This window comes from Lutra lutra, chromosome 5, assembly GCF_902655055.1.
Source record: "Lutra lutra chromosome 5, mLutLut1.2, whole genome shotgun sequence".
NCBI lineage: Eukaryota > Metazoa > Chordata > Mammalia > Carnivora > Mustelidae > Lutra > Lutra lutra.
The window spans coordinates 103308584-103552376 of record NC_062282.1 but is presented as its reverse complement, the minus strand read 5'-3'; the positions used below and the strand labels follow the sequence as shown (position 1 = coordinate 103552376).

The window sequence follows — 243793 nt, the reverse complement described above, 5'->3', positions numbered from 1 at the left end:
GGAACAACTTGAACTCTCTCAGAGAAAATCAAGGCAACAGGAACAATGCAAAGGAGGCAGAGAAAACTGCGTGGAAGGTGGAAAAGGTGGTGACCAAGAAGGTTTGTGACCACAGACTGTCCAGGAGATTAGAATAGATCCCTCTTGGGCCACCTGGGAGGCTCGGATCAGGTGACGGGAAGGCCCAGAAAGGTCCTTTTGAAGGGGATGCATGGTGTCAGGTCTCACGAAGTGGGGTTCAGCTCCTTTATCCCATTCTGACCCAATCAGCGTTCCAATAAAACTCTGCATCTGCTATGCTCAGCAGCTCAGGAGATTTCCTACACATTTAGAGCTACAACAGACATGTGAGACATTTATGATCGTGAACTTTGCTTACTGGACTAATTTGACTTCCAGAAAGTTAAGAAGACTAGAGACAGCGACATCCATGCACATTTCTCTTGCTTCTGAATGGGCTGGTGAACATACATCTCTTACTTTGGTCGTGGTTATTGTACATGCTGTCTTCAGCTAAAATGACCCGCTCGAGTTCCTACATGTGCCTTTTTTAAGAAGATGAATCAAGGGGTGGGTAGGTAGGGAAATGAATCCACGTGGACGGATAATATACAGGGTACCTTCCTGGGCTGTGTGGATGCTAGGTTTGTTCTCCAGTAATATTACAGAGGCAGAAGTGAGAGTCGGTTCCATTTCTTTCCCTGATTTGCTGGCATCTGGCTAAGAGATCTCTTTGAGTCTTGACTGATTCTCCCTCTTCCTGCCACCTTTGCAGTTTGGGGTTGGCGTTTTGCTGCTGTTTTGGCCCTGAGCCGGCCTTCCTAGGGAACCACCCTCCTCCTGCCAGCCTCCCACACCACGCTGTCCCCTTTACAGACCTGAATGACTTCAAGGGGGTAGTTGATCCATGGCTACGTTAATGGAAGAAACATTTCAGAGTCGGAACTCTGTACTCTGGAGCTCCAGGAGCACCATTAGGAAGGGGAGAGGGAGGAAGGGTGCCTTCAGGCTTAGGAAGGGGCTTTGGAGGGAATGGCTATTGGAAACAAAGGCTCTCCCTTCCCGGGGCCCCAGGGCTGTGGTTTGCTGGAAAGACTATAACAAGTAACAAGGATAACCCTTTGACAACACAGAGTTTAAAAAAAAAAAAAAGGATTATTATTTTAATATGGGATTTATTCCTGGCTGCTGGTCACTGCTGCAAGTCTATTGGGAGGCTTCAGATTTCAAAGAAGATAAGTAAAAAGGGTGAGCCTGGAGGAGGGGCAGGCCCGAGGGGTGAGAAGGTCACATAGCTGACAGCCCATGGGAATGTCCTGCTGACCTCTGTCTTCCAGGCCCAGGCAGATTGCAGAGGTAAAGCAAGAGCAGCCCCAAACCACCAGAGACACTGCCCTTGCCTGCCAGAGGGCCCCTCGCTCGGACTAAGCAGGCTGGGATTCCGCAAAGAGCCAGACAAGGGGGAACGCCCAGACCAGTGGAAACTAGAGGAGAAGACCCACTTCAGCACTGCCAGCGAGGAAGCCCAGTGTCAAGGGTGTGGGGGCACCAAAGGGTGGCACCCTCACGGTAGCATTTTGCATTTCCAAATGGTTCTGGGGGGGGGGGGGACTTTCTTCCTCATGGGCAATTTACAGCAACAGAGAGGACTGACCATCTCTAGACCGAACACAGTTTGGATGAAGTGCAGAGTCAGGCAGGCAGACCCAGGGCTCAGAAAGTGGCTTTCTCTCTTGGAATCTGCTCCCTGGCAAGATCAAGGGTAGCTGGGGTGAGGGTGGGGAGAAGACAGCAGGGGGAGGGTGGTGGTGGGGCATGTGGTAAACAGAGGCAGAAGATCTGTCTCTGATCTTCTAACATTCTGGCCCATAGGTCACATTCATAGACGTTCTACCCCGGCTCCCTCCTCAGATTTTTCAGGACTGGAACGGGGCAGAAATCCGGCTTCTGTCGTTCACTCAGATCTTTGCTGCTCACGGCACAGCCTTTCTCTCTCGTTTTAGCAGGCCACCTTCCCTGTCAGGCCTCAAAGAGCTCCACCCAGCTCCGTGTGGTGCCACATGGTTTTCTTTGAAAGGCCCTGCTGTAACAGCAAGAATTGGTGGGTGTCCTTTTCTAAATAAACAGGAAATATCACTCTGTTTGAAAAAAAAAAAAAAGAATCCCTCTCCTCAGCACAAATGCAATAATATGCCAACTTACATTTCTCGTGAATGTGAAATCAGAAGCAGGATCTATTTCTTACGCCAGCCCAGGCTCCTCAGCTTTTAGTGAGCAGAATCTTAGGGAGGCCTGGCTGACGAGGACACTTAAAAAAATGCTTCCACGGACTGATTCTTGGGAGCTGGGAGCATCCCAGTTAGGAAAGGTAAGAAGGCATGAAAAACACTGCAAACTCACATCTAAGGGGCAGGACAGTACGCATCTACATTTCAGTCACAGTAAGTTCCGATCTTTTACCACCTTTTGAGATCTGAAAAAATCTGAAGCCTTGAGTCAGTCTGGAGGGTCGACACAGGGTGGAAGAAAGAGATGCAGTATACGGATGGCTTGTTCCCCATTACATCAGGACCTGGGTTCGTGTGTCCGGCAGGCGCAGGCCCACCAGTCCTCCACACACCAGCACAGTGGAGGCCAGCAGGATGGGGATCGATTTGGTGAAGCTGACGAGGGAGCCAAATATTAAGTTTCCAAGGACGGCCGCTGCTTTGCACAGGGCATTCAAGAAGCCAAAGCCTGTCGCCCTGCAAGGGGAAGAGACACAAGATAGGGTTGACAAAGTGACTTCCCAGATGCAACCTTAGACACAAATGTCCTAGGAGGTATTTTCCAAGGATTGCCTTCTTGAAGAGTTTTGTGTCTCATTAAGGCAAGTAATGAAATGCGTGCTAGCCCCTCTGGAGGTAGAGAACCTCAGCTGCTGGTACTGTCCCTTCAGCCCTCTGTTGATTTTCTCCTCATCTCGACTGATTCTTATTCTGCCCAGACATTCCACTTTATCGTGAACAGAAAGGAAGAACATTCAGGGCGAAAAGTCTTTTCTCTCTTCTAGAGGTAAATTAGAATACAGGATCACATATTTCTTTCATTTTTTTCCCCCCTACCTCCTTCCTCAGAGCTTTGTTAACATGTAAGGTTCTAAGTAGCTAAAGTCATGGAATTTTCAGAGAAAATCAGATGACTGACTTGTATTCCTCATCTTTTGGGTGCCATAGAGGTGAATTATCATGCTGTCTTCACACGTGTTTTGGTGGCAGGCAGACACTGAACGCTGAACTTGGTGGCCCACCATGAGCTAACGGCACTCCTTCCATTCTCATCAGAGTCTGTGTGGAAAATCACGTCCAGGAAAATATTATAGGGGAGAATCAGATTGTCAGCCTAGAGTAGAGAAGATCTTGCTCCTTCTGCTGGCATTTGATCGTGATTCTACTCTGCACTTATAGGTAGGAAACTTAATTTTGTTCATGAGGGTACTGACACCACAGACATCATGACATAATATGAATTCCCTTGGCCTCTATGTCAGTTCACTTTCCTGTCTGTCACTGGATATATCTGTGTGTTCAAGGCAAATTGAACACAAGATCATTGTTGGACACATTTTTTCCCCTCCAGAGGGAAGTGCATTTTATACGCTATAAAATACAGCACCTAGTACACCTCTTCCTTTGATTTGAAAATGGGTAAGTATTGGGTTTCCTTCTATAAGTCACAACTACTCATCAGTATCTGAGCTGTTCCTAATGCCATTTTCTACAGAGGATAGATATTCATTGTGGTTATTATCCACCCTTCCCCCCCTTCCCATACTACAGAGAGGATTATGCTGAATTCCTATAGAACTCAGCCTGTGATTTTGTCCAGGGCCAGTGACTGGTCAGAACAGACCTAAAAGGAGGTAGCAAGCGCCAACTTTCTTTCTGGCCAAGACACCTAGAAGGTAGAGTAAGCAGGTCTCGGCAGTGTGGCAAAATTACCAACTGTGTGGAATGTGGAAGGGGTGTAACACAATCTCTGACAGAAAAACAGGAACTTCTTGAGAAGAGTGTAAGCTAATTTTATAAGCTTCTTCTTTTTGGTTTGTTTTTAAATAAAGAGACTAGTAATAGCAACGACCACTAGAAAGGTAAGATTTAATATACTGAGAGTTATTTTCAAATGAAATTGCTGGAGGATACATGCTGGGGACCGCGGAAGACTTAAGGAGAATGACATCATCATCCACCGCCTTCCCCACCTCACTGACAGGCCATGAGGCTGAACTTGCTTTGTTTGTTAACACTTTTTTCGAGTAGTTTTAGGCCTTTTGAAAAAACTGAGTGAAAAGCAAAGAGAGTTCTCATATACCCCTTCACCCTGCACCTCTATTTTTAACATCTCAGTGTCGTACACAGGTTTACAATTGATGAACCAGGATTAGTACGTTGTTATTAACTCAAGCCCATAGTTTATTCAGGGTTCATTCTGTGTTTTGTATTCTGTGGGCTTTGATAAATGTATAATGCCATGTATCTACCATTACAGTATCGTAAGAGTCATAGTTTCAATGCCCTAAAGTCCCTGGGCTCCCCCTACTTATTCCTCCTCTTTCCCAATAACTCCAGCCACCACTGACATTTTTACTGTCTCTAATTCTGCCTTTTCCAGAATGTCAGATGGTTGGAGTCCTATAGTAGGTAGCCTTTCAGACTGACCTCCTTCGCTTTTTTAAAACCACATTTTAGTTTCCAGTTTCTAGACTCATAAATTACCAAATACATCTTCTGGTAGTAAGATAAACTGTATTGGTGTGGGAAAAATGGCTGGTGTGTACGGTGCTGATAAGAGGAAAACATTCTTCCATAGGAAGAAGTCTCTTGGTGCTGAAACTGCAGAATGACCCAAGCAGAGTTTACAGCTGGGTTAAAATAACTATTTTCCCAGGCCATAACTCTGAACAGTGTATAAAACACATGTGGCTGTCTTCTTATGGTATGGACAACTTTCTGAGATTTCTGGACAGCACTGAAGAGACACGTATTGGGAGCATCTGGTATCTGAAGCTTCAAAAAAAAACACCAAACGATCAAATCTTTATATTCTATGACTCTCCATCTTCATTTACCAAGTCGAGGCAGTTCCTTACACGAAAATCTGGTATGGATACAAAGCATATAGCCCCCTTAAGTTAGCATTGGCATTCAAGAAAATGTGACCATCCTTTCCTTGGATAAATAAATTATTTCTTCAAATACTTGTGAGCTGTGGGGTACGGTTTCCCATGTATCAGACACACAGCTGTGTTACCAAAATCATTCTCAAAGTAGCTCTCCCTTGCTTGTTGTCTGTTTATAAAGTAAGTAAACTATGAGTTCATTTATTCCCTTGCTCTTACTTAACGGAAAGCCATGAACTTCTAGAGACACACAAACTATAAGTCACCCCATGCTCATTAAGTCCTTTGAGGGTGGGAGCTCAGAGTTTGCAGAGCTCAGCATTTGACTTGCTGACTTCTCAACAGCAGGACAAGCTACTGAATTTTTTTTTTTTTCAGACCAAAGATGTTCCATGCCTTCTCTTAACCAACAAGTATCAAGGAGAAAAAAATGAACTGATCTGTGATCTTTCTGTGAACTCCATCCCTTGTTCTCCTACCTCTCCAGCCAGAATCCTTTGTTTTCAATTCTTGCTCAACCTACTTAACTCTTTTACATGGTAATTCTTTCCCCAAACACTACCCTGGAACCCCGACAGCTCTGTTCCACATATAATCAAGGTGGCCTTGTCCTGTATCACTAACCCCCTCTGTGTGAGAACCCAGGGCTAGTGCAGAGAGCTGCTCACTCTGCTGCTGGGGGTGTGGCCACCAGAGCATCCCTCCTGAGGCTGGACTGACTGTGGTTTATCCAGGGCCTTCTAACTGGAGTGGGTTCCAGTTCATTTATATCATTTTTAGCTTGGATTAGAGGCTGGGAAAAGGAAACCACTGGCACCATCCTGGATAGAGTGAGGAAAGTTTTGCCCTCACATTTGGCCTTTTTCTTAAATTTCGCTTTTCTGACTTCAGTGCAGGTCAGCTGTGGGTTTTATGGGGCTCCTGGGAAGAGCAAGGGATGCTGAATAATAGTAGCTTGTAGGCCATGTGGCACATGGTGGGCGCCATGCCACTGGGAGCCATGGTTTACAACGCTGGCTGAAGGATCTGTCCCACTGACTGCTGAAATCAGGAAAATAAATTAGATGTTCATTTTGAAAAGGCCTGAAATGGGGGAGATCCAGACTCAGCTCATGGAATTTACCTTTTAAGGGATAAAATGGAAACATTCCCTTTGCTTAAACTTTTAGAAGTAACATTTTCTGGACAACTTAGATCATTGGTAGAAGTTGAAAACTTCTTGTTTTCATTTGTATTTTCATTGGTAGAAGAAGAAAAGAAATACTAAGGGCTCAGCAAGGAGCATGTTGGCAGGTACAGGCAGTTCTTAAATTGGCAATATTGTAGCCCTGTCTCATCTGCAGGGGAGAGGTTCCAACACCCCCAGTGACGCCTGAAACTAGAGATAGTCCCGAACCCTATATATCCATGTTTTTCCTATATATGCGTACCTTTGATAAAGTTTACTTTCTAAATTTAGGCTCAGTCAGATTAACAATAACTAACAATAAACTAGAACAATTATAATAATATACTATAATAAAAGATGAGTGTGGTCTCTCTTTCTCTCAAAATATTATACTGAGCTCACTCTTCTTCTTCTTCTTTTTTTAAAAGAATTTAAGTAATCTGTACACCCAGTGTGGGGCCTGAACTCACAAAGCTGACCCTGAGATTAAGAGTCCCACGCTTCCCCTGACTGAGCCAGTAAGGCACCCCTGTCCTCACTCACACTTCTTGTGATGGCGTAAGACAAGGAAATGCCTACATGAGGAGATGACGTGAGGTGAGTGACGCAGGTGCTGGGACATGCTATTATGCTACCAATGACCTTCTGACGCTGTGTCAGGGGGAGGCTCATCTGCTTCCAGACTAGAGGGGGACATGAGTCAGTCACCAAAACTGCGTGAAGGATACCTCAGATAAGGAGGAACTACTGTAACTTGTGACCTAAGGATTCATCCAGAAGTTGGCTCTTGAAAGCACAAAATGAATTTCATTTTTTCTCATGGAAACAGCATTACAAATGATGGCATGTTTCTCAGGTTTATCTAAAAAAGCTATTTCACCACTGAATCCATCTGAGCTACTGGACTGTGATGCGAAGAGCACTAGAAACCCCTTGAATATTTGCCTAAGAAGCAAAATGATCCTTACTATAGTCCTAATTTATACATTCTTCTGTGTATTTATTCATTTAACGATCATTAAGCTTTATGTGCCACACACTACATTAGGCACCAGCGAGCCCAAAATTAATATGACAAAGTCCTCTTTTGCATTACGATAGATACAAAAAGATCATGATAACACAACATGCTCAGGACAGTAGTACAGCTAGCCACAGGGTACTACAGGGGTGCAGGGGATCAGAGGTGATCTCAGGGTGGGGTGGGGACACTGAGGGAAGACTCCTCAGAGGGGAGGGATGAGAAGAGAATTCATCTTGAAGGAGCAAGAGGAGTTCACCAGGTGAAGGATGGAATGTGCACAAAGGTGTTCTCTGACTCTCCAAACACCCTCCTACGTCTCTAACTTAGCTCCGTGGTACCCCACTCAGTCTGAGACACCCCCACAAAGGCTTCTTGCACAACAAATGGCATGCCTCCCCCTCCAAACAAGTGTCCCAGTCCCTCAGCTGTTTTATTTGGTCTTAACATTTTATTTATTTGACAGAGAGACAGCGAGAGAGGGAACATAGCAGTGGGAGCAGGAGAGAGAGAAGCAGGCTTCCTGGACACGCAGGGAGCCAATGCGGACCTCGATGCCAGGACCCTGGAATCATGACCTGAGCCGAAGGCAGACACTTAACAACTGAGCCACCCAGGCACCCCTTTCCTTAGCTGTTTTAAGGTGGGGTCAGAAGAGCAATCTGGCGGAACTCGGTTGCATGGCCCCGTGTGACCAGAGTCTCACCCAGGGCTGCTCAGAGCTGGGCGCATACTTATGCCCAGAGCTGGGCAGCATAGTTATTAGAACACGGTGCTGCATGCCTCTAAGGTGTATCCAGGGCTGATGACCCTGGATTCTTCCAGAGATAACTGCATTTTTTAATTGATCTGGATTTACTATTATATGCTACATGAAATTACAAAAGCAAAACATCCATTCTACCCCTCCAAAAACATGGTTTTCATTTCTGATTTCCCTTTAGTGTGCTTCCAGTCATATCCTTATTTTTACAAATCACAGGATTTATGCAGTTTTGCTTCTGCTTTTCCCCCAATCATTAATAACATCATTCCATGTTGTTTATGTTTTGTTGAAAGTGAAATGATGAGGCATATAACCATTATATCTGTAACCATACCATAGGGATAGTTAGGAGCTTTCCAAACTGGGAGAACATGAATGCTGTTACAACGAACACCTTCACATTCGAGACCTCATTCTCTTGGATGTGTTCATTAGGAAATATCAGGCAGTGTAACACAGGTGAGGGAAAATGTTTATGATATGATTGGGGTTGGGGGCGGGGGAGTGGGGCCCCCAGGAGAAGAATCTGGGGCAAAGGCTTCATCCAATCTCTTTTCTTCCCCGTCCCTGCTCCTCCTCTCTTATTTATGCTACTTTTCACAGCTCATTTCTCCCAGAGGCAATCCGTTTCTCACATAACCTGAATCATTTCTTTCTCTTCCAACTCCTATGTAGCCGCTGTGCAGGCTGAACTCTGGACAACCATGGAGGTTCTCCCTGCTGAAGGAGTTCCTTCTTCCTGCTCCCCCACTAAGAACCGGCTTGTACAAGCTCAGGGTTCACCTGTCTGGATTCAGCCTAATCTTTACGGCAGAACTGGAGAGACTTTCCATTCATTCATCGGTGCCCCTTTAGGGTAGGCACAATGACACATAAGTTACTTGTGGAAGGAACTAAGGAATTTCCTGACATCTTCAAAATAGGCTAGAAGCAGATTTCTATAAAGGGCATCCCAATGGGCCTTAGTCAGGCCATGTTTACTTATGGATTCCAGTCTATCCTCTTGCTGGTTCAGAGGATAGAACTCTAACTTCACATTCTTAAGTCAGAAAAAACTGAATTCAATTAATTTCTTGAGCGTCAAAGAAAGAGAAAGTTTGTCTCATCCAAGTAAGTAGTGTGTATATGTGTGTGGTCTTCATGTGTCCTCCTTAACCTGGGAAGATGGCGCCTAGAGCACTGTAAGCAGGCCTTGCTGTACATACAAGCAGAGAAGGACTTTTTTTTTTTTTTTTTTTTTTTTGTGAGCCAAGAGCAATCCTTTGGCCCAAAGTAGCCCTCCTCCTCCCTCCCATCCCCATCCCCACCAAGGGTCTTCCCATTGCTTGTGCTGTTGATATGCAAATATTCACCATCAGGCCATAATGGAAGTCTTTGTGTCTTCCCTTATATTGGATGAGGCTAGGTAGGAAGTCCTTGAACGCCTGGACCAGAGTAGATAATGATGGAAGGAAAGCAAGCACTGGGAAGCCACTTGGAGTTCATCCAAGGCCAGCATTTGTGGATATGACTGGATATCCCAATTATCAGGTGAGTTTCTTCGAAGCCAATTACCAAAGCTCCACCCAGACTGGCTAGGAGAAGGGTAGGTAGGTCTGTGCTGGAAGCAGCACCGAGGAGTCACAGAGCTGAGTTTGAGCCTCGGTGACCCAGGCAAGTTTCTTCCCCTTTCTGTGCCTCATTTTCCTCTCTAGAAAATAGAGTAAGGCTCCTTACTCTTGTAGGCTTGGAGTGACAATCACATATGGCTAAATGAGATGACCTAAATCCTTGGCACCAAGCCTGACTCACCTCCATTTTTCAGATGAGGAAACCAAGCTCCAGAAAGCCTAAAAGACTGATCTAAGCTATTCTCTGGCCATTCCAGGCCTCCACTTGACTACTGATGGAGGCAGGTGAAGCGAAGAGGAGGAGGATTTCCAGTAGGCAGTGCTGTGTGGCCAAGGGGGAGCTGAAGGCTGAAGCCTCGTAAGGTCACAGGCTCTGGCTGGCAGAAGTGGAAAGGGGTGCAGAGGGCAGCCAGAGGGAAGGCAAGAGGAATGCTTCTCACTCACAACAGGCCTAACTAGCTTACCTAGATGAGGGAGGACGCATGCCATGCTAGATCCCACATGAGGAGGAAAAACTGTAGCCCATAACCAGGAGAATTTAAAAGGCATCCCTTTCTCTTCCCTTTCTCCCATTCACCTAGAGCTATGCTAATAAATACGGAAAACGAAGTCCTGTCCTGAAGGAGCTCACATTCTAGTGGGAAACAGATACTAAACAAACACACATTACCATTCTATCATTACATGTCCTGGTGCTAATTTGCTTTAAAAGCACTTCAGTACAAAGAGAAGTTGTTCTGCACTCTAGAATTTAAAACATGTTAATCAGGAATTATCAGGCCAGAGAAAGTTATTTAGGGCTTTACACATCAGTTTAGAAATCTGCATGAGAAAGTCTGTTAATGCACACAGAGACAATGTTTCATTGGTGAATGGAGTGGTTGATATGCAGTTGACTGGAAAGAATGTTCTGCCCTTGGAGCACCATGGATAAGCAAGCATCCTCCCATCCCAGCAACCTCAAATGGGTGGAATGGTACCCTTGGCTGAGACTTCAGGTTCTAGAGCCCGCTGGTCCTGTACCCGAACACTTAAAGGCCTGACCAGCCCCAATGCTGATGGTCCTGCTGTCGGATGTCAGTCATGATGGTCCCATAGCCCTTTCCTGTGGGGGCTTGTTTAGTCCCCAAGGGCAGAGAGATGGTGTTCCCTGGGGTCAAGAACCGGCTGTAGGACCGTTTCTGTGCCCGTCTGCACACATTTGGTAAAATTTGCTGCCATTGTAACACACCACCTTGGAGAGAGGTGGTGGGTGACAGACCCATCCACTTCCCACCCGCCCCCCACACTCCACTTCTCACTGCCAGAGACAAAAAGGGTCTGACATTGCCTGAATGGCCAGAATGACTCAGGTCGCATAAAACGGAGACATATATAATACAATGATAAGGTCTATAAAGGTAGAAATGATAGAAAAGTTAGACAAGAGAGTTGAAAGAATATTTCATCTCAAAATCTTCAAAAAAAATTAAATGAGGTCTTCATCTTCATAACCACAGATGTAGGATGTCGTCATTTTGTATCTCAAACCAATGAGGCACAGTTTTGCTGAGTGGTCTCCCTGAGGTCACACAGCTAGTCACTATGAGATCCAGGATTAAAGACCTTCAGGATTGAGCCTGGGGAGGGGATGGGGAACTACTCTGTCTCAACACACACAGTCCTCATGGAGAGGGGCTTTGGGTGGTAGAATTCTGGGTGTATGCTTTGGTTTTGCTCACAGAGGAAAAGAAGTATCCCACGGCACTGGGTGACAGCAGCAGCTGCTCAGGACGAGCAGGGAATAGCAGGTGGGAACAATCAGAGTTTGACTCTCAAATGCTTTCTGAGGTCATGTCTGAAACTATGTGCAAGGGGGAAAAAAGGCAGGGGGTTGGTGGCCATGGAAGGCAGGAGCACATTGCTGGACGAATACCCAGGACACAGACCTGTTAGTTCAGGGACAGCTTAGGTTTCACCATTTATAAGGTGGGAGCTCCTTACCCCAAGCTCCACAGAGAAAGGGTCACAGCGGCCACTGGGCTGTAAGGACACAGGCAGTGTTAGCAGTGGAGCTCTGTCACCCCCACAGGGTGGCAGTAGGACGTCACCACCCGGTCACAGAATGACAGGCCGGAACGGAGAACCCAAATGACCCGGTGCATGTGTCTCTTACATCATGTGGCTATGTTTAGGATTTTCAGGTGGTCTAAAACCTTAACCAAGGAGGGGAGGAAAAGAAGGGAGCAAAAGGATGGGGTTAACAAATCCTAGGTAAATCCAGGTCAACCTATCATTACATATTGCTTACTCTTTGAAGATTCAAAGAAATGAGGGAAAAGTCATTCTTTTTTTTCACTGTTAGAATACAGGGGCTGGACGCCAACCAGCCCTGACTGAACTCAATAAATGGATGGGATCTGGTGTTGGCATCTCCCAGTCCAAGAAGGACTGAGACAGTTTAGATGGTGGCAGCACCTGGGTGTGGAGAAATGGTAGAAAAAGGAAACTCCCCTGGACCAATCTGTCCAGTGGGTGGCGCCCCCTTTTAGATTTCTGCAAGCTGGGAAAATCTGTTCTCTCTTCGGCACAGTGCTGCTATCCTATTTCCCATCTACTAGAAGAATCTCTCATCAGTTGCCATTGTTTCCATTACAGATAATGGGATCCCTGCTTATTTTTGACAAAGGACAAGGGCTGATGCATGTAGGGATGATTAGAAGCTGTCAAAATACTATACAGCAACTTGTATTTTCAGTAATGCTCACACTCCAAAGATCTATCATTTTGCTCTGCTCTCCATTTCTTCCCTTATCATGCTTTCAAAGCTGTCCTGACTTCCCAGCCTCATGGACACACGCTCAACTCCGTTTGCTTTTTCCACCATTCCCAGTTCCCAGCAGGGATCCCTGCAGATCTGCAAGTACTACTCTTTCCTTCAAGGTCACGCTTCTGAATCGAGTTGGAGGAAGACGCATGCTGCATGGACCACTGAGCCCCAGTCACTGCGGTAGATGCTCGGGGCTGTGAGGAAGCCAGCCTCTGCAAGGATCCCCAGCTGTCAGTGCAGAGTTGGGATGAAGAGAGAAGATCAGATGGAGGTAGTCAGCCAGGGTGAGTGTGAGAACAGAGAGGCAACTTCCTCTCCTCCAAGTCCCATGCAGTGAGTTCTGATGCCCCTGCCTGTATCTGAACTCGCTCTGGCCCTGGGCAAGAGTCAGTCCAATGGACATGAGTGAGAATCAGCTGCACTATTATTGTCCCATTGTACTAAGCATAGAGCGTATAGAGAATTCTAACTTACGCAGCCTTTCCTTGGTGTCAGGCCTCATTTTTGCAAGGTGATGATGCCTCCTCCTTCTTACCTCCTTGACCACGTGTGGACAGGCTGGGTTTTTGTTCTCTATTCTCCTGGCCTGAGTTTCCAGCCCACTGAACCCCTCCTTATCTTCTAGCCTGTATACTAATCCTGTGGCCTCTATTATTACCTGCTCTGGTGACTCTGGATCTGCTTACCTTGATGGATTTATCCCCAGAAGAGTCCCTTTGCCCTCTCAGACACATTCTTCTGAAGGCCTCTGTTTTCTGTTTCCTTTGCACTACCTGCCAGGCCTCTTTAATCCTATAGTCCACATACTGTCACCAGCCCAGGAGTCAGAAGTGTGATGTCACAAGAAGGCAGAAGAACAAAGGGATAACTGCTTGTCTTCAAACATGCACAAGTGTACATTCATTGACTGTCCCGAAGGCCCTCTTGTCTCTACACATGGGGTCATTTCTCTCCCACCTGTGGATTCAGCCCAGTCTGGGGAGCGGAGGTCCACCAAACCTCAAGGTAGGTCAATCCAGGGCTTTGCTCAAGATCACTTGTTGTGTGGATGGCAGTCTGGCCACTGGGCTTTTGCTGTGATACCAGTAAGCAGGACCCTATTTTTACTGTCACGTTGGTAATTTGGTTGCTGCCATAACCCCAATTTGAGTCATCAATTCCCCTCATCTTTTTGGTCCATCACCAGCATCTATCACGCCTGATCACTGCCTCCTGAACTACTTTCTTCACTGTGCTCCCAGGACGTAACTTATGCCTTTTCTCTTTATCTCACTCCTAGCTCCTTCTCAATCTTTCTTCCTGACTTCTCATCAACTGGAGCTCTGAATTCTCCCGTGTCTCCAGACTAAGTCCTCAAACTCCCCTCTTCTCTACCTATATGCTGTCCTTTGATGGTGTCATCTGACATCATGACTTTAAAATTTATCTGTACCCTGAAAGGACTCAAATTTTTACCTTACACCCAGGCCTTTCTCTGCATTCTGGTCTCATACATGCAACTGCCTAGTTGACATCTCCATTTGGATATTCCATAGCATCTCAGACTTAATAGAAACAAAACTGAGCTCCTGATACTTCTTCCTTAACTTCCTTCTTACACAGTCTTCCCTATTTCAGCCAAGGCACCCCCAGCCTTTCAGTAGCTCTGGTCAAAACCCCTGAGATCATTCTGAGTAATCCCCCCACCACCTAGCCCCCATACCTCACATCCAATCTTTTAGCAATGCCTGTTGGTCTTCAACTTATTTGTAGAATCTAACCAATTCTTACCACGTCCATTAGCACTACTGTATCCTGCCAGAATTGTTATAGTGCACTCCTAATTACTCTCCCTGATTCCACCTCAGATCCTCTGAAGTATATTTTTTTTAAAGATTTTACTTATTTACTTGAGAGACAATGAGAGAGAGAGAGAGAGAGACAGCATGAGGCGGGGGGGGAGGGGCAGAGGGAGAAACAGACTCCCTGCTGAGTGGGACTCCATCCTGGGACTCCTGAACCAAAGGCAGTTGCTTTACCAACAGAGCCACCCAGGCGCCCCAACGTCTGTGGCATATATCAAACACAAAAGCCAGTTCTCCTTTTAAACATACATGAGATCATGTCGTTACTTGGCCCCAAACCCTCCCATGGATTTTCATGAAGTTTGAAGTCCTTCATGTCTACTCTGACATATTGCCTCTTACCGTCCACTTTGCTCAGGCTGCTCCAATGTGACAAGCTTCTTTGCCCTTCCTCCCACTGGTCTCCTGCACTTACAGCTTAGGACGTTTGCACTCACTGTTGCTGCTGCCGGGAATGTTGTCTTCCCAAGTATCTTCCTGCATCTTTGCTCAAATGTTACCTTTTATAGTTGCATATTCTTAGACCATCCTGTTAACAATTATAATTCCCCAGACCCCGATGCTCTCTATGCCCATATGTAGCTTTATTTTTCTCTATAGCATTTAGGACCATTTGATATATTACTTTACTTAATTTATTGACTGTCTTTTCCCAAGTAGAACATAAGCTCTATCAAGCCAGGGTTTTCTGTCTGTTTTGTTCACTGCTCTACCTCAAGAACCAGAATAATTCCTGCCACATGATACATATTCCAAAATCATCTGTTTAAAGAATTAGTGAATGAACACTCTATCTCCAGCTCAGGTGTCTTTCTGCCATCCAAACAAAATTATCCAAATGCCTATCAGACAATGTTACGTTCACATGAAAACCCAACATGTCCACAATGGCAGCTCATTATTTTCCTGACCCCAGTCCAAACTGTCTCTCTGCCTCCTGTGTCCCAGTCTCAAAATGACCATCATCATTCCCTCAACTGCACAAGCAGAAACTGGAATCATCTCTGATGATCTCTTTCCTTACCCCACCATCTAACTTACCATGAAGTTTTGTTTATTATATCTCTAAATACCGTGAACATGCTGAATGTTGATTTCGCTCCTTTCCTACCCACATTTTTCTAGTTCACATTACTATTTTCAGCATCTTAACCAGTCCTCCTGCCTCCTTTTTGGGCACCAGAGTAAACCAGACCTTGCCTGATCTTGTCTCTCTTCTTCTTAAAACACTTCAAGGCTCCCCATCACCCTTAGGATGATGCAATTTACAAGCTCCTTCCTGATTTGTTCCTTGCTTACCTCTGTTGACTCTTTTACCTCCAGAGGTTTTCAGATAGTATTTCGTATGTCGTCTGACTGAAATGTTCCTTCTCCATCTCTTTGCCCAGCTCTCATCTACTTTTTTTCCAGTCTCAGCTCAGATGTCAGATGTCAGTTCTTTCAAGAAGCCCTCTTCTCTCCTTTCACAACACCATGTACTTCCCTCACAATGACACTGACCTCATTCTATTGTACCTGATGTTCACTTGCCACAAGCTCTGTGAGAGTAATGACCACAAATGGCTTATTCATGGTTGTATCATAGGCACTCAAAAGAGAAAAAAAAAAAAAAAAGGTTAAGTAAGTAAGTGAACAATATTAAAATTCATACGGAGATGGAGCAGTCATACTTTCATGAGCATTCCTACTAACCATAGCTAAAGATACTAGATATTAAAAAGCAAACATAAGATGACTCTGAAAGACAGAAAAAAGGCAGAGGAGCTAGGGACCTTGAGAGTGGGGAGTTGCCTGCATTTTCTTTTGCTGCATCGATCTCAGACTCGGACTGAAGATGGCAATGTGGAAATATCACCAGCTACAGATTATTTAAAAAGCCCCAAAAAACCCTGTTCTCTCTAGCCAAAGGACCAGGATGGGGCAGACAAGACAGAGAATGTTTAGATAATAATCTCTCTCCTCCAAATGAACATAAGAAAAATTATAGCCCAACTGCTAGACCCACCAGCAAAAGCCTAGGAGAGACCCTTGACTTCCACCCTCACAAAACTGTGATGAGGTGACTCCATATTGTCACCGAAGAGGTATTAGAGGAGGCTGAGAAGGGAGCTGGGACTTTCACCCTTGCTGGCCAATAATGAGCTCCTTCCCTTCTTCCTTCTTTCCCTCCATCATATCATGATCATGAGGGGAGCCTTGACTCCCACTTCTGGCCAGCAGTAATGAAGATACCCAGCCTCTTGGGTGTCAGTAGAGTGGGACACTGGACATCTACCTCCACCTGGCAATAATAAAGCAGTGTACCCGTTTCTCCCCACAGGCAGGTGTCCAGAAACTAAAGGTTTACAAGAGATTTAAGGTCTCATACAATAACAGGAAGATTGCTTTTCAATTGACTATCACTCATTCTAAGAACAACTGGAAAGATATCAAACAGACTGAGAAAACAACAATTAAGAGAGGCCAACCCAGAGATAACAGAGATGTTAGCATTATCTGACAAAGATTCTCAGGCAGTCATGATAATAATGTTTCAATAAGCAATCATGAACAGACTTGAAACACATAAAATATAGAAAACATATAGAAAAAAAATAGAAAAAAGCTTAGTGATTGGGCTCAACAGCAGAATGGAGGAGTCAGTGGAAATAATTAGTGAACTGGAAGAGAATAATAGAAAGTTTCCAAGAATAGAAACAGCAAATAGACTAAAAACAAATTAACCAAGCATCAAGGACCTTTGGGACGATCACAAAAGGTCTAATACTCATGTCACTTGAGTTCAGACAGAAGAAGAGAAAAATATTCAAATATGTAATGGCTGAAAACCTTGCAAATTTGTCAAGAGACACAAACCTACAGATCCAAAAAGCTGAGTAAACCTCAAATATAATAAGCCAAAGAAATCCATGCCAAGACCAAGAAAAAAATCTTGAAAGCAGCCAAAGGAAACAACACCTCATCTATAGGGAAAAACATTGAGATTGCTAGATTCCCACCTTCTGAACAAGTGGTACATGTTTTCAGAATTCCCTGAGCAGCAATTCTACCTTCACCTGCTCCAGGTAAGACTGAGTTGTATCAGTCTTTAAAACCTCAGCTTTTCTGCATAATAACAGAAAACTTCATATCATTTCTGCTTTAATTTGAGGGGCTCCTAGATAGCTTCTTGATGGGGGCTGGTCTCTGGAAATAACCCACCATGTGTAGAGAGAGTTAAAATTTCAACCTCTTACCCAATCCCCAACTTCCAGGGAGGGGAGAGGTGCTGGAGATTAAATTCAGTCATCAATGACCAAGGGTTTAATTGATCATGCCTACATGATGAAACCTCTATAAATCTGGAGAGCTTGCAGACTAGTGAGTGCACTCCCATGGAAGGTGGGTGGTGGTGTGCCCTAACTGCATGGGAACAGAGGCTCATGCACTTCAGACTCTTCTGTGCCTCACCCTAGGTACTTCTTTGTCTAGTAAACATGGTCCAACCTCTTTGGGGTTGTGGAAAGTCACAAATCTGTAGTTGGCTGGGCAGAAGAGTGAGTTGCCTGGGTACCCTATTTGCAGTGTGCATCTGAAATAGAGGCAGTTTTGTGTGACTGAGCTCTTTAACTTGCAGGATCTGATACCAGCTCCATGTAGAGTCAGAACTGGAGAATCAGTTGGTGTTGGAAAATACACCATATATTTGGTGTGAGAGAGTATCAAAGAATATACTCCTCAAGCTTTATCCAAAAAATGGATTCCCTCACATCTCCATAAATAAATTGCATCTTATAAGGACTCTACTAAAATGTGTATTTGGGAGGGTCCTTCTAACCCCTTCTGTGCCCCTCAAATTATCCGGTGCCATTACTGTCCATGATCTTTCTAACCTGGGAGAAAAGCTGAAATGTCATCAGGCAATCATTGTGTTATGCTTACTCTGATGCTGAGCTTTTGAGGCTAGAAGAATTATAGTGACATTGACACAGTAGAAAGGTACAGTCTAAGAAATACATGTTGTCTCTGTCCTGGTTCCCAGCTCCTAAAATGTGAGTGAGAGGCATGCCTTCAGTATTCATAAGGCACCCTTCTCATGGTGCCCGAGTTTATGCTAATGAGGTGACTTGGGGGGTGCCTAGAAAGCCTCAGGAGGGGGCTGACCTAGAAGAAGCAAGTGATTAGAGGGTTGGAACTGCAAAGGAGTGAGAGGGATGGCTGGGTGGACTATTAAAAAATCTTGAACAAGATGCTGAGCTTCCAGATTGGTCAACACTGGAAGTACTGGAAAGTCCTGCAGCTGGAGGAGCATGGAATCTCCTTGCCCTCCTCTCATACCTCACTTCTGCATCTCTTCCATCTGGCTCTTCCTGGTTCTTTCTGTATCTTCTTATAAAAAGTTGGTACATGTAAATAAATATTCCCTTGAGTTCTATGAGCCAACCAAATGATCAAACTCAAGGAAGGGTCATGAGAACTCCAATTTATGGCCAGTGGGTCAGAAGTGCAGGTGATAACCTGACTTGTGTTTGGCATCGGCAATGGGGACAATCTTGTGGGAACTGAGCTCTTAACCTGTGGCATCTGATGCTGTCACCAGGCAAATAGTGTCGGAACTGAGTTAAATTGAAGGACATTCAGCTGGTGTTTGCTGTGAATTATAGAAAATTAAGAAAAACCCCCACACCTCATGGCTAGAAGTATAATATTGAGAAATATTATTCTTTCAATAGAAAAACAGAGCTTTCCTTTACAAAAAGTGCTTATAGTTTTTTTTTTGTTGTTGTTTCATTTTTTAAGCACAGGAAAGTGCTATTCAGTATATATAATTTTAATCTTGAACTTTCCTGCCTCTCTAGGAAAAAATTTAGGGTAGCATATAAAAACAAAAAAAAAATTAATATAATAGGAATAAAAGAGAATAAATCAGAATGAGAACGAACAAAGCAAATAGCCAGACCATGCAGATTTAGCAGACAGGCCTCCTCCCTGCATAACGGAGAATGAAATGTGAAGAATTACCTATTTTTATGACATGAAAGGAAGGGACAGAGCAACTTCTCAGAAGGGGGCCCTAGAGCTCCCTGCATATTGGGGGGCAGCCTCTGCACGGAGGGAAGCGTGCACTGTAATGCATGGTATCCTGTCCTCCTTGGGGTTTTCACAGTAAAGGCAAATGTAGCCCCCAGTAAAAGTCAAAGGCATAACATAAAAAGTAAAATCTATAACGTGTTTGACAAATGTAGATTTCAACTGTCACAGCGCTTAGACTATACCTTACATTATGTTACCCAAATAGAATCATTTTGATTGGGATTTTTGATTTTTTGTTTTTAACAAAAATCAGCATGGAGCCCAATGTGGGGCTTGAACTCACCACCCTCAGATCAAGACCTGGGCTCAGATCAAGAGTTGGATGCTCAACCAACTGAGCCACCCTGGTGCCCCTGATTGGGATTTTGATAGGAGCTGGCTGTTAACTGACTCCCTAGGTTACTTTTTTTTTTTTTTTTTTTAAGCTCAGGGCCTGGTATCAGAGTGTCTTATTCTGATCATTAAGGAGATTCCAGAAACTGGGCAAGAAGTTGACAGTGCTAAAGTTCTGATATGAAATATCACCACCTCTAGTCAGAATTCCTGTTGAGATGTATTCTTTTCTGCTTTCATGGGGAGAAGAGGCCACAGGATGCCTGCACTCAGCACCACTGGGGTTTTCCTCTAAGAGCTAAGCCAGAGATCCATGGAGACTCCTTCTGTGGCCCAGGGGAGCATGGCAGACACAGGAGAGCAAGTTTTTACCTATAACAGAAGAGATGGGACTGGCTCTCCCACTAGGGCCCTGGCAGAAATGCTCTGGAGGACCAGTTAGCTCTCCATCACTGAGGAAACTGACTTCCTGCATGTTATCTACTCATATCTGTGTAAGAGTTGCAGAATGTCCACCAGCAGATCTGTGGCTGCAGTAAAAACACGCATTGCGGACATCCAAGTCGCTGCCCCAGCTGCTGAGCTCAGAAATTCATCCCCACGTTTTGCTGCTCTAATAACCGAACATGTTAGGAGTACTACTACTGGCCGGTTCCTGGGACACACAGGACTTGCTGGAAGCAGATGCTGTCACCCTGCGCCCCCCCCACCGGCTCCATCCCCTCATTGTCTTGCCAAACCCTCCTGAGACTGCCGGAGGAGGTGGGGGGCAGTCCCCCCTACTGTCCTTCCTCACTCCTTTTTTTTTTTTTTTTTTTTAATTTTTTTTTTTTAACTCCTTCCCTGGAGCCCAGGCTTCCCTGTAGCATGCCCAGACTTCTCCTCCATCCCCGTTTTCTCTCACACAGCCATGTCTCCTACTAAAATCTGTACACGTTTAGTTTTGTCCTATCCTCTGCTTCTCAGAGGACCCAAGCAAACACAAATAGCAATTTCTGTTTTTACTAACAAATTCTGTCATTGGAATTATATCAAAGTTTAACAACAGAATTACAGCATACCCATGTTTCTCATTGGAGGAAACTGCCCAATTTGTTGTTTTTTGTTTTTTAAGTCAGATTTTGCCATAGAGGAATATTCATCCTTTCATCCATTCTGGTAGAGGGATAAGCAGCTGATTCATCTAAAATAGTATCAAACTCTTACATGGATAAGAAAAAGGTATCTGGCTATGCCATAGCCTTGCTTTAACATTAAGGGGTTTATTTTATTTTATTAAATTTTTAAAAAAGATTTTGACAGAGAGAGACAGTGAGAGAGCGAACACAATCAGGCAGAGTGGGAAGCCTACTTCCTGCCAAGCAGGGAGCCCTATGTGGGGTTCCATGCAGGGTTCGAATCATGACCTGAGATGAAGGCAGACGTTTAATGACTGAGCCACACAGGCACCCCCTTTAAGGGGTTTATTTTAAATGTATAGCTTCATCCACATCTGGGCCCTATTTGCAGGAAGAAGGTTGATAAAATAATGCTCACTGGATACTGCATAGTCTTAATCTTTCTTTTCCTTTCTCTTTCTCCCTTCCTTCCCTCCTTCCCTCCTTTCCTTTTCTTTTTTTCCTTTCCTCTTCTTTCCTTCCTTCCTTCCTTTCTTTCTTTTTGGCAGCACCCTCATCCCAAGGCCTGTGGCATCTACCCCAGGAGCTTGCTCACAAAAGAGAATTAATGTTTGTTGAATGAATAAAGGAGATGCTGTATTTGGAGGATATGGTTCCTTTCAGAGCCTAAATACTCAGCAGGAGGTTACTGAGGGCCTAGTAGAATATTTGATAAGCACACATCTGTCAGAATTTGAGATGTTCTGTGGGAGATGGGTATATAGTTCCTATAACGTTCCTATAAGCTCAGTAATAGATAGATGTTATTGAAAATTCTCATCTCAAATGTTTCTGCATAGTCTTAGAAAAATCCCTCCTCCATTTCAAAGTTCAGAAAATACTGACCCCATCCTTCAGCAGAGAGGGTTTCCATGGTGACAAAGTATACACAAAATAAAAGAGGGCAAAGGCCATTGGTCTTTACTCATGTCAAATGGAAAAACAGGGCTTTTATTATTTTAATTATTCAGCTGCTACAGCTTGACCCCAAAATTCTAACTTTTTGTCCATTCTCTGCTATAAGATGCAAAGTCTTTATCTCCACATTGGGACTGATGCATAACTTTCTTCTAATAGCAATCGTTGTTGTTGTTGTTGTTGTTATAACTGGAAATGTGTTGGGCTTTCCCAAGATATTTGGGCCTTGACCTTCCCAGGAAGGTCAAGAGATATAGTGTAGAGACTTCTCTGTGGTTGCTTAATACAGAGCTCATGCAGACACTTACAAAGGAAAGTAAGAGTCCTCTCAGGACTGATTAGCTAGTGAAAATGTGGTCCAAGAGCTGAAAATGTGGTCCAAACCCTTCCCCTCACGACTTCAGTATGGGCTACTCATACTGTCAACCAACAAACCAAGTCATGGACACAAGTAAATTTCTTCACTAATTTCACTGCCCAATTACTTATTCCTACTAGCAACTACATTCCCTGACATTTTCTTTTTAAAATGTATGAGTGAAAACTATGACCTCATAAACCAGTTTTTTTTTGTTTTGTTTTGTTTTGTTTTGTTTTGTTTTTTGATTTTCAAGTCCTTTGGGAAATGACAGTTCGGCTTCTTTTTCTTTTTCTTTTTTTTTTAAGATTTTATTTTTATTTATTTGACAGAGAGAGATCACAAGTAGACAGAGAGGCAGGCAGAGAGAGAGAGGGAAGCAGGCTCCCCGCTGAGCAGAGAGCCCTATGCGGGACTCCATCCCAGGACCCCGAGATCGCGACCTGAGCCCAAGGCAGCGGCTTAATCCACTGAGCCACCCAGGCGCCTTCGGTTTATTTTTCTATGACTTTTCAGGGGTCCCAAGGAGCTCAGAGCACCTCTTGCTAGAGGCCCATTTCAACATACCTGCGGTCTGTGGGGTACAGTTCCACAGTGACCACATCCAGAGAGTTCCAGGCTGAGATGGTCAATCCGTTATACAGACACAGCACGCCTACCATCATGGACTCACTGCTGCCCAACCAGAGGAAGAAACAGCTGATCCCCGAAAGTACCATGGAGCCACCTGCCAACGATGAAGACAAAAGGGTGCCATGTTTCCTGCCATCTTAGAAAGAATAATCCTTGGGTCCTTGTCATCTCTCAGCAAACCTGAATCCCACGGGGAGGCTGTGGTCTGGACTCCAACAGCTCAGGTACAGGTAGGCTCACCTGTATAAAGGTTTGCCCCTCCAACTGCCTTCTGAACACAGCAAGCAGGAAATGCACATTGCCAATAATTACTCAGCTACTTAAGTGGAAGAATATACATCAGTCACACATAATTAGTTCTTCAGTCTGTTAATTCATGGAAGCTGTTCAAATGAAATGTAATTAGACATAATTTTTGCTGAGATTTAGTCCTAATGAAGGGTCTTTTTTTTTTTTTTTTTTTTTTTTTTTTTTTTTTTTTTTTTTTTTTTTTTTTCTAATGAAGGGTCTTAAGGGATTTCTCCTCATCTCTGTGGGATGCAAATCCCTCAGGGGGCAGGGAGTACAGTGGGAACCAGGCTCCCCAGAGATGGCAAGGGCAGCTCTTTTATTTTACATAAAACCAAACACATACCCAGCATCGTTAAGCGCCCGATTCTGTCCATCAGGAGAGCAGACACGATGTTCCCTGGCAACACTGCCAATGTCCCCAGGAAGTTGACAAAATAAATCCAGTAGGCACTATAGTCATCATCGAAGGTAATCTGGCATCCCGTCTTGTTGTGAGAAAATGAGCAGTTTTGAAATTCGCTATCAATGAATTTATATGGCTCAAAATCTGTGGACACAAAAACATTCATCAGGCTCTTTACAGTTGTGCCCCAGTCGAAGAAAGCCAGTCAAGAATTCAGAAAAGAAACACGGTATTGTAAACTTGAGGGCTTCAGGTCCTGGCCAACACACAGGGGCTGCTCTAGAACCTCACATTACAAAGTAGCTGAATGAAGGATAGGTTTGTTTAATAAAAGAATATATTAGAGTCTAGTTATCCTCTGATTTTTTCTCTTTGGCCATTGCTAATTATATTACTTGTTTACTCCTTTATAATGTTACTTTGTTCTAATTCTCATGTTACATAAGTACTATTACTATAGAACTAATAGCTTCCATACCACAACTACAAAAACAAGTTGTTTCAAAATGTAGATGAATCAGCCTTATCATTGCTATTTTATGGGACTCTGAAGCAAAGAGAAGGAACAGCCTTTTGTTGGACCCATAAAGCTAAATGTAGAAGGTGAGGTCAAAGTGGAGGAAGGCACAAAGGAGTAAGAGTTGCCCTTATTGGAAGGTCACTGGCATTCACTGTTTTTGTTTTGTTTTTGTTTTTTTTTTTTTCCTTGAACTTGGATCTATCCAAGGAGAGGTGCAAAGGAATGGTGGGTTCTGCTAAAAGACAGTGAGAATCACAACTGTTATTGTCCCTTACTGATCAAAACGTGCCTAAAAAGCTGGTCTTCTGAGGTTGAATGGGTTAGAAGGCAGTGAAAGCACTGTTTTAAAAAAAAACCTGAAGACACCTGATTCCGCTCTCACTGGGAGTTGGGCAGAGCTGCTTCCTGTCTGAACACCAAGAAGGCCGCACTGGCCCAAGGTAGCGCTATACTCCTCCCTGTGCTGGGCTGTTATTTTGGACTCAGGACAGACACACCGGAGTGCAAAGGTGGGAAAGCATGGGCTTAGCAATCAGATAAAACTGGTCTCAAATGTTAGCTGTTACCAGGTCTATGAATGTGGCCAGATTACTTTTTCCAAGTCTCCACTATTATCTCATGAAATGAGATAATGAATGCCTAATGATGGTAAGTAGGAACCAGCCTATGGTAGGTGCTCAATCAGTACCCCCCGCCCCCCGCAACTCTTCTTTTCCCCTGGGGAGTTTTCCAAACTCCATTACCAGGATTGGACAAAAAACTGTCTGATTAAGCGTAGCCATGCGTAGTCCATCTCCGTTCGCTGCAGCTCAGGCATTATCACTTAGGTAGACATCAAATTTTGAAGCCAGGATTATAAACAAACAAACTGAGGGGTGATTCTTTTCTTCAAACATTACTCAAGGGAGGGGCACCTGGGTGGCTCAGTCAGTTAAGGGTCTGCCTTTGGCTCAGGTCATGATCCCGGGGTCCTGGGATCGAGTCCTGCATCAGACTCCCTGCTTAGCAGGGAGTCTGTTTCTCCCTCTGCCCCTCCACCCACCTGTGTGCTCTTTCTCTCTCAAATAAATAAATAAAATCTTTTTTAAAAATTACTCAAAGGTATTTTTTCTTTTTAAGACAGAGAAATCGTGCACACATGTGAGCAGAGTGGGTGGGTGTGGGGCAGAGGGAGAGAGAGAGAATCTTAAGCAGGTCCCACACTCAGTGCAGAGTCTGACATCTCCTGACCCTGGGACCTCCTGAGCCTGACTCTGGGATCATGATCTGAGCTGATATCAAGAGCCAGGCACTCAACCTACTGAGGCACCCAGGCGCCTCAAGGATTTTTTTTTTTTAACTTGGAACTTTAGCAAGTCCTATTTGCATTAAATCTGACAGAGAGAAATAATAAAAGCTTAACCATGATCAAATCTGATTAAGGAAATCCATTCCTTAATACTTTAATATCTACTTTCCCCATATGCCTCTGCCCACACTATCACAGGGGTATCAGGTTTCTGCCAAGAACTGGGCCATTTGAAGAGGCCCCAGGCAGGGTGAAGGAGCACACCTACCTGTGTTGTCAAAAACAGTGTCAATAAATGTGCAGTTCCTGAAGTAGGTGTTGACTGAAGTCACATCCTCAAAGACGCAGGCCTTAAAAAGTGAGTCTTTGAAAGTTACAGATTTGAACTTCATCCCTAGAAATCTGCCCAAAACACACACACAAAAATTCTTATCAATGATTGTGTCCATCAGGGTTCAAAGTAAAGTCAAATGGGTTTAGAGATCTGATGCCCCACTAAGGACTCTTCATAAAGACATTAGCCTCTGGATCTTCTAGGTTCTTAACTGCCCACCCCACTTCTTCACGCAGCCTGTCCTTTGGCTATCTCCGGGCTCACCTATATTATTTTCCAGCAGAAGAGATGGCATTCAGGAAAACTTCATTTAGCTTTTGCAATGTTGGCAAAAGATTTTGTAGGGTATGTTAATGAAGGTAGTTTGGAGACTAACAGAGGCTACCGATTTCTTATTTTTCAATCCTATCCTCTTGCTCTTGATCATATGCCTTTATTTGAAAATTCTTTATTTGAGGTTAATGACTCTAACTTAAGAATGTGCTCCCAGGCTCACTTTTTTTTTTTTTTTTAAGATTTTATTTATTTATTTGACAGAGAGAGATCACACGTAGACAGAGAGGCAGGCAGAGAGAGAGAGAGAGGGAAGCAGGCTCCCTGCCGAGCAGAGAGCCCAATGCGGAACTCGATCCCAGGACCCTGAGATCATGACCTGAGCCGAAGGCAGCGGCTTAACCCACTGAGCCACCCAGGCGCCCCCCAGGCTCACTTTTGACAGAAGTCTATTTCCTAAGCTTAAAATTCAAGGCTTCTTCATTTTCCTATAGGGATTTCTGGTAGAGAACAATGAGAATTGGACTTCATTTACATGAGGAACAATTGACTCAGGGCTCATAGAAAGGAAGAAACTCATAGGTCATCCTCATTTCCATGAATAATTTTCTTGTCAGAGCCAACTGGTATTCCTTGAACTAAGCAGAGTGATGAGAGCTCTGCTTGTTTTTTGGAAAAGTGTAGAATGATGAAACCTGCGCAGATACCTTTTTGAATGCTGCAAGGGGTGGAGGGTTCTAGATGGTGAAGATAATAACAGTCACGATGATCCTAACATCTTAAAAGAGTCTACGACCAGATCTGTCTGTGTTGATAAGGCCTCCCAGAAGACATGGATCGATAGTCATCATTGTGTCTTGGTAAGTTATTAAGAGATCATGAATTGATACTTAGCCAGGCACCGAGAGGAGAATGCTTGTTCAACTGGAGAATAAGTTATTACACCAAATACCACTCGGGGCAGAAAGGGTCTGAGCCTCCCAGGCAAGCAAGCTGACCGGCTTAAAAGCTATACCCTCTTCAATACTTCCAAAATTGTTCTCACCTTAATGCCTGATGATATCTGTCAGCTCAAAATGCTGTGGCCTAACACAACACCTTCTTAAAAAGTAATCTCATTTCAACCTCTACTCCAGGGGTCAAGAGTAAATCCATCTAAACCATAAATTTGCCATTAAAGAAGGGTAAATAATGGTACTTTTTTTTTTTTTTCCCAAGAGAGGGAGAGTGAGCAGGGAAGGGGCAGAAGGAGAGAGAGAGGGAGGGAGAGAGAATCCGAAATTAGCTCCACACTGAGGGCGGAGCACGACTCGGGACTTGACCTCACAACCCTGAGATCAGGACCTGAGCAGAAATCAAGAGTCAGACCCTTAACTAACTGAGCCACCCAGATGTCCCAATAATGGCACATTTTAAGAATATTATCAATTTTCTGAACTAGAAGTGAATTTAGAAAGGGAAAACAATTTCAGGTTTTTTATGAATGGATAATATATACACAGAGTTCACAAGGTACAAAATTGAAAACACTGAAAAAGGATAAAATAAGTCTTTTCCCAGCCAACCTTAAGCCTCCCAGTTCTTTTATCCGGAGGTGGCCAGTGTGGCCAGTTTCTCATGTGCTCTTAGGAGCATTCTTTTTATGGAGTGCTAGCAAATAATTCTAGACACATAATTCTACTCTTTTCGCTTTGTTTGGTGACAGTCTACCCCAGAGGCTATTCCAGATCAGTACCATGGCATTAAGGAGAGATGCCATTTTATGGTATTGAATAGGAAAGTTCTTTGTAAAAAATGAGTTAGCTAGCGGCATTTCCCATTTCCCTGAAAGACAAATAAACGAAAATCGATAAAAATTCTGTCGCCTTCTAAAATAAATATATATGTTTTACAGGGATTTTAATACTATTAAAATGGCTAATAATTATCTTGCTAATGTAAAAAACTTCCTGGTGGTGACCAAAGAGTTGGCTTAGAACTTTAACCAGCATCATTTAAAATAGATCAGAGGGGGAGCCTGGGTGGCTCAGTGGGTTAAGCCTCTGCCTTCGGCTCAGGTCATGATCTCAGGGTCCCTGCATCGGGCTCTCTGCTCGGTGGGGAGCCTGCTTCCCCGTCTCTCTGCCTGCCTCTCTGCCTACTTATGATCTCTTTCTGTCAAATAAATAAAATATTAAAATCTTTAAAAAAAAATAGGTCAGAGACACAAACATATCAGACATGTCTAATGGAGTAACAACACTTTTAAAAATCAATTAAGTAAATTTTTACCCTGCCATTACAAAGGTTTCCACAGAAAGACAAGTGCAGGCTTGGGTTGGGATTTTATGTGGGAGAATGAAGGTGATCCTACATGGCCTGCATAAGGATTAAGCCCCTTGTGGAATTGCCAATTTAAACAATTATCTCCTACTTCATAATTCTCCCTTTCATCATATAAACCATAAGTATCCTACAGAATTCTTTTTCATCCTTCCAAAGCAGTTTTGTCTGGGAAAACTTGGTCCAGTTTTTAAAAATTTTTTACTTTTAAAAAATTACTCTGCCTTTGGGACAATTTCCTAAGAAATTTAACCATCAGAAGCACACACTAGCCATTATTTACCCAGATGACAACTAACAGAAATGATCTCGTCTATTCCTTTCCCCCGATGAAAGAATGTGCTGGAACCACCTTCCTAAGCCAGTTCTCTGTGCATACCAAGAGGCATTCCAGAGTCCATCTTCAAAAAAGTCCTTTGCTAACTTATTCTGTATTTTCAAAGCCCTGTACTTTGGGGAATCATTTCTGTTCTTTTTTTTTTTTTTTTAAGATTTTATTTTTTTTTATTTATTTGACAGAGATCACAAATAGGCAGAGAGGCAGCCAGAGAGAGAGAGAGAGAGAGAGAGAGAGAGAGAGAGAGAGAGAAGCAGGCTCCCTGCTGAGCAGAGAGCCCCATGTGGGGCCCGATCCCAAGACCCTGGGATCATGACCTGAGCCGAAGGCAGAGGCCTTAACCCACTGAGCCACCCAGGCGCCCCATCATTTCTGTTCTTTAAGGGAAAGTCTTACTGGTACAATGTAACATCACTTCCAGATTCAGCCTAGTGGAGAAGGAAGGGCTTCTGAAAGTGGTCCCCCATCTCAGGGGTAAGAGACAGGCATCATGTTACACTACGGATTTCTTCTCTGAATTAAGTAGCACCATCAACCATCTTTTTTTTTTTTTTCAGATTTTATTTATCTATTTGAGAGAGAGACAGTGAGAGAGAGCATGAGGGAGGAGAAGGTCAGAGAGAGAAGCAGACTCCCCGTGGAGCTGGGAGCCTGATGCAGGACTAGATCCCGGGACTCTGGGATCATGACCTGAGCCGAAGGCAATCATCCAACCAACTGAGCCACCCAGGCGTCCCAACCATCAACCATCTTATTGCCTTGTACTCCTCCCTCTTCTCTCCCAGGACTTATTTCTGTTGCTTTCCAGGGTCTCTTTAAATTTTCTTTTCATACCAGTTAATTCCGCTACTTCACAAATGTGAAGCAGCAGTTTCAGAAGCGGTTTTAAGTCAAGGACTGATACACATATACCTTTTTTTTTTTTTAAAGCCCATTTGGAAGTGTTTAAACTCAGTCTAAAAATGACTAATGTACAAACTAAGACAAACAAACAACCAAACAGCAGTGCATGCTTCCATGCAGCAAAGGCTAAGAAGAAAGACTTTTTTCAGAACAGACAGCAGATTAAGTTATTTCAAAGTTTCTGGACCTGCCATTGTCGTACTCTGCTCCCATGTGCAACTGATTGGCCATTGTAAAGTTAACACTGAAATTTGAAAATTTTTCTCTCTCGATCTTTTCAATGGGCAACATGTTCGACTGCAGATGTTTGATGACGTCAGGGAACCACACAGATAATCCATAGTACCTGCAAAGACAAAGACACAGGAGTTTGTATGAGTGCCCACATGCCCGTGGCAATGACCGACCCCTGCCAAGTGACAATTTCAGAGAGGCAGGGGTCCCTGGAGAAGCACCTGTGATTCTGATCCTCTCCCTGCAACAGAAGGAATCATGGAGTAGCCATCTTCCCACCACGCATCAGCCCGCAAAAATCACTCCAGAGAGCCAGCCTGGGAAGCCCCACGGATAGGAGGAGTTCTGCCCTCTGCTTTTGGACAGGGACCTCCATCCTATACCAACACAGGGCTTCCTGACCCTGATGCTCTTCTCATCACCCTAGGCCTCACTGAGGAACCCCATCTCCCAATCTGGTGGTACAAACTCCTGGGGTCCCCAAACTCTGAGTACCATTAAAGAATGACCTCTTTACTCATGGGGACTATTTCTGGGTTCCTACACTACTGTGATACAGTGAGCTCAAGGGCAGAGACCCATTTCTCAAGGGGTTCAAGGCTGGGAGAAGGGTCATTCGGGTTATTATCTGAAAATCCAGGTTATTTCCACTTGCTGCTATACTCTCTTAGGTATGATTCCAGCAGGGAACAGCTCAGGCACTCCTCTGTGCTCTTTAGTACAGCAGCCACTAACCACATATGGCTACCGTGCAGTTGATAAGTGGCTAGTGCAATTGCTGGGTCATAGGGCAGCTTTTTTTTTTTAACGTCTTGAGGAAGCGCTGTACTATTTTCCAGAGTGGTTACACCAGCTTGCCTTCCCACCAACAGTGCAGGAGGGTCCCTTTTCTGTGTGTCCTCCCCAACATCTGTTGTTTCTTATGCTGATTTTAGCCATTCTGACAGATGTGAGGTGATATCTCATTGTAGTCTTGATCTGTATGTCCCTCATCAGCTGTGACAGTATATTTCATATGTCCGTTGGCCATCCCTAGGCCTTCTTTGCAAAAATGCCTATGATCCAACAATTGGGGTATTTATCCAGAGAATACAAAAATATTCATTTAAAGGATACATGCACCGTGAACATCCATTACCCTGCTCTCAACTCATATACTCAGGACAAAAATCTTTGAAAATGGCAACAATGAGGGAAACAAGTTGACATGGAGGAGTTTCACCTAATTTTTCATTTATTCAGTGAACGTTTACTGAATATCCACCAAATGTAGGCACTCTTTAACATTTTAGGGACATCACAAGGAGTCTGTAAAGCTTACAATGTGGTCAGCAATAAATAACAAAATATCAGCAAACCAGATATTACCATGTAAATCTCCACATCAAGAGGAGAACTTTTGACTACTTACCTTTATGCCCAGCTGGGTGTTTAGTACATAGTAGGCACTTTTCAGCTTTGTCTACCTTCATTGATTAATGTGTCTCCTAGAACTTGAGTGGGAGTTACTTTACATAATCTGAAGCATCCCTCTTAATTTGGAAATAAGGAAATAAAACTTGGTATAGTATCTCCAAGTCACAGAGCAGAGGAAGGTGTTGGGTCTTCTGATCCACACTTTCCCTGTCTCTCTCATTGCTACCCGTCATGGCACTGACTGTCTTTGATCACTCACCTGTTTGCATTAGGGAGGTTTGCAGATAGAACCTGCAGCATTGATGCTGGGCTCTACTAGGGCATTAAGAGCCAACAGACCTGAAAGTATAGGGTATTATCTAACTGTCTCTTTAAACAGTAAATTGTGCAAAACAGAGTTGGATACAAATATTCTAAAGCTATTAGCTAATAAAATTCTGATATTTTCTTCTATCTCTTTTCTTAGAACACATAAATGGAGACTTCATTCATTAATTACTTACTGAGCACTTACTATGTTCCAGGGGCATACAGGAGTGAACAAGACAGTTTAAAATCCCTGTTCTCACAGAGCTTCCACAGAGGGGGAGACAGAGCTTTACTCTGTATAGAATAAAGAACTTTTCTGTATATTTGAAGACAGAAGGTGCTCTGGGGGAATAATAAGGCTGAGAAGGGGGCAGGGAGTGCTGAGGGGCTGCCATTAAGTAAATGCTTAAGGAAGATGAGCCTGGGAAGGTGACATCCGAGCCAAGTCTCAAAAGAGTTGAGGAAATGAGCTGGGCAATGTCTGGGCAGCAGTGCCAAGGCAGTTCCCTGAGATGGGAACGTTCTGGCATGTTCACGGAAAAGCAAGAAGGTTGTTGTGGCTGGTGGCGAGCAAAGGAGAGGAGGGTGGAAAAGCCGAGGGGAGCAAATCACCCACAGTCTCGTGAGACTTTCCAAGGACTATTGGTTTTGCCACCCAGCATTATGACAAAATAAAGTAAGTCATTTATAAAAACTGTCAGGGCCAGCAAACCTAAACTGAAAAAAAAAAAAAAAAATCCTTCCTAACATATTAACAGCATCAAAGAGTGTAAGAAAGGAGAGCCATGGGACTGGGAGTTACCGTGTGGAAATACAAAGATTTCACTCACCAAGAACTGAAATATTACTTACCCAAAGGACAGGGTGAACCAAACTATTGTAAGCTTTATTGTATTTTCCCTAACAGGGTAGTTGAAACATCTCATGAAAGTCAACCAGATCTGTAAAATATTAAACAGTTAGTTTTCTTATGCAGTTATGCAGTGAACCCACTCCCCTAACGCCTTCACCAGTTATTAAAACACTGACTTTTCTTTGAGCCAGATTCATTGGAACTTCCAGTGTCAAGGCTGGAGGCTCTAGGAAACCAAATCCTGCAAGTTTCACTTTTTTAGCTTCCAGGAAGCCAATGGACAAAGTAACTTAAAACTTCTGTGTGTCCCAGCCTTGCCAAGACTCCTTGCCTAGCACTTCCCTTCCCAAAGATGGAATGTCTTTGGAATGAATGTCTTGGCTAGCCCACTTGTCCCGGGGGTGGGGGGGTGGGGGTGGGTGGGAGAGGAGTCCTTTCACCTGGTCCCAGTGCAGGAAAATGAGGTGTCCTGGACAGCAGGGGGCACAGGCTCACTCATGGAATGGTCACAATCCACCCTGCTTCTGACCAACCTTAAAGGCACCATGTTAGCCAGCACACGCCGGCAGGGGTTGGGGGCTGTCTGTTACTTACTCCATAGAGTTCCGTGCGGATCCGGACAAAACACCTTCTGTACCATGTCCCTGTGTCACTCTCAATTTCAATCAGCTCATCTATTTGTTTGGGGGTTTTGATTCTGTGGACCTGTAGAGAGCAACACAGTGCCAAGTGCTGAGTTCTCTTCTCTGAAGGCCTATCATTTGTTTTGAAAGGAGCAAAGCCCAACTCCCAAAAAAGCAAGCAGGTATCTGATAATCATTCCATTCTTACATTAGACCATGAGCATAGAAATATATGGATCTCAACACCACTTGGAAGAACTGCATAAAGAATGAATGGGAAGGAATAATATGGAGAAAGGGGGAAGAACAAGTAGGGATAGAGTAATATGAAACCAAAGTGCCCTTCTTTGCAGCATAACCATAAAGGCAAACATTTCACAGATAAAACATTCAGAGAGATTAGCTTCTGGAATAAGAATTATTTTGCTTGGACTGAAGTGATTGTACATACTTTACTTCGGAGCCCATGGATTTGTTGAATTTGGTCCCTCAACATAGTTCTTAAATCTTCCTCATCCAACTTGTGTTCTTACAAGTTACCTTTGTATTTTATGACCCTTTCTTCCTTTTCCGGAAACCTAACCCACAGCGGCTGGTCAGCAAATAGCCACGGGCAAGCACCGTGCAAAGTCCAGAGAATGGGCTCTGACTGGAAGCATTAACATAGGTTCTGCAGTGACAGAGGGGAAATAAATGATAGGAGATCACTGGGAAAGGCTGCATTTAGGACTTAAATTAGCCTCTTCTGCTTGGGAAAAGAAGCCAGACATGGAAAAGGCAATGCTTTCAACACAGAGAATGAAGCCTGAAAAGAGAAAAATAAGGAAAAAAAAAAGGTTCCTTTGTGGACCTGTCCCATCTTACCCTGTTAGTCAACATTCATTCAACTTTTAGAGAGAACATAGACAATTGCACAAATGTTACCCCTGCCAGGGGTCACTTTTGAACACCTTTTTTTCTGGAGATTCTGCCCATATCCAAAGCAGGACTTCTATTGTGAGAGTCCAGGTACACTGTCTTTTGACAGTAGTGATTTGGGAACCCTCAGCATCTTCTAAATTATATGAGGTAAGAAGTAGCCTCTTCCTGCTATGCCAACAAAGAGGTCGGTATTTAATGAAAATAATGTCTGAGTTAAATGTGGGATTCCAAATAGAGTCAGCTCAAAATAATCCATGGAGGCATTACTTTGTGATACTCTAGATTTTTTAAATCAAAGAGGTGTTCTTATCTCTCAACATACTATTTGTGGGAGGCTTCTTCTTCCCTCCTCACCAATGTTTGTTCATTCATTCATGGTAACTCCCTGGGTACCAGGTTCAGCACTAGACTATGGAGTTCCAAAAATAAATTACCATACAAAGAAAAAAAACCTCTAATGGAGATCAATATTAGATGGAAAAGATGTATTTTACAACACCCAAGTTGAATTGGGAATGAGAGAAATCTTCATGGAATTATGGAGAAGTATGTCATTTGCCATGTATGTGAATCACTTGGAGGCCATTCCAAGCATGGGAGATACCATGTGCAAACATCCCGAGTTGTGAAAGAAAACAAGGTACTGGACAACTACAAAGAGTTTTAGATTCCTGAAGAACAGTCCAAGGGCAGAGGGCAGTGAGTAATGAGGGCTGAAAGAAATCAGTGGCAGTAGGGTCAAAAGTAAGGAACAAAGAGGAATGATATTTAGGATGGAAATACTAGGACAGAGTGAGTCCTTGAATAATATGGGGATAAAGGGAAACAAGAAACAGGGTAGTTTTAAGGTTTTTCCAGTTTCATGGTCCTGGTGGTATCTTCTGATAGAATTCAGTAAAAGGAAGAAGCTTGAAGTCTCTTAAGATGAGAAGTCAGACTTAGAAATTCAGATTTGAAAGGACATAGAAGGATGTCCATAATGGCCTTCAACATGTATATTTGGAGCTCCGGAGAACTGTCCATTAGGAGATGGAGAGCTGGAATCAGCTAAGGAAAGAATATTAGGTTAAAAGAGAAATTAGCTAAAAAGAGTGTCCTGGAAAACAATATTTAAGGTAGGGGCATAAGAAGAAAAGCTTGAAAAGGAGGCTTTGGAGGAATGCATGCAGATTTGCTGTATTGTGGGCATAACAGGGAAAAGGACAAAGCTGTCATGTTGGAATGATATAATGACTTTGAAAGTCACGTAATAAATGACTCTAAAGATTACCCATTCTTTTGAAGTATTCCCTCATATTCTCACATAATGTAGTAACAACATGGATGACCATGGTGAATTTGGTAACTCAAACCTTCCAAAAGAAAAAGCAGGTAAGTAGCACAGTGAGGCCCTGGAGAGATTCACCTCAGAAGATCACTTTGGTAAAGCGTTTTTCCTCATGTGGCTAAGAAGGGTTAAGTGACATTGAGTCTCTAAATGACGCCTCAAGATTCCTCCAGCCTTCTGATTGTTTCATTAAAAAAAAAAATCCCTCCTATGTTGTGCATCTGCTTAAAAGAAGGGTTTATTCAGACATTTCCAGGTCCTCAATAGAAGACATCCATTACTGACCTCCATTTCTCCATAACATTGCATTAAAAAAGAAATACGCTAATGAAGAATGTGTGGTAATGTAGATAAAGGCCAAACTTAAGTATATATTTACAATATGAAAAATTTGTTTCCTAAGTAAAAAAGAAACAAATAAGGTGTCAACAGACTGTTTAATAAGGAACTATTTCATATGTTTTAACACCTATATTTGGTGTTATTTATAAGACACTGAAGATCTTATTTATGTCTCCCTTATGTCTTACTGTATGTCTGCCTAAACCTATTTGAGACAAAACATCATTAGTCTAATCGCATGACTGCCTGTGTAAAAAAATTTAAACCACTGTTCCTTCCAAAAAATTCCATCCATCCAATTTTCGTTAATTTAGACTGGCTTTCCCCACTGAGAATAGACTTGGTAACTACAAGATGTAAGAACATTCCATGCAGAGTGAACAGCAAGCACAGAGCCAGTGAGAGCAATACGTCTAAGTGAAGTGGAAATATGAGGAACCAAAAGATAAACGTAGCTGGTGTAGAGAGAAAAATTTACAATCTGTCCTTTTCAGAAAATGTTTCCTTGCACCTGGCATAGATGATTTGCTGAGAAGCAGGTACTTACCGAGAAGACTTTCTCAGGTTGACCCCGTGCTCTCATGTTTGTGTCATGAATTAACTTCAGGATCATCCACGCTTCATCATGTTTTCCAACCTAAGAAATGCGAACAGACACTGAAGGGCTAAAAGGTAAAACACTTATTCTCCCCGATTTTCCAATAACCATCTTGTGTTGTAAAAGCAAGCTGGGTGTAATTGCACAAATGGGTTATCCCACTGGACAGCCTCAAGTATGTGAGCAGTTCAAGGGATGTGACTAGAACTATTTCTAGTGACTAGAACTATCTTTGGCTGCAAAAAGTTCATGTATAAAAAAGCAAGACAAAGTTTCTTCATTGAGGGAAAAGTTACTTGCTTGAGAAGGCTTTCTGGCCACGAGGCAGCTTTTTCACACACTGGTCTTTTAAAACATGTCTCCATTATATGTAAACAATGAGTCTTGGAACACTACATCAAAAACTAATGATGTATTGTATGGTGACTAACATAACACAATAAAAAAATAATAATGAGGGCGCCTGGGTGGCTCAGTGGGATAAGCCACTGCCTTCGGCTCAGGTCATGATCTCGGGGTCCTGGGATTGAGTCCCGCATCGGGCTCTCTGCTCAGCAGGGAGCCTGCTTCCCTCTCTCTCTCTCTCTCTGCCTGCCTCTCCATCTACTTGTGATCTCTATCTGTCAAATAAATAAATAAAATCTTTAAAAAATAATAATAATAATAATGAAAAAAGTAAAATAAAACATGTCTCAGTGAAACCAATCCCTCTACGGTCCCATGGCAGCAAGGGAAAACGTCCACACACTTTCCTAGAATTAACAAGGAACTTGTTCCAATGTGTGTGGCTCCCTTAACTCTTCATAGAAATACACATTACCTCCAGTAAGAACCGTGGGCTTTCAGGCATGAATGTGAGGGCCACCACCGAGGAGACACAGGGGAGCGCGCAGACTATCACGAACACACGCCAACTGTGGAACTGGTAAGCTGACCCCATGCTGAAGCTCCATCCTAGAAAAGCAAAAGTGGAAGCGTGAAGGAGAGCGCCTCTCAGATGGCCTGCTGGGAAAGCGAGGACCCTTCCCCTAATCACTGTGGGTGTCTACATGGCAAATGTATTGTTAAGTCTTGAGCCGGTCTGGGCATTAGCCACAGTGACCAACTCAACTTTACAAACACCAATAGCAGTGGTGAGAGAAAGAAACCAAAGGGGTCAGGGCTTAAGTATGGGGTACATGTGTGTTTCTGTACAACCGAATTCCAAAGGCCATGATAAATTAATTTGGAATACTTTTTCCAACAGACCTCTGTGCTGGAGCATGTTCTGTTTGCTCCTCCTGGTCACTGCCCTCCTCCCTACCCCCCACTGCAGGCCAGGAAATGGACTGCTATGGGGCCATCAACTGGCTCCCTTGTGTATTGGCTTCCACTGGGTCTGGGAGGGTGGAAGCAGCATTCAGGGTATTTCCTTCCCTTGCCTCCCTTCTCCCTTCCCTTGGCTGGGGGGAGATCTGGCATTGGGTATGCCCATCCCCTGGGACCTTCTCCTACAGCCACAGCTCTTGTCAGCTTTCAGGAATCCCTCCGCCCTGGTGCTCTCTGATGCACAGGTAGGTACAAGATACTCTCCTGCAGCTAGCTCCTAGGTGCTTTATTATTCCCTCTGGGTTTCTTTTCACTGTTTCCAAGTGACTCTTCAGTGATCCCTTGTGAGGGTGTCCTTGGTTTCCTGCCAGCACCCTGACCAGTACTGATTGTTTTGTTTTGTTTTGTTTAAAGACTTTATCTGACACAGAAAGAGACAGCAAGAGAGGGAACACAAGCAGAGGGAGTGGGAGAGGGAGAATCAGGCTTCCCGCTGAGCAGGGAGCCCAATGCAAGGCTCCATCCCAGGACCCTGGGATCATGACCTGAGCAGAAGGCAGCTGCTTAACAACTGAGCTACCCAGGCACCCCAGAGCAGTACAGTTGTGAAGAAATGGCAGGTGTGGTATCTCTCCATATGCACATGTCCTAAAATAGATCAAGATAATTTATCGTTTCTAAATAGTATTTTTATTCTAATAAAAAGCAAGCATAATGAGATACAAACAGAAATCTCTTTAAGAACTAAAAGGAATGTGCTATGGTGAGTGCTGTGAAGTGTGTAAACCTGGCGATTCACAGACCTGTACCCCTGGGGATAAAAATATATGTTTATAAAAAATAAAATTTAAAAAAAACTGCAAAAAAAAAAAAAAAGAACTAAAAGGAAAATCTGCTGAGAATAACCAGGAATCCCACTGCCATAGTCCCCTAGTTATAGCTAAGTGTAAGAAGTAAATAAAAGCTGAAATGAAATAACAAGTAAAAAAGAACTTTAATAAAATTTAAATAACAGTAGGTAAAAAAAAGAACTAAAAGGAAGCTGATATTTGCATGAATATAAAATGGATGATGGCTAAATTCAAACACAATTCTAAATGAGAACTAATGAGGGATATAAAAGCTAATTGAAAACAGAAAGGAAATGTATAGAGATATAGATGAATTACATGAGGCAACACTTCAGTTTTTGGCAATACGTGGCATATAGAAGGTGTTCTGTGACCAAAAGTCAGGTATTTTATACCCCATCCCCAGGAGAGCAGTGTACTTATTCATTATTTACCCAGAAGCCAAGTGCGATTCTGAGGCTGATGTAACTTTCTCAGGGCCACCAAGCCACAGCATCTTCTCTACCAGGATCTGAGGCAGAGTCATATACCACACCCAGCCTCGTGTCCATGCACACTTGCTCATAAACACAGAATTTGTTGACAAATGACATAAATGTCAATGACACACTACATCAATCCTAGATTAATAAACATTTTCGGGAATTTAATACATGAGGGTTATGTGAATTGGTAAATTAACCACATCATGAACTTTAAAAGGGGATGTCTCCTCATAGGGTTTTATGGAGCAGGAGTTCCAAAGTCCAAATCTCCAAAACACAGAAAAAAAAATTGATGGAACAGAGAAAACATGCCTTGTTCACTTCACATTTGATCAGAAAGTCTGTTTCAAAGAATATCTTTTTTTAAAAGATTTTATTTATTTGACAGAGAGAAAATGCAAGCAGGGAGAGAGGGAGAGGGAGAAGCAGGCTTCCCGCTGAGCAGGGAGCCCGATGTAGGGCTCCATCCCAGGACCCTGGGATCATGACCTGAGCCAAAGGCAGATGCTTAACCGACTGAGCCATCCAGGCGCCCAAGAATATCTTTTTAAAAAGCTCTAGGTCCTATTATTTGACATGCTGGATAAAAAAGAAAAGTTTTGGGTGGTGGAATGAAGCAAATGCAAAGCTAAGCACAGGATGACATCACACCAGTGGATGGAGCTGAAAGCTTCTGACGCTAGAATAGGGGTCCCTCCCTGCTCAAAGACAACCGCATGCCCAGACTTGGGACTTTGTTACCCTATATGGCAAAGGGACCTTGCAGGGGGCATTCAGTTAAGGATCTTGAGGTAGACTGATTATGTCACAGAGCGGGGCCCAACCTACAGAAGCAGAAGAGCCTTTTTGTAAGAGAAAGGGAGAGGAGGAGATGTGGCGAGGGAAGTCAGGGGTCAGCTCGGAGAGAGATCTGAGGGTGCTGCAGTGCGGGCTATGAAGAAGTTGCCAGAGTCACAGGCAAGCGATGTAGGAGGCTTGCAGAAGCTGGAAAAGGTGAGGGCTGTCTTCTCTGCTCCCGCCCCTAGAAGCCCCACCAACCCATTTAGACTTCCAACCTCCAGAATTTTAGGATAACAACCTTATGTGGTCTAAAACCAGTCAGTTTGTAGTGATTTCTTACATCAGCATTAAGAAAGCCACACAGCTCTCTGTAGTTACAGCTCTGCTGCTTACACAATTGAAAGCAATTAAATTGGAGAATTTCAGCTCTTCTTTATGAAACCTCAGGCTCCTGGCTTTTGCCTGGACTTCTCCGCAGGCCTCGCCTAGGACTTCCTTCTCCTTTCTGATAGCTGGTCTTAGAAATACTGCCCTTCACTCTCACTATTCCTGAACATCACATCAGTGGGGGAAGAGACTGAGTGCAATGTGATTCTATTTGAGCAGTTTTCAGGCCACGGAGGACACTGAGCTACAAATAGAATCCAATCCCGGAGGAGAGCTAGCTGGTCAGAGTCCCCAACTCAAAATGCATTTTCTTCAGGGATATCATCTTCTGTCCAGCAGCTTAAGCTTAGCCTGATCATTGCGGCTCATGCCCTTCTGTATTTCATCAGCCGTGAAGTGGTCTCAGGCCCCTGCTTGGTGTGTGCGTGTGCACACGCACTGTGTTCTTGCTTTATATAAAGGGGGTGGGGTCCACTCTTCTCTCTCCTTTTTTTGCAGTATGTGCTTCCCCAGGCTCCAAAATTCTGTTGCACCCCTTTTTTGTCTCTCTTCAAATCCCTAGCAGTCTGTTCTATTTCTTGCACTTGACCCCCACCCTACTGTTTTGAGAACACAAACACAGAGAGAAGGGCACACCTCTCATCTTCTCAAAGCTCCTGAATTTCCCATCCACCTGCAGCTGTCTGCACCCTCCATCTTCCCTCAGGAGCATTGGCAGTTGGTCTGTTGTAACCAATCCAAAGCTAATCTGTCTCGTGACTCCTCCTTCTCTCTCTCAAGGACAGAACTATAATCTCCTGTCCCTCCTCTCTGGCCCTCTTCATGGTGTTCTCTCATCTTACTTGATGGGTCATTCCATCAGCACACCCATCTCCACCATCTAAGAAAAAACCCTACCTTGACCCCCAAAGGACTCTCCCATTGCACTGCTACTCCTCTGTCCTCATTCTCAAAAGAATGGTCTAGAGCAACTGTCTCCACTTTCTCACCGTAAATGGGCTTCTGCCCCTAAAACCACAGAAGCTGTGCCAGTCAAGGTCATCTGTCTTGCCAAATCTAAGAGGCACTTCTCTGTCCTCATCTTATTCGAGCTGTCTAAATCATTCCATATAGCTGGTCATTTTCTTCTCTTTGAAGAACTTTTCCCCTTGTCTTCCTCATCACTACATGTGCTAGTTTCTTTCTCAGCTCACTGGCTTTCCTTCAGTTTCTTCATGTGACTCTTTCTCTCACTAGCTCTCCCAAGTCAGTGTATCCTAAATATTGATTGTCAGTCCTGTTCTCTGGATTCAGGTGCTCTCTAGGCAGACTCATGTATTTCCATGACTTTAAGCACCAACTATAGGCCAGGATCTCTGAAATATAGCCTCTTCTCTTTCTAGAGCTCCAGAAACCCATCTCCACCTGCCTATTCACATCTTCACAGAGGTATCTAATGGGCATCTTGGAGTTACTATGTCCAAAATGGAACTTCTGATTTCTCACTCTGCTACCAAAGAAAACTCTCACATTTTCTTCAATGTTCCTGTTTTGGCAAATAACACACTGCCAGCCACTCAGATATTCATGCCAAAAACCAAGACCTTATCCCTCGATTCCTCTTTTCCCCTCACCACACTCAAGGTTCAATCTCTCTGCAAGCTCCTTCTTTCCAAGAGAACTCAAAGCCACCTACTTCTCCTCATCTCCCTGGCACCGCCAAGCCCCTTGTTGACAGCATTGTACCCCTGACCTACAGCAGAACCTTCACTCTCCTTTCCCTGGCCCCCCACCCCACTTTACCACAGGCCACTCCCCCAACAGCAGCCAGACGTACCCTTTTAAAACGTCAGTAAGAGGGGGTGCCTGACTGGCTCAGTCAGTAGAGCATGCGATTTATAATCTCAGGGTCATGAGTTCAAGCTCCACATTGGGTGTAGAGATTACTTCAACAAAATTGAGGGGTACCTGCCTGGCCTAGTTAGAAGAGCACATGACTCTTGATCTTGCGGTTGTGAGTTTGAGCCCCACATTGGGTGTAAAGATCACTAAAAAGAAATAAACTAAACTAAAATGTCAACAAGAGCACTTCATTCTGCTGCTTAAAATAGTGTGAGTTATAGTAGTTATAGTAGTGTGAGAGACTTTTAGCTCCTTCAGACCCTTCCTACCACTGTTTTGGCAGTTTAGGGTTTTGTTTTGTTTTGTTTTTCCTGGCCATTCGAATAGGTATGTAATGGTATTTTATCATGGTTTTAATTTGCATTTCCCTACTGCCTAGTGATCATCTTAATTTACTTTGCTTATTCATTCATATTTTCATTGAGTACCTATATATGCTAGTCACAATGTTCCACAATGTGGAGGCCAGTAAGACTTCTTTTCCGTCCTCGAGGATTTCTAGTCTAGGAGAAGAGGTAAATTAGTTAACAGACATAACAAATAGTCCCACATGTGCTGGAACAGCTTATGAAGAAAGTGTGGTGGGGTACAGAAGAGACAGAGGTATCTATCCCAAAGAGTATTTTCTCCAGAGCCCTAGTGAAATTTCTTTTCTGATTTGGGTCCTGAACAAAGAGTGAATTCTTAAGTTCCTAACACTCAAGTTAGAGCTACAATTCAAATCAATATTTAAGAAGTCGATGAGAGTAGCCATGACAGGTTGTGCCATACCTGGTCCCTAACCTTTTCCTTCTAACCCTCTGACCTGGAGAAAGGGAGGACAGCCCTTGAGTGGGAGGAGGGAGTCCTAGAAAGGGAGACCAATGCTACTCCCCATTTAGGACATGGCTCCTGGGAAAGGGGGTCAAAGACTGATGGATGATCTTCTATGGCCCAGATGAGGGACAGACTCAGTGACAGTCCTGAGAAATGGCCCTGCAGATGTTCTTATAAACTATAATACCATTATCTGGATCCAAAAATGAACAAAAGAATAAAGTGGCCACCGTAACTGTTCAGCCATGAATTCCTGGGACCCCTCCCCATTTTGATTTCAGTACGGCTTACATTTGAATTTGAGAATGATAGAAAACCTAAATCACCAATATCAAGAAGTGGGGAGACATCAATAGGAGTGAAGGGCCAGCATATGAAACCAGGCCACATGCATCCAGGAAGGTGGGTTGTTGCATCTAGATAGTCATCTGCACTTAGAAAAATTGATCATCTTAAATGAACCCACTGTTGGCACCATGCCTTTCTTGTCTTAAAAAAAAAAAAAAGTGGGGGAGGAGTCAAGATGGCGGAGAAGTAGCAGGCTGAGACTACTTCGGGTAGCGGGAGATCAGATAAATAGCTTATCTAAAGATTGCAAACACCTACAAATCCAACGGGAGATTGAAGAGAAGAAGAACAGCAATTCCAGAAACAGAAAATCAACCACTTTCTGCAAGGTAGGACTGGCGGAGAAGTGAACCAAAGCGACGGGAAGATAGACCGCGGGGGGAGGGGCCGGCTCCCGGCGAGCAGCAGAGCAACGGAGCAAAATCAGGACTTTTAAAAGTCTGTTCCGCTGAGGGACATCGCTCCAGAGGCTTAACTGGGGTGAAGCCCAGGTGGGGTAAGCGCGGCCTCAGGTCCCGAAGGGTCGCAGAAGGATCGGGGGTGTCTCAGTGTCGCAGAGCTTACCGGTATTAGAACGGGGAAGCCGGCTGCAGAGACAGAGCCGAGGAGTGACTCTCAGCTCGGGGTTGCCTTGAACCGGTCGCAGGCTCGGTCAGCTCGGAGCGCGGCCGGAGGCCAGGGTGACGGGAGTCATTTGGCACTGTTCTCTGAGGGCGCACTGAGGAGTGGGGCCCCGGGCTCTCGGCTCCTCCGGGCCGGAGACCGGGAGGCCGCCATCTTTATTCCCGTCCTCCGGACTCTACGGAAAGCGCTCAGGGAACAAAAGCTCCCAAAAGCGAACCCGAGCGGATGACTCAGCGCGGCCCCGGGTAAGGGCAGTGCAACTCCGCCTGGGGCAAAGACGCTTGAGAATCACTACAACGGGCCCCTCCCCCAGAAGATCTACGGGAAACCCAGCCAGGACCAAGTTCACCTACCAAGGAGAACGGTGGAATTCCAGAGGAGAAGAAAGCAAAGCACGGAACTCATGGCTTTCTCCCCATGATTTTTTAACCTTGCAGTTAATTTAATTTTTTTTTTCTTTTTCAATTTTTTTTTCTTTTTCTCTTCTTCTGCTAAATTTTTTTTAACTTTTACTGTTTTCTTTTTTTAACGTTTTTTAAATAGTTTATCTAATATATATATATTTTTTCCTCTTTTTATATTTTTTCTTTATCGGCTTTCTTTTTTTTAATAGTTTTTTTTTTTTCTTTCTTTCTGAACCCCTTTTTATCCCCTTTCTCCCCCCTCACAATTCAGGATCTCTTCTGATTTGGCTAAAGCATATTTTCCTGGGGTTGTTGCCACCCTTTTAGTATTTTACTTGCTCCTTCATAAACTCTTATCTGGACAAAATGACAAGGCGGAAAAATTCACAACAAAAAAAAGAACAAGAGGCAATACCAAAGGCTAGGGACCTAATCAATACAGACATTGGTAATATGTCAGATATAGAGTTCAGAATGATGATTCTCAAGGTTCTAGCCGGGCTTGAAAAAGGCATGGAAGATATTAAAGCAACCCTCTCGGGAGATATAAAAGCCCTTTCTGGAGAAATAAAAGAACTAAAATCTAACCAAGTTGAAATCAAAAAAGCTATTAATGAGGTGCAATAAAAAATGGAGGCTCTCACTGCTAGGATAAATGAGGCAGAAGAAAGAATTAGCGATATAGAAGACCAAATGACAGAGAATAAAGAAGCTGAGCAAAAGAGGGACAAACAGCTACTGGACCACGAGGGGAGAATTCGAGAGATAAGTGACACCATGAGACGAAACAACATTAGAATAATTGGGATTCCAGAAGAAGAGGAAACAGAGAGGGGAGCAGAAGGTATATTGGAGAGAATTATTGGAGAGAATTTCCCCAATATGGCAAAGGGAATAAGCATCAAAATCCAGGAGGTTCAGAGAACCCCCCTCAAAATCAATAAGAATAGGTCTACACCCCGTCACCTAATAGTAAAATTGACAAGTCTTAGTGACAAAGAAAAGATCCTGAAAGCAGCCCGGGAAAAGAAGTCTGTAACGTACAATGGTAAAAATATTCGATTGGCAGCAGACTTATCCACAGAGACCTGGCAGGCCAGAAAGAGCTGGCATGATATATTCAGAGTACTAAATGAGAAAAACATGCAGCCAAGAATACTATATCCAGCTAGGCTATCATTGAAAATAGACGGAGAGATTAAAAGCTTCCAGGACAAACAAAAACTGAAAGAATTTGCAAATACCAAACCAGCTCTACAGGAAATATTGAAAGGGGTCCTCTAAGCAAAGAGAGACCCCCAAAGTAGTAGATCAGAAAGAAACAGAGACAATATACAATAACAGTCACCTTACAGGCAATACAATGGCACTAAATTCATATCTCTCAATACTTACCCTGAATGTTAATGGGCTAAATGCCCCAATCAAAAGACACAGGGTATCAGAATGGATCAAAAAACAAAACCCATCTATATGTTGCCTACAAGAAACTCATCTTAAACCCGAAGACATCTCCAGGTTTAAAGTGAGGGGGTGGAAAAGAATTTACCATGCTAATGGACATCAGAAGAAAGCAGGAGTGGCAATCCTTATATCAGATCAATTAGATTTTAAGCCAAAGATTATAATAAGAGATGAGGAAGGACACTATATCATACTCAAAGGAACTGTCCAACAAGAAGATCTAACAATTTTAAATATCTATGCCCCTAACGTGGGAGCAGCCAACTATATAAACCAATTAATAACAAAATCAAAGAAACACATCGACAAGAATACAATCATAGTAGGGGATTTTAACACTCCCCTCGCTGAAATGGACAGATCATCCAAGCAAAAGATCAACAAGGAAATCAAGGCCTTAAATGACACACTGGACCAGATGGACATCACAGATATATTCAGAACATTTCATCCCAAAGCAACAGAATACACATTCTTCTCTAGTGCACATGGAACATTCTCCAGAATAGATCACATTCTTGGTCCTAAATCAAGTCTCAACTGGTATCAAAAGATTGGGATGATTCCCTGCATATTTTCAGACCACAATGCTCTAAAGCTAGAACTCAATAACAAGAGGAAATTTGGAAAGAACCCAAATACATGGAGACTAAACAGCATCCTTCTAAAGAATGAATGGGTCAACCAGGAAATCAAAGAAGAATTGAAAAAATTTATGGAAACAAATGATAATGAAAACACAACAGTTCAGAATCTGTGGGACACAACAAAGGCAGTCCTGAGAGGAAAATATATAGCGGTACAAGCCTTTCTCAAGAAACAAGAAAGGTCTCAGGTACACAACCTAACCCTACACCTAAAGGAGCTGGAGAAAGAACAAGAAAGAAACCCTAAACCCAGCAGGAGAAGAGAAATCATAAAGATCAGAGCAGAAATCAATGAAATAGAAACCAAAAAAACAATAGAACAAATCAACGAAACTAGGAGCTGGTTCTTTGAAAGAATTAATAAGATTGATAAACCCCTGGCCAGACTTATCAAAAAGAAAAGAGAGAGGACCCAAATAAATAAAATCATGAATGAAAGAGGAGAGATCACAACGAACACCAAAGAAATACAGACAATTATAAGAACATACTATGAGCAACTCTACGCCAACAAATTTGACAATCTGGAAGAAATGGATGCATTCCTAGAGACATATAAACTACCACAACTGAACCAGGAAGAAATAGAAAGCCTGAACAGACCCATAACCAGTAAGGAGATTGAAACAGTCATCAAAAATCTCCAAACAAACAAAAGCCCAGGGCCAGATGGCTTCCTGGGGGAATTCTACCAAACATTTAAAGAAGAACTAATTCTTATTCTCCTGAAACTGTTCCAAAAAATAGCAATAGAAGGAAAACTTCCAAACTCATCTAATGAGGCCAGCATCACCTTGATCCCAAAACCAGACAAGGATCCCAACAAAAAAGAGAACTACAGACCAATATCCTTGATGAACACAGATGCAAAAATTCTCACCAAAATACTAGCCAATAGGATTCAACAGTACGTTAAAAGGATTATTCACCACGACCAAGTGGGATTTATTCCAGGGCTGCAAGGCTGGTTCAACATCTGCAAATCAATCAATGTGATACAACACATTAATAAAAGAAAGAACAAGAATCATATGATACTCTCCATAGATGCTGAAAAAGCATTTGACAAAGTACAGCATCCCTTCCTGATCAAAACTCTTCAAAGTGTAGGGATAGACGGCACATACCTCAATATTATCAAAGCCATCTATGAAAAACCCACCGCAAATATCATTCTCAATGGAGAAAAACTGAAAGCTTTTCCGCTAAGGTCAGGAACACGGCAGGGATGTCCGTTATCACCACTGCTATTCAACATAGTACTAGAAGTCCTAGCCTCAGCAATCAGACAACAAAAGGAAATTAAAGGCATCCAAATCGGCAAAGAAGAAGTCAAACTATCACTCTTCGCAGATGATATGATTCTCTATGTGGACAACCCAAAAGACTCCACTCCAAAACTGCTAGAACTTGTACAGGAATTCAGTAAAGTGTCAGGATATAAAATCAATGCACAGAAATCAGTTGCATTTCTCTACACCAACAACAAGACAGAAGAAAGAGAAATTAAGGAGTCCATCCCATTTACAATTGCACCCAAAACTATAAGATACCTAGGAATAAACCTAACCAAAGAGACTAAGAATCTATACTCAGAAAACTATAAAGTACTCATGAAAGAAATTGAGGAAGACACAAAGAAATGGAAAAATGTTCCATGCTCCCGGATTGGAAGAATAAATATTGTGAAAATGTCTATGCTACCTAAAGCAATCTACACATTTAATGCAATTCCTATCAAAGTACCATCCATTTTTTTCAAAGAAATAGAACAAATAATCCTAAAATTTATATGGAACCAGAAAAGACCTCGAATAGCCAAAGGAATATTGAAAAAGAAAGCCAAAGTTGGTGGCATCACAATTCCGGACTTCAAGCTCTATTACAAAGCTGTCATCATCAAGACAGCATGGTACTGGCACAAAAACAGACACATAGATCAATGAAACAGAATAGAGAGCCCAGAAATGGACCCTCAACTCTATGGTCAACTCATCTTCGACAAAGCAGGAAAGAATGTCCAATGGAACAAAGACAGCCTCTTCAATAAATGGTGTTGGGAAAATTGGACAGCCACATGCAGAAAAATGAAATTGGATCATTTCCTTACACCACACACGAAAATAGACTCAAAATGGATGAAGGATCTCAATGTGAGAAAGGAATCCATCAAAATCCTCGAGGAGAACACAGGCAGCAACCTCTTCGACCTCAGCCGCAGCAACATCTTCCTAGGAACTTCGCCAAAGGCAAGGGAAGCAAGGGCAAAAATGAACTTTTGGGATTTTATCAAGATCAAAAGCTTTTGCACAGCAAAGGAAACAGTTAAAAAAACCAAAAGACAACTGACAGAATGGGAGAAGATATTTGCAAATGACATATCAGATAAAGGGCTAGTGTCTAAAATCTATAAAGAACTTAGCAAACTCAACACCCAAAGAACAAATAATCCAATCAAGAAATGGGCAGAGGACATGAACAGACATTTCTGCAAAGAAGACATCCAGATGGCCAACAGACACATGAAAAAGTGCTCCATATCACTCGGCATCAGGGAAATACAAATCAAAACCACCATGAGATATCACCTCACACCAGTCAGAATGGCTAAATTAACAAGTCAGGAAATGACAGATGCTGGCGAGGATGCGGAGAAAGGGGAACCCTCCTACACTGTTGGTGGGAATGCAAGCTGGTGCAACCACTCTGGAAAACAGCATGGAGGTTCCTCAAAATGTTGAAAATAGAACTACCCTATGACCCTGCAATTGCACTGCTAGGTATTTACCCTAAAGATACAAACATAGTGATCTGAAGGGGCACATGCACCCGAATGTTTATAGCAGCAATGTCTACAATAGCCAAACTATGGAAAGAACCTAGATGTCCATCTACAGACGAATGGATAAAGAAGATGTGGTATATATACACAATGGAATACTATGCAGCCATCAAAAGAAATGAAATCTTGCCATTTGCGACGACGTGGATGGAACTAGAGGGTATCATGCTTAGCGAAATAAGTCAATCGGAGAAAGACAACTATCATATGATCTCCCTGATATGAGGGAGAGGAGATGCAACATGGGGGGTCGAGGGGGTAGGAGAAGAGTAAATGAAACAAGATGGGATTGGGAGGGAGACAAACCATAAGTGACTCTTAATCTCACAAAACAAACTGAGGGTTGATGGGGAGAGGGGGTTGGGAGAGGGGGTGGGGTTATGGATATCGGGGAGGGTATGTGCTATGGTGAGTGTTGTGAAGCGTGTAAACCTGGCGATTCGCAGACCTGTACCCCTGGGGATAAAAATATATGTTTATAAAGCTGTAAAAAAAAAAAGAAAGAAAGAAAGAAAGGATGAATCCCCAAGTTTTGTAGCAACATGGACGGGACTGGAAGAGATTATGCTGAGTGAAATAAGTCAAGCAGAGAGAGTCAATTATCATATGGTTTCACTTATTTGTGGAGCATAACAAATAGCATGGAGGACAAGGGGAGATGGAGATGAGAAGGGAGTTGAGGGCAATAGGAAGGGGAGGTGAACCATGAGAGACTATGGACTCTGAAAAACGATCTGAGAATTTTGAAGGGGTGGGGGGTGGGAGGTTGGGGGCACCAGGTGGTGGGTATTATAGAGGGCACGGATTGCATGGAGCACTGGGTGTGGTGCAAAAATAATGAATACTGTTATGCTGAAAAAAAATAAAAAAAAATAAAAAAAAAGTGATTCTTGCGTGGGTGGTGGTTCTAATTGTCTTTTGGACTTTGTTTAAAAAAAAAAAATACCCATTAAAATGTCATACTGAGAGATTTATCTACATATAATGTAAATTCCACACAAGGAAGGACCTCAGTTAGGGTATTACAGAAAGCAGTTCCTGCACAGCGCTCACCAGCATGGCGCTAATAAGAGCATTATGCGTCTTGCATAATAATCAAGGCCATTTACAAGCCTTGAGCCAATGTGCTGGAGGACTGCAGAAACCAGCTGCCTCCTTAGTTGCATGACTGAAATTTTTCAGAGAGCCAAGGCAGAGGTATGTGATGCATGTGGAAGAAGAATTCTGGCTTTTGTGCCCTTTTGGGGGGCTTAGTGGCTGATGCAGTCGTGAATGAGCACCTACTTTACCAATCTATATCTGGGCACCAGTTTTGTGATATTTGTGGGACACAGTCTTTGGTAAGAAGGCAGATTTTCTTTTTTTAAGATTTATTTATTTATTTATTTGAGAGAGAGAGACAGCATGAGCAGGGGTGAGAGGAAGAAGCAGACTCCCCACTTAGCCAGGAAGCCCCCCGCCCCCGACATGGGACTCTCCAGGAGCCCCCAAAGGACAGATTTTAGGCACGAGACACAGATTCAATGTTCTTAAACATTAGCAAACAGTATTAATAACCAATAATTCTATGTGAGATGAGTTTTTAGTAGCTAAGAAGTAAATTGCCTGTATATGTCAGTGACAACCAAAATTCTCTTTGGAAAAGTAGCTCAAAATCCCTTTTCTCAAGTGGCAACACACTTAGGAAGGTAACAAGATCAGATAAATTTCTGATTTTATTCTTACAGAAACAGGTCACTGGTTTACAAAATAAATACTATCTAATCAATGTGAAACATTAACGCTTGGCTAGAAACTCAGGATGTCCTGGATCTAATGTCATCTGTGACTTCAGAACCAGCCAGACAGTCCCTGATGCTGATAGCAGAGATTTTCACCTCCTCCTCATTTGCTAAAAAAATAAAATAAATAAAAATTAAAAAATAAAAAGATAAAATAATGAATAAATAAATAAATGAATAAATAAAATAAAAAATAAAAAAAAATAAGAGAAAGAAGCCAGGGTGAGGGGAAAAGTTAAATCAACTATGATACAGCCATGCAAAAGCACACTGTGTAACTACTGGCAAAGAATGAGGTTGATCTTTCTGAACTGATCAGGGAAATGTCCAAGTTACACTGCTTGCTCAGTAAAAAAGTTCTTTTCTTTTCTTTTAACTATTTTTTTTTTAAGATTTTATTTATTTATTTGTCAGAGACAGAGGGAGAGAGAGTGAGCGAGCACAGGCAGACAGAGAGGCAGGCAGAGGCAGAGGGAGAAGCAGGCTCCCCGCCGAGCAAGGAGCCCGATGTGGGACTTGATCCCAGGACGCTGGGATCATGACCTGAGCGGAAGGCAGCCGCTTAACCAACTGAGCCACCCAGGCGTCCCTCTTTTAACTATTTTATTATGGCTATTTTAAATGGCTACTCAGGGTACAGGGTGGGTACTAGCAGGGGACTTTCGCTTTTGGCATTATTTGAGTATTCTATAACCTTTGTATACTATTTAATGAAAAGGGGGGGAAAAACTTTTTTGAAGAGTTGTAAGCCTTTGATTTTTCTCCAGTACAAGGTGTGACGGGAAGAAAGGATAAGGAAAGCGGGATGATAATTTTGATACTATTCAGTCTCCATACAATTCTCAAAACTAAACTAATGTTCATTCTGATTGCGATGAATCTGAACATTGACACTATAGTGCTCATGGATGGCTAGCTATGAGAAAGCTCCAGAGATTGCCCTGGCGTCTCCAGGTCGTAAAGAAAACAATATTCAAAGACCTTTGATTTTAAACCGGTAACTCTAGTCGTAGGCTAATTTTGGATTCCTGGGGCAGAGGCCAGGTGCATTTTGAGCCGATCATGTAGCACAACTGCTGACACTGGCACACAAAGCAATCACAATTAAAAAAAAAAAAAAAAAAAGGCGGGGGGTGCCTGGGTGGTTCAGTCGGTTAAGTATCCAACTCATGAGTTTGGCTCAGGTCATGATCTCAGGATTGTGAGATCCAGTCTGGTGTTGGGCTATGCACTAAGTGGGAAGTCTGCCTCTCACCTTATCCTCTGGCCCTCTGTGTTCTCTCTTTTTCTCTCTCTCCCAATAAACAGATCTTTACAAAAAAATAAAGTTGGCAGGGATCTGCCCACAACACATAACCATACCTTTAAAAAGAGAGAGTCAATTCAACTGGAGTTATACACCCCAGGGAAAGGGCCCAAGGATCCAAGTCCACATAGCTGCGGGAGGCATCTGTCTCTAAGAGCAGGCCGGAGCAACCAGCTCATCTTTCCTGCTAGTTTCTCTCTTTCTGTCTCTGAGCTCTGGTCCTACCATTGGGAATGCAGAGTGAGTGGTCAACAGCAGAGGAAGTCACGTTATACCCCTGGTTCCTGAGTGTGACTTGTCATCCTAACCATGCTTTCAAAGAAGTAAACTTCCTAGTGGCTTTTGAAAGTCAGAAATTCATGGGCTTATTCTTCAAGATTATTTTTTCTGGATTATCTTCTGTGAGGGCTTCAAATATGGAAAGAGTGATAAGAGTGCCTTTCCAGAAAGAGTTCCTGGTGCAAGCATGAATGACTCATTCAAGCATGGTGCTTCCCAAGCTCCACTGGAAGAAAGAGTCTAAGGGTTTGAAGAAAGCGGATAGCATAAGAAGTGTGTATATGTGTTTCTGTTTTCAACAAAGATTCTTTGGGATTTTCTTTTTTAGACAGACACTAGTATAACATTAGTATTATGATAATGTAGGTCAATTAAAATTTTATCAAAGATTTTATGTAACTATATACTATAGTAGTCTATAGAATTGGTAAATTTTGACCACATACAAATGAAGCTTATATCATAAGTGCATAAAAAGGCAGCTCATTACTTTGTAACTACACATTTTATATACTTACACTTATTATCTTATAGCATATATAGGGACACATTGACTTTACTTCTCTATCCTACATAAATATTTACATAAAAACAACTGTGTATGTTTGCAGGTTTATATTAAGATTTTTTTTTTTTTGACAGAGAGAGAGATCACAATTAGGCAGAGAGAGAGGGGCAAGCAGGCTCCCTGCTGAGCAGAGAGCCTGATGTGGGGTTCGATCCCAGGACCCTGAGATCATGACCTGAGCCGAAGGCAGAGGCTTAAACCACTGAGCCACCCAGGCGTTCCATTGCAGGTTTATATTAATACATAAACTCTTGCATAAGCTAATGCCCTGGCTTAGGAAACTGAAAAGCAAACATAACTAAATATTAAGAATTCTTCCAACAGGTAGAAAGTTGGACTAACAGACTCTAAAGCTCTAAGTTCCTCTCTGATTCTAAGACCTTATGTCTGGAACAGATGAAGCCATCAGAAATTCTCTCTGGAGAATAGGTCCATGATAAGAAATGGAGCCCCTTCAGAACTTAACAAAATAAAACTAAACCAACTTGTGAACTGCCATTAGTTCTGAAAAATGCCCAAAGGTTGAGAAAGGACTTGCGGCAAAACGATATTTATTCTGTATATTAGCAACCCAGTCAATCTGCCTTTAAAGTAGCTGTCCTTAGAATACTGTTCAGTTATTTTTTAACTGCAGTAAACACGCAATGTTCTATACGTTAGTTTCAGGTGTGCAACATAGTGATTTGACAAGTTTTGCTCGTTAGGCTGTGCTCACCACAAGTGCGGCTAACATCTGTCACCACACTCTAACAATACCACTGACTCTGTTCCGGTGATGTCCCTTTTATCCCCATGATGTATTCATTTGCTATCTGAAAGCCTGTATTTCCCTCTCCCTGCTACTGTTTTGCCTATCCCTGTTCTCCCATCCCCTTTGGCAACCATTAGTTTGTTCCCGGGATTTAACAGTTTCTGTTTTTCGTTGATTTCTCAGATGACACATACATGAAATCATGTGGGACTTGTATTTCTCGGACTTATTTTACTTAGCATAATGCCCTTTAGGTTCATCCCTGTTGTTGCAAATGGTAAATCTCATTCTTTTTTATGGCGAAGTAATATTCCATTGGATGGATATACCACATCTTCATCCATTCATCTGTCACTACACACTTGAGTTGTTTCCATATCTTGGCTGTTGCAGATAATGCTGCAATAAATACAGGGGTGCACCTATCTTTTTGAATCAGTGTTTTCATTTTCTTTGGTAAGTACCCCATATTGGAATTACTGGGTATGATATTTCTATTTTTTAGTTTTGGGGGGATCTCCATATTATTTTCCATAGTGACTATATCATTTTTACATGCACCAGCAGTACACAAGGGTTCTTTTCCCTCCACATCCTCGCCAGCACTTGTTATTTCTTGTCGTTTTGATACTAACCATTCTGAAAGGAGTGAGGTGGTATCCCATTGTGGTTTTGATTTGTATTTCCCTGATGATGGGTGATGTTGAGGGTCTTTTCATATGTCTGTTGGCCAACTGTATGTCTTTTTGGGAAAAGGATCTCTTCAGGTCCTCTGCCCATTTCTTTTTATTATTATTATTATTTGTTTTGTTTTGTTTTAAAGATTTTCTTTCTTTCTTTATTTGACCGACAGAGATCACAAGTAGGCAGAGAGGCAGGCATAGAGAGAGGAGAAAGCAGGCTCCCCGCAGAGCAGAGAGCCCAATGTGGGGCTTGATCCCAGGACCCTGGGATCATGACCTGAGCTGAAGGCAGAGGCTTTAACCCACTGAGCCACCCAGGCGCCCCTTATTTTTGGTTTTGAGCTGTGTAAGTTCTCCATGTTAATTCCTTATTAGATATATCATTTGTAAATATCTCCTCCCATTTAGCAGGTTCCCTTTTCATTTTATTGACAGTTTCCTTTGCTATGCAAAACCATTTTATTTTGCTTTTATATTTGTTTCCCTTGGCTCAGAAAACCTATCTAGACAAATCCTTCTTTGCTCCATGACAAAGAGATTACTGCCTATGTTTTCTTCCAGGAGTTTTTAGGTTTTGGGTCTCCTTGTTGGCTCTTTAATCCATTTTGAGTTTATTTTTGTATATGTTGTAAGTAAAATACTTTTTTCCCCCCCTAAACTGTGCTCTGTATAACTTCATGGCTCCTATTTTATTCCAGATCAGGATTTCTTTTTATTCTTTGTATATGGCCTCAGCAAGATCTCGCTTGTGATCAACAAAAGCTCTCTATCTATTCGCTAAAGATTCTCAATGATATGACACAAAAATACTAATGGAAACCATTTTTAAGTGAAAGTTATTTCCCCAGGGTGGGGATAAAGAGAGGGCCATAATATTTCCTGTGTTATGACAACAGAGGTCAGCCCGAGTGCTCTTTGTGGCTGATGCCAAAGGTCACACTCATACGTCTTTGCCAACTGTTGCCCCTCTACCTGCTCCTTTTTCCTGGCCCCATTTCTTGCCCTGTAGTCTCTGATCCAGAACAAATCATTTAACACTTGACAAGTAAAACAGCTGCTTAGCTCATGATTCAGCCCCAAAATGACCCTTAGAACTTTGCCATTTATGTCAAAGAAATTCCATTCTAATGGGCTGGGAAATACGTGCAACAACATGACCTGGGAGCTCTGGTTTCCGGGGCTGTGCCTCAAGGAAGGGGACATCGTGGGCCCCTTCCAAGTACAGTGGACAGCAGTGCAATTCTGGAGATGTCCACCCTCCAAGTCCCGTCGCCAGCTGTGGTTCACAGGGATCCAGTTTAACACCACACCCTTCACATGGTCTCAGGTTCCTAGCTTACTGACACCAGATCCTTCCTAAAAGGCCCCACCCAAGTGGAGGCACTCAACCTTCCTCGCAGCCTTCCACACCAGAAACGGGACAGTCAGCCTCTGCTTCTGCTCTTTTCCTTCTCTATGTCCAGCTGGCCACTAAGAAATGTAATCTGCAAATACTTTGGCATCTTCACCAGTCCCCACCCATATCAATTTGGAGAATTCCTAGACTTTATTTTAGTCTTCTATTTACCAAGTAGAGAGAAATGACTTCTGAAAATTCTTCGGGACACACTAAAAGGTAATCACTTCCTCTAGTGAGTTTTCTTGGTATCCTGTGAATTCCCATAGCGCTTAAGACAGTGACTGACAGAAAAGCCACAGGAAGAGACTGATTTTTTATCTGCAAGTCTGTTCCTTGAAGCCAGGGGCCATGTCTTATTCATCTTTAGTATGAAATATGGCAAAAAGTAGTCACTCAGCAAAAGCTTATTTAATTAACCAATGAAGAACCCACTCCTGGATTCCTTTATGATCAGTTTGCCTAGAACATTTCAAAGTGATTTTCTGAAAACCTATCTATTCCCTAATTTCTAAATTAGGGAATATATAGGAGGGTGTTTGTTTTTGTCTTGTTTTTGTAACGGATATCTAACTTGATTTCCTGGTGGTAAGAGAGTATGCTTGGTGGTTTTTGAGATATGGTGGAACTTGCTTTAGTGCGCAGAGTGATCCATTTTTGTTTTTGTTTTCCAGCTTTATTAAGGTATGGCTGACAAATAAAAATTGTATATATTTTAGGTGTACAATGGGATGATCTGATGTGTGCACACCTTGTGAAATGATCGCCACAAATAAGTTAAATAACACATACATCACCTCACCTTTTTTTGCAGGGGGGTTGTGGAGGGAATACTTAAGATCAACCTTTTAGCAAATTTCAAGTATACAATATAGGATTATTAACTATGGTCACCATGATATATATGGAATTCTAGACATTAGATCCCCAGAAATTATTCACCTTTTCACTGAAAACTGTACAAGCCTTTGACCCATTTCCCCAGCTTCTAATGGTCTATCTCCCCCACAGCCAGATAGGAAAGGGAGTTTCCCCCTACAGCAATGAATGTATTTTCTCATGGACAAAATTAATATAGCCCACACACAAATTGGATTTCCATTTGGAAAAATAAAATTCTTAGGAATTAATAAGGTGGTATTTAACCCAAAGGGACACCTCAGACAATACATCTTTAAAGCCTGCTTCCATTCAGATTGTCTGAAAACAAAACCTAGGAGCCCACATCAGTTCAACAGTTGGCAGAGACCCAATTCACTTCTGCCCATCCTTGATTTATAACCCTGTAGGAGACATACAAATGCTGTTTCTCCTCACTCGCCCCTTCCCTTTTGTTCAAAATGTCAGGCATCTACCCGGAGTTAAATTTCACCTTTGCTTTCTGGAAAGGCTGCCTGCTTGGGTCATTAATCCTGGGCCAGAAAGCAGCTCCTCGCTGCTACTGACTGTGGAAAGGATTGGTCCTGGCGTATCCCAGGGAATGTTTTTCGAGGGCTGTGGCGCCAGAAAAAATCAAACCCAGAGTGACTGAGTCTGGGACAAATGCAGCAGTTTTTCATTCCCTATCACCTTCTGTGGCTGCTGCTGAGGAGAAATGATCTAATAACTCAGGGAGCCCACGATGACAAAGCACCAGAGCCCAGGCAGGTGGCCGCTCCCGCACAGGAGGCTAGGAAACCAGTTTCAACTGAAATGTTATTTCCCAGCCCTGAGAGCTTCCTATATGGGCTCCCTTCCTGCTCAGGACAGTATACCCACTCTGATGATAGTTTTAGTAAAAGGGAGGAAGATTTGAGTACCAGCTGCAACCTCCAGGGACACAGGTGGAGCGGATTCATGGCCTGCCGCATATTCCCAGAATATTTAGAGCATGCCCACCATTCACCAGGCATCTTGTACACATCTTTCTGGTTAATACATCAACATTCCTGTTCCCCACCTGCCCCCACTCCCATTGGGTGAATGGATAATAGGCAGGCCACCAGATTTGATTTAAAAAAAAAAAAATTTAGTATAAGTATGTCCCATGCAATATTTGAGATATACTTATACTAAAAAATTTATGTGTTTGCTTATGTGAAACTCACACTGAACTAAGAGCCCTGGTGTGTGTGTGTGTGTGTGTGTGTGTGTGTGTGTTTTGCTAATTCTGGTAACTATATCCCAGGAGACATTTGGCAATGTCTGGGTACATTTTTGATTGTCATGATCTTGCAGGAGGAGTTACTACTGGCATCTAGTGGGCAGAGGCCAGGGATACTGCTAAATAATCTTACAATGCACAGAACAGCTCCTCCACCCCCAAAGAATTACCCAATCCAAAATATCAGCAGCGCCCTCAACTAGTCACTGGTGTTGTCTGTGTTACCAGGACTCAAAGTTAACAGAGCTGACGAAGGTAGTTTGAAGATTGTTTTCAAACAGATATGGGGAAGCAGAGTTTGTGAAGACTTTAGATTTCATTCCTGATGAAGGCATTTTGCTTAGTATTAGTTTTCATTATAAAGTTATAAGCTCTTTCTGCTATACAATTGATCTATGAGGTTGTCATTTTCCTCCTTACATACTTTTTAAATGCACCCTGACAAACAAAGGTGGCACATAGTACAACAGAGCCAAGAAAGGTTTCTCACCCATTGGGGTTTTGGCCAAGGCTAGCATTGTCCCTCAAATGCTTTCTGAGAACACCTGCAGCTTATTAGTGGTTATTACCGCCAACAAGGTAATGACCAAATGTTTCCTGCAGGATTTGTATTCTTGTTTCATAAGGGCGGGAGAGGTTCCTCTTCAAATTGCCTGCTAATCTTCAGGAATGGGGAAACAGCATCCTTAGTAAAAGAACCTGGCTTCAACCACATGTCCCCGCCAGGTTACACCAGTCAAGCTGTGGCAGTCAGGGCTGGAAGGCCCACATGGGGTTCCACAAGACCTATACTGAGGACCCAGGGAAGTGTTCCTCCTCTTCAGGCCCCTCTTGGCTCCAGCCTCCTGGCATCCGTCTCTGGTCTGGTCCGTCACCGTGCCCCGGCATACCATCGTCCAAGTTCACAGGCTTCTCACAGCACTCATGCCCATCCTCTGCACAGCTCACCTGCTCTCCTCTCTCTGGCACTTTAGTGGCAATGCAATCACAGGGAAGAGTATTGAAAATGCACATTAATGGGGCTCCTGGGTAGCTCAGTGGGTTAAGCCTCTGCCTTCGGGTCCTGGGATTGAGCCCCACATCGGGCTCTCTGCTCAGCTGGGAGCCTGCTCCCCGCTCTCTCTACCTGCCTCTCTGCCTGCTTGTGATCTCGGTCTGTCAAATAAATAAATAAAATCTTAAAAAAAAAAAAAAAAAGAAAGAAAATGCACATTACCAGCCTCCGCTCCTGGAAGAATCCACATTTAGGAGCGCTGAGGTGGGTCTGAAAACTTGCATCTCCAACAGCAGCCCAGGCAGTTCTCATGCAGGCATTACACCTCAGAAAACCAGCTTCCAGGCTCCCTCATCACCTGGTCTTGGTTGCAGCCCCCTGTGACAGACACCCTTTAGTGCCTCAGCTTGGCTCTTTCTTTCTTACCCTTATCATTGGCTTGCAAAATTCCTATTTGTACGTCTGGGCCCTCCCCGTGAATGCAACAGAACTGCCCAGAATTAACAGCTTTGTCTTTGGTATTCCTACAGTGATTTACACATCCTGCCTCTTCCAGCATTTATCACGTATTTGTTTATAGCATGTTCTCTGCCATATTCCAGAAGTAGAACATTTAATCTGTTGGATCATGTTAAGCAGAAAGGAATAAACAAAAGGGTACTTTAGATTTTGGTATAACTTCTACAGCCGAAAAGGTATGCCGAGTATAGTTTGCCATGTAATTTAAAAAGTCCTACTGTACTTGGATTGCACATCTATGCCTTATTGTAAATCACATATCTGTCCATATACTTCTCAGTTATACCAGATTTTTTTTAATTGGGTTATAAGATCCGTATCAGTCATTCATTCCCACCTGTTAACTAAGAGCAGTCTAGGTGTTCTGCTACCACATCTGGAGATGCCCAGGGAACATCTCAGATGCATCCATGAATACAGGCTTGCCATCACCCTGTGGTGTCCTTTGTTTCTGTGTTTTGGGAACCTACTGACAGATAGAAAGGCCTTCAGTATCCAGCAAAGCCAGAGGATGCCCTGCTCACCTGCCACTGCACAACTTTGAAGAATCTCTACAAAGGGGTGGACAATTCAGGCCGTGAATCAGACCCCCTAAACCGGAATCCTCCTTCTGCTGGTTATTAGCTGTAAGACCTTGAGCAAGCCACTTAATTGCTTTTTTATGGGTTTTCATGGTGGCAAAATACACACAACATAAAAATTTACCATTTTTACTATTTTTAATTTTTTAAAGATTTTATTTTTAAGTAATCTCTATCCCCAACATGGGGCTTGGAATTACAACCCCAGAGTCGTGCCCTCTTCCAGCCGGGCGTCCCTAAACCCCTTTTAATGTACAATTCAGTGACATAAGATATATTCATGTTGTTGGGCAAATATCATCACCATCCATCTCCAGAACTCTTCATCTCACAAGTTCTATACCTGTGAACAATGATGGCCCATTTCCCACCTCCACTCCCTGCCCCGGGGAACCACCACTTCACTTTCTGTATCTATGAATCTCACTAAGACAGGTACTGGATCTAAGGGGAATCATACAGTATTTGTCCTTCTGTATCTGGCTTATTTCACTTACACTGATGCCTTCAAGGTTTGTCGGTGTGGTATCTTATTGTCAGGATTTCACTCCATTTCCAGGCTGAAGAATATTCCATTGTGTGTATATATTGCACATTTGCTTATCCATTCATCCATCAATGGACTCCGGTTGTTTCTCTCTTTTGGCTATTGTTAATAAAGCTGCTATGAACACTGATGTACAAATATTTCTTCAAGTCCCTACTTTCAGTTCTTCTGGGTTTAGAGCTAAAAGGAGAACTGCTGGATGATGGGATAATTCTGTGTTTAGTTTTTGGAGGAATTGCCATATGGACTTAACCGTTTGATTCCGTTTCTTTCTTTCTTTCCTTCCTTTTCTTCCTTTCCTTCTTTTTACACCAAATGCTTTGTTGTTCTGTTGAGATGCTTACAAATACTGAAAAATCACCCAGCCTAGGGCCTGGCAGCCATGGCCTAGTGGTGGGGAGGGAGGTGGGCTTAGTGCTAAGGCATGAAGGGCTGAGGCCAGACAGTTGGTGGCCTGGTCTTCTGTTCTTCATTTCCTTCAGCCTCCCGAGGTTGAAGGGAGGGCAGGCAGATCTTGGGGTCCTCTCGCTCTGCTGCCTCCTCTCCTGCTCAAGTTCCTCAGGTTCCTGAGTAAGCAGCCCTCCATCCCTGTTAGAAACTCAACCTGTACAGAACCCATCAAGCTGCCTCTCCCATTCACTTCCCTTCTCCTCTAGTCTCCGGATGTCTGAGCTTTGTCCTTCTGGGTCTAAGGAAGGCATGAATGGAAGGGAGAGAGCTGGACTGGGGGGCCGGCCCGCTGTGCACCGGAGCCTGGAGACGCAGGCAGGGGCTGCTGTAATGATTAGTCTGATGGGATTAAAACCAGTGCTGTGCATTGCCAAGGCTACTCTTTGTGCCAGACTTGGCCCTGCCATCATTACTCATAGGCCTGGACCCAAAGGCTCCTTCACCCATCAAGCTCAAAAGATTCCTTCAAGGACATCTTTTATAGCTTATCTGCCATTCCCTCTGACTGAGCTGAAATTTGAGGGAAGAGAAAGTGTACAATTGTCATAGGTCCTTCTCTTTGACTGGGTGGCTGGGCCAGCTCTATCTCTTTGGTTCCTTTTCCTGTCTTCTTCCCTCAGGGGCTTCTCCCCTGCCAAGGAAGGGGGATGGTCACAGTCTTTACAAGCACACCCTGACCAGCCTCTCAGATGTGCTCAAGATAACACACTCAGTTTAGGCTCTCCTTGTGACATTGCTCATCACACTTTCAAGATTAAAAAAGTGAAGATTCTTTTTAAAAACAGCCTTAACTTTGAGTTACCATTGTTCAACATCACTAGTCTTCAGAGAAATGCAAATTAAAACAAGGAGATACCATTTCACGCCCACCACGCGTTGGCAAGGGTGTGAGGCCAGCGGAACTCTCACACGTTGGTGGTGGGAGTGTAAAATGGTACAACTTTAGAGAATCCACAGTATCTTATAAAGTTAAACATGTATCTGTCATATGACCCAGAAATCTTACTTCTGGGTATTTATCCAAGAGAAATGAAAACCTAAACCGAGTTGAGGCTGCTCAAAAGACCTGTATAAGAATGACCAGAAAGCTAAAAATGGACCCCTCTCCCTCCACATACACAGAAAATACCACAAAAAACTAGAAGCAACCCAAACATCTACCAACTGGAGAACAGAAGAACACACTGCGATGTGTTGATATAATGGGACTATTTTATAATGAAGAAATGAACTGCTAATACATGCAACAAAACAACATGGAGGTATTTTTAAAACATTATTGTTGACTGAAAAACCCAGAATGTTCCACACTGTGTTTATATTCATTTCAGAACTGGGAAGAACTGACCTTTGGTGACAGAAATCAGAACAGTGGTAGCCTCTAGGGTGAGTAGTCAAGAGGCTGACTGAAAACGGGTGAGAGGGAACTTCTGGGGAGGATGGAAATGTTGTGTTATCTTGATTTTGGTGGCAGTTACAGGGATGTATATAATCATCAAAATCCACTGAACTGCACCTTTAAGACTCTTGCATCTTTTGGGATGTAAATTACAATCTCAATTTAAGCACGAGTCATCTCAGAACAACCACCCCAAGATTACAATCCTAGTAATACGCCAGGGCTCCAGGCGAAGCACTAGCTACTTTATCAACTAATCTGATTTGGAGCCATGCAAATTGTATTACTCTGGGTTTAGAACTATTTCAACTGCCTGCATTTTAACAGACAACATTCTTTTTTGCTTTTCACAGCAAAGGTCAGGTTGGGCTCAGGTTCCAGAGGAAGCTCCTTCTCCCCTTTTGGCAGGGCTCTCCTGCACTAAGGTAAATCCTAAAGGTGGAGCTCCCAACCCCAGAGAACTAAGGGAGCTGGGCCCATTCCTCCTTGCCAACTGGAGATTTCCTGAGGCTGTTACCCATCTGACTAGGATCATGCTGCCTAAAAAGGTCTTTAGCAGTCAATCAGATGAATCAAATAAAAATTACATTCTGCCTCAGCACCACGCAATCCAAAGGATGACAGCAGAATTACTGTTGCTAAGGGTTCAAGCCACAGAAACAGGTAGTTTTGACTTTTGTGTCTCAATAAGTTCTTATCCCTCACAACCTATCCCTCACAACCACAATTCTGACACACACACGCACATGCACATACACATACACGCATACATGCTGGAACTACAGAGAATATTTAGCCCCAGAGGCAGCAAAAATGATGAGCTGAAGGAATAAGATGTTTAATTAATAAGATTAATAAATAAGGAGGGGGGTGCCTGGGTGGCTCAGTGGGTTAAAGCCTCTGCCATCGGCTCAGGTCATGATCCCAGGGTCCTGGGATTGAGCCCTGCTTCGGGTTCTCTGCTCAGCAGGGAGCCTGCTTCCCTTCCTCTCTCTCTGGCTGCCTCTCTGCCTACCTGTGATCTCTGTCTGTTAAATAAATGGATAAAATCTTTAAAAACAAACAAACAAACAAATAAATAAATAAGGAGGAAAAGCAAGGAATTTCTTTGCTTAATTCAGTGGCTCTCGAAGTCCGGTGCACAAAACACTTGTGAAGGTTCCTAACCACTGCAGATGGCTGGAGGTGGTGCGCTGGGAGGTCTGACAACCGGGCTGATTAAACAAAACTGGAGGCATGCTTTGATACAGTCTAGATGAAGATAAAAAAGTTTGCAGAAGTTTAGAAGTCATTTGCATTTGCATGGAGACTGGTAGAAAAAGTTCAAGTGCAATTGTAGAGATTTAAAATTCTGATCAACAAGAAGAAACTTGCTGGTCAAGTATTTGCCTTCTGAGGGCCAAGTAGAAATGTGAACTGACTGGTTTTTCAATTTTATGGATGTCTTGAAAAGATAAATTACAATGGCATTTTTAAAAAGGAGGCATATTAAAAAAAAAGATTTGGGAGTGGGAGAGTTTCTGGCTAGGAAATGAATTTCTGTAGAAATGGCCCTTTTTCAGAGTCCAGTTTACACAAAGGAAAATCAAAGTGACTTTTTCAAAATACCTCAGGAGTCCTCCGAAAGACTGAACTTCGTGACGAACACAAGAGAAGCATCTGGCAGAAAAATAGGACTGACTGCAAATCACCAAGCCAAAATGCATCTCCCTCATCCATTCTAGGGTGTTCTAAGAAATGGTGAGCTGTGATTAACCCTAACCAACACTGGGGGGCACTCTGGGTTCACAAGCTACACAAAAATGAGGCACTCTTAAAAGCCTCTTGCCTGGTGACTTTCATTTGCCAGAATGAGGGGAAGCTTGAAGCAATTCAGACTAGGGCTCAAAAACTGTTGTGCTTTTTCTTTCCTCCAAGGTTCTCATCAAATTCTAATTCAACCGCTACACTCTTAAATGCACCTGGCAAGGCTCCCCTGGGAGACAGATACAAAGATGGAAAGGCAGGGGCCTGCCCTTCAGCTCTGAGGACGAGAGACCCAGTCACAAGGAGCAAGAGCACAAAGCAGCCTCCATGAGGGTCATGATACAAGGTCAAGGCCTTTGGAGCAAGTACAGAGGATCAGAACTGTTTCAAGAGTAAATCCCTCCCCACCATTTTGTAAAAACATCCCCCAAACCTAGTCTGCACCTGCCTCCTTTTGTCAGGTTTTGAGTTTTTAAAAAAGGATTAGGAAAAATGACGTGAGAGTGTATTTCATTCCAATACCAGGTTCAAAAGAGAACCCAAGCACTCTTTTCTCCTGGAAGGGCCTAGATGGGAGCCCAGGTGAAAAGAGGCAGGAAGGACCAAAGGATTCTGGAGTTTGTTGGGAGGTGGCCTGAGGGATGAGGGGCTGAAATGACACAGTGCTCTTCTGGTGGCTCTGAGACTCAGCAGACCCGAGGGGTGAGCTGGGGCTGGCCTGGCATGCCCACCCTGGTAGGTTCCACTGGGTGAGGGGGTTTTGCTTTTAACAGGTATGGGCTGCAGATGTTTAAGGGTTATTTGAAACCAACTTACTCTCCAGGATTTGAAAAGGAATAGTCTGATGGAACACAGGAATGCTGAGCTACGCAAACAGAGATCCAAGCTAGGACACTGGGGCCTGAGGGCAACTCTGGGATTACAGTAAAGAAAGAAGTGTGAGTCTGTAAGGATGGTTATGAGAACAGGACTCTGAGACAGGGATGAGGGAAAGGGGTACCGCAGACATGCTGGGGCAGAGGAGGGTGGGGCCAGGGCACGGGAGAAATGGACAACATGAGAACAGGGTCTCAAGACTACTGCAGTCTCGTCCTGTTCCCAACTGCTTCATATAATTATAACCACAGGACAGCAGAATACATTGGTGAATCATTGTCTGGGAAAACAGAAACTCAACAGAAAAGATCGAGCTAGAAACATATCTTAAGAGGTAAAGCATTAGTGGTTCTGATTTTTCCTGGCAGAAAAAAGCCAAAACCAAACCAAACCAAACCAAACAACAAAAAAAACCCTTTCTTGGATCTGGGTGGGGGGAGGAACCCTCTGGTCAATTTAACTTATTAGGAATTAGTATGGAACAGAACTTCAGGAGTGTCTTTAATGCTATTAAGAATGATTAGCATTGTGGGGCGCCTGGGTGGCTCAGTGGGTTAAGCCGCTGCCTTCGTCTCAGGTCATGATCTCGGGGTCCTGGAATCGAGTCCCGCATCGGGCTCTCTGCTCAGCAGGGAGCCTGCTTCCCTCTCTCTCTCTCTCTCTCTCTCTGCCTGCCTCTCCATCTACTTGTGATCTCTCTCTGTCAAATAAATAAATAAAATCTTAAAAAAAAAAAGAATGATTAGCATTGTATCAAACAGCTGTTTTTCCTCTTTCCATAGGCCACAATAGTAGGGAAAAGCCTGAAATTTTTGGTTAACTGAGAATTTTCCAACAGTGAGTATTAAAACCTGTGGACAAAATTAAAATTCATAGGAGTGAGGGGATAGTCTTATAAAAAGAAAAATCAACCCTGAGTATCTCATTTGTCTGGTTTGACCTGGGAAGGGGGTGAATTTGATTCACTTCACCTGTTTAGGATTCTCTTGTTCACTTCTCTTTACCCTCGGAGAGCAGTTTTATTGTCGTCTTCTAGCTATAAAAACAATACATCCGTATGTGGCAATTGAAACAATACAGAATATAATTTAAAAGAAAGCAAATGACCCTATGTTTCAGCACCCAGAGATAAACATAATTAATATCTGGGGTTTAGTGCACTTATTAGTATTAAGTCATGAGAGGATTTCCCGAGAGCCTTGGGAAAGGAGTTTCATTCACTAAGATTTTGAAACACGAATCTTGGTTCACAGTATACTGGAGGCAATCTGCATATTTCACAATGAATATCTGGACCTATCTGCATCAGACATTACCTTTTAAACCTGGACACTTTCACAGAAAACAGGCAGTTCCTAAGGGGTGGAAGAAAGATCAGGAAACACATCATAAAGCTAAATATGGAGGTTGAAGTAATGCTTACGTTATGTCTCATTCCAGTTGGGGTGTTCAAAACCAGCTTCCACCACCACTCTGGAGGCATGAAAGAAAAAGGAGGGCACCCTAGTGCTCTTAGGCTGCCCTGTTAGATTTGTAGACGTGTTACGTTTCTACCTCCTGCCAAATTTGATGAGGAAAGTCCAGATTTTTTTTTAAAGATTTTATTTATTTATTTGACAGGCAGAAATTACAAGTAGACAGAGAAGCAGGCAGAGAGAGAGGAAGGGAAGCAGGCTCCCCGCTGAGCAGAGAGCCCGACACAGGGCCCGATCTATCCCAGGACCCCGGGATCACGATCCGAGCTGAAGGCAGAGGCTTTAACCCACTGAGCCACCCAGGTGCCCCAGGAAAGTTCAGGTTCTTAGAAAATCAATGGGAATATTCAGTAGTTTCTTATCTTATGACAAGAGGAAAGTTGTTTTTTCACTCCTTAATAATAGTTGGCAAGAATTGTTTCTAAATTAAAACATGCCTGTAGGTAAAGCCTAAAGACTTCCACTGCGGATTGAAAATTCTGATACCCATTCCGATGGGGGGAGAGGGGTTTCCCCACGCACCCAAGCAATTCTGACAGCAGCTGGGTGTCCTATAATTCAGTTCGATTCTGACATTATCTGGAGACAGCATCAAATTCCATAGGTTAAGGGCAGTCCCACAAGACTGTCTGTCGCCCCCTGCCCCTTCAGACACCAAATGTAAGCCTAGGTTGTCACCTGCACTTCTGACCTAGGCCAGAGATTGGAGGTTCCCATGACCTCTCTCCTTGGGTTCAAATATTTTGCAAGAGTGACTCACGGGAACTCAAATATTGTACTTACTGGATTATGGGTTTATTATAAAGGCTAACTCAGGAGCAGTCCAATGGAGGAGATGCACAGGGCAAGTTATGGGAGAGTCCATACTCTCTGAGAGCCCCACTCTTCCTGAATCTCCACATGTGCACCAATGTGGAAGTTCCCCAAGCCACATCCTTTCAGGTTTTTACAAAGGATTCATCACATGGGCATGAATAATTAAATCATTGGCCATTGGTGTTTCAATCCAATCTCCAGTCCCTTGCCCTCCCCAGAAAGTCAGGGGACTCAAAGTTCCATTTACCAGGTTGGCTCTACTAGGAACCAGCCCTTATCCTTAGGTGTTTCCTAAATCACTTCATTAACATAACAAAAGACAGGATTGTCACCAACAAGGACGTTTTAAGGGTTTGGGGACCTCTGTGCCAGGAACCCAGTGGAAGACCAAATATCTATTTCTTATAGATATAGAACCAAATATCTATATAGATATAGAACCAAAATTCATGCTCATCTGATTCCATAGAATTTTCAGAAACCATCCCCTCCACCAATATCTCTAAATTAACAGTTATATTTTCATCTTAGCTCTGGATATATTTATTATGATGGGTAAAATTTCTGGCATATTGTAAATAATGGAAACCTTAAATAAAACCAGGCCTTCACTTTTAAAAACGGGGCCAAAGGAATCTCAATGCCATAGAAATTTGGAACAGTCATCAGCCACTTATTAGCCACAGGATCAAGCTCTCCAGTAGAAGGAAATTTTTTATGATCTCCTTTTCTCCTTGAACTGGAAATTCCACTCCACTTGCCCCACAGAGTTCTAACCTCATTTAAGTATATCGTTATGCATAAATCATGTATTTATGATTTGACCGACCAATCTATTAGGCCTCTCTGCAAACACATTTTCTAAATTTAAAATATAAAAATACCCTGATCACAAGCTTTCTAAATGATAAAGAACATTATACTATTATTACACAATTGATCAATGTAACAAAATATATTTTAGTTCTTAAGAGTTTTTAAAAGATTTACTTGCTTTAGAGAGACACAGAGAGAGAGAGCATGAGAGTACAGCGGATGCGGGCTTAGAGGGACAGAGAGAGAAAGAAAGGATAAACTCCAGCACATTCCATGCTGAGCACAGAGCCAGAGGTAGAGCTCAATCTGGCGACCCTGAGATCACAACCTGAGCCGAAACCAGCAGACACTTAAATGACTGAGCCACTCAGGTGCCCCTAAGTTTGACAATTTTAAACTAAAAAATAAGGTTTTATTGAAGTATATCTTTCAATAACATGAAATGGAGGGTTTCCCCCCAATGGTTTCTGTAACCATGGGTGAATATTAAGTATTGCTAAAGTGAGAGAGTTTATCATTAATTATTATTCATATAAATAAGTAAATGTGAATGGAGGGAGTCTGACTCTCAGCTACAAGGTTCAATGCTGGGAACTCTCACGTCTCCCAGTTTTCGTCAAACATTGTTAAGGGCCTGCCAGCTTATTTGATTGGATTATTCTTCAACCTCGTTCAAACCAAAGAATGAGAAAGCACTTGACTGCAAAGGCACTTATTCCTTGCTCACTAGAGTCATTTTCCAACCACCTACACCAACATTTTGAATTATCCCTTATTCAAAACCTAGAGCTTCCTAGGTGAGGATCTGAGTGAACTCTACACCTCTCTTAGATACATCAGCTTAAGGGAGGGCTGTGTATGGAACTAGAACTGCTTAAAATTGCCTTTTTAAAAACTAACGTTGTGTATGTCCTCTTCCGACAGTGACTTCGCATATCTCTGCGTGAAGATCAAAGTCAGGAGTTAGTCAGGTAACAGACCCAATTCTACTATCTCACTGACCTGAAGGAAGTCACTTGCTCTTTCTGAACCTCACTTTTCAATCATCATCATCATCATCATTACCAGCAGCAGCAGCAGCAGTGTTGGGGTTGTCTGGAGACATGGATGGGATAATGGAAGTAAAGATATAAAATTCTACGTCGGTGTCAGATAATGTTTCCCTTACTATTTTGATACCAGGGATTCAAGTTTAACAAATTAGGACCTGGGGTCTTGTACACAAGTGATATCAATGACAGGAATATGAAAATCTTGTTAACAAGTTCAAACCACCAGTCTCCCAAACCTGTGATGCTAATCAACAGGAGCATGGATAGTTCTAACACTGGACAGCACTGGTTCTCAAAGTGGGGTCTCTGACCCTGCAGCCTGAGCATCACCTGAGAGCTTGTTAGAGAGGCACGTTCCCTGGTTCCACAGACCTACAGAATCAGAGACTCTGGGGTGGCGACCCAGCAACTTCTATTTTTTTTTAAGGTTTTATTTATTTATTATTTGACAGAGAGAGAGAGATCACAAGTAGGCAGAGAGGCAGGCAGCGTTAGGAACCTTGTGATGGATGGAGGAGGGCCCACAAGAACTCCCAGAACCCTGGGATCATGACCCGAAGGCAGAGGCTTTAAGCCACTGAGCCACCCAGGCACCCCACAACTTCTGTTTTAATAAACCCTCCAGGTGACTCTGTTACGTGCCAAAGTCTGAGAACACTTGCTGTTCAGGATGATTTCTGTGTGACGAATCATACTGGATTACCTTACTAGGAGATGGCATGAGAAGACAGGAAGAAGCATTTAAAGTGCACTAGTTCTGCATCAACACGTCCCCAAATGTCGCAGAGGTGGGAAGTGCTCCTTCTTCCATTCTACAGGTGATGCCTGTGTTGCCATCGGTCAGGGTAAACCACAGGACCATCAGGAAAGGAGACTTGCTTGATGTCTACACCATTTTCAGAATATAACTGAAGACCTCTCAAAATACATAAGCTAATGGCGTCTCCTCTTGTGGGCAAGGACAAGAAGTCCACTTGGTTTTCCCTTTTCTACAGAAACAAACAGATTAAGAAGAAAACCATCCATGGAAGTTTTAAGGGAAGATGTAGCCATGCTCACCTAGCTACAAAGAACTGTGTTTTGTTCTTGACAGCACTGTTTTCTGCTTCAGTGCTGCATCAGGACAGCTGGGCCCTCCTCCATCCATCACAAGGTTCCTAACGCTGCCCCAGGAAGTCTGCCATCGGACAGCCTCCATCACAGGCACAGTAGGCTACCTTCAGTGGGGCAAGGAGGGAACCCAATCCAGGATTGCTCATATAGGAAGAATGCAGCTGGACAAGTAGACATACAGCTGTCTTCTTCCAATACAGTGTATTTAATGCATCTAGAAAATGGATGGGAAGAAGTGGTTCAGAACTCCTGATGCTAATGGTGTTTGGATGCTGTTTGCACAGGTTGCTTACTTAGCACAAATGAAAAAGTAAATCAGCAGCAACAACTCTAAACCACAGTGTACTCAAGAAGATAAGCAAGCTTTCAGCCATAGTATCTCTGATAGGTTGACTTTGATATAGGACTTTGGTTTGTTTGTTTTTTTATGGGGAAGAAAGCCCTGAACAATTTGTTTTTTGTTTTAAATGGGGGAAAGAAGATACAGGACTTTAAAAATACAAGGAGTGTTTTGGTTGACAGCATATATAAGAAACAAAAATCAAGGGGCACCTGGGTGGTTCAGTGGGTTAAAGCCTCTGCCTTCAGCTCAGGTCATGATCCCAGGGTCCAGGGATCAAGCCCCGCATCGGGCTCTCTGCTCAGCAGGGAGCCTGCTTCCTCCTCTCTCTCCGCCTGCCTCTCTGCCTACTTGTGTTCTCTGTCTGTCAAATAAATAAATAAATAAATAAATCTTTAAAAAATTAAAAAACAAAAAATAAAATTGCTACATACCAAGGGAAGAACAGGAACAGCATCTGGGAGATAGTTCTATTCTAACAATCTATGGAAAATAAAGAAAACATTTGAATTCTCAATATAAATTTGAGTCTTATAAAATTGTGGACCTAAAGTGGTCTTTCTTTTTTCTATTAAACCTGAAAACTGCTAAATTACCCAAAGTACCGACAATGCCATTGCCATTAGCTTTTAAGACTAACTTTGAAAATCAAACACTTTACATGTATGTTGGTACTTTATAAATAAGTAGATGGCAAAGCAAAAAATCAAGGCAGGGCTCAGCCAGTCCCTCCCCACCTGCAGAGATATGTGATGCCAGTGATTATTAAATGCCTGAAAGAAGACAAGCAAGGCCACACTGAAGAGAGAAAATTGCCCCAAATGTGGAAGGTTCTTGGTCTAGGACTTCTAATGACCAAGTTACATACATGTTGTATTGACCTTAAAAAAGGTTTCAGAACTGGTAATTTTCTTTCTTTTTTTTTTAAAAATATTTTATTTATTTGAGAGAGAGAGAGACATAGCGGGAGAGGGAACACAAGCAGGGACAGTGGCAGAGGGAGAAGCAGGCTCCTTGCTGAGCAGGGAGCCTGATGTGGGACTTGATCCCAGGATCCTGGGATCATGACCTGAGCCGAAGGCAGATGCTTAATGACTGAGTCACCCAGGCACCCCAGAACTGGTAATATTCTTAAGAGAAGAACACGTCATTGTGTGCTCTAGTCTTCCACATTCATGCTGTATGGAGTAATCATCTGCGGTAATTCAGGAGCCTAGCATACATATACATAAAGCAGCTGAATTAGTTCCCTAGGGCTGCCATAACAAGATGCCACAGTCTGGCCTTAAGTAACAAAGTTACTTCCTCATGATTGTGGAGGCTAAATATCTGAGGTCAAGGTCTTGGGAAGTTTGGTTTCTTCAGAGGCCTCCTTCCATTGTTTCTAGATGGCCTACTTCTCTGTCTTCACATGGTTATCCCTCTGTGTTTTCTGTGTCCTAATCTCCTTTCTTCTAAGGATGTCAGCACCCACCTCAGTAACCTCATCTAACTCTATTACCTCTTTAAAGGTCCTGTGCCCAAACACGGTCACATTCTGGGGTACTGGGTGTTAGGGCTTCAACATAGGGATTTGCGGGCGACACCCTGTCAACCGGGAGCAGCGGCCATCTTTCCAGCCTGGTGCCCTGCCCATGGCAGACATTCAGTCAGTAATTGTTGAATAACTGAAACAAAGAACTGTGAGCCCCAAGTCCCTGTGCTGAGAGGAGGGAGCATGTGTTAGGAGAAAAAGCGTAGCAATGTTGAGGCTGCAACTGGGTCACTCAGAAAATTGCTATCAGCTTTTAAAAATACGTATACCATGATTCTACCTGAAGAAAAATAAAATTTGGGATCAGCCCTGAAGAGACAAGGAGAAGCGACCTGGAGAGCCTCTCTCAGAGGGACACAGGAAATCTCTAAGATGACTTCCATTGTGCATTAGAATTCTGAGCTGATGTAAGCAATTAATAGCTGTTTGGAGTACATGAAACATGAGGTTGGAAGCCCCTTTAGTGGATGTTGTCTACTCTGGAGTCCTTTGTTCTTTTTAATGCACTCACACAAATGGGAAATGTCTTATGCCAGATGCAAAACATTTATCAATTTTATGCTCTCCTTCTAGTCACCAAGTTAAAAAAGAAAGTAACACGGGAAATAAATTGAAAAGATGCATGATGCAGTCCCATTACCCATTAAATATTCAATGTTGGTTTTGAAAAATATTGTAACATAACTTAAAGCCAATTTGGGTAGCATTTTAATATGATCTGAGACTTTTAAGTAATTGTGTTAATACCAGCAGCTGCTTTTATTTGGTTGGAAAAGTGATTCATTTTATAAATATTATCTTGAATGAAAATATATTCATGTGGTTATTAAGATGTCCGTTTGTACAAATTTCTTTTTGATGTGATAAGATAGCATGGGGATGTTACTGCCTTACACTGCTGTTACCACAGTGATGACAGGTGTGTCAATGAAGCGCATGGCTGGGTTTTTGTACAGTGTCCCTGGTAGCACTGTGTTAGACCCAGTCGAAGACCCTGCAGAACCTTGGGGCATATAAATCTTTGTAGTCTCCTTATCAGTTCAATCAGTCAACCATACAGCTGCTCAATTTTTGTCACAATCCTTATAATGAGATACTTTTCAATGGAATCACCTTACTATTAACCCTCAGTGGGTTACTGTCCCATTTGCTACACAACTGAAGGCTTTTATTCTGAATACTTGGTTTATGGCGTGGTCTCTCCATTCTCTTTCAAAGGCACTCTCTCTGAATTGCAGAAGTCAGCTGAGAAAACTGAATGGTTGATAACTTTAATTCTATTTACACACCCTTATCTCAGACGGTCCCTCATTGGTAAAGAAAAGTCAACAGATGCCTCATCTTTGTCTCACTCTCCATTCCATGTTCTTGTGGCTGTTCTTTTGTTTCATGTCCTGCTTTTCTTACAATATTAAGAAAAATTGAAACTTAACTAGTATTAAAAATAAAATGGTGTGGCACCTAAGCGGCTTAGTCAGTTAAGTGTCTGACTCTCGATTTCGGCTCAAGTCATGATCTCAGGGTGGTGGGATTGAGCCCCACACATCAGGCTGTGCACTGCATAGAGTCTGCTTAAGATTCTCTCTCTCCCTCTGCACCTCCCCTCCATGCTGTCTCTAAAAAAATAAAACAAAATAAAATGGCCAACATGCTCTTTAACTTGATTTTTCTTTTTTTTTTTAAGATTTTATTTTTCATTATTTATTTGACGGACAGAGATCACAAGTAGGCAGAGAGAGAGAGAGGAGAAAAGCAGGCTCCCTGCCGAGCAGAGAGCCCAATGTGGGGCTCGATCCCAGGACCCTGAGATCATGACCTGAGCCAAAGGCAGAGGCTTTAACCCACTGAGCCACCCAGGCGCCCCGAAATGTAGCAATTTTAAAAATCAACTTCCACCAAGTTGATTGCACCAAGGCACAGCTTCCACCAAGTGATCTGCACCAAGGCACAGCAGATGGAAGAAGGAATAGGCATTACCAGCAGTAATAACTCATTATCTGAAATAAGCATACAGATAATAAATAATCACCTCACAAGAAAAAATGAGTTGTGCTCAATAAAGGTAATTTTTTTTCTACTTCTGTCCACAGTTCACAGTAAACACTTCTATTCTTACATGTGAAAAGGGAAGCTTGTTTTGAGCAATAATTATCGACTGGTAAGGAGTAAACATGGTGAGTGAAAAGGAGCCTACAAATAATCACGATATGCCCACGAAACACTATGACTCCATTAAAATACTTACTATAATTTCAGGGTCCCATCTGCTGTACACAGCAGCTCATGGGACACAATCATTGTTCTGACTCGGCTATTTCCTCTCATCGGTAGCATGTTCTTAGGTCACTCAGCACTCTGACAATAAGTGAATCCCTTTTTAGGGCGTGACTACATCTCAGGCTCTTATCTTACCCTTGAGGAAACTGGGACAGTAGCACTTAAAGATTCTGAGTTTATTATTTTTCAAGTCTGGTTCTTCAATTTCCACTCTGTAAAGGTCACAGCTACACCTCTCAACAAATAAATCATTTTGAATCATTTCCTGGCTAGATAGTTTCAAAAGTAAGGATGTCACTTGATGCTCCCTGAGGCTTCTGCCCTTAACTATTATCCATGGGTCCTAATTCTGTGAGTGTTTCATGAACTTGGGATCCAATTCTTAAAACCATTTTGCTTGCACAAGTAGGTGACATTAGAGCAGAAAACAGAAGTGTTTGTTCATCCACGTGTATATCCTGGGGTGAGGAAGCCGAGAAAATGGTGGGGATACTGAGTCTTCATGAGAGGGGAGCAGAACCACTACATCTTTCTTAGTTGGGTGTATGGGGTCCCTACAGAGTACTTTCAAAGCACTCCCTTTTTCCCCTCCCCTACTACCCTGATTTTTCAAGCAGAGTGTCCCTTCTGCATTGTAGAAGTCTTTCCACCCTGCCCAAGCTGCAGTTAAGGTACCCATGAAACAGTTGGGGGTGGGGGATGTTAGCATTTAGGATTCAGGGAACATGCACCCAGAAGAGGTCTGTTTCCACAGTCTCAACAATGACTCCAATTTTTCTCTTGAAAGAAACAATCCTGACCAGGTCTTCTGATGGTCTACAGCTGTCTAAGCTGTAATACGTCTAAGGTGTCTGTTGGGATCAAGTGTTCAACAATAAATAAGACTGTCCACTGGGTAGGCCAGACACAAGACTCAGTTAACTCTGATGTTAATAAATTAACAATTATTCAAGACAAGTACTTATGTTATTGTCATCTTTCTACATAAATATTAGGAAATTTTGACTTGCATCCTGGTTTCTTGGTTTGGTCATATTGGCAAAGGGAACCATAGCCCCTTGTAGTGCAACAAAAGGAAAGGAATCTTCAGGGAAACAGAAAGGCTTAGACTCACACTGGGGCCTTAAGAATATAAATAAAAGAACTACTCATTGTATTGTTTTTTTATAGTCATTCTCCCAACCCCCAGGACTCCTGTGATGCAAACAAGGAGCTAGGCCCTCTACATCTGCTAATGGTGATGGGGAGTGTCAACAAACTTAAAAGATAAATATACAACGATGTCCTGAAAAATCCCCCAACCCCAATCTCTTATAGGCTAGAAAATCACCCTTTAACATCCTGTGTGTACATGTTGACACACACACCCCTCTTGCCTCATGGATGGAACCAAAGTTCTTTGCTGCTTTTCACTGTAGTGTTTTAGTGGGGCCACTTAGTAAACAGTCTGGTCTGATTAATCACATCTCTTCCTGGCTCCAATAATTCCATTCTTTAAGTACCTTTAGATCAGATGCCCATCTATCACATAGCACCCCAAGCCTGCGATGAATCACTCACAGTTTCAATTAGCATACAGATTTAACAGCTGCCATTAGTGGGAACTACAGTCAGTGGAAAGAGCACAGCTGACCCAACATTTAAGACTGGGCAATGGCCCTAGAATCCAATCCTACTCACAACATTTGAAGCATCGACCATTCTTAAATCAGGGCTGTCTGTGAACTTAGGTCTGTCTAAATGATTCTGTGGATTCCCATAAAATGATCCTCTGGTTACTAAACCTGGTACTTTTCTTAGCTCATCCTTTTTGACTCCCCAGATCCTGCAGGAACTGAGCTTCTGTCTTTGCCCCATCACCGCACCATCCTGGTTCCCCTTTGACACCCTGGCATCTCTGTTCCAACAGGGTTAGCCCTACCTCCTTTTCTTTCAAGTTTTGGCTATTTAATTAATTAATTCATAATTAATTTAATCATTCCACAAATACATATTGACGGCCAAGCCCTGGAGAATCAATGATGACAGCTTCCTGGCCACATGGAAATGGACAAATTAGGGAGATATAAAAATATAACTATATAGATAGTGGTTAGAACAAGGCATGACAAAATGAAGACAGAGACATATAGGGTGCTCTTATAGCTTATAGTTGAGAGGACTCGTTTCCATTTGAGAGTATCTGACAAGGCTTCCTGGGAAAAGTTGATATATCAGTTAAGTCCTAAGAATGACAAATGCTGGGGCGCCTGGGTGGCTCAGTGGGTTAAGCCGCTGCCTTCGGCTCAGGTCATGATCTCAGGGTCCTGGGATCGAGCCCCGCATTGGGCTCTCTTCTCAGCGGGGAGCCTGCTTCTCTCTCTCTCTCTCTCTCTCTCTCTCTCTGCCTGCCTCTCTGTCTACTAGTGATCTCTCTCTGTCAAATAAATAAATAAAATCTTAAAAAAAAAAAAAAGAATGACAAATGCTCGTTAGGAAACAGGTATGTGCAAAGACAGTGTTCAGACCTTGCATTTATTCTTTACATGAACTCTTCACAAGTATATTCATGTTGTATGTTTAGATGCCTTACATACCCCGATAGACCTATGCTGGCCAACATGGCACCAGTAACCACATATGGCTGTTAGGCCTTTGAAATTGGCTAATGTGCCTAAGGAACAGAATTAGGAGTTTTACTTAATTTTAATAAATTTAAATGTACAAACTGATGCTTGACTCTTATTAGAAAACTGTTAAGTATGTTTCAAGGAACTTGAGTGTGAATCTACTTTTTTCAACTGTAAATCTCCTAAGTGTGGCAAGAAGCCAGTCCCTATCTGAAGGAAGTACATTCCAGAAGAGGGGGATGGCACATACACACACACTGAGAAGGAAACATATTTGGCATGTACAGAGCTGAGCAAAACCAGTGTGGGTGGAGCACCATGAGCAAGAGAGAGCAGTAGGATAGGAGGTAGGCCAGGGACTCAGCCAGGTAGGTAAGGGAGGCCAAGGCAAGGACTTCCAAGTGTGATGGGAAGACACTGCAGGTTGAAAGCAGGAAATGGGAAATGGACCTACATTTTTAGGATCATTCTGGTTGCCTTACTGAGAATAGACTGGAGAGCACGAAGGGGAAGTGGAGCCATTAGGAGACTCTGGTACTGATCAATAGCAATTTATTGAACATCTTGAGGTACATGCAACAGGAAATGAGGACAAGTTAAATCTGCTTAGTATCTTACTACAAATTGAAAACAATCATCATTTTAAAAGCCATCTTTTTAAGAAGTCATTCTTCAGCCAACAATGTCACGGTGAGCCCACAGTATGTACATGCAGGAATGTCTCTTTGCTTTTAGCCTTGTCTTCGCCTCAGCTGAGGAAGTGTTAGAGGGAGACTTTCAGCTACATCAGGTAGTAAGATCCCTTTAGTATTATATTGACTGTAGAACTGACTTAGGAGTCCTTGTGGAACCTTCCATTGGATGTTTGCCAGGGGCTGACAGACTCATTCTGGTTTTAGAAGACACGTATTTTTTTTTTTTCAATTCAGTGCTTTTCTGTAGTGCAAACATACCTACATACACACACTGTTACCATTCTCTGAACACTTGCTAAGGTGACTTCCTCCTCACCAAGCATTTATAGGAGTCATCTTAAATTCTATTAATTACCCAATGAGATGTTACCATCTTGATTTTCTTGAAGAAACAAAATGTTCCAAGGTATCGCAAATGGTCAGTGCAGAATGGCTTCAAGTGAGCAACACCTGGATTTGAATTCCAGCTCCACGCCTACTACTGCATGATGCCAGAGCATTGTTTCACATCAGTTAAAAAAAAAAAAAAAAGTGGGTCCAACTTGAAGCCACAAGGTCCAGTGTTTATTAAAATATGGTCTAGGATATACCTATATCAGAATGTCCAGCAGTCCTTATAAAAGCACAAACTGGGGTAGGTCTGGAGTCTGCATTTTCAATAAGAAGTACAAATATTTAATCAGTATATTATTTATTTAGCATCTACTTGTAGGGTAGAATTAATATACTTTTAAAAATTGGTCATTTTACACTTACATATTACTTCTCTGGGGTACATGGAACTTCACAAAAGCTTCCTGTGTTTAGAGGTAGTGTCACGGTTTGGTGTCACCTGAAAAGAGCTTGAGATAAGGACTGGGGTGCAGGTAGTTTATTTGGGAGGTATACTTTCCTTCCCTGATATGAAGGAAGACAGACTGAGAGGGAAGGAAAAAAAACATGTATAAAGGATGCCTTGCTGAAGTGGTCTCTGCTAGGGCAACAGGAGCTCAGGCCCACTGGGGGCTTTCTAAGGCACCATGTAGAATGTGTCACAGAATGGTCCCTCCACAGGAGGTGAAGCTAAGGCAATTATCCACCACCTCCTTTTGCCTACTAGTTGAGGGCTGAACTCTGAGAATAAAGTCCTTTGCATTTTACAGCTGCATCTGTGTGGGACCTAGAGGTCTTTGAAAAGAGCCTTGAGCCCAAAAATCAGAAGGCCCCATAGCAAGTGCTTGTGGCGGGACACCTACTGACAGTAGGTGATGTCTACCTACTGTCTACATGGCACTGATGTAAGGGTACTGGGGATGTGGACCGGGAACAAAATACATCTGCTTCAGGCAGAATTCATTACGGAACTGCCACTTAATTGCTCAGTTTGGGGTGAAAGACCAGGAAATCCACTGGGGCTGGCACAGAAACAAGAGCATATTCCAGCACACTTCTGTGCTGCAGTGGAGCAACAGAGAATCTCTGCGAAAACAGAGTCTTAAAGAAAAAAGACAAATAGATTCTAAGATTTAGGGGGTCTTCTGATGAAAAAGACTACGCTTTTCTAGGAGATGCTATGCCAAGCCACCTCCACGCATCACCCTTGGTCAACAAGCTCCTCTTGCACACAAAATATTCAGTCAGGTTTCTGGTGCTTCACTCTTCAGTAGGAACAGAGAGCTAAAGATCTCCAGATACTTAAGAAAAGTTCCAACATCAGAGAGACCAGAACAGAAGAATCTCAGAAAAACAGGTAATGTAAGGAGAAACACTGCCCACTCCAATCCCTCAAATCCCATAGCCAATGCCCTCAGAGATATAAGAGAACATAATGTAGCCATGCAGTATGGAAAGGTTGCACAGAAAAGGGCAAAGAACATGCCAATCTCTTAGTGTAAAAAAAAATGTAAGATAAGACATGAACACTCAATAGAATTGTTGAAGGGTAGAGTTGAAAAAGTGCCTAGAAAGTAGAACAAAGACAAAAAGATGAACAAAAGGGGAAATCAAAATGTTAGACAATCAGTCTAGGTAGTTCAACACCCAATATACAGACATTCTAGAATGTTAGAACACAAAAAGTGGTGGAAAGTAATTATTGGGCGAAAAATCTCATGGGGGAATTTCTCCAAACTGAAGGACTTAAGTGTTTAAATTGAAATGACTCTGTAAGTCCCAGGAAAGTGAGGAAAAGAGAAAAAAGAGACACATGAAGGCATATTATGACATTGACACCAAGAATAAAGAGAAGAACTTACAGAGAGAAAATACAGGTTGTATATAGAGCAAAGGGAATCAGAAAGGCATCAGATTTATCAATAATTCTGGATGCTGGAGGACAGTGGAGCAGCATCATCAAAAATTCTAAGACTAAATGATTTTCAACCTAGAATTCTATTATCAGCCATACTATCAATCTGGTATATGGAATGATAAGGGGGAGGGGAGGGGCAAGGGAGGGGAGGGGAAGAAAGAAGGTAAAAAGATTGCATATGTTAAACAAAAAAAAAAAAAAAAAAAAAAAAAAAAAGATTGTGTATGTCAAGAAGTCTATGGGTCCCAGAAATTGGGAAGCAATTAAGGAGAGCTGTGAAAGGAAGTCCTAGGATGACAAGTATATAGCTGACCCAAGAAACACAACAACCAAAGAACCCCAGAAGAAAGGCCTTCAGCATTAAGTAGTGGAAATGATAGGTCATCTGATATATTTAATTATGTTGAAAACCACATTGAGAGGTTGTACATGTACAAAGATTTCATCAAACACATAGAATGCCAGGCAAATGAAAATGCAATGTAATTACTAACTCCAGGAAAAGTAAAAGGTACGTAAGAAAGAAATCATCTAGAATACTACTAGGATCTGCAGAACTCATAATGATATAAATTCTGATTACTGACTTAAACAAACATTATGAGTTTACTGTGCTGACAGCATAGGAGAAAAAGAATTTGGAGGTGGGGAGTAAAAACACATATTGTCTATTTCCATGCTAGTCAACACATAATGTGTAACAGACACATTAAGGGGAAAACAGTGTATCTACATAATTTGGAAAAAAAAAAAAGAGGCAGATACAGAGGAAACAACTCTGATTGTTAAAAGTAGTTGTTCCTGAAGAGAAGGAATGGAGGGTGGGGAGGGCAGGACATAGAACAATTTTTTATTATCATCCATTATAACTATTTTGTTGGATTACCAGGTGTTACATTAAACGTTTTTGGACACATTGCTGACATGGTGAGTGGAACATCTGCTACCAAAAGTGATCCATTTCATCCTAGAGAAAAAATGGCTCAGTTGAGACAAGGGATTTGTTTCCCTGTAGGAAAACAAGGGTCTTACCACTCAACTCCGCAGCATGCAATTTCTACATTAAGATCGGTCTTTTAAAATACATGCATCTTTTGATTTTGTATAGGATGGGGCTGGGGGAGATTGCTCACATCACCCTGTTTTTCGACACTTTCATCAATTTAGACACCAGCGGAGTCATCTATAGCAGGCACAATTAATGAAATACATCAAGTGTTTCTGTAAGTTAAGGACAAAAGAAACAAATGTGGATTTGTAAAATGATATTTCTCTCTGGATTTGAAAATGGGTCAGATGCCATTTTATTATGTTTATTATTTTTTAATCTTGATTCATCTTTTGCACTAAGCAAATCCCATGTGAAATTGATAGCCTGAGATTTCCAATATAAGCATTCACAATACACTTCAAAGCCAAGATTTTATGTCTTGAGTCTCTGCCATGTTGCAAACAGTGGCACTGCAGTACTGTTTATATATAAGATTTAATACTGATGGGATTTTTATTATTTTTCTTTATAATTTCTATCTTTTCTTCCATATATGTTTAGCATATTACAATTGTCCCAACTTAGAAATGTTTTCACTCAGCACAGTACACAGAAAGCTGTTTCCCTTTACCAAATATGTATGTCACGTCTTAGAAAAATCCACAGTGTAACAGGAAAAAAAAAATCTACCAAAGCCTTGTTTGCCTTGCCAAAACATTTTATGGCTTCTCTGCATTTTACTAAGGATATTCATTTATTCCTTGAGTCTGTGTCTTTTAAAATATCATAGAATGTCTCATCACCATTTTCTTATTTACTTTTTCTTCCCCTCTTTCTCCTTGGACCAAACTCCATTTGTTCTGTCTTTTTTCTGACTCTCATATGGAAAAATATCATTTAAATTAATCTCACTAGGTGATTTGATCCTGAAAGGCCAAATTAATAACCACAGGAAAATGAGAACATTGGCTGGCTGTAAAAGCCAAATGAAAAAATGAGAAACGAATGTTTTGCCATTTACCTACATTCGTTCTTCCATCTCAACTGATCAAACATCTCGGTCTGAGGAAATGTAGTATGTACTTCTGACAAAGTCTGGCCAGCCTATGTAGTTTCTCCAGCTTTTATCTCTTGATTACAGTTACTGCAGGAGGAGCCGTGTGAAATCGCTCACCCGTGTCACCTTCCATTACAAATCAGGTAAGCGCAGGCTGCCCTTATGATTGGCCATATTATACTGCATAAAGGAAGTTTCAATTTCCCACTGAACTCTGAACCAGAGGGAGAAGGGAATAAATGAGCAAATCAATAATCTTTTCCCTGAAATAAAACTATGATCTATAATGCTCTTACAGAATGCCAGGATGCTTGTATTTTTGGGGCAGGGGCCACAGCCTCACTTGGGCAACCAAGGAAAACAGAAGCCTGAAATGAGGTTGCTACTTGCTGCTCAAATGCTGCCTTGTTGAGGAAGCAGATGATGTATCATAACAAACCTTGTCTCTTTGGATCCCTCCAATTTGGAAATCACAGCACCATGGCCACAAAGCATTTGGTTCTTTGAGTTAAAACCTCTAATTAGTTTTCCTCTGAAAATTTACTGCATTTTTCATGTAAGACCACTGCAGGCAGACCTTGAAATATGCTGTCCTGGGTTTGGTAAAAGGGGTGAGTCACTTGGAATTGGGCTTTAAAATTTGAATAATTTTCTAAAGAAATATGTATAATAAAGACTCACTCATTGTGAATTTTTGATATACACAATTTTGTTGGTGGCAAAAAGGACACATAACAAATTACTATGGCTAGGCAGTTCTAGAAACAGAGTAGGTGGTTCTAAACTACTAGCTCCATTAAATTTAAATATTTATTGACTAGCCTGCTATGGTCACACAAATCAAACTGATAGGCCCATTTACATCCCAGCTTATAACAGTGCCCAACACTTTAAATAAAACAGCATTTGTTTAGAAGAATTATACATATGGAAGCCTTCCTAATAAAACTTGTCCCTCTATATTGTGCATTAATGCAATTTCACTGTTGTGACATAAAAACGATCTCGGTAACAACCTTCCCAAGACCAGAAGAACAGCAGCCGTGAGCAGCAACAGCACCAGCTCACAAACACGGGTGTCTTTACAGACCAGAAGGCAGGTGTTTTGGAACCCTGGCAATCATTCTGACTCTAGGATATTCACAGGTGCTAATGAATCCTGCAGATTCCTGCACTGGACGGAGATTTCCCTTGGAGATCTCCTTATCACTCCTCAGCCTTTACAAATGACCTGTGATAGCGCCTCAGAATAGGACATTGGAATTAATAACGAGGTGCACGCTTTCTAGTGCACGGGTGTTAGGGACTGAGGCTTGGAGAACCAAAGGGCATAGGAGTTTAAGTAAGAAAAGAGGTTATCTGATTCTTATTCCGGGACACTCTGCTACTTTAGCTCTGCTCCTCACTTAGCTTATGTTCAGAAAACATTTTAATTATTTACTAAATAAACTCCAATAAAACTCTTGACATTTTTTCAATCTTAGGTGCAGGGGGTTGAAATAATGACCCTCCCAACTACCACAGTCTCAACAGGATTGTGGGAATCATGTGCATATTTACTTCCCCCTTTTATCAACATTCCCACTCTCTTAGTGATTCCCCTAACATCCCCATGCCTCTATGGTTTCTTTTTTAAAGAAATTTTTCTTATTGAAATACAGTTGATTTACCATGCTGCACTAGCTTCAGGAGCACAATGTAATCATTCGACAACTGTATACAATATGTATATATTGTATATCACCACAGTAAGTGTGGTTACCATCCATCACCATACAACATTATTACAGTATTATTGACAATATTCCCCATGCTTTCCTTTTCCTACTGGTGATTTGATAAGTGGAGGTTTGCATCTCTTAATCCCCTTCATCTAATTCACTCATCCCCTCCCCCCATCCCCTTACCTTCTGGCAACCACCAGTTTATCCTCTGTATTTGAGTCTATTTCTATTTTTATTTGTTCATTTGTTTTGTTTTTTTAGATTCCACATACATGTGAAATCAAGTGGTATTTGTCCTTCTCTGACTCACTTATCACTTAGCATAATACCTTCTAGATCTATCCACGTTGTCCCAAATAGGAAGATTTCATTTTTTTATGGCTGAATAATATCGAATTGTATACACACACACACACACACACACACACACACACACACAGTATCTTCTTTATCCATTAATGTAAATTGGTACAACAACTCAGTATGGAGGTTTCTTAATAAATTAAAAATAGATACACTAAATGATCCAGTAATTCCACTCTGGGAATTTATTTAAAAAAAAAATCACCCTGAAAACTGTAATTCAAAAAGATAAAGCCAATGTTGACTCAAATTTGAATAAAATCCTTGTAAAACAAGTAGGGGGTCCCTTAACTTACAAAATGGCAACATGCTAGGTTCTTCAATTTTTTCTTACTTTCCACTCAGTGTGGTATCATGTCACCATTACTGTTTCTAATTGATGCCAAGAGTGCCACCACCTTTCACTAACCCACCCTCTAGTGATGGATGGATAGATTGCCCCAACTTACTCCTTTGTGGGAGGCTGCAATAAGGCTTGAGACGAGGACCAAACCAGGCCCTGACTTGTGCCTCCTTAAAAGTCTGAATAACAAAAGGTTTAGGACGGGAAAAGTTGAGTAGCACTGAGAAAGGGTCTGTGCTATGTGTTGTGCGCTCGCCTACGTGACTTCCCACACGCTTGCTAAACAAATGAGAACAATTCTGTTGGGGTCATAAGTTCATGGCTGGTCCTTGCTGCCCTAGTACAGCCCATAAATTACTTTCAGGTTTGCTGTATTTGCACTGGCATTAGCCATTTGGCGTCACGAGGAACTTGTGGTTGTTTAACTAGACACAGGTGTATTGCTTCTCCTATTATCACTATATATATGGCGTTAGTACTTTGAATAAACTTAGCACTGTTGGACATCCTCCTCAGTGCTCCTCCTGCCCCCATCTCTTTGTCTCTTAATTTCTTTTCACCATCCTCTTACCCTCACGTTCCTGGTCAATTTGTCCCGCTGGCTGCGACACTCCTTTCACAAACAGTACTGCTGTGACCATCCTTCGGTATGGCCCCTGATGGATGTATGTATGCATTCCTCAGGGTATATACCAGGGAAGGAGTATGCTATGTCAGAAGGTATTTATTTATACATTTTGACAAGCATCATCTGACCACTCTCCAGAATACCTATACCAGAGTACGCTTCCTTACCTAGGTTAGAAGACTCTCAGTTCAAGGCCCTCCCACTCCAAACCTCCTGTTTTCCCTTGCGTTCAGTTTTTAGTCACTGAGGCCCCACCTCAGCATGTGCTTGAGGTGGAAGGAAGGCTTTGTCTCCTGCACAAGGAAGGCCTTTGTCTCTGATCCCTACAGGAATATGGGGACTGTCCACGTGCACCACTATTGACACATATCCTCACTCCTCCAGGGGGCATCATTTCACCCTCTCTTAGCAGAAAAAGGGCAAACAGTTTTATGCCTTAACATTCTAGCTGCTCCGTTCTAGATTTTTCCATGCTCTCCACTTTTCCTGCCAACTCTTCCTGGAATGCAGAACAAGCCAGCTCTCCTTAGAGTGACAGTCCCATTTCTCATTTTCCAAAGTGTCTCCACCGTGACATGCCCCTGCTGAGAGCCGCAAACTCTCAGGTCAGTGTAGCACATCTGCTCTGTCACCCCTCAATCAGGCTCTTCCTGCTCTTCAAACCATGACCACATGCACAGGCTTTTCTTCGAGAAACGCCCAAGTGGACCTGATTTGACTGGAGTGGATTATTAATAGCAGGGAAAATCTCCCAGACAGTGTGGTGCCTAATGAGTGTCTGATACCGTAAATAAACCCAACAGTCTGGATCCCCTGAGCAGCCGGCAAAGGATACTGAGATAGTCCTTTAGAATCCAAACATGCATCAGAGGCCAGAAGATAAAAGGAGAGGAGCGGGGGTGGGGAGTGTAGAAACAACCCAGAAGTCCAGGAACCACTGTAAGTTCCAGTAACTTAGCAGCAGCTAAGTGACAGAACTTTAGGCAACAGAGAACTATTTCTCATCTCCCTGTTCTAAGCCATTGCTCCTGCAGGGGCTCAGAAGGAGTGAACCAGGATGACATCAGCCAGTTTCTCCCCTTTAAGCCGCATCAGCCCCAACCATCACCAAGATGGGAACTTGTTCCTAAGACCTTGATTCACGAAGGGAAAAAAAAAAAAACCTCATAGCACAAACTTATTTAACAAAAATAAGGGGCGCCTGGGTGGCTCAGCGGGTTAAAGCCTCTGCCTTCAGCTCAGGTCATGATCTCAGGGTCCTGGGATTGAGCCCCGCATCAGGCTCTCTGCTCTGCGGGGAGTCTGCTTCCTCCTCTCTCTGCCTGCCTCTTTGCCTACTTGTGATTTCTATCTGTCAAATAAATAAAAAAAAAAGTAAAACAAAAATAAGTAGAACTATGTGGGTATGTTAGATCAGATGTGAAGAGGGGTCTAACGTCCCTGCCCAGGTCATTTGGTGACTCAGTTCAACAAAACACTCATTGTGAGCTAGTCCGGGCCAGGCATGGTGTTCTGGTACCATGGAGATTATAAAGATGACTAAGAATTGATCTTTGGCTTCAAAGAGTCCAGAAATTGCTTAGGGTATTTCAGAAAGATGCATTTTTTAAATTGAATCTATAAATTATGGCTGTGGAAGAAGGCAGAACTGTGCCTGGTCACATAGAGCGTGTGAGGCACCATGGCCCAGGGGTACGATATTTGGGTCAGAAAGGGGGAAATGCCCTTGTCTACAGTCTTTCTTTCCTTTCTCCTTTCTAGTAGTCCTCTGCCCTCTCTCCACTGCAGAAAGAGACTTCACTGCTGGCCCGGCAGCACAAACCACACATGGCAGAAAGAAGATGGTCACGGAAGGAGCTGGTCCTGCTGGTTGCTTACCTAGTGCCTTCTGCCCCGTCAGCTCCTGGGCAGGACAGGCTGTCACACACTTTGACTTTCATCTGGGTTCTGAGAGGATGCTTCTGAAAATCTTCATAAACCAACAAGGGCAAATTTCATGTAGGATGAGGACACCTGCCAATCAGACATGTTGCCTCCTGCTACTTCTCAGAAGGTGCCTTAGATTCTTTGCCCTTCAGCCGGCCACTGCTGAGGTCCTGCTCTTTTGGAGCCACTAGCTCACGTCCAACTTCTGACCCAAACTAAGCTCTTGCTCTCTCTGGTCACTGGGACTCCACCCCACAGCACAGCTCCATTTCCTCTGGTTTGAGGGCACAGCTGTCCCATAGGTACTTGAGGACCAGGAGTCCCACCTGCCTTTCTCTTCAGGAGATCTTCCTCCCACTCTGGTTTCCAGAGAGGCACCATCTCTCCCTCAGCAAAAGCTGATGACTGGTCTTCTCTCTTCCAGGTCATGTTAGCTCCTTTCAGCTTAAAAATGGTTCCTCCTGTGCCAAATTTAGCACCTGGCCTACAAGTACATTCTGTTTGGTCCATACAGTGCTTTGAAAACTTTTTGAAAAGATGAGGTGATTGTGATAAAGCCAGTTAGGAAAACAACTCGGCAGTTTCTCATCAAGTTAAAGATATACTTACCAAACAAGTCAGCAATTCACCCCTCAGGTATTTACCCAAGAGAAATGAAAACCTCGTTCACACAATGACTTGTACTCAAATGTACATAATTAATCCTAATAGCTAAACTGTAAACAACGAAAAAGATCCATCAATTGGGGAAAGGATCAACAAGCTGTGACCCATTCATATCATGGTATATCACTCAGTAACTACAAGACATGAACCCCCAAACCCTCAACTACAAAGAAGAATCTCAAAGACAATATGCCCAAACAGAATACAAGTACAAAAATTATGTGCTGTATGATTCCATGTATAAGAAATTTTATAAAAGACAGAAACATATCATTGCTTACCAAAGACCAGGGATGGTGCAAGGAAATTGACTGCGATGGAGTACAAGGGGATCTTTTTGGTGATGGGAGTGTTCTGTATCTTACTGGGGTGGTAGTTACACAATTGTAAACCTTTGTCAAATCTCATCACTTAAAACGGATTGATTTTATTGTATGTGATATTCATTTCCTATTGTTCTGCAACAAATTACTATATACTCACTGGCTTAAAAGCCACACAAAGGTATTATCCTACAACCCTGCAGGTCAGAAGTCCAAAATGGATCTCACTGCCCTAAAAGCAAAGTATCAGCAGGTCTGCCTTCCTCATGGAGACTCTGGAGGAGAACAGGTTTCCTTAGCTTTTCCAGCTTCCTGGGGCTTCCCACTTTCCTTCGTTCATGGCCCCCTTCCTCTACCTTTAAAGCAAGTAACCTCAAACTGAGTTCTGCCCATGCTGTCACTTCTCCATCTTTCTTCCCTACTCCATCTTCTGCTGTCAAAGGCCCCTGTGATTAGATTGAGCCCACTGGAAAATGTAGGATCATCTTCCTATTTGAAGGTCTGATTAGCAACCTTAATTCCATCTGCAACCTTTATTATCCTTTGCCATGGAAACTCTTACATTCATAGGTCCAGAGGGTTACGATGTGGACATCTTTGGGGACCATCATTCTGCCTACCACACAGGTAAGTTATAGCCCTATAAAAATAATTTAAAATTTGACCGATTAAAAATTGGAGAGAATTCATATAACTATCCAGAATTCTGCTCTCTCCCAGTAAATCTGGCCACACTAGGCATCAATAACTGGTTGGCTTAAAGCTGTTAGGGCTGAGTAGCTGCCAATCCTCAACAGAGGGAATGGACTCTCTCTTTGCCTCTATTCCCTTTCTTGTCTGCTTCATGCATACACATCGCCTGCCTGAGCACTATGATATTTAAATTGGTCACTTCAGTAGTAAACTGTTGAATCGGATGAAACCAGGAGTCTCTAACTTTGCACAACTCATCTTCCTTTCTTACCTAAGGTTTCCCCAGCCTTCCACCTAATCCTTCAGGCTGATGTGTTCCCTCCAACTAAACTGTAACACGATCTGTATGTTAAAGGACACATGGAATTCAAAGTGGCCGGGGCAAGGCTGAACTCCCCAATCCACAGTATTTGAGAAAGGGGTGCTTTGTGCCAACAGGCTGCGACAGGAAAGACTGGAAGCAAAGCTCGATTTCAAGGTTGTTCTTTGTTACCCAAGACCAGGTGTTTCTGTAGACTTCCACCTTAGCCTCAAAGCTTCTCCAGCTTCTAGCACTGGGCCAATCACAGGGTAATGCCCCCCAAGTGTTTGCTACACCCAAAGCGTGGTGTTACATCTCATCATGTAATTTCAATGAGGGTTCAATCTCTGTTAGTTAAGCAGTAATGAGGATTAACTTCTAGGAGCCACTTCATGGGATAATTTAGGTTTAGGAAAAAATAAATGGGTTCCACGACCTTCAAACAGTTTCCCAACCCTTGCCAGTCCCCTCATTAAGACATGCTTCCAGTTGTTGAGAAGACTGGGTGAGGGAACGTGCAAATGGCTGAGACAGCGCGTCTCTTCACTCCAAATGAATCACACAACCAGCAAGAGCATCTTCTCATTAGCAGGATGGTCCATTTGACTCACATCTATGGTAACCAGCCTGCTCTGTTTTCACCCACATTTTCTTTTGCCATATTTGGTATCCTTGAATTTTTGCCAAATTTAGAGCCTGGCCACCACTGTTTCCCAGCACATAATTCTCAGACTGTTTTCCAACCTCTTTGCAGGTATCCCTTTCAAGCCTCATGACCACCATTTGTCTTATACATTACACAGTGTGATGGGCAGCACAGCCAAACAGCTCACTGAGGGGTGGGCATGAGGGTGAGGAAGAGTGGACAGTATAACCCAACCTGTCCTCAAGTGGAGGTGTGTTCCAATGTTACATAAAGATCAGGCACCTCCTGAAGAAGAAGTACCTCCCATACTTGAGAAGGATCCCTTTAGGAAATACTTTGTTGCATAGTAAGATTCCCCTCATCATGCTTTCAACCTCAAACTCTGTCCTCCTTAATCATCTATTTTTCTAAGGTTCCATTCCAGGCATTAATTGTGCATCTTATGAAATTAGTTACATTGGTATCCTTTCTGTGGTCCAGTTGTGCCAAATGGCCACATTTGCTAAGATGCCACACCTTTGATCTTTAACTGGGATTGCTTTGGGACACTCTAAAAGCAACTCAGAGTAAATCTAAACTCAATTTTGACAGACAGCTATATAAAATATAGATACTAAGTCAGTCCATAAGAGAATAGGAACTTCCAGGTCATTCAGCACCAATGCCTCTGATGTAAAAATTAAAGTTCAGTTTACTTCTTACAAATGAAAGAATACTGCACTTGTTTAAAAAAAAAAAAAAAAAAAGATGGGCAGCTCTACAACCTTTCATCTTAACCATCTGGGCCAGTGGAGGGATTACACATTTTGGGGACCTCACTATGCATTTGGAAAAAAAGTGATGTCCAGGTTCTCTAGCTTGTACCCTAAGATGTCAAGGAAACCTTTTCTACCTCTCCATAGTACTGTGAATATATCTCTTGCCCTCTAAGCCCGCTCAGTATTATTGACAGAAATCTTGGAAATGGTCACCTCCTCAAACAAGGAACACTTTAGAAGCTTACAATTTTTATGTCCCTCCAGGTGGAGCTTGATTTAGAAGCACTGTAATTAGTTATCAAGACTTGGTAATGGTGCTAATTGTAAGCCTTGGAAAAAGGATCTAATTAGGTTAATGATGAATTCAGCCCAGCAAGTATATTCTCAGAATAGCTCTTTTCAAGGAAACACACACGCACATGCATTTTGTCTAGTTCAGAATATACAAATGTTCAGAGAAGTGAGATGGGCAGTTCTTTTGAAACATAAGGATATCATAAGACCTTATTTAAGGGAGGAAAAAAGATCGGTGTTGCAGAGTTAAGTTTGCAGTAGGGCCTAACAAGAAAAACATTAGAAAAAAATCTTAGCTTCCAATGACTTTAAAGGGTAGGTGAATACGCATGTACTTCTGATGACTAGAAGGTTCCCTGTTTGCTAAAACCATAAGAGGTGGTGTTATGACATGAACCATATCTCCCCAAAATAAATATATTAAAGTCCTAATGCCTAATGTGATTATATCTGGATATAGGTTTCTAGGAAGTAACTGAGGTCTAAAGGGTGGGGCCCTGATCAAACATAAGAAAAAAGAGATCTCTGTCTCTCTGCCACGTTGAGGACACAGCAAGAGGATGGCCAGGAAGACAGCCCCCAACCAGAAACCGAATCAACTACCACCTTGATCTTAGACTTCCTAACCTTGAGAACTGTGAGAAAATAAAGTTCTGTTGTTTAAGCCACCCAATCAATGGTATTTTGTTACGGCAGCTCAAGCAGACTAGCACAGGTAGGGTATGTACGTTTTGAGCTAGAAGCTGGGCAGAGCTAATTCTCTGCCTAAGCAAGGAAAGCAGGTGGGCAATTCAGTCAGCTTCCTGGAGGAAGAAGACTAGCCAGTGAAGTCGCATCCTGTGGGGGATGGAGAGAGAGAAGATGTAATGCAGCCTTTCAAAGGCACACAAGTATCACATAAAGGTTGATGAAGTTGTGGATTATAAGGCATGTGATGGAAAAAACCTCTTCTGTCTTTTATGACATTTGCAGTAAGGTAGTTTTTTTTTTTTTTAAGATTTATTTATTTATTTATTTATTATACAGAGATCACAGGTAGGCAGAGAGGCAAGCAGAGAGAGAGGGGGAAGCAGGATCCCCGCTGAGCAAAGAGTCCGATGCGGGGCTCAATCCCAGGACCCCGGGATCATGACCTGAGCTGAAGGCAGAGGCTTTAACCCACCGAGCCACCCAGGCGCCCAGTAAGGTAGTTTTTAAATGATTGAATTCTGGGTTTAAATGGTTTCTCCTATGGCAAAGGATGGAGGCATGAGTCTTGCAATGCTTGCCAAGGGGCTGGGACGGCAGGCATTACCCAGACAGGAGAGGGGAACAGTATTTGTCACATGGGTTGTATACGTACACTGTAGAGACCATCAAACAACATCTGGCTCCAAACAACCCTGTGGGCTGCTCTTTGAGATGTTTCTTAGCTTTGACATGTCTGGAAGACATTTTGAAGGAATGAAGATCAGAAAACTGGTTCTAATTTCTAATCTTCCATTTTCTCAGTCTCTTTGGGAAATGATGAACTTTCTATGCAACAGGTTCACCATTCAAAAAAAAAAATGGGAGTAACACTTACTGTTGCTCTTGTTTCTAAGGTAATTGTAATAAATATGATGATAGATATAAAAATGCCTTTCCAAAAACACATTATTAATTTGCCTTTTCCTTTTTAATTTGAAGGAACTAGGGTCACAGATACTTGCAATAATAGAGAGATCCCATGGTCCTCTTCACCCAGTTTCCCTCAATGCTTAGAAATGTTTTGTTCTGAAATTACCATGTACAGTATTAAAAGCAGGAAACTGGCAGTGGGATCATGTGTAGCTCTACGTCATTTTATCACATGTGTGGAATTATGTAACCACCTCCATATTCAAGATAGACACCCTTCCATCAACTCCAAGATCTCCTGGGGGCTAGCCTGCTGTAGTCATGCCTGCTCCCTTTCTCCTCACTCCCTCTAACCCCTGCTAACCATTAACTTTTTTTCCAGTTTGTTATTTGTCCTTTTGAGAATGCTTTTTTTCACTCAGCAAAATGCCTCGAGGCCTATTCAAGCTATTTATCAAGTTCCTTTTGTTGATGAGTTATAGCATTCTGTGTTATGAACAATGATGTGCAAGTTTTGTGTAGACAAATTTTCATTTCTCTGGGTGATGGTAAATGCCTAGGAGTGCAATTGTGGGTCATATGTTAGGTGTGTTTAAATTTTTTTTAGACAAACTGCCAAACTATTTTCCAGAGTGGCTGCGCTATTTTGCAACAAGTAATGTATGAGACGTGCAGTTTCTCTGAATCCATATCAGCATTCGGTATCACCATTCATTTGTTAAATAAATTTTTTATACTATCAAATGTTTATACTATTTGTTCCCAAGGTTTCTCAATGTCAACAGCTCTTGGAGAAGGCATCTTTATCTATAGTAAGTGAAACCAACTTTTGTGGTTTTATTTATTGTAAATATAGGTGCTTTTATCTCTTCTGGAGATCAAGTTCTCCAAGATTTATGAAAGATCTAGTCCAGTGATTAGGCTGGGATTCACATTTGCTTTGGGAAGAACCCAGGGGTCTAGTCAGCTATAATCTGAGGATAAGGATGTCTGGTCTGCTGGAATGATGCCCAGAATTTGCATTGGGTAGGGCTCTTTAGAGCGTTGTCCTGAATTTTCTGTAACCAACATGTAAAGGCCACACTAGCTCAAACTATACCTGCCTCAGATGGACCCAGATTCTCCTCCCTGACACATATTATTGCATGTGAAGTGCTCTATCCTAACTAGGGCCTCAAGATACTTTGTCTAGAATGTCACATGTTGGTAATCATGCCTTTCTAACAGCAGGTGCCACCCCTCATGATTGAATCTTGCACAGAAAACTCCACCATCTTTGAAGAACAATTAAACCACTATCAAAACTCCTTGGTGCAGTGGAAACTGAAGCTGTGTATTTTGAACTAATTTCTCTTAGGCTGGATGTGGGGGTTTTTTGAGTCTGGGTGTTGACATTTTGAGTTTGTTCACAAGCCATGCCAGCCATCTAAGGAAGGATTCCCTTGGTTCCTGCCATTTTCTGAGACTGGATCTCTAGCCTTCCTGGCCATTCTATGAGCTACTCAATAGCCTTGTGATAAATTCCTGGTCTGGTTAAGTTAGCTTGACTTGCTTTCCATTATGTGCATCTAAAAACTGCCCAATACAGAAAGGCCACACTAAAATTTAAATCAAGAACCATATGGACAGGGACGCCTGGGTGGCTCAGTTGGTTAGGCAGCTGCCTTTGGCTCAGGTCATGATCCCAGCGTCCTGGGATCGAGTCCCACATCGGGCTCCTTGCTTGGCGAGGAGCCTGCTTCTCCCTCTGCCTCTGCCTGCCATTCTGTCCACCTGTGCTCGCGCTCTCTCTCCCTCTCTCTCTGACAAAAAAAAAAAAAAAAAAAAAGAACCATATGGACATTTTAAAAAGACTTTCTAGAAGAAGAGTGAAATGGTAGAGCAGAGATGGCTAGTTGTCTCTCAATATCCACTCTATCTTATTTGTGTTCTCTTTACTGCTTGGTTATAGAAGATTACATTTCCAAAACTCCCTTGTAGCTAGGTACACTAGCTGAAGTTCTGGTTAATGAGATTTAAGTGGATTTGTGTGAGATTTCCACAGAGATTCTTAATGGCAGCACAGGTGTACCTTTATAGATCCCTCCTGCTTTGTCCTGCCTAGAATGTGGACCTACTGGATGAAATGCACTACGAATGGTGGATAAAAGGAATTTTGAGTTAAAAGGAATTGGGCCTTTGATGGGTGGAACTACCATCCCAGTACTAGACAGCCCCCATCCAGGCTTCTTTTAATATAAAACAAGCTTGTATCTTGTTCCTGCCTCTGTTGATTTTTTTTTCTCTTATATCCATCAATCTTAATGTTTTTTTCTCCCCTTAGTCAATCCTAATCTTAACTAAGCGATGGTAAAGAATGGAATGTGGGATTCTGGGAGAACTCAAAGACCAGTGGTTTCCTAGGAGCCAAGAGAAAGGATTTGTTGACTTCTAGCTTCTAAGTCCATATCTACTTAAAAATAAAGACAGATATTACGTCTGATACCAGCTGTAGTTATTTCAATTCTTTTTTTTTTTTTAAAGATTTTATTTATTTGACAGAGAGAGAGATCACAAGTAGGCAGAAAGGCAGGCAGAGAGAGAGGGAGAAGCAGGCTCCCCACCGAGCAGAGAGCCTGATGCGGGGCTCGATCCCAGGACCCTGAGATCATGACCTGAGCCGAAGGCAGAGGCTTAACCCATTGAGCCACCCAGGCACCCCTAAGCTGTACTTATTTCATACGCCAATTCATTTTGCTAACAACTGGTCTCATTTAGTATATGTGCTGGTCTCATTTAGAATCCTATTTTTTAATTTTCTGCCTTTAAAAGCATTATTCTGAGAAGAGGTGTGCAGGCTTCGGTGGCCGCCCAAGGGACGGACGAGCAGCCCAGCTGTGTGGGGTCACCCAGCACCGCCAGCAGCATATGCACCTGCAGCCTTGCCTGCCCACATGTGAATGGGAAAACTGTCATATTTTTAAAGCCCCTATCTCTGTTTTCAGACTGTGAGTTTAAGATCACTGTGCTTGGCACAATGTCTGGGACACAGAAGGCTCTCAACAAATGACTGCTGCCCCTCTGTTTCTGAGGAGCATGAATGGCAGTGGGAGGACTTGAGCACCATGATAATTGGCTTAATGCACAATAGAAGAGGTGACTCCTCCATCCCTCGGAGGTCAGAGTGAGGATGTTGAAAAGCACTTCCCAGAACTGTGCAGGACTGGCAGGGGGTGGGGTGGGTGGCAGGTGGGGGATTACCTGTACCCAAGCAGACACATGTTTCCCCAGGTGATGCACTTCCCATGCGGAGATCGGTGGGAGGGCTGGGGGTGGGGGTGGGAGAGCTTGTGGCTCTAAGAAAGGAGGCATCCAGAACACCTGAATAATGGCACACACTCACTAAAAACATAGCCATACACTTGACTATGAGAATGCCTCATATCCATTTCTTAAGCTCTTAAATAAAGACTTGGTCGCTATTATTTTGGGGGCTGATGTATCCTCTTAACGTTTGAGGAAAACTAAGTCATAGAGTGAAGGAAATCTGAGCCCAAGAGTCATTTTGTTGAAATCAAAGATTAGATGCATCCTAAAATGGACAAATTAAGAAATAACACTGGTGTACACTGATGTACCAAGGGGATTCCCCTAGCAATGTCTTACTCAGATACTTAAGCATAAAATCTTCAGTGCCATGACATTCAATGAGGGATGGCAAAGGTGGGTGGCAAGGCTGGGGGCACCTGGCTGGGTGGGTAAGTGGTACACAGCTGTCACCTGTCACCTGGAGTGGATGCAGAATACTTGGCATGCCTTACAAGCTCTGTTCTCGCATCTTCCCCCTTCTTATCCACCTCCACAACCTTCAAATGATAAGCACACAACTGAGAGAATATGGTCAGGAAAAGGGGAGTATGGTCTCTTCACTCTTCCAGTTCCTTCTTCATACCCTTACCTCAACATTAGCTCCATCTGTGGAAATAAAAGACCGCACTTAGAGGCCATGCGTGTCAGGCATGGTGTGAACACTTTACGTACACAGTGCTTGAACGCAGCAACACTATGCGGTAGTATGCCTGCTTTCTAGACAAGGAAACGGAGGACGAGACAGCCCAAGTAACCGTCCTAGAGGTGACAAAACTAGAGAATGGCAGAGCTGGCTTGGAACCAGGCATGCTTTAGATCTAATCCTATGCCAGGAACCACTCTGCCTCCTACCAGGTCCAGAGCATAGGACACCTTCTCCCCAAGACAGCAATGGCTCTGCCAAGGTCCCTGTAACCTGCTGGTCTGGCCAGCATCTCTGCTGGCAGGCTAGGACAGCCAGGTTCTTGTTCCTTCTACCTGGCAAGACCGGCCCTGGGGCCTTGAAGGTGGGTCTTTGTATAGTTTGTGTTCTTCAAATATTAATTCGTCCAACCAATAACTGAATGGAAGATATGGATTCACTGGGTTCCAGGTAATCCAGGTTTTATGGTATTATTTTTTTCCTTGAATCTCTCTCATTATCTTAAATTTTTTCCTGATTTTTCCTTTCTGCTGACTCCTCTGATCCCCTCACCTGCGAGGTGAGGGTTATTGTTTGGCACTCCTCGGCTCCTTCTCCGTCTTTTCCTGTAGCTTGGAGCTCGTGCTGGACTGCGCTGATGGAGTCTGTGGCCCGTGTAGGTGAACCTGACAGCAGAAAGAGCTACCAGTTTTTGAGCACTAACTATGCACTGGATGTTCCAACATGACTGTCATGCTTAACCCCCAGCACGATGCAGAAAATGGGATAGGAGACTGAAAAGCTTGACAAAGGTCATACCCAGAAGCAGTGTGGCAGGGATTCGAGATCAGCACTCACTCCCCCTATCCCTTCCCTTGGCCACAGTGCTTTTCCAATCATGAACAAAATGTGATACCCTCGCCTGTTTCCTTCTTCAGCCAGACAGTCATTAGACTATGACTAGACTGTGCTCCCTTCACCCTGTTTTATCACGAGGGAGTAGAAATGTATTAGCTTCCCACATCACAGAACTAAAGGAAGCAGGCCCATCTTGGTCAGAAATATGTGAGGTTTTAAGTCCAGATCTCGAGATGCGGCTGGTGGGGGAGCTGGGGGTGCTGGGATGGGCCTGGCCTTCAGGGTGCCCCCAGCTTGGCCCTGGGAGGTCTGCGGTGAAGGGCGGAGGATGATGGAGGCTGTGGGGTGGCTGCAGTGCAGCGGGCAGCCCCATGCACTCTGGGCTTTAAGAGCTGAGGTATTTTGTGCTGAACGGAGAACATTCCCACTTAGCTAATTGAATGTCCTTGCTTCGCACAGTGGTGCCCCTCAGCAGGGGACAAACCTCATCTGATGTGCACACGAATTTCAAAGAGAAAATGACATGGGAGGGTTTAATGGAGCAGACAGTGCTGTAATCCCAGGGCAACTCCGAAGCCCGGGCCAACGTGCAAGCTCTCAGCGGAAGAGGGAAAGTGCTGTGAGTCAGCAACCTGTTCCATTTTCCCCTGAGGCCCAGGGGCCTCCATTAATGCAGTGTTTGTCCTGATTACTGAGGGGAGGGAGGGTGAAGGAAAAGCGTCATCCCTTTGCTATCTCTTCTCTCACAGGGATCCCAGCTGCTGGAAGGAGTGGGTCACAGGGGAGGTGGCTGGCAGGAAAGGTGATGACATTCGAACACTCTGCCTCCTAAGGCTGTGTCAGAGTGGGCGAGGTAATCTTCTGTTGGGAACCTTCAGATGTTGGAGACCGTCTGCAGGGAAATCTTCATCCCCACTGGCAACAGTGTGAAGGTAAAGCACCATCATGATCCAAGGCTGGTCCAGAGACGAGGCCTCGGCCAGCTGGGTGGCTCCTTCTGTCGGTCAGCAGACCCTGGCCACAGCCCGCATGTGAACTCAGGAGCCCTTGCAGCTGTCCAAACCCCCTTCCTGGCCTTGTCTAACCTCCGAAGAATCCTTCCAGATTTCCTTGCCCATCCTGAGTGACCACTCATGGTCTCTTTGCATAAGAAGTTTGTCTGGGAGTCAGAATTCAAGCCTCTTGAAGGCTTAGGGCTCTGTGCACTGACAGCCACAAAATGCAGAAAGAGAACACCACAGACACCTTCTTACCTGCATCACTTATCATTTGAATTGCTTGTGGTGTGGATGCCAGTTTTTGATTCTTTCCCTCTAGCACAAATCCTGTTACTGTTGTGAGATGGGCCAGTACCTGGCTCTGAGTTGTTCTACGATGCTCCCAGGTTCTTCCCCTGCTGGGTGAAAACTCCATCTGCTGTCCAGGTGCTGGTGCTCAGGGGTCTCCTGAATGAAAGAGGATGGAGGCCCAGGGCCCGAGTACTCTCCTTTTTCTATAAGCTGTGACACCATTTATACTAGGCAGAATTTCAGAGGCAAAAGAAATCTTTTCACTTTTTCTGAGGCTGCAGGGAAAGTGGATGGACTTAACAGCTCTTATCCATTTTAAGTAAAGTCAAAAGATGTAGCATTGAGAAGAAGACAGAGCAAGATGTCAAAGCTACTTTGTAAGTGATTCTCAGCCACATGAGTGGGGAAAGTCCTTTAGCCTGGATGAACACAACAATATGGAAACCTAAACGCCCACTGAATAAGTCAACCATGCCAGTCAGGCTCACGCTTCGCTTTGCGCCCATCTGTAGCCCCCCTCCCTGTGCATACATGGTGAAGCCTCAGGGGCTTCCCAGATCACCCCCTGGCAGAGGTAGGAAGCTGAAGATTCTCAAACCTGGCTGCAGAGAACCAGCTTTAAATGGCTTTAAAAACCATCCATGCAGAATCCCCAACCCAGATAATTAGATTCGACTGATCCGGAGTAGGACCCAAGCGTGGGTATTTTCAGGGGGTAACGGAAGTGGTAAATTTTATGAACAAATATTTATAAAAAAAAAGTGTAACTCCCATATGGTGACATATGTAAATCTTAAGTACCCAGCTGAATGCATTTTTATAAATGAATACTCCTGAAACACCCTCCCCCACACCAATATAGAGAACATCATCAACCCCCAGAAGCCTCAACACAGGATTTTTAAAACGAAGTTCTTTTCTTTTGAGATAATTAGAGCTCTCAAGTTGCAAGAGCATAGCAATGAACTCAGCAAGTGTATTTAAAAATCTCCCCTGTTGATAAAACCATACAGACAGGCTTGTTTGCAATAATTGTTGCTTTGGCCACATTTCTGGCCACGGAAAGCCTTCAATAAAGCATGGGTATAATGTTTCAATATTCTGTGACTGATTTCTTAACCAGGTCATTATTTCTCAAGGTTCCTTTAACATAGAATTAATGCCAGCCTCAGATATACTTAATTTTGTTACATTGTCATTGGGGTTTTTTTGGTAAACTTTTTATGAATTGTTTCTGATTCACAGCCTCAGCCCTTTCTGGTTATGTATGTTCTAGGCAGACTGTTTTGCTATAAAAAAGAATATCTTATGTATGCTTGAGAAAAATAAAGGTGGAATTACATTCATTTTTTTGTGGGTCAGCCACTAGTTGATGGTTGGTGAGTCCAGAGGCAAAATCTGGAGCCCACCATGGCTCAAGGGTAGGGATGTGTGAAAGGCAGGAGTCTGAAGAACTAAATACCCAGTGAGGAAAAGCAAACAAACAAACAAACAAACAAACAAACAAAAAACAAAACCAATCAACGCCCAGGCCTGTGGAAAAGTGCAGACTGCAAAAGCAAATCTGAGTTCCGAGTTTAGGAAGACCAGCTAGAGAAATTCTACAGGATGGGAAGGGGACCAGGAAGAAGGGTCAGCAAACACCCAGGAGCCAAGGAGCTGTGCCGCCATCTGGGGTTAGGAAGAGGCTGGCCTCAGAAGGAATCCAGCTGCCCAGTGAAGCAGTCAGCAGTGACTTGCTGGGTGAGCATCTGGCAGAGCTGGCCAGTGGGGCTGCCCCTGCGTCCGCTTGGATGACGCAGCTAATCTTCATTCATACAGAGGTTGCTTATGGACTAGGGCGGCTCCAGGAGCAATGCTGAGGAAAGCTGGACTCTGCCCGGGCTCTGCATCTCCTTTTTGTCTCTTCATGCAGAGCTCCTAAGCAGCAATTCTTCTTCTTCTTTTTTTTTTTAAGGTTTTATTTCTTTATGTCAGAGAGAGAAAGAGGGTGGGGGGGCGGGGATGGACAGAGGGAGAGGGAGAAACAGTCTCCCCACTGGGCTGGGAGCCTAACTAGCAACTGGATCCCAAGACCCCTAAGATCATGATCTGAGCTCAAGGCAGATGCTTAACTGACTGAGCCATCCAGGCGTACTGGAGCAATTCTTCCCATGGCAGCTAAGTGGGGTTTCCATTCCAAACGGCCAGCTAAGTGGGTTGGGAGCTAGTTCTGAGGGTGGCTGAGGTCTTCGGGGCCCAGACAGAGAAGGAGAATCACCCGTAATTCCTTGGATGGTGGGAGACGACAAGCCTTATGGTGGGTGTGAGTTAGTACCTCTGGGAGGGTATCTCTGGCCCTGAACAGACCAGAGTCCAAAAAAGAAAAACCCACCACTTGCACTTGGCACGCCATACTCAACTTAAGTGTCTGGCAAGGAAAAATTCTCTTTAGGCCAAGTAACCAATTCCTTATGCCTTCCTTGTTATTGTTATATACAACATTGATTTGCATGTAACTTTATAGGTTTATTAAAAGAGTGTGACATGCATGAATTTTGTAACTCAATAGGATAAAGCAAATTACAATGAGTTCAAATACTAAAGTTTACATCTTGTCTTTGATTTTAACAGTGGATCAAATTCACTCAGGGTTGTTCCCTAACAAACCTAGGCTTTATAGCCAAAATTGCTCTGTTCTAAAACAAAAGCAGGAAAAAAAGAAAATGATCCAAAAGCAAAATTTTGAAATCTAATTTTTCACCCAATGATCAATTAGATTTTAGGGTGAACAAAGAGTGAGTTTTTAAAGTCCACATGTGGTTTTAATTTACATAGTATTCATAATTTGCAAACTTCAACATGTTTGCTCTCTTTCTCTTTCATACATACACACAACCAGAAAACCTCCCCTCCCCTCTGTCTTGTTTATTGGATTTGATTCCTGGAGTCTATGAACCTCTCCCTGCATTTCACTATTTGTGGGTGAAGCACCTGGAAGTTTCTGGCTTCTAAGCAGGACAGTGCTGACTGCCCAGAAACAGGAGACCTTAAAGTGTTCAGAGGTGGCAGGAACAGCTTAGAAGAAACTCAGGAAGGATCTGGCCAGCAAGGACAGTTGAGTCATCTCTTAAGTTCTACAAATAGATGTTCCATGACAAGACAAGATGCTTCCTGCTCTCATCCCAGTTCTCAGCTGCCAGCAGAGGCAGACTGACATGGGGTTGAGCTTTGAACTAGACCTAGAGGGGACGAATAAAGGCATATGTATGTGCCTGATGTGTATGATAGTCCCCAAAACAACGGTAAGTCATGCTGCCTTCTATGCCGATTATGACCTATGTCTCCCCATTTGGGTGGGGAGCCTAGAGTTGATAGCACATAGAAGGCCAATGAAAGTGATCCCTTGAAACACAGCAAAATGCAGCAATATTCCTACAGGACCCTTGGCATGGTCTTACCTTCTACAGATCTCTGTACAAGGGAGAAAATCCCAGATAAACAAAAGGCAAAAACTTGATCATGACAGTGTTGTTCTCAAACCAGCACTGACAAGACAGGAAAGGGACAGAAGGAAGGCTGAAGTCAAAGAAAGGTGATGCCTCGTTCATGCCAGGCCAGCCTCTTACCATAATGCGGGATGATGGCCCAGGCCATGGCAGAGGCGTAGATGCCGCCAATCATCCAGAACATGCACAGCCAGCTCAGATGCTCCCCCCGCTTCTCTCTGGCCAGCACTTCCGCGAAGTAGGAGAACACCGTGGGAATGGCCCCTCCGATCCTGCCAAGAGCAACAAAGACTATATGAGATCAGAGCCAGGACAGCTGTGGGAGATGCAAAGGGCAGAACCAAAGCAAGCTTTAGCAACAACACTCTCTCTTTACCCCAGCATATCCAGGGATGTATATTTTCTATCATTTTGTAACTTTAATATTATAATCTCTGTTAAATATAGGTTTATTACCCCTCCAGAACCTGTAATTAAGGGATGTCACCAAAAGGTGGCAGTAGTGCCCTAGTTATGGGGTTTATAGAGCTTACCCTTGCTTAAGGATCAGAGGGGTTTCTGCTCCGGTTGACTGAATGTTCTACACATTTGCAAAAATTACACTATTGGGTCTAATCTCGTGAATATTTTAATGAACTCATTTTTAAAAAGAGGTACTAGGATATGTCCTAGTCAAAGACATGGTAACTTTAGAAAGAGCTTCAAGGGGCACCTGGGTGGCTCAGTGGGTTAAAGCCTCTGCCTTCGGCCCAGGTCATGATCCCAGTGTCCTGGGATCGAGCCCCACGTCGGGCTCTCTGCTCAGGGGGGAGCCTGTTTCCCTTCCTCTCTCTCTGCCTGCTTCTCTGCCTACTTGTGATCTCTGTCTGTCAAATAAATAAATAAAATCTTTTAAAAAAAGAAAGAAAGAAAGAAAGAAAGAGCTTCAAACACTTCTGGGAGGCTGTCTGCCATTGGGCTTACTTGTGGCTACTCTGTGGCAGCTGGTCCTGCAGCCCAGTCATCCTGTTGTGCTGAGGGACACAGGCCCAACCAGGTTGCTTCTTGGACCGCTCTAGTCTCGACCCAGTAGATCTCACTGCTGCCCGAGTACATGTGTATGTATGCACACTGGTTGAATCAAATAAGGCGCCGCTGATTTCCATACCAATAGAATAGGGTACAATGCTTCCTTCTGGTAGGGTAACTATAAGACATCTTGACATGAATAGTGACTTCCATTCAGGTTAAGGCTTCTCCAATGAGGGTCTATAGAATAAATATTTTGTTCCTTCTAGGCAGATGGGCCCTAGATCTCATCTGCATTTCAAACAGGTTTTGACCCCCAAATTTAAAAAAAAAAACACAGCCTCAGAAGTAGGGACGTAGGAGAAAACATTACTCACCATCATCCCAAACAGTATACGAATTCTTAAATTTTGGGGGAAGATGTACAACAATATACATGAGCAAGTTGCAGAGAAAACACCTAGTAATACATTTTTTAAAATATGTGCCGATTCCTTTATGCTCAGATTTCTGTAAGGTAAATTGCTATTGACATTTTATGTCAAGAAGTAAAACATATATTTACGCAGTTAGCAATAACTGATTTCCTCAAAGCTTTTAATATGATAAAGAAGTATTGGCAGTGACCTTAGCAAATGAAATTTAGAGAAAAGCCTTATCTGTAGCCAACTGGATGCCCCAATCCAATTGCAGGATCCATCATGTCATTGTGCATCAAATGGTAGGTCAAAATATAGCACCACTTCATTCATTTGCCCCTGCCTAAAGTGACATGATGGTTATCTACTTCGAGACACGGTCCTATCAACTTAGGCCAACGCTTTTCAATCTGTGGGCTATGAAATTAACTTAGTAGCTATATACAGAATTTTTTAAAAAATTGAACTAGAAATGAAAAGAGTTAAGCACAACTAAAGTAAGGAGGATAAATATCATTTCATGAAACTTTTGTTTCATTACGAAAATATTTATAATGTAGAAAGTACACATGTATATGCATATACGTGTCTACATATAAATTTATATACATGAACAAATAAATAAATATGTATAAAAATGTATATTGGATTGCAATGTGTTTCCTCATGGGAATTGCTGTTCAAAGACTTGAAAAAAATACTAGCCAGAAGCATCTCTATCTGTTTGCCTGAGCTATGAATGTGGCAGTTCTACCTAAAATTCCTGGACCCCACATGACCTCAGATGCAGCACGTGGCCATTTGGTGCCATCACACTAGGAGGAGCCAAGCAGTCCAAGGTCATCAAGTGGACCCCTCCACACACAAGATACAAAGGCATGTGGCAGGCAGTCAGAGCTGGCTCTATCCCACACACAGTTCTCTGCCCAGCTTCTCAAGGACCAGAAACCATGAACAACTAGCTGAATTTTAAAATTCCACAAAGCCCTGAACAGATTTAAATGGTTTCATTACAACACACAATTTTAATAGGAAATAAAACAGCTGTGTCATAAATCATTTAATGCTACTGCTTTTTTCATTTGATGTGAAGAATCTGTTTCTCTGCACCAAAAGCCCCAGGTCTCATATCTACGCCTTCACTTCTTGATGCATAAAAAGAGTCCCAGTTTTTACTGACTTTCCACGTCCTAATTAATGTTTCATCAGGATTCTGGACATTCCATACATAAGAGCTATCACTCCCGTTTCATGAAGGCACAGTTGCATGTAAGATATGCCAGGTCACTCGGAAACGAGAGAAATGTACTCTGGGACGGCTAAAGTGGCAAGTGGAAGATCAGAGCCTTGCTTGTTGGCTTTACACAAACTATTATTATGTAAAAGAATACCAGCTTTTAGGGGCATATAGACAATCCAGCTGGTTCTGAGTCAATGCCTCATTTTCAAGGTGGTTATTTTTGCACCAATGTCCCGCAATATGTTTGCAAAGCACATCGCAAAGAACTCTGATACCAATGGATAAATGAGTCTAAAGAATGAGTGAGGGGGTCTCTTCAAATCCTTTGCAAAGTTCTTCAGATTCAGAGCCCTAAAAAACAATGTAGGCATTCATATTTCTCACTGTAGGCTGATCACCCATTTTAGGGAAAACATTGCTCCTCGTGTTACTGTGATGGGCTTTAAGCAGAAACAAACATTACAGCCTGCTGTCATGTTAACTTTTACTAGTGTTTTATACAATGGCAGAGATTGTAAACGTTGTTCACACTAGACTGAAGGCCCCTTGAGGGTGAGGACTATATCCCATTCATGTTTGAATTTCTCTGCTGTATTGTATTTCTCTGCTGATGGAGGTGCCACTCCAAACAGACTAGAGTAACTTGCTCTGAGGACCTAAACATCTCCCGTGAATGGAAACACACGTCTGATGTTCTGGGTCAATGTAATCATAAGAGAAGTTATGGGTGCTAGAATGGAGGTCCCGGTAGCAACAGAGTCCCAAAAGAGTTCTTGAAATCATGTTATGTCTGAGTTGCACAGTCACCTCATGACCAGATACCTTGGTGAAAAGAGCTACTTGGAACCCCTGGGCATAAGACTGTGCAATCCTCTTGGGCACTCCAGGGACTCCTAAAATCTTTGATACCTTCCAGAAAAGTGCTACAGAATGCTATCAACAATAATAAAAAATTTAGATAAGAGATGAAGCATATGTTTTCACGTCTCACAATATGGCTTTGTTCCTTTAAGTACTGAAGATAGGAAAAAGCTGCCCCCCCGCCATTTTTATGAGTAAAAAAAAAAAAAAAGAAATGTTTTTGTTATTATTCTACATCAACATTTCAGTATTTTGTGCAAGGGCTATACATTTCCTGGTCTGTTTTATTGTATCAAGATAAAATTTCTAAGAATACATGAAGAAATAACAAATTTTTGGCTGTTCTTGAAGTCCCACGTATCAGTGGTTCTTTTTTTTTTTTTTTAAGATTTTATTTATTTGAGAGAGAGAGAGAGCATGAAAGGGGCGAGGGGCAGAGGGAGAAGCCAGCTCCCTGATGAGCAGAGGGCCCCATATGGGACTTGATCCTGGGACTCCAGGATCATGACCTGAGCCAAAGGCAGCTGCTCAACCAACTGAGCCACCCAGGTGCCTGTATCAGTGGTTCTTAAACACAGTTGAATATGTTCTCCCCTCTCCCAAGAGATATTAGGCAATGTCTGGATACATTTTTAGCTGTCCAACTCAGGAGGTGCTACTGGCATATAGTAAGAAGAGCCCAGTGATACTGCTAAAAATCCTAAAACACAGAAGACAGCTCCTCACAACAAAGAATAATCCATCCCAAAATATTGATAGTGCCAAGGTAGAGAAACTTTTGTAACAGGGATTTAATATGGAAAATATACTTTGTTTTATACTAAAAATTCATAACATAAGGCATGAAATGGTTATCTTTACATTACCTGATATGTAATACATCTCTAAATCCAGTTAGCATAGAGATCTTTTTATTGTTCACTATTTAATGATCAGTTAGCTACTGTTGAAATTTTCTCAAGTTCATTTTTGATGGAATGTTTACATAATGAAGCCACCAGATGAGGGTGGTTTATAAAGAATTTTTCTCAGGATCAGATATTAAGTCTATTTTATTAACTGTCAAAGAGGGTTAAATCTTAATTATCTTTGGTAAAAGGAGGCATAGAGGGAATAATAATTGAAATCCACACTCTATAGAGGTGGAAGATAAGCCAGATTCAAAATAATTAAACTGATACAACTGAAACAGAACACTGATCTTTGAAATTTCAGAGTTGGAGTTATTCTCAAGTAAGATCAAGGTTACATTTTTGCAACTTTAATTATAGAAATATAAAGAAACTTAAAAATGTATTAAAACACATTCTAGAATAAGTTGGGACCATTCTCCAAACCCATTCTACACACATATGCACACGTATGTGCGGGCGCACACACACACACACCCCTACATATGACTCAATCCTAGGTGTCTGGTGAGTATCATGAAATGTATTTATTTCCTTCAATAATCTAAGGCAAATTCACAAGTGGGATATGGTGTAAGACAAAGGGTGTGTCAGCTTTACAAACACAAATACTCTGTTGGGAATGTGAGACACATAAGTTGAAGTTCTTTTAGCATAGTAGAATGAAAGAGAATGCCAAATATTTCTGTCTGCACGAACTTCATGGAGACTGCAAATTTCACAGCCACACCTCCTATTACTTGCGTTCAGATGGAACTCTGGTGGACTATGTTTGTCCCTGTACCAAATCATACTGACTTACTCTGGCTATTGAGGCAAAGATAGGAAAGGGCTCAGGGTTCTGCTGTGAAAAGAGGGAGGCTGTGGATAAAAAGAGTAGCTAGGGGGCGCCCGGCTGGTTCAGTGGGTTAAGCCTCTGCCTTCGGCTCAGTTCGCGGTCTAGGGTCCTGGATGCGAGCCCTGCATCAGGCTCTCTGCCCCGCGGAGAGCCTGCTTCTCCCTCTCCGCCTGCCTCTCTGTCTACTCTGATCTCTCTCTGTGTCAAATAAATAAATAAAATCTTAAAAAAAAAAAAAAAGAGTAGCTGGACTTAAAATAGCTTGAAACATGACAGTTTAGAGGAGAAAGTGTGGAATGTCAGATGACTTCCTGTCCGGGGGAGGGGTTCTCCTGAGTGATTCTGTTCTGCCGTAGTGGGCATGTAACAAAGAATATTTTCCTTCTCACTTATTTCACCATGTGACTGTCAGTCTCTCACCTCAGTCTTCCATCTCCCATTTCCATTGGGAAATAGGGCATTATTAATGCGAGGACAGAAGTAAGGAGCAAGTTGAATATGCATTGTAAAGTCACGTGTTCTATACTGATAATAGGCAGAGGGCAAAGTTTACCAAGAGCTGACTCTGACAGCTTTTATTAAGATGGGTATTATGGGTTTATAAAAAGAACACTGAATGCTATAGTCTATACTGGGAATCACAATTACAAAAAAGTTGCATGAAAATATCCTTTTAATCCTCACTCAGAATCAACAAAAAAGGAAAATCAACCACACTGAAATGCCAGGCAAATTGCATAGCAACTCAGAAGCAATTCACTACGTTTTAAATTGGACCCAGAAATAAACAATTAAAGCACCAGCCCCAAAGAAGGACTTTTCAGTGACTTCCTTTTCACAAAAGTAAATAGACTATCACAGAGGCTTAGAGAAAAGAACACAGATCTGTCTCTGAACGGGCTGGTTTGCACAGAAAATGAGATTGCGGTATTGATTAGAAGGTACCACCTGTTCGCGATGAGTACTCAAGACAGAAACAGGAGAACACTTACTGGTACCCGAACCAATCACCAAATCAAGAATGGAAATCTCCCAGACCCAGTGGCAGTGCTAAAGGATGTGTCGTCGGGGTAGCTTTAGTTTCCCACTGTCCAAAGCCACAGATTAAAAAACCATATTCTTTGATAGGGGCAGTTGTTATTTCCCAATATTGTATGAACTATGGATAGAACAATTGGTAGAAACTCGATTATTTTAAAAATATTGAGATGTAAATACACAGTGTGGGTAAAAGTTGTGTTTCTAAGAAAACAGCTTCAATACAACTTCCCTAGCCCTTGTTGCAATCAGGTTGGCGCCCTAAGCCGCCAGACCTATAGTATCCACAGCAGCACAGTATGCCACGAGAAACAGGTCCAGTCATAGATCAGGATTCTAATGCTGTCTTAAAAAAAATTAATCAAGGGACGCCTGGGTGGCTCAGTTGGTTGGACGACTGCCTTCAGCTCAGGTCATGATCCCGGAGTCCCAGGATCGAGTCCCGCATTGGGCTCCCAGCTCCATGGGGAGTCTGCTTCTCCCTCTGACCTTCTCCTCGCTCATGCTCTCTCTCACTGTCTCTCAAATAAATAAATAAAATCTTTTTAAAAAAAAATTAATCGAGCTCTTGAGAGAGCTGGAAAAATCTACCCCCACAGCATCTACATGTGTCATCATGAATAAACATAGTGATGATCATTAAGATGATCTGTAAGAAATGATAACAAAAACCTGTAGACTTCTCTAGACACTTGCTGTATGTGTCCACTCATCCATTCCTCCACTCACCCTCTCACCCACCAACCATCCATTTCAACCCTCATCCCCACCCACTCCAGGCAAACTCTGGGTAAGGTACAGCACAGTTGCTGGAGATGTAGGCAAGAAGAACCCAAGTTCCTGCCCTCAAGGAGCTCACAGTCTTTTGTCAAGAAAAGACTCTAAAGAGTACATATGGTTCATTTTCCCACAATTACGTATTGTAAGTCTGGAAGATATTTTGCTCTGTTACTTCTGTCTTGGGACCAACAGCACCTTTGCCAAAGGGCATACTGGGAAATAATGTGTGCCCAAAAGGTGAAGTTCTTTGTTGGAAATTCTCATAAAATGCATTGTCTAAGACTGTGTTTTCTAATAGAAGTACCATGTAAGCCACATGTATAACTTTAAATTTTCTAGAAAAGGTATTAAAACAAAGCAAAAAACACCCCAAAAACCTCAAGTGAAGTTAATTTTAATATATATTCATTAAACTCAATATATTCAAATATTGTCATTTTAACACGGAATCAATATATAAATTATTAATGAGGTATTTTGCACTCTTTCATACGTGCTAAGTATTTGAAACCAGTGCTAGGTATTTTGCATTTACATTGCTCATGTCAATCTGGCTACATTTCAAGTGCTCCGTAGCTACACGCTGCCTGTTGAAAAACACATACCTAAGGAAACAAAGACCTCCTGTTTACGATCTGGGTTTGTGACTATTTTAAAAAGATTAAAGGTAATGTAGTCTTTTCTCATCTTTCATACCGGGAGAGCTCTCCATCCTAATTCTCTGGGTCAGAAACCTTCCTGAATTGATCCATCCAAAATGTTTATTTAGTGCCTATCGTGTATGTCCTATGAAATCAGAGATACTTCTCATTGAATCTGAGATAGCACAGCCTGGTGGTCTGAGCATGGGTTCTGGTACCAGGCTGCCTGTGTATGACCACAATACTTACTGTGTGACCTTGCACCATTACTTAACCTCGCTGTGCCTTAATTTCCTCCTCTAAACCATGAGGTTTAGAGGAGTCAGTATCATAAACTGCTTAGCATCTCTCATAAGGCAAGCATATATAGGTGTTTGATAAAACACATTTTGAAAATTTTGAAATAAGTCTGCATTTTTCAAATATGATAAGGAAGTAAAACATATCCTAAGAGAAAGACTACTTTGAAGAGAGAAACTCATAGTTCAGAACTAGACTAAAACTCAGAAGACTGGAGGATCTATTGAACATTTGGAAGCCACTTAATCTACCTGTGCCTCTATTTAAAAAAGCATAATAGGGGCGCTTGGGTGGCTCAGTCGGTTTAAGCATCTGACTCATGATCTCAGCTTAGGTCTTCATCTCGTATGAAGTTCAAGCCCCGCATGGGATTCCACACTGGGCCTGGAGCCTACTTAAAAAAAAGAGTGTACGATTTTTGCATACCTATTTATTAAAAATGTTGTGGGCCTAAACATGCTAAATATAAAACACCGAAGATTCCAATTAGTGGGAAATCATTTCTACAAAGCCAAGGTAATCTGGTTATAATATAGAGGGATATAGCAAATAGCTATGAAGTATGCATTTGTAAGGCTCCATTTGCGGAGGGAGAAATGACTCTTTGTTCATGATGATATACAGATACATAGAAATTTCATTTTAATTTCTGCTGCTGTCATATTTTCCCCCTGACCTTTACGCTTAGCCGTGCCAGACCCTCAGTGAGAAGCTCCCAACTCTGACACTGCCCAGCATCTGAAGCATTACCATTCCCATAATTAACAGTGACTGGAAACAAATAATTTAATTCTGGGGCAAATGAAAATGAATCAGTGGTGTCAACTCTATTTCCCATCTTTCTAATTTTCTGTAACAAAAGAGGAGAGGGGAAGTGTCTGTTCCCTGGAGTGAGATTCACTTAGGAAAGCGAGAGACAGATGAATAATGGGTGATGCCTTAGTCCTCACTCACGCTGTTGTCCCCAGCTGGAAAATCATTCGTCATACTGAATAAATATTTAAAGTCCCACAGAATACGGCAGATGGACATATTTATGTTTCTAACAAAATATACTCATGACTTGGTGTAGGAAATTAAGAGGAAAGCACATTTAGAGGCAATGAAACCATAAACCCAGGTAGACCTTGGGCTAAATGAAGCACTCCTTTGCAGTCCCCCTTAGACGCAGTAACAGGAATTTAACACAGTGCTGCTCCTGACGCTTCAGCCATGAAATAAGACAGAGCAGCTGGAAACCTGTGGCATTTGCAATAAAATCAGCACAAAGGCATTTTGATCTTGGATTCATAATGCGGTTAAGTACAAATTTGCTAGTTCAAAAGGACTTAGTTGTGACTTAAGTCCTCGCTGTGTCTTCCTGGTTCCATCACTGCACCTTAATCTGCAAAATGAAGGCTCTGTCTGTGACCCAGAAATTCTCTTCCTCCTCTGAAACTCCCAGCATGTGGAACTGGTGGACAGGAGCTGTACCAACATGGAGATTCTATCCGTAACAATGTCTATTCCAGTATGCATTCTGGAACCGGGAAATAATCACAGGATGGATTCAGGGATCTACTGGACCCACTCTGAGATGGGCCTGAGCTACAATTCCATGATCACCCAACCTCCATGAGCCCCTACACCGACTGGTGGACCTCAGTGACATTTTGGGTCTCCTGGAATTAGTGTCAGTTCAGAACCGGTGAGCCCCCAAAAGTCTGGTTATCTCCTTTCCCCCTCAGGATTGCTACCCTAGTAAAAGTTTGTAAGTCCCTTGGGAAAGGCTGAGTGAAAGACTAAGGTATATAGTTTCCATGGTGTCTGGGGGTTCTCCCTCAAGGGACCCAGCCTCCCCTTCATTTGAGGAGTTCTGGGTCTGCAGACTGCAGTCGAGTCTCAGAATTCACTGATGGGCCATGACTCTCATGAGCCTCATGACTTTTTATGATTCAAGTTAAACTTTCATTCACTTGACCTAGAATTCTTCTGTTTATACAGATCAAGTAAGACTTCAGCAAACTTCCCATCTATTTCACTTCTGGCAACAACACCACGATCAACTAGCCAAAGCCATATAGGTCCACCCCCGGCAGGACCGGTGTCCTTTAAGTAACCAAACCTGCCCTGCCTTGAGCAAATAAACCTCAGCATTTTGGAATTTACAATGGGAGGAGGAGAGAAACAAACGCATGAAAAGCAAGTATTTGCAGGGAGGGCTGGTCTTAGAATGGGCCTCTCTGGGGCCCTGAGTGCCAAGGGCTCTGGGAGAAGAACCTCTGAAGCAGAAAAGATGGCAAGAGCAACACTCCTGGGAAACACATGAAGCATCAATATGTCTGAGGCCAGGTACCCATACCAGAAGAACTCCAGCATTCAGAAGCCTTATTTCCTTGGCCATTCAGTTTTACTTAATTTAAAACCCAGATCAGATGTGGATAGAGGGAGCTCTTAACTAAGTAGAAAAAACAAGATCTCTGGAGAAAGCAGAGCCTTGGCTGAGACGCCCCAGAGGTTCAGAGACAGCGTGTCCAAATGGAACTCTAGAGCTGCTGAGAAAAGCCCTCTCTCATGGAGACAGTGCCTCATGTGTTGTGTACAGGTGATATTACCCATAAACTTGGGTGAGGAAGAGAGATAACTTTCTTCATTTTCCTTAACAACGTCAGTCCTCAGGTTCCCTCAGTGCCTGGATTGCACAAAACTCTGAGTGTTTTGCCACCTGGGCTACCCCCTCAGCTGCACCCCCAGCCTTGGTAATCTCTATCTCTTCTCACAAAAAAAGAATCAGGCTAACAGATACATGAAAACTTGCTCAACCTCACTCATCAGCAAGGAAATACAAGTCAAAACTACAGTGAGATACCACCTCATGCTAGTCAGCATGGCTAAAATTAACAACACAGGAAACAACAGATGTTGGAGAGGGTGTGGAGGAAAGGGAACCCTCTAACACTGTTGGTGGGAATGCAAGCTGGTGCAGCCACTCTGGAAAACAGTATGGAGGTTCCTCAAAAAGTTAAAAATAGAGCTACCTTAGGACCCAGGAATTGCACTACTATGTATTTACCCAAAGGATAAAAAAATACAGATTCAAAGGGATTCATGCACCCCGATGTTTATAGCAGCATTACCGACAATAGCTAAGCTATGGAAAGAGCCCAAAAGACCTATGGAAAGAACCCAATTGATGAATGGATAAAGGAGACACACGATGGAGTACTATTCAGCCATCAAAAAGAATGAAATCTTGACATTGCAACAACACAGATGGAGCTAGTGTATTATGCTAAGCAAAATAAGTCACTCAGAGAAAGACAAATACCGTATGATTTGACTCTATGTGGAACTTAAGAAACAAAACAGATTACAGAGGGAAAGGGGAAAAAGAGAGGGAAACAAACCATAAGAGACTCTACTACAGAGAACAAACTGAGGATTCGTGGAAAGGAGGTGGGCGGGCGATGGGCTAGATGGGGGATGGGCATTCAGGAGGGCAGGTGCTCTGAGGAGCACTGGGTATTGTACATAAGTGATGAATCACTAAATTCTACCCCTGAGACCATCCTACACTCTATGTGAACTAACTAGAATTTAAATACGAACTTGAAACAAAAATACATAAATAAAAATAAAAAACAAAACAAAACCCAAAAGAAGAATCAGTCTGGAAAGCCCGAATGACCTTCCCAGGGTCCCCAGTAAAGGGCAGTGGCAGGGTGGACTTGGATTTCTGGACTCCCAGTTTTGTGCCAACTTGGCAAAGGCACAGTGCATTAACCTCTGGTATCACAATTCATGGAGGCTAGCTGAGCTAGCAAGACACAGTCTGTGCTTTGCCAGGTAGATTACGTTATTTAGAAGTCAGCAGCCCTGAGCCGCTGGCTGAAGAATGATTTGTCTGCGATGGGGAGGAGGATGATATCATGAATATACCCAGGCAGTCTCTGCTTCTGTCCTGCCCTTGAATTAACTTCTAGACAGTCCATTAGTTTAGGAGTGTTCCGCAGCCACCATAATGGCCCTTTTCTCTGCAGTCAATTGGGTTGACCACATCACAATCCAGAATTGGCAATTAAAACTGCCGTAATAATTTGACCACACTCCGGTACCTTTGAGTTTATGGATATCACTGAAATTTCCTCGATAAAACTGTAAATGGAAAGGACTGGAAAGTTCAGAATTTAGGCCGTTAAGCTTTTTTCTGACATGGTATTGCATAGGTAAGAGAAAGTAAAGGGAGGGTTTAGCCTTTCCTGGTGGCAAGAATGTCTTACCCTATGGACCCTCAGAATCTGGTCCTTTAACAAATAGCCCCAAATAACACATGTTCTTCCTCAGGCACCCCAATTCACTGCTATAGCCCTTTGAATCCATGATCCGAATTACTTCCCCAGGTCACCCATGTTATTTTGGCAGTCTCACACAGAGCTCTGAGCACCAAGGGAAAGTCTCCCTTCTCTATTATTCATTACAAAGCAAATTATTGATTTTGATCATTTTTTCCCCCTAAGGAAAAAATAATTTTACACTTTCCCAGACTTTCCAACCTTCTTGGTTTACTGGACTGGTCAATGGGAATGTCTTCACTCTAAGGAAAGCTCCTGATTTGGGCAACTTAGTCACGTATTTGTCAAGTGCCCACTGTGTGCAGAATGTAGCATATGAAGGGCTATAAACAGATGAAAAGACACATCAGAAAAATCTGTGAGTAATCCACCAATCTTAATATGCACATACTACATCTTGTGGCATAAAGTGATACAAATTTTTTTTCTAAATATTTTGAATGAGTTATAAAAGTGATCCATTAGTTTGCATGCAGAAATGTTTGTACCCCTGAAGTAAACAGATCATACAGTCTTTCTCTATGATGGCTTATATTCCTTCTCATCTTAGTTCTGATTTTAAAGTCTACTGGAGCTAATTAAGGAAGACATGCTGCAGTTCTCTGACCTTCTCTTTTGGTCAAACTATGTTTTGCTGTGTGGGTTCCACTCTCAACAACCACAACTGATACACTTCTCAAATTCATAACCCAGGACTGTCTCCTTTCTCTTCTCCATTTATTTACTTTTATTTTATAGTATTCCTACTGATTCATCTTCTGATAGATATCTCAGAAAGAACATCTCTAGTGAAAACAAAGTTCTCAAATAGAAATTTTGTATTTTTACTTTTTCCATATCAGAGCAGAGTATCTTCGACTCTCCTAATTAAGCTATTGGGGTCTCCTCAGCTGTGGATTTACTTCGTAGAGTCAATAGGTGATTCCAGCTCTTTAGGGATAATGATTACAACACTGGCTACACTTTCGCGGGTTTCAGTTATCTGTGGTTTCAACCCCCTGTAGTCAACCTCAGTCCAAAGCAGATGCTCCTCCTTCTGACTCATCATCAGAAGGTCAGTTACAGTCTAACACTACGTCACGATGCCTACGTCATTCACCTCATGTCATCTCATCACATAGGCATTTTATCATTTCACATCATCACAAGAAGAGTGAGTATAGTTCAGTAAGATATTTTAAGAGAGACCACATTCACATAATTTTCATTACAGTATATTTTTATTATTGTTCTATTTTATTATTAGTTATTGTCAATGTCTTACTGTGTCTAATTTATAAATTAAACTTTATCATAGGTCTGTAGGTAGAGGAAAAAGCATAGTTTCTATAGGGTTTGGTACTATCTGCAGTTTCAGACATCTGCTGGGGGTTCTGGAATGTATCCCCCGTGGATAAGGGGGAGAGTATGGGACTACTCCACTGTACTTGGCCAACATCACAACTTCCATTAATTCAACAAAAATCAAGAACTTACAAATGGAACATGATACATCTCAAGAAGTAGGCTTCCTACCAAGTTAGATAGTTAACACAGATCAGTAAAATAACATTTGCTTGAGACACACTCATCCTGTACTTAAGAGCAAGCCTGAATAGTTTGAACCTATACTAGCTCATAACAGGTAGGACCAGGGTTATTTCTTGCTGAAACTAAATTTTCAGAAGAAAAATACACTTAGGAATGCATTCTACCCTAGAAACAAGATTCCACTTAAACTAAAACTCATTTCCTAGAAGTAAAAATACTACCAGAATCAGCCACAAGAACACAGAAGTGTGTTCTCCTTTACGGCTGATAATTATGTATCTAAGAACAAGTATCATGTTCCTAAGGCTGACATGAAGATAGGGAAAGAAGTGTGTTAAGGGGTAATTTCCCAGTAATGAGTGAAGAACATGTACAATTATGAAGAATAAACATTACTGTGAGATATGAAGGGAAAAAAGCTTACCCGAATCCAGAAAGTAAGCGACAGAAGAGAAAGAATCCATAACCTTGGACAAATGAAGAAAGGAAGGCGAAGAATCCATTGATAGACATGCAAATCAGAAGAGACTGCTTTCTTCCCACTTTGTCTGCCAGTCCTCCCCAGAAGAAAGCCCCTGCCATCATCCCAAGGTACACTATGCTGCCTGCAACACACAAAAAACAGAGAAACATGTCAGACTGGGAGTAAATGACGCATGTTATATCAAATGAACAAGAGACAAATACTTTTCGGCGTTTTTTCATGGGAAAAAATTCCTTTAAAAAAATACATCCTTCTGGATACACAAATCACCTTTCAAGCTGGAAAGTAAGCTCTGTGGGTTACCTTTAGCTGTCACAACCAAGGACAGAGGCAAAAGAAAAAACAGTGATATTCTCGCTTGGCTCGTGAGAATGGGTACATAGTGGGCAGGCACAAGGAGTCTCCACACAGGACAATCCTGGAGTTCGACTCACGGCATGTTGCCTTTCGTGCAAATGCCCGGCTTAGCACATGACAAGGCCAAGATGGGAGACTGAGTCAAGGGCTTCCTGGTCAAAGTGGATCCCCCAACCTGCTTCAAATCTCTGCTTGTAACAGATGATAGGGCCAAGGCCAGACTCTTACAGGCTCCCTCGAAGATTCCATGGGTTCTTTCTCCCTAGTCTCTCCTAAAAGCCCTGGCCCTTCACTGGGAAGGAAAGGGAAGCTAGGGAAGGTGGGTTTAGAGATCACAAGAGTTAATCTTAAAATAGTCTCAAACTCTGCTTATAAGGAAAAACTTTCTCTTGGCATCAGAAGCTTAAGGAGGAGCCTAAGGAGAAGAAAAATAGCTGTTGCAGTTTGGGAGCTGTTAAACTTATCATGGCTGGCTTTACTTCCATAGTGGAAACAAATGGAAAATCAAGGGTTAGATCAATGTCCCTCTTGGTGTCACTGTGAGTACAAATTTCCTTTCCTCTCCTTTTGTTTTCTTTTTAAAGTAGGCTCCATGTCCAGCATGCAACCCTGAGATCACGATCTGGGCTGAGATCAAGAGTCGGACCCTTAAATGACTGAGCCACCAAGATGCCCTGTGAATTTTCTAATTCACTTGCTTCATCTAAAAAACCAGGCCCCCAGAAGCCCTGTCCAAAATCTTTCTTAAGTTGAAATAGTACTAGGTATGGCAAAAGTTACTTCAGAGATGTTTGTAAAAGGGTGTGTAATATCTAGGGGAAACGACATAATTAATAAGTGGAAGTTTGTTATATCTGGGTGAGGTATTTACAAAGCTATTACTACACCTCTCATCCATTTCCGCTCCCCCACCTTCACCAAATCACCATTTGAATAGTTCTTTTTCAAAGGCACATTCAAGATACTCAGCAGCATCTAAGACACAAGTTAGAAAAACACATTGATTTATTGTCTTAGATTACTTTGGGAAATATCCTATTTAAACACTCACCCTGAATTCATTTGCTTAACACACAGTTAATGGATCAATACGAGACCCAGAAGGAGAACACCTGGAAAAGTCTGATGACCTTGACATCAATGACATGTGGATGCTGTTCTGCATATAGCTGAGTATAGGCAGTTATAGTGAATGGCAAATGTTGGCACAATTGTACAGTAAGACAAAATAGAGGCCATTTTTATTCAGATTGGAGCGCTGCAAAAGGGTGAGTGGTCCTTTGCCTTGTTGGGCAATGACACTTTTCTCTTTATTATGGTGCTAACCATACACAGAGCATCCTTCTCAAAAGAGAAAAAAAAAAAAAAGATACTCATATCACGAAGGCCAGTGCATGGTTACAAGACAATTTAAATAATGTATCAGCACAAGGCAAAGGAATTCCCAAAGGAGACAGATTCACCCAGGGAAATGCATATGCAGCAAATCTCTTATTTATAGCATAAGAGGCTCAAATCAGCTACTCAAGCCTCTCAGAAGAATAATCAATAGCTAAGCTTCTCATAATAATATCTGTGACTTTAAAAAAATGCCTACAAACCAGAAGGTGAACTCTTTTAGATCAGGAGGGGGACTGTGGCTGCTGCAGTCCAAAGATGTGGGAATCTTTCTTGTACCTCCAGCCCCAAGGACAAAAACCAGTTCCTAGCAATTGCTGAACCCTTACCAGCTCTAAGTGTTTGTATGAATTAATGTATTTGTTCCTTACAACACTCCCTTGAGGTTAATACTATGGAACCCAGTTCATTCGCACAGAGAAGCGAACGATCTGACCACAGAAAAGTGAGTGGCGACTACATCCCAGCCCATCAGCAGTTCTTCATGCAACATGGTTACAATTCCTTTAATAATCCTGGATGCCCTGCCAAGAAAACATCCCAGTCTGCCCCAGCCCCTATGTGGTGGTACCACCCAAAACTGAAAGCACTGTTTGAAAGGTCTCTGAGGTGTGTCCTTCTTAACTCACAAAATCAGAGTTAAGGCAGGGTAGCTGAATATCATGGGCAGAAGCTACAGGGAAATGCTGCTTCATTCTACACAAGCATATGACAAGGGGTGCGCCATTTGTTCTCAGATACTCCAAATAGGCACATCCCCACCTGCTGGTGGGAGGTAAGCGGGTCAATGCTGAAAACAGCTCAGGGGTGCCAAGGAAAAATGAACACCCAGTATCTTACTAAACAGGACACACTATGGAGGTGCCTGAGTGCCTCAATTGGTTAAGCATCTAACCCTGTTTTGGCTCCCGTCATGATCTCAGGGTTGTGAGACTGAGTCCTACAGCCAGCCCCAAGCTAGACGTGGAGGCTGCATAAGATTCTCTCTCTCCCTTTCTCTCTCTGCCCCTCTACCCAGCCCTAAAGAAAAAAGGACATGCTATGTTCCAAAGAAGGGCAACTAGGGCAACTCCCTTGCGTTTCTGGTTGTAGGAGGGATGGTGCTGCTGTTGGACTGGGCTCTATATCTTGTCATTCTCCTTATTCTAGGCAGTCACCTGCAGTCTCATCTTTACTAAGCCAGATCATGGATTTATGAAGTGATGATTCCAGCACTTTAAGGGCTCATAACTGGTTTCTAGATTTTCCCAACTGGCAGTAGTTGAGAACACAGCCCCACCCTGGGAGCTTCTTAAAGCTCAGACAAAGGAAGGGCTGAGTGAGCCGAGTTTGCCCTTGACTTCTGTGATGGTGAGGGTTCAGTGACTTGACAAGGGGCAGAGCACCCACATTTATCATTAGCATTTTGTACTTAAGCCACCCCCAAATTACACTCATTAGAGGTTTTAATATATAAAAGACTAAAATAAAAATGGCCCATCCTTCAATTCCTCCAGATATCCTTAATACACACCCACTCACTATAAGTATATATATGTGTGCATATATATATGTATGTATATCTACAACCCAAATATGCCTACATGGCCAAAAATTCAAAGCACATGGAAATACAGCAAATGAAAATTTCCTTCTCCCCTGCCCTTGACCCTCTTCCCAAAGGTAACTATTATCAGTTTTTCTAATTCTTCTAAAAAGTTTATACCTATAACTGCATAGAAAAATGGATAATCTTTATGAATTTCCTGTTAAATACAGTTTTTGTGGGGCACCTGGGTGGCTCGGTGGGTTAAGCCTCTGCTTTCGGCTCACGTCATGATCTCAGGGTCCTGCGCTCGTGTCTGGCTCTCTGCTCAGCAGGGAGCCTGCTTCCCTCGCTCTCTCTGCCTGCCTCTCTGCCTACCTGTGATCTCTGTCAAATAAATAAATAAAAGTCTTTAAAAAAATAGTTTTTGTTCTGTGTAATATTTATCTTTTCTCCTGTTGTATATAGGATTTCTGAACTTAGCAAACTAGAAATAAATCTCTGTCAGAATTTTAATAATTACTTCAAGACACATTTCATTTATTTCAGAAAAGCATGCACTATCAGCTACCAGGGGAAAACCAAACAGTTATTTCTCCATCTTGTATTTTTTCTGTGCCTAAAATTAATACACCACAACCTCCTTGAAAGAGACAATGTCAAATTCAATTATAAAGAATTTACTGAGCATGCACTTGGCCTAACTTTTCCTGAAGTGCTAGAAATACAAGGATTGATAAGTCACGATCCCTGAGCTCACCCAGGGAGAGCCTGAGCAAGCCTTTATCTGGTGCCCAGTCCGAGCCAGGAGAAGAGGGAGACAGTGGCACACCCACTATTTCACACCACCCTCCCGGCACCCCATCTGATCATGGACATTACAGAGTGGAACAGCCAGGTCAAAACCTTCCATGGCCTCCTGGGAACACATGACCAGGACAGGGCAGTGCTGAATGCACACCCAGAGATCTCAGTTCTAAGTCCCTGAACTCTTTCTGTTCCATCCAAATGGCTTAAGGAGCACATAATTCAGTGAGGGAGACCTCAGACACACAACAGAAGGAGCCCAGCCGTGAGGTATGCACGCCAGTAGAGCATAAGTGGGAGCAAAGCGACAAGAGGTGGCCGGTAACTCTGACTGGACTCTGGGAAGGTTTCACTGAGAAGGGGTTATCTGAGAGGACTTCGGAAGAAAAGGAAGATTTTGAGATGGTATTAAATTCCTCCGTACGCAATAGGTTTACCAAAACAAAATGCAGTATCAAATTGTATCTTCACTTCTATTCTGGTTAAGAATATGTGTCAGATCTAAAGATAACAATCTTTCCAGGCTACATTGCTTATTATTGGTAATTAGCCTGTCCCACTGGGTGTGCCATGGACAGGAATTCAGCCTCTCGTTGAGCTTATTTGAGACAGACAGCACAATAAGATTCATTTATTGACTGTGTGACCTAATTAAAGACAAACCTTTGAATGTTAGCAAAGGCACAGAGTGAATAAAACTGGAAACACTCTGGGATTGTCAGAACATAAGCTGTATTTCCTGACTTGTTTGTTTCCATGTTGTTTTCACTGTGTGCTGATGGATATTCCGGGAAAACCCAGAGCAGCGATACATGCTCTTGACACAGACCACCCTCCTGCTCTCCACTCCTCATGACGCTGCTGATAGTCAGAATTCAAAGGTATGTTAGTCCATAAGGAAGGAAAGCCAGTGCTGTGAGAAGCCAGTACTTGAAATCAGGTCTTCTAGATTCTTGCTCCACAAGAGTATGACCTCTGGACAAAAAGCACCAGCACCCCAGGGCAACTTGCTAGAAATTTAGACTGTGAGGCTCCACTCCACTCTTACAGAAGTCAGAAGCTGCATCTGGACAAGATTCCCACAGATCTGTGAGCATTTCAGAGTTTGAAAGCAATTTTAGTCTGGTGTGCTTTCCATTAAAACACTTAATCTCTCTAACACATTTTTTTACTTCAAGTTTGCATTTGTCTAATACATATTTGATAGGAGGAGATGCAGGCTATGGATTATTTTAATTCCAAAGACACAGAACAAGCAAGATCTCCCCATACCAGTTGCAGATATGTAAAGGGCAAATAGGAACTCTGTGCTTCCCCTAGGACATGTCTCCTCAGGACTAGCTAGAGGCAGGCCTCTGATGTTGAGAGAGGCCAGGCTGTGACTCTCAGATCCTTCCATGAACTGAATGAAGATTCTTTTTTTTTTTTTTTTTTTTTTACTTCTTTTCAGCGTAACAGTATTCATTGTTTTTGCACCACACCCAGTGCTCCATGCAATCCGTGCCCTCCCTAATACCCACCACCTGGTCCCCACCACCTGGTTCCCCCGACCTCCCACCCCCCGCCCCGCCCCTTCAAAACCCTCAGATTGTTTTTCAGAGTCCATATTGAGATACCACCTGAATGAAGATTCTAATTCAGCTGGGCTTTTGGGAGGTTGAACGTGACCTGAGGCTTTCACTACTCTTCCTACCACAGCTTGGGCTCAGGCCAGGCTTGGCCAGCCCAGCCCTTCGGTCTTTCAGAAGACCAAAAGAGGTCTCAAGCATGACTTCCTCATTAAAGTATTTTCCAACATGGGGACTGATTCCATTTATTTAATCATATCCTCATTTCCCCTGATGAATATCACATTTCTATTTCTGTCTCTGCTAATAAGCTGCTTTTGATCCTTTCTGACAATACCTAAGGGGGCCCATCTTTTCCTTGTAGCGCCATTTTAAAGCACATTTAAACTTAACAGAACAATTTTAAGAAATGTATATAGTATTTTTCTCATAGAAATTTTTAACTAATAGGTTTTTAAAATTTGTTTTAAGCACTTCAGTTATCCATGGCTAATGCATTACTCTAAAATTCACTGCACTATTTATTTACAAGTTGGATTTCTACAAAAATCATTCTGTGGCAGTATTCCGAATTCAATGGTAAATAATCTCCATGAGGTAATGATCATAGTCACCTTTTATAAGGGGGTTGTTTTAGGATAAAACAAATTTTTAAGTCAAAGAAAAATAAAAATAAGCACTAATTTGAAAAGATATATTCACCTCCCTATGTTTATTGCAGCATTATTCTCAATAGTCAAGATACAGAAGCAACATAGGTGTCCATTGATACACAAATAGATAAAGAAGATGTCACACACACACACACACACACACACACAGAGGAATATTATGCAGCCATAAAAAGAATTAGATTGTGTCATTTGCAACAACATGGATGGACCTAGAGGGTATTATCCTAAATGAAATAAGTCAGACAGAGAAAGAGAAATGTCATTTGGTTTCACTCATATGCGGAATAAAAACAAAACAAACAAATAAACAAACAGAAAGCAGAAACAGACCCATAAATACAAAGAACAAACTGGTTGTTTGTTGCCAGGGGCAGAGAGGTAGGGAGACTCACCAAGTGAGTGTAGAGAAGTAAAAAATACAGGCTTCCAGTTATGGAATGAATATGTTACGGGGATGAATGGTACAGCATAGGAAATATAGTCAGTGGTATTGCAATAGTGCTGTATAGTGCTGTATAGTAGTTACACTTGGGGGGAGCATAGCATCCTATAAAGAGTTGTTCAATCACTAGGTTGTACATCTGAAATTAATGTCACACTGTATGTCAACTACATTTCCATTAAAAGGAAAAAAAGTAAAGCTGTGCTGAAAGAGAAGACTGACTTGGGCCATAGCTATGCCCTAGTAATAGTTTCTGTAGGGATATACTTGAAAAGGCCAGATTCCAGACTGTTGTTATTTGGATACTTATGCAGATAAGTCCTACTGTTTCTGAAGTCTATGATCAAGTTTTAGATTTTTTTTTTTTTTTTGGCTGCCATACTTGGATGGAAGACAGCTCTAGACATAATCTCAGACTTTGGCTGGTAAACTAACTTTTTCACGCAGGAGTCTTATCTTCCACAAAGTACCACTTACCAAAGAGGAGCATGTTAATAGAGCAGGATTTGGCCTAATATTTCTTACACTGAAGGTCTTTGCATCTTCTCTGGCCAGACCAACTCAAGGAAAAGTGTCTAGGGCCAGTAACACTGAGAGGTGCCCTCCAGATGAGGACACAGATGGACTTCCTGATTCTAGTAAGGTGAGTGAGCCTTTGTTTGGGATTTTGAGCAGGGTCCCTTTTTGTGTAAGGTCCTGAAATGCTAATATTACTACTGGTGCAAAAGAAAGAAAAGAAGTGAAGGAAATGATGATGGAAAAGAGACAACAGGATGAAAGAGAGTGGGCTCCAGCTGGTATACAAAGTCAGTTACAGCTTTTGGGCTCCCCCAGCTCAAGTTCTGAAAAGACACCACCTGAAACAGTATTGGAAGACTTAAATAATTTTTTTAAGTCTCAAAGACCTTTTTTTTTTTTTTTGCAATTTTAAACTATTCAAATGAGTAAATAATAAGTGATTGCTCAAATTTAATTAATTTAAGTAATTAATAATTAATGGGTTTCTCTTACCCAACCCTATTCTTTTTCCAATTACTATTTTTAGTAGCCACAGGAAAGGGCTGTCATGTGTTCGAATGCATCTGTGGACTTTCACAAAATCAAATACAAGTGAGGAAAGCGATAATATCCAAGGCATATGTACAAATGAAAAAGAAAAATCCTCCTAATTTGCAATGGAGAACATGTGCAACAAAAGTCAGCTCACCTTTGCTAGAAAGAACTGTAAATATCAGCTGCGGTCTACAGCCCATCTCTGACTTTTACACTGGGGAAGTCTGACATTTAAGTCCTTTGGTCGGAGCAGAGATGGCTGCAGCTGCTTGTACAGACAGGTAAGGCTGCATCGAGCAGCATTTACTACTTGTTACCTAAGTCCCCCTGGGCACGACACAGCTTCTGAAGGCCTAGAGACACTCTTGCCGAATCCAGAGAGCCAAAGGCAGAAGCAGAGTCCTAAGAAGGAAGCCCAGTCTTCTCTAACATCCTTCCTCAAATGGCTAGTATGCAGCCCAACCCAACCCACTGGATAATGGGAAGAAATATTCAAATATATTTTACATGGATAGCTCTAGAAACCCCTAAAAAGGGCAATTACAGCCCCTTCAGTGATCAAAGCATTAAATACACAAGTCTTAGGAATGAAGAGCATTACAGACAGTCATTTTATGGTACACCATGAGATCACCTATCAGTTCCACACCAACAAGACCCCTCTCTCTGGAAACTTCCCCCACTGCAGGCCTGTGCTGAGGAAGAGAAGTGGTAATGGACTGAACCCTTGCTTCCAAAATCCCAGTGACTGAGTCAACAATGAGGAGGTAGTCACTAAGTCCACAGCTCTTTGTTGAGTTCCTATTGTGAATCAAGTACCTTTGGAGGTATGAGGACAGGGGGAAAGGGAAGGAGAGCAGTGAGGAGAGGTCCACAAATATGAAAGTAGCATGGTCCTCACTCTTGAGCAGCTCACAGCCTAGCATGGTGCTTTCAGAAGATGGCTGCACATCACAGTCATCCAGGGAGCTTCCAGAAAAAGAATGTTGATGCCTAGGTCACCGCTAGAGGTTCTGGTCCTGGGGTAGGGCTTAGGCAAGAGTATTTTTAAAAAACTTCTTGAAAGTTTTAATACAAAACTGGGGCCTTGAACCTTTGGTTTCCTGAGAGATTAAAAACATGCAGAAAATTAATTACCATTAAATGAAAAGCATGCTTAATTAAGGTGAGTACATTGTGCTTAAGGGGAAAAAAGGAAGGAGCGACTTAATTAGTTCCACACAATTCTGGAAAAGTTTCCACAGAAGGTAGATCATGCTGGGTTGTGACCAATGAGTAAGAATTCTCCAGGTAAGAAGGGAATGTTCCCAGGGAGAGAAGGCTCAGTTAAAAGCTCTGGAGTTGGGTCAGAGCACAGCACACCAAAGGAACTTCTGGTAGTTGAGGATGAAGGGAATATAGAGTTCATGTTTGGGGACAAGAGTGACAAGAGACCAGGATGGAAGACAAGTTGGAGTCAATCCAAAGCCTTTATCCTTTGGGAAACTATAAAACAGACTGGCCATCATCAGTGCCGGAAAAGATCATTCCAGAAACTACAGGGAGGATCAACTGCAGTGGGGAAGGATAGAGGGGACCGATCCAGCCCAGGACAAGGCACTTGCTGCCCGAGGGGCTTGGAGCACAACATACAGGGAAGTAGTCCCTCTAAGGAGCCAACTCTGTACTTGTGCGACCCTGAGAATGAGTGTTTTTTAAATCTGTGCTCCCTCCAAGGGGAAAAAAAGACCAGCTTCAGGAATACCGCTGAGAAGTAGCCCTTTGAAGGAATGACGACAACCTGATCTAAGGAAGGGGCAGTGGGCTTGGAGAAGATTCACACAGCTGGGGGTATTTTTAGTGGTCAGAGTCCATAGTTCTTATACACTGAAGGGTAAAGCAAGGAAGAGTAGATGGGCTTGGGATGGCTCATAGTAAAATTCATAAAGAAAAGGACTGCAAGACGAGAGTGGGCCTGTCAGGTCAGGGTCTTAAACAAGTGTGGGGGAGTTCACATTGCTAAGTTTCACCATACTACCCCTGAACGGGCCAAATAGGGCAATACAGGTAACACAGGCAAATCAGTAAGGCCATGATCAGGATGGCTCATCTTCAGAAGTGCTTCATGAAGGGAGCAGGGCTTGAGCTGAGGGTCCAAAGAACAAGGAGAACATGAGTAAGAGGATAGGCAGGATGGCTTTTTGCATTCCTTCAGACATACATGATAGCGCAGGGAAAGTTCTGGAGTGGGAAAGGGCAGGAGAAGGCTGGGCAGGTAAGCAGAGGGAATGGAACTTGATTAGAGTGGCTGGGTTGGGTGTGTGGAGAAGTATAGACAAGCAGGATAAGTGAGAGAAAATCATTAAATTACAAGCCTTCCCCCCCAGATAAAATTAATTACATAGACCATGGGGGAGCCACTGATGTGTTCCTATGTGGGGAAATAAGGCCATCAAAGCCCTAATGTGAAAAGACCAGGACATTTAGAGCAGTATTGGCAAACTTCCTCTCTAAAGGGCCAGAGAGAAAGGACTGCATTTTAGGATTTTGCTGGTTCCCCAGGGCTCTGTCACAACTGTTCACCTGTGCGGCTGTAGCATGAAAGTAGCCACAGAAAATACATGAGCAAATGGACATGGCTGCATTCTAATAAACTATTTACAAAAATGGGCAGAGAGCCAACTATAGTTTGCAAACCCCACCCTGAGGAAAGGTTTGCCTGTAGCAGCGCGGGGAGCAGGGGTGCAAGGACTGAACTGGCCAGTGGAAGTATCTGGGAGAGAGTAGAAAGCCTAATGTCAAGGCAGGGATTGTGGGGGGCGGGGGAGTGGCGGCAGCAGAGCCTTGTGAAACATGGGATTTCTCCACAAGGATGAAGGAAAAAGAGTACAGATATCCCAGGATCAACCCTTGAGGAACACCCATGGGGAGTGAAGGAAAAGAAGTCCAAGGGAAGAAGTGTGGGCAAGGAGACAAGCAGAGGGTGTGGATGGAGGAGACAGCAAGCACCTCAGAAGGAAGGGAGAAACAGAAAGGCAGCTCCAGGGAGGCCAGAAAGCTCTTGTCTAGGAAGAGGGCGCCAGGGGTCTCGGGGTGGGGCAACTACAGTGCTGGGGCAGTTATCAGGGGAGAATTGAAGCAGGATCGTGGTGAGGACAGGCAGGCAGGGGTGTAGCTAAGCAAGCTGCAGCTCCAAGGAGCACAGGGGTGAGATGTTGCTGGGCTGGAGGCAAACCTAGCAGCAAACACAAGGTGGGGGGTGAAAATAAAGAAAACATCAAGCCTATTAACATGCACCTCACTGTCCTGAAACACAGCCGCAGATACCGAAGAGCCTAGCAGAGGGCTTCTGCTCCTGAAAGAATGGGCTATTCTGGAAGAAGAGAGATCTCATGTGTCTCATTCCCAGAAAATGCAAGAAAAACAGGCTTATGAGAAATTCCTTAATCTCAAGTTTACCTGCAAGCAATGAAAGGATTTTTTTTCCCCCCAGAGGAGTCTCTTTTATGTAAGCACAGTGAACAAACAAAGCCTAGAAATCTAACAGGAAGGGGGTACTTTAGAGGGACAGAACAGGAACATAATCTTGGAGCTCTGTCCATATGCTATCTTTTGATATTTTAAGTAACCAAAATGCCTGAAGGGAAAGGGCTCCTGCAGCTTAACTCAGGCCATTTCCAGACACTGGGGATGCAACTGCGTGGTAGGAAAATAGGTCTGAAAATAGACTTAAAGATCACACCATGCTTGATCGATAATGACTGGAAAAATGATTCCACAAGTCCTCCAAGACCCCTTTCGGAAAGCCATGTGGAAGTTTCTTTGTTGCTGATGGGTTTTTTGGTTTGTTTGTTTTAAGTTAAGGTGTGAAGTATCATCATGAAAACCAGACTAGATCATAAGAGATCACAGTAAATGTCTAAAGGGAGAATTCAGTAATCCATTTCAGATGCTCCATAAATACTTTTTATTTCCCAAAACAGGCAGATACCTGAGCTGTCAGCCCAGAGCAGCAAGTGAATAAATACCAGGATCGGCCTTGCACTAATGGATGTTGGTCCTAACCCATTACTGCTGGCCAAGCTGAGGTGAATTCTGGGCAGCACTTCCTGACACTTGAGATTTATTTTGTCATTAGTGATGAAACGCCATGCAAGGGCTCCTCAATCCCCAACTGTCAGAAGTACAGTTAGGTATTTCAGGGAAGGTCACGCAAATATTCAGGTATTGACCCGCAGGACTGAAGCTGTTCTTCAGCGGCTCATTATTCTCGGTATGGTTATAAATGATTTGCGTCTAGCATGAGCAGTTAGCCATCTGCTTAGATCAGGAAGGAAAAAATGGGAACACTCTGAGAGTAAGAAAAAAGCGAGAACTTGAGTCAATTACTATATTAGGGCTCAGAAACAAAACAAAACAAAAGAATGTTGAATCCATTTTGTTTTGTCCTTTAGAACCTAAGACGAGACATGCTAGAAATCACCCTGACCCCAAATGCCTCAATGTTTCACAAACACATTACAGTCATTCTTTTCTTTGAACCCTTACCCAATGAACCTTACCAGAGGCATCTTTCTCTTGCCTTTCATCCAAACCCTGTCCCTTGAACTTCACCTCCACATTTTTTGTAAGCACACCCAGACTACTCTGGTTTTTGTGAGTAACTTCTATCTATTCTCACCCATGATCTGATCCACACTCTTTGTGATGGTCTTAGCTCTACAACCAACATGTAATCTGACCCCTGCTAGTTACCATATCGTGGACAGCTTATTCTGAAACTCCATCACACTATGTTGTTCTAGGCACATTTCAAACAATCAGTAAAACCTGGTTGATGTAATTTGAACTGAATGCAGGAGTTCAGAACCAGTCTAAACCCTAGAACCAGTCACACACAACTATGTGACTGAGGGAACTAATGTAAATCAGAAATCCTGACTGCAAGATCTTGAGTATCCCAAATAAGTGTGATAAATCATATAGTTGAAACCTTTCATCTAAAAGAGTGATACCCAAATGCACACACCTACAGAATAGGCTTCATGAGAAAGCTTCCACCAGCCTATAGTGAAATGAAAAAAAAAAAAAAAGGAAAAAAAAATATATGCCATTTTATCAAGATAAATTTATTTAAAGATCTTTTATTCTAAGGCTATGTCCTTCCTATTATTTTAATGTGAACATGATTTGGGGGTTTTTTGTTGTCTGTTTATTTTAAATATTTTATTTATTTATTTTAGAGAGAGACAGAGAGAGTGAAAAAGAAAGCATGAGCGGGGTGAGGGCAGAGGGAGAAACAGCCTCCCCACTGAGCAGGGAGCCCAAAGTGGGACTCTATCCCAGGACTCCAAGATCATGACCTGAGCCAAAGGCAGACATTTAACTGACTGAGCCAGCTAGGCACCCCAAACATGCCTTTTGTTTTATGAATTGATAGCATAATGAGTGATGTATTTTGTTGCAATTCTTCTGATTATTTTTAAAGATTTATTAAATCGTTATTGTTTAAACTGTTATTTATTTGAGAGAGGGACAGAAAGAGAGAGTAGAGGGAAGGGCAGAGGGAGATAAGGAATTCCAAGCAGAATCCCCACTGAGCACGGAGCTGGAGGCAGGGCTAGACCCCAGGATCCTGAAATCATGACCTGAGCAGAAATCAAGAGTCTGCCACTTATTGCTCAACCAACTACACCACCCAGGTGCCCTGCAATGATTATTTTAAAATCACCTTCCTTAGTAAAATAAAAAGTTGGCCCATCCTCATTTTTTTAAAAATTGGACTTTAAAATCCCCAAAACTGAGCATCGCTAGTATAAACTCAAAATGGTGGGAACAATATTTTGGAAATCCTGCACTCTGAAAAAAGGCTAACAGGGGAAAATTAATATACTAAACCATGACTCACAAAATGAATTTCTAACACATAACAATAGGGATGTCTCTTCATGCACCTAAGATGATTATATAACGTGGCTGCAAATATCTCAGCACTCATCCCACAAGGAGTGGAGTCTATATTTCCTCTCCTGGATTCTGGGCAACCACTTGATCAACAGAGTATGACAGAAGTGATGCTCTTTGATTTCCAAGACTGGGTCATAAAAGCTTACGTAAGATGTAAGCTCTATCTCACTCACTTAGAACACTTGCTTTTGGATCCCTGAGCTACCATCTAAGAAGACTGACTACCCGGAGAATACCATGCTGGCACTATCCTCTAAGTCCCAGCTAAACCCAGACTAAGGGTCAGCCATCTTGGACCCTCAGAACAGTCCATGTGTCAGCTAAACCACCACTGAGTGACCTCTGACAGCATCATGAAAAAGGGAGAATCACCCAGCCAAGACCTCTCGAAATTCTTAACGCATAAAATAAAATAAAACTTAAACTGTTAGATCTAATAAAATGGATATTGTTTAAATCCATTAAGTGTTTGGTAGTTTGTTACACAATAACACATACCTAGGATAGCATAGTTCTTACACTTCTAAAGACATTTCTTCACTGGGACACCCAGACTATAAGGAAATCAGTTTTCTACTTATTTTAAGAAAGATCAAAGTGGTTTAATGGTTAATATTTCTTTTCCCACTGCAAATGATTTCAAAATAAGAATATAATATTAAAATAATATTAAGGGAAACTCCCCTCCCCTGCTAACTGCCAGCCATAAACTAAATGGAGAACCAGAAATGAAGCTAGCAAGTTCTCCCTCCTATCAAGTCTTATCTTTTTCCAGGAAATTCCAGGAAAGATTTGGGGGGGATGGTGTTATTTTGTTTTAGTGAGTAGATTTTAAAGTAGGGGGGAGAGAAGAATGAAGTAAATGTCAAGTAGGCTTGAAGCAGAGGGTGTTTTTTGGGTGGTGGTGGTGGTAGTGGGTGGTTTGGTTTTATGATGGGAGATCTGGTCACGACTCTAAGAGCAGGAACACATAGGGAACACTCTCTCCCCAGCAATAGCATATTAATTAGCTCCTAGAGGGCAGAACACGAGGACATAAATTGCATGTGCTCTGGAGCGTGCCCGCCACAGTGTGGCTGATTAATAAAGTCCAGCAGCAGGAGGAGATGGAACCACAGTTCTTCTTGGGAAACTAGGTAGCAGACTGGCTACCATGTTTTTCTATATTCAGATACCCTCCCGCAAACTGAGATTCTCCAGGCCTCTCCACCTTTTCCATCTTGAGGCTCCACAAAATGGTAAATCAGTGATCGTTTTAATCTCACAGCACAAATTTGACTAAGCATTTTAGTCTTTGATTCACTATGGTGGGGAGGATGGGGTAGGGAACGTGTACACAGGGTTGTCACAGACAACAAACTATTTCTTGGGGCCAGGCTGGAGCCTCGCGGCTGTGGTGCCAACAAGCACAACAGTGGGGGTAGTGATCAGATTGTGCTAAACTCCCGTTGTCATTCAGACCTTAGGACAATGCTGTCCTGCACTCCCCTGAGACCTGTCCCACCCCAACGGAGAGAGACTATTATGTGCTGATTCCAACCCTGTCTCTCTCAGGGAGCCCACACCCTGACTTTCCCAAAGAGAATCTGATTCAATAAACCTCTGGGTTGTGTGGGTAGTTTTCATTTCAAAAGTTCCAAGTCCCACTTTTGGAAATAATCAATTTTATATAGGTTTCTAGACCTCTTGTCTTAATTGTTTAGCAATCTAAAAAACAAATTACCAATAATTTTTCTGAAGTGCAGCACATTCAGGATTACTGTTAAGAGTACCCCATCAGCAAATCAAGCTGCATACACAAAGCTGTCTAAGAATGTGGCCAAATTTATTACTATTTAACCCTTTGGTGTTAGATCCAATTTTCTCTCTACACTTCAACAATTATAATTGTCACTAATGTCTAAACATTCACAATTATATTCACTATCAATTTTTCATTCTAACTAAATATATATATTATATATGTATATATTATCTAACCAAATTTATATACTTATTATAAATATAGTTATCTATAATAGTTATAAAACTAAATTATATAATTTATTTTATGTGTGCGTGTGTCTATATAGCTAACCATATATGTATATATATCCTCCTACTTTAATGGATAAATTCCCTTTCTAATTGAATTATGCCTAATCCCTAGGCCATGGGAGTAAAATCTAGTCAACGTTGGATTTCCCTTTGTTTTATAACAAAGAGTGAAAGAAATCAGTTTGTGTTTTAGGGACCCTACTGTTGTTGGCAAACAACACCTCTAGAGGGAGCCAAAGACTCCCCCTCTTTTTACCCAGCAAGGAAGAGGAGTTCGGATTCTGTGAAAGACAAAATGGAAAACTTTGGAGACTTAAAAATGAGGCCAGTGGGACGCCTGGGTGGCTCAGTTGGTTGAGCAGCTGCCTTTGGCTCAGGTCATGATCCCAGCGTCCTGGGATCGAGTGCCACATCGGGCTCCTTGCTTGGCGGGGAGCCTGCTTCTCCCTCTGCCTCTGCCTGCCATTCTGTCTGCCTGTGCTCGCTCGCTCTCCTCTCTCTCTGACAAATAAATAAAATCTTTAAAAAAAAAAAAATGATGGGGCGCCTGGGTGGCTCAGTGGGTTAAGCCGCTGCCTTCGGCTCAGGTCATGATCTCAGGGTCCTGGGATCGAGTCCCACATCGGGCTCTCTGCTCAGCAAGAAGCCTGCTTCCCTCTCTCTCTCTCTCTCTCTGCCTACCTCTCTGTCTACTTGTGATCTCTCTCTGTCAAATAAATAAATAAAAAATCTTAAAAAAAAAAAAAATGAGGCCAGTGTAGGTGGGGTGGAAAATAATCTCTTCATTTGGATCATTTCCATTACATACAGAGTTTGCTCTTGTATCACCTCTTGCCCCAACACAACCTTCACTTCCTCCTATTCTGCCTCTAGCTTCTCCCAGGAACTGGTTTTACCTTGCCTGAAAGCTGCTAAGTTGCCTTATCTGTCTCAAGGATGCAGGTAAAGGACATGAGGCTCCAGGTCTGAGACAAAGACTTCCGCAGTCACAGCAACAGCAATCATCAGGGTCAGCTTTCAGGCTGACCAAGAAGAAACAGAGCAGGCCGCTATAGCCTGCCTGTGGTCTTGGTGTTATGCCAAACAAAGGGGAGCCCAGTTCATCATGATAGGAGACCATGCCCAAATTTGAAGACACATTCTCAGCTAGTAACCAAGTGTGTACAGGTCTATAGAAGGGATCAACAAATGATGTTTTTGTGGAGCTAAGAATGTGAGCTAAGAATGGTTTTTTACATTTTTAAAAGGGTTATCCCAAAGAAGAGGATGACAAAGATCATAGGTGGCCCAAGAAGCCTGAAGGATTTGCTATCTGGCCCTTCACAGAAAAAGCTTGCTGATCCCTGCTCTCCAGCATCCTTCATACTTGGGGTGCTATCAGGGTGTGGGGGAGGGGAGCAGTATGGCAAACAGCGGATTCAGGATCTTTCTCTTGTTCCATTAGAGGCACAAATGGCAGGCCTGATGGAACAAGGGCAGATTATCTTGTTCTTTCATTCTTACTTCCGTCCCCAGGATAAACACCAGAGGCGGGTAGATTTCTTTCATAAGATGGGGTTGAGATGATGACTGATGGTCACATCAACATTTTTGTGGGTAAGGACTTGGTGACCACCGTTCTTGTGCAGTTGATTTCCAACTGCCTTCCAGTCCTCAGAACACTCCTCTGACTCTCAGAAAATGACTTCTTTCCTACCAACTTTCTCTGTAAGTTGACAGCACTATTCCACCAGCATGCTTTTTGTAGCCAGCCAAATTGTCTTGCTCCCTAGCAAGCAGGTTCACCTAGAGCCACCTTTCTCAAGCCCCTCAAACATCATGTGCTCTTGTTGCTGGTTTCCCCACAGCATCAGAGGGTCTGGCAGCTTCGTCCATGGGTTCCATATAAAGGCACCAATTAGCAACATTCCTATCGCCAACTTTCTGTCGACACAGGATTTGCCCAAACTTTTACTAACTGGACAATGGTATGATGCAGTTGATGGATTCCCTTGGTGGAAATGAGGCCTCAGTTGCTTTTGTCCTATCTTCCTTGCTGTAGCAGTCCTCTCAGCTTTATAAAGAAAATCTTAACTGACAAGCCTGAGATAAACTACATCTACTTAAGCCTTTGTAATACCTCTAATTCCTAGTTTCCCACCACCCTGCCACAGTTTCCAGCCAGAACTAAGGTTTCTCCAAATACCAAATACCACATTTTTGGATGCTAAGTACCACACACTAGTCACAGAGACCTGAGCCAATCTTGTCACACCAATAAACTGGAGTGACAGCCATGGGGTTTCCACAGGCATTCTGGGGATCACAATACGTCTAAATGGAATCACTAACAGAATCTCACCAACTACTGAATATCCAATGTCCCCGGATTAACTGATTTCTAACATACCTCCAAAATTCTCCCCCATATATTCAAAATTTGATGGGACAATTGTTCATTTTTCATCTACTCTGTCCAATAAAACATATTTATGCTTTTATTTTGTTATGTTTCTTTTCACACCCAGTTAGTAGAAATGCCTGCCGTGGGAAAGCAAGAAAGGCAGCAATACTTTAAATAGTGAAATAGTTATTAGCAGAAAAATAGGGAGATCTTGCTAGAGTAACTATCACAGCTACATTAGCACCAAAGGAATTCCTCAAGATTAATGTTACACCAGAAGGATAAATTAAGCAATGGTGTCAATAGGGCGGTCTTAACAACAAAAGAAGCAAAGCAGGGGATTTTCTGTTCAGGATTAAATTCATCACTGGAGCACTCCTGGAACATCATTTCAGAACTACTAAATGCCCAGAGCCTCTATATTTTCACAAAAGGAAAATTGTTTTATATTTTATGGGAAAATCTTTGAGAACCTTTGGTCTCTGAACTTTACAAGGCACACTTAGAATGGAATTTAGGAGAAAAAGGTGAGGGCTGCCAAGAAAGGGAAGATATATTCACCTCAGGGCACATGAAAGTAAAAGCCATTGTGTGCAAAGCACATAGAGACAGTTGCCTCCTAGGGAGACTTGCTGATGGAGACCGGGCATTTGGTCAGAGAGTGCTACTACCCACTACAATACCATCTCCAAAAAGAGATCAGGAATTTAGTAAATTCCTAATTTAGTAAAGTAGAAAAAGTAAAATCCTTTCTTACTTAATTACTGTTTGTGGATCTGTCATCCATGAACATGTCCAAAATTCTATAGACTCATCTTCTATTGTCTGCTTTTTTGCTTGCCTGTTTTTGTTCTTGGCCAATGTGATTACAGGAGATGAAAGAGTTTTACCCATCATTGTCTGAGGTAGGTCCAAGGTGTGGGTGAGATCCAGGGGGAGGAGTTCTGGTGGGCAGGAGGGATCTGGTGGCTGGGCATGTGAGGGGGTGAGTCAGATAAAGCAGGGAGCATCAGAGAGGACCCCAAGATGCAGAATCCTGGAGGTCAGGGGGAGCCCACAGTGACTGCACTGGTAGGAACCCTCCAGGAAAGGTTCCACTTGCCTGGGAGCAGGTGACTCTGGACCCACGGATTTTAGTGCAGAAGTCCATGGTTTATGTACGGGATCAAGAAGGCCAGGTGTGTTTGGACACATGAATTTATGCAGGAAACTGAGGGACCCTTTCACCAATAATGTCCTCACCAGTACTTATAAATGATTGCCCTTCATTGCAAGAAGAAAGCAATCAGAGGCTAGATAACAGGCATATACAGATCATGGCTCTAGATACCATGAAAGTAGGTTCCATGATTCCTGTCTCAAAAATAAATGAGGATTTCTCTGTCCTACACACTGAGCTCCTATCTTTCCTGTATTCTTTTAGGACCAAAAAGTGGTGTGAAGTGCATTCTCTACATTGAGATTTAAGAATAACTCAGTTGAGGGGCGCCTGGGTGGCTCAGTGGGTTAAGCCGCTGCCTTTGGCTCAGGTCATGATCTCAGAGTCCTGGGATTGAGCCCCGCATAGGGCTCTCTGCTCAGTGGGGAGCCTGCTTCCTCCTCTCTCTCTGCCTGCCTCTCTGCCTGCTTGTGATCTCTCTGTCAAATAAATAAATAAAATCTTAAAAAAAAAAAAAAAGAATAACTCAGTTGATAGAGATTCTGATTCCAATTCCTGGGTCTGAAGATTCTTCATGCCCAACCACTCAATGGGGCAGGAAGGACTGCTCTTTTATCCAGACTCTGACACTTACTAGCCATGTGACCTTGGACAAACTAACCTCTCTGGGCATCAGTTTCACTGTCTGCAATATAGGTATAATAATAGTATAATAATAGTAAGCTCCTCCTAAGGTTACTTATAAGATAAAACAAGTTAAATCTTGTATAGTGCTCAGAACTTTCTGGCACATGGTAAAAACCTATGTAAGTATTTGCTATTATTATTATCCTGGATTTCCCCATTTGGAAAGACAAGCTAATGCTGCCTTCCTATTTTGTCTCCACAAAAATAATGTCAATGCACACACTCAACTCTGAAAGAGTCATGGCAACTTGGAACTTTTCACACGAATCAGTCACATTCAAGGCCACCAAAACACAAGCCTAGAAGGACAGAAAGCTAGAAGGGAAGGAGATATTGAGCCAAACACTCATTTTACAAGTGAAAACTTATAGCTAAAGCTTTCTATGGTCCTAGAGTCAGTTTGGCAACAGAACCAGGGGTAGAATTCAATAAAGTAAACTTGCCAGCGTGTGAAGGTTCACATATTAATAGCAAGTACTTATCAGGTCAATATTACCACTGTTTACTGATAACCTAGTCTGTTTCCTTTTTGTAGCAGGATCAAATGTGAAAACGTCTTGAGCTTTACAGAAGAGGGTCACTAAATAATTGTGTAGGGGTTGGCTAAGCATGGGATACAACCATGATGTACGAATCATTCAAATAAAATCAATGTGGTTTGACTTCCCTTCAATGTACTAATTCTACATCATGTGTATCAAGTAAGGAAGAGGCTTTCTATGTCATGAACCCCATGCCTGATCATTTCCTCTTAGAAGAACCCTTTACACTAACAGACTTGACCTTGAACATGGTCAAGTTTCTTTTCAAGTTTCTCTTCAAGTGGGAAAAGCACTCCACTGTAGGTGTGGGCCTGTGGTGTTAAAGAGAACAAGTTTTCTGGATGCCTAAAACATGGGCTCTGTTGTTTGCCAAATCATTTCTATCGTTTTGTGAAGGAGCATACAGGGGGACCCACAAAATGCCACATTCCCTAACTTGAAGGCGAGGGAAAAATAACTCAATGAAACATTTTCTTTTTCTTTTTCTTTTTTAGAGGAGGGGAGGGGCAGAAGGAGAGGCAGAGAAAGAAACCCAAGCAGTCTCCACACCCAGAGCAGCACGCAATGCAGGGCTCGATCTCACCATCCTGAGATTATGCTCAGAGCTGAAATCGAGTCAGACACTTAACCAACTGGGCTACACCGGCGCCCCTCAACGAAACATTTTCTAAGGCAGCATTTAATAGGAATAGCTGTGTCTATTGGTTTGACCCCAGCTCACAGATATTTGCAGGATTTATTTGCCATAATATCAATGATGATTTCTACAAAGATGTCTTTTATTTTCATTTGTTGCAAGTCCCATTTCTTTTATTACTTTCCTATCAGATCTGCACTAAGCAAAGATATTTAATAACTCAAATAGGCGTTTGTTGGTTCTAATTATAAACTTGGAATTAGAAAACCCAGTTTCCACTTCTTTCACCTTCCCTGCCTTTAAAAGGTTTTGGAAACTGAGCCAAATCACCTCAGATTCCACACTGTGGGGATGTGGAATTCTGCTGTGTTCTTAAGTGCTAGGTCAACTGATCAGAATTTCCTTTGTTTTCAAAAAAAGCCTCACACTCTAACCCATGCGGGTATTTGCGCCCTACCCCTTATCTTCATTTCTATTCTGGGTATGATATGAACACAAGATACTGCAGGGCAGAAACAAAATCAGGAGACTCAGGGAGAACAGTGGCCAGGAAGCTCTGGGCTCAGCCAAGGACAGGTGGAGGAGACAGTGGGGAACTATTACCCACTCCCACCCTGCCCCCACCAAGCTTTCCTTCTGGCCACACCTCGTTCTAGACTGTGATTTGATTCTTGGCACATCTCTGCTGCAGGTATCGCTTTCCTGGTCAGGAGCTGGCAGCATGGCCTTATTCCTCTCACTGTAAGTCTTGATTCTATCCCTGCTCTCTGCCCCAGTCTGTCCTGCTGCCTCTCGCCCAAACTTAGCTTCACTGTACTGGCTCCCAGTTCCTGAGTCTACTCGGCTACTAGTCTGGTCTTTTTGACTTTGGTCTTAACCTAACAAAAAGCAAACAAACAAACACCACCACCTTCCCCAGCTCAACAGATATGACTCCTACTACTCAGCAATAAATAGGCGCAAATGATTAATACATGTAATCAACGATGGATGTCAAGGGCATTATGCTAAGTGGAAAACAAAAAAAGGAATCTCCAAAGGTTACATACTTCGTGATTTCATTTCTATAACATTCTCAAAATAACCAAATTATAGAGATGGAGAAAAGATCAGTGGGTTGCCTGGAGTTGGGCTGGGGAGATGGTATGATGGACAAGAAAGCGGTAACATGAGGCAGTTTGTTGGTGGTGATGGAACAGTTCTGGACCCTGTTGTGTGGTGAGGTTACCTAATCTATACACGTGATAAAACTTCTTACAGCGATACCCCCACACAAACACAAAATAAAGAATAGATGTAAAAAAAACCCAAAACACCTGTAGCCTAAATAAAGTCTGAGTTAACAGTATCACAGAATAGTCCATTTCCTATTTTGATAATATATTGAGCTTTTGTACGATATTATACTGAAGGGTGTCAGGATGAAAGGTAAACGGGAACTCTTTGTACTATTTTTGCAACTTTTTATGGATCACAAACTACTTTAAAAATGATTTATAAATACGTATATCTCTTCAATAGTAAGGTCATGATTTCCATTCCCGGCCACAACATGTCCCAAGAAGGGACAAAAAATGACAGGCAGAGTGCCAAAACAAGAACTCATTTCCATCGCATTCTTAATGAAAAAAATCATATGGAATTTAGTGTCAAGTTTAAAAGTTTTTGTATTGAAAAACCAAAGAAAATTGAATAAGTCACTTGATTTAACCTGTGATCTGTCTTCAACTGGCAGAGCTCAAACAGTGGACACATAAAATAGAGGTGACCTGCAAATTCAATGTGTCACATCACCAAATCTGGCTGTTTTTCTTTGGCAATTATTTTCTACGATATAGTTCTTATACTACCATGCAGATTATAATTTCTCCTTGACATGAACACCAGTCCTTGGTGTACACAGCTGTTGCATGGAATGTGATCTTGAGACTATCTGAAAAAGGAGCGGGCAATTCTCTTAATTCATGAGTTCCTGAAAAGTATCAAAGAAGCCAGTAATATAACTCTTAATACTTCTAAAAAGATTAGAATGTTTAAAGAAAACATGGCACCTTAAAAAAATAATTGTTCTCATGTGACCTGAGTGCTTTGAGGGCTCTAAGAAAGTAGGTGGTGAATGACATTTTTACTTGGGCTTGACAATTGAGTTAAGGTGTTGACAGTATCCATCTTTGCTAAGAAAAGGCAACAATAGGTGAACACGTTTTTCCCAATTCTCAAAAGACAGTGAACTTCAAGTGCTTATGGCACACCTGTGAAGACTGTGAAGACTATAGGAGGTGGGTATGCCAGTCAGAACCATTTCCCCATGTCAGTGTCTGCCCTAATGTTAGGTACACCTAACCCAAGGGCTCCAGAATTTTTCTTTGCATTCGCAGAGGTTCCTTCCATATGCTCTGAGTGAGAGTTTACAGAAAATTGAAATAGTTCATTCCTTCTTAGGACCGGGAGAAGAGCATGAAGTTCAAGAGTCCAGAGAAGCTGATGGCCTTGCAGTAGAACATTTACAATGGCGGTCATCATAGGTCTAATTTGGCTTTCATTATGAAACTCAACTGTTTGATCTGTGTGAGAGAAAGGGCTTGCAGAGGAGAAGATCAGTTCCTGAGGTTGGGACTGCAGGGCTAAGGAAGAGCCAAGACAGGGTTGGGACAAGGTCAGGCCAACAACTAATGAAGTACACAGTACCATTAAAGAGGGTTATGAATGAGGTGACAGAATCCTTCAGATCTCAAACCCAAAACTCCTGGGGAAAGTCACTAGAAGCAGAGCTCATTTATATTATCCAAGCTTACTACATAAATGCTGACTAGAAGGGAGAATAGTGGGGTATGGTCCACGTACATACTCACATATCACTTGTTTATTCCATCACTAATTCCACCAGTTTGGTTTTTTTTTGTTTTTTTGTTTTTTTGTTTTTTTCCTTTAGGAGAGAGAGAGTGAGGGGGTGTGGAAGGTAGAGGGAGAGGGAAACAAAATCCCAAACAAACTCCAGGCCCAGCATGGAGCCCAACATGGGGCTCCATCTCACAACCCTTAGATGACCTGAGCCAAAATCAAGAGTCAGACACTTAACCAACCTGGGCATCCAGGTGCCCCTAATTCCACAAATGTGTTTTGAATAATAACTATGTGGTGAGCACTGGTGACCCAAGGATGTATAAATACAGAGCAACCAAAGAATGTTTCTTGGAGGCAGTGAATTTTGACACTAGTTCACAGATATCCAAGGTAGAGGCTTCCAAACTGTATTCCTCTGAATTCCCGTTCACTGAAGTATGACTAAGTGCTCCATGAAACAAAAGGTTTACAGCCAAGTTACTTTGGAAATGTTGTATTAATTGTCCCAATTTTGCATAGGAAAGGCTGTGAGAAGTCCTCTGGCAAAGACTTTAATACTTTACAGGATCCAGCTTGGGAAACAGTGCTGTCAAGACTACAGACTGGTAAAGAGGTGTGGGAGCACAGGCATCCATGGTGAAAAGATAGGATCGCTCAGGGCTCTCAGATGGCTCAGTCAGTTAAGCAGCTGCCTTCAGCTCAGGTCATGATCCCTGGAATCGAGTTCCGCATTGGGTTCCCTGCTCAGCAGGGAGTCTGCTTCTTTCTCTCCCTCTGTTCCCCCGCCCACCTTGTGCTTGTTTGCATGCTCATTCTCTCTCTCACAAATAAATAAAAAATCTTAAAAAAAAAAAAAGACAGGATCAAGCAAATGATACTTTATGTCCCATGAAAGATTCCAAGAAGGCTCAGTCCACATAAACAGGCTAACTCTCCAGAAATGTCACTGCTATCCAAATATCTGATAGGATGCCATGTAACATATATGCAGCATTTTTACCATCTTTCTTCTGCTTAAGATACAAAGAGATAATTCATCATTCATAGAATCTCAGCGTCCTAGAAGGCCAGAGGTGATAAGATCTTTGGGAAACCTCTGGCACAATCTTTGGATTCCACAGCTGGGTCTGGACAAAACTAATCTGTGGCCTGATGATGAAGAAACCCTGGGCTCTGAATCCCAGACCAAAGGCCCTAATGAATAAGTACCTGCCTTTCATGTGCTCCATGCAACAGGTATGTACTGTGGATGCTAAAAACTTACTAAGTCACTATATGAAAATAAAAACAATAAAAAATATATGGCCTTTTCCTTGGAAGCAGTCATTAAATATTTCAGGTAAAAAAGAATGTATTACCAGAGCTAAAGGGTCAGTAGGATCTCAAAAATATCATTATCTGATGGTGTCACTTCCATCACCATGCCAATGACATTTTCTTTTATCTTCAGTGTTGCTATAATCTTACTAACCTACTGGCTTATAGGGCTTATTACTCTGAAGAGAGTTTTCTACCCCTTCTAAACCAAATTACCCAAGAGTATCCATCTAGAATGTAAAGAGCTTCAGTAAAATGATCAATGATATGACACTGTAGTGTATAGCTAACAGAGCTGAGTCACAGGTTTGATTTAAAATTGGAGGACCAGGGGCGCCTGGGTGGCTCAGTGGGTTAAAATTGGAGGACCTGGTGATAAGATCCCACCATTTTCTTGTTTCTGTCCTGCATTTTACATAGCCATTAAAATGGCATTGCACACATACTTGACTTAACTTTACAAAGCAAGCCAGTCAATTTGCCAAACAACCTTACATGTCTACTCTTTTTTTAAAAACAACTTGAGAGGTAATTCACATACTATCCGATTCTTCTTTTTAAAATATAAAATTCAATGGTTTTTAGTACATTCATAGACTCACACAACCATCACCACAGTAAACTTTAGAACATATCTTTATCTAAAAAAAAACAAACAAAAAACCAAAAAACTTTATAGTCATTAGCTATTGCCTTCCTCCTCTTTATCCCTAAACAACAAATGATTTACCTTCTATACCTGTAAATTTGCCTATGCTGGACATTTCATATAAAGGGAATGGTTTAATATGTGGTCTTTTTGACTGGCTTATTTCATTTAGCATAATATTTTCAAGGTTCATTTAGATTGTAGCTTTCATTCCTTTTCATGGTCACATAATATTCCATCATAGGCATACACCAAATTTTATTTATTCATTCATCAGTTTATAGACATTTAAGTTGTTTCCACCTTTTATAATCAATAACATTACTAGAAACATTCATGTAAAGCTTTTGTATAGACTTTGGTTTTCATTCCTCTTGAGTATATAGCTTAAAAGGAGAATTGCTAGATCATATGATAACTTTATTAACCATGTGAAGAACTGCCATACTTTTTACCAAAAAGTGCCTGCATTTAAATCCCCCATAGCACTGAGGGCTTCAATTTCTCCAAATCATTGTCAACACTTATTATTATCTGACTTTTTGTTTCTAGCCAACCTAGTGGGGTGGAATGGTATCTCATCTTGTTCTGATTTGCATTTCCTTATGACTAATTAAGTTGCGCATCTTTTCATGTGCTTATTGGCCATTTGGAAATCTTCTTTGGAGGAATGTCCATGCAAGTCCTTTGCCCATTTTTTTAACTGGGTTATCTTCTCACTATTGAGTTGTAAGAGTTCTTTATATATTGTGGACACAAATCCTTTATCAGATATATGATTTAAAATATTTTCTCCCATTTTATGGGTTGTCCTTTCACTTTCATGATGTTGTGCTTGGAAGTATAACTTTTTAATTTTGATAGTCTAATTTGTTTATTTTTTCTTTTGTTGCCTGTGCTTTGGTGTCATGTCTAAGAATCCTTTGTCAAAACAAAGGTCATGAAGGTTTCATTTTCTTCTTCTTTTTTTTTTATAAAGATTTTATTTATTTACTTAACAGAGATCACAAGTAGGTAGAGAGGCAGGCAGAGAGAGAGGAGGAAGCAGGCTCCCTTCTGAGCAGAGAGCCTGATGCAGGGCTCGATCCCAGGACTCTGGGATCATGACCTGAGCCAAAGGCAGAGGCTTTAACCCACTGAGTCACCCAGGCGCCCCTCATTTTCTTCTAAGTGTTGTATACTTATACCTCTGTCATTAAGTCTTTGATCCATTTTGTATTAATCTTTGCTTTTGGCATGAAGTAAGGATTCTATTTCATTCTATTGCATGCAGTTATCCAGTTGTCCCAGCACCATTTGTTGAAAAGACAATTCTTCCTCATTGGGTGGTCTTGAACACTTGTTGAAAGTCAGTTAATATTAGATACAGGTTTATTTTTGGACTCTTAATTCTATTTCACTGACACATGTGTCTAAGTCTTGTGTCACTACCACACAGTTTTGATCACTGACGCTTTGTAGTAAGTCTTGACATTGTAAATGCTCCTAGATTTTAAATAACAGTTCATTAATTAATATGTTGTCCTTTTTGAGATTGTTTGCCTATTCTGTATCCCTGGAAGTTCCATATGAATTTTAGAATTGGTATGTAATTTCTATAGGGAAGCTAGATGGATTGTTTTGTTGTTGAATTTGTAGAATAGATTTAGGAATATTGCCATTAATAATAGTGTCTTCTAATCCACGAACATGGGATATCTTTCCATTTTGGGGGGGTCTTCTTTCATTTTTTTCAGCATTTTTTTTTAGTCTTAGTGTATAAGTTTTACATTCGTTTGATTTATTCCTAAGTATTTTACTCCTTTTGGTAAAATTATATAAATGGAATTGCTTTCTTAATTATCATTTTCAGATTATTCATAGCTAGCATTGAGAAATAAAACTAATTTTAGCATATGAAGTTTATATCCTGCAACCTTGCTATTATGGGTTGAATTGTGACCCCATCCCCCTAAAAAAAAATATATATATATATATATATATATATATGTATATATATATATATAAGAAAGGATAAGCTGAAGTCCCTTAATACCTCAGAATGTGACGTTCTTTAGAAATAGGGGCACTGCAGATGTAATAGGTTAATATGACATCATTCTGGAGAAGGACAGACCCTCAATCCCATTTGATAGTCTCATTATAAGAAAAGGAGAGAGACACACAGGACAAAGATGGGCACGAGACGATGAAAGTAGAGATCAGAATGATGCATTTACAAACTAAGAAATACCAAAGATTGCCAACAAACACAAGCTAGCAGAAGCAAGGAAGGATGCCACTCAGTCTCAGAGGGGCTACCAACACCCTGATTTTGGACTTTTAGCTTCCACAACCATGGGAAAATATATTTCTATTGTTTGAAGCTACCCACAATGTGGTACTTTGTCAGAACAGCTCTTAAAAACTAATATATTTACTAAGTTTGCTTATTAGTTTTAATAGTTTTTTAATGACATCCTAAGATTTTCTATATACAAGATTGTATCATCTGCAAACAGTTTTACTTCTTCTTTCCAATACGGATGCCTTTTATGTCTTTCTCTAATTTAACCACCTTAGCTAGAAGCTCCAGTAAAAAAAATGCCATAATGTAATAATTGTAAAAAGGTAATGTTGGGTTTGTTACTCTTATAATATGTTTAACAACGTCATAACAAGTTAGAGAAAGGAATAGAGCTATATAGGAGTAACATTTCTGTCTCACAGGAATTAAGTTAGTGTAAGCCTAAAGTTAATTCTAGGACAAATTACCAAAATTGACTCAAGAAGCAACAGATACCATGAATAGGTCTAAAAAACAAAAGACATTAAATTAATTATAATAATTTTTAAAAAAACAACACTCACAAAGAAAATCTCAGGCCCAGATGGCTTCACTGCTGAATTTTCATTACCAAATATTTAAAGAAGAGTTTTTTTTTTTTTAAAGATTTTATTTATTTATTTGACAGAGAGAAATCACAAGTAAGCAGAGAGGCAGGCAGAGAGAGAGGAGGAAGCAGGCTCCCTGCTGAGCAGAAAGCCCGATATGGGGCTCGAACCCAGGACCTGGGATCATGACCTGAGCCGAAGGCAGCGGCTTAACCCACTGAGCCACCCAGGCGCCCCTAAAGAAGAGTTTTGTTTTGTTTCTGAAAAAAAGAACTTGTTTTGTAAAAAAGTATTTGTTTCTGTGAGTTTGAGTTATCATCTGGAGTTATTTTCTTAGCCTAGTACAGTTTTGCTCCATGTACATCTTTTGTGCTATTATTGGCAAGCATGTTTTATTTCTGTAAGTTACAAGCCCAACGTTATTTCATACGTGTGTGTGTATGTGTGTGTATAAAGTGTATGTATTGTATATATTATATATATTGTATATATACACACAATTGCTTTTTAAATCAGTTTACAGAAGAAGGCAGAAGATACATTCATTCATATGTACTATCTCTTATAATTTTACAATGCTCTTTGTTTTTTTCACGTGGATTCAAATTACTGGGTGAGGCGTTGGTGGTATAGTGGTGAGCATAGCTGCCTTTCAAATTACTGGGTGAGGTCACTTGCTTTTAGCCTGATGAACTCCCTTTTGTATTTCTTGTAAAACAAACCTGTTATCCATAAATCCTCCCTGTGTTTTTGTTTATCCAGGACTATCATTTTGCTTTCATTTCTGAAAGATACCTTTGCTGGATATAAGATTTTTCGTTAACAGGTTTAGTTTTTTTTGTTTGTTTTTTGTTTTTCCTTTCTGCTCTTTGAATATGCTATTCCACTATCTCTGGCCTCCACTGTTTCTGATATAAAGTCAACAGTTAATATGGATCTTGTTTTATTATCAAGTCTGATCATCTCTGACTTTTGATTGGATTGTTTAATTCATAAATATTTAATATCATTTATACACAGTTGAATTTACATCTGCTCTTTTATTTTTTTGTTTTCTAGGTATCATGTCTCTCCCCGTTGCTTTCTTTTTTCACTCAGCTAATGTATTCTAATATAGAAATTACATTTCTTTGATGATTTCTCACTACATTTTTAAAAAAGATTTTATTTATTTATTTCAGACAGAGAGAGAGGAAGAGAGCACAAGAGGGGAACAGGGGCAGACAGAGAAGCAGGCTCTTGGCTGAGCAGGGAGCCCGACGTGGGGCTCGATCCCAGGACTCTGGGCTCATGATCTGAGCCAAAGGCAGACGCTTAACCAACTAAGCCACCCAGGCACCCCTTTCACTACATTTAAAAACTATTTCCTTAGTGACTTCTCCCTTATGAGTGGTAAGTTGTTTTATTCTTAGTGCTTTCAAGATTTTTTTCAAATGTTTGCAAATCATACATCTAATAAAGGATTCATATCCAAAATATACAAGGAACTCTAACAACTCAATAGCAAAAAAAAAAAAAAAAAAAAAAAAAAAAAATTAAATAAGCTGATTTTAAAAATGCACGAAAGACTTGAAAAGACATTTATCCAAAAAGACATACAAATGGCCATACATATGTGAAATGGTGTTCAACATCACTAATTATGAGGGCAGTGCAAATTAAAACTACAATGAAATATTTGTTAGGATGGCTATTATCAAAAGTACAAAAGATAACAAATGTCGGTAAGGATGTAGAGAAAAGGGAAGCTTTATACACTGTTGGTGGGAATGTATTTGGTACAACCATTATGGTAAACATAATGGAAGATTCTAAAAAAAAACAAAAACAAAAACAAAAAACAAAAACAAACAAACACAAAAAACAACTACATATGATCTGGAATCCTACTTCTTGGTACATGCCCCAAAGAACTAAAAACAGTATTTCTAAGAGACACTTGCATTCCCATGTTCACTGCAGCATTATTTATGTAGGTAAAGCCATGGAGTAATCTAAGATTTTATTTTTTATTTATTTATTTGACAGAGAGAGATCACAAGTAGAGAGGCAGGCAGAGAGAGAGAGAGAGAGAGAGAGGAGGAAGCAGGCTTCCTGCCGAGCAGAGAGCCCGATGCGGGACTCGATCCCAGGACCCTGAGATCATGACCTGAGCCGAAGGCAGCGGCTTAACCCACTGAGCCACCCAGGCGCCCCGCCATGGAGTAATCTAAATGTCCATGACAGATGAATGGATTTTTAAAATGTGGTATATGTACATAAAATGAAATTTTATTCAGCCTTAAAAAAAAGAATACAATCATGCCATTTGCCACAACATGAACTTGAAAGACATTGTATTAAGTAAAATAAGTCAGACACACAAAAAAATCAAATACTATCTGATCCCACTATTTCAGGAACCTAAAATAGAGAATAGAACGGTGAGAATCAGAGAGTAGGACAGTGGCTGCCAGCAGCTGTGGAGAGGGGAAAAGAGAGGCATTAATCAAAGGATACACAGTTTCACTTACACAAGACAAGCAAATCCTAGAGATCTATAGTAAGGCACGGCACACGCACTTAATATTGTACCACACACTTAAAAATGTGTTAAGGCAGAGGTTGATGATGACAGGGGATGCATTTATTAGTACTATTCTAGTACTAGGGACCTTAAAAAAAAAAAAAAAAGATTTGAGAAAGAGAGAGTGCAAACGGGGTGGGGGTGGGGAGGGATGTGGGGAGGAAGAGGAAGAGGGAGAGAATCTCCACCAAACTCTTGCTGAGCTCAGAGCCCACGACCCTGAGATCCTGACCTGAGCTGAAACCAAGAGTTGGACACTTAACCGACTGAGCCACCCAGCAGCCCCCTCTAGTACTAAGGGCTTTTATACTTTGTCTCAAATCCTACCAGCTGCTCCCTAAGGTGACGTTTTAATCACAACTGGCTGTAGGCTATCAGAAACAAAGGAGGAGAGGCTCTGGAAAAGTGATGATCGGCAGTTTTTAAAAAGTCTACAAGATAAAGATGTTATTTATTTTCTTTTTCCAGATTAGTTTACTGAAGCTTAGAGAAACTTGCCCGAAGTCACACAATGGCCTTGGTCCATCCTGTGCTTCTCTGCTTCTTTCCTGTCTATCCTAATGGGAATATATAACTAGACATTTGAAGGTATAGGCCTGGAAATCATCAGAAAATGCCTGATGTTGCCTCTATTCAATCATTCCAGCCCTGTCCTCTCAAAGCACTAGCCATTCCTTCTTTTGAATCTCCCTGTTATGACATCCGTAACACAGAGATGCCCTTATCTGCCACATGTCTGTCTCCCTCTCCGGCCTATAAGCACCTGAGAGCAAGGACCATATCTTTACAACCCCAGGATCCAGTCTGGGACCTGGGCAGGGAACGCACCAAGGAAGTGCTTGTTGGATGACTGCATAAAGAAAAGCAATTCGAATCACAACACATACACAGAAAACAAAGCTCCAAGGGCTGAGTCTTGGGAAGACCCTCCAGGGAGCACAGAGAAGAATGCAGAATGAGTACTGGGAAAAATGAGACACTCCAGAAGGAGCCAAAGGCAGATGCAATTTCAGAGAGGAGGGGGTGGTTAACATTTCATTAGGCTTGGCCTCCAGACTGAACTCATGTGATATGAGGAAGCTTAGGGAAGAGGCTGTTCCCAGGAACTCCTTTCAGGATCCAAGCTGGGGGAATTGCTGGGGTCTATCTCAAACAGGAAGAGCTCAGGAGACTGCAGTGGGGCCAGGGGCGGGGTGGTGTCAGAGGAGGCACCTTTCCCATACTGGGAAGAAGCTGGCCATCCCCTGGCTTTCCTCGTCTCTCCTGGCTTCACAACGGGCCATCCGGGATACACTTCTGTGTCATAGCTGTAAGAATTTATTTCTCCCAGAGGAGGGAAATTGCATCTCTGTGGGAACAACGTGTCGCATTGTGACTGAGAAAATATGATCAGGGATCATACACACTATGTGATGTACCATAGGAGTCTGTAAGAGCCACCACCACACTACAAATGTAGTATGCTCAGGATAGGGAGAGGCAGGGGACAGGAGGCTTCTTTACTGATCCAGCAGAAATCCAGGGGGCAAAGCTGTATTGTGTAGTCGTGAAAGACCCTCTCACTGAGGGTCACCCCCACAAGGGAGTGGTCACTGGGAGCTGTCTTTCCCCTGGGCAGTTCTCTACATTTATCATTCCTATTTGACTGCTTAAATGTGAACATTTCAACAAAGTTTATTTTATTGTTAAATCCAGAGGTACCGGTAACTGATACAGTTTTCAATTTGGAAAAATAAAAAAATGAGAAGGCAGCGGCTAACGCACTTCTCTCCTGGTCTTCCAATTTCTCTCCTCTATATATTCTGGATGTGATTATTGGCACCTAAGGACATAGGAGCACTAGATAATGGCTACCAATGTGCAATTTTCCTTTGCATAAGAGGATTAATATTTTTTCAGCTGCTCCAATCTATGGTATAATTATGTTACTAGAAGCATTATCCAAAACAAATATACCACAGTACCTTAGAATCAATTTTTAAATGCTGATTTGTTTTCCTTCCCTTTAAAAATAGACATTAAAACTCAGTTTAGTGACTAATCTGACATCTGTCCTTTCCACCCTCTGGAAGAGTTTTCTTACTGCCACAGCCAATGTCATTTCCTCTGCCGGCCCCCCTCCCCTCGTCCCAAAGCACTCTTGGTTATACCCACCTCCTCCCCCTGAAATCCTGGCTGCTCTTGGCCTCCAGGCAGCTGAGACTTTTCCTACCATTTATTCATGAATTTTCTCTGGTCACCCCTAAGCATTTCCTGAAGATTCGTCACTAGCCCCCTCTCTTCCTCAGGCTCTCTCTTTTCAGCAAGCATCCTCTCCTGTGGGTTCTGCATCTCTATTTAAAGATGTCTCCAGTGGCGCCTGGGTGGCTCAGCGGGTTAAAGCCTCTCCCTTTGGCTCAGGTCATGATCCCAGGGTCCTGGGATCGAGCTCCGCATTGGGCTCTCTGCTCAGGACGGAGCCTGCTTCCCTTCCTCTCTCTCTGCCTGCCTCTCTGCCTACCTGTGATCTCTGACTGTCAAATAAATAAATAAAAACTTAAAAAAAAAAATGTCTCCAACACCCATCTCTAGGGTTATTTTCCCTGCCAAGTCTCAGGACCCACTTCTAAATGCCCTCCTGGATCGTTTCTCCTGAGTCTGGTTGGCACCTCAAACTCAACAAAAAATCACTGGGCACCAGTGATCACTGGGTTAAGGACAGTCTGTGACTAAGACATTGAATTCTTGCACCTATAATAACTAAATTCATCTTCCTACACACAGGCTCCCAGTACCTCCCCACCAACGCCAGAACTGTAGTTTATGTTTTATGCATTCCTGCCCAACACAACACCAGGGCATGAAACCTCAGTGCCTTCTGGTATGCTCCTCTCCCTTGCTCGCATAGCTAGTGGGCTGTGAGGGTCCAGATATTCACTGGGAAATCCCCTCTCCTCCAATAGCCTCTGTGCATCACCCACCATCAGGCCCTCCACACCTACTGTCTGGACCACTCAATGCAAATGATTCTTAGCTAATCCCACAGGCTCATCTCTGACCCATTCTAAACAAAGCAGTCTCCCAAAGGAGCAGTCTCACCACATCACTTCTCTGCTAATATCTCAAGCGCTCCCTGCCCACACCTGAATAAACTCATCTAGTCTCCATGAACAGGTAGGTCCCCACCCACCCCTCTGTGTATGCTCCACTTCAACAAAATGGAACCACAATCTACTCACAACACCTGATCCATGGTTTTCCTGCCTTCCTGCCTTTGCTCAGTCTATTCCCTCTCCTAAAAACCCCCTTTGTCCACCCTTGGCTTGCAAGTCCACATTGTGTCCACAATGAAAAGCCTGGTCAAATACGATGGTCTCCTGAAACCTTTTTTAAAACCAAGCCTCCCTGAAACAGAATATCTCTCTCCATCCTCTGGTCCCCAGACCATTTTGATGGGAAGTGCCTTGTGCCCAAGCTTTGATCTGGCTGATCTCTGTATTTGCCACAAAACAGAGTGCAAGCGTCTTGCACCAAGTCAGTAGGAATTTGAGGAATGAACAGGTGGAGGACCCCTGCTGGTGTCTTTCTGTGTATGAACTGCTAAATTTTGAAAGGTTACATTCCACAAAGGCATCTCTGGCCTATTAATGAGAAAAATGAGTAGCTAACCACACGATCAGACAGAAAGCCCTGAGAAGCCAACCACTTCTCACATATATAATCGGCCTCCGCCTGGGTGTGTGTGTTAACAGCTGGGTTGAGTCCCACTGTGGGGCTTTCCTTTGTCCCTGGAAACAGTCTGATTAACCCTTACCAGTTTCCAACCAGTTTTTTTGACACAGCAGTACTTTTCATACTTCTGATTTTACTAGATTCTACAGAGACAATAAGCCCCACTCAGAAAAGTCATTTAATTTCATGTTACACAGGAGTTGGGAAAAATCTGAAGGATTCACATTATAATTTTATCACCATGGCTCTGGTACTGAGAAACTATTTCCACAAAGCAGAGTCACACTGCCCTGCACATCCGGGGACCGTTCTGTGATGCATGGCTGTAAATGCAGCTAGGAACTGTGATGTCACCCCTCCCCCTCCCACTGTGTAGGAGAAAAACTGGGGTAAAGAAGTCAATAGCCATTTTGGTGGAGGTAAAAGCAAATGTGCATCTCTCAACTGTCAATAAGAGAGAGACTTACTGTTTGGAAAGAAAACCTTTCCTCAAAAATAGTACATTAGGCTCCTTTGTAATGAATGTTGCTGTAATGAATGTTGCTGGTGAATTTACATTAACACACACCCCATTGTTTAAAATCATAGTGTCACGTATAGCTTCACTATCACAATGATGGGGATGGTGCTGCTGCTTGGCTAGGGGCCCAAGACTGCACTACTCACAGTGGGGTTCATAATCACTACCTTCAGCCTCACCTGTGATCCCAGCTCATCTTAGCGTGAGGAACCTGAGGCCCACCCCAGGTCTGCTATATCAAAACCTCCATCCTCAGGTGACATCTGCACATTGTGTCTGAGAAGCAGTGGTCTCTTATCACAGTGTTTCTGAAACTTTCCTTTGAATGAGAATCATTTGGGATGCTTATAAAACATACCCACATCCCCTAGCACTGACTCACAAAGTCTGAGACCGGATGTGATAGTGATTAAATGAGATAGTAAATTTAATGACTGATGGGATGCCTGACACACAGAGGGCAAAGAACAAACTCTAGTCCTTCTGCCTCCTGCTGTTATCACCACTAACAGTAAGGTGGCCAGATTTAGCAAATAAAAACACATGATGCCCAGTTAAACTTGAATTTCAGATAAACAAATAATATTTTAAGTGTATCCCGAATGTTGCATGAGACATACCTTATAAAAATATTATTTGCTTGTGATTTATTTCAAATTCAAATTCACCTGGGCACCCTGTATTTTATCCGGCAACTCTATATCCTGATTTTGGAATATCTGGGAGAGGGGAATGAGCAGCAGAAAAGAGGGGAAAAACAGATCAGGCCCAGGTTATGGAGAGCTTGGAATACCATACTCAGGAGTTTGAGGCACTCTATATACCAAACAGCAAACATTTGATCAAGGATGTGTTGTGACCCAAACCCTCCACCCCACTCCCCCAAGAATGATCTGAAGAACAATGGCAAATAGTACCAAAAGCCAAACTTCCCATGTCCTTCCAATGCTTCTTCCACAGAATGTGAGCTTGGCTTCTGGACATCCTGTTTATCTGATACAAAGCCTCACTTATAAAGTCAAGTAATTACCCAATAATTCTCAGTTCCTTCTCATAATCTATTTACGCTTGTTTAACTGATAATTCTTAACAACCTTGGTTATCTAGTTTCCTAACCCATAGCACAGATACATCGGGGATAAGTTAGAGACAGTTAAAGTGGCAGCAGAGACAGGATGATAGAAAGGGGTGAATAAAACCCAAAGTATTACATAAAGAACAAAAATCAATACCCTGAACCATATTTAAATGATAGAAGATAAATTTAGAAATAATATAAAACACTTCTGATTTTCATTGAAGAAATGGGCTTAAACAAGAAGAGCTTTGGTTTTTGAGGAGATAAACTTCATTTACCTAAAAAAATTACCTCATTTCTCAAACAAGTTATATAGTGTAGTCACACATTTTAATCTAATGATTATCTTGACTCCAAGCTTACTGAAAAATTGCCTACAAAATATTCTAGGTTATATTACTTGTTCCCTTATGATTTTTAAGTAGCATAATTCATCTATATCCAAATCCCTTCTTGCACTCTCAAATATTCCCCAAGATACTCAAGAATTTAGTAGTCTAGAATATTCTTTTTTTTTTTTTTAAGATTTTATTTATTTATTTTTTGACAGAATGAAATAGAGGGAGAGCATGAGAGGAGAGAGGGTCAGGGGGAGAAGCAGACTCCCTGCTGAGCAGGGATCCTGATGTGGGACTCGATCCCGGGACTCCGGGACCATGACCTGAGCTGAAGGCAGTTGCCCAACCAATTGAACGACCCAGGCACCCCTAGAATATTCTTATGTAAGAAGCCACTATGGCAAACTCCATGCCCAGAATCAGCCTGTAATTTGTCAGGAAGAAAGCTACCAGTAGGAACAGACTACTAAGAACTCGAGCCCCATCAAGACCCAGATTCCTGTGAAAAATGTAGGAAAGGGCTGGAGAAGTTGCTCTGGGAAGCCATTTGTGTCCGTCCAGGACTCACTGCTAGGCCCAGCAGCGCCTCAAACACAGGAGACAGGTACACTCCAGCCATCTCTGAAGATGGCTACAAGCACCCAACCACCTCCAAAACAACTTCCTTCAAATTGGGTTTTTTTTTTTTCCCTTTTCCTTTTAAATTGTGTTAAATTTACACAACACAAAATTTGCCATTTTAACCATTTTTAACTGTACAATTCAGCCGCATTAAGTATATTCACACTGCTGTGCAACCATCATCACCATTTTTCCCCAAAGTTTTTCATCACTCCAAGTAGAAACTCTAACTTTTGAGTAGTAACTCCTCAATTCCTCTCCCTTCCAGCCCCAGATAATTCTAATCTACTTTCTGTCTATGTGTATTTGCCTATTCTAGATAATTCCTATAACTGCAGTCATATGATCCTTTTTGTCCTTCTGTGTCTGGCTTATTTCCCTCAGGCATAAGGTTTTCAAAATTTTTTCATGTTGCAACCTGTATCAAAGCTGTATCCTTTTTCTTCCAAGCATTTCTTTTATGGTTTACTTTCTATTTGTTTTCTCTTGTTTGATTTTACATTTGGTTTCTGATTATTTAATGTCATCGTTCCTCCCAACTTTGAGCACTGCTAACCACCACATGGCTTCCTCCTGTCCATCCATTTCCTACCTTAACTTGACAAGATGGAGATGCTGACTCCACCTCAAGGTGGTATCTTCCTTACACTTTAGCTCACTGTTGTCAGGAAGCATTATCCCCAAGGGATAGTAGCCTTGTTTTTCACATTGTTGGAACACATTGTGCTTTCCTGCTCTACCTGAATCCCTAGGAGAAGGGGTGTGTGTGTGTGTGTGTGTGTTAGAAATATCTTTGCCACACTGCCATGAATGATCCTACAGAAGTAAAGTATGGCAATCTATAAGAATATGGTCTCAGAGTTGGGGGAGGAAAGTCCTAGCCTAAGGTCACAAAGATATACTGGATTCTTGACTCTGGAGGTAAAAACACACTCCCCACAAACTTCTCCCAAATATACCCCAGCTCCTACTCTCCCCATCCTGACCATGGTACCACCTGTCGGTAGATTTGGTTTCACTTAGTCACTGGGAAGGGTAAAGAGATCCCATCCTGTTTTGGGTCACAAACCTGGCCTCTCATCATCCGTTCTCTTCTTTCTGTAGGCACATTATGTGCATATTAAATAGGTTAACTGCAGATCTCTATGCTACACACCCTCAGCCTCTATGCAAAAAAGGGGCTACATATTTTATTCTCACTTTGGTTCATGCAAATCCCTCCCAAGAACTAAGCTATTCTTGGTAATGATTTTATTTAAAACAACTTTTTCTCTTCTCTTTGAATGCTATAAATGCCTAAACTTAAATAAACAAAGACATCATGAATGTAATTTATTTTGTGTCTTGATTGTTGGTAATTCAAATGCTACAAACTCTTCCCCAAAGGCTTGCTGCTCTGCAGAACCACAGAAATCTTAGTCTCCTAGAAGAATGCTGGGCTCCAACACTTACTTGAAAGCATCTTATTAACATCCTGTCTTAGGTAAAGCAACGCCCAACTTTTTCATCTTCTCTTCCTGACTTCACAAAGGGCCATACTGAATGTGAAGTATCCCCTTTCACTTCCCCTCTCAGAGCCTGATCCTACTCTATACCCGTCAAAGGAGCTCTCCCAAGCACAAACCAAGGGTGCTGTGTGGATGCAATGTTCATCTTAGCAACTCCAAGGCAATTTGCCCTTCAGAAGTGCCAGGTGGCATGACTCCATCCTGTTCTCCTTGAGCTCTACCCTGGGCATCAGGAAAGAACACACTCTTCTTCATGTCCCACCCCAACTTTCTCTGATGTTCCTTGGTTAACTTGATGGTACAGATGCATGTTGGCCACTCCACCAAGCCCCAGCCTGGCCTCAGTGCAGGTTAGGAGGTCTTTTGTTTGACTGAAAACTCCCTCATCAGAGGCATAGCTAGCAGAGTCCATTGTCCTAAAGCAGGGCCTTCTCTCTCTCTCTCTCTCTCTCTCTCTTTTTTAATGGTAATTATATTGATGTCATTTATTAAGGACAATGGCGCAAAGTTACTAGAAGAGGCAGTGTGAACAAAAGATGGTGAGACAGGCAGATAAAGTGGACAGAGTATGAAGCCTGTAACATGCTTGATCCCCTACCACCTAAGGGCACCCCATCCTGGCCTCTGTCCAGGGACCTTCCATCCCAGGCTGAGGGGCAGCCCTTCTTTCATATGCCATTTCTGCTAACTTTAGCACTGGCTACCCTTCTTGCCCTTGAGATGCCAGATACATAGGAAGTGTTAGCAGGAAACCCCAGCTATGATTAGGATCAGGGCAAATCTGAAAATTCCCCTCTGTACTGATCTGTACTCTGAGCCTCAGGGTTTCTCTCATCACCACCCAGAGTCTCTGGAGCACCAGCCTGCCTCCAGAGGACGAGAAAAGGAGGCCTGTGCTCTTTACTTTTTTTCCAAAACAAAACTCAGCAATTTCTGGGCAACAAATACATGCATTCCACTGGTTGGGAGAGGGATTGAAGCCCTCTGATGATGGTGTCCCTTCCAGATCTACTCTCTCCACTTCTGTAGTTCTGAGACATTCAAATGTAGTGCTTTTACAAACATAAAGTCCCCCATTTTCAACATTTCCAAAGTATTTTAAGTCAATGAGACTAGGCCCATAATGTTCTAAGATAAAGCCCATACTGATTTGACTATGCTTAGCACCCAACAACTGTAACTGCTTGGGTGAATGTTTACTGAATTATATTTGCACCTCAGTTATGCTTTTCCTTTGATCTCTTCCTTCTTCTGAGTAATCTGAACCTGCCATAAGTTCTTGGAAGGGCGAGACCTTGGTTTCTTATCTTCCTCCTCCTTTTGAATCCCCTCAGGCTCCCCACTACCTGATGTAGAGCCCCAAATAATGGAGCCTCTTGGCATAGAAGGCTCCTCTATGTTATTTGGAAAAAGATCCTCATCTAGGTGGATAAATGAGAAAAAAGAATCTCCTTAGAGTAGAAGAATTAGCCAAAGTCACCTTTTCTTATAGGCAGGTGGAATCAGCCACAAGCCATGGTGAATGGCTTGGTGAGTAGAAGGAAGGCTGGATTCCAGCACCTGCCAGGTGCCTTTGGGCAGGTTACAACTTGCACAACTGTACATAGCAGCCCCACAGTATAAGTTAGCTATGGAAAGTGCTTGCACTAGGATGTTAGGCATTTCTCAGCTGTCAGCTTCTCTGTTTCCAGGCTTTGTCTTGAGAGTGAAAAAATAAACTTGATGGCAAAAATAAATGATATTCCAACATGTGGACATATTTGCTCATTTAAGATTACATTTGTTAATGTAGTAAAATACACACGACAAAATTTATCATCTTTAGCATATAGATAACAGGTGTGAAAATAATTTAAAGATCATTATATTGTTTTTAAGCAAATTACTTATATAAAAAATTGGAAAAATTCATTGTGTCTTCATCATTCTATATTTGACAAGAGATCTCGATTTTGAAATCAAAGATAAGAACTATACCCAAAGACCTCTTTTATTTTTTCTCTCACAATCTTGAAAAGGCCAATAAGAATTTTCTAAGTTTAAGGGAAGTATGTCAGTTTGCAAAGATGCAGGCTGGGAATACTTACTTCAGTAATTTATCAGATTAACTCTTCAAAATGAATGTAATCAAACCATTTCCTACTCTCCAAAGCATTCTGCAGGAAGCTTAGGTCCTATAAAAGCTCTTGTTATGTAAGAATATTGACAGGTTAGATTTCCCATGAAAGGGAATGATTGCATTTTCATGTTTGGAATTCAAACCTACAAGCCTAATTATTTGTAGTTATTAGGTGATTAACATTTCAGATTGCCCTATTTAAACCAACCTGCAATTAACAAATTCTCTAAACTGACAACAGATCAACAAGTTCTATAGCGACTTCAGGGAGAGTTCCACGCTGAATCAGGATACGTAAGGCCAGGACCACCAATGGAATCAGAATCCTCATTCAGGAGTGTTCTAGGACGTCAGGATGCAAGGATCAGTTTTCAGGTTCAAAGCCGTATTGTGGGAAAAGCTCCAATGAGCCTCCAGGTGACAGAAAGGTATTTACTATCACACTCTCACCATCCCAGAATGCTGCTTATTGGCAAGTTTCAGTAACGTGGCATGGAGCTTCGGTTCAATCCTATCCTGTGAAAGTGGATCACAGACTCTCGGGATGGAGGAATCTTTTCAGGCTACTTGGCCAATTCCACTAGGACATTAGAAACTTCACTTCTCTCAGGAGAATATGAATGACCAGAGGAAATAAGACCCAGGAATATAATGGCAACAAATTATTGAGTCTTCTTTTCCAATTTGGCAATAATGAATCCAAATAAGATTTTGCTAGTGTTGGTGGACAGGATGTTCTCTAGAAGCCAATAACTTTTTAATTCCAATTAGAATCACTGTGACAGCTTAGAGGCTAAACAGATCCAGAGGGCACGTGCATGCGCGCGCGCGCGCGCACACACACACACACACACACACACACACCCTGGACATCGAACCTCCCTTCAAGATGCCAAGGCAGATGTCAATGACAGAGGGATTAGGCAGGGTACACAGCTGCTGATCCTGAAATCTGCAGCCTACACTTTTAGGATACAAAGCTTTTCCCTTTAAAACTTAGAACACATTTACAGAAATAGAAAAAACACTCCTGAAATTTATATGAAATCACAAAAGACCCTGAATAGCCAAAGAAATCATGAGAAAGGAGAACAAAGAGGGAAGCATCACTATCCCTGATTTCAAGCTATACTATACAGTTATAGTCATCAAAACAGTGTAGTACTGACGTAAAAACAGACAAATAGACCAGTGGGGCAAAATCAAAATAACTCAAGCACATATGGTTAACTAATATTTGACAAGGGAGCAAAGAATACTCAATGGAGAAAAGACAGTCTCTTCAATAAACAGGGCTGGGATAATTGGATATTTATAGGTAAAAGAATAAAACTGGTCCCATAACTTACAGCACTCACAAAAATTAACTCAAAATGGATTAAAGATTTAAGTAAAACCTGAAACCATGAAACTCTAGAAGAACATATATGAATAAGCCTCCTTTACATGGGTCGTGATAATGATTTTTGGATATGACACAGTTTTTTTGATGTGATAAGCAACAAAATAAAAAAATAAAAAATTGTGACTAAATCAAAGTACAAAGCTTTTGCAGACCAAACAAGCCATCAACAAAGTATAAAGAACACCTATGAGCCAGGAAAACAATATCAGTAAATCATATATCTGATAAGGGGTTAATATTCAAAATATTTAAGAATTCCTACAACTCAACAGCAAAAACCAAATAACCCAATTTAAAAATGAGCAAAGGACCTGAATAGACATTTCTCCAAAAAAGAGATAAGAAAAGCCAACAAGCATACGAAAAGATACTCAACATCAGTGATCATTATGGAAATGCAAATTAAAGCCACAATATTACCTCACCACTGTCAGAATGGCCGACACCAATAGAATTAGAGATAAGAAGTGCTAGCATGCACAGAGAGAAAGGGAAACTTTGTGCACTGTTGGTGGCACTGTAAATGGGTACAGCCACTGAGGAAAATAGTACGGAGGATTCTCTTAAAATTAAAAATAGAACTACCCTATGATCCAGCAATTCCACTTCTGGGAATATATCCACAGGAAACAAAAATTCTAATTAAAAAGATACCTGCACTCTCATGTACACAGTAGCATTATCTGCAATGGACAAGACATGGAAACAACCTGTCTGTTGATGGGTGCATGGATAAAGAAGTTATGGTGCAGGGACACCTGGATGGCTCAGTGGGTTAAAGCCTCTGCCTTCAGCTCGGGTCATGATCCCAGGGTCCTGGGATCAAGCCCTGCATAGGGCTCTCTACTCAGTGAGGAGCCTGTTCCCCCCACCCCCTGCCTGCCTCTCTGCCTACTTGTGATCTCTGTCAAATAAATAAATAAAATCTTTTAAAAAAAAAGAACTTATGGTGCACGGCACACACACACACACACACACACACACACACACACGCACACACACAAGCACACACCATACTGGACTATTATTCAGACACTTAAAAAAAAAAAAAAACCCCACAAGGAAATCCAACCATTTGCAACAACATGTTGGGACCTTGAAGGTATTATGCTAAATGAAACAAGCCAGATGAAGAAAGAAAAACACTGTATTATCTCACTTATATGTGGAATGTAGAACAATAATAATAACAACAAAAATACCCAAAAACCTAAGAAAAAAAACAAGAAAGAAAATCACAGAAAAAGAGATCAGACCTGTTGTTACCAGAGGCCAAGGGGGAGGGGAAGGAGTAGGGAGAAATGGAGGAAGGTAGTCAAATGATGCAAACCTCCAACTTTAAGATAAATAAGTACTAGATGTAATGTACTAAATGATGATTCTAGCTAACACTGGTGTATGATTTACAGGTGACCCCTGAGCAACACATGGGGAACTATGTGGATTCAAGCTATGTGGGTTATATACAGATTTTTTTTTGATACAGTACAGTATAGTAAATGTATTTTCTCTTTGTTATGATTTTCTTGTCTCTAGCTTATTTATTATAAGAATATAGTATATAATACATGTAACATACAAAGTATGTGTTAATAGACTATTATGTTACTAGTAAGGCTTCCCATCAACAGAAGGCTATCAATAGTTAAGTTTCGGGGGAGTGAAAAGTTACAAGGGGAGTTTTGACTGTGCAAAGGGTGGGCACCTCTAACCCCCACATTATTCAAGAGTCAACTACCTAGGAAAGTTGCTAAGAGGGTTCTTATTCCTAAGAGTCCCCATGATGAGGAAATGAAATTTTTGCCTTTTTCCCCCCCTCTCTTTTGTTTTTATTGTATCTATAAGATGGACATTAGCTAAACCTAGTGGTCATCGTTTTACAATATATGTAAATCAAACCATCATGCTGTACTCCTTAAAATTATACAGTGATGTATGCTAGTTACTTTTCAATAAAACTGTGAAAAACATATAGAGTATACCCAGATGCTAAAAGATCAAAGCTTGGACTAAAGCTAAGACTGCATCCTGTTATTGGCTTGGATATACCGGTCTACCTGACAGCACTGGGAATGATCAGTTTGGATATACTGGTCTACCTGACAGCACTGGAAATGGGTGATACAGACTGAACGAAAGGCCTGATTCAATGAACAGTGAGCCAGCTTCTGTAATCTGTCTGCAGTTTAGTGGCAATCAGTAGTCAATGGGCCTAAAACAAAATGTATCTCAGAAACTTGAAGCTTGTTTTGTTTTTTAAATACAGTCAGCTAAATATAAAGGAGTTAGAAATCTCAAAAGAATGTATCTTACTTTGTTAATACCTAAAAGAATAAAGGAACCTATGTAGGGATGGAGAAAGAGAAACTAGGTCATCTCCATCCAGCTCAGCCTTCAAGGAAATCATCCTTTTTAGAAGTGGCAAACAAAATGAAAAAGAGAGAGAAACACTGTATGTTCCAAGGAATTCCACCACTTAGGTTTAGAAACTATAGAAACAAAGGTTAAAAAACATGCTTCAGGCCTATTAGAGATTTGTTTTTGTTTGTTTGTTTGTTTTTACCATTGTATTCCTTGAATCTAAAATCATGCCTGTCACGTAGTAAGCACTCAATACATTTTTGTTGAATGAACATTATAGTTATCAAGAGAAGATATACAAATGCCAATAGTGTGACTTGATACAGTCAATAGCCAAGTATTGACTAAAAGGAAAATCACCCCTCCACTTCTAGTCAAAAATATGTCTTAAATTCACAAAAATCTACATTTATTCTAGAATTATTTATAAATCTTTTTTTTAAACTTCCAAGAGTTCCAAAAATGAAAAAAGTCAAGTAAAATTGCATTCATATATATATGAATATATGAATATATATATATATATTCTGAATATATATATATATATATATATTCTCAATGCTTTGATGTTCATGGTCTACCTCCATTTCTGCCCAATATGCCAACTGAACAGCCAATATTGTGCATGTTCTAAAAGAAAACTAGTATTACCCTAGGATATTTCTTCAGGAAACCCAGGGGGCCACCCAAGTAGGCTTCCTTGGTGCCAGCTACTTCTATCCTGTCCTACTCTGGACCTCGGTCCTACATGTTCCCAAACTGGACATATCAGCACATCCTGAACAGATCCATCTTCAGAAACAGACTCCCAGTAGTCAACCTCACCAAGACAGATGGAAAAAAGCCAGAATGGACATTTGGTTAATTAAAATAAGAAAAACCAAAATTCCTGAAAAGACTGGCATCCTTTGGCAAGCACATTCCTAATGGGAAAACTCTAAAGAAAGCTGAATTTGAAATCTTAAAGTGCTACGGAGCATGGAATTAGAACAAAATGTCTTTGCTACAGGAGTCATGCCTTTACAGACTCCAGGGTAATGTGGTCTTCCTTATAATAGGGATACATGTGGTCCCAAAAACACATAGGTTAAAATTTTTAGATTGGAGAATACCAACCCTGGCAGCATTTAGAAGGGCGCTGCCAACATGTACATCTATGACTTTCCCTCCTGTTGGTCCTTCACGACTTCAAAGTCCCATTTGAAACAACACATTTTTCCTTTGGATATATCAGTATCTTCAGTGAGGTCTCAACGTGTTAATGGTCTCACAGACTGTCATCTCAAATAGTTGTTGAGATTCTTTTTTTTTTTTTTAAGACTTTATTTATTTATTTGAGAGAGAGACAGTGAGAGAGCATGAGCGAGGAGAAGGTCAGAGAGAGAAGCGGACTCCCCGCGGAGCCGGGAGCCCGATGCGGGACTCGATCCCGGGACTCCAGGATCATGACCTGAGCCGAAGGCGGTCGTCCAACCAACTGAGCCACCCAGGCGTCCCTAGTTGTTGAGATTCTAATATGTACCAGGAACTGATCTGGATAGGGGAGAAATAGTACTTAACAACACAGACAAAAGCCCCTGGTCCCATGGGGTTTACATTCCCTCTATTTTAACTTCTACTATTCTGCCTCTTTAAGATGACTTTGTACTATGGGCTGATTTCACATGTTAATTCTCAGAGAAAATCTTATTTCTCATTTGTGATTGTTACCATTATGTACTGTCTATAAATTCAAAAAGACATAAAACAAAAAACAAAACCAGACAATATCCTCTATTAGGGTTTTGGAAAAGGGCGAGTAAGGTCTAATACCAACAGGTGATTACACTGTTGGAGTCCACAAACAAAAAGTGAATTTTAGATCATCCCTTGAGATACCAGAGTGGTATATTTCTGCTAGTAATTGAGAATATTATCTTCTCTTAGGAGTAAACCCAATGAAGAGGACTTCAAATGAAAATATTAGAGAACTGGAAAGAAACACAGGATGAGGAGCTGGGAAGTGTGTTCCACAGTCTGCTTTCCCCAGTACACAGCCCTGGACTAGGCAAGTCACCCACATGCCCAGAGCTTCTCCCCTCACTTTTAAGATGACAGGGTCTGCCTAAATCCCTAAGGCATCAGCCACTAGGAAATACCATGATCTCCATCCATATTAGGAACCAATCCTTACTCATCAGAGTGGTAGCTGAAGTCACTGACCGTCCAGATCAGACGTTTAAAATTTTGTGCTGTTCTTTAGCTGTTGAACCTGTTATTTGCCTAGCATTTGCATAGCCAAGAACTTCACTGCCTGAACTGAGAGACCCTTTGCAATCTTTCCTGTATCACATTGCTGCACTCAAGAGTTACAGGTCTCTTCCTTTTCCCAGCAACTTCCAGGCCTCCCCACTCTCTCCTGGCTGCTCCTCTTACTTTGGCTTCTCTTTCTCAGTCCTCCTCCTCACCACCAGCCCTGTAAACTGCATTCTGCAGGATGTCACCAGCCCCCTGGTGAAGGTCACTGGCAGTGTCATCTTAGATGAGATGGCTCACCAACCAACTATGCTTCAGCCCAAATGGAGAGTAGCCCACAGGCTCTTTGGACACCCCCAAGGATCTCACAGAGAGAAGTCTAAAACCAACTCTTCATCCTTCTTCCTCATGTTAAGACCAGTACTCTGCATTATTTAGATGAGTCGCCTTCTTTTCATCAACTGTCCACTTGTTACACTGTCCAAATTAATCAAGGACTAATCCTTGCTGACTCCACCCTCTGGAATAGCCTTGAAACCCTCGCCTTTTCCTCACCACATTGGTGAGGTCCTAACCCCTTCTGTGGCCTCTCAGCCTCAAGTCTCCTTATTTACATGTCTCTCCCAGCTGTTGATACTCGCCTCTTTGTACCGCTAACCTGCAGGCATTTCTGAGTTCTCTGGACTAGACTGTAACTTCTTTGACATAGAAGCCTCGTCATTACCTGTCCTATTATCCCCTGTGATATGACACTGTGTTGTGCACATAATTGCTCAATAAATAGACTTTGGCAATAAAGCATGGATTATCTTAAAGTGACTGCACTTATCCCCTCTAAGAGCAACTTGTTAGATAATTAAATATTACTCTAATTAACAATGTTATACATACACACAGACCACACACATAGACACATGCACACACAAGACGCTCTTAACTCCCTTTAAGTCAATCTTCTAGCAAACACCAAGAGATGACTGATCTCCCAAATAACTGAGACATAAATTGGTTCTTATTTTTCATTCCTCGCCTTCCTCGAGGAAATGACAGAACGCTCAGTAGCAAATGAGAAATTATTTTGCAAAATTATACACCTCAAACACCACCAAACATGGGCCATGCATCTTTCTTGTATTTTGACCCCACTGCTGTGACTTAGTGTGATAATTATATTACAAAGCTATTATTCAATGAAATGAAAACGGCAAAACAATTTCAATGCCTGTCCCCAAAAAACTCTGTTAGAATGCAATTATAAGTGAAATTACAATGGCAAAATAATTGAAATGCAAGTCTGGGAGGCACTGTTACAAAACCATTAAAATGCTTCTGCTGAGGACTCGCAACATTGAGTGAAACCATACACTCCCAGGGACACATTTTTAACTCACTAAAGGAGCCAACATTCATGAGAAGATGAAAATATCTGTGCTGTGGTTGTTCCATGGCATTCTCTGCACTTCTGGGTGCCATCTGGAGGTGTGTAACATCATTGGGGTTTGCAGGTTTCTGGGATAGACTGGTCAGGGAACCATGGGCGATACTGTGCTTCCTTCCCACACCAAGCTTAATTTAGATATTCCTGGAACATTTCCAATATAAAAGTTAGGATCACAACGTGAAAAGATGTTTGTGGTAAAATTTAGCTTTCAATTATTAAATATGTGTGTGCATGTATTTCTAAGGCTCTAGCTTTCTAATATGTTATGTTGATATATTCCTTTTGCAAAATCTTGATAAAAGGTTTTGATGTCCAGGCTTACAGTAGATTTATCTGCCCACCAAAGAAAAAACCAAAGACAAAATGTGGTGCACTAGATACACGAGGGATACACTGAAAGGATCAATTTGACAAATGACTAAGGACCCTCCTCTGAATTATGTTCTGCGTTTTGATGGCTGAACACATAGATGAGTCTACCAGGAAAAACATGCAAAATATGCCCCATTCCCCCACACCCCCTCTCCCTCACAGTCTGCTTCCACAGATCTATCTCGCTCAGTTAAGTGACTAAAAAAATAGATGTTAGAAGGAAGTAATATAAAGAAATAGCTGTTAAAGGAATAGATGTAAATCCTTTTCTCATTCATGATTATCTCTCTCACAATGTCACAGAGCAGGTTAGAAAATGGCATTTTGGGGCACCTGGGTGGCTCAGTTTGTTGAGTCCAACTCTTGATTTCAGCTCAGGTCGTAATCAGGGTGGCGAGATCAAGCGAAGGAATAAGTGGGAACGTTAACTAAGGCTTTGTAACAAGGTAAACCTTGTAGCTTAATTTTGTTTAATTTAATCAATTAATTAATTTACTTATTTATTTTAGAGAGACAGTGTGTGTGCAAAGCATGTGCAGAGGGAGGTCAAAGGAATCCCAAGTAGACACCACTACCACCACAGAGCCTGATATGAGATTGTGACCTAAGCCAAAATCAGGTGTCAGACACTTAACCAACTGGGCCACCCAGCTGCCCCATGGTAACTTTAAAACAAAAATCAAATCTGCTATCTAGATATTTTATAGAGAGGTCATATTTTTATACATATAATTTAGATATTAATATGATTTGAAAGAGATTTTTTAAATCATATGAGGAAGTCTTCCCAGTTTAGGCACACAGGAATGAACTTTGAAAAAGATAGAAAAAGTCATCTAGAGAAAATTCTATGACTAAGACTAAGTGAAAAAATAAACAAGCAAACATACACATAGATTATAGAAAAAAAAATTAGCAGGATCCCCACAGTATTTAAATTGTAGTACTTCACATAAAATTTGAAATGTAAAATCACGTTTGTCAGAGATTTCTAGAATTAATCTCTACATTTAGGAAACTATTCAAATAGGTTTTCACATAATAGCTTTATTAACTTCCCAGGGCATATCTCTGGAAGTTAATAAAGGAGACACCAATAAAACATTTGTAATATGGTAAGTTAAAATCAATTGTTCTAACTTTGAAGTGCATAAAGATATGAGTTGGACAGACTGGGCAATCCTTAGAAATACTGAGGAAGGCACTAGTTAGAAGGGGTGGGGCTTGAATATTTTATTTGTACTAAAAAAAAAAAATTTTTTTTTTCCCTAGTAGCTTGGGGACATTATGGTTACATATATGGTTACATATATATATGTTTTTATATATGTATAAATTGAATGCAAGTACATTTTAGTAAACCTTGTTGTTCTTGAAAAAAAAAAGATATGAGTTGGATTGATGGATGGACAGACAGTAAAGAAAATATGGTATTAAATGTAAACTCTAGGATCTGGGTGGTGGGATATATATGGGCATCCTTGTACAATATTTTTAATTCTTCTGTATGTCTAAAATTTTTCATAATAAAATGTTGGGGGAAAACGCACTGCTCTAGAGGGAAAGTATTTATTCTATCTATTAACTGTGCTCAATAAATAATCCAGGTTCAGAATCTGTCTCATTGACATGGTACACTCACCTAGCCATCCGGATCCTGAATTCGGAATGCACAAGTCTGTCTCAGCACTGGGCAACACGAAGCCAACAACAAACACCTCCACACCATCCGCCATAAGGGCCATGCCCAGGACAAAGAATAGGGCCCACTGGAAACGACCGTGACCACACTCTTGGATTATCAACTCATACTGCTGGGCTAGTTCCTCCTCATCAGCTTTCCTCTCTGACTCCAGCTCCTGCCGGTCCTTGTGCACATCCCCCTTGGGCTGCCCCACGGACACAATGCTGTCCTTCCCTTGGTTCATACTGGGGATGCCCTGATACTCTCCTTCATAGATTTCATCATCTTCATCATGACCCTCGGTAGCTTCACTGGAGCCTTCATCATCATTGGCCTCCCCATCATAGGTCTCTCCAGGCGGGTAATAGTCATCGTCCTCCTCATCTTGGAACCGACTATAGGACCTCTGTGTGTATTCATCCTGGGCCCGGTCCACTGCCTGATTAACCTTCTTTACTGTTTGTTTCTTCACCTCCCGGGCAATGTCCTTGGCACCCTTCATCAGTGAAGTCCTATCCTTGTAAGAGTCTTCCATCTTATCTCAACCGATGGCGACCGAGAAGATGGGAATTTTTCAGATTCTGATCAGTGGTTCAGCCCTGACTGCATCATCCACATTGGGGTCAAAAGAGAACTGCAAAAGAAGAAAAACCACATGAAATCATTATTATTCCTTTCTTATCTTTTTTTTACCATTTATTTCCTAGTCTCTTATCACTGTTCCCTCAGACTAAGACACAGAATTAGCTTTTCCTTTCTTTGATCTTACTGTCCACATGCAACAGACAACAGTTCTCTGCTCAGGTGTGATCAGCTCTTGGAATACTTAATGGGTTTTACTGTTGTTATTACTATTATTATTTGGTGTTTAAGGAACTCTGTTCCCTGAGAACTTTGATAGAATACACAGGCATTCCCCAGAGAGTAAAACAGGACATCTGGTACCTCTAAAAGTACATCTAACACATTTTGAAAGTGTTACAAAGATATACTCTGATTGAGAAAAATAGTATTGCTCAGAGACATACACACACTGCAAAGGCAAAACTAGAATAGGAGAAGAATCCTATCTGACCTTATTTGCTAATAGTGAAAAAAAAAAATCTCAGGCAAGCAGCCCTATACACGATGCTATTGAATCATATGCATTTCCCCTCTACTTTCATTATCTCTCCTTCCAATAAATAACAAAGACTCATATGGCACCCAAAGCCGCAACTGAGTATTTCCCCCTAGTATAACCATCAGATCAGTGGGAAATGGGCAGAGTTCATCAAATGATTTTAGATACCTTTGATAAACATTGGATTAGAACATATGGTTTGTGTAGTCGGGGTCTATCCTTTCAGAGGCCACCTCCAGGCCAGCAGGGACAGGTAAGCCACATGCCATGTCCCTTCACAACCCCACCCTGTCAGTACTTCAGGCTTTGTCTCTTATCTTCTTTGTCTCTGGACACACACACACACCGCTTGTCCTACTGCCACTCCAGTTAACTGCTGTTTTGGATACCAGAGTCATGGGTCTCCCATGACCCACCATTTGGTTTTCTTTCTCACTGAGAGCACCCTAGATCTTGGCTTACACTCAGGCTGAACACATGGGAACTGATCTTTCACTTGTCCACTGAGCTCTCCCCTCTGGTGGCCCACCATTGTAGAGAGAGGATATAAAGGTGAGAGAGTCCTTCTCCTCCATCATTAACTCCCCAAGCTCTACTCTGTGGCAGCATTCCAAACCATGAGTTATGTAATAGCCACTTCTACCTTCTTTTTGCACCCGGTATAAAACACTTGATAAGTAGCTGTACAAACATATACTTAAACGGCTCATTCAGACATCACAAACAAACCCAGCAATAAAGACAAAAAGATGTTTGTTTATAAATGGACTATGCATCGTTACCACTGAATAACTGTGAATACCCAGGAGGCAAACAGAAGCATGGTTCTGCACAGGCCTGTGTTTTGGAAGACGGCAAAGTGAAATTAAAATAAACATATGATTATGAGCTTTTTTGCCAAATGTCTTAATGGAGGGCTGTATGTTCTCCCTTTTTTTTTTTTTCTTTCTTCCTCCCCCCTGCCTTTTTTTTTTCTTGGAGAGCTGAGAGTCAGGGGAAGGGAGAGATGGGAGGATCCATGAGCCAATTAAGAAAAGATGAGCAGGCAATTGGAAAACAGTTTGAGGATGGAGGCTCAGAGACTCAGATCGTATAACTCTGCTTCAGGGTGAGTCACTGAGTTACACCACAGAACATGTGCCAGACATCATTTTAATAAAAAAAAAAGCTTGATTTTGTGTATACCCTGTGACAGACATCGTGCCAAGAAGTTTATATACATTTTTAAATTCTTTTACTTAATTCTTACTTCAATCCTCCAAAATAGGTATTATAGTCTCCATTATACAGGTGGTAAGATTAAGGCTTATTGAGATTAAGTAAATGGCCCAGGATCACGTTTGTCAGCGAAGACACTGGGACTCCAACTCAGAAGGTTCTGACCCCAAAGCCTTGACCCTTACCCAACTCTGCTTCACCCAGTACTCTTGCTAAGAGCTTAGTAAACATAGTAGCATTCTCCCTGGTCATTCTGATACCTTGGTTGCCTATACAAAAATTGTTTTACAGCCTCTTGCCTAAATCACCTTGTACGCTCTGAAACAAGGGGAATTACTGTGATATCTTCACTCATGATAGGCTTTATATGGGTAATAATTCCATAATATGGTCTTGTTGGTTCAGATTAACCATCCCAACATGGTAGCTGTACTTCAAAAGATAATCCTATAGTCATTCCAAACATGACAAAGATGTCCGTGGGCAAGAAGGGCAGGAAAGAAGGCAAAACAATGAACCCCCAACTGCCTCCAGTCAAGTGTAGCTGCCTGTTCCCTGTAACTCAAGGTGGTGTACTTTTCCATGAAATAAGGATAATGACAAAACCACCTTGCAGAGTTGTAAGGATTAATAAGTGCTATTTACACTGTGTCCAGGAGAAAATTTGGCATATATTAAATGATTTTAATTCAGGTTCCCCAGAAACAGAACCCGGGTCAGGGAATCAGGTACGAATCAGTTATTAAGAGGAGTTGATACAGGAGGGAACAACTGAGGCAAGACAACAGCAGTTTTAGGTAGGATCCTGGGGGGCGAGCTTTAGCCTCTGCTCAGAGTTATTCCCACTCAAGGCAAAGGTGTGGGGCTTTCACGCTCCCACTCCCACCCATTGTTGGCTAAGGGCCACCCAGGGCAGGGATGGACTGTAGGCACTTCTGGCTCTCTGCACCCAAAGCTAGGCAGTTCCTCAGGGCCCAGGGATGGTCCTCTGAAGGGGTACAGGTGCTGGCTGGTGGAAGCAAAGGCCCACTGGAGCCAGGGGAGGAGAGCAGAGAAAATGAAGGGGATCCCAGAATATCAAGGCAGAGCAGTCACAGTATCTCCTGCAATAAGAATTGAATAACTACTTATTTAGATGCCCTGCTAATCACGCTAAGCAATAGGTCCCACAGCTGATTAAAACTTTATTTACAGAAGTGGCTGTTACAACCGAATATTTACAGCCCAGCTTATCTGAGATATTTAATGACATGCACAAATCAGCTCTATTTCCATGTGTGTGACAATCATTTTGCCCAAATAATAATTTGTACACATAAATGAGAGCTGTTCTGGCAAAAGAGAATTTCAGTTCTTTTTTTTCCCTTTGATGATTCATGCCACGGGGCTTACATTCACTCACATCACATACTATATCAAAACCATCCTACACGTGTTCCCGTGACACACAACCCTCCCAACACACACACATACACACACACACACACACACACAGATGTTTCTCTGTTTCCCCACACTGTCCCTGAACATCCAGTCCTTCCTTCTGCTTTAGCGCTCAACACCACCATCATCAAAAGATGTGGGAGAGATAGCTCCTCCTCACCAGAAGGTTCTGGGATCTTCCAGATACTGGGAAAGTCCACTATTTTTTTTTAAGATTTTATTTATTTATTTGACAGACAGAGATCACAAGTAGGCAGAGAGGCAGGCAGAGGAGAGAGGGAAGCAGGCTCCCTGCTGAGCAGAGAGCCTAATGCGGGGCTTGATCCCAGGACCCCGAGATCATGACCTGAGCCGAAGGCAGAGGCTTAACCCACTGAGCCACCCAAGTGCCCCTAGTCCACTATTTTTAATAAGGGTATTTATGGAGCTTTGAAGTCATCGGGCACACATAGAGTAATAACAGTAATAATAAAAGCCCACCCATTTTTACGTCGGCCCTGTGCTATGCACTTCAGAGGTACTATCACAGAACAGGAATTTTAACAACAGTCTTAATGTTATTTAAATCTCTGTCTCACAGATGGGAAAATCAAAACCTACCCAGTAAAAATTCACACCTACACAAGCCTACCGCAAGGCCTAACCACTTATACCACAACTATCAGCAATTAGCAGAAATGAGAGCCAGGAGGGTAACAGAAATCTGATACTGCAAAATTGGGGCAGAAGACAGCCCTACCTGCCACACCCAGATGATAGAAACACTCAAAAGTATTTGCAGGTCTCCAGCATGTTGGGCTTGGAGGGAGGGGTCATTATCTAATAACCCTCTTTCCCTCCTAAGTTTGGATCTAAATGAAACATTCAACAGAGTAGATAGTGATCAGTTACCAGCTCATGGAGAATCATGCCCACACTTCATCCCAGATGCCCCACCTTCTTCCCAGTCCTGGGACTCAGCCCCACACAGGACTCGTCCTGGAGGGAAGGCTGTCCGGGGAACTTTCCACACTGCAGGAGTAGCAGACCTGGGTAAGCACTTTCTTGGGGCTGAGGCCAGCAGGCCAAAGTCTTTCACCCAGTTCGCCAGAGAAATTCGTCCTTCTTTCTTGGGTAGGAGTCAGGGTATGTGCATGGTGGGAAAGGGAGAAGCTGCAAGTGTTTTTCCACATCTGTCTCTCCTGGGGAGTAGTGGAAATCCCTGTACTGGAGCAGAGGTTGAGAAGTGGGGCGTAAAGCTTCCAAAGATACAGATGGAGTGAAAAGAAGGGCCATCTGTACCCCAATGTTTATAGCAGCAATGGCCACGGTCGCCAAACTGTGGAAAGAACCAAGATGCCCTTCAAAGGATGAATGGATAAAGAAGATGTGGTCCATATACACTATGGAGTATTATGCCTCCATCAGAAAGGATGAATACCCAACTTTTGTAGCAACATGGACAGGACTGGAAGAGATTATGCTGAGTGAAATAAGTCAAGCAGAGAGAGTCAATTATCATATGGTTTCACTTATTTGTGGAGCATAACAAATAGCATGGAGGACATGGGGAGATGGAGAGGAGAAGGGAGTTGAGGGAAATTGGAAGGGGAGATGAACCATGAGAGACTATGGACTCTGAAAAATAACCTGAGGGTTTTGAAGGGGTGGGGGGTGGGAGGTCGGGGGAGCCAGGTGGTGGGTATTAGAGAGGGCACGGATTGCATGGAGCACTGGGTGTGGTGCAAAAACAACGAATACTGTTACACTGAAAAGAAATTAAAAAATTTTAAAAAATTTTAAAAAATTTTAAAAAAAGCTTCACCTTAAGTCAGTGCTATATAATTTGGTCAGGACTATAACAAAGCACACCAGACACCCCAGTGAGAGCCTTATCACTTTCCATCTCTTAGGAGACAGAACATAAAACTAATTCTATGTGATGACATTATAGTAATGTCATAAAATAGAGCTTCGTTAAGACAAAAAGGCAGTGACATAAACATTCAAATTTGCAACAAGTCCAGAAATATTTTGAGGAAATCTATAATGCATTAGTCCAAACTAATAAGCAATTTCATCTATGATTCGTGTCAGAAAGAAAGGCAATTCTTAGTATTCACCACCCACCTTGCACGCAGGGCTGATTGTAAACAACTAGATACCTCTTTATTACGGCTATTTCACATGTTTAAAGATAACGATTTTTTAAAAAGGCTTAAGATCAGTTTCATCGAGGTATAATTTACATTGAATAAGATGCTCTGGTGATGACTAAAAGAACAGAGTGCAACAGATACGGTGCAGATTACCAGCTAGATTATGAAGACGCTTATTCTGGCAGAAAACATTGGTTGAAATGCTCATTCAGCACAGGCTTGAAACCTCTGGACCTTATAGTAACTGTCAACAAAAAAGATCAGCATATCTGAGCTCTGGACTTTGGTGGAGAAAGATAAGACAATGGGCATGGGTTTGGAGGAGCTCTAGGTATTATGGAAAAAGTCTACACCACTACTACATATAGCCAAACCTTGTGCAAGAAATACTATTTGAAGGTGACCAGAGTTAAAATTCAGAAATACATATCTGCAGTGAGACAGCATTCTGAAAAGAAGCTTTTGGGAGGGAGGAGAGGACACTCCAGATAAAGAATATACTGACCCATCATCCCAGCCTGTCCAAATCTTCGACATCAGACATTTTTCACTTAAGAATGCTGCTTGTCCCCCAAACCTTTAAATTTATCTGTAAATATGTGTAAATTCCTATTCTTTGAGTGATTTCCTTTCATTATTTCTCAACTTAATCACAGCTTCCAGTTAAGCATAGTTTCCTTTGGGCATTCAATCATGTCTTCCATTTATCCATGAGTGCAACAGTCTTCCCTATTAGAATGTAAGCTCTGTGAAAACAAGAACTTAGTAAAAGAAAGCGCTATAAAGCAATGTTACTGAATGAGGACACAAGCAATGTAAGGGGGCCAACTCTCTGACTGCCCCTTTCTTCATGAGGGACTTGCCTGGATCGGCATTTCCCCCAAAGTGTAGTCTGCAGTATGTGGACCTACAAGATGATCTGAGTGGAGAAAGTTCTATGGGCAAATAAATTTGGGAAGTCTCTGTCTCATAATAGGTCCTTCTCTAGAAGTGTCACACACAGTTTAAGCTTTTTGTAAAGATCCTTGTTTAAATGTATTATCCAACCATTTCCCAAACTTTTCTAACAACAGAATGTCCCCACTCTCAACAGGACACCAACAAGCAGTCCAGTATTAAAATAAATGCCAAGATCCTTCTAAATCCTAACATGTCTAGGAACTTTTGCGTGGCTCAGTCAGTTAAGCATCTGCCTTCAACTTAGGTCATGATCCCGCGGGTCCTGGGATCGAGCTCCACGTAGGGCTCCCTGCTCAGCAGGGAGTTTGCTTTTCCCTCTCCCTCTGCCTGCCACTCTGCCTACTTGAATTCTCTCTGTCAAAAAACAAACAAACAGGGGCGCCTGGGTGGCTCAGTGGGTTAAAGCCTCTGCCTTCGACTCAGGTCATGATCCCAGGGTCCTGGGATCGAGCCCCGCATCGGGCTCTCTGCTCACCAGGGAGCCTGCTTCCCTTCCTCTCTCTCTGCCTGCCTCTCTGCCTATTTGTGATCTCTGTCTGTCAAAAACAAACAAACAAACAAACAAACAAAAAAAACTAAATTCTAATATGTCTATTAAAAAATACCATAAAACTCACTAATTAGAATTAATGGAGAAAAACAGGATGAAAGGCAGAAATCCTACATTAAAATGATATTTTTAAATGAAATACAGTATTTCAAGTCTATCAAAACTGAAATTAAGCTTACAAAATATAATCTAAGATATTTGCTACAAAAATAAAGAGTATTTAGCATATCTGCATGTTTTTAAGTAAGTCATTCAGAGACCTGGAAATTTTGATTTTAAGTATATTAACATTCTTTTTATGCAATTTTTTAAAAAGATTTTATTTATTTGAGAGAAAGCATGCACAAGCAGGAGGAGTGGTATAATTTTCATAATAGAAAAAATGTTACTTGAGGTTTTCACTTGCACTTTTTCACGAGTGTACAGTGGAATTTTCCAAAGGTTACGTGTGTGGTGACATCATTGCTCTAATGAAATGTGTACTTGGGAATTTCTTGTGTTATAAAATTAAGTTCCTTGGATTTCATTTCTAAAGTGGTAAGTACCAATAGGTACAACCAACAAAAATGAAAGTTCTTTTGTTCTTAATAATTTTTAAGAGTGAAAAATGGTTATGGAGGCCAGACCAAATTCAGAAATATGGTTCTAGAGGAATCCTCTCCTGCTTGAACCTGGAGATGTAGAGGTTTTCCTTGAGAGTTTGTTTTTTTCCAGTAGGGTTTTGAGTTTGCCCCTGCTTGAGCCCCAAAGGGTTCACAAAAGGCCGAACTAGTTTTCTATCAGTAGCTCAGCTCTGGATTTCCATATTTCCAGATATTGATAAGCTCAGGGTTTCCATCTCAGGTGGAAATCCAAGCCTTGTCTAGGGCAGGCAGTTGTGGACTGTCTTCTCTTCCAGGTGGGAATGGGCAGTGTGTGCCTACTGACATGTGCTGGTCACAACTTGGAAGGCATAGTATCATCTCCCACACACTGATATGTCTGCACTTTCCATTTCTGAGACATGACAAACTTCTTTTTCTTTCTTTTGAGGTCAGCTATTTATTATCAAAATAATATTTTGATATATTATCCATGTAGGTGAAATAGAGTTTAGCCTGTGCTCAATCTACCATCTTGACCCACAGGCTGGCACTTTAATAACCTGCTTTAATCATATATTTTATATTTAAATTTTTCATATTTTTAAATATTCTTCTACCACTTTTTTTTTTAAGATTTTATTTATTTATTTGACAGAGAGAGATCACAAGCAGGCAGAGAGGCAGGCAGAGAGAGAGGAGGAAGCAGGCTCCCCGCTGAGCAGAGAGCCCGATGCGGGACTCGATCCCAGGACCCTGAGATCATGACCTGAGCCAAAGGCAGCGGCTTAACCCACTGAGCCACCCAGGCGCCCTCTTCTACCACTTTTATTTATGGTATACCATAATTCATTTAACTTATCTCCTATCATTGGACATTTAGGTTATCTCTACTATTTTAGTATTATTAGTAATGTGGTAAAGCACACCCTGCTGGTAGATCTCACTGAGAATTCATGAAGTCAAAGGCAGAACCTAGTTTTGATGATTTTTATATATAATATCGCACTGTTCTTCAGAAAGATTGGGGCAATTAGGGGCGCCTGGGTGGCTCAGTTGGTTAAGTCACTGCCTTCGGCTCAGGTCATGATCCTGGAGTCCTGGGATTGAGTCCCACATCAGGCGCCCAGCTCTGTGGGGAGTCTGCTTCTCCCTCTGACCTTCTCCCCTGTCATGCTCTCTTTCATTCTCAAATATATAAATAAAATCTTAAAAAAAAAATAAAGACTGGGGCAACTTATAACTTTCAGAAACCTGAAGGAGAGCACCCATTTCCTTGTGTTCTCACCTACCAAAATTCAGGAGTTGAGATTTCTGCCAAATTACAGAAAAATGGTGTTTTATTATTTTAAATTGCATGTGATTACCAGTGAAATTGAACTTCTCTTTCCTTGGGAAATCTTTTACTTTTGCTCATTTTTGTATTGAGATTTACACAGTGAGTTTAATGTGGCCCCCTCAAAAAATACAATCATATCCCCGAGACCTATGAATGTGAACTTTTTGGAAAAGAGATTAAGTGGAGGATCTTGAAATGAGATCATCCTGGATTAGGTGGGTGGGCTCTAATTCCACGGGCAAGTGTCCTTATAAAATACAGAAGAGAGAAGACACAGACACAGAAGTAAAGCCATGAGAAAATCAAGGTGGAGATTACGCAGTCACAAGACAAGGAATGCCCAGAACCACCAGAAACTGCAAGTGGTAAGGAGGGGTTGTTCCCTCGGGAGAAATAGGGCATCCCTGTACCACCTTGAGCTGTGAGAAAATAAGTTTCTGGGTTTCAAGCCACCCAGGGTGGTAATTTGTTAAGCAGCCCCAAGAAAAGAACACAAGATTTGTTTCTTAGTGAATTTTAAGAACTATTTATATACAAACTCTTTTGTCATACCTATTATAAATACTTGTCTCAGAGGGCCTCATCTATGGTGTTTTTGCCAGGCGAAGCTATTGACTGTTTTCATAGGCTGTTTAAAATGTTCTTCCTTTATGTTTTTTGCCTTCAGTAGTGCATTAAGGCCCTAATGTATTAAGGCCCTCCTGAAGTTCCAAAAAATTCACCCATATTTATTCTAAGTGATTTTAGTTTCATTGTTTAATGTTTAGTTCTGGAATTTATTTTGCTATATTATACAAGGAAGGGATTTTTCAAATGAATAAACAAATATCCCAGAAACATTTATTAAAACACCCCTTTTATGAGAGTCAAAATTCCTGTGTACATTTGTCTCTCCTCAGTTTTGAATTTTGCTACAGTCTCTTGTTGCCCTCCTACCATTTGGCTTTAATTTTTATCACTTTGTTACAAATTTAATATCTATCAGTGCATGTAGCCCTCAGGACTCATCCTTTGCAAATATTTATTTGCATCCCATCCAATTTGTCTTCCAAATGGACTTTAGAATTGCTTAGTCATTTTCTTTTTTTTAAAAGATATAAAATCTAAGTTTAATCTATTGTTATTAGAGTCAACAAACATAAAATCTGCATTTCAGTAGATATAATCAGAAGAAACTTAACCAAAAGGGAAAAAAGAATTACAAAGAATTGCAGCACTAAACATGTTTAGAAGTGTATACACAGGCAATTAATATAGAGAATTATTAATATACTTGTTATTTTCCTTTCACAATAATAACTAAAGAGTATGCAAGGAAATAGCGATGTTCTGGATGAAATGCCTCTTCATACACTTTGAACAAACTCTAGCATATCAGTATTTAACAATTTTAGCTCAGTAAATGAGCTTACTTCTTGCTTGTTAAATTATTTAATCAAAGTTGGATTGACAACAAATTATTTCTATTCTTTTCCTTTTTAAATTTTTATTATTTTAATTTATTTATTTTGTGTTATGTTAGTCATTTTCCAAGAAAATTTTCATTAGAATTTCAACTAGAATTGAACTAAGTTTGCAAATTAATTTTAGAAGAACTCAGTCTTAAAATAGTCATCCCGTCCAAAAATATATCTTTGTATTTATTCAAGTCTTCTTTTACATAACTCAGTGAAGTTTAGACATTTTCCTTGTATTGTGCCAGTTATTTAATGAACAAGATGCATACACACATATGTAGATATATCTATTTTAAAACTTTTTATTCATTTGTGTATTTGTTTATTGGTTTCTCAGAACCATGACATATATCCTGGCCACAAAGTTTAGTGTCTATCAGATCCATTCAGTGGGCCAGGAAGTATGCTCTGTCCCACAGTCAAACATTGGCTTCAGTGGGAAGGGAACTCCCTGAATTTCAATCATGGAATAGAGCAGATGAACTGCAATTGCCGGGTCAGGCTTGCTTATGGAGACCTCAGAGAGGAAAGCCTCTGAACTATCCTGACAATCCCATCTCAGCTGTCCTCTCTAGGTCCATCTATGCACCTGGCCCATCTCTGGTCAGGTGTTAAGAGGAGCAACACTGCAGGAGAACTGGCAAGCAGACTCAGAGTGCCTTCAGTGAAGCCCAGAATGAGTACAATATCCTAGATTCCTGTCCCGAAGTAGCTATCAGGATGCTGTCACCCTTGGGGAAGCCAGATGCCTGACAAGCGTCAAAATAATCTCCATCATCAGGCATCTACAACTGTCATATGCAACTCCTACTCTTAAAGAAGAATGAGATATTCTCTTCCACAAAATGACCAAAGACATTCTGGCAGATGAGATCCCTGGCATCAAACACAGGCTGCCAGTTTGGAAAGGGACCATCTGGGGATTCACTCAGAGTGAATGCAGGTCAGTTCTCCTTTCACTAGAACTTATGGATCATGGGAAGAAAACTTGAAGAGAAACAAAGCCAGGAATTGAATTCTTTCCAGAAGCGCATGGGTTAACACAAAATCTTTCAAGGCCTGGGAAAAGCAGGGGGGAAAAAGAGCAACTTCCCTCAACAATTCTTCTTATCTTCTCTGGGATTAAAAAAGGGCCCCCAAAAGATCCAATCATTCATTCAAGAAGAATTTATTAAGCGCCTACTATATCCCAGATACTCATCTAGGAGTTGCTAGGAGCTGAGTCTGAACAAAACATACAAAAGCCCTTATGGAATGGAGCCTTCTTTCTAGTCACAAGACAGGTAACAAACAAATAAATATATGATTTCATGTAGTGGTAAGGCTACAAATAAAAATCAAGCAGGGTAGGAGGTTGGAGCAGCAGAACTCTCTGTGATGATGGAGATGTTCTAGATCTGTGCTATCCAATAACAGTTGGGCAAAAATTTAAATCTAAATAACCACACCGGATGAGTAGCTACCCTATTGGACACGGTAGGGTTAGGGTGTGCAGGAAGGGCAGCTATTCTAAGAGGAGTGGTCTGGGTGAGAACCTCTTAGCAGAGGAAAACTGAATAGAAGCCTGATTAAGGCCAGGGTGATAAGCCAGGCTCCTCTCCAGGGGCTCAGAGCTTTCCAGACACAGGAGCAGCAAGAAAAAGCCCTCAGCTGGAGAAAGGCAAGGAGGCCAGGGGCCTGAGTAGAATCAGGGAGGGGCAACAAGGGAAGTGAATAGAGACAGATCATCAAGGACTTCAAGGCCACAGTAAGGATTTTGGGTTTTACTCTTAAGTGGATGGGTTTAAGGTAGGGGAAAGGTAGCTTAATAAAACCCTATTTCTGTAAACACTGGAAATGCTTTCTTTTCTTTTACTGTATCTTATTAGCCCTGCTTTTCACATCTGTTCCAATCTTTGTTCTGGCTATAATCATCTGATAATGAATAGGAAAACTTCAAAATAAAGGCACCATTTATTAAATGTTTTTAAAGACAGGTTTGAGGAAGGAGGAAGACAGTTGGAAAAAAAGTTCCTCAGAACAGACAAAGCAATCAAGAGAAAAACCCAACCCTCCAATGTACCCAATACACACTTAATAAGGACCTGTGATCAGTTACCCTTCTCCACATTCACTCAATCTGACGTCAGAGCTACCGTAAAATGAGACTAATTTCCGTTTCCTCTGCTTTGCCCATCACTGGAACTAGAAGAGAAAGAAGTGGACACAGGCAATTTATAATGTAGATAGCCATATCTTACATATTTAAAAGTTGGCTAGGGAGCCAAAAAGCAGTGTTGGGCAATTACTTACATGCACAGACAGAACATGACAAGAGTCATGTAATGCACACACTGTGTCAGTGGAATAAACACCTGGTTATTCCTACATTGGTACAGAAACTCTGCTGCAACCCTTGAGCAAACAGCTGTCCTTGACATATCAAAATGACCTAAGTGATTAGACATAAACAGTGGTCTTGTTTGTAAGTCACACACACACCTGGTTCCAACCCTGCTTTTGTGCCTTGCTAGCTTTGTGACACTAGGCAAGTCACTTCCCGTCTTTAGTCATCAATTACGCTCTTTGTAAAATGGAAAATAAAAGCCCCGTTTGGAGGATTACATAAAATAGCATCAAAGGCAACACTGGGCACATGGTACTTCCTCAATAAGTGCCAGTGTACTTGAAATTAAAGAAGTATAAAAAGGATGTCATTTATAAATATAATTCACAGTCCAGCAGTGATAATGCTGACAATTTCCGTTTTTGAAAGGAAAAATGACCATGAATCACAGGTTGGCGGTGCGCTTCGCTCGCCCCGGAAGCCAGGCTGGGGAGTCAGGAAGCACAGTGCTCTTCCTAGGGAGAGACTCACGAGGTGTTTATGGCTGTTGCTGAGATACACACCCTGAGGTCTGGCAGCAAGGAAAGCTCCAAGAGCAATGTCTATTTGTCTGCTGGTCTTTTCTGAGCTAGTCAGGCGATGTGATTAGCGTCCTTGCAGTTTGCATACAATTTAAAGGCAGAGCCACATTTATCAAATCTGCCTCATTCATATTATCACATGGATAACAGAAAAACACTTTCTCCCAGGACCTCAGGTAATTCCCTTCACTTCAACAGGAGAAAGGGAACAGACTCCTCCAGGCTTGCACTATTCTCCCCTTAATGTCTGCAAGCGGTGTATTTTCTCTTTTTCTTTGTCCATACCTCCTTTTGCAAGCTGCCCAGGGCATGGCTACAAAGGCAGCTGCCTTTGTTTACTTCAGCGCCTCTGAGCACGTGATAAATTCCCCAGAGCTTTATCCCCAGGGATGCTCTTCTCATTGTTCCCTTTGCTTTGTGGCCTCTACAAGGACACCTCCACCAGTGCCCTGTGGCTAAATGCAGCTGCTGCTCTGGAACAGAGGTGTTGGGGTGGTGATCGGCAAAGCCTAAGAATGGAGTGTCCATGGATTCAGTGTACCATCTGCTGCCCAGGGCTCTCTCTCTTTTTTTCCAACTGATTTTTTTTCTTTTTTTAAGTTTTGTTTTGCTTTTTTTTTATTTAAATTCCAGTTAGTTAACATACAGCATTGTATTTAGTTTCAGGTGCACAATATAGTGATTCAACATTTCCATACATTACCTGGTGCTCATCACAAGAAGTACCCTCCTTAATCCCTACCACCTTGTTCACCCATCTCCCCACCCACCTCCCCACTGGTGACCATAGGTTCCTTCTCTACATAAGAGGTTAGGACTCTCTCACTGCAAGATAATTCTGCGTGATCAAGGTAGCCACTGAAGAATGGGTGCCCTCCTCTCTTTTCCAACAAAACCTTCTCCTTTGTTGCCCATGTGGAAAGGAGCTGCTCAATAATTCACACAGGACATATACAAAAATGGCTAGGGAGTTCCTAAAGTACCCCTCCCTTTGCTGACCTATTTTTAGTTAAACACTTTATTCCAAGGAAACATGGAAATCATGGAATTCCAAGTTCACTAATTGGGTTGATAAGATAAATATTGGTGAGGTAAGATGGACTTCTTGGTTAAAAACCTCTCGAGTGGATTACTGAATATTCCTCCAATGTATGAGAACAGATCTGGGCCTAACACAACAGTCACAGTGAAGTCAGAATTCATCCATCCACCCCACCAGACTACTAGTTATTTAAAAGAAGCGACTATTTGGGTTCATCTCAGATCCTTAGTCCCCAAGACAATCCCAGACTCTCATTCAACTAAGAGATACTTTCACTTATTCAGTAGTAGCGTCTGGACTCTTCCCAGACTCCACGCATACGGAAATTAAAGGCACGGGTCCTCATCACCAAGGAATTTTCCATTTAGTGGAGCATCCAAGCACTAAACAGATAATTGTCTTATAATGTAATAAAAGCTATGTGCTGGCACATATTATTCTGATAATCTGAGATACAGTGAGATCTAAACTGATTTGACCAGACAAGTAAAGCATTCACAGACTAAGGAATTAGCTTATTGAGGCCATAGTAGGAACTCAGTATACATCAAAATAAAAATAAATAAACATGTTGTGCACAAGAGCCTTTGGCACAACTGTACCTGTGTCAGGACAAAATAAACAAAAGCAAAACCAAAAATGGATTTCCACCTTTGGAAATGTAAATGTAACTTCTGTAACTGTCACGCCACTGGGGCTAATAGTCAACTCAACCTTGACCATACTTGCTAAAATTAAATTGTTCAATTTCTTCCATTAGCTTTTGGGTGTCTCATCTCTCTGACATTGTTATCCACTACAGATTAGCACCAAGGAGGAAGGTATAAATGACAGAAATACATGATCGACACCGATTACATATGGTAGTATATTCTAAAATGCACTCCAAGAGATATTAAAAAGTATTCCTCAAAAAGAAGGTTTATGGACCATTAAGATGGGAATACACCTGTCACTTTCTCACAACCTCCAGTGCTCATCACCTAGTCCAAGCCACCATCTTGTCTCACCTGGACATTACAATGGTCTTCCCATTTCTACCTTTGACCTCAGAGGCTCTTCTCCATATAGCAGGCAGAGTAAACCTTTCCAAAGATAGGACAGATAATATCACTCCAGGGCTAAGAGCCCTCCAGGGGCTTCTCCCTAACAGGGTCCAGCCCATCTCCTCTCTGGTCTCATCTTCTACCACACCCCAGCCTACTAAAATATGCCACTCTTCTGCCTCAGGGCCTTTGCACTTGCTATAGAAGAGCTTAAAATGCTCTTCTCCCTCCCTTATAACTGTTGGCCTCCCTCCCTTACTTTCTTTTGGTCCCTTCACCAATGCGACCTCCGCATAGAGCCCTAGACCACTATCTAAGACAGTGCCCCCACATCATCACTCTCTGACCCTTTATGCTGTTTTTCTTATCATCTTGCATTATCTGACAACATGTTATATAATTTTTACTTTTTTATTACTTGATGATCTCCAGAAACTATAAACTCCATGAGAAAGGGAACTTGAAAAAAAAAAAAAAAAAGACTTTATTTATTTGACAGAGAGAGAGCAAATGAGAGAGGGAATACAAGCCAGGGGAGTGGGAGAAGGAGAAGCAGGCTTCCCGCTGAGCAGGGAGTCTGATGTGGGGCTGATCCAGGGTCCTGGGATCATGAGCTGAGCCAAAGACAGATGCTTAACAACTGAGCCACCCAGGTACCCCAAGAAAGGGAACTTTTATTTTGTTCTTGGCTAAATTCCCATCACTTTCTAAAGAATGCTTGACACTTTCTAAAATTACTTATAAAACAAATTCCTGAACAGAACACTAAAATAAGCAAAACTGAGTATTTTTATTGTTCTTACTGTTTTTATAGGCCTTCTCAGGGCCTTTGGCATGCCACTCATGCTTCGTGTGTATCCTTCCTCCATGAAGTGGAAAAAGCAACATCACCCATACTTACCTGACCCTGCAGCCCAAAATATGTTACAGAACAAGCATTCTTAGGACAAGTGTTCAGATACCTTCATCAGGAGTCAGATGCAACAGGGATGGACACATTTTCCTAGTGTTGCCAATAAGAGAAGTTTCCCTTAAGCAAGACAGAGGCCTTCTCTTGCAACCAATGCAATTCTTATAACACAAGAACAGGAAGAATACCCCTGCCTCTCAGTAGGATCCCAGGAAAATAAATTAATTCTGATGTTTCTCGGTCTAATCTTGGGGAGGCAAATTAGTTTGATGCTACCACTGAGTTGTCAACTGTTTCTGTCACGGCCGGTATGGTCTGCAAAAAGAGACTTGCTTTGTCTTCCTGTCTATATCAGCAGAATGGAATCTAAGTCTAAGAGTCTTGCAAGTCACTCTTCAAATGGAAATACATGCTGGAAATATTCAGGGTAGAAGGAGGAGGACAAACTACAGTTCCTTACTGGAAGTGTGCTCTCTCTCAATCTCTTCCTCATAATTTACAGGTAGTAATTTTAAGTATTCTTCTCTAATAATCACATTTGCTATAGTCATAAGGAAATCCCGACCTTAAGTGACTGAGAAGTGATTCTTTAAGAAAGATCTAGATAAAAAGAGAAAGTTAGTGAAAGAACTTATCATTCAAAGGACAGTTAAAAAAAAAAAATCACTCCTGGGTCATGGGAACATTGAATCTAGTCCATATTTCTGAGTGCCTGTGGCAAGCAGAAGCTAAACAGTGGGAGAATGGATGGTGGGAGAGGCATGGGAGACAGAGAAGAAAGAGCAGCCTGTTCTCTGTGAAGTCCCTGTCTAGTGGGACTCCAACCTCGTTTCAGCTAGCTGGGATACACAGCACTGTGGGGCATGCTGTGCACAAAGGGCCAGGATAGGAGGAGCAGGGAAGGGGTCCATTTCACTAGCCTGCTAGAAGGCAGAAAAGTCCACGGGCTGAGTGTGGGCTCTTAGAGGTGATTCTATTTTAAAGCAATGCCAGTGGATGTGTGAACCAGATTTTGACAGACTTGTTAAGAAATGACCAGTGCCTGGGGCGCCTCGGTGGCTCAGTGGGTTAAAGCCTCTGCCTTCGGCCCAGGTGATGATCCCAGGGTTCTGGGATCAAGCCCCGCATCGGGCTGTCTGCTCCGCAGGGAGCCTGCTTCATCTCTCTCTCTCTGCCTGCCTCTCTGCCTACTTGTGATCTCTGTCTGTCAAGTGAATGAATAAAATCTTAAAAAAAAAAAAAAAAAAGAAATGACCAGTGCCTTGGGCTTTAATAGAATATTTGGGACATCTGGGTTTTGAGGACTAACCCACCATGTCTGCAAGGGAAAACAATGATAACTACAGAAAACAACACAGTAAAGTGTATTTTGTTCCTCCTGGCTGAAAATGGTATCATATTCTAAATTGAAATTTTTTTAAATGTAAGTGAGGGCTTTGGGTCCTAATGATTTAAAAGATCCTAAAAGATTGTCTAACTATAAGCAGAATCAATAAGGTTTATCTGCTCTCTTTGCCCATCCCCTCAAATATTTGTTTCCTCTCTCGCTGCATGATACAGAAATTGCAATACAGGCAGCATTCAACCCCTCGCCCCTGGTGTTCAGGAATATGCATTTATGCTGCCTCATCTGTATAGTACAATAACATTTGTAATTGCACAGACATTATCTCATATGAGCCTCATTTGGATCCTCATTCAGATTTCGTAAGCAAAGAAATGGAGGCTGAGTGACATACTGGGATGACCCGGGGTCACAGAAGGCCAGTCCTAACACATGTGAAGCCAGGCCAAGTCCGAATCTTGCTCTTTCAGCTGCTCAGCGGTGCTGAACTTCAAACACGGTCTTAGCATCATTATGGCAGGCAGGAGACATTGCACCCACTTTCCAGTGTGTTTCATCCCATCCCGAATTTCAGAATTCACTTTCTAACTTCTCCATCCAATGTACAGAAAGAGGCAAACAGAGACCAACAGAGCTCCGGAGCAGCAACTGTGCCATCAGCCCGCCAGGCTGCCCCACTCCCGGAATGGCTGCAGCACACCAGCCTTGCAGCTCTGTGAGCCACAGGCATTGGTACTACAAGTCAGAGGCTCCTAGGACTGCTCTTACTGTCCAGTTCCAAATGTGAACTCCACATACCCGGAAGGTCTGCTGAGTTAGATGAATGGCTCCTTCAGGATCATGCCTGGGTTTGAGAGAATGCCCTGCCTACTCGCTTCACAGGCAAACACAGCAATGCTACCCAAGTGTATTCCTGCGCATGCTTCACTGCCGCGGACGTTCATGCCCCACTTCCTGCAGGCGCAGAGAGCACTACCAGCGAGACGCCAGGCCCAGGTTTTCCCCCTCTATTCCTGTCCCACCTCCTCTGCTCCCAGCTGGCCCTTCCAGCTGTGTTAACGTGCTCACATGGCTTCTTCCCCATTCAACAGTATTCCCTGCCGAAGGATCTCAAGAAACATAAAAGAAAGTCCTTTGTGGCACGCGTGCTCAAAACACTTAACTATTTGGTGCTTAGAGACACTATTCACAGTTGTTAGGTGGTTAAAAACGCTGTGGATAGTGGTTCCCCTGAAGAACAGTCCGTAACAAAATGTAATCTCTAACTGTTGTTCTGTGTTTATGAAAAATCAGAGTTGATGTAAGTCAACCCTTCTTGAGAGATCCTTTCTAGACACATACCATTGTATTAGTTTCCTATATACTAGATAGAGAAAAGCCTAAGAATTCCACAAGAAAACAATTAAAACTAATCAATTAGTATATCAGTTTCCTGGGGCTAATCACTTTGCCTCTAAAGTCAACAGGACAATGGTGAAAACAAGAAGCCAACACAAACAAACACCTAGCTCATCGTTTAGTCAACCTTTTCTTTGTCTACACAATGCCAGACAACCAAATCAATTTTTTTCACTGCAGTTACCCAAATTAACAAGTTATCTCTATTTGCTTTAGGATGGAGTACTCAACTCACATTTTATTTCTGTGTGATCCCTAGGTCAAGTAGCAACAGATAATTTAAAGCTTCAGCTTAAAATCAAAATATGGTCTTGTATGCCCAAAAGTTAAATGATTTTAAGGTTATCTAGTGAAAAGAAACCTTTTTTTTCCTCTATGGGATCTAGATACATTATTTTTCCAGAACGGAAAGGTATTTCCCCCTCTAATATGGTGAAGAACAGAATTTCAAGGACAATTGTGCTTAAAAATTTTTTTTTAAAGATTTATTTATTTGGGAGAGAGAAAGAGACAGAGAGGGAGAGAGCGCGAGAGGGGGCGTGAGGCAGAGGGAGAGGAAGAGAGAATCCTTAAGCAGATTCCCTGTTGAGCACAGAGACCAACTCAGCTTGATCCCAGAATACAGAGGCCGTGACCTGAGCTGAAATCAAAAGACCAATGCTCAACTAACTAAGCCACCCAGGGGTCCCTGTGCTTAAAAATTTTATGTAAAAATATAGAAATTAAAATATGTCTTTAGAGCAAGTTCTGAAAATGTTGCCCATGTCTTTAGTTTCTGATAGCTTGTGTCTGAACCACTCTCTGTTCTCATATTTCTATTGTTGTCCTTCTGTGTGACTCCTCTAAACTCTTTTGCCTCAATCCCTTTCTTTATGTCTTTTTTGTACCTACATAGCGGACCTTTTTTTTTTTTCATTTTTTAAAATTTATTTTCAGCATAACAGTATTCGTTGTTTTTGTACCACACCCAGTGCTCCATGCAGTCCGTGCCCTCTCTAATACCCACCACCTGGTTCCCCCAACCTCCCACCCCCCCACCTCTTCAAACCCTTCAGATTGTTTTTCAGAGTCCATAGTCTCTCATTGTTCACCTCCCCTTCCAATTTCCTCCAACTGCCTTCTCCTAACTCCCCATGTCCTCCATGCTATTTGTTATGCTCCACAAATAAGTGAAACCATATGATAATTGACTCTCTCTGCTTGACTTATTTCACTCAGCATAATCTCTTCTAGTCCCATCCATGTTGCTACAAAAGTTGGGTATTCATCCTTTCTGATGGAGGCATAATACTCCATAGTGTATATGGACCACATCTTCCTTATCCATTCAAGGACCTCACTTTTATATTCTCCCTTTTTACAGACCGCATTATAGAAAGAAGTTAATTTATTACTTTCATATTATTGTTTAATTTCATGTCTTTTATTACTTTTTTAAAAGGAAGAATTTTTTTAAATGCTTTCCTAATGCTTAAAAAAAATCCATAAGCTGCTTTCATATCACATGATCTTCTGTCAGTTCCCTGCCCTCTGTTGATCTTGGATCACTGGCTCTAAAACAAAGGTTTTCTAGGTTCAGTGTAGACAAATACCTCCAAAAAAGTATCCTGAAAACCAAATATCTTCAACATTTGCCTACTGTGTTGTGTAGACTAAATGTGCATGACCTTTTCTAAAAATGTGTTTTTTTGCATACTTAGGTGTAATGTAAAGTTTAAAGGGATCTTCAGATGTTTTATGTTTTTCAAGAATTAAACATTATTTTTAAGTGGCTGATCTTGAAAAAAAACACTGTAAAAATTAATTCTTTTGAGAAAATTGCTTCCTTTATGAATTTTCAAACGCTCCTCACATATTTTATGGAATCAATTCTTAACTGCCAAACACAGTAGCGAATGAAAATATTACTGAAAAGAAAACTGAAAACTCGAAGGTGTTATTTGCTTGTTATATCTAAATTGTGTATATGCAAAAGTGGATTTTTGTGCCAGCCCATTATCCTATGGCAGCATTTCTTAAACTATGTTCTGTGGAATAGAGGTTGAAGAAATATTAATAGGTGTTCTTATATATTATACATTCAGAAATCACAAAAGCAGCAAGGCCTCATTGCTCTCAAATTGGTGGAACTGGGCAAAAATTTATAATCCTCAGATTTTGCAACACTGTTGCTTTCAAATTAGAATACTTCAAAACATTAATTATTCTATTTTTGGATCACTTACTGATTTTCATAAGAAACCTACTGTTATGCTCCACAAATAATTATCATATGGTTTCACTTATTTGTGGAGCATAACAAATAGCATGGAGGAGAAGGGAGTTGAGGGAAATTGGAAGGGGAGGTGAACCATGAGAGACTATGGACTCTGAAAAACGATCTGAGAATTTTGAAGGGGTGGGGGGTGGGAGGTTGGGGTCACCAGGTGGTGGGTATTGTAGAGGGCACGGATTGCATGGAGCACTGGGTGTGGTGCAAAAATAATGAATACTGTTATGCTGAAAAAATTTAAAAAGCTAGAAAGTTGAAAAAAATAATAATAATAAAAAAAGAAACCTACTGTTGTAAGTTATTTATTTTTCCATTGGTTATTTGGTCATCTCTGGCAGTATTTAATTCCTTGGTGTACTCATTTTTGTGGTCTACTTTAACCCAAGTGTTTCACTCATTTCTTGAGCTTCTATTAATGATCTGCAATTACGTTCATTCTTTAAACATTCAACAGGTATTTGTTGCCTTTCTGCTATGTGTCAGGCATTATTCTTGGCACCCAGGATACAACAGTGACAAATAAGATCCCTGCCTTGTGAAGTTTTCATGCTAGCAGGGGGAGAAAGACGATAAATAATAAATATGCTAAGAGAAATAACCTAGTTTATTAGAAGATAATCTATGCCGTGAAAAATAAATAGTAAGGCAAGGAGGATCAAGAGCGGGAAGAGGGTGAGTCGAAGTAATAATTAGGAAATTAATGAATCATTGAACACTATATCAAAAACTAATGATGTACTGTATGTTGGCTAACTGAACATAATAATAATTTAAAAAAAAAAAAGATTGGGGCAATGACTTATAGGAGGTGAGAGTCATCCAAAAAGAATACATGGAAAAAGAATGTTCAGGGCAGCAGACAGAACTCAATCCCTAGGTCATGATCATGCTTGGCATATTAGAGGAACAGCAAGGAGACCAGAATGGATAGAACAGAGTAGTAACAGGGAAAAGTAGAAGATAAACTCAGAAATGTAACAAGGACCAGAGAATGTAAAGCCTTGTGGACATTAGTAGGGACTCTGGCTTTTACTTTGAGTATGAGAGGAATTGCTGCAGGGATCTGAGCAGAGGAGGGACATGAACTGACTTCAGTTTAAGAGACTTTTCTGGCTGCTATGCTGGGATAGACTCTAGAGGTCCAGAATAGAACCAGATACCAAGTAGGAAACTACTTCGGTAACTCAGGGGGTTCAGACAAGGGTTGCAGGCAGCAGGTGATGAGGAGCGGTCAGATTCCAGAAGAAATTTGAAAGCAGAGGCATGAAGGCTTCTTGATGTAGAGTGTGACAGGACAGAGAGGGAAGGGAAAGATGGATTTTTTTTCATCAGCTGCCATGGGGGAGTGTGCAGAAGCAGCAGGTTTGGGTGTGTGGGAGGAGGAGGAATCAAGAGTTCAAGTTTTGGACACATTAAATTTTAGCTGCTGATTAGACATCCTGTGGAAATGCTGAGTATGTAATTGAAGTTCAGGGGACAGAGGTCTGGATCAAAGTTATATACTTTTGAGAGTCAACAGCACAGGGGATTTTTAAGCCATAAGAATTGATGAGATCACCAAGAGACTGAATGTAGATAGAGAAGAGAGAAGAAGGGAGGGAAGGGAAGGAAGGGAGGGAGAATTGAGCCCTGGATGACTGAAAGGTTAACAGGTTGGAGAAAAGAGGATAAATCAGCAGAATAGATGGAGAGGTGATCTATGGGGCAGGAAGAGGCTCAAGAGAGTGTGATTTCATTGAGATTTAATGATGAGAGTGTCAGAGAGGTATGTATCAGTCAGGATCCATCAGGACACTCAATTGAGAGAAGTCAAAGTAAATATTTATCAAGTATGAAATTGTTAACACCAGGTAACAAAAGGGTAAAAATAGCACTGTAAGGAACCGAACCTTAGGGCTGGGAGACCAAAGAAATGGTGTGTAAATTATTAAATAAGTTTGGAGGAAGGGCCCTACAGAGCTGAGCTTAAATTGCAGAAGCAGGTGTTGCTCAACAGGTACTGGCGTTTCTAAGCTCAAAGGTGGGACCTTGTGGTCTGGAACCTTTTCCTAATAAGAGGCTGCTGGACATCTGGTGCTTACGTCTCTAAAAGGCTACGATGGGGCAGTGTAGTGGTTTCCCAGGGCTGCCATACAAATCACCACAAAACTGGTGGCTTGAGACAATAGAAATTCCTCCTCTCATAGTCCGGAGGCTTGAAGCCTGACATCAAGGTGTGCTCCCTGTGAGGGCTCTGAGGCAGATCTATTCCATGCCTCTCTCCTAATTGCTGGTGGTTGCCAAGAATCTTTGGCATTCCTTGGCCTTGAAGACACATCATTCCAATCCCAGCCTTCATCTTCACATGGTCTTCTTATAAAGAAACCAGTCATTGGATTTAGGGGCAATCAAGTAAAACCTCATCTTAACTAATTTCATCTGCAAAAACTCAATTTTCAAATAAGGTCACATATTGAGGTTCTGGCAAAGCATGAATTTTAAAGGGACACTATTCAATCCAGTACAGGAAGGTCCTGCAAGTATTGGAACAACTACAAACTGGGATAATATGTGGCAACAGAAAGAATCTGTCACTTCTGGAGTGAAGATGTTTTCCTAAGCCATGACACTCATGAGAACCACATGTAGACAGGAAGCCACAGGAAGTGACTGAGAAGGAGCAAGGCCATTCTTCCTCCTCCAGACTCTGAGTTTCCCTCTAGTATCTCCTATTGGCAGAACCTAACATGGCGTCATCTCAGAAATCTAGCTTGTAGTCCCATCACTATCACTACAAACAGAATAGAGAAAGGTAGTCTTGGAGCTGAGAGACAGTCTCTTAACAAATAGCACAAGGAGGTAATGATCAACCACGTCGAAAAGGTTGCTGACAGGTAATGAAAGATGATAATTGATCATTGTCTACTGAATTTAGCTTCAATTGTTCCATGATCAAATAAGTTCAAGGAGTGCTGTCCTAGGGCTTTTTGTTGGACTGGCCAGGCATTTCAGCACGTTGGCCAGCTCCTTTTCTAAAGGGTTCAGCCGATTATGACCAATATAAATGAAGACCATCATCTGCAAAAGCTCACAATGCTACTACCCACAGCCACCATATATCCTGTCTCTGTCCTGTGCTGAAATGTATTCCTACATTTGCACATGAGTTAAAGTCACCTTGGAAATGAACATATTCCCAGAGTTGTCCATAGACTACATAGGCGGCCTGTCAAGTAAAATCAGGCAACCCAAAATAAGGTGAAAATTCAGCTTCCCTCCCTCCCCTTTACTCCACTTCTGTAATTTCAGTAAATATCCATGGATGATTGAAAGCAGGTGTTTATTATATTCCCTTAGTCTATTTCTTTGGAGGGTAATAGAGCAGGTCAAAGGAGTTGAAAGAAATTATTTTGTCAGAATGGCTATTATCAAAAGGACAAGAGATAACAAGTGTTGGTGAGGATGTAGAGAAAAGGGAACCCTCATGCAGCATTGAAGGGAATGTAAACTGATGCAGCCACTATGAAGAACAGTAAGGAGGCTCCTCAAAAAATTAAAAATAGAAATATCATATGAGGGGCGCCTGGGTGTCTCAGTCATTAAGCATCTGCCTTCAGATGGACCCCAGGTCATGATCCCAGGGTCCTGGGATGGAGCTCCCTGCTCAGCAGGAATCCTGCTTCTCCCTCTCCCACTGCCCCCGCTTGTGTTCCCTTTCTCGCTGTATCTCTCTCTACCAAATAAATAAATAAAATATTTTAAAAAAAGAAATACCATATGATCCAGTAATTCCACTTCTGGATATTTATCCAAAGAAAATGAAAACATTAATTTGAAAAGATATATGCATCCTTATGTTTATTACAACATTATTTACAATCAGCAAGATATGGAAGAACGTACAGTCCATCGTAGATGAATGGATAAAGATATATATTTATTATAGATATACATTTATCTATACATGAATAAAGTTATACACACACACACACACACAGACACACACACACAGTGGAATATTACTGAGCCTAAAAAGAATGAAATCTTGCCATTCACAAAAATATGGATGAGCCTAGAAATTATTATGCTAAATAAAAGAAGTCAGAGAAAGACAAATATTGTGTAATTTCACTTATATGGACATCTAAAAAAATACAAATGAACAAACAGAAACAGACTCATAAATACAAAGAACAAACTGATGCTACCTATGGAGAGGGGGTGATGGGGATGAGTAAAATAGGTGAAGGTTAAAAGGTACAAACTTGGGGCGGGAGTCAAGATGGCGGAGAAGTAGCAGGCTGAGACTACTTCAGGTAGCGGGAGATCAGCTAGATAGCTCATCTAAAGATTGCAAACACCTACAAATACAATGGGAGATCGAAGAGAAGAAGAACAGCAACTCTAGAAACAGAAAATCAACCACTTTCTGAAAGGTAGGACTGGCGGAGAAGTGAATCCAAAGCAACGGGAAGATAGACCGCGGGGGGAGGGGCCGGCTCCCGGCGAGCGACAGAGCAACGGAGCACAAAATCAGGACTTTTAAAAGTCTGTTCCGCTGAGGGACGTCGCTCCAGAGGCTTAACCGGGGTGACGCCCATGCAGGGTCAGCGAGGCCTCAGGTCCCGGAGGGTCACAGAAGGATCGGGGGTGTCTGAGTGTCGCAGAGCTTACAGGTATTAGAACAGGGAAGCCGGCTACAGAGACAGAGCCGAGGAGTGAGCTCTAAGCTCGGGGTTACCTTGAACCGGTCGCAGGCTCGGTCAGCTCGGAGCACGGCCGGAGGCCAGGGTGACGGGAGTAATTGGGTGCTGTTCCCTGAGGGCGCACTGAGGAGTGGGGCCCCGGGCTCTCAGCTCCTCCGGGCTGGAGACCGGGAGGCCGCCATCTTCATTCCCACCCTCTGGAACTCTACGGAAAGCGCTCAGGGAACAAAAGCTCCCGAAAGCAAACCCGAGCGGATTACTCAGCCCGGCCCCGGGTAAGGGCGGTGCAACTCCGCCTGGGGCAAAGACGCTTGAGAATCACTAAACAGGCCCCTCCCCCAGAAGATCAACAAGAAACCCAGCCAGGACCAAGTTCACCTACCAAGGAGTACAGTTTCAATACCAAGGAGAGCATCGGAATTCCAGAGAAGGAGAAAGCAAAGCACGGAACTCATGGCTTTCTCCCCATGATTCTTTAGCCTTGCAGTTAATTTAATTTTTTTTCTTTTCTTTTTCAATTTTTTTTTCTTCTTCTGCTAAATTTTTTTAACTTTTACCCTTTCTTTTTTTAATGTTTTTTAACTAGTTTATCTAATATATATATTTTTTTTTCCTTTTTATATTTTTTCTTTATTGGTTTTCTTTTTTTAATTGTTTCTTTTTTTTTCCTTTTTTTTTTCTTTTCTTTTCTTTCTGAACCTCTTTTTATCCCCTTTCTCCCCCCTCACGATTTGGGATCTCTTCTGATTTGGCTAAAGCATATTTTCTGGGGTTGTTGCCACCCTTTTAGTATTTTACTTGCTCCTTCTTTAAGTATTTTACTTACTCTTATCTGGACAAAATGACAAGGCGGAAAAATTCACCACAAAAAAAAAAGAACAAGAGGTAGTACCAAAGGCTAGGGACCTAATCAATATAGACATTGGTAATATGTCAGATCTAGAGTTCAGAATGACGATTCTCAAGGTTCTAGCCAGGCTCAAAAAAGGCATGGAAGATATTAGAGAAACCCTCTCGGGAGATATAAAAGCCATTTCTGGAAAAATAAAAGAACTAAAATCGAACCAAGTTGAAATCATAAAAGCTATTAATGAGGTGCAATCAAAAATGGAGGCTCTCGGGGTGCCTGGGTGGCTCAGTGGGTTGGGCCACTGCCTTCGGCTCGGGTCATGATCTCAGGGTCCTGGGATCGAGTCCCGCATCAGGCTCTTTGCTCGGCAGGGAGCCTGCTTCCCTCTCTCCCTCTCTGCCTGCCTCTGTCTACTTGTGATCTCTCTCTGTCAAATAAATAAATAAAATCTTAAAAAAAAAATGGAGGCTCTCACTGCTAGGATAAATGAGGCAGAAGAAAGAATTAGCGATATAGAAGACCAAATGACAGAGAATAAAGAAGCTGAGCAAAAGAGGGACAAACAGCTACTGGACCATGAGGGGAGAATTCGAGAGATAAGTGACACCATAAGACGAAACAACATTAGAATAATTGGGATTCCAGAAGAAGAGGAAACAGAGAGGGGAACAGAAGGTATACTGGAGAGAATTATTGGAGAGAATTTCCCCAATATGGCAAAGGGAACAAGCATCAAAATCCAGGAGGTTCAGAGAAGCCCCCTCAAGATCAATAAGAATAGGTCCACACCCCGTCACCTAATAGTAAAATTTACAAGTCTTAGTGACAAAGAAAAGATCCTGAAAGCAGCCCGGGAAAAGAAGTCTGTAACATACAATGGTAAAAATATTCGATTGGCAGCAGACTTATCCACAGAGACCTGGCAGGCCAGAAAGAGCTGGCATGATATATTCAGAGTACTAAACGAGAAAAACATGCAGCCAAGAATACAATATCCAGCTAGGCTATCATTGAAAATAGAAGGAGAGATTAAAAGCTTCCAGGACAAACAAAAACTGAAAGAATTTGCAAATACCAAACCAGCTCTATAGGAAATATTGAAAGGGGTCCTCTAAGCAAAGAGAGACCCTAAAAGTAGTAGATCAGAAAGAAATAGAGACAATATACAATAACAGTCACCTTACAGGCAATACAATGGCACTAAATTCCTATCTCTCAATACTTACCCTGAATGTTAATGGGCTAAATGCCCCAATCAAAAGACACAGGGTATCAGAATGGATAAAAAAACAAAACCCATCTATATGTTCCTACAAGAAACTCATCTTAAACCCGAAGACACCTCCAGATTTAAAGTGAGGGGGTGGAAAAGAATTTACCATGCTAATGGACATCAGAAGAAAGCAGGAGTGGCAATCCTTATAGCAGATCAATTAGATTTTAAGCCAAAGACTATAATAAGAGATGAGGAAGGACACTATATCATACTCAAAGGAACTGTCCAACAAAAAGATCTAACAATTTTAAATATCTATGCCCCTAACGTGGGAGCAGCCAACTATATAAACCAATTAATAACAAAATCAAAGAAACACATCGACAATAATACAATAATAGTAGGGGACTTTAACACTCCCCTCACTGAAATGGACAGATCATCCAAGCAAAAGATCAACAAGGAAATAAAGGCCTTAAATGACACACTGGACCAGATGGACATCACAGATATATTCAGAACTTTTCATCCCAAAGCAACAGAATACACATTCTTCTCTAGTGCACATGGAACATTCTCCAGAATAGATCACATTCTCAGTCCTAAATCAGGTCTCAACCATTATCAAAAGATTGGAATCATTCCCTGCATATTTTCAGACCACAATGCTCTGAAGCTAGAACTCAATCACAAGAGGAAATTTGGAAAGAACCCAAATACATGGAGGCTAAACAGCATCCTTCTAAAGAATGAATGGGTCAGCCAGGAAATTAAAGAAGAATTGAAAAAATTCATGGAAACAAATGATAATGAAAACACAACGGTTCAAAATCTGTGGGACACAACAAAGGCAGTCCTGAGAGGAAAATATATAGCGGTACAAGCCTTTCTCAAGAAACAAGAAAGGTCTCAGGTACACAACCTAACCCTACACCTAAAGGAGCTGGAGAAAGAACAAGAAAGCAAGCCTAAACCCAGCAGGAGAAGAGAAATCATAAAGATCAGAGCAGAAATCAATGAAATAGAAACCAAAAAAAAACAATAGAACAAATCAACGAAACTACGAGCTGGTTCTTTGAAAGAATTAATAAGATCGATAAACCCCTGGCCAGACTTATCAAAAAGAAAAGAGAAAGGACCCAAATAAATAAAATCATGAATGAAAGAGGAGAGATCACAACGAACACCAAAGAAATACAGACAATTATAAGAACATACTATGAGCAACTCTACGCCAACAAATTTGACAATCTGGAAGAAATGGATGCATTCCTAGAGACATATAAACTACCACAACTGAACCAGGAAGAAATAGAAAGCCTCAACAGACCCATAACCAGTAAGGAGATTGAAACAGTCATCAAAAATCTCCAAACAAACAAAAGCCCAGGGCCAGATGGCTTCCCAGGGGAATTCTACCAAACATTTAAAAAAGAACTAATTCCTATTCTCCTGAAACTGTTCCAAAAAATAGAAATGGAAGGAAAACTTCCACACTCATTTTATGAGGCCAGCATCACCTTGATCCCAAAACCAGACAAGGATCCCATCAAAAAAGAGAACTACAGACCAATATCCTTGATGAACACAGATGCAAAAATTCTCGCCAAAATACTAGCCAATAGGATTCAACAGTACATTAAAAGGATTATTCACCACGATCAAGTGGGATTTATTCCAGGGCTGCAAGGTTGGTTCAACATCCGCAAATCAATCAATGTGATACAACATATTAATAAAAGAAAGAACAAGAACCATATGATACTCTCCATAGATGCTGAAAAAGCATTTGACAAAGTACAGCATCCCTTCCTGATCAAAACTCTTCAAAGTGTAGGGATAGACGGCACATACCTCAATATTATCAAAGCCATCTATGAAAAACCCACCACAAATATCATTCTCAATGGAGAAAAACTGAAAGCTTTTCCGCTAAGGTCAGGAACACGACAGGGATGTCCGTTATCACCACTGCTATTCAACATAGTACTAGAAGTCCTAGCCTCAGCAATCAGACAACAAAAGGAAATTAAAGGCATCCAAATCGGCAAAGAAGAAGTCAAACTATCACTCTTTGCAGATGATGTGATACTCTATGTGGAAAACCCAAAAGACTCCACTCCAAAACTTCTAGAACTTGTACAGGAATTCAGTAAAGTGTCAGGATATAAAATCAATGCACAGAAGTCAGTTGCATTTCTCTACACCAACAGCAAGACAGAAGAAAGAGAAATTAAGGAGTCCATCCCTTTTACAATTGCACCCAAAACTATAAGATACCTAGGAATAAACCTAACCAAAGAGACTAAGAATCTATACACAGAAAACTATAAAGTACTCATGAAAGAAATTGAGGAAGACACAAAGAAATGGAAAAATGTTCCATGCTCCTGGATTGGAAGAATAAATATTGTGAAAATGTCTACGCTACCTAAAGCAATCTACACATTTAATGCAATTCCTATCAAAGTACCATCCATTTTTTTTCAAAGAAATGGAACAAATAATCCTAAAATTTATATGGAACCAGAAAAGACCTCGAATAGCCAAAGGAATATTGAAAAAGAAAGCCAAAGTTGGTGGCATCACAATTCCGGACTTCAAGCTCTATTACAAAGCTGTCATCATCAAGACAGTATGGTACTGGCGCAAAAACAGACACATAGATCAATGGAACAGAATAGAGAGCTCAGAAATAGACCCTCAACTCTATGGTCAACTCATCTTCGACAAAGCAGGAAAGAATGTCCAATGGAAAAAAGACAGCCTCTTCAATAAATGGTGTTGGGAAAATTGGACAGCCACATGCAGAAAAATGAAATTGGATCATTTCCTTACACCACACACGAAAATAGACTCAAAATGGATGAAGGATCTCAATGTGAGAAAGGAATCCATCAAAATCCTTGAGGAGAACACAGGCAGCAACCTCTTCGACCTCAGCCGCAGCAACATCTTCCTAGGAACTTCGCCAAAGGCAAGGGAAGCAAGGGCAAAAATGAACTATTGGGATTTTATCAAGATCAAAAGCTTTTGCACAGCAAAGGAAACAGTTAACAAAACCAAAAGACAACTGACAGAATGGGAGAAGATATTTGCAAATGACATATCAGATAAAGGGCTAGTGTCCAAAATCTATAAAGAACTTAGCAAACTCAACACCCAAAGAACAAATAATCCAATCAAGAAATGGGCAGAGGACATGAACAGATATTTCTGCAAAGAAGACATCCAGATGGCCAACAGACACATGAAAAAGTGCTCCATATCACTCGGCATCAGGGAAATACAAATCAAAACCACCATGAGATATCACCTCACACCAGTCAGAATGGCTAAAATTAACAAGTCAGGAAATGACAGATGCTGGCGAGGATGCGGAGAAAGGGGAACCCTCCTACACTGTTGGTGGGAATGCAAGCTGGTGCAACCACTCTGGAAAACAGCATGGAGGTTCCTCAAAATGTTGAAAATAGAACTACCCTATGACCCAGCAATTGCACTGCTCGGTATTTACCTAAAGATACAAACGTAGTGATCCGAAGGGGCACGTGCACCCGAATGTTTATAGCAGCAATGTCTACAATAGCCAAACTATGGAAAGAACCTAGATGTCCATCAACAGACGAATGGATAAAGAAGATGTGGTATATATACACAATGGAATACTATGCAGCCATCAAAAGAAATGAAATCTTGCCATTTGCAACGACATGGATGGAACTAGAGGGTATCATGCTTAGCGAAATAAGTCAGTCAGAGAAAGACAACTATCATATGATCTCCCTGATATGAGGGAGAGGAGATGCAACATTTGGGGTTAAGGGGGTAGGAGAAGAGTAAATGAAACAAGATGGAATTGGGAGGGAGACAAACCATAAGTGACTCTTAATCTCACAAAACAAACTGAGGGTTGATGGGAGGAGGGAGGTTGGGAGGGGGGGTGGGATTATGGTCATTGGGGAGGGTATGTGCTATGGTGAGTGCTGTGAAGTGTGTAAACCTGGCGATTCACAGACCTGTACCCCTGGGGATAAAAATATATTATATGTTTATTAAAAATAAAATTAAAAAAAAAAAGGTACAAACTTCCATTTATGCAATAAATAAATCACAGGGGTGAGATGTACAGCACAAGGAATTTCAACAATAATATTGTAATAAGTTTGTATGGTGACAGATAGTAACTACACTTATCATGGTGAGCACTTCATAACATACATAACTATTGAGTTACTACGTTGTTCACAGGAAAAAAACTGTTTTGGTAAATCTGGAGCAAACTCAATGCACATTTTAGAGACCTAGTTGCATCCTTAATACCTCACTGATTACTTTGGTAGTATTTTCTGCTCTTTTTTAAATTAAAATTTATAAAACTTGCTGAAGTCCTGAATATTTAAAAAATATACAATAGAAAATAACAACAATGAGGAGACAATATAAAAACAGTATTGAACTATGAAGGAAGAAGCTTGGATTTTAAGACTACCTTTGCCGCTAACTAGTTTACAGTTAGGCAAGTGTTTTAACAGCTTTGATCTATTTTCTTGACTATTTTTTTAAAGATTTTATTTATTTATTTGACAGAGATCACAAGTATGCAGAGAGGCAGGCAGAGAGAGAGAGGAGGGAGAAGGCTCCCTGCTAAGCAGAGAGCCTGATGCGGGTCTCGATCCCAGGACCCTGGGATCATGACCTGAGCCGAAGGCAGAGGTTTTAACCCACTGAGCCACCCAGGCACTATTTTCTTCAACTATTAATTAAAAATTCGGCATAAAAAATCTTTAAAAAACTGTCACACTTTGACTTGTATTACCTAATTACTAGAAGTCGCATGTATGGTTATCAGTGTTACTATGCAATTACTATGAATTTTGATAGTGGAAATTAGTTGAAGATTTTACTTCAATATCTAAATCACCCCTTTGGTGCTCTATAAAAGGGTTTGCATTTTTCATGGAAAAGTGATAGTGCTGGGCGCCTGGGTGGCTCAGTTGGTTAAGCGACTGCCTTTGTTTCAGGTCATGATCCTGGAGTCCAGGGATCTAGTCCTGCATTGGGCTCCCTGCTCGGCAGGGAGTCTGCTTCTCCCTCTGACCCTTCCCCTTCTTATGATTTCTCTCTCTCTCTCTCAAATAAATAAATAAAAATCTTTTTTAAAAAAGTGCTAAGGAAATGTACAAACTAACAGGAAACTAAGATACTGAAATTCACATTTGTAATTGTAATTTATTTGACATCAATACATTTTCTTCTTTCTTAGGAATTAACCAGTTAGTGTGTTTAAAATAGATAGTAAAACAGAACCAGAAAGCACTTAGTATACATCCGGTCATGTCTAAAACTGATATAAGGGGATAACAATATGACGAATACACCTAATAATTCAATGTAGGATGGGCCACTAATGTAATTGAGCTCTAGGAGGACATACAGAGTCCTGATTTTCTGTGTCAGGTTTCTATATGTTCAGCAATTTGACTTTTTACATTTATGATTCATTTTTCAGATTCCAAAACCATCCAGCAGAACTTCCTCTACACTGTGCTAAATGCAGAAGATGTAGGCAAGTTTCATCTAACTGGAATTCCTCTAGAACATATTTCTAGTCAAAGAAAAGTGTTAGAAACAGCAACCTTGGGTATTACTTAGATATCTTACTTTGGAATAGTATGTTGCTTGCTGATAAGCATTACTAAAAAATCACTACATTTGGTAAAACTTGAAAATCATCTAAAGGAGGAAAAAGGACTTCTGGCAGATTCTGTTTAGGGTGTGTGTGTGGGTGGGTGGGCATGTGTCTATATCTGTATGTTTGTGTGTGTTTAAAGTAACAACTTCCACTTGGTCATAGTTACCAACCTGCAATGTAAGGTTATACTGTAAGTCATATTCTCATTTAATATCTGAAGCAGAAAAACATTTTCATTAATATTACTTTTAAGAGAAACTTCTCACAATAACCCATTTGTTTTCTTTTGTGTGTATGAGAGAAGAATATAGCTATTTCCTTCAAGCTTTCTAGCACTAAAGAGAGGCAGCGAATGGTCTTATCTGATGTTAGCTGCATTTGGGATACTTCCAACTTCTGGAGATATGAATAAGGACCATATAAATATTCACATATATGTAGGTTTTTGTGTAAACATGGGCTTTCCCTTCACTTGGATGAATATCTATGATCAGGATCAATGGACCATACGATGAATAGATGTTAAACCTTATAAGAAGTTGCCAAAGTGTTCTCCAAAGTACCATTTTGCATTTCCACCAGCAATGTGTAACAGTTCCAGTTTGTCAACATTTGATATTGTCGGTTTGTTTTTTACTGAGGGTAGGGACGGTAATCCTCAATCCACTCCTGTTTTAATCTCCCATAAATGAAAACACTATACAATAAATTTCCATCTAGATGAGTGAAATGGACAACAAGCACACTTATAGCTTTAATTTGCATTGCCCTAAATGAGAAATGATGTTGAACATCTTTACTTGTGCTCATTTGCCATTCACATATCTTCCTTGATGAAGTGTCTATTCAAATATCTTATCCATTTTTTCCTGGGTTGTTTTCTACTTTGTGAGTTTTGAGACTTATTTTTATATTATACAATCAAGTCTCTTATTGAATAAAGATTTTACCAATACTTTCTCCCAGTCTTTGGCTTGATCTTCATTTTCTTACCGGTGTCTAAACAGAAGGTCTTAATTTTGACAAAATCAGATGCGTCAAGTTTTTCTCTTATGTATCATGCTTTTGATTTCATATTTAAGAAATCTTTTCCTAACCCCAAATCACAAGCATTTTCTCTTATATTTTCTTCCAGGAGATTTATACTATTATGTTTTACAATTACTTCTATGATTCGCCTGGAATTAATTTTTGCATACAATCTAAAGATATAGATCAAGAATTTTTTTTGTTTTGAGGGAGCCATCTTTTTGTTTGTTTTGTTTTTATTTGTTTTGTCTTTTGCATTTGGATATCCAAAGATTTAAGTATCATTTGTTAAAAAAGATTTGTATTAAGTATCATATGTTAAAAAGTATCATTTGTTCTTTCTCCATTGAATTGCCTACCTTTTCCAAAAATCAATTGGTCATATATATGAGTCTATTTCTAGAATCTTTATTCTTTTCCATTTTCCATATGTCTATCTTCTTGCCAATATGACACTGCTTTGATTCCGTAGATTTAGAGTCAATTTTGAAGTCAAGTAATGTGAATCCTCCAACTAGCTTCTTTTTCAGTTTTGGCTATCATAGTTCCCTGTCTTTCCGTATACATTTTGGAGTCAGCTTGTTGATTCACACATATTTTTAAAAAATCAACTAGGATTTTTGATTGGGATGCACTGAATCTATAAATTAGTTTGAGGGAAATTGATATCTTTATAATATTGCATGTTCTAATCTATGAACACAGGATAGCTCTCCATTTATTTAGATCTTTGATTTCCTTCACTGGTGCTTTGTCGTTTTCAACATAAAAATACTGCACATTCTGCTAGATTCATAATTTCTTTTTCTGTGCTACTAAAATTGATAATTTTTTTAAAATTTGGATTCCAACTATTTATTGCTAGGATCGAAGAATATGACTGACTTTTGTATATTAGTTTTAAGTAACTTTTTTGTGCAGGTTCTTTGGGACTTTGCAACTATGTGACTATATGATCTGTTAATAAAGACAATTGTGTTTTTTTCCTTTCAATCTGTAAGACTTTTGCTTCTTTTTCTTGCTTTATTGCATTGGTTATGGTTTCTAATATAATTTTGAATAGGAATGGTTAAAGTAGAAATCCTTACCTAGTTCCTAGTATTAAGGGAAAAGCATCCAACCATTCACCACTAAATATTATTTTAGCTATAATGTTTTTGTAGATGCCCCTTAAAAGAAGTTCCCTTTTACTGTGACTCTGCTGAGAGTTTGTTAAAAATCATAAGTGAGAGCTAAGTTTTATCACATGGATTTTCTGCATCTATTACACTGCTGATATGACAGATTACATTGATTGATTTTCAACTGTTGAAACAGCTTTGCATTCCTAGGATAAAGTTGGTTATTATGTATTATGCTTTTTATAAATTTCTGGATTCAATTTGCTAGTATTATGTTGAAGATATTTTCATCTATGTTCATGAAGGATATTGGTTGAAGCTCTTCCTGTAACATCTTTGTCTAGTTTTAGGAGTAGGTAATTTTGCCCTCATAAAATGAGTTGGAAAGTGTATCCACCTTTGCTATATTCTGAAAGAGCTTAGTAGAATCGGTATTATTTCTTCCTTAAAGGTTTAGCAAAATTCACCAAAAAACACAATAAAATTTAATTGTACCAATCTCATAGAATTGTGAAGAATTAATGAGACAGCATATGAAAATAGCTTAGGTATTACAGCAAGCAGAATCCAGGCAATAACAAATATTTGCCATGATTATTAGTCTATTAATCCAACTTAATACAGGTAATAAGTATATGAGAATGCACCTTCCCAGTGAAGATTATATGCCACAGGCTGGCATGCAAACCCAGCTCCACTGGCCAGAACTGATAATGTTAAAAGCCGAAGTTTTGAAAGAAAAAAAAAAAAAACTTTGGGTTTCTTCGCTACAATCATTATACACCTATTTAAGATACATCGTGAAGAGCCATTAATATTTTAAAAGAATTTCAGCACTACGCTATTTGAAACATTTTGTTTCATTATTGTTCTTTAAATTTCTATATGAACAAGAAAAACATGTTGCTATTTACTACAATCATAAAATTAGAAATGAGCTTAAAATTTGTAATGCTGGTGGGGTACCTGGTGGCTCAGTCAGTTAAGCATTCAACTCCTGATTTCGGCTCAGGTCATTGTCTCAAGGTTGTGAGATCAAGCCTCATGTGCTGGGCATGAAGCCTGCTTAAGATTCTCTCTCTCCCCATCTCCCTCTGCCCTTCCCTCCCGCCCCTGCTCACATGCTTTCTCTCAAAAAGAAAAAAAAAAAAATAGGAATACAGGTAAATAATAAGACAAAATTCCTCTCCATGTCCACTTTGCATTTCAGTGACTACAAAAACAAAACAAAACAAAACAAAAAACACAAGAACTAAATGAATGGTAAATAATGAATCAAAGGTACAGTAATTTTAGAAATACATTAAACAACATACTGAATATTTTAGCAGTTTTAATTATGCATTATTACATACTACATAGCTTTTTATATATTCCTATATGGTTTTCTGGACTTACATTATTACAGAATGGGGGTGGAGGGAGACAGTGAAGCATATCAAAAGCACTTGTGTAAGGGCCCAATGGAATATTAATGAATCAAACAAATGAAAAGCAAAATTTAGATCTTTCAAATGCTAAGGCTTCATTTGCTATGAACAGAGAGGACTTGAGCCTTGGCAATTCTAGGCTGGTGATCATCACAGAAGTACATTAATGAAAGAGAATGCTAAAGTCAGGATCTTGTTTCCTGTTGGATAAATAATGAATATTTATTGAACGCCACTCAGCAAGGCTGCATGGAAACTATCTAAGACAAACAAGTCTCTGTAATGCTCTTGCAGTGCTCCACAGAATATGCAGATACCTTCGGTGTATGGAGAATACCTGGGTTTTGAAGCCCCACAGGTATAAATTCACTATTAATAGTTCCATAACCCTGAGCAAGTAACTTATGCTCTTCCTGCACCAGTCCTTTAATATCTAAAATGCATTACCTTCTACTGAGGCACTCCCAAAATATTTTGTGATTATGCTAGGCCCTGTGTCACCTGCTTGGTCCATGAGCACGAACATTCGAGAACCCAGACAAAGAAATGAACATTCACCAGAGTAACAAGTATTATCACTGTACAAGAAGAAGGTGCACATTGGAATGGTTCTAAATTGGACTGGGAAAATTGAGTAGGATTCCCTTAAGGAAACTACTGTTAGGTAAATTCTGAAGGATGAATGGGAGTTAATTAGGCAAGCTATGGAGTAAAAGTTGAAGGGGAGAGCCTCCAGGCAGTCAGGAAGTCTCAGGAGAGGCAGAAAGAGAGTACCAGAGCTATCAAGGACCAGTAAGGAACTGGTAAGGAACTGATCATGATCTTAATGCAAAGTGGAGCCGTTGCTGATTTTTAAAACGAAAATAGACACAGTCTTTTTGTTTTACAAACAGTGTAATGAAGAGGGACAAAATGAAGGCCAAAGGTCCCATTAAAAGCTGTTTTAAGAGATGATAGTGGCCTGGACTCAGGTGTGATAAAAACTAAGAACAGGTGTCTAGAAACATAGAGCTGGTGTATGCTAGGAACCCAGCACCTGTTAGATGCCTTTTTTCTTCTTCTCTTGTAATTGGTCCCACTGTTTTAAAAGGAGTTGTCCAGGGGCGCCTGGGTGGCTCTGTGGGTTAGAGCCTCTGCCTTTGACTCAGGTCATGATCCCAGGGTCCTGGGATCAAGCCCCACATTGGGCTCCCTGCTCAGCAGGGAGCCTGCCTCCTCTCTCTCCGCCTGCCTCTCTGCCTACTTGTGATCTCTGTCTGTCAAGTAAATAAATAAAATCTTTAAAAAAAAAAAAGGAGTTGTCCAAATATCCCAGTAGCCATCCATGTGAAACCTCTTTCCAAAGAGGTTATGAAAAATATTCGTATTTTTACGAATAAATATATTCTATTTTATTCTATTTTATTATCTATATATTCTATTTTACCTCTCTATTTTTGTTCACCTAGCAATGAGATTGCTATAAAATGTTGATGTAAACGCAATTTCATTGCAACAAAATTGTTTCAATGTGTTAGTTACAGTAAGTTTTATCACTAATATTAGTTTTATCACTAATATTAGCAGCCTTTCTAGTCACTGAAGATCACATTAACTATTCTACTGTCTTCATCGAGTTTAAGGTTTTAAGACTTTATTTATTTATTTTATTTGAGAGAGAGAGCATGTGCATGCATGAGCAGGGGGAGGAGCCGTGGGAGAGGGAGAGAAAATATCAAGCAGACTCTGTGCTGAGCGCAGAGCCGGATGTGGGGCTCGATCTCAACACTCTGAGATAGAAATCAAGAGTCAGATGCTTAACCAACTGAGCAAACCAGGTGCCCCTAAGCACTATCTTAAAATCATTTTGATCATTTCATATTATTTGTTTACCGTTTGTCTCCTCCCTCTCTAGAATGTCATCTCCATGAGAATAGGGACTTTATCTGTCTTGTTCTCTGTTCTACCTTCAGCAGCTGAAACAGTGCTTAGTGTTTAATAAGCACACAATAAATACATATGGGCTAACTGCCTCACAGAATGAATGAAGAATGGGGGGGCCAACAATGTGAAGTAACTGAAATTAGCCACTCTTAACTGGTATCTTTACCTCAAGGCTCTCCTTACCCTAAACCATTGTACACTTGGATTAAAATTCATCTCCCTGCTCTGACTGAGTCCAAACTGCTCACCCAACCTTCGAAGATTCCCACCCACCACAGCTTCTCCATCTCCCACCACAGCCAAGTTCTAGAGCTCATACTGCTTCTCACCCCATCAGCAAGATAACTTGCACTTTCCTAGACTTGCTCCATCTCTGCCTCAAATATCCTGCATCTCCCTCCCTGCCTGAAAAAAAATCCCAACTGCCCTTTAAGGCTCACCTCAAAAGTGATTGCTTTTGAAGTTTCTCTTTATACTTTAGGTCAGCAGTTCTCAGCTGGGGGCAATCTTGCACACTCTCTACTACCCATAGATATGTGGCAATGTTCAGGGACATTTTTGAATGTGATGACTGGAGGGGAAAATACTACTGGTATCTGGTGGGTATCAGTCATGGATGTAGCTAACTTCTACAATGCACAGCACAACCCCCTGTGACAAAGAATTATCTGGGCCAAATGTCAATAGTGCTGGAATGGAGAAGCCCCTAAGGAAATGTCCCTGTGCCATGTTCAAACCACTGCAGGAGTTTGGACTGCTTATACCAAACGTCTGCTCTTTGTTGGACAAAATTTATATATAACCCATCTGAGCCCTCCCTCACAGGTCTGTGTGCTTGTGATCACAGGCTGAATCCTACCCAGCTCATTTTCCCTAGTGATCACAGCATATCCCTTGCACAAAGAAGATGATCAATTTGTTAACTGAAATGGAATTGAAATTTTGATTTCATTTGAAAAGATTTCAGTTATTTACTCAAGTCTTTCTCCTATGTCCTATTAAGAAGAAAAGAAAAGGTAAGAACCATCTTGAACCTTTAAATCCTTAAGATATATTCTACCTTTTATGCTCTCATAGGAAAGAGTATCCATTTAGAATGATAACTACTGCTATACTGGATTAACTGTAGTTTGGATGCTAGTTTTCTTCACATACAGGGAAGCTGTATTTTTTCACTTAACATATGTATAGCTTTTGAGCTAATAAACAAGTAAATGAACAGCCAACCTTGAACCTCAGCTGAGTTAAAATGTGGCTTTACACAAGTAAGGACCAAGTAATACATGCTGTGATTCATCTAAATTTCCTTCTTTTCTTATAATCCTAATACTTAACAAAGTTAATAACTATTTGCTAATTTTACAGTCCATCAACATTATAAATATTTTCTGAGCATTTCGCAAATAAAATAGCCTGCTTATTTTGCTAAATCAGGGCTCTACATGCAGAGGCTTTTGGCACATTTACAAAATTCGACTAAGAGTGAAAACTCAGATCTGACCATCAACTCCTAATTTCATCTCTTCTGAGACATAAGAAATCGATTAGCCTAAGTAATATACAGACACAGACACACATTAGTCCTTAGAATTCAGTTTGGAATGTTGAATGAAAAACTCAGCTTGGTGAAAAGAAGGAAAATCTGATCTGATCAGATAAAATCATCATAAATCCCTTCACCATGACTAGAAGGTAGGATGAACCCTCGTGACTGTAAAGCCAAATGGCCTTCAGGCTGAGGGCATGTGTAGGCGCTCACCTGAGAAGCTGTTACACTGAGAAGCTAGGCATCCTGATTCCCAATGCTGTCAGTCACGGGCAGTGAAAACTGTTATCAAAGAGTTTTGTGTTGTCATATGTCAGCCAGACCAAAAAAATCAATGGTTAGTTATCCTTCAAGGGAAAGAGGAAACCTCTCCAAGCAGAAAAGCACCATGCAATCAGAAAACCCTGAGAAGCACTTAACGTTGTCACGACTTCCTGAGTGAAGATGTCACAACCCATCACTACCAGCAGAGGACATGCAGACAAGACACACACACACACACACACACACACACACACACACACAGTAGCCCAACAAACACATACATACCAGCAAAGGAAAGCACTAATATGGCCAGAAGGAGGTGCAGAAGTAACTTCTAAAGCATCACTGGGAGCCCCCAGAGCTCAGGTTCATTGCACTTTTTAACTTTAGGCAAAGACGGTCCATCATATGATTTTTTAAAATTTTGTATTACCCTAATTCAAAATCATTTACTGAGTGAAAAAAATTTCTAAGCCAACGATCAGACAGAGTATGAACTCTTATTTTCTATCTTACTTAGGAAATCTACTTTTTTTATTTTTTAGGAGCTTTATTAAATGCAATATGATGTTACACCAAATTTCTGATGTGGACGTCAACATAGCAGGTGTGTAATATGGTAATAATAAGGGTGTACATAATGTAAAAAACTCGGGAGTAAATGAATTAGTTGTCTATTGCAAAATATCCCTTTAACTTTGGCTCAGGTCTTGTCAGTGTATAATGTAGGCAGAGCTCAAATGACTCCAAATCTTCCACAACCAGTGTGTTCCACTGGTGTCACCCTTAAAGAAGAATTATATCATTCTCCTGATGTTAAATAAAGCTGGAATTATAAGATGGCCTGTATTCATGTCTCACATTCAATTATATTAATCACTGGCTTTTCTCTTCAGGCTTGCTGGGAAGTGGATCTTAACCTTTAGGGGTTAGGATTTTTTTTTTTTTATTCACCGCCTCTGAATATAATCAAGCCCTCTTGTGCACACACATCTGTATCCCAAAAGGCAGGCATGATCATTACATATTCAGGTTCAGAGTAATGAATGTTTGGAGCTCTGCCCTAGTAACAGGGTCCTCTGTATACCATAGATAGAGTGTGATGCCCTTATCAATACTCCAACTTTAGATTAAAAGGCACACTAACTGGATACATTTTCAGTCCTAGGTCACTCCTTCAATGTCTCCCTTTTGAATTACCCTTACATCAATTTCTGTTGATAAGAAAAACATTCTTATCCTTGAACTACAGACCAAGACAGGTCAACTACCTTTCATTCCCTGTTTTGTCAGTCTCTTGTGGAAGCAAGTGAGATGGCTCCCACCTCATACACAGAAGACAGGCAAGGGAATCCCATAGGAAACATTGTCTAGCAGTAACCTCAGAGAATAACAAGAAATTGTTATTTGGAAAGCAGGGTTAAAAAGAAACCACCAGACTCCTACTGGGCATCTCTCCCAGTTGTTAGAGCAGCCATCTTTGAAAATGTCTCTTTCTTCATTCCTGTAAGCTTTCCCCATCCTTAACCATCACTAATCAAGATTAGAGCAGACAGTAAAAATTCATGCCTTCACAGCTCAAGTCTTCCCACTGCTTGCATTTCGGGTGAGGCTTGGAAGAAGAATTATGATAAAGGCTTGTATATTTTCTACAGACATACCATATCTATAAACAAGTCCAGCTCCTACATCACCCCTATCCCTATACTATAGAGAGAGTAATGTGGCAGTCTTCACAGAAAGAGCATGCTCCCTTTATAGAAAATGCCAAAATGGAAGAGCCCTCCCTGCATTACGACTTGTACCTTCTCATCCGCAAATATAATTCGGCTTACTACACGTGGTACTAAAATGTACAGAATTTAGAGCAATCCAACAACATCTAGTAATAACATACATTTTGCAATGCCTTATTAAATGATTTTTATAAATAAAATAACCCACCTCCATACATAAAATGTCAAGAAGAAATAGAAAAAAATAACAAAATATGTTTTTAAATATGTAAATGTTCTGGTGTGACAACTCTAAAATACAAAATGAAGACATGGAATCCTTGCTTCTAAGTGTATAATCACCATGAATATAACAAACACCCATGGAGACAAACAGAGGTGTGCTTATTAGCAACTTAAATACCACAATTGGTGTGTGCTACTGCTGGTGACATGATTGTTGGAAACAGTGAGCAACTCTTGGTAAGATTTTGAATAAAACAAAGGATAGCCTTCCCTTGATTGATTGATAAGTAGTTTCCCCCAAAGAAAATATATATAAAAACTATGCAAAAAATACTTGTATTTTACAGAAATACAGAAAATACAGAAAAAGTTCTCGACTTGAATTATTAGAAATGAAATTTTTACTTAAATGGATGTCTGATGGGACACAGGAATGTTGTACAGTGTGTGAGACACTTTGTTGTGTGGAACTGCCCTATGCATTATGTCTTTGGTCAGTGGAACATGGGCTGAAGTGACATGCATGGGCCCTGAGCCTAGGCTTAAGAGGCATCACATGTTTCCACTCACCTTTCCTGTACTTCTGTCATCTCCAGGCAAAAAATATAAACTGGGTAGCCAATTATTCTAAGTAGAATTAAAGACATGACCCTACCCTGTAATTCGGAGAAAACCTAGCAAAGGTCAATATAAATTAGCCTGCCAGTCCAGAGATGCATGGGCAAAAAGAAATTGCTTTAGGTCACTAAATTTTAGAGCAGCCAGTGAGGCACCATGATGTAGCAGTAAATATCAGATGTATCAAATGAGATTTCCTCTCCCCCCACCCCACCCCAGCATAAGGGAGGCAAGTACAGTTAAAGGAGGGATAGAAAAATCAATAACAAATTCATTGAACATTATTCAAAAACTCATGATGTACTATACCTTGGCTAATTGAATTTAAATTAAAAAAAAAAGAAATTCATGATGTTGGACAGGGAATGGATGGATATTGGGAAAAAGAAGGAATAGTGGGGTCCAAGGAAAAGGTAGAAGCTAAGCAGCACTATAAAAAACATGCAATGCTGAGTCACTAGCTATATGAGTTGCTGGGATATGGAAGAGTCCTCCAACAAACCATGCCAGTGTGAATTTCATGAGCTTTCTCCTCTATAATCACTAAGGAATGGAATCTGCAAAGTCTGCCACAGCCTGACAGACTGTAAAGGCAGGTAAATAGTAGTAAGAATTGAATATGGTTCATGGTTTTCACTAAATAAAACCCTTGTCATCAAAATTCAAATCATGGTTCATTTGTCTGTTCAGATTATAAACACATATACACTAAACAACCATTAGATCATAGCATGCCTATGAGTACTTCATTTTTATCAACAACTTTGCTTCAAAAAAACTGGAATCTTTTGTAAATCTGGCTTCTATCATATAGATATTTGTAAAATTGATTAAATGTATCTGTCATTCTATCTAGTTACTAATGTTCTGATATTTTCAGAGCCATTTAATGGTAAATAAAGGAAATAGCAGGCTTAAAAACTTGCAAATAACCACAGGCAATGATTCCATGTTCCGATGAGATAGGAATGCATTTTAAATAATTCCATATACATTTTTAATGATCTACAGATAATGCCACGTGACTCTGAAGTTTCTAGAATCTATACAAAAAAATTGACTCAAGTATCCAAAGCAACGAAGAAATACAATTAGATATAAGAATCACAAGAGTTCATAAAATACAAACAAACCAGTGGTCTTAAATAACTATGCAATAAACTTGATAATCTAAATAAAATTGACAAATTTTTTCTTTTTTTTTTTTAAACACTGCTTACCAAAATGGACATAAGAAGAAATAGAAACTCTGGAGCATTTATCTATAAAAAGAAATCATTTTGTAATGAATCTTACATTCATTACAATCTTATATGAAATCTTGTAATTTCATCCAAACTTAAAAGCACTGGATGAAATTCTGTACACATTCATAAGAAATTTTAGCAAATCAGAAACAGAAATGAATGTATCCAAACTGATAGAAGTGGAGGTCAAATGACAGAATTGCTCATGAGGGACTTAGACTCAGGTCACAGGTGGAACCCAGGAGAGTAGAGAACAAATTAGGACTGCTTTCTCTGCCTCTGGCATCTGGCGGACTGAGAGTTTGGCCATCCGGAGACAGCATCCTCTCTGGGCACAGCCATGACATTCTCAAGTCCATCAGCAGTGATAAGGCTCTGCCAAGCAGTTTCCCAGGCAATGGGCATCTGAGCAGGACAGGGAGAACTGTTAGGCACCTCCAGAAGGAGGTTACGACTGGAAGAGACATGCAAGGTACTGCTAGAGTGCCGGGAATCATCCCTATCATGGTCTGGGTGTTGGTTAAAGAGATGTGTTCAGTTTGTGAAAATTAGTTTAGCTATACCCTTTTAATATGCACACTTTTGTCTCTGTATATTATACTTCACTTAAAAAGGCTTAATAAATATTTAAAATGTGTTCTATGTGTCAAGTACCTGGAGTTACAAAGATCTCAGTGACTTGGCCTCTTCCCTTAAGTTCAAGGGACTCAGAATTCAGTGGGAAAACATGTAGAGAGTCACAATGACAAAGTGTGAAAAGCACTATGATGGTGGTGGCTACAAGGGAGAAACAAAGAAAGGGGCCCAAATTACCAGGAAGGGGTGTGAAGTTTTAAGCTGAGGCTTGAGGCAAGTTGGGGTATTTTCCATGAATGGGTATATGTTGAGACTCGGGGTAGGGTAAGTGGTGGGAGGGAGAATATTCCAGACCCATGGAAGAGAAGATAAAAATTGTCCACCTCCCATCCCATCAAGTACACAGCCATAGGATGAAAAATGTTCCTAAAAGCAAAACATTCTGAGGAGCAATACAGGCTTTTGACAGCCACTGGACACATAAGATTTATTGAGAACACAGGTGGAAGATGGAGGAGAGGTCCTCAACTTTAATGACCTAAGTCAGCAATGCACAGCTCCTCTCAGGGTCCACTGTATTGGATGTTTATAGGTGAGTTCCCCTTTTACATTCAAAATGAAAACAGCTTTATGGAGCACCAAAATAATTTATGTTCTCACAACCTCAATTACCTTCCTGTACTATGAACTAAAAAAATATCCATGGGAAAAACTGACACTGAATTTTAGCCACTAAAACATTAATATCTGGACATATTTGAGAAACATCATTACAAGGGCAACTTGAAATTAATTTTTACCAATTCTACTAATGCCTTAATTATAAAAGTAATATGTAATTATTGTTAAAAACTCAAATATTTCAGAAATATATAAAGTGAAAAGTATCAGGTCCTCTCCCTCTTATCCCCAAAAGATAATAGTTTGGTCTTTGTCTTTCTAGGTTTTTTAATGTACTTTAATTTTTTAATAGAGACATATGACATATTCTGGTCAATAAATTGTTGTATTTTTAATTCATAACTTATCTTCAAATATTCCCAATGTTAGTACATGGAAATGGTTCTTTTCAATGGTTGTGAACTATTTCATTATTTAGATAAACCACATTTGATCTGATCCCCTCTGAAAGACATTCAGATCGTTTCCAATTTTTCACTACCACAAATAATATGCACAGAACATCCTGTGCAAAATTCTCATTATTTGTCTTAATATTCTAGTACTTCTGAGCATGTCTGGAAGGGAAGGACTAAGAAATCTCCCAGTAAAGCGCTTAGTCCAAGCAGAATACCATCTGAGACCCATAATTTATGGTCTTAGGACAATGGGTTGGAGTCAGAAGGGAAAATGGATTGTGAATACAGGTCGTGGTGTCACCTGCAATGTTTCTCACCAGCACAATACATTTGTACATCCTCTAAACTCTCCAGGGACATTAGGAGCACCTGGTAGCATCAGGAGGTTCGATAATACTGGAGCCGGGCATTGGGCAATGGGAGGCTGCTGCAGGGAAGTAGAGGCAAGGACCACAGGCATTATCCCTGAGAGCTCAAAGAAGTAGTGAAGACTCTTTGCAGCAGATGGGGAATCCACAGCTATGGAAGGAATAGAACCAGGGATATGACTGTGGATGCTAGTGTGGACCTGTATGTCTACCTTCACACTGACGTGGCTAAAAGGAAACCCTGGCTGCAGATGTAACGGGATACTTCAAAAAATAATTACCTTTATACTTAAATTACTTTCATGTTGAATGCAGCTCATAATTTGTTTAATGTGCATTAACTGGAGCATGCTGTCACACGTTGAAAATAATACTAGGGTGAAGGCAAACATGAGAATGTCCCAATGGAAATACTAGAATGTCGCTTCTTCAATACAAACACACAGAAGCACAAAAATTAAAAAAAGAAAAAATGGTGTACTTAGCACTACCAGAGAGTAATATTACAATGAGTATATTTTAAAACAAGCCAGTCAGAGCTTGAAATGACAAAGTGGGTCACCTTCTCTACCCATTGCTAAAACGCTTGGTTATTCCCTATGCAGAGGCTCCTGAGCTGTGTGACTCAGCTGGGTAATTTAAAGCAAAGAACAAACATCTCAGATATTTCTCTTAGAACAATTTCAACACCCCAAGATGACTATTTATCTTGTGTGGATCCACAGATTTAGAAACCTGAATACTGGAGGGGACAGAGTCTGAAATACATCGCCGGTGTTCCTGGCATTCCTACAAAGGCAGACCTAGAAACTTAAGCTGCGGTCTCTCAGCAACTGCAAGGATGGTGACAGGGAGGGAAGGTCCATGGAAATGACCCAAGGATGGGAGACCTAAAGCTAGTTCTTTTTTTTCTTTTTTTAAAGATTTTATTTATTTGACAGATAAGAGATCACAAGTAGGCAGAGAGGCGGCAGAGAGAGAGAGGAGGGAGAAGGCTCCCTGCTAAGCAGAGGCTTTAACCCACTGAGTCACCCAAGGGCCCCCTAAAGCTAGTTCTTTAAAAGTTTTTGATGCTCACTCAAAGATTTGGACCACACTGGATGGTTGTAATCAGGTGAAGACCGTCGTGATATACCGGTAAAGACACTGATTTTGGTTCAGTCAATTACAAAGCATATAACAAGGGGGAAAAAATCACAAGTTCTCTGAGTAATGAGAGGCCCAGGGTCATGATAAAGACTACATGATCCACATGTATAGGTATATACAAATACACATAGGTTCCCAGGATTAGCTACTAACTGACAAAAGGAAAACGTGGGGCCCCTTGTTCAAAAAGTTTCAAGAGGTGATGGCAGAGTATCAACCATACACAGGGGCTTTCTAACCATGAGGCCCACATGGGGCCCGTGAAGCAAGCCCTCAGTGTTACCATTCCACAGATGGGAGCTCCTTGAGAATAGGACCTTAGGAATTGCACAGCTCAGTCTCCAGAGTACCTTGCATTAGGTAAATATTCAGGAAACGTTTGACTACTTACAGGATTGCATTATAATAAAAAGGAAGCAGGGTTTCCCACATTAAGAAGGAACCCTGTCATGTTACAAAACAAATACTGATTGAAGAGAAAAGACATCTTTTACAGTACAATGCCTGCAAAGCAACACACTAGCAGCTTTATGTATGTTTTCTCCACTTACCCTTTACACACAATCCTAGAAAGTAGATATAAAAATCATCTTCTGACAGCTGAAGAAATTAAGGCTCTAAGAGATTAAGAAACTTGGGGGCGCCTGGGTGGCTCAGTGGGTTGACCCTCTGCTTTCCGCTCAGGTCATGATCTCAGGGTCCTGGGATGGAGGCCACATCGGTCTCTCTGCTCGGCGGGGAGCCTGCTTCCCCCTCTCTCTCTCTGCCTGCCTCTCTGCCTACTTGTGATCTCTCTCTGTAAAATAAATAAATAAAATCTTTAAAAAAAAAAGAAAGAAACTTGTCTATGGTTACACCATTTTTCTAAGCAGCTCATTAATTCATCTGATAAAATTTACTGAGCTCTTACTATGCTTCAGATTCTGTTTTAGACACTAGGGATAAACAGCAAGACCAAACAATAACCTATCTCTAATTCTGTCCTTGGCCACATGGAGTTTGTAGTTCAGCCACGAGAGACGGGCATTAATGAAACAATCACACTTTTTCAAAAAAGGAAACAGTAAAATTAACAAGCTTTATAAACAGAGTTGCCAGATTCAGCAAATAAGGACATAGGATGCCCAGATAAATTTAAATGTCATATAAACAACAAATAACATTTTACTGTAACTATGACCCACGCAATATTTGAGACACACTTAGATTAAGAGAAGTTTTATTAATCTGCATTCAAAGTTTCTGAGTATCCTGTTTTTCTCCAACTACTTTATTTATAAGGAAAAGAACACTGTGAGAGAATAAAGAATCTTCCTCTCCCAAGAGGGTTGGGAAGCTGTCCCAGAAAGGAAAGATGACAGAAGTCTAAAGAACATCAGGAGTTAATATGGGGAAGGTAGGGTGGAGCACGTGATAAGGCTGCTGTAGCAGAACGGCGCTGATGTTTGAAGGTTGCTAGGACGGGAGAGGTTTGGAGGTTAAGCAAAGTGAAGTTACAGAAGTGAGCAGGGGCCAAGCCATCCAGGACCGTGAAGGCCATGCTAAGGTTTTCAGCCTTTCTGGCACCAGAGCAACCTGCCACAAATGCTGCTCCTTCTGTCTGGGCCCTCCCTTCTGTGATACCATCTACCTAACTGTCTCCACAGGGTTTTTCCCAACCACCCCCTCACTCAACTCTGCCTCTGACTCCTACCACAGAACTTGGTCCTCTTGAAGTCTGTCTTGCCAGCTGGAAGGTGATTTCCCTGAAAGCTTCAAGTAGAGATTCAATAAATATTGAAGAGAACAACACAGCCTGTCAAGTACTAGTTCAAGCACTCCTGCAAGGGTAGACCCCTACTGAAGACATATAACCCACTTGGCAGATCCTGGTAAACAGTTTATTCTGGGCCCACGCATAGAATTACTTAGAATGTCTTGGATGAAGCTCAGACATCTCCATTTGAATCAGCTCCCCAGGAAAGTATGATACACAGGACTACTAAGAATCATAGGTCTGTTCAGCTATACACAGAGTCTAATCCACAGGATTTTCAAAGAGTAGCAAATAATAAGAAAAAGCACATGGTCTAATCAGTCATAAATCTCACTGTGCTCTTGAGTTGTAAGAGGGCCCAAGTGCTATAAGGAAACTAAAGCCCATTAATATAGTTCTTACTTTCCAGTATTAATCATCTGCAGGACATCCTGTCCACAGGAAATGATATAGCAGCCATGGTATGCATTGGGGGCTCAACAGAAAGCATTTAAAATTTGTCATGTTAGGGGTCCCTGTCTGGCTCAGTTGGTAGAGTGTACAACTCTTGATCTTGGGGGTATAAATTTGGGCCTCACATTGGGTATAGAGATTATTTAAAAACAAAATCTTTAAATAAAATAAAATAAAACTTGTCATGTTATATTCATCTGAGTATCTGCTTGACTGAGATTAGTAAGCCTGAGATTATTTTTCAATTTTGGTCTTTTAAAAATGTTTTAAACCATATTCATAATGGCATAATAAAAAATCTAGCAGATCAATTATTCTACAAAAACAGAGCCCACAGTTCCATGTAAAATCGCAATGTGAGTTAACAAAAACATTTCTTATATTCTACCCACAAGTAAAGTTCAAATTTAAAATATAGCTCAACAAGGGATAAAGAAGGTGTGGTATACACACAATGGAATATTATTCAACCATAAAAAAGAATGAAATCTTGCCATTTGCAATGACATGGATGGAATTAGAGGGTATTGTGCTAAGTGAAGTAAGTCAGTCAGAGAAAGACAAATGTTTTGTGATTTCACTTATATGTAGAATTTAAGAAACAAAACAAATGAACAAAGAAAAAAAGAGAGACAAACAAAAAGCAGGCTCTTGAATTTGCAGAACAAATTGGTGGTTACAAGAAGAGAGGTGGGCGGAGGGATGGGTGAAATAGCTGAAGGGGATTAAGAGTTCACTGATCATGATGAGCACTGAGTACCGTACAGAACTGTTGAATCACTATATACTACACTTGAAAGTAACATAACATCGTGTATTAACTATACTGGAATTAAAATTTTAAGAAATAAAATAAAATATAACTCATCATGTATTTCTGTATTTCACGGAGGGAAAGAATATCAGAACCAGAAAAGTACCAAACTACCCAATCCACAGATCTTTCTCCATTTATTTCTTTTTGTTCAGTTCTTCCCAACAGGGGAAACTATGATAATATGCAACTAGTAGCACGTGTCCCTAATTACAAGGGGTGTTTGTGATAAAAATAAAGTGTCTTTGTACACCATTAAGACATATTTTCAGCAAGAATTAAAATAGTTATTTGACCCCCCCCCATTATTATTTCAGCTGTACCAAGTAAAGAAAGAAGCTCCAAATTCAATTCACTGAAACATTTTACACTGGCTGCTCAATAGGGCTGGAATGGAAAAATCGAAGTAAAAACAAAGACAATTTAGCAATGTTGCACGGAAACCACACACAAACAGGGGGCTGCCTCTCATGTTTACTGACAGACTTAACCTAAACGATGAGTTTGTGATAAATGGACAATGATATACACGTTGTAAACCATGGGACAGACAAAATCCAAAGCAACATGGAACCAAGAAGCACTGGTGAATCATAAGTTTTCCCTCGGTACAGTCACACTAGCTAAATAGGGCATTTTAGCTTTAACCATTCATAGATATGCCGCATTATGTATGAATAACATAAATAACAACACTGTGAGTAGTTAGGAAGGCATTTTGACAAATCAGATGTTTTTATTCATGAACTGTACTATCAACATTAGAGTAAGAGATAATATCCTTAATTATAGGAAATGGATTTTCTGAGACTTGTAGTCACGTGATACATTGCACATTATGATACCCTTTGTGGTCATCTCTTTAAGGGTGGAAACTGCATCCTATTTTCTGAGGCACCTTCCACACTTAAGGAATATGACTGGATTAATAATGAGTAGAATTTTTACTTAAAAGCTCTTAGGCTAGTCTGCCGCTCACACCAGAGAAGCTAGTCTGTCATCAGGTCATGAAAAATAAATCTGCCTTCTCTACTACATCACCCAAAACACTCAGATGTAATCCAGAGCTTCCCCCCACCCTGCCCTTCTCCAGACAGCAGCTAATGGCATCTGATTTTATATAAGACTGTTAGGAAAAGTCTATTGTCTGCATTTGCTGACATTGAAGGCTAAATTTCATTAAAGGAACAGCACTGGTGAATGTCTCCAGAATTTTCTAAAAGATAAAATTGTTTTCCTTTTCCCTTAAAGGGACTGTGTTTCATAATATTTTCCATTCATAGAGAATTTGTAGGCACAAAGCTGAGACCATCATCTTCTATCCTCAAAACAATTTTGTAGTAAGAGCTAGTCTGAGCTATTTTTCAGACTTCTCAAATGTGGAGGATGAACCCAAGAGGATAAGTCACTTGCCAGAAGTGATTATAACATAATGCTTGGGAAAGCCAGGACTAGGATCTTTGTCTTTGGGCTCTTTGATGACTGCCTTCCTTTTTACCTTCCTTCCTCCCCTCCACCTCCCGCCTTTCAATCCTTTTGCCACACATCCTGCAAATCTGGAGTCATTCAGCAAAGCCAGTAGAAAAACCTTTGTCAGGAGGCTTCCAGAAGTGGAGTCTTTTTAAAAAATAATAATAATAAATAAAATGAAACATAGATTGGGCTTTTTATTTTCTCCCGGGGAATGCTTTCAACACACATTTTTCTGTCCTAAAGGAGAAATGCCGCACACTGTTTTGAAAGCCATTCTCAAGCCCCACTTAGAGGCCAGGTGTCCTGACAAACCTGAAGAATGGTGAAGGTGTGGGTGAGCACTATGGCATCTCATGAACCTCAACGTCAAAGCTTTCACATGAAAACCTGCCACGAGCACGAGGCCTTTCGGAATTTGCCCCAGAAAACGCGTGAACGCAAAGTGATGAATGCCAAATGCTCTTCCAGAATTATGGCTAAACTGAAACAACTTTCTCCTGTTATCAAGCAACTAAATATTGAGGAAGGCAGTCTGCTGAGAGAGGAAGCCATCAGGGCATTCCCGCTGCGGCGCCTTAAAAGACGCCCCATCTTTCGATCCCGGGGGAGCGCCTGGTGGCTGCGGCGCCTTCCCGGCACTGTGGCGCACTGCGGAGCTGCGGGCCGGCCCGCAGACCCAGCCCTGCGGGGCTTTCCTCCCCGCCCCGGCCGCAGCGCACCCCCAACCCCCAACAGTCGCCTTGCAGCCCCGCCCCGTGCGCGCTGTCCGCGCCGGGTGCGCTGCGGGGCATCCATCACCCGAGAGACTTTGACGCACACGCGCGCTCTTCCAGACCAAGACTCCGCCACCTCCCCTCCAGCCCCCACCCCCGCCTGCCCCTCGCGGGTCTGCATTTGCATCACTAGCACACGCAGCGGGTGACGTGAGCGCCCCCCCACACACACACACAACCTCCGGCTCTAGCCGTCCAGGCGGCCCCTCCTGCCACTGTGACTCAGCCCCACCCCCTCCACCCCCGCGCGCCCGGCGCCTAAGGTCCCCGCGCGCCCACAGAAAGGCCCTGGGTTTTGTGCATCTACGGTGGGGTGCCCGCTGCCCCACAAGTTCATCTCCATATTCTGCAGTCTTCATGGGCCCAGCTCTGGGAGGTCCCCGCGACAAGCTGGAGAAAAGTGTTCCCAGTTCTAGAACCCAGGCGGAGGGGAAAGAGTCTGATAATTGAAAGGGTCAAGTGTATTGAGTGATCGCTGCCACAGCTCTCACCGCCACCTGAAATGACCCAGGTAGCTTGTTTATGGGTGATAGCCCCTCTCCCGCCCTGAGCCTCACGCCATTCGGCCTGTTTCGCCGCACCTGGAGCACAGTGGGCGCTCAGTAGGTTTTGCTGAATGAAGGCGTCTTGTATGTAGTGAAGTGCGGCACTTACAGAACAGCCACAGCCCCGCGGGATTCCCTGTTCTCCATCCCTCTCTGGTTCTCGCGCAGACACTAGACGGGGGCTTCGGGGACATCCGTGGAATAGTTTTTTAAGCCCCGGGGTTTCTTTCAGGCTCGCACAGCGCCCAATGCGGCTGGCTGCCTCTGCTCTCCCGCCACCCGCAGGTCTGCAGAGGGATCCCCGCCAGAAAGTTAAGCCCAAAGCTGGGGTCGGAGTACAGGTGGGACGCCTGGCTGGGGCTCGGAGCTGCTTGTTTTGATTCAACCTCACCCTCCCTGTCCATCCACGGGAGTATTGTGGAGTAAGTATAAGCAAAGTATTGTGGAGGTCCCCACGGAAGGCGGGCGCGGCTTTCGAATCCCGGCTGCCGCCCACCAGCTTCCCCCGGGAATCCGGGCTAAAGTGCGCCCGGCTCCCCAGACCTACCCTGGGCATCCGAGAGTCACTCCATCTGCTTTACCCTGAATCCTCCGGTCCCGCCCCAGCAAAAAAGCACCCGCCCGGGCAGCACCAGGCACCTGCAACCGCTTCCTCAGGGGCACTCGGGGCAAAGTTGCGCTTTTACAAGGCTGCAAAAAGTTCCCCACGCTGCAGCGCCCGGCTCCCGGGTCCGGAAGGGAAATTAGGCGGCGGCTGGAAAACCCGCCACCGCTGCCGGGGTCCCTCACTCACCGCTCTGGCCGCCTGGGACCCCCTGCCCTAGGTGGTGTCAGCGCTGCAGCTGCTGCCTCGCGGGCGTCGCTCGGGCTCGCTCCCTGGGGCCGCCTCCGTCTGCCACTCTCGCCTGCAGCGCGCGGAGTGGTGACTCCTCCGAGCGTGTCAGCGACGAAAGGAGGGGCGGGAAAGTGGCTCCGGGCTTGCACGCTGCGGTCCTCCTCCCCCTCCTCCGCCTGCGCCTCCTCCCCGCTGTGCTGCAGTGCCGGGCGGCGGCGTGGCGAGAGTATGATCGGTGCGCAGGGAGGGAGTCACCGCGCGCAGGGGAGGCGGGAGCGGCGCACGACTTGGTGCGGGGCGGGCTGACTGGCTCCGGGAAGTCGGGGTGCTAAGGTCTTGCTGCAGCGTGGAACCGGGGGTGTGGGGGAGGAGCGGGGCCACCCCCAAGTGGCAAGTACTTTCGGAGGAGTCATGGCTCCGAGAGTTTGCAGCGAGGGGAAAGTGTGACTCTGAGTGGTGTACTGGGGGCGGCGCCCCTAGTCTGGTCCCCCAAGACAGCAAGGAATTCTGAGTGCGGGACCTAGCTGCTGCCAGGGGAGGGAGGGTTTGCCCCCTATTTCTGGGCCTGGGACTGACCTGTTAACGTCAACTCGTCTTCCAGGGAGCCATTTGGCAGGGCTAAATTGACCAGTTCCTTCACCCTCCACCTCCGCACGGGCATACAAGTCGACTGGAAACTTGGGGCGCAGCAAGAGCAAACAGGAGGAAACTTTGCTGGGTGCCTGAGGTCTCCCTAATGCCAGGTGGGGCCAGACAGCCCGATCCCAGACAGCCAGATCCACAGGCAGACATTGAAAGGGGCTCTTTTAGGGGAAACTACTGAATATTTAAAAAGGAGAGGGAAGCACGGGAATTTTACTTGTATACTCAGTACCACTGGCGTGCTGGAGACCCCCAAATCGGGCTTCCCCATTGCAAAGCAGCAGGGTTCGGCGTCTCCGGGAAGCCGACTGGGGCGACGCCTAACCCAAGGCTGGCGCGGCCACTCCACCGCGGTAGAGGAGGGCGTAGTCGTCCTCTAGCCTCTGACTGCCGCCCCCGCCCCAGCTCTCCACCCGTCACCCCCATCTCGCGCAGTGCCACCCAGATGCTGCGAGAAGCTGGGCTTCCCCAAATCCCTGACCCGGCTCAGCGCTCACATGGAACGAAAGCAGGGTGGGAAGCGGCCACACCACCAGGTGTCTTTCCTAAGATCACTGCTCTAGGGGTGGGTGGCCCAAGGCAAGACAAAGCGCAACGCCTGAGCGGGATGCAGTGGGTGGTACACTCTCTCTCTCTCTCTCTCACACACACACATACACACACACACACACATGCACGCGCGGCTTACCTGCCCAATGTGTACTATTCGTGTAAATATGCCTGGATGATTGAATGGATCCGTGTATAGATACAAATATAAATATAAATATTACATGTACTCGTGCTGGAAAGAAAAGATAGAAAGCACCTTAGGCAGCCTCCTGCCCAGAGAAGCTGGTGGGGATGAGGTGGCTGGATTCTGAGCAGTGTTGCTCTATGAGCTTTCTGGCTTGGTTTGTGTCACTATGCATGTGTCACTGTGGAAAGAGGAAGACAGAGATGCAGTCCTTGGCCTGTCATTTTCCCTTCTCTCCATTTCAGGCACTCAAGAACTCTTAAGTAATGATTCCCCTGTCCTGTTGAACCTACACGTGCTTTGGTACACTGGTCTTTGAAAACCTGCCTGGGTTTTTTTGGGTTAAAGGCTTTGCAGTTTGCAACCATATGTGGCACTGTAAGGTGATCAGGAAACATGAAAATTAAGAACATGCTTATTTGCATTTCATGGATTCCTCTACAGAAGCAAATTATTTGGGGCGCCTGGGTGGCTCAGTGGGTTAAGCCGCTGCCTTCAGCTCAGGTCATGATCCCAGGTCCTGGGTTCAAGCCCCACATCGGGCTTTCTGCTCAGCAGGGAGCCTGCTTCCTCCTCTCTCTCTGCCTGCCTCTCTGCCTACTTGTGATTTCTTTCTGTCAAATAAATAAATGAAATCTTTAAAAAAAAAAAAAAGAAGCAAATTATTTAAGTTAAATAATTTTTTAGGCTAAAATCATTGTGTTGTTACCATGAGAAGGAAAATATATCTCATGGGAATGCCAAATAAATCCAGCATTGGAAATGAAATTGTGAAATTTAAAAAAATTATAAGTCTTATCCAGATCACCTGCATATTACACATAAAACTTTTGATCTCTCAACTGCAAAACATGCTGGTGATTCACTGGGTTTCCAAATGGACAGACAGGTCCCCTCTTGAGAACCTTCCCCCAAATGTCACATGATAATGGATTATTTCTCCAATGAGAGATGTTCAGAAAACCATGAATGATCAATGTGCCCTGTGCCATGCTATCTCTTCCTTCAGTCATTTCCTTGTGCTATCCATGGAAGATATTTAAAGGAGTGTAAAAATTTTTCAAGCTTCCAAGTTTTCATGTCTTGATGCAGTTGAAGATAACAGCCCCAACAGGAAAATTCCCAATTGTGTATTTTTGAGAAATGTTCAGTTTAAGACCGGCTTGTTAGAGAAGGACATTTTAATGCTGTGTCTTTGGAGGACAACAAACATTCTCTCATGACGATGGGATGCAAAGGTTCTTCAGCTTGCCCTTTTAGGGTCCCATTTGGTGCACCCCAGGCCTATTGGATACAGCACTCAAAAGAGTCTTCACACCTTCATTATAAGGATGTGTTTTCTCTCCTAAAAACATTTGTCTTGTAGGAGCTGATGGGGGGGGGGGGGCGGGTAAAGGGGACACCTGCACTGTCTCCACAAAATCCCAGTGCTCTGATGTCACTACCCTCCTACCAATCTGGAATTTTATTCCTCAGTGCAGTATCTGCTGAGCATGCTAGAAGGTAAGCCATTAAACACAGCTAAAGAGCATCAGAGATCTATCTTTGCGTCTGCAACATGGATTCAATAAAAATAATTCATACTAAGTACAGACGCTGTGGTGATTAAACTTGATCACACAACATAAGAAGCACAGTGCCTAGCACACAGTGGACATAGATTAAATGTTAATACCCTTCCCCTTTTAGTAGCCAGAGTGAGGTTTTCCCAAGTCTGTGCCTTAGGGTGTTAGTTCTATAAGATATTCCTGCAAGCTTAGGGTAACTAACAGCTGGCTTCCAGAACAGAAACCTCAAGAGAGCCTCCATGCACTTGGACCAAGGCTACATCACTTCAGTTCTCCTCACCTTCATCATTGGAGGTCAGTAACAAAGCAGACAACCTTCTCACCCTCAGTGCTCACAGCTTCCCCAAGACTCTGTGTCTTGAGTCTACCAGTGTTAATCTCATTAAGCACTCAACGCCTATTTATGTTGGTTACCACAAGCAGCTCGAGAATCTCAAGTGCATTTCTCATCTCCTACATATTGATGTTCATAAGACTGAGCCCATCTTATATGACCCTTTCTCCCTATCCAGCTCCTAGAACCTGTTTTGCCCTTCTGGAAGGCAAAATCCACTATTAGCAAAAGGCCCTATATCTTCAGCCTCTTCGCTGGAGGTTCCCTCCACTTCCTGCTCTAATGTAAGCCTGATTCTCTCCCTAGAAAAGCCGTTTCCACAGCCCTCACACGTGATGACTGGTTTTTCCCTCTCGGGCTCTTGTATCACTGTGTCAGGAGATAAAAGTGTGGATCCTTCTTGTTCCTCAGTGTTGCTTCCAGAACATTGTTCCTCCCTTCTCCCAAAAACCTACAGCTCTGAATCTTACTTCATCAGGTTATTGTACACTTTTAAATGTTGCTGCTATGCTCAGACCTCCATGTCACTCTGCACCTTTCCTGACAATTTTAGCTCCTAATTCAAGGTCACTCCCTAAACATTAATCCTACCTTAAGTGTCACAAACCTAATGCACATAAGATGTTCATTCCAACCAGTACTACCCTTAGTCCTGAGCAAGCAAGGGTTCTGTGCCCCTTTTGTGGCTGGATTTGCAGCCCCAAATTTTCATGAAACTATGAACTCGGTTTAATATTGGGCTGGTAACTTCCCAAGGCCCTGGCAGAGGAAATGCAAATACTTTCTGGAGGAGCTCCCCTTTATCTTAGACTTCAAAAATATTCCCTCAAATAAGTTTTTTTTAAATGTTTTTTTAAATATTTTATTTATTTGTCAGAGAGAGAGAGAGCGAGAGCAAGCAGAGGCAGGCAGAGGCAGAAGCAGGCTCCCTGTCGAGAAAGGAGCCCTATGTGGGACTCGATCCCAGGACACTAGGATCATGACCTGAGCTGAAGGCAGCCACTCAACTGACTGAGCCACCCAGGCATCCCCAAATAAGTTTTTAGTGAAATCTAGAAAATGATGAAGCACACAAAACTAAACACACAAGGAAGGATCATACCATGAAGGAGAGTCAGCAGATACAACAGAAGAAACTTTAGTCCTTCTTCAAGAAAAGACTTTAGATGTTGGAATTATTAATCACCTTCCTTTACTTGAAGAAAAGTAAAAGGCAAGCTTATAAATATTTGCAGGTGATAGGAAACTACAAGGAATAACCAATCATACATGAAAACCTACCCAATTCTACTGATTATCTTACCAACATTCAATCCAACTTCCACACCCATTTAACACAACTTCCTCCTTCATTAAAGAACCTTGATTATTTTCAGGGATCAATCTTTTTTGTTGTTGTACACATATATTTAACAAAATGATTTTACACAGAATTCTAAGAACACGTTTCTTTGTATTTCACAGAAAGGCATGTAATTCATACCATTGCATAACCAAATTTAACTCCTAACTAGATGGATTACATTTTCTTTAAAGACTTAATGGCAATAATCATTATTATGATTCATAATAATTACTGACTGAAAAATAAATTCAAGAAGTAGTGAATTAAATTTAATATGGTCCCATATGTCCTGAAGAAGGTTATACCTGATTTGGAGGAGTTTTGTTATGTCCAAATAACGTCCACTTTAGAACTTCTGTGCTGCAGGGTCGTGAATCATCAGTCCCCTCCTTTTCTGCCAGACATCATGCTACCAATCTCCTTTATTCCCTGGCCAGGTCTTTTAAGATCTATAAAAAACAACTATAAGATTGAAGTGTATGCCTTTCTCTCTAGCTTCTGGGTAGATTTCCTTTACTCACAGCTGAAAACATTCTTACATTATCCACAACTCTAAAAAAGTGTCTGGTACATAGTAGATTCTCCACAAATATCTACTGATTTAAACTGAGCTGTGTGTTGAGTTCATTTCTGCTGAGAAAACAAGAGGGATGTCTTCATCTGTTGGTCCCTAAATCATAGAAGGTGTTTGGCAAATATTTTCTTGAAGCCAGAATGGCTTCAGGATCTTAGTAAGCACAAGGGAAGTTTTTAGGGTCCAGATGGAAGGCTGAAAATGAAAGAAAAAGAAAAAAAAGCTCAGTGAAAACTCAGATTCTGGAAGACTTTCTGCTCAGACTGCCAGGGAAGGAGCTGCACCAGGCAGGGTCAGGAAACAAGAGCCTGAAGAGGTCTTTGGCTTCCCCTGGTGGCTCAGAGAGAAAGATAACATGTCTCTTGGGAGTCTGTGCTATGGTAGAGATGGGAAAGGGAGGAGAAATGTCCACAAGAGACTTTGTGGGTAAAAAGCAGCAGAATTTGATGTTTGGAAAGCTTTCCTGTTAAGAGAGAGATGAATGAAAGGAAATCAATCTCTTCAGGGCTGCACCCTGGGTAGACTTTGTGGGCCCCTAATTGTCCCCCTCTGTACGGTTTGCTCCCTGTATCTGCATGTCTAGAATAAAGTAGATCTGTCATTCAGGAAATGTCTAACCTCAGTGCATGTGACTACTGATAAGACACAGAGGGGGTGTTGTGTTCCTGAGGTCTCTGTGCCAGGAAGAGGAGCTCCTGATACCTAAATGGTGGCAGACAAAACTGGAACCATCTCACACAACATGGGGTGTCCTGGCCATTAATTTAGGGATGCCCAGGAGACAGTAAAGCTGTGAGTAAGCAACTCGCTCACTCCAAGTCTCTCAGTGACTGTGTAGTGCCTTTGAGTAAAGTGTAAATGCCTCAGCCTGTCCATATGTCTCATGTCATTGCCCACCTGAGAGACTGACACAGAGGAAGCACTGAATCACAAGGTACCCAGGACGACCTAGCCATTCTCTGACCTCAGCCGTCCCGGTGCTTGCACAATGGGCCTGGGGAACTATCACCACTGAAGGATGGCAGTGGACAGATATGTACTGCCCCACAAAGGGACAATTCTGAGAACATTCTATATAGTCTCTCAGAGGATCTTCAGTAGGATAGCCCCCAGTTGGCCATAGTGGTAACCAATTTTTTAGTCAATAAGCCACTGAGTTTCCTCCCTTCCTTAACTCACCTCTTCACCTGTTCACTGTACTTCACAGCATCGATTCTCAGGGAAACTACATGTAATCAAACCCTAAACCAAACAGAGACAGCCACTGGGCAAAGGCAGACATAATCAGCTCTGCACACTGAGAGCTTTTAGGTTCTACTTTGTGTATGGCCTCATTACTTACCAACTTGGCTATAAGTATCCTGTCTCATTTCCTGAAGTGCCACAGCTTTTGAAAGCTCATAAACTCCCTGATACAATGCTTTCCATATGAGAGGTGTTAAATACATTTGAATAATTGTTCAAACATTTAATTAATGGTCTACATTCTGTCTTGAACATCTCTTTCCAAAATAGACTTATTAAGAATCCTTCTGTATAAGAGATTTACAGCTTCAAATTTTGCAATACCTCTTGGAGGGGGAATAGTACAATACCATGAGAAACTCCCAGCATTCCTATAATTTTAATTTGGTTTAGGTTAAAGCTCACACACACACAAACACACCTACTTTGTAGCAAAAGTAATCTCTCTGAAATTTTTCCTGCTCTTTTTCTGACTTCTGTAGCTGCTCCAAGCTCTGTAATAAGTGCTATGGATCATTTGTATCTACATGATTTATAGCTCAAATCTGAATATTCCCATTGGGTCTTTCATATTATCACTGGCTGGATTTTCCTTTTTAACATTCTCCCACAGGTTTGTTAATACATTAAATTCTATGAAATTATTTTTCTGCTCAAGGGAGAATTATTGTCCCCATGTTCAGAATTTGTCTTGTATAATCTTCCTGCTCCAAATTAGTGTTCTAACACTCAGCTTTTCTATTTTAATAATAGACATGCTGATTTCCCCCATATGATCTAACTATTAAAAATGCATGTAGTAAGCTCTCAGAAAGTTAGGTTCACTTCTGTTTTTAGCATGATCCATTGCTATTGGTCCTGACCAACTTTTGGGTGAGAAATAGCTTTTTCTTTTAAGAGGTAGCAACACTATGAATGTTAATGATGGAAACATACGGTATTAATAGTCTAATTCATGTTTCTCTTGCTCTACACTTAAGTTAAAGCTATTCCCTGCTGATAAAAATATTTTTGAACTACCCATGACTTTGTTCCACTCCCAGTCCCAAGAAGAGTTTTGTGGGTGCCATAGTAACCTGCATAATGATATATCCTATATGGACACTTGATCTCCCTTATTGAAACTTAAGCTCATTTCTGTGTGCAGTTGCAGCCCAGAATTAAAGGCTCTTTAATAATGGGGCCTGATGGATTAGGTGAAGCTTAGTGTCTCTTCCTCACACACTCTTTAAATACCAAGAAAGTAGCTTCCCACCTCTACTATTGATGAAAATTCAAATCAATCTCATCCCAGGCTATTGTTATTCCCAAGGGAGGGAACAGACAGTCTCATTTTGGCATAAGAACTAAGTTACAGTTTACCAAAGTTCAGTGTTTGGGGCCATGAGGCCATTGTCTGCTCTCTGACCTGCTGAGGAAGAAGCTTCTTCATTTCTTTCCACCCCCTTTTCATTCACCCCACAAGCAGCAGATTCAGGTTCTTAAGGTGTGCCTTATAAGTATGGTGGGCTCCATCTTGTCCCTCTGACTCACCACCTCAGAGGTCACCTTAATGCCATGAAATTCCTGTTTTCAAAAGAAGGAGCTCATTTCTAAAGGGTTCCTGGGGATGTAGGCTCAGAGACCCCTTGAAAGAACAGAAGTTGGCCCAGGATTTCCTTTATTTTTTTTTTTCTAAAGATTTTATTTATTTATTTGAGAGAGAGACAGTGAGAGAGAGCATGAGCGAGGAGAAGGTCAGAGGGAGAAGCAGACTCCCCGTGGAGCTGGGAGCCCGATGTGGGACTCGATCCCGGGACTCCGGGATCATGACCTGAGCCGAAGGCAGTCATCCAACCAACTGAGCCACCCAGGCGTCCCACCAGGATTTCCTTTAAAGAGATCCCCAAAACACGTATCTTTAGCTTTTCCTAGAGGCAATGCAGAAATGGCACAGAAATGGGTAGAAGATATTCCAGATCATGGGTTCTCAGAATGCTCAGTGAAGAGATTTCCTTGGCATATCATCCTGATAGGTTAAGCCAAGAGTGACAGAACACAGTGTTCATAAGACACAAGAAGATGGCTACAACTTAACACACAGACCAAATGTCACTTTGGTAAAATACAATTTCTATTGCCACCTTCCAAGTACCACCTTTCCAGAAGAAGACAAGATTCGGACACCCTGGGACAGCCAGCTCAGAGATCGATCAGTGGGAATGGGCAGTGATCTTAGAGGTTATCGTGCTGAGACCTGAGAGTCCCAGAGAAGTCAGGCCTCCATATTCTTATTTACAGAGAACATACAGATCCTTGCCAGGGAAAAAAGGATACTTAAGTGCCACCATCACAACTTGCTACATGCGTTCTTGCAGAGGGCCTGGGTCCCAGGGATAGTAGACATTTGTCTTGTAGAACAGACCTGGGTAGGAGTCTAAAGGCCTGGTTGTCTCTGTGGTGGGCACTTCCAGGTAAGAGGTTACCTGGAAACATCTGCATATAAACCATGTGTTTGTTGAGGATCCCTAGAACAAGAGCAGCAAGTTGGCAAAACTCCACTTAGAACACAGGCCGGTGGGCAGCAGAGATGTGGTAAGAGGTCAGGTTGGTGAAATACCCTAGGAATTTAGGGCACTGTGCCTGGTCTCCTCTGCCAAGAGGAAAAAAAGCCTTAATGTGGGCTTGGGTGCTGTGGCCCTGGGATGGTCTTAGATGTGGGGCAGGACTAGATTCCCAGCTGCGGAGCATGGAGAGTGACCTGACAGGCAGCTTACGGGAATGCAGCCAAGGTGACTGACTAGTCAGCAGATAGAACAACTGGGATGACAACCCAAAGGGGCTACACAGAGCTGGAATCCAGATATGAGGCCTGTGACAATGTTGAGTCTGTAAACAACAGAAAATGAACCTGAGACTAACCGGGGCCAAAAAAGGTGAGAGACTGGAAGAAAAGTGAGTCAGTCAGAACCACAGGAAGAACTGAAGGCACATCTGGGAAAGACAAGAGCCAGGAGATTGCTGAACTTTGAAAAGCCTCTTTTAGGGCTCTGTCTTTGGAATGATTCTGCTGTCTCTGCCTTTAGCCCTTGTGTGAGGAGCTTGGGATTCTCAGGAGACTCTGAATGGCACAGTCTGGGGCACATGACACATGGAGGACTGAGCCAAGGGCACCCAGATGGACATGCCCACCAGGACCACAGAGAATCTGAGAAAGGGTGACTGAGCACCAAGAGAGTAGGATGTGGCTCCCAGAGGAAGGGCGGAGTGGTTCTGTGCAAGACAAAACAAGAGATATTCAATTCAGAGCAGCTGAATGACAAACAGGGGCATTGAGGACTTGAATGGAAGTTAGTGCAAGGTAGAAGGTTATCTGATACAAGAGACAATCTACAGATTCTCACCGGTGCAGCTGGGTGTGAGGACAGAGCAATGAGGGGCCAGGCTCAGACCCACCGAGTAGCCACAGGTCAGGCAAGTGGCCTGCAAGAAGATGGCAGACCCGCGCCTCCTTGGTTGAGTCTCAAAGCATGTGGCATCTGTACAGAAAATCTGCACCACAGATTCTTGGCAGAGAGTGATTACAACTTCAAATGTTTTACTGCTCATTCCTCAAAAAAAGCTCAGCTTTAATAAAATAGTATTTATGAAGGTCCCAAAGAGCAGGCAATGCATCCATTTGGTACTCCAAATGTTATTATACTTACTGTATAGCAGCAGACCATGTGGGAGAATGCAAATATCTGAGATGGTTTTCCTTTTTTTTTTTTTTTTTTTGCATTTTGCCAATTTTATTAATTGTACTTTCATATTATGCCATCAGCTGTCATATTAGGATATTATTTTTTAAAATCCAGCATATATTAGTGTGGGGTGGTTGTGAGGGCTGTGGTGACTGGATCAGGCAGCACAACCTTTAAGTAATCTCAAGGGAACTTTTCTTTTCCATTTTTAGTATCAGTAAAAGTTTGATCCTTCTCTATAAATGCTGATTCTGTCCTAGTTATACTTTATCCCCCTATATAGGTTTTAGAAAACAGTTCTTCTTAGAGTGTTTCAGGGCACAAATAAATAGAAATAGAAACAATATTATTTTCTTAACCTTTTTAGATCAGATAATTGCTACTATGTTAACTATTTTGAAGGGTAAAAAAACACTGGAAGCTATTCAATTAATTATGAAAATGGAAAACCATGATATAAAAACCTCAGAGCAGCAATACAAAAAGAACAAAAACTAAAGATCGATCTCAAACACAGATATAGATACAAAAATCTTGAATAACATGCCAGCAAGTTGATTTTGACACAATGAAAAGAAAAAGAGTATACCATCATGTCACTAGTTTCATCGAGATGAAAGTATAGTTTAGTATTAAGAAATTTTTCAGGGTGCCTGGGTGGCTCAGTGGGTTAAAGCCTCTGCCTTTGGCTCAGGTCATGATCCCAGGGTCCTGGGATCGAGCCCCACATCAGGCTCTCTGCTCAGCAGGGAGCCTGCTTCCCTCTTTCTCTCTCTGCCTGACTCTCTGCCTACTTGTGATATCTGTCAAATAAATAAATAAAATCTTTAAAAAAAAGAAATTTTTTAATAATAATCATAGAGTCAGTATGTAAGTCCTATTGTATCCCAATATATGATGAGATGTTAATTCTTAAAATTTCACACTCACTTTTGACTTATTATAAATCTAGGTATAGGTATAGGTACATAGGTATAGGTATAGGACAATACATTTTCAAAAATGTATTTATATCAAGCCAACAGCCATATTATTATTGGGGAAACACTGGAGGTATTACCATTAAAATCAGGAGTTTAAAAAAAAAAGAGGCCCATTATTATCAGTACCACTTACCTTGGTTTTATAAGTATTGGCCAATGGAATAAAACTATGGACCAAAGATTTGGGGCTCCTGGGTGGCTCAGCTGGTTAAGCCTCTGCCTTCAGCTCAGGTCATGATCTCAGGGTCCTGGGATTGAGCCCCACATGGGGGGGGGGGTCTCTGCTCAGCAGGGAGCCTGCCTCTCCCTCTCTCTCTGCCTACTTGTGATTTCTCTTTCTGTCGAATAAATGAATAAAATCTTTAAAAAAAATATGGATCAAAGATTTAAGAAATAATCACAGGGAAAAAAGTAGAAGAAACTATCATTACATGTAGTTTTTAAGACTCTATATGTATAAACACAAAGAAAAAAATTATAGAAAAATGGCTAAATATAGATAAATATCCAAAGATCCATAGGTATTCTATATATTGACAATAATCATTATAAAGAATAATGGCAAAAGATCCTATTCACAAAAGCAAGAGAAGATATAAAATTCCCAAGAGTAAACTTAGCCAGAGAATTGTGGGAACTAAATGAATAAAATCATAAAGTTTTACTAAAATACTTAAAAGTTGAATACATGGAGCCACATTCTTAAATAGAAAGCTGAATATTATAAAGATGTCTATTCTTCCAAAGTCAATTTAGAGATTTGATAAAATATATACTACTTAAGAAATTTGGGGGCTATTCTTCCAAAGTCAATTTACACATTTAATAAAATATATACTACTTAAGAAATTTGGGGGGATGTTATCAAAATAACTTTAAGTATACCCAGAAAAATAAAATAGGTAAGAATTACTTAGGCAGTTTTGGTAAAAGGACAGTAACTAAACATCCCTTCCCCAAAAATAATAAGGTGCAATAATTAATTCAGTTTGGCATTGGCATAGAATAGTCTGTAAAGCCAGTGGAGTGTAACAGATGACTACTACTGGACCCTAAGTGGTTTTAAGGAAATTACAAATAATACCATTATTATCAATTCTACTATCCATCAGTTCATGGACTGAGTGTTTCTAAAGCCTGCTATAGAGAATGTGATGAAATAGCAAGGGAATTTTTTAAAGATAAAAATGATACAAAATCAGAAAGAAAACTAGGAGGTCGCCTGGGTGGCTCAGTCAATTAAGTGTCTGCCTTTGGCTCAGGCCATAATCCCAGGACCCTGGGATTAAGCCCTGCATCTGGCTTATTGCTTAGCAGGGGACCTGTTTCTCTTTCTCCCTCTGCTCCTCCCCTCAGCTCCTGCTCTCTCCCTCTCTCAAATATATAAAACAATATCTTTTAAAAAAAGAAAGAAAACTAGCAATTATTTTCAACAAATTATGAAAAAGATTGAAAGCTCCAATAGCCTGACTACACAAAATAGTCATACAAATTATCAAGGGAAAAATAAGGCCTTAGGAGATAAATGGGGAAAGGGAACAAATTGGAAACTGCCAAGGGGGAACTAAAAATAGTTGATAAATATTCAATAAAACACAATTTAAAGCAACAATGTATTTTCATTACCAAACAAATTCTTAAGTGAAAACTATTTTGGGGGGCGCCTGGGTGGCTCAGTGGGTTAAATCCTCTGCCTTCCGCTCAGGTCATGATCCCAGAGTACTGGGATCGAGCCCCACGTTGGGATCTCTGCTCCGTGGGGAGCCTGCTTCCTCCCCTCTCTCTCTCTGCCTGCCTCTCTGCCTACTTGTGATCTCTCGGTGAAATAAATAAAATCTTAAAAAAAAAAAAAAGAAAAACAAAACTATTTTTTTATTTTTATTTTTTTAAAGGTTTTATTTATTTGAGAGAGAGACAGAGAGAGTGAGCAGAGGAGAGGAAAAGAGGGAGTGAGCAAGAGAATCTCAAACAGACTCCCCACTGAATGCAGAGCCTAATGCAGGGCTCCATCTCACAATCTTGAGGTCATGACCTGAGCCAAAACCAAGAGTTAGTTGCTTAACCAACTAAGCCACCCAGGTGCCCCTTAAGTGAAAACTATTTAATAATTAACTTAGATCACATCTATTTTCTTTAAGAATTTAAAGCAGTTTAAAAAATACAATTAATGACATAAAAATTATTTTTAAGATAAGAAAATCAAATCAAAGCCAAAATAAGTTCAATGAATAAGCCTTCTAAAAGATAAACTACTGACACTATATCAAAATAGAAACTTCTGCACAGAAGAGAAAACAATCAACAAAACTAAAAGGCAGCCTATGGAATGGGAGAAGATATTTGCAAATGACATATCTGATAAAGGGTTAATATTTAAAATACATAAAGAACTTATATAACTCAACACAAAAATACCATAAATAATCCAATTAAAAAAAGGCAGAAGACATGAACAATATTTCTCCAAAGAAGACATCCAGATGGCCAATAGACATAGGAAAAGATGCTCAACATCACTCATCATCAGGGAAACACAAATCAAAATCACAGTGAAATCTCACTTCATACCTGTCAGAATGGCTAAAATAAAAAAGAAGAAACAGGTGTTGGTGAGGACGTGGAGAAAGAGGAATCTTCTTGCACAGTTGGTGGGAAGGCAAATTGGTGTAGCCACTATGGAAAACAGTACAGAGATAGTTCAAAAATTTAAAAATAGAAATACCATATGATCCAGTAATTCTACCACTGGGTATTTATTTACCCAAAGAATATGAAAACACTAATTCAAAAAGATATATGTATCCTGATGTTTATTGCAGCATTATTTACAACAGCCAAATTATGGAAGCAGCCCAAGTGTTCATCAATAGATGTATGAGTAAATAAGATGTGGTATATATATACAATGGAATATTATTCGGCCATAAAAAAGAATGAAATTCTGCCATCTGCAAGAACATGGATAGATCTAGAGGGTATAATGCTATATGAAATAAATTACCCAGAAAAGACAAATACCATACGTTCTCACTCATATGTGGAATTTAAGCAACAAAATAAGTGAATAAAGAAAAAAAGAGACAAAAAGAAAACCAGTTTCTCAACTATAGAGAATAAACTGATCGTTGCCAGAGGGGAGGTCAGTGGGGGATGGGTGAAATAGATGGTGGGGATTAAGAGTACACTTACCATGATAAGCACTGAGTAATGTACAAAATTATTGAATCATTATATTGTATACCTGAAACTAATATGACACTATATGCAAATTATACTGGAATTAAAATAAATAAATAAATAAATAAGAATAAGTCTTCCATGAGGCTAGAAAATAAGTCACAACGGCTTCTGAAGCCCCTAGTGGTCCAAGAAAGAAATACGTGCCATTGCAGGGCTTCATGGGACTATGAATACCAGCTGTTTGTGGGTGGGTGGGAGGGTGTGTCACAGCTTTCCTTGTCGATGAAACCTGAGGGCAATTTCTTCCCTATGTGGTCCTAAGGAGTAAGTGACAGACCATGTCTTCAACAATGCCTCTACAAAAAGAGTTGCATATTTTTCTTCCTCACAACATACCTTGATACAAACCTCAATTTTTTAAGAGGGGGAAGAGCATAAGACGCTAAGACAGCACAGACACTGGTAATAGATTCTCATGAACTGTTCTTTTTGATAAGCCCCTGGTAGCAATTTAAGTTGGCACCACTATTTGAGGGTTTAAGGAAATAATCTTTAGTACAGGCCAAGAGCTCTAACACCATTCTACTAAGTGATGCCATGATCCACTTTCAAACTCTTTCCTAAGATGGAACTCTAAAAAACAGGAAACTTCACCCATGAAGCTATTCAATACAGTATTATTTATAACCGCACAAAACTGGAAACAATCCAAATATCTAATAACAGAAGACTGGCTTAGCACACCGTGGTATACGTGTGTATGCCACACAGAGAACACATACACAGAGAACCAACATAGAGAAATCACTACATTATAGTAAGAAAAAACACGTGGTATAAAAGTATATATACAGTATGATCTTAACTACATGTACTCTATGTCTAATACAATCATAAAAAAGAAATATGTAAAATGTTAAAATTATTTTATATTTTTCTATCCTTTCATTAAAGAGTAAGAGCTATTTCCTTGTAATCAGAAAAAATAATGGGGTGCCTGGGTGGCTAGTGGGTTAAAGCCTCGGCCTTTGGCTCAGGTCATGATCCCAGGGTCCTGGAATCAAGCCCGCATTGGGCTCTCTGCTCAGCAGGGAGTCTGCTTCCCTTCCTCTCTCTGCCTGCCTCTCTGCCTACTTGGGATCTCTGTCAAATAAATAAATAAGATCTTTAAAAAGAAAAAAGAAAAGAAAAAATGAATTGTAAAGTTCATTAAAGACAGATGGCTTATTAAGCAGATGTGAATGATTGTGCTTTGTGTACCTACCTCAATACCTGTCAATTTCCATGTGTAGGGAACTTGGTCAAGCGTTTTATTATAAGTCTTTGATTTTTAAGATTTCTGGCAGATGTTTGGTCCTCTGGCCTAGAGGTTCTGATGTAGGACACTTAAACGTACTATTTTTTAAAAAAGAATATTCCACTTACTACTTTAAGTCACAGGTTGTTGTTAGATAATGTATTCTAAGAAAATGTTATCAGGCAAAGGACAACATATTTTAAAATCCATAAATGTTTTCATTTTCTAAAGCTATATACACTGAATATTTAGATCAGTATTTTGTTCTTCCTTGAGATCTTTTTTCTATTCTACACAATATTACTGGGGGATCAAAGCATTCAGAGAACTTCGCTTCAAGTGAAGTTTAAAGTTTGGCATTAAATTAGACCTATGAACACCATCAAAACTGACCTGTTGTATATCAAAGATAGTAATAAATTACAATGTTTGTTTTCCTTTTTAAATTTCTTCTAGATCAAATACTTCTGACAAAAAGGAAGAGGGGAAAATAGCTTTCAATGTTTTTCCTTTGATTATTCATAAGTATGTCATCTTTACAATTTCCTTGTGTTTCATCTTAAAATCACTCTAACAATAAGAAAATATGCACAGTGAAAGAGCATTCTGATGTTCTCAGAACATTGGTGTTTAAGGAAGGAAAATTAGGGGAGGCTTGATCTCAACTTTCCAACCATCACAATCGAGTGCCTGCCAGGATATAAACTAGGTTTCTACCATGAGGGATCAGGGGAAGGAAATAGGATGGGGGGCCTTCGTTAAGCTCTGAATTATAAACTCCTTGTAGGCAGGAAAAATTTCATGTGCATTTGCTCTGAGTGGGACCTAGCAAAATAGCCCACAAAGAGGAGAACTGGATATAGGCTTTGGAGGATGGAGAAAATAACATGCAATGTACAAAACTAAAAGAGATCCTTAAGCTAAGGGACTCACTCCAGGAAGAAAGAGCTGCTTACATAACAAGTGTAATGAACATATTGTTGATTTGTGTGTGTGTGTTGTTTTGTTTTTGGCAAGATTACACTTCAGGGAAGGCTCTTACATCCTGGGAGGAGACCTGCTGAAGACATGATCTTGCTCCCTTTTATGTCTAGAGCCTGAGCTAATGATTTCTCTGAAGAAGGCCTTTACCTGCAGATTTGCAATCTACTTTTATCTGTAATCCTTTCTCAGATTTCCATTCCACACTATCCTCCCCTGTCCTGAAATTACGTGTTAGCTTTAATCTTCCCTCCACATTGCGCAGTACTGAGGGTTCATTATTCAGTATACAAAATACACAGCCTTACATTTATGTTGCAACATTCTTCATGCAGTCCTGTTGTTCTCCTTCTGCATCTTCCCACTCCCTTCCTGGACTATTCACTTTATTCTTTTTTAAGTTTTTTATATATGTTTTGATTAACAACACTCATAGTCACCCAGGGCACATCTGCCTTTCTGAATCACTCTCTGAACATCACATAAAACTGTCTAAAGTTGTTTAGATTTCTTCAAATACGTTTTATAAACAAGGTAAAAAAAGAAGTCCCTTAAGCATTAAATGTGAATCTCTTACACTGGAAGGGTTATAAAATGGTAGTGTTGAATAGAAATACTTGTTTTTTAAAAAATTCTCCATCCCTCAATCTCTCAGAGTTCTTAGTTGCAAACAAAAGAGCATGAGACAATTCAAACAGAAAAGGTTCCTATTAAAGGATATTAGGTAGTTTACAGTATCTCTGAAAGAAGATGAAAGGATCATACTTAAAGCCTACACAGTGGAAGTTATTATCTGAACTAGACTATGGAATGCTCCAGCAAAGATTTCATAGCCACAAACCCTGGCACTGATTCCATAACCACACCACTGATGGAAGGCCAGAACCTTCACCACCACTGCCTTCAAAAACTAGGTCCCTCCTGTCTTTGCTAGGAAATGGCTATTGCTAGGGCTGCTTTCCCACTTCCTTTAGAAAGATGTCTTAGGACCAGCAGAACCCAGAAAACATACCTGTGCCTTGGCTAAAAAGAAAGTTGGGGGGACGCCTGGATGGCTCAGTGGGTTAAAGCCTCTGCTTTCTGCTCTGGTCATGATCCCAGAGTCCTAGGATTGAGCCCCGCATCGGGCCCTCTGCTCAGCGGGAAGCCTGCTTCCCTGTCTCTCTCTGCCTGCCTCTCTGCCTACTTGTGATCTCTGTCAAATAAATAAATAAAATCTTAAAAAAAAAAAAAAGAAAGAAAGAAAGTTGGGAAAGAGTTTTTAGCTTCCTCCTAGGGGAGGTGGAACACAAAATAGAGAGACTCTCACAAGCACATGAAGCGAAAGAGCAAGACCATTCAATAGTGGTAAATACTCCAACAGCTGTAAGAAGGAGAGGAGTACTGTGGAGGGGTAATCACCTCATCAGATACAAGCAATCATATTTGATGAGGCATGGACTAATTTTATCATCATCCATTGCAAAGCAGGTCATTACACTGGACTGCATAAAGTGTTCAGACAGTTAAGGAAACTACATAGTGTGAAGGAAGGACTTACCACGTTGGGACACGGCAACAAGGTGGATAAGTTGGATGACTCTCTGCATCTCTCCACAGTGTGTACATCTGAGTGCCTGCTTTGGCCAGCAAAGTCCATTCAATTCAAAAGAAATATTGCTTTGGTCTCTGTACACCTCTGTAAGAGCTTATTAGGGTTTAATTAAAAGCAACTCCAATTACTTGGCTGACTGCCATGGTGAGAAACATAATATCACTTCTGATACTTTCATCTTCAAATTGACCGAAGCATATGACATGGTCCTAAATAAAGAGCCTTTCCTACTTCTCAATATATTTTGCCAATTCACCAGAGTAAAGAGCTATAAAGCAATGATAGCAATCGTTTTTTGTGTTTTTTTTTTCCCCCTCAGGTTACAATAAAATCCTGATACCTAATTTCATACAACCATCCATCAGACCTCTCCCTCCCTCCTCTTTTCCCATACTCTAAAAATTGCATCAAATAAAAAACTTAACCAGCTTTTATTAGACAAAGATGACAGTAGTTTTTATAAATATTTTAGGGGCCAATAAGCTGCTAGCCTCAGGGATAAAGAAAACTCAGGAACATTTGAACTATTTAGTTAAATATCCCTTCCTGGTTTTGTGTACCAAGAGGGTAAAAAAATGAACGAAAATGTACACAACTCCTCATAAAGGAAATATTATCTTTGCCTTGTATTTGACATGAATATCTTTCTGTAGATTACTTGACCCTTTTTGCAATTCTCTTGATGTACATTTATTTCAAAATATCCATCTTAGAAACAAAGTTTCAAGGGAATGAACACAGTAGCACACCGTTTAAGGGGCAGGTTTCTATCTGTATCTTATATAATCTTGCATATGGAAGAGTGTCAGTACCTATCAGCTGATAAGAATAATGATGTGTGATTCTCTATCCCAAAAATAAGAGTATAAAAAGGAGAAGACCTGGTCTATTATTTCACATATTTAAAAGTAAATCTTACACAGAATACAACTTGAGGTGGGAAGTGAGCGGCTTTTTATCACCTTCTTTCTTTCTTTTTTTTTTTTAAGATTTTATTTATTTATTTGACAGAGAGAGATCACAAGTAGACAGAGAGGCAGGCAGAGAGAGAGAGAGAGAGAGGGAAGCAGGATCCCTGCCGAGCAGAGAGCCCGATGCGGGCCTCGATCCCAGGACCCTGAGATCATGACCTGAGCCGAAGGCAGCGGCTTAACCCACTGAGCCACCCAGGCGCCCTATCACCTTCTTTCTAATGTAACTATCTCCTGAACCAAAGTAGATTCTTTGCTGGAATAAAGATGACAAGTCTAGGCTTTGAGGAATTATTAGAAAATAATATGGAAAATTGATTTTAGTTATTTGTTTCTGGTAACAGAAGCAATGGAAAACACTCGGTTAATAATAGAAAACAATGGACCCCAACATTCCATTCTTTATCCCAAGTCAGCATGATCATTTACAAAACTTCAGAAAGGATTTAATACATTCATACTAAGGCCTCCACATTTGAACAGATGTATAAGACCGTGGTAGGATATTATAAAAGAATATTATCACAGAGTTTTATAAAATCTATAGGTACTTACCTTAGTATTCGGAAGTGATCTAGAAGTATTCTTATTGGTATTTTAAACTGCGATTAGATTTGCTTTGTAATACTAATTTCAAATTTCAACTTCTAGTCACACTCATATTATGAGGCAAATTATCTCCCAATTTATTCTGTTCCAAATTTAATTTTATAATAATGAAAAAATAGAATGTTCAATACTTGGAATATTCTCTTTCAGCTCTTAGAAAGTTCCTAGTCTGTGTCTATATTCTAATGAGCACTTTAAAAGCGTGTCTTCACCAACATTTATTTCTCTTCATGCTAAGATGCTGCTCCATAGAAATGAGAATTTCTACCAAAAAAATCCTGACTTGGTTTCTGGGTTGGCTTCAGTTGTGTAGGTGGGACTGAATAGGAGAGAGGTTGGAGTTGTCCTGGCAGTTGACTACCCAAGCGTTCCAAAGAGCTTGAGATGACTGGTGGGTGGGTGGGTGGGGGTGGAGGTTGGTATCCCCTGGGGAGGTCAAAGACCTGAAATGGGCTGCCCTTGGAACAAACAGGGCATAATTCTCACTTCCAACTCAGACTATACCTGAGTTATTCATAGTCACGTCAACTGAAATCGCTTAGGCAAAGAGACAGTTTTGGGGCTCTCCTTGATACCTTCCCTCTCACTATAGCCAGCTTCCAGTCTGCACCTGCATTGCAGGTGTTAATACAGACATAATGTCAGACTCGTAGAAGATTTATCAAATAAATAAATGCAAACAAGAAAAAAAAAATCAAACACACTGCAATGGTACTTTTGTGTGAAACAAACTTTAACCATACCTGAAAGAAATGTTCTCTCTAAAATATAGATCTGACCATTAAACAGTCCTTATAAATACTTCTCTAGTCAAATAAAGGATACAGCAAAAATAATTACTGAATAATTCAAATTACTCAGGAACGTTAACCCTGTTTCAAGGAAAAATACTTTTGCTTACTATAACTTTCCAAAATGGCCATAAACCACAATCAAAATTATTAGACTGGCTGGTGAGACTTTAACCCACATCAGTGATGATGGTAATTGCAGCCATCACATACATTGCTCTATGTTTTACATGTATTATAGTCCCTAACACCCACAAAACCCCTAAGGAATAGGCACTACCACGGAAGAAACTGAGTCTGAGAGGTTAAATAGCTTAACCTTTAAGGTCACAAGTCTAGTCAACAGCAGAACCAAAATTGAAACCTACTATATTTAGCATGTGAGTGAAGGATTGCTGCTCTGGTTATATTATAAAGATAAATTTATATAGAAGTTCCTTCAACTTCTTTCCTATGATTAATTATTATTAATAGTTTCTATCTCCATAGTACCTTAACACGTATCATTATGTTTGATCCTCACCACACCTTATGAGATTTATAGGACAGATGGTGGGATCTTCTTTTTATGGACAAGGGAAATTGAACTTTCCAGAGTCCACAAAGTTGGGTCCACAGCATCCAGTAATCTTTCCATAACATGCACTGCCTCCTCGAAGCATGTCTCAAAATTGACAAAGAATGAGTATTAAAGAAACAGAACTGAACTGCCTATAACACAATACAAAACAAACAAAAAACTTGGTCGATGTTTGACAAAATGATAATTCCAGACCAGAACTGGAGATAGAAATCATTTCTTTTGATATTGTAAAAGACAAAGCTATTATAAAATTATTTCCTGCAAAAGGATTTTGGATAATGAAAATGTCACGTTGGGTCTTTGACTAGGTGAGCCCAGATAAGAAGAGGCCA

General features: G+C 41.6%; 1 protein-coding gene across 1 annotated transcript; it reads right to left on the bottom strand.

Moving 5' to 3' along the window:
* Nucleotides 1-1895: 1895 nt before the first annotated feature.
* Nucleotides 1896-222485, bottom strand: SV2C (synaptic vesicle glycoprotein 2C). The gene is made up of 13 exons (XM_047731103.1): nt 222265-222485; nt 167130-167805; nt 116254-116434; nt 102053-102204; nt 36963-37096; nt 36092-36181; nt 32926-33036; nt 32331-32419; nt 29707-29865; nt 25619-25752; nt 23483-23686; nt 22783-22942; nt 1896-2744 (listed from the first exon to the last, which is right to left on the bottom strand). Exons 2-13 carry the CDS (start codon nt 167704-167706, stop codon nt 2561-2563), a joined length of 2175 nt encoding a protein of 724 aa, XP_047587059.1. The 5' UTR covers nt 167707-167805; nt 222265-222485; the 3' UTR covers nt 1896-2560.
* Nucleotides 222486-243793: the final 21308 nt, after the last annotated feature.

Excerpts from the sequence above, each read along its gene's own strand:
- SV2C (XM_047731103.1), bottom strand. The coding sequence starts at position 167,706 with ATGGAAGACTCTTACAAGGATAGGACTTCACTGATGAAGGGTGCCAAG. Across the intron at positions 102,205-116,253 it reads CGCTTACTTTCTGGATTCGG|GATCGGAGGGGCCATTCCCA; the intron begins GTAAGCTTTTTT and ends TGCTCTTGGCAG. Across the intron at positions 33,037-36,091 it reads AACCTGAGAAAGTCTTCTCG|GTCCACAGAATCAAAACCCC; the intron begins GTAAGTACCTGC and ends TGCTCTCTACAG.